At 37.4% G+C, this 232,314-nt stretch overlaps 3 protein-coding genes across 3 annotated transcripts; all 3 read right to left on the bottom strand.

The window, feature by feature from the left end:
- Positions 1 to 18,722: 18,722 nt before the first annotated feature.
- Positions 18,723 to 140,828, bottom strand: RGS22 (regulator of G protein signaling 22). Its single transcript, XM_059901409.1, has 23 exons — positions 140,808 to 140,828; positions 139,997 to 140,106; positions 136,670 to 136,799; positions 134,264 to 134,864; positions 132,706 to 132,867; positions 126,325 to 126,499; positions 122,573 to 122,706; positions 119,959 to 120,073; positions 118,385 to 118,507; positions 117,460 to 117,561; positions 91,031 to 91,225; positions 88,628 to 88,720; positions 86,656 to 86,828; positions 85,552 to 85,714; positions 82,376 to 82,534; positions 80,282 to 80,350; positions 77,369 to 77,530; positions 69,349 to 69,528; positions 65,044 to 65,202; positions 52,955 to 53,053; positions 20,109 to 20,202; positions 19,911 to 19,991; positions 18,723 to 18,760 (listed from the first exon to the last, which is right to left on the bottom strand). The coding sequence occupies exons 2-23, from the start codon at positions 140,024 to 140,026 to the stop codon at positions 18,750 to 18,752; spliced, it is 3,210 nt and encodes a 1,069-aa protein (XP_059757392.1). The 5' UTR covers positions 140,027 to 140,106; positions 140,808 to 140,828; the 3' UTR covers positions 18,723 to 18,749.
- Positions 140,829 to 167,177: 26,349 nt separating this feature from the next.
- Positions 167,178 to 168,372, bottom strand: LOC132351785 (growth hormone-inducible transmembrane protein-like). Its single transcript, XM_059901785.1, is given in 1 exon segment — positions 167,178 to 168,372. A coding segment is annotated over 1 exon segment (1,014 nt). The 5' UTR covers positions 168,328 to 168,372; the 3' UTR covers positions 167,178 to 167,313.
- Positions 168,373 to 218,131: 49,759 nt separating this feature from the next.
- FBXO43 (F-box protein 43) lies at positions 218,132 to 227,498 on the bottom strand. Its single transcript, XM_059902304.1, has 5 exons — positions 227,456 to 227,498; positions 223,402 to 224,890; positions 221,061 to 221,163; positions 218,486 to 218,689; positions 218,132 to 218,380 (listed from the first exon to the last, which is right to left on the bottom strand). The coding sequence occupies exons 2-5, from the start codon at positions 224,871 to 224,873 to the stop codon at positions 218,132 to 218,134; spliced, it is 2,028 nt and encodes a 675-aa protein (XP_059758287.1). The 5' UTR covers positions 224,874 to 224,890; positions 227,456 to 227,498.
- Positions 227,499 to 232,314: the final 4,816 nt, after the last annotated feature.

Genomic DNA, 232,314 nt, shown 5'->3' with positions numbered 1-232,314 from the left:
CCTCTTTGATTTCTTCAGTGATCTCTTGGTTATTTAGTAACGTATTGTTTAGCCTCCATGTGTTTGTCTTTTTTACGTTTTTTTCCCTGTAATTCATTTCTAATCTCATAGCGTTGTGGTCAGAAAAGATGCTTGATATGATTTCAATTTTCTTAAATTTACTGAGGCTTGATTTGTGACCCAAGATGTGATCTATCCTGGAGAATGTTCCGTGCGCACTTGAGAAGAACGTGTAATCTGCTGTTTTTGGATGGAATGTCCTATATATATCAATTAAATCTATCTGGTCTATTGTGTCATTTAAAGCTTCTGTTTCCTTATTTATTTTCATTTTGGATGATCTGTCCATTGGTGTAAGTGAGGTGTTAAAGTCCCCCACTATGTTTGTGTTACGGTCAATTTCCTCTTTTATAGCTGTTAGCAGTTGCCTTATGTATTGAGGTGCTCCTATGTTGGGTGCATATATATTTATAATTGTTATATCTTCTTCTTGGATTGATCCCTTGATCATTATGTAGTGTCCTTCCTTGTCTCTTGTAACATTCTTTGAAGTCTATTTTATCTGATATGAGTATAGCTACTCCAGCTTTCTTTTGATTTCCATTTGCATGGAATATCTTTTTCCATCCCCTCACTTTCAGTCTGTATGTGTCCCTAGGTCTAAAGTGGGTCTCTTGTAGACAGCATATAGATGGGTCTTGTTTTTGTGTCCATTCAGCCAGTCTATGTCTTTTGGTTGGGGCATTTAATCCATTCACGTTTAAGGTAATTATCGATATGTATGTTCCTATGACCATTTTCTTAATTGTTTTGGGTTTGTTTTTGTAGGTCCTTTTCTTCTCTTGTGTTTCCCACTTAGAGAAGTTCCTTTAGCATTTGTTGTAGAGCTGGTTTGGTGGTGCTGAATTCTCTTAGCTTTTGCTTGTCTGTAAAGCTTTTGATTTCTCCATCAAATCTAAATGAGATCCTTGCCGGGTAGAGTAATCTTGGTTGTAGGTTCTTCCCTTTCATCACTTTAAGTATATGCTGCCACTCCCTTCTGGCTTGCAGAGTTTCTGCTGAGAAATCAGCTGTTAACCTTATGGGAGTTCCCTTGTATGTTATTTGTCGTTTTTCCCTTGCTGCTTTCAATAATTTTTCTTTGTCTTTAATTTTTGCCACTTTGATTACTATGTGTCTTGGCGTGTTTCTCCTTGGGTTTATCCTGTATGGGACTCTCTGTGCTTCCTGGACTTGGACGGCTATTTCCTTTCCCATGTTAGGGAAATTTTCGACTATAATCTCTTCAAATATTTTCTCTGGTCCTTTCTCTCTCTCTTCACCTTCTGGGACCCTTATAATGCGAATGTTGTTGCGTTTAATGTTGTCCCAGAGGTCTCTTAGGCTGTCTTCATTTCTTTTCATTCTTTTTTCTTTAGTCTGTTCCGCAGCAGTGAATTCCACCATTCTGTCTTCCAGGTCACTTATCCGTTCTTCTGCCTCAGTTATTCTGCTATTGATTCCTTCTAGTGTAGTTTTCATTTCAGTTATTGTATTGGTCATCTCTGTTTGTTTGTTCTTTAATTCTTCTAGGTCTTTGTTAATCATTTCTTGCATCTTCTCAATCTTTGCCTCCATTCTTATTCCGAGGTCCTGGATCATCTTCACTATCATTATTCTGAATTCTTTTTCTGGAAGGTTGCCTATCTCCACTTCATTTAGTTGTTTTTCTGGGGGGTTTTCTTGTTCCTTCATCTGGTACATAGCCCTCTGCCTTTTCATCTTGTCTATCTTTCTGTAACTGTGGTTTTTGGTCCACAGGCTGCAGGATTGTAGTTTTTCTTGCTTCTGCTGTCTGCCCTCTGGTGGTTGAGGCTATCTAAGAGGCTTGATGGGAGGCTCTGGTGGTGGGTAGAGCTCCCCGGTTGTCTTATTATTGAATCTTAGGAGTTCTTTATGTACTCTAAATATAAGTCCTTTGGCAGGATTTATAACATGCAAATATATACATATATAATTTGAAAAATTTTTTTCCAGTCCTCAGTTTGTCTTTCATTTTTGTTTGTTTGTTTGACCTGCTTGTTTTTTGGCCCCACTGCAGGGCATGCAGGTCTTAGTTCCCTGACCAGGGATTGAACCCTTGCCCCATGCAGTGGAAGCATGGAATCTTAACCACTGGACCACTAGGGAAGTCCCTGTTTTTGTTTTTGTTTTTTTTAATGGGATCTTATGAAGCACAAAAGTTTTTAAATTTTATAAAGTGCCATTTATCCGTTTTTATTTCTTTTATGGATCTATTATGTAGTTGATTTCATATAGGGGATATTTTTGACTAACCCAAGGTCATGAAGATATTTCTCCTGTCTTCTTTCAAGAGTTTCTGTTTTATTGCTTAATACAGGTCTATTATCAATTTCGAGGAAGATTTTGCATATGGTGTGAGATAGTTTCTCACTGAATTGCATTGGCACCTTCATTGAAAATCAACTGATGATAAATATATGGATTTATTTCTGGTTTCTAAATTACATCACATTGATCTGTATGTCTATCCTGATGCCAATATCACACTGCCTTTTTAAAAAATAAATGTATTGATTGATTGATTGATTTTTGGCTGCACTGGGTCTTCGTTGCTGCGTGCGGGCTTTCTCTAGTTGCAGAGAGTGGGGACTACTCTTCATTGTGGTGCGCGGGCTTCTCATTGTGGTGGCCTCTCATTGCAGAGCACAGGCTCTAGGCATGCGGGCTTCAGTATTTGTGGCTTGCGGGCTCTAGGGTGCAGGCTCAGTAGTTGTGGCACACGTGCTTAATTGCTCTGTGGCATGTGGGATCTTCCTGGACCAGGGCTCGAACCCATATCCCCTGCATTGGCAGGCAGATTCTTAACCACTGTGCCACCAGGGAAGTCCTATCACACTGTCTTGATTTCTGTAGCTTTGGAGTACATTTTGAAATTAGAAACTTTAAGTCCTCCAACTTTGTTCTTATCAAATTTAATTTGGAATAGATCCTTTGTATTCACATATAAATTTTAAATCAGCTTGTCAATTTCTACAAAAAAGTCTGGAGAATTTTGTTAGGGATTGTGTTGAATCAATTCAGAGTTTCAGGAAAATTGGCATCTTAGAAATATTCAATGTTCCATTCCATGAAAATATAATGCATCTCCATTTATTTAGACTTTTAATTTTTATTAGCAATGTTTTGCAGTTTTCAATGTACAAGTCTTGCACTTCCTTTGATAAATGGAACATTTAAGTATTTGATTTGTTTTGGTGCTATTGTGAATAGAATGTGTTCATTGTGATCGCTTTTGGTTTCTTTATTGCTAGTATAGGGAAATACAACTGGTTTTGTACATTGATCATGAATTTTGCAACCTTGCTGAACTCATGTATTAGCTATAGTTTTTGTGGATTCCTTAGAATTTTCTACACATAGAATGATGCCATCTACAAATAAAGACAATTTTACTTCTTCCTTTCCAGTCTGAATGTATCTTCTTTTTCTTGCCTGATTATACTGGCTAGAATCTCTAGCACAATGATAAAGAGAAGTGGAAAGAGTGGAAACTTTTGTCATGGTTCCAATCATAGGGGGAAAGATTTTAGTCTTTCCCCATTAAGTATAATACTAGCTGTATTTCTTTAGTAGATGTTCTTTATTACTTTGAAGAAGTTCCCTTTTATTCCTAATTTGTTGAGAGTTTTTTAGAATGGATGTAGGATTATCCCAAATGTTTTTTGTCTATTGATCATGTGGTTTTTGTCCTTTATTAGTACAGTAAATGATTTTGAATTTTAAACAAATCTTGTATCCAATTTGTTTTTGAGCTTCTTAGATGTGTAGATTACTGTTTTCTATTAACTGGGGGATTTTTTTGGCCATTATTTCTTTTTTTTTTTCTTTCTTCTTCTCCTTTTTTTTTTTTTTAATACAGCAGGTCCTTATTAGTCATCAATTTTATACATATCAGTGTATACATGTCAAACCCAATCTCCCAATTCATCACACCCCCGATCCCACCCGCCCACAGCTTTCCCCCCTTGGTGTCCATACGTTTGTTCTCTACATCTGTGTCTCAACTTCTGCCCTGCAAACTGGTTCATCTGTACCATTTTTCTAGGTTCCACATATATGCGTTAACATATGATATTTGTTTTTCTCTTTCTGACTTACTTCACTCTGTATGACAGTCTCTAGATCCATCCATGTCTCAACAAATGACCCAGTTTCATTCCTTTTTAAGGCTGAGTAATATTCCATTGTATATATGTACCACATCTTCTTTATTCATTCATCTGTCGATGGGCATTTAGGTTGCTTCCATGACCTGGCTATTGTAAATAGTGCTGCAATGAATATTGGAGGGCATGTGTCTTTTTGAATTATGGTTTTCTCTGGGTATATGCCCAGTAGTGGGATTGCTGGATCATATGGTAATTCTATTCTTAGTTTTATAAGGAACCTCCATACTGTTCTCTACAGTGGCTGTATCAGTTTACACTCCCACCAACACTGCAAGAGGGTTCCCTTTAATCCACACCCACTCCAGAATTTGTTGTTTGTAGATTTTCTGATGAAGCCCATTCTAACTGGTGTGAGGTGATACCTCATTGTAGTTGTGATTTGCATTTCTCTAATAATTAGTGATGTTGAGCAGCTTTTCATGTGCTTCTTGGCCATCTGTATGTCTTCTTTGGAGAAATGTCTATTTAGGTCTTCTGCCCATTTTTGGATTGGGTTGTTTGTTTTTCTACTATTGAGCTGCATGAGCTGTTCATATATTTTGGAGATTAATCCTTTATCCGTTGAATTGTTTGCAAATATTTTCTCCCATTCTGAGGGTTGTCTTTTCGTCTTGTTTATGGTTTCCTTTGCTGTGCAAAAGCTTTTAAGTTTCATTAGGTCCCATTTGTTTATTTTTGTTTTTATTTCCATTACTCTAGGAGGTGGATCAAAAAATACATTGCTGTGATTTATGTCAAAGAGTGTTCTTCCTACGTTTTCCTCTAAGAGTTTTATAGTGTCCGGTCTTAAATTTAGGTCTTTAATCCATTTTGAGTTTATTTTTGTGTATGGTGTTAGGGAGTGTTCTAATTTCATTCTTTTACATGTAGCTGTCCAGTTTTCCTAGCACCACTTATTGAAAAGACTGTCTTTACTCCATTGTATATCCTTGCCTCCTTTGTCATAGATTAGTTGACCAGAGGTGCGTGGGTTTACCTCTGGGATTTCTATTGTTCCATTGATCTATGTTTCTGTTTTTGTGCAAGTACCATATTGTCTTGATTACTGTAGCTTTATAGTATAGTCTGAAGTCACGGAGTGTGATTCCTCCAGCTCCATTTTTTTCCCTCAAGACTGCTTTGGCTATTCAGGGTCTTTTGTGTCTCCATACAAATTTTAAGATTTTTCGTTGTAGTTCCGTAAAAAATGCCATTGGTAATTTGATAGGGATTGCATTGAATCTGTAGATTGCTTTCGGTAGTATAGTCATTTTCACAATACTGATTCTTCCAATCCAAGAACATGGTATATCTCTCCATCTGTTGGTATCATCTTTAATTTCTTTCATCAGTGTCTTATAGTTTTCTGCATACAGGGGTTTTGTCTCCCTACGTAGGTTTATTCCTAGGTATTTTATTCTTTTTGATGCAGTGGTAAATGGGAGTGTTTTCTTAATTTCTCTTTCAGATTTTTCGTTAGTGTATAGGAATGCAAGAGATTTCTGTGCATTTATTTTGTATCCTGCAACTTTACCAAATTCATTGATTAGCTCTAGTAGTTTTCTGGTGGCATTTTTAGGATTCTCTATGTATAGTATCATGTCATCTGCAAACAGTGACAGTTTTACTTCTTCTTTTCCAATTTGTATTCCTTTTATTTCTTTTTCTTCTCTGATTGCTGTGGCTAGGACTTTCAAAACTATGTTGAATAATAGTGGTAAGAGTGGACATCCTTGTCTTGTTCCTGATCTTAGAGGATATGCTTTCAGTTTTTCACCATTGAGAATGATGTTTGCTGTGGGTTTGTCATATATGGCCTTTATTATGTTGAGGTAGGTTCCCTCTATGCCCACTTTCTGGAGAGTTTTTTTTATCATAAATCAGTGTTGAATTTTGTCAAAAGCTTTTTCTGCATCTATTGAGATGATCATATGGTTTTTATTTTTCAATTTGTTAATATGGTGTATCACATTGATTGATTTGCGTATATTGAAGAATCCTTGCATCCCTGGGATAAATCCCACTTGATCATGGTGTATGATCCTTTTAATGTGTTGCTGGATTCTGTTTGCTAGTACTTTGTTGAGGATTTTTGCATCTATATTCACCAGTGATATTGGTCTGTAATTTTCTTTTCCTGTAGTATCTTTGTCTGGTTTTGCTATCAGGGTGATGGTGGCCTCATAGAATGAGTTTGAGAGTCTTCCTTCCTGTGCAATATTATGCACGAGTTTGAGAAGCATGGGTGTTAGCTCTTCTGTAAATGTTTGATAGAATTCACCTGTGAAGCCATCTGGTCCTGGACTTTTGTTTGTTGGAAGATGTTTAATCACAGTTTCACTTTCATTACTTGTGACTGGTCTGTTCATATTTTCTATGTCTTCCTGGTTCAGTCTTAGAAGGTTATATCTTTCTAAGAATTTGTCCATTTCTTCCAGGTTGTCCATTTTATTGGCATAGAGTTGCTTGTAGTGGTCTCTTAGGATGCTTTGTATTTCTGCAGTGTCTGTTGTAACTTCTACTTTTTCATTTCTAAGTTTAATTTGAGTCCTCTCCCTCTTTTTCTTGATGAGTCTGGCTAATGGTTTATCAATTTTGTTTGTCTTCTCAAAGAATCAGCTTTTGGTTTATTGGTCTTTGCTATTGTTTTTTTGTTCCTATTTCATTTATTTCTGCTCTGATCTTTATGCTTTCTTTCCTTCTGCTAACTTTGGGCTTTATTGTTCTTCTTTCTCTAGTTCCTTTAGGTGTAAGGTTAGATTGTTTACTTGAGTTTTTTCTTGTTTCTTGAGGTAGGCTGGTATAGCTATACACTTCCCTCTTAGAACTGCTTTTGCTGCATCCCATAGGTTTTGGATCATCGTGTTTTCATTGTCATTTGTCTCTAGGTATTTCTTGATTTCCTCTTTGATTTCTTCAGTGATCTCCTGGTTATTTAGTAACGTATTGTTTATCCTCCATGTGTAAGTGTTTTTTACGTTTTTTTTCCCACTAATTGATTTCTAATCTCAAAGTGTTGTTTGCGGTCCGAAAAGATGCTTGATATGATTCCAATTTTCTTTAATTTACTGGTGCTTGATTTTTAACACAAGATATGATCTATCCTGGAGAATGTTCCGTACGCACTTGAGAAGAAAGTGCAGAAGGACAGCAGAGGCAAGAAGAACTACCATCCTGCAGCCTGTGGTACAAACACCACATTCACAGAAAGATAGACAAGATGAAAAGGCAGAGGGCTACATACCAGATGAAGGAACAAGAAAACCCCCCAGAAAAACAACTAAATGAAGTGGAGATAGGCAACCTTCCAGAAAAAGAATTCAGAATAATGATAGTGAAGATGATCCATGACATCGGAAAAACAATGGAGGCAAAGATCGAGAAGATGCAAGAAACGTTTAAAAAAGACCTAGAAGAATTAAAGTACAAACAAACAGAGATGAACAATACAATAACTGAAATGAAAACTACACTAGAAGGCATCAATAGCAGAATAAATCAGGCAGAAGAACGGATAAGTGACCTAGAAGACAGAATGCTGGAATTCACTGCTGCAGAACAGACTAAAGAGAAAAGAATGAAAAGAAATGAAGACAGCCTAAGAGACCTCTGGGACAATGTTAAATGCAACAACATTCACATTATAGGGGTCCCAGTAGGAGAAGAGAGACAGAAAGGACCCGAGAAAATATTTGAAGAGACTATAGTCAAAAACGTTCCTAACATGGGAAAGGAAATAGCCACCCAAGTCCAGGAAGCGCAGAGAGTCCCACACAGGATAAACCCAAGGAGAAACACTCCAGGACACATAGTAATCAAATTGGCAAAAATTAAAGAAAAAGAAAAATTATTGAAAGCAGCAAGGGAAAAACGACAAATAACATACAAGGGAACTCCCATAAGGTTAACAGCTGATTTCTCAGGAGAAACTCTACAAGCCAGAAGGGAGTGGCAGCATATACTTAAAGTGATGAAAGGGAAGAACCTACAACCAAGATTACTCTACCCGGCAAGGATCTCATTCAGATTCGATGGAGAAATCAAAAGCTTTACAGACAAGCAAAAGCTAAGAGAATTCAGCACCACCAAACCAGCTCTACAACAAATGCTAAAGGAACTTCTCTAAGTGGGAAACACAAGAGAAGAAAAGGACCTACAAAAACAAACCCCCCAAAATTAAGAAAATGGTCATAGGACCATACATATCGATAATTACCTTAAACGTGAGTGGATTAAGTGCTCCAACCAAAAGACAAAGGCTTGCTTAATGGATACAAAAACAAGACCCATATATATGCTGTCTACAAGAGACCCACTTCAGACCTAGGGAAACATACAGACTGAAAGTGAGGGGATGGAAAAAAATATTCCATGCAAATGGAAATCAAAAGAAAACTGGAGTAGCAATTTTCATATCAGATAAAATAGACTTTAAAATAAAGAATGTTACAAGAGACAAGGATGGACACTACATAATGATCAAGGGATTGATCCTAGAAGAAGGTATAACAATTATAAATATATATGCATCCAACATAGGAGCAACTCAATACATAAGGCAACTGTTAACAGCTATAAAAGAGGAAATCGACAGTAAGACAATAATAGTGGGGGACTTTAACACCTCACTTACACCAATGGACAGATCATCCAAAATGAAAATAAATAAGGAAACAGAAGCTTTAAATGACACAATAGACCAGATAGATTTAATTGATATTTATAAGACATTCTATCCAAAAACAACAGATTACACTTTCTTCTCACGTGTGCACGGAACATTCTCCAGCATAGATCACATCTTGGCTCACAAATCAAGCCTCAGTAAGTTTAAGAAAACTGAAATCATATCAAGCATCTTTTCTGACCACAATGCTATGAGGTTAGAAATGATTTACAAGGGAAAAAACGTAAAAAACACAAACACAGAGAGGCTAAACAATACGTTACTAAATAACCAAGAGATCACTGAAGAAATCAAAGAGGAAATCAAAAAATACCTAGAGACAAATGACAATGAAAACACGACGAACCAAAACCTATGGGATGCAGAAAAAGCAGTTCTAAGAGGGAAGTTTATAGCTGTACAAACCTACCACAAGAAGCAAGGAAAATCTCAAATAAAGAATCTAACCTTACACCTAAAGGAACTAGAGAAGGAAGAAGAAACAAAGCCCAAAGTTAGCAGAAGGAAAGAAATCATAAAGATCAGAGCAGAAATAAATGATATAGGAACAAAAAAACAATAGCAAAGACCAATAAACCAAAAGCTGATTCTTTGAGAAGATAAACAAAATTGATAAACCATTAGCCAGACTCATCAAGGAAAAGAAGGAGAGGACTCAAATTAAACTTAGAAATGAAAAAGTAGAAGTTACAACAGACACTGCAGAAATACAAAGCATCCTAAGAGACCACTACAAGCAACTCTATGCCAATAAAATGGACAACCTGGAAGAAATGGACACATTCTTAGAAAGGTATAACCTTCCAAGACTGAACCAGGAAGACATAGAAAATATGAACAGACCAGTCACAAGTAATGAAAGTGAAACTGTGATTGAACATCTTCCAACAAACAAAAGTCCAGGACCAGATGGCTTCACAGGTGAATTCTATCAAACATTTACAGAAGAGCTAACACCCATGCTTCTCAAACTCGTGCATAATATTGCACAGGAAGGAAGACTCTCAAACTCATTCTATGAGGCCACCATCACCCTGATAGCAAAACCAGACAAAGATACTACAGGAAAAGAAAATTACAGACCAATATCACTGGTGAATATAGATGCAAAAATCCTCAACAAAGTACTAGCAAACAGAATCCAGCAACACATTAAAAGGATCATACACCATGATCAAGTGGGATTTATCCCAGGGATGCAAGGATTCTTCAATATACGCAAATCAATCAATGTGATACACCATATTAACAAATTGAAAAATAAAAACCATATGATCATCTCAATAGATGCAGAAAAAGCTTTTGACAAAATTCAACACTGATTTATGATAAAAAAAACTCTCCAGAAAGCGGGCATAGTGGGAACCTACCTCAACATAATAAAGGCCATATACGAGAAACCCACAGCAAACATCATTCTCAATGGTGAAAAACTGAAAGCATTTCCTCTAAGATCAGGAACAAGACAAGGATGTCCACTCTTACCACTATTATTCAACATAGTTTTGAAAGTCCTAGCCACAGCAATCAGAGAAGAAAAAGAAATAAAAGGAATACAAATTGGAAAAGAAGAAGTAAAACTGTCACTGTTTGCAGATGACATGATACTATACATAGAGAATCCTAAAAATGCCACCAGAAAACTACTAGAGCTAATCAATGAATTTGGTAAAGTTGCAGGATACAAAATAAATGCACAGAAATCTCTTGCATTCCTATACACTAACGAAAAATCTGAAAGAGAAATTAAGAAAACACTCCCATTTACCACTGCATCAAAAAGAATAAAATACCTAGGAATAAACCTACGTAGGGAGACAAAAGACCTGTATGCAGAAAAGTATAAGACACTGATGAAAGAAATTAAAGATGATACCAACAGATGGAGAGATATACCATGTTCTTGGATTGGAAGAATCAATATTGTGAAAATGACTATACTACCGAAAGCAATCTACAGATTCAATGCAATCCCTATCAAATTACCAATGGCATTTTTTACGGAACGAGAACAAATCATCTTAAAATTTGTATGGAGACACAAAAGACCCCGAATAGCCAAAGCAGTCTTGAAGGAAAAAAAACGGAGCTGGAGGAATCAGACTCCCTGACTTCAGAGTATACTACAAAGCTACAGTAATCGACAATGTGGTACTGGCACAAAAACAGAAACATAGATCAATGGAATAAGATAGAAAGCCCAGAGATAAACCTACGCAACTATGGTCAACTAATCTATGACAATGGAGCCCAAGATATACAATGGAGAAAAGACAGTCTCTTCAATAAGTGGTGCTGGGAAAACTGGACAGCTACATGTAAAAGAATGAAATTAGAACACTCCCTAACACTATACACAAAAATAAACTAAAAATGGATTAGACCTAAATTTAAGACCAGACACTATAAAACTGTTAGAGGAAAACATAGGAAGACCACTCTTTGACATAAATCACAGCAATGTATTTTTTGATCCACCTCCTAGAGTAATGGAAATAAAAACAAAAATAAACAAATGGGACCTAATGAAACTTGAAAGCTTTTGCACAGCAAAGGAAACCATAAAGAAGACGAAAAGACAACCAGCAGAATGGGAGAAAATATTTGCAAACGAATTATCAGAGAAAGGATTAATCTCCAAAATATATAAACAGCTCATGCAGCTCAATATTAAAGAAACAAACAACCCAATCCAAACATAGGCAGAAGACCTAAATAGACATTTCTCCAAAGAATACATAGAGATGGCCAAGAAGCACATGAAAAGCTGCTCAACATCACTAATTATTAGAGAAATGCAAATCAAAACTACAATGAGATATCACCTCACACCAGTTAGAATGGGCATCATCAGAAAATCTACAAACAACAAATGCTGGAGAGGGTGTGGAGATAAGGGAGCCCTCTTGCACTGTTGGTGGGAATATAAATTGATAGTCACTATGGAGAACAGTATGGAGGTTCCTTAAAAAAGTAAAAATAGAATTACCATATGATCCAGCAATCCCACTACTGGGCATATACCCAGAGAAAACCATAATTCAAAAGGACACATGCACCCCAATGTTCACTGCAGCACTATTTACAATAGCCAGGTCATGGAAGCAACCTAAATGCCCATTGACAGACGAATGGATAAAGAAGTTGTGGTACATATATACAATGAAATATTACTCAGCCATAAAAAGGAACGAAATCGAGTCATTTGTTGAGACGTGGATGGATCTAGAGACTGTCATACAGAGTGTAGTAAGTCAGAAAGAGAAAAACAAATATCGTATATTAACGCATATATGTGGAACCTAGAAAAATGGTACAGATGAACCGGTTTGCAGGGCTGAAGTTGAGACACAGATGTAGAGAATAAACGTATGGACACCAATGGGGGAAAACCACGGTGGGGTGGGGACGGTTGTGTACTGAATTGGGCAATTGGGAATGACATGTATACACTGATGTGTATAAAACTGATGACTAATAAGAACCGGCAGTATAAAAAAACATACAAACAAAAAAACAAATAGTACTAAACTTTCTTTGGGTTATTTGTATGGAAATATGTTAATATAAATGTTTCAGACATTACATGAAATTTCTAAAAATGTTATATGTTCTGGTACAATGTTATAAGTCATAATTCTAGTTATTACTTTAAAATGTATATCTCAGAAATAACTAAAAAAAAATAGAAGAAAGTGTAATCTGTTGTTTTTCGATGGAATGTCCTATAAATATCAATTAAATCTATCTGGTCTATTGTGTCTTTTAAAGCTTATGTTTCCTCATTAATTTTCTGTTTGGATGATCTGTCCATTGGTGTAAGTGAGGTGTTCAAATCCCCCACTATTGTCTTACTGTCGATTTCCTCTTTTATAGCTGTTAGCAGATGCCTTATGTATTGAGGTGCTCCTATGTTGGGTGCATATATATTTATAATTGTTATATCTTCTTGGATTGATCCCTTGATCATTATGTAGTATCCTTCTTTGTCTCTTGTAAAATTCTTTATTTTAAAGTCTATTTTATCTGATATGAGTATTGCTACTCCAGCTTTCTTTTGATTTCCATTTGCATGGAATATCTTTTTCCATCCCCTCACTTTCAGTCTGTATGTTTCCCTAGGTCTGAAGTGGGTCTCTTGTAGACAGCATATATATGGGTCTTGCTTTTGTATCCATTCAGCAAGCCTTTGTCTTTTGGTTGGAGCATTTTATCCATTCACGTTTAAGGTAATTATTGATATCTATGTTCCTATGACCTTTTTCTTAATTGTTCTGGGTTTGTTTTTTTAGGTGCTTTTCTTCTCTTGTTTTTCCCACTTAGAGAAGTTCCTTTAGCATTTGTTGTAGAGCTGGTTTGGTGGTGCTGAATTCTCTTAGCTTTTGCTTGTCTGTAAAGCTTTTGATTTCTCCATCGAATCTGAATGAGATCCTTGCCGGGTAGAGTAATCTTGGTTGTACGTTCTTCCCTTTCATCACTTTAAGTATATCATGCCACTCCCTTCTGGCTTGTAGAGTTTCTCCTGAGAAATCAGCTGTTAACCTTATGGGAGTTCCCTTGTATGTTTTATAGTAATCTTTTCTTTAAAATTTATTTATTTTTATATTTATTTTTGGCTGTGTTGGATCTTCGTTTCTGTGCGAGGGCTTTCTCCAGTTGCGGCAAGCGGGGGCCACTCTTCATTGCAGTGCGTGGGCCTCTTCTGTATCGCGGCCTCTCTTGTTGCAGAGCACAGGCTCCAGACGCACAGGCTCAATAGTTGTGGCTCACAGGCCTAGTTGCTCCGCGGCATGTGGGATCCTCCCAGACCAGGGCTCAAACCCATGTCCCCTGCATTAGCAGGCAGATTCTCAACCACTGCACCACCAGGGAAGCCACCCTTGTATGTTATTTATCGTTTTTCCCTTGCTGCTTTCAATAATTTTTCTTTTTCTTTAATTTTTACCAATTTGATTACTATGTGTGGCAGAGTGTTTCTCCTTGGGTTTATCCTGTATGGGACTCGCTGCGCTTCCTGGACTTGGGTGGCTATTTCCTTTCCCATGTTAGGGAAGTTTTAAATTATAATCTCTTCAAATATTTTCTCTGGTCCTTTCTGTCTCTCTTCTCCTTCTGGGACCCCTATAATGCGAATGTTGTTGCATTTAATGTTGTCCCAGAGGTCTCTTAAGCTGTCTTCATTTCTTTTCATTCTTTTTTCTTTATTCTGTTCCGCAGCAGTGAATTCCACCATTCTCTCTTCCAGGTCAGTTATCCGTTCTTCTGCCTCAGTTATTCTGCTCTTGATTCCTTCTAGTGTAGTTTTCATTTCAGTTATTGTACTGTTCTTCTCTGTTTGTTTGTTCCTTAATTCTTCTAGGTCTTTTTAAAGCATGTCTTTCATCTTCTTGATCTTTGCCTCCATTGTTTTCCTGAGGTCCTGCATCATCTTCACTATCATTATTCTGAATTCTTTTTCTGGAAGGTTGCTTATCTCCACTTCATTTAGTTGTTTTTCTGGGGTTTTATCTTTTTCCTTCATCTGGTACATAGCCCTCTGCCTTTTCATCTTGTCTATCTTTCTGTGAATGTGGTTTTTGTTCCACAGGCTGCAGGATTGTAGTTCTTCTTGCTTCTGCTGTCTGCCCTCTGGTAGATGAGGCTATCTACGAGGCTTGTGCAAGTTTCCTGATGGGAGGGACTGGTGGTGGGTAGAGCTGGCTGTTGCTCTGGTGGGCAGAGCTCAGTAAAACTTTAATCCGCTTGTCTGCTGATGGGTGGGAATGTGTTCCCTCCTTGTTGGTTTGGCCTGAGGCGACCCACCACGAGCCTACCCGGGCTCTTTGGTGGGGCTAATGGTGGACTCTGGGAGGGCTCGTGCCAAGGAGTACTTCCCAGAGCTTCTGCTGCCAGTGTCCTTGTCATCACAGTGAGGCACAGCCACCCCCCGCCTCTGCAGGAGAGGCTCCAACACTAGCAGGTAGGTCTGGTTCAGTCTCTCCTGGGGTCACTGCTCCATCCCCTGCGTCCCAATGTGCACACTACTTTGTGTGCGTCCTCCAAGAGTGGAGTCTCTGTTTCCCCCAGTCCTGTCAAAGTCCTGCAATCAGATCCCGCTAGCCTTCAAAGTCCGATTCTCTAGGAATTCCTCCTCCCATTGCTGGACCCCCAGGTTCAGAAGCCTGAGGTGGGGCTCAGAACCTTCACTTCAGTGGGTGGACTTCTGTGGTATAAGTGTTCTCCAGTTTGTAAGTCACCCACCCTGCAGTTATGGGATTTGATTTTATTGTGATTGCACCCCTCCTACCATCTCATTGTGGCTTCTCCTTTGTCTTTGCATGTGGGGTATGTTTTTCGGTGAGTTCCAGTGTCTTCCTGTTGATGATTGTTCAGCAGTTAGTTGTGATTCTGATGTTCTCGCAAGAGGGAGTGAGAGCACGTCCTTCTACTCTGCCATCTTGAACCAATCTCCTCAGTAGGAAAACTTTAAATGGTAATTGATGAATTTCTCAAGGCTCAGTGTAGAATAGCTTGAGAGTTAGAAATCCAAGGGGGCCCTTAGCTTCCATACCCTCCTCCCTGCCCCTCCACCACATTCTTGAATTTTACTTACAGGAGCTCCACCAGGTTCTCATTGTAAAGATCAGAGAAAAATCCCCTCCTGCTTCTGGTACGGGGAAGGATGGAGGAACCATACTGGAATACACCCAGAGTTCTCTGGTCTTCCTAACAAGGCCAGCCCTCAAGGGAAACTATTCTGCCACAGCCTAACAGACTGTGGTTTTTCCATAGCCTAACTGACATGGGAGAAGGGAAATACCCAACTCAGGCTCACTAATGGACTGAGATCCACTCAGGGGACTATAAAACACTTTTTCTCTCACATTCTACTACCACATTAATAGTGCTCCTGTATAATAACAGGGATTACAGATAAAAGAACTGCAAGCCTCAGACCCTATGAAGGAATCTCTAGGAAAACCCAAAACAACAGAGGAGATAAAAAATAAGGACATAGAAGAAATTTCAGCCATTAACACCACAGCTATAGCAAACATTAAATACAGCCTAACTCCTAGCCAGAAAAACATAAAACCTCACACACTAAGTGCCCATATGCCTCAGTTCCTTTTACCTGATGCATCATATGTTACTTTCAACAAAATGTTACAAAGCATGCTAAAAGGCAAAAAAAACACAGTCTGAAGAGACAAAAAGTAAGCATCAGAATCAGACTCAGATATGGCAGAAATTTTGGAATTGTCAGACCAGAAATTTATAATGACTATGATTAATATGCTAACAGATCTAATAAAAAAGTGAACAATATGTAAGAACATCTGAATAATGTAAGCAGAGAGATGGAAATTCAAACAGAAAATCAAAAGGAAATGCTAGTAATTGAAAACACTGAAACAGAAATGAAGAACGCCTTGGATGGGTTCATCAATAGACTAGATACAGCTGTGGGAAGAATCAGTGAGCTTGAAAAGAGGTCAGTAGAAAATTCCAAAACTGAAATGCAAAGAGGAAAAAAGCAATGAAAAAGACAGAATAGAATATCCAAGAACTATGGGACAATTACAAAAGGTGCAACATATATGTAATAGAAATAGCGGAAGAAAAAAAAGAAAGGAACAGAGGAAGTATTTGAAGTAATAATGACAGAATTTTCCAAAATTTATGACAGACATGAAACTACTGATCCAGAAAGCTCAGAGATCACAAGCAGGACATATACTAAAAAATCTACACCTAGACATATCGCATTTGAATTGTGGAAAATCAAATATGAAGAGAAAATCTTGAAAGAAGCCGAGGGATAAGAAAAGAATTGCATTTGCCTTCTCTTCAGAAACCATGCAAGCAAGAAGAGAGTGAAGTATTTGAAGGGTTGAAAGAAAAAAACCCACTAACCTAGAATTCTTTATCTGGTGAAATTATCCTTCAAAAGTAAAGGAGAAATAAAGATGTTCTAAGGCAAACAACAGACCTTCCTTGAAAGAAATTTTAAAAGAAGTTCTTCAGAGAGAAGGAAAATGGTATGTTAGAAACTCAGATCTACACAAAGAAGGAAAGACCATTAGAGAAGGAATAAATGAAGGTAAAATAATACCTTTTATTTTTCTTATTCTTTATTGACCTAGGCGAATAAATGAAGGTAAAATAATACCTTTTATTTTTCTTATTCTTTATTGACCTAGGAGAAAACAGTTTGCTCAAAATAATAACAGCAATAATGCATTCAGTGATTATAGCTTATGGATAGGTGAATTCATTGACAGCAATATGATAAGGGACAGGAGGGAGAAACTGGAAAATTCTGTTAAAACGTACTTGTATTACCCATGAAGCAGCAGAGTATCATTTGAAAGTGGATTTTTATTAGCTGTAAATGTATATTGCAAACTCTAGGGCAACCAACAAGAAAATTTTAAAAAGAAGTATTACTGATACGCTAAGAGAGAAAATGGAATCACATAAAATGCTCAGTTAAAATCAAAAGAAGGCAGAAAAGGAATGGAATTAAAAAAAAAAAAAACAAGGGCAATGAATGGCAAAGAGATACAAACTTCTTGGCCAATATGGGGTATAGAGGAGTATGGGAGCAGAGGAAACTACAGGGTTCCAATGCTTTAAAAAAAGTGTCCAAAAAACCACTGCTTTAGAAGAAAAATGATCTTTGAAGTGTGCCTCCTGATGCTTCCCCCCTTTACAATGTCTAACTCTTTAGAGAATTAGGAATGGTAGTTCCTATTTTGAATATACTTTCTGGGATCATAATAAGGTGAAAGTCTAAGGCTTCCAACCTGCTAAGCCAGGTCACAGTCCTTGGAGCTTCTGAGTCCTGAGGCCAACAGATGGTGAAGGTTCATCCTCCCAGATCATTTATTTCAGATTCTCCTTTCCCTCCAGGAAAGAGGATAGGAGGATGTATGTCTGGGTTCTCTCTGCTATAAGTGTAACTCCAGTTAATAAGAGGGCTTTTGCCTTTTAAAGGTCTTCTCTTGCTACCCTAACAGTTTATCTCAAAGAGTGGTCTGTGGAATGCCCGTATCACAAAGACAACTAGGATGTCCATTAAAGAGGGAGATTCCTGGGTTCTGCTCAAGAACTACTGAATCAGACTCTCAGAGAGTGAGCCCAGGAATCGGCATTGCTAGCAAATGTTACGGTGAGTCTTATGCACACTAAAGTCTGAGAACCACTGCTTTAATACACGGTTTCTTTAGAGTGGGATAGGGATAGGGATAAGGTGGGGAAGGCTCTTCCCTCTATGTTTTGGGTCAATTTATTGCTAGGAATATTAGTCCCCTAACCACTTGCCGAATATATCTGCTAACCAAGTACAGCTAACCCTTGAACAACACTGAGGGTAGGGGTACTGAACCCTTCACAAAGTTGAAAATCTGTGTATAACTTATAGTAGGCCCCTGTATCCACAGTTCCTCTGTATGTGCAGTTCTGCATCTGTGGATTCAACCAACCACAGATCTTGTAGTAATGTAATGTTTACTATTGAAAAATATCTGCGTATAAGTGGATCTGTGCAGTTCAAACCTGTGTCGTGCAAGGGTCAACCGTATAGTGAGTGCTCAAGGAATATTTGTTGAAAGACTACTTGAGGAGCAAAACATAGTTCCTTAACGTGGGCGATAAGCAAAACATTTTGATTCTTCTAACCTAGATAGAAGTCATTTTATCCTAAATAAGTTAAAATTTTTTTTATAGTCTTGTATGTCGTGTGTACAGAAGAGACTTCGTTTTCAAACTGTGGAAGTAAAACAAGCTAAACTTTATTTAGATGATAGGCTTGCTCTAAAGCAGACCATCAAAAACTCACTTGAGCTTCCATGTTAGTTAAATTTGGTTTAAAGAATTCCTGCAAAAAAAAAAAAAAGAAGAAGAAGAAGAAATGATTGAAACATAAGCTGCTAGAGAAAATTTAAATCCCAACCAACAAAAACAGAAACGTACACAGAGTTGTAAGAAGGATCAAAAAAGTTAACAAATGTGTCAGCACACCCTAAATGTTGGAGGGACTGTGAGGTTGGTCTAAGGGGTGGGGGAACTGACAGAGGGCACAGTGGGTAGGATAAATCAGAAGAGAAAAGAGATGAGCAGGCTAAGAGCATAAAGGCCTGCTCGTCAAACCCTCCCAAGAACCAGAAAACTAAGGATTTTCAGAAACAAAAATCTAAGCTACAAGACGGAAGATGAGAGAAAAGGGGCTTTTACTGGGTTCTTTAAGTATTCGGTCAATGGGTTACACACATTACATTATACTAGTATACTACTTTGTAAGGGCATTGTTAAACTCTAACGCTAGTATCAAAACTGTATAATCACATCAGTATCTGTATGAGAGAAGGACCCCAGCTTGATTTTCAGTTCTTTATTTTCAGTTCCTTCTTATATTCCCATCTTGGGAAAGTGGAACTTAGAAAAATTCAGCTTGGGAAACCTTGGGATACTGAGCCCACTCTTCCATAAATGTTCTTTGTGGAAGAGAAGACTAGATAAGGAGTAGACAGAAGGAATAAATTATCATTCCCCAGGGGTCTTCCTATTCAGGAGACTGTGCCATTCAGAAGGGAGGCAAGGTGCTCCTAGCCATCAATTTACTACTGGACAGTGTAAGTCTATGTGTGTGTGTTTTATGTGTGCACTGTGCAGGTGTGCATGTGCATTAGTGTGTGAGTCAGAGGGACATGGATGGGACTGATCAATTCAGTCTATGACTTATCTTGTACCTATCAGCAGCAGCGTATACACTTCCATGAGTGCTGTCACTCTGGAAGTATAATGTAGTGTTGGGTATATGTCATAGTCTTTCCTCCTCAGCAGAGGAGAAAAAAACAGAGACAGACGGAACACACACACACTCTGAAATTCTCCTAACTTGGGGGTCAGAGCAGTTGGGAAGGAATCAGTCCTCATCCCTTCCTACCCTCTCCAGATGGCCAGGTGAGAGGTAGAGTTCTAACAATAAGGAAGAAAGAACTGAAGACAGACTATCACATGAAACTCACTCTGGATGTTGTGGGAAGATATGGTCTTTTTCAAAGACATAGCGGAAGCAGCAGACTTGAAATTTGTAAAAGATGGTGTGGCTGCACAAAAATAAGAGAAATAAGGGAAACAGTGAAGTAATCATTAACAAAGTCCGTTAATATTAATCTGTAATAGAAGATAACAAAGCAACCCTGTAAGCAAAAAGCAAAAATTACCTGCAAACAACTTTGTTTCTAGTTCTTCTTGAATTTTAAGAAGAATCCTTTCCTGTTCTAAGGCTTCTATGTACTTTGAGTAGCACCAGGTTGGCTAAAAAAACAATTTTCAAAATTAATTTTGGAAATATTTGCCCCAGGAAATAAACTGAAGGTAAGATAGTATCAGCTCCCTCATTTAAACCGTTTACTCTAGAAGAACACATATAAAGTAACATGCACATTTCAAAAATTTATATGAATTTTCACAAACAGAACTTACTGATTTAAACTTTTAACTGGGTACCAAAAATTATTATGGATCTACATTTATGTAGATATATTTATGATGAAGTAAAGGGATTTTTCTATAGCCTTGACCTAAATTTTTAATAATTTAATTTTTCTTCTATTTTTATTGAGATGTAATTGACATATAGCACTGTTTAAGTTAAAGGTGTACAACAATAATGATTTGACTTACACACATCATGAAATGATCACAAGAGGTTTGGAAAACACCTATCATCTCACATAGACATAACATTAAAGAAATAGAAAAAAGAATTTTTTCCTTATGATGAGAAGTCTTAGGATTTACTCTCTTAACAGCTTTCATTTGTAACATACAGCAGTGTTCATTATTTTTATCATGTTGTACATTACCTACTTAGTACTTATTTATCTTATAACTGAAAATTTGTACTTTAGATTACGTTCATCTAATTCACCCTCCCTCCACTCTCCACCTCTGGTAGCCACAAATCTGATCTCTTTTTCTATGAGTTTGTTTGTTTTGGAAGTATAATTGACCTACAACACCACGCTAGTTCCTGGTGCACAACACAGTGATTCGATATTTCTATACGTTAAAAATGATCACCATGATAAGTCTAGTTGTCATCTGTCACAATAAAGATATTACATAATTATTGACTATATTCCCACACTATACATTTCATACCTCTGACTCATTTATTTTGTAACTGAAAGTTTGTACCTCTCACTACCACTTACGTATTTCTCTCCTCCTACCAATACCCTCCCCTCTGGCACCTGTTTGTTATCTGTGTCTAAGACTCGGTTTCTGTTTGGTTCCGTTTGTTCATTTGTCTATCTCTGACTTATTTCACTTAGCATAATACCCTATAGGTCCATCATGTTATCACAAATGGCAGGATTTCATTCTTTTTTATGGCTGAGTAATATTCCGGTGTGTGTGTGTGTGTGTGTGTGTGTGTGTGTGTGTTTACCACTTCTTCTTTATCCATTCATATATTGATTGGCACTTAGGTTGCTTCCATATCTTGGCTACTGTAAATAGTCTTGCAATGAACATAGGGGTGAATGTATCTTTTAGAATCAGTGTTTTTGTTTTCTTCACAAATACTCAGTAGTGGAACTGCTGGATCTTATGGTACTTCTAGTTTTAAGTTTTTGAGGACTCTCTGTACTGTTTTCCATAGTGGTTACACCAATTTACATTCCCACCAACAGTGTACAAGTGTTACATTTTCTCCACATCCTTGCCAAAACTTGTTATTTGTTGTTTCTTGTTTTGTTTTATTTTTATTTACTTATTTTTTAACATCTTTATTGGAGTATAATTGCTTTACAATGGTGTGTTAGTTTCTGCTGTATAACAAAGTGAATCAGCTAGATGTATACATATATCCCCATATCTCCTCCCACTTGCGTCTCCCTCCCACCCTCCCTATCCCACCCCTCTAGGGGGACACAAAGCACCTAGCTAATATCCCTGTGCTATGCAGCTGCTTCCCACTAGCTAACTATTTTACATTTGGTAGTGTATATATGTACATGCCACTCTCTCACTTCGTCCCAGCTTACCCTTCCCCCTCTCCATGTCCTCAAGTCCATTCTCTATTTCTGCATCTTTATTCCTGTCCTGACCCTAGGTTCTTCAGAACCATTTTTTTCCTTTTCTTTTTTTTTTAGAATCCATATATATTTGTTAACATATGGTATTTGTATTTCTCATTCTGACTTACTTCCCTCTGTATGACAGTCTCTCGGTCCATCCAACTCACTGCAAATAACTCAATTTCGTTTCTTTTTATGGCTGAGCAATATTCCATTGTATATATGTGCCACATCTTCTTTATCCATTTATTTGTCGATGGACACTTAGGTTGCTTCCATGTCCTGGCTATTGTAAATAGTGCTGCAATGAACATTGTGGTACATGACTCTTTTTGAATTATGGTTTTCTCAGGGTATATGCCCAGTAGTGGGACTGCTGCGTTGTATGGTAGTTCTATTTTTAGTTTTTTAAGGAACCTCCATACTGTTCTCCATAGTGGCTGTATCAATTTACATTCCCACCAACAGTGCAAGAGGGTTCCCTTTTCTCCACACCTTCTCCAGCATTTATTGTTTGTAGATTTTTTGATAATGGCCATTCTGCCTGATGTGAGGTGATATCTCATTGTAGTTCTGATTTGCATTTCTCTAATGATTAGTGATGTTGACCATCCTGTCATGTGTTTGTTGGCAATCTGTATATCTTCTTTGGAGAAATGTTGATTTAGGCCTTCTGCCCAGTTTTGGATTGGGTTGGTTTTTTTTTTTTGATATTGAGCTGCGTGAGCTGCTTGTATATTTTGGAGATTAATTCTTTGTCAGTTGCTTGGTTTGCAAATGTTTCCTCCCATTCTGAGGGTTGTCTTTTCATCTTGTTCATGGTTTCCTTTGCTGTGCAAAAGCTTTTAAGTTTCATTAGGTCCCACTTGTTTATTTTTGGTTTTATTTCCATTTCTCTAGGAGGTGGGTCAAAAAGGATCTTGGTGTGATTTATATCATAGAGTGTTCTGCCTATGTTTTCCTCTAAGAGTTTTATAGTGTCTGGCCCTACATTTAGGTCTTCAATCCATTTTGAGTTTATTTTTGTGTATGGTGTTAGGGAGTGTTCTAATATTCTTTTACACTTAGGTGTCCAGTGTTCCCAGTACCACTTATTGAAGAAGCTGTCTTTTCTCCATTGTATATTCTTGCTTCCTTCATCAAAGATAAGGTGACCATATGTGCTTGGGTTTATCTCTGGGCTTTCCATCCTGTTCCATTGATCTATATTTCTGTTTTTGTGCCAGTACCATACTGTCTTGATTACTGTAGCTTTGTAGTAAAGTCTGAAGTCAAGGAGCCTGATTTCTCCAGCTCCGTTTTTCTTTCTCAAAATTGCTTTGGCTATTCGGGGACTTTTGTGTTTCCATACAAATTGTGAACTTTTTTGTTCTAGTTCTGTGAAAAATGCCATTGGTAGTTTGATAAGGATTGCATTGAATCTGTAGATTGTTTGGGTAGTATAGTCATCTTCACAATGTTGGTTCTTCCAATCCAAGAACATGGTATATCTCTCCATCTGTTTCTATCATCTTTAATTTCTTTCCTCAATGTCTTATAGTTTTCTGCATACAGGTCTTTGTCTCCTTACATAGGATTACTCCTAGGTATTTTATTCTTTTTGTTGCAATGGTAAATGGGAGTGTTTACTTAATTTCTCTTTCAGATTTTTCATCATTAGTGTATAGGAATGCAAGAGATTTCTTTTTTTTTTTTTTTTTTTTTTTTTTACAAATATGATTTTTAGAAATTTCATGTAATGTCTGAAACATTTATATTAACATATTTCCATACAAATAACCCAATGAAAGTTTAGTATTAGTTGTTTTGTTTGTTTTTTTATACTGCAGGTTCTTATTAGGCATCAGTTTTATACACATCAGTGTATACATGTCAATCCCAATCGCCCAATTCAGCACACCACCATCCCCACCCCACCGCAGTTTTCCCCCCTTGGTGTCCATATGTCCATTCTCTACATCTGTGTCTCAACTTCTGCCCTGCAAACTGGCTCTTCTGTACCATTTTTCTAGGTTCCGCATACATGCATTAATATACGATATTTGTTTTTCTCTTTCTGACTTACTTCACTCTGTATGACAGTCTCTAGATCCATCCACGTCTCAACAAATGACTCAATTTCGTTCCTTTTTATGGCTGAGTAATATTCCATTGTATATATGTACCACATCTTCTTTATCCATTCGTCTGTTGATGGGCATTTAGGTTGCTTCCATGACCTGGCTATTGTAAATAGTGCTGCAATGAACATTCGGGTGCATGTGTCTTTTGGAATTACGGTTTTCTCTGGGTATATGCCCAGTAGTGGGATTGCTGGGTCATATGGTAATTCTATTTTTAGTTTTTTAAGGAACCTCCATATTGTTCTCCATAGTGGCTGTATCAATTTACATTCCCACCAACAGTGCAAGAGGGTTCCCTTTTCACCACACCCTCTCCAGCATTTGTTGTTTGTAGATTTTCTGATGATGCCCATTCTAACAGGAGTGAGGTGATACCTCATTGTAGTTTTGATTTGCATTTCTCTAATAATTAGTGATGTTGAGCATCTTTTCATGTGCTTCGTGGCCGTCTGTATGTCTTCTTTGGAGAAATGTCTATTTAGGTCTTCTGCCCATTTTTGGATTGGGGTGTTTGTTTCTTTGATATTGAGCTGAATGAGCTGTTTATATATTTTGGAGATTAATCCTTTGTCCGTTGATTCATTTGCAAATATTTTCTCCCATTCTGAGGGTTGTCTTTTCGTCTTGTTTATGGTTTCCTTTGCTGTGCAAAAGCTTTGAAGTTTCATTAGGTCCCACTTGTTTATTTTTGTTTTTATTTCCATTACTCTAGGAGGTGGATCAAAAAAGATCTTGCTGTGATTTATGTCAAAGAGTGTTCTTCCTATGTTTTCCTCTAAGAGTTTTATAGTGTCCAGTCTTATATTTAGGTCTCTAATCCATTTTGAGTTTATTTTTGTGTATGGTGTTAGGGAGTATTCTAATTTCATTCTTTTACATGTAGCTGTCCAGTTTTCCCAGCACCACTTATTGAAGAGACTGTCTTTTCTCCATTGTATATCTTTGCCTCCTTTGTCATAGATTAGTTGACCATAGGTGCGTGGGTTAATCTCTGGGCTTTCTATCTTGTTCCATTGATCTATGTTTCTGTTTTTGTGCCAGTACCATATTGTCTTGATTACTGTAGCTTTGTAGTATAGTCTGAAGTCAGGGAGTCTGATTCCTCCAGCTCCATTTTTTTGCCTCAAGACTGCTTTGCCTATTCGGGGTCTTTTGTGTCTCCATACAAATTTTAAGATGATTTGTTCTAGCTCCGTAAAAAATGCCATTGGTAATTTGATAGGGATTGCATTGAATCTGTAGATTGCTTTGGGTAGTATACTCATTTTCACAATGTTGATTCTTCCAATCCAAGAACATGGTATATCTCTCCATCTGTTGGTATCATCTTTAATTTCTTTCATCAGTGTCTTATAGTTTTCTGCATACAGGTCTTTTGTCTCGCTAGGTAGGTTTATTCCTAGGTATTTTATTCTTTTTGTTGCAATGGTAAATGGGAGTGTTTCCATAATTTCTCTTTCAGATTTTTCATCATTAGTGTATAGGAATGCAAGAGATTTCTGTGCATTAATTTTGTATCCTGCAACTTTACCATATTCATTAATTAGCTCTAGCAGTTTTCTGGTGGCAGTTTTAGGATTCTCTATGTATAGTATCATGTCATCCGCAAACAGTGACAGTTTTACTTCTTCTTTTCCAATTTGTATTCCTTTTATTTCTTTTTCTTCTCTGATTGCCGTGGCTAGGACTTCCAAAACTATGTTGAATATTAGTGGTGAGAGTGGACATCCTTGTCTCGTTCCTGATCTTAGAGGAAATGCTTTCAGTTTTTCACCATTGAGAATGATGTTTGCTGTGGGTTTGTCATATATGGCCTTTATTATGTTGAGGTAGGTTCCCTCTATGCCCACTTTCTGGAGAGTTTTTATCATAAATGGGTGTTGAATTTTGTCAAAAGCTTTTTCTGCATCTATTGAGATGATCATATGGTTTTTATTCTTCAATTTGTTAATATGGTGTATCACATTGATTGATTTGCGTATATTGAAGAATCCTTGCATCCCTGGGATAAATCCCACTTGATCGTGGTGTATGATCCTTTTAATGTGTTGTTGGATTCTGTTTGCTAGTATTTTGTTGAGGATTTTTGCATCTATATTCATCAGTGATATTGGTCTGTAATTTTCTTTTTTTGTAGTGTCTTTGTCTGGTTTTGGTATCAGGGTGATGGTGGCCTCATAGAATGAGTTTGGGAGTGTTCCTTCCTCTGCAATTTTTTGGAAGAGTTTGAGAAGGATGGGTGTTAGCTCTTCTCTAAATGTTTGATAGAATTCACCTGTGAAGCCATCTGGTCCTGGACTTTTGTTTGTTGGAAGATTTTTAATCACAGTTTCAATTTCATTACTTGTGATTGGTCTGTTCATATTTTCTATTTCTTCCTGGTTCAGTCTTGGAAGGTTATACCTTTCTAAGAATTTGTCCATTTCTTCCAGGTTGTCCATTTTATTGGCATAAAGTTGCTTGTAGTAGTCTCTTAGGATGCTTTGTATTTCTGCAGTGTCTGTTGTAACTTCTCCTTTTTCATTTCTGATTTTATTGATTTGAGTCCTCTCCCTCTTTTTCTTGATGAGTCTGGCTAATGGCTTATCAATTTTGTTTATCTTCTCAAAGAACCAACTTTTACTTTTATTGATCTTTGCTATTGTTTTCTTTGTTTCTATTTCATTTATTTCTGCTCTGATCTTTATGATTTCTTTCCTTCTGCTAACTTTGGGTTTTGTTTGTTCTTCTTTCTCTAGTTTCTTTAGGTGTAAGGTTAGATTGTTTACTTGAGCTTTTTCTTGTTTCTTTAGGTAGGCTTGTATAGCTATAAACTTCCCTCTTAGAACTGCTTTTGCTGCATCCCATAGGTTTTGGGTCGTCGTGTTTTCATTGTCATTTGTCTCTAGGTATTTTTTGATTTCCTCTTTGATTTCTTCAGTGATCTCTTGGTTATTTAGTAACGTATTGTTTAGCCTCCATGTGTTTGTCCTTTTTACGTTTTTTTCCCTGTAATTCATTTCTAATCCCATAGCGTTGTGGTCAGAAAAGATGCTTGATATGATTTCAATTTTCTTAAATTTACTGAGGCTTGATTTGTGACCCAAGATGTGATCTATCTTGGAGAATGTTCCATGCGCCCTTGAGAAGAACGTGTAATCTGCTGTTTTTGGATGGAATGTCCGATATATATCAATTAAATCTATCTGGTCTATTGTGTCATTTAAAGCTTCTGTTTCCTTATTTATTTTCATTTTGGATGATCTGTCCATTGGTGTAAGTGAGGTGTTAAAGTCCCCCACTATTATTGTCTTACTGTCGATTTCCTCTTTTATAGCTGTTAGCAGTTGCCTTATGTATTGAGGTGCTCCTATGTTGGGTGCATATATATTTATAATTGTTATATCTTCTTCTTGGATTGATCCCTGGATCATTATGTAGTGTCCTTCCTTGTCTCTTGTAACATTCTTTATTTTAAAGTCTATTTTATCTGATATGAGTATAGCTACTCCAGCTTTCTTTTGATTTCCATTTGCATGGAATATCTTTTTCCATCCCCTCACTTTCAGTCTGTATGTGTCCCTAGGTCTAAAGTGGGTCTCTTGTAGACAGCATATAGATGGGTCTTGTTTTTGTATCCATTCAGCCAGTCTATATCTTTTGGTTGGGGCATTTAATCCATTCACGTTTAAGGTAATAATCGATATGTATGTTCCTATGACCATTTTCTTAATTGTTTTGGGTTTGTTTTTGTAGGTCCTTTTCTTCTCTTGTGTTTCCCACTTAGAGAAGTTCCTTTAGCATTTGTTGTAGAGCTGGTTTGGTGGTGCTGAATTCTCTTAGCTTTTGCTTGTCTGTAAAGCTTTTGATTTCTCCATCAAATCTAAATGAGATCCTTGCCGGGTAGAGTAATCTTGGTTGTAGGTTCTTCCCTTTCATCACTTTAAGTATATGCTGCCACTCCCTTCTGGCTTGCAGAGTTTCTGCTGAGAAATCAGCTGTTAACCTTATGGGAGTTCCCTTGTATGTTATTTGTCGTTTTTCCCTTGCTGCTTTCAATAATTTTTCTTTGTCTTTAATTTTTGCCACTGTGATTACTATGTGTCTCGGCGTGTTTCTCCTTGGGTTTATCCTGTATGGGACTCTCTGCGCTTCCTGGACTTGGGTGGCTATTTCCTTTCCCATGTTAGGGAAGTTTTCGACTATAATCTCTTCAAATATTTTCTCTGCTCCTTTCTCTCTCTCTTCTCCTTCTGGGACCCCTATAATGCGAATGTTGTTGCGTTTAATGTTGTCCCAGAGGTCTCTTAGGCTGTCTTCATTTCTTTTCATTCTTTTTTCTTTAGTCTGTTCCGCAGCAGTGAATTCCATCATTCTGTCTTCCAGGTCACTTATCCGTTCTTCTGCCTCAGTTATTCTGCTATTGATTCCTTCTAGTGTAGTTTTCATTTCAGTTATTGTATTGGTCATCTCTGTTTGTTTGTTCTTTAATTCTTCTAGGTCTTTGTTAATCATTTCTTGCATCTTCTCAATCTTTGCCTCCATTCTTATTCCAAGGTCCTGGATCATCTTCGCTATCATTATTCTGAATCCTTTTTCTGGAAGGTTGCCTATCTCCACTTCATTTAGTTGTTTTTCTGGGGTTTTTTCTTGTTCCTTCATCTGGTACATAGCCCTCTGCCTTTTCATCTTCTCTATCTTTCTGTAACTGTGGTTTTTGGTCCACAGGCTGCAGGATTATAGTTTTTCTTGCTTCTGTTGTCTGCCCTCTGGTGGTTGAGGCTATCTAAGAGGCTTGATGGGAGCTCAAGAGATTTCTGTGCATTAATTTTGTATCCTGCTACTTTACCAAATTCATTGATTAGCTCTAGTAGTTTTCTGATGGCATCTTTAGGATTCTCTATGTATAGTATCTTGTCATCTGCAAACAAGTGTCAGTTTTACTTCTTCTTTTCTAATTTGTATTCCTTTTATTTCTTTTTCTTCTCTGATTGCTGTGGCTAAAACTTCCAAATCTATGTTGAATAACAGTGGCGAAAGTGGGCAACCTTATCTTGTTCCTGATCTCAGTGGAAATAGTTTCAATTATTCACCCATTGAGAACGATGCTGGCTCTTGGTTTGTCATATATGGCCTTTATTATGTTGAGGTAAGTTCCCTCTACGCCTACTTTCTGGATGGTTTTTTATCATAAATGGGTGCTGAATTTTCTCTAAAGCTTTTTCTGCATCTATTGAGATGATCATATGGTTTTCATCCTTCAGTTTGCTAATATGGTGCATCACATTGATTGATTTGTGTATATTGATGAATCCTTGCATTTCTGGGATAAACCCTGCTCGATCGTGGTGTATGATCCCTTTAATGTGCTGTTGGATTCTCTTTGCTAGTATTTTGTTGAGGATTTTTGCATGTATGTTCATCAGTGATATTGGTCTGTAGTTTTCTTTTTTGGTGAAATCTTTGTCTGGTTTTGGTATCAGGGTGATGGTGACCTAATAGAATGAGTTTCAGAGTATTCCTCCCTCTGCTATATTTTGAAAGAGTTTGAGAAGGAGAGGTGTTAGCGCTTCACTAAATGTTTGATAGAATTCGCCTGTGAAGCCATCTGGTCCTGGGTTTTTGTTTGTTGGAAGATTTTTAATCAGAGTTTCAATTTCAGTGCTTGTGATTGGTCTGTTTATATTTTCTATTTCTTCCTGGTTCAGTCTCAGAAGGCTGTGCTTTCTAAGAATTTGTCCATTTCTTCCAGGTTGTCCATTTTATTGGCATACAGTTGCTTGTAGTAATCTCTCATGATCCTTTGTATTTCTGCAGTGTCAGTTGTTACTTCTTTTTCATTTCTAATTCTATTGATTTGAGTCTTCTCCATTTTTTTCTCGATGAGTCTGGCTAATGGTTTATCAATTTTGTTTATCTTCTCAAAGAACCAGCTTTTAGTTTTATTGATCTTTGCTATTTTTTCCTTCATTTTTCATTTATTTTTGATATGATCTTTATGGTTTCTTTCCTTCTGCAAACTTTGGGGGGTTTTTGTTCTTCTTTCTCTAATCGCTTTAGGTGTAAGGTTAGGTTGTTTATTTGAGATGTTTCTTGTTTCTTAAGGTAGGATTGTATAGCTATAAACTTCCCTCTTAGAACTGCTTTTGCTGCATCCCATAGGTTTTGGGTCGTTGTGGTTTCATTGTCATTTGTTTCTAGGTATTTTTTGATTTCCTCTTTGATTTCTTCAGTGATCTCTTGGTTATTTAGTAGTGTATAGTTTAGCCTCCATGTGTTTGTATTTTTTTACAGATTTTTTCCTGTAATTGATATCTAGTCTCATAGCTTTGTGGACGGAAAAGATACTTGATATGATTTCAATTTTCTTAAATTTACCAAGGCTTGATTTGTGACCCAAGATATCTATCCTGGAGAATGTCCCATGAGCACTTGGGAAAAACAGTGTATTCTGTTGTTTTTGGATGGAACGTCCTATGAATATCAATTAAGCCCCTCTTGTTTAATGTATCATTTAAAGTTTGTGTTTCCTTATTTATTTTCATTTTGGATGATCTGTCCATTGGTGAAAGTGGGGTGTTAAAGTCCTCTACTATGATTGTGTTACTGTCGATTTCCCCTCTTATGGCTGTTAGCATTTGTCTTATGTATTGAGGTGCTCCTATGTTGGGTGCATAAATATTTACAATTGTTTTATCTTTTTCTTGGATTGATCCCGTGATCATTATGCAGTGTCCTTCTTTTCTCTTATAATAATCTTTATTTTAAAGTCGATTTGGTCTGATACGAGTATTGCCACTATGCTTTCTTTTGATTTCCATTTGCATGGGATATCTTTCTCCATCCCCTCACTTTCAGTCTGTATGTGTCCCTAGGTCTGAGGTGGGTCTCTTGTAGACAGCATATATACGGGTCTTGTTTTTGTATCCATTCAGGCAGTCTATGTCTTTTGGTTGGAGCATTTAATCCATTTACATTTAAGGTAGTTATCGATATGTATGTTCCTATTACCATTTTCTAAATTGTTTTGGGTTTGTTATTGTAGGTCTTATCCTTTTCTTGTGTTTCCTGCCTAGAGAAGTTCCTTTAGCATTTGTTGTAAAGGTGGTTTGGTGGTGCTGAATTCTCTTAGCTTTTCCTTGTCTGTAAAGGTTTTGGTTTTCCGTCAAATCTGAATGAGATTCTTGGTGGGTCGAGTAACCTTGGTTGTAGGTTTTTCCCCTTCATCACTTTAAATATGTCCTGCCACTCCCTTCTGACTTGCAGAGTTTCTGCTGAAAGATCAGCTGTTAACCTTATGGGGATTCCCTTGTATGTTATTTGTTGCTTTTTCCTTGCTCCTTTTAATATTTTTTCTTTGTATATAATTTTTGATAGTTTGATTAATATGTGTTTTGGCTTGTTTCTCCTTGGATTTATCCTGTATGGGATTCTTTGTGCTTCCTGGAGTTGACTGACTATTTCCTATTCCATATTAGGGAAGTTTTCATCTATAATCTCTTCGAATATTTTTTTTTCTTCTTCTGGGACCCCTATAATTAGAATGTTGGTGCCTTTAATGTTGTCCCAGAGGTCTCTGAGGCTGTCCTCAATTCTTTTCATTCTTTTTTCTTTATTCTGCTCTGCGGTAGTTATTTCCACTATTTTATCTTCCAGGTCATTTATTCATTCTTCTATCTCAGTTATTCAGCTATTGATTCCTTCTAGAGAATTTTAAATTTCATTTATTGTGTTGTTCATCATTGTTTGTTTGCTCTTTAGTTCTTCTGGGTCCTTGTTAAATGTTTCTTGTATTTTCTCCACTCTATTTCCAAGATTTTGGATCATCTTTACTATCATTACTCTGAATTCTTTTTCAGGTAGACTGCCTATATCCTCTTCATTTGTTTGGTCTGGTGGGTTTTTACCCTGCTCCTTTGTCTGCTGTGTATTTCTTTGTCTTTTCATTTTGCTTAACTTACTGTGTTTGGTGCCTCCTTTTCGCAGGCTGCAGGTTCGTAGTTCCCGTTATTTTTGGTGTCTGCCCCCAGGGGTAAGGTCGGTTCAGTGGGCTCTGTAGGCTTCCTGGTGGAGGGGACTGGTGCCTGTGTTCTGGTGGATGAGGCTGGATCTTGTCTTTCTTGTGGGCAGGAACGCGTCCGGTGGTGTGTTTTGGGGTGTCTGTGAACTTATGATTTTAGGCAGCCTCTCTGCTAATGAGTGGGGTTGTGTTCCTGTCTTGCTAGTTGTTTGGCATAGGGTGTCCAGCACTATAGCTTGCTAGTTGTTGAGTGGAGCTGGGTCTTAGCATTGAGATGGAGATCTCTGTGAAAGCTTTCGCCGTTTGATATTATGTGGGGCTGGGAGGTCTCTGGTGGACCAATATCCTGAACTTGGCTCTCCCACTTCAGAGGCTCAGGCCTGACACCCGGCTGGAGAACAAAGACCCTGTCAGCCACTCGGCTCAGAAGTAAAGGGAGAAAAAAAAAGAAAGAAAGAAAGGAAAAAATATAATAAAATAAATAATGTTATTAAAATAAAAAATTTTTTTTAATTATTAAAAATTAAAAAGTAATTAAGAAAAAGCAGGAAGAGAACAACCAAACCAAAAAACAAATCCACCAATGATAACAAGCACTAAAAACTATACCAAAAAAAAAAGGACAGACAGACTTGTAAGACAAATGGTAAAAGCAAACCTATATAGACAAAATCACACAAAGAAACATGCACATACATACTCGCAAAAAGAGAAAAAGGAAAAAATATATATATAAAAATAAAAAAGGAAGAGAGCAACCAAATTAATAAACACATCTACCAATGATAATAAGCTCTAAATACTAAACTAAAGTAAACATAAAACCAGAAACAAATTAGATGCAGAAAGCAAACCCCAAGTCTACAGTTGCTCCCAAAGTCAACCGCCTCAATTTTGGGATGATTCGTTGTCCATTCAGGTATTCCACAGATGCAGGGTACATCAAGTTGATTGTGGAGATTTAATCCGCTGCTCCTGAGGCTGCTGCGAGGGATTTCCCTTTCTCTTCTTTGTTCGCACAGCTCCTGGGGTTCAGCTTTAGAGTTGGCCCCGGCTCTGCGTGTTGGTCGCCTGAGGGTGTCTATTCCCCACCCAGACAGGATGGGGTTAAAGGAGCGGCTGATTAGGGGGCTCTGGCTCACTCAGGCCGGGGGGAGGGAAGGTACGGAATGTGGGGCGAGCCTGTGGTGGCAGAGGCCGGTGTGATGCTGCAACAGCCTGAGGCATGCCATGTGTTGTCCCAGGGAAGTTGTCCCTGGATCACGGGACACTGGCAGTGGCGGGCTCCACAGGTTCCTGGGAGGGGTGGTGTGGATAGTGACCTGCGCTTGCACACAGGCTTCTTGGTGGCTGCAGTAGCAGCCTTAGTGTTTCATGCCCGTCTCTGGTGTCTGTGCTGATAGCCGTGGCTCGTGCCCGTCTCTGGAGATTGTTTAGGCAGTGCTCTGAATCCCCTCTCTTCACGCACTCCGAAACAATGGTCCCTTGCCCCTGAGGCAGTTCCAGCCTTTTTCCTGTACTCCCTCCCGGCTAGCTGTGGTGCACTAGCCCCCTTCAGGCAGTGTTCACACAGTCAACCCCAGTCCTCTCTCTGGGGTCTGACCTCTGAAGCCCGAGCCTCAGCTCCCAGCCCCCACACGCCCCAGCAAGTGAGCAGACAAGCCTCTCAGGCTGGTGAGTGCTGATTGGCACCAATCCTCTGTGCGGGAATCTCTCCGCTTTGCCCTCTGCACCCCTGTTGCTGCACTCTCCTCGTGGCTCTGAAGCTTTCCCTCCACCCATCCCTGTCTGCCAGTGAAGGGGCTTCCTACTGTGTGGAAACTTTTCCTCCTTCACAGCTCCCTCCCAGAGGAGCAGGTCCTGTCCTTATTCTTTTCTCTGTGTTTTTCCTTTTTTCTTTTGCCCTACCCAGGTACCTGGGGAGTTTCTTGCCTTTTGGGAAGTCTGTGGTCTTCTGCCAGTGTTCAGTAGGTGTTATGTAGGAGTTGTTCCACATGTAGATGTATTTTTGATGTATTTGTGGGAAGGAAGGTGATCTCCACGTCTAACTCCTCTGCCATATTGAAGGTCCCTCATTGTGACTTAGATTTGCATTTTCCAATGGTTAGTGATGTTGAGCATCTTTTCATGTGCCTGTTGGCCACCTGTATGTGTTCTTTGAAAAAATGTCTATTCAGGACCTCTGTCCCATTTTTTTTTTAAATGTATTTATTTATCTATGGCTGTGTTGGGTCTTCATTTCTGTGCGAGGGCTTTCTCTAGTTGTGGCAAGTGGGGGCCACTCTTCATCGCGGTGCATGGGCCTCTCACTATCGCGGCCTCTCTTGTTGTGGAGCACAGGCTCCAGATGCGCAGGCTCAGCAATTGTGGCTCACGGGTCCAGTTGCTCCACGGCATGTGGGATCTTCCCAGACCAGGGCTCGAACCCGTGTGCCCTGCATTGGCAGGCAGATTCTCAACCATAGCACCACCAGGGAAGCCCCCTCTGTCCCATTTTTTACTTGGGTTGTTTGCTTTTTCAATATAGAGTTGTATGAGTTCTTTGTATAGTTTGGATATTAACCCTTTGGATGTATTGTTTGCACATATCTTCTCCAGTTCAGTAGGTGACCTTTTTGTTTTGTTGATAGTTTCCCTCACTGTGGAAAAGCTTTTTAGTTTGATGTACTGCCATTTGTTTATTTTTGCTTTTGTTTCCTTTGCCTAAGGAGACATATCCAAAAATTTTACTAAGACAGGGGGTAGAGCTCAGTGGTAGAGCATTTGACTGCAAAAATTTTACTAAGAGAGATGTCAAAGAATGTACTGCTTATGTTTTCTTCTAGAAGTTTTATGGTTTCAGGTCTTATATTTAAGTCTTTAATCTATTTTGAGATTATTTATGTATATGGTGTGAGAAAGTGGTCCAGTTCGATTCTTTTGCATGTAGCTATTCAGTTTTCCCAACAACATTTAAAAAAAATATTTATTTATTTATTGATTTAGGCTGCACCGTGTCTTAGTTGCAGCATGCAAACTCTTAGTTGTGGCATGCGAACTCTTAGTTGTGGCATGCATGAGGGATCTAGTTCCCCAACGAGGGATTGAACGTGGGCCCCCTGCATTGGGAGCAGAGTCTTACCCACTGGACCACCAGGGAAGTCCCAGCACAATTTGCTGAAGAGGCTGTCTTTTCCACATTACATATTTTTGCCTCCTTTGTTATAGATTAATTGCCCATATCAGTGTGGAATCATTTCTGGGCTCTTTATTTGGTTCCATTAACATACGTGTCTGATTTTGTGCCAGTACCATACTGTTTTGAAAACTGTAGCTTTGTAGTATAGTTTGAAATGAGGGATGTGTGATATCTCCTGTTTTTGTTCTTTCTTAAAAGTATTTTGGCTATTCAAGGTCTTCTGTGTTTCTCACAAATTTTAGAATTATTTGTTCTATTTCTGTGATGAATGCCATTGGTATTTTGATAAGCATTGCACTGAATCTGTAGATTGCCTGGGTATGTGGTCATTTTAACAATATTAATTCTCTCAATCCATGAGCACAGTATATCTTTCCATCTGTTTGTGTCATCTTCAATTACTTTCACAGGTACCTTGTAGTTTTCTGAGTACTGATCTTTTATCTCCTTTGTTAGATTTATTCCGAGATATTTTATTCTTTTGAATGTGACTGTGAATAGGTTTTCATTTCTCTTTCTGGTAGTTTGTTGTTATTGTGCAGAAATGCAACAGATTTCTATAGATTAATTTTGTATCCTGCAACTTTACTGAATTCACTGATGAGTTCTAGTAGTTATTTGGTGGTGTTTATAGGATTTTCTACATATAGTATCATGCCATCTATAAACAGTGACAGTTTTATTTCTTCCTTCCCAATTTGGATTCTATTTAGTTTTTTTTCTTGCCTAATTGCTGTGGCTAGGACTTCCAATACTATATTGAATAAAAGTGACCAGAGTGGGTATATTTGTCTTTGTCCTGATCTCAGAGGAAATGCTTTTAGCTTTCCAACACTGAGTATGATATTAGCTGTGCACCTGTTATACATAGCCTTATTATGTTGAGATATGTTCCTTTATACCCACTTTGTTGAGTACTTTTATCGTAAATGTGAATTTTGTTAAAAGCTTTTTCTTCATCTATTGAGATGATTATATGATTTTTATTCTTCAGTTTGTTAATGTGGTGTATCACATGGATTGATTTGCAAATACTGAACCATCCTTGTATCAGAGGGGTAAATGCCACATGATCATGGTGTAAGATCCTTTTAATGTATTGTTGAATTTGGTTTCCTAATATTTTGTTGAGGATTTTCACAGCTATGCTCATCAGTAATATTGGCCTGTAATATTTTCATGTGTGATATCTTTGTCCAGTTTTGGTATCAGGGTGATGCTGGCCTCATAGATTGAGCTGGGAAGCATTCCTTCCTCTGCAATTTTTTGAAATGGTTTGAGAAGGATAGGTGTTAACTGTTCTCTAAATGTTTGATAGAATTTAAATGTGAAACTATCTGGTCCTGGAACTTTTTTTTTAACATCTTTATTGGAGTATAATTGCTTTACAATGGTGTGTTACTTTCTGCTTTATAACAAAGTGAATCAGTTATACATATACATATGTTCCCATATCTCTTCCCTCTTGCATCTCCCTCCCTCCTGCCCTCCCTATCCCACACCTCTAGGTGGTCACAAAGCACAGAGCTGATCTCCCTGTGCTATGCGGTTGCTTCCCACTAGCTATCTATTTTACATTTGGTAGTGTATATATGTCCATGCCACTCTCTCTCTTTGTCACATCTTAACCTTCCCCCTCATATCCTCAAGTCCATTCTCTAGTAGGTCTGTGTCTTTATTCTCATCTTGCCACTAGGTTCTTCATGACCTTTTTTTTCCCCCTTAGATTCCATATATATGTGTTAGCATACTGTATTTGATTTTCTCTTTCTGACTTACTTCACTCTGTATGACAGACTCTAACTCCATCCACCTCACTACAAATAACTCCATTTCCTTTCCTTTTATGGCTGAGTAATATTCCATTGTATATATGTGCCACATCTTCTTTATCCGTTCATCCGATGATGGACACTTAGGTTGCTTCCATGTCCTGGCTATTGTAAATAGAGCTGCAATGAACATCTTGGTACATGACTCTTTTTGAATTATGGTTTTCTCAGGGTATATGCCCAGTAGTGGGACTGCTGCGTTGTATGGTAGTTCTATTTTTAGTTTTTTAAGGAACCTCCATACTGTTCTCCATAGTGGCTGTATCAATTTACATTCCCACCAACAGTGCAAGAGTGTTCCCTTTTCTCCACACCCTCTCCAGCATTTATTGTTTCTAGATTTTTTGATGATGGCCATTCTGACTGGTGTGAGATGATATCTCATTGTAGTTTTGATTTGCATTTCTCTAATGATTAATGATGTTGAGCATTCTTTCATGTGTTTGTTGGCAATCTGTATATCTTCTTTGTAGAAATGTGGATTTAGGTCTTCTGCCCATTTTTGGATTGGGTTGTTTGTTTTTTTGTTATTGAGCTGCATGAGCTGCTTGTAAATCTTGGAGATTAATCCTTTGTCAGTTGCTTCATTTGCAAATATTTTCTCCCATTCTGAGGGTTGTCTTTTGGACTTGTTTATGGTTTCCTTTGCTATGCAAAAGCTTTTAAGTTTCATTAGGTCCCATTTGGTCCTGGAACTGTTTGATTACTGAATCAACTTCTTTACTGTTAATTGGCCTGTTCATATTTCCTATATCTTTCTGATTCGGTCTTGAGAGATTGTACATTTCTAGGAATTTGTCCATTTCGTGTGGGTTGTCCATTTTAATGACATATAATTGTTTGTAGTAATCTCTTATACTCCTTTGTATTTCTATGGTGCCAATGTAACTTCTCCTTTTTCGTTTCTGATTTTATTGATATGAGCCCTTTCTCATTTTTTCTTGGTGAGTCTTGCTAAAGGTTTATCAATTTTGTTTATCTTTTCAAAAACCAGCATTTGGTTTCATTGATCTTTTATTTACTTTTTTGGTCTCTATCTTATTTATTTCCTCTCTGATCTTTATTATTTCCTTCCTTCTGTGACTTTGGGCTTCATTTGTTCTTCTTTATCTAATTCTGTTACATGATAGGTTAGGTTGTTTATTCGAGATTTTTCTTCTTTCTTGAGGAAGGCCTATATGGTTATAAACTTCCCTCTTAGAATTGCTTTTGCTGCATCCCATATAGTTTTTAAAAATTGAAGTATAGCTGATTTACAATGCTGTGTTAATTTCTGCTGTACAGCAAAGTGATTCAGTTATATATATATGTTATACATATACACACATACATACAATCTTTTAAATATTGTTTTCCAATATGGCTTATTACAAGATATTGAACATAGTTCCCTGTGCTATACAGTAGGACCTTATTGCTTATCCATTCTATATATACTAGTTTGCATTTGCTAGCCCCAAACTTCCACTCCATTCTTCCCCCACCCCCCTTTCCTTGGCAACCACAAGTCTGTTCTCTATGTCTGTGAGTCTGTTTCTCTTTTGTAGATAAGTTCATTTGTGTCATATTTTAGATTCCACACATAAGTGATATCATATGGTATTTGTCTTTCTTCTTCTGACTTACTTCACTTAGTATCATAATCTCTATGTCTATCCATGTTGCTGCAAATAGCATTATTTCATTCTTTTTTATGGCTGAGTAGTATTTTTTTTTTTTTTTTTTTTTTTAGTTGTTTTGTTTGTTTTTTTATACTGCAGGTTCTTATTAGGCATCAATTTTATACACATCAGTGTATACATGTCAGTCCCAATCGCCCAATTCAGCACAGCACCATCCCCACCCCACCGCAGTTTTCCCCCCTTGGTATCCATATGTCCATTCTCTACATCTGTGTCTCAACTTCTGCCCTGCAAACTGGCTCATCTGTACCATTTTTCTAGGTTCCACATACATGCATTAATATACGATATTTGTTTTTCTCTTTCTGACTTACTTCACTCTGTATGACAGTCTCTAGATCCATCCACGTCTCAACAAATGACTCAATTTCGTTCCTTTTTATGGCTGAGTAATATTCCATTGTATATATGTACCACATCTTCTTTATCCATTCGTCTGTTGATGGGCATTTAGGTTGCTTCCATGACCTGGCTATTGTAAATAGTGCTGCAATGAACATTCGGGTGCATGTGTCTTTTTGAATTACGGTTTTCTCTGGGTATATGCCCAGTAGTGGGATTGCTGGGTCATATGGTAATTCTATTTTTAGTTTTTTAAGGAACCTCCATATTGTTCTCCATAGTGGCTGTATCAATTTACATTCCCACCAACAGTGCAAGAGGGTTCCCTTTTCACCACACCCTCTCCAGCATTTGTTGTTTGTAGATTTTCTGATGATGCCCATTCTAACAGGAGTGAGGTGATACCTCATTGTAGTTTTGATTTGCATTTCTCTAATAATTAGTGATGTTGAGCATCTTTTCATGTGCTTCGTGGCCATCTGTATGTCTTCTTTGGAGAAATGTCTATTTAGGTCTTCTGCCCATTTTTGGATTGGGGTGTTTGTTTCTTTGATATTGAGCTGAATGAGCTGTTTATATATTTTGGAGATTAATCCTTTGTCCGTTGATTCATTTGCAAATATTTTCTCCCATTCTGAGGGTTGTCTTTTCGTCTTGTTTATGGTTTCCTTTGCTGTGCAAAAGCTTTGAAGTTTCATTAGGTCCCACTTGTTTATTTTTGTTTTTATTTCCATTACTCTAGGAGGTGGATCAAAAAAGATCTTGCTGTGATTTATGTCAAAGAGTGTTCTTCCTATGTTTTCCTCTAAGAGTTTTATAGTGTCCAGTCTTATATTTAGGTCTCTAATCCATTTTGAGTTTATTTTTGTGTATGGTGTTAGGGAGTATTCTAATTTCATTCTTTTACATGTAGCTGTCCAGTTTTCCCAGCACCACTTATTGAAGAGACTGTCTTTTCTCCATTGTATATCTTTGCCTCCTTTGTCATAGATTAGTTGACCATAGGTGCGTGGGTTAATGTCTGGGCTTTCTATCTTGTTCCATTGATCTATGTTTCTGTTTTTGTGCCAGTACCATATTGTCTTGATTACTGTAGCTTTGTAGTATAGTCTGAAGTCAGGGAGTCTGATTCCTCCAGCTCCATTTTTTTGCCTCAAGACTGCTTTGGCTATTCGGGGTCTTTTGTGTCTCCATACAAATTTTAAGATGATTTGTTCTAGCTCCGTAAAAAATGCCATTGGTAATTTGATAGGGATTGCATTGAATCTGTAGATTGCTTTGGGTAGTATAGTCATTTTCACAATGTTGATTCTTCCAATCCAAGAACATGGTATATCTCTCCATCTGTTGGTATCATCTTTAATTTCTTTCATCAGTGTCTTATAGTTTTCTGCATACAGGTCTTTTGTCTCCCTAGGTAGGTTTATTCCTAGGTATTTTATTCTTTTTGTTGCAATGGTAAATGGGAGTGTTTCCATAATTTCTCTTTCAGATTTTTCATCATTAGTGTATAGGAATGCAAGAGATTTCTGTGCATTAATTTTGTATCCTGCAACTTTACCATATTCATTAATTAGCTCTAGCAGTTTTCTGGTGGCAGTTTTAGGATTCTCTATGTATAGTATCATGTCATCCGCAAACAGTGACAGTTTTACTTCTTCTTTTCCAATTTGTATTCCTTTTATTTCTTTTTCTTCTCTGATTGCCGTGGCTAGGACTTCCAAAACTATGTTGAATAATAGTGGTGAGAGTGGACATCCTTGTCTCGTTCCTGATCTTAGAGGAAATGCTTTCAGTTTTTCACCATTGAGAATGATGTTTGCTGTGGGTTTGTCATATATGGCCTTTATTATGTTGAGGTAGGTTCCCTCTATGCCCACTTTCTGGAGAGTTTTTATCAGAAATGGGTGTTGAATTTTGTCAAAAGCTTTTTCTGCATCTATTGAGATGATCATATGGTTTTTATTCTTCAATTTGTTAATATGGTGTATCACATTGATTGATTTGCGTATATTGAAGAATCCTTGCATCCCTGGGATAAATCCCACTTGATCGTGGTGTATGATCCTTTTAATGTGTTGTTGGATTCTGTTTGCTAGTATTTTGTTGAGGATTTTTGCATCTATATTCATCAGTGATATTGGTCTGTAATTTTCTTTTTTTGTAGTGTCTTTGTCTGGTTTTGGTATCAGGGTGATGGTGGCCTCATAGAATGAGTTTGGGAGTGTTCCTTCCTCTGCAATTTTTTGGAAGAGTTTGAGAAGGATGGGTGTTAGCTCTTCTCTAAATGTTTGATAGAATTCACCTGTGAAGCCATCTGGTCCTGGACTTTTGTTTGTTGGAAGATTTTTAATCACAGTTTCAATTTCATTACTTGTGATTGGTCTGTTCATATTTTCTATTTCTTCCTGGTTCAGTCTTGGAAGGTTATACCTTTCTAAGAATTTGTCCATTTCTTCCAGGTTGTCCATTTTATTGGCATAAAGTTGCTTGTAGTAGTCTCTTAGGATGCTTTGTATTTCTGCAGTGTCTGTTGTAACTTCTCCTTTTTCATTTCTGATTTTATTGATTTGAGTCCTCTCCCTCTTTTTCTTGATGAGTCTGGCTAATGGCTTATCAATTTTGTTTATCTTCTCAAAGAACCAACTTTTAGTTTTATTGATCTTTGCTATTGTTTTCTTTGTTTCTATTTCATTTATTTCTGCTCTGATCTTTATGATTTCTTTCCTTCTGCTAACTTTGGGTTTTGTTTGTTCTTCTTTCTCTAGTTTCTTTAAGTGTAAGGTTAGATTGTTTACTTGAGCTTTTTCTTGTTTCTTTAGGTAGGCTTGTATAGCTATAAACTTCCCTCTTAGAACTGCTTTTGCTGCATCCCATAGGTTTTGGGTCGTCGTGTTTTCATTGTCATTTGTCTCTAGGTATTTTTTGATTTCCTGTTTGATTTCTTCAGTGATCTCTTGGTTATTTAGTAACGTATTGTTTAGCCTCCATGTGTTTGTCCTTTTTACGTTTTTTTCCCTGTAATTCATTTCTAATCTCATAGCATTGTGGTCAGAAAAGATGCTTGATATGATTTCAATTTTCTTAAATTTACTGAGGCTTGATTTGTGACCCAAGATGTGATCTATCTTGGAGAATGTTCCGTGCGCACTTGAGAAGAACGTGTAATCTGCTGTTTTTGGATGGAATGTCCGATATATATCAATTAAATCTATCTGGTCTATTGTGTCATTTAAAGCTTCTGTTTCCTTATTTATTTTCATTTTGGATGATCTGTCCATTGGTGTAAGTGAGGTGTTAAAGTCCCCCACTATTATTGTGTTACTGTCGATTTCCTCTTTTATAGCTGTTAGCAGTTGCCTTATGTATTGAGGTGCTCCTATGTTGGGTGCATATATATTTATAATTGTTATATCTTCTTCTTGGATTGATCCCTGGATCATTATGTAGTGTCCTTCCTTGTCTCTTGTAACATTCTTTATTTTAAAGTCTATTTTATCTGATATGAGTATAGCTACTCCAGCTTTCTTTTGATTTCCATTTGCATGGAATATCTTTTTCCATCCCCTCACTTTCAGTCTGTATGTGTCCCTAGGTCTAAAGTGGGTCTCTTGTAGACAGCATATATATGGGTCTTGTTTTTGTATCCATTCAGCCAGTCTATGTCTTTTGGTTGGGGCATTTAATCCATTCACGTTTAAGGTAATAATCGATATGTATGTTCCTATGACCATTTTCTTAATTGTTTTGGGTTTGTTTTTGTAGGTCCTTTTCTTCTCTTGTGTTTCCCACTTAGAGAAGTTCCTTTAGCATTTGTTGTAGAGCTGGTTTGGTGGTGCTGAATTCTCTTAGCTTTTGCTTGTCTGTAAAGCTTTTGATTTCTCCATCAAATCTAAATGAGATCCTTGCCGGGTAGAGTAATCTTGGTTGTAGGTTCTTCCCTTTCATCACTTTAAGTATATCATGCCACTCCCTTCTGGCTTGCAGAGTTTCTGCTGAGAAATCAGCTGTTAACCTTATGGGAGTTCCCTTGTATGTTATTTGTCGTCTTTCCCTTGCTGCTTTCAATAATTTTTCTTTGTCTTTAATTTTTGCCACTTTGATTACTATGTGTCTCGGCGTGTTTCTCCTTGGGTTTATCCTGTATGGGACTCTCTGCGCTTCCTGGACTTGGGTGGCTATTTCCTTTCCCATGTTAGGGAAGTTTTCGACTATAATCTCTTCAAATATTTTCTCTGGTCCTTTCTCTCTCTCTTCTCCTTCTGGGACCCCTATAATGCGAATGTTGTTGCGTTTAATGTTGTCCCAGAGGTCTCTTAGGCTGTCTTCATTTCTTTTCATTCTTTTTTCTTTAGTCTGTTCCGCAGCAGTGAATTCCATCATTCTGTCTTCCAGGTCACTTATCCGTTCTTCTGCCTCAGTTATTCTGCTATTGATTCCTTCTAGTGTAGTTTTCATTTCAGTTATTGTATTGGTCATCTCTGTTTGTTTGTTCTTTAATTCTTCTAGGTCTTTGTTAATCATTTCTTGCATCTTCTCAATCTTTGCCTCCATTCTTATTCCGAGGTCCTGGATCATCTTCACTATCATTATTCTGAATTCTTTTTCTGGAAGGTTGCCTATCTCCACTTCATTTAGTTGTTTTTCTGGGGTTTTTTCTTGTTCCTTCATCTGGTACATAGCCCTCTGCCTTTTCATCTTCTCTATCTTTCTGTAACTGTGGTTTTTGGTCCACAGGCTGCAGGATTATAGTTTTTCTTGCTTCTGTTGTCTGCCCTCTGGTGGTTGAGGCTATCTAAGAGGCTTGATGGGAGGCTCTGGTGGTGGGTAGAGCTGACTGTTGCTGTGGCGGTCAGAGCTCAGTAAAACCTTAATCCACTTGACTGTTGATGGGTGGGGCTGGGTTCCCTCCCTGTTGCTGTGGTGGTCAGAGCTCAGTAAAACCTTAATCCACTTGACTGTTGATGGGTGGGGCTGGGTTCCCTCCCTGTTGGCTGTTTTGCCTGAGGCAACCCAACACTGGAGCCTACCCGTGCTCTTTGGTGGGGTTAATGGCAGACTCTGGGAGGGCTCACGCCAAGGAGAACTTCCCAGAACCTCTGCTGCCAGTGTCCTTATCCCCACGGTGAAACAGAGTCACCACTCGCCTCTGCAGGAGACCCCCCAACACCAGCAGGTAGGTCTGGTTCAGTCTCCCCCAGGCTCACTGCTCCTTCCCCTGGGTCCTGATGCACACATTACTTTGTGTGTGCCCTCCAAGAGTGGGATCTCTGTTTCCCCCAGTCCCGTCAAAGTCCTGCAATCCAATTCCCACTAGGCTTCAAAGTCTGATTCTCTAGGAATTCCTCCTCCCGTTGCCTGACCCCCAGGTTGGGAAGCCTGACATGGGGCTCAGAACCTTTACTCCAGTGGGTGGACTTCTGTGGTATAAGTGTTCGCCAGTCTGTGAGTCACCCACCCAGCAGTTATGGGGTTTGATTTTACTCTGATTGCGCCCCTCCTACCGTCTCACTGTGGCTTCTCCTCTGTCCTTGGACGTGGGGTATCCTCCTTGGTGAAGTCCAGGGTCTTCCTGTCAATGATTGTCCAGCAGCCAGTTGTGATTCTGGTGCTCTCGCAAGAGGGAGTGACAGCACGTCCTTCTACTCCGCCATCTTGTTTAATCTCCGCGAGACTTCTTTGTAGCGCTGATTTGCCTTTCCAGGTTGCTTGGTTGGCCAAAAACATGGCTGAGTAGTATTACATTGTATATATGTACCACATCTTCTTTACTCAACTGTTGATGGACATTTAGGTTGTTTCCAGGTATTGGCTATTGTAAATAGTACTGCTATGAACATAGAGGTGCATGTATCTTTTTGAATTATTGTCTGCATATATGCCCAGAGGTGGGATTGCTGGATCACATGGCAACTCTATTTTTAGTTTTTTGAGGAAACCCCATACTGTTTTCCATAGTGGTTGTACCAATTTACATTCCCCCCAACAGTGTAGGAGGGTTCCCTTTTCTCCACACCCTCTCCAGCATTTGTTATTTGTAGATTTTTTTAAATGATGGCCATTCTGACTCGTGCGAGGTGGTACCTCATTGCAGTTTTGATTTGCATTTCTCTAATAATTAGAGATGTTGAGCATCTTTTCATGTGCCTGTTGGCCATCTGTATGTCTTCTTTGGAGAAATGTCTGTTTAGGTTTTCTGCCCATTTTTCAATTGGGTTGTTTGTTTTTTTGTTGTTGAGTTGTATGAGTTGTTTGTATACTTTAGAAGTTAAGCCTTTGTTGGTTGCATCATTTGCAAATATTTTCTCCCATTCCATAGGTTGTCTTTTCCTTTTGTTTGTGGTTTCCTTTGCCATACAAAAGCTTGTCAGTTTGATTCACTCCAATTTGTTTATTTTTGCTTTTATTTCTATTGTCTTGGGAGACTGACCTAAGAAAACATTGCTATGATTTATGTCAGAGAATGTTTTGCCTATGATCTCTTCTAGGAGTTTTATGGTGTCTTATGTTTAAGTCTTTAAGCCATTTTGAGTTTATTTTTGTGTATGGTGTGAGGGTGTGTTCTAACTTCATTGGTTCACATGTGACTGTCCAACTTTCCCAACAGCACCTGCTGAAGAGACTCTTTTTCCCATTGTATATCTTTGCCTCCTTTGTCAAAGATTAATTGACCATAGGTGTGTGGGTTTATTTCTGAGCTCTCTATTCTGTTCCATCCATCCATATGTCTGTTTTTGTGCCAATACCACGCTGTTTTGATTAATGTGTCTTTGCATCCCATACAGTTTTGAGTGTTGCATTTCCATTTTCATTTATCTGGAGGTATTTTCTAGTTTCCTCTTTGATTTCTTCATTGACCCATTGGTTTTTTAGTAGATTGTTGTTTAGTAGATTGTTGTTTAGTCTCGTTTCATAACATTTGTTGGAGAAAATGCTTGATATAATTTCTATCCTCTTAAATTTGTTGAGACTTGTTTTGTGGCCTAACATGTGATCTATCCTTGAGAATGTTCCATGTGCGCTCAAAAAGAATGTGTATTCTACTGTTTTAGGATGTAATGTCCTGTAGATATCTATTAAGTCCAACTGGTCTATTGTGTTATTTAAGACCACTTATGCCACACTGATTTTCTTTCTGGATGATCCGTCCATTGATGTAAGTGGACTACTCCTACTATTATTATATTATTGTCAATTTCTCCCTTTAGGTCTGTTAATATTTGCTTTATATATTTAGGTGCTCCTGTATTGGGTGCATATATGTTAACGCATATACTGTTCTCTTCTTGTATTGATTCTTTTATCATTATATAATGCTCTTTCTTTTGTTATAGTCTTTATTTTAAAGTTTATTTTGTCTGAGTATTGTTACTGGAAATTTGTCATTTCCATTTGCATGAAATTTCTTTTTCCATACCCTCACTTTCAATCTGTGTGTCTTGAGCTCTGATATGAATCTCTTGTAAGCAACATGTAGCTGGATTTTTTTTTAATCCAATCAGCCACCCTATGACTTTTTTTTTTTTTTTTTTAATAAATTTATTTATTTATTTTAGCTGTGTTGGGTCTTCATTTCTGTGCTAGGGCTTTCTCTAGTTGCGGCAAGCGGGGGTCACTCTTCATCGCGGTGTGCGGGCCTCTCTTGTTGCGGAGCACAGGCTCCAGACGTGCAGGCTCAGTAGTTGTGGCTCACGGGCCCAGTTGCTCCCCGGCATGTGGGATCTTCCCAGACCAGGGCTTGAACCCGTGTCCCCTGCATTGGCAGGCAGATTCTCAACCACTGCGCCACCAGGGAAGCCCCCTATGACTTTTCATTGGAGTATCTAGTCCATTGACATTTAAAGTGATTATTGATAAGTATGTACTTATTTTGTTACTTGTTTTCTGATTGTTTCTGTAGTTCTTATCTTTTCATTTCTTCTTCTTTTAGTTTATTCTCTTGTGGTTTGATGATTTTCTTTAGTGGTATGCTTGTGTTCCTTTCTCTCCAATTTCTGTGTATCAATTGTGGGTTTTTGATTTGTGGTTTTAATGGGGTTCATATATGTTGATGTAAAACTATATCTATTTGTTTTAAACTGATAGTCATTTAAGTTCAAACATATTCTAAAAGCTCTACATTTTTTACTCCCCTCCCCCACGTTTTGTGTTTTTGATTTCATATTTAACATCTTCATGATTATCCCGTTTATTTAGTTATAGTTGATTTTACAAGTTTTGTCTTTTAATCTTCATACTAGCTTATTTAGGTGGTTGATCCACAGCCATTACTATATATTTGACTTTATTAGTGGGATTTTTCCTTTTCTATAAACTCTTCTTGTTGTAGCCTTTTATTTCCTCTTAGAGAAGACCCTTAAACACTCCTTTTAGGGCCAGTTTCGTATTGAGAAACTCTTTCAGTTTTTGTTTGTTTGATAAGTTCTTTATCTCTCCTTCAGTTCTGAATGATAAACTTTCTGGGCAGATTATCCCAGGTTGTAGGTGTTTCCCTTTCAGCACTTTAAATATATCATGTATTTCCCTTTTGGCCAGCAAACTTCCTGCAGAAAAATTAGTTGATTGCCTTATGGGGTTGTATGTGACGTTTTTTTCTCTTGCTGCCTTTAAAATTTTCTCCTTATCGTTAACTTTTGCCAATTTAATTATGATGTCTTGGTGTGGGTGTCTTGGGGTTCATCTTGTTTGGGACCCTCTGTGTTTCCTATATCTGTATATCTATTTCATTCTTCAGGTTTGGGAAATTTTGAGCCATAATTTCATGAAACACATTTTCAATCCCTTTCTCTCTTCTCGTTTTGGGACCCATATAATGTGAATGTTAGTACACTTGATGTTGTCTTAGAGGTCCCTTAAACTGTCCTCATTTAAAAATTGTGGTTTTCTTTTTCTTGTTCTTATTGGGTGATTTTCATTTTTCTCTCTTCCAGGTCACTTATGCATTCTTTTGTATCACATAGTCTCCTGTTAATCACTTCTAGTGTGTTTTTCATTTTAGGCACTGTATTCTTCAGCTCTGACTGGTCCTTTTTTACATTTTCTAGTCCCTTGTTAAAATGTTCACTGTGTTTTCCATTATTTTCACAAGTTCAGTGAACATTCTTATTACTAATGCTATAAACTCTCTATGTGGTAAATTATTTATGTTTCATTTTTTTTTTCAGAGTTTTTTCTTGTTCTTTCATTTGAGACAAATTCCTCTGTCTTCTCATTTTAACTTTTTATATCTCTAAGAAATTAGGTGAAACAGTTTACCTATCCTGGTCTTGAAGGTGTGTCCTTTTATGGGAGTGTCCCTCTGCAGTCATCATGTGCCCAGTGGTTTGGTGGGAGAGCTGGATATGAAGTGAGCACAGGTCACGTCTTCCCCCAGGTTGCTGTGGCAGCTATCACCTTTGTGGACTGCAGCCAGCACCAGGTATAAGCAAGGGCCTCTCCTATGCTCAGTGTCCATCACCACCCTATCAGGGGTGGGGGTGGGTCCAAAGTTGCTGGAGCAGAAGCACTGAGGATCAGGTCTGAGCTGGTTCCTTTCCCTCTAAGTGTGCACTCTCCTCCCTCCTGACAATGGCACCTTCACCTTAGAGGGAAAGAGCACCAAACAAAGAGGGGCCAGAGCAGGTTCCTAGTGCAGGCTGGGGCATGTGCTGGGATGGCCATGGGAAACTGGCCAGAGCCCTGGGTAGTTTCAATCTGCTTCCTCCACCTTGTTTTGTGAGTAAGCAAGCATGAGTGGAGTCTAGGTTTCTTACAGCCCTCCAGTAAGTCCTGCTGGTTTTCAAACCAGCTAAGGGGACTTGTCTTCCTGATGTTGGGTCTCCGAGCTGGGGTTCCCAATATGTACGTTGAACCCCTTACTCCCCAGGGAGGATCTCTGAGCCCATGATATCCCCCTCCTCTTCTGTGTCTCCTTCTAGGGGTGCAGGTCCTGACCTGATAGCTTCCCCTCACTTCCTACCTGACTCTGTAGATCTTTTCTTACAGCCTTGGTTGTAGAACTGTCTTTCTGCAAATCTAGTTTGTTCTCACAAGTAGATGTATTTTTGATGTGTTTGTGGGGGACCTGAGTTCAGCATCCTCCTACTCTGCCATCTTGATCTCCCAATCAAAAGTAATTTTTGATTGGTATGTTTTTATTGCCATTTTATTATTTGTTTTGGGGTTGTTTTGTCGTTCATTTTCTTTCCTTTCTTCTTTTGTTCTCTTCCCTTTTTATTTTATGACTACCTTAATGTTATGTTTGTATTTCTTTTTCTCTTTGAGTGTGTACCTGTTATAGATTTTTGGTTTGTGGTTACCATGAAGTTTATATATAGCAATCTCTCTCTATATATGTTTATCTTATGTTGCTGATCTCTTAAGATCAAATGCATTTTAATGACCCTTCATTTTTTACTGCTCCCTCCAAATTTACTAGTTATGACTCCATATTTTACATCATTTTGTTTTTTGTATCCCTTAACTACATATTGTGGCTATAGATGATTTTATGACTTTTATTTTTTAACTTTCCTACTAGCTTTATAAGTGGTTAATACACTACCTTTACTATATATTTGCCTTTAACAATGGTATTTTTCCTTTTGTAATTTTCACATTTCTAGCTGCGGCCTTTTCTTTTCCATGTAGAGGAGTCCCTTTAACATTTCTCGTAAGGTTGGTTTCGTGGTGCTAAACTCTTTTAACTTTTGCTTTTCTGTAAAACTTTTGATATCTCCTTCAAATCTGAATGAAAGCCTTGTTGGGTAGGTTGTAGGTTTTCCCTTTCATCACTTTAAATATATCATGCCATTCCCAACTGGCCTGTAGAGTTGCTGCTGAAAAGTCAGCTGATAGCCTAATGCGAGTTCACTTGTACATAACTTGTTGCTTTTTCCTTGATGCTTTTAATAGTCTCTTTTTATGTTTAATTTTTGCCATTTTATTTTATTTTATTTTAGGTAAGAAGTGGGTTTATTTAGAGAGAAACACACTCCACAGACAGAATGTGGGCCATCTCAGAAGGTGAGAGTGGCCTTGGGAGAAACACATTCCACAGACAGAGCGCAAGCCATCTCAGAAGGTGGGAAAGGCCTAATTTTTGCCATTTTAAATAGAATGTGTCTTGTTACAGTCCTCTTTGATTTGATCCTGTTTGGGACTCTCTGTGCTTCCCAGACCTGGATGTCTGTTTCCTTTCCCAGGTTGGGAAATTTTCAGCTATTATGTGTTCAAATAAGTTCTCCACCCCTTTCTCTCTCTTTCTTCTCCTTCTGGGACCCCTATAATGTGAATGTTAGTGTGGTTGATGTTGTCCCAGAAGTTTCTTAAACTGTCCTCATTAACACATTTTTTTTCTTTTTTCGTTTCCACTTCAGTGATTTCCACTATTCTGTCTTTCAGTTCACTGATCTGTTCCTCTGTATCATTTTGTTGATTTCTTCTAGAGTATTTTTAATTTCAGTTATTGCATTCTTCAGCTCTGTTTGGTTCATCTTTATATTTTCTAACTCTGTTAAAAACTTCTAACTCTGTTCATCCGTTCTTCTCCCAAGTTCTTTGAGCATCTTCATGATCATTATCTTAAACTCTTTATTGAGTAGATTGCTTATCTCCACTAGTTCTTCTTCTGGAGTTTTATCTTATTCCTCTGTTTGGAACATATTTCTTTGTCACCTCATTTTGCCTATTCAGTTTTATTTCTATGCATTTTGTAGGTTGGTTATGTTTCCTGATATTAGAGAAGTGGTCTTATGTAGGAAACATACTATGGGGTCAGAAGTGCACTCCTGTCTGGTCACCAGACCTATATGATTTAGGGATGCTCTCTCTGTGGACTGCCTGGGTCCTTCTGTTGTGGCAGGCTGACTGCTACAGGTGTGCTGGTAGGTGTGGCTGGCCCCGTCTGGTTGGTTGCCAGGACCTGCCTTGTGTAGGGGCTGTCAGCCACTGGTAGGGGGGCTAGGTCCTGGCACAGCTGGCTGCAAGGTCAGGGAAGTCCTGGTCTTGGTCCACCGGTTGGCAGGACTGGGTCATGAGACTGGTTTTGGAGCTAATGTAGGCTTGCTGATTGGTGGGGCTATGACCCAGGGCATCCCAGGATGGTGCTGGTCTACCAGTTGGTGGGTTAGGTCTTACAGCTGGCTGTGGGGCTGCTGTGGTCTTGGGGCTGTCTAGGCCCTTGATGTAAATTTTTAAACTCCCTGGCCCTAGGTTGGTGGGGCAGGGATGTGAGTGTTTTCGTGTACTATTTCTCAGTGAATCAATGTTGAAAAAGTTTTATAGCTTTCTTGACAGCTATTCAGTCACATTTATACATTCAATTTGACTATGAATTTAGGTGCTTAGGAAAGATCCAAGTTTTTTTGCGGGGGGTAGTTATGCTTTTGGATCAATTACCATTCTTCAGTGTGCAAAATCTACCTGAAACACATGCATATACAGAGCAGCCACACTTGCAAAATCATAGTGTATTATTATTTTACCAATTACTAGAGTAATTCAACATGTGTACCTTAATAGCAATAATAATAATAATAATTTATATTTATAAAATGCTTTTGGTTTCCAAAAGCTTTTTAGTTTCTTACAAAAGTCTTGAGATATATGACAGGATATCACCATCATAATCATCATCATCATCATCATCATCATTCCTTTCTCTCTCTTTCTCTTTAACAGATAAGGAAACAGGCTCAAAGGAGAAGTGATTTTTTTTTTAGGCTTCAAAGTAATACTGACTTGTAAGTGACAGAGTAAAAATTAGAAGCCTAGTATCTCTAATTCCACATCTCCTCCCTTTATTTTTACACAGTGTTTCTGAAACTTAATGCTAGTTGTTTGCTAATAAATGTACTTCCAAATGGCATTATTAGGTATCACACACTTTTAGACATGTCTTTTTCAATATACGGTTCCACAAAATTGGACATTTCTCTTAATAATAGCTTTGTAGTCTATTGGTTATCTTAGCTGGGTAGCCGAACACATTTGACATTCTCAAGTATCAAAAAGATTGTTTCTTAAGCTAGTATTACCCTATGATACAAACAATTTCAATACCAGTCTTTAAAAATGGACATAAACTTATGAAATTACTGGGACATAATATTAATGTATGTTATACATGTAAGTATAAACATAAAAACTCTACATGTGGGCTTCCCTGGTGGCGCAGTGGTTGAGAATCTGCCTGCCAATGCAGGGGACACGGGTTCGAGCCCTGGTCTGGGAAGATCCCACATGCCGCGGAGCAACTGGGCCCGTGAGCCACAATTACTGAGCCTGCGCGTCTGGAGCCTGTGCTCCGCAACAAGAGAGGCCACGATAGTGAGGGGCCCACGCACCGCGATGAGGAGTGGCCCCCGCTTGCCACAACTAGAGAAAGCCCTCGCACAGAAACGAAGACCCAACACAGCCATAAAAAAAAACTCTACATGTATTAGTTGATGATGATGTATTAGTCAATTTTATGACCACTTTAAAGATTTAAAAAACTGAAACTAGAATGTGACATGCTTTCTTTTCTTGACCCAAGAAGATATCAACCTATATATATTCTCTTATTCTATATCATTATCTCTTTTCCAATAAGATAGTTATTTCAACTTCTGCCACTAAAATCTTCTTCATATGTATCAAGAAATCATTTCCCCTGATTATGTTGTCCAGGATCAGCTGAAATTTTAATGTTCTCTGAAGGCTAAGAAAATTCTCTTCCAATCTCTCTTGGTGATATAATTTTAGCCTCATTTTCAAACAAACACAACTTTACTACTATAAAATGACTCAGTTATTGCATTCTGCTATCCAATGCTCTACAGAAGAAGTGATATCTTTCCTGCTTACCTGTCGGCCGTATGCTTGCAGGCCTAAACCTGGGTCACTGATTAAAGTGGCTGTTTTGATAGCAGATCCTGAAGTACTTGGATATTGTTTGATTCCATCCTGTAATTATATTAAATTAAATTATTCCAAAAAAGGGGTAACACTATATTAACATAATCTTACAGTTCAGAAGTCATAACGTTATATGAAAAAATATTTTGTGGTAAGCACCACACCACAAGGTTTCATCAAGTCAATGTCATGAATATGACATATTCTATTGTTATGATCTTTAATTTCTTTCATACTAATATAAAAATATTAAAAAATAAATGAGAGAAATTACAAAGTAGAATGTAATCATCACCCCCAAATTCTGGCTTCCAAGAAAAACCACTACAAACATTTTCATGAACATCCATCCAAACTTCTCAGTAGACAAATGCTTAGATATAATCTATAACTTGAGTATTGATATTTTATTACCTAAATTTCATATAAATGGAATCACACTATACAAGCTCTTTTAAAATCTGCTTTTTCATGAAAAATATCATGAAAACATTTCTCTGTGAATAAAGAAAGAACAGGAATATAAGGGCAGGGTCTTTGTATCATTCACCAAGTATGCCTACTGCAGAACACAGAGTATATACTTAAATATTTGTTGGATGATGGAATGCATAAATTACATCATCATTTTCACTGGATGAATGGTCTTTTTAAAAAATTTTATTTATTTAATTTTATTTTTGGCTGTGTTGGGTCTTCATTGCTGCGCACGGGCTTTCTCCAGTTGCAGCGAGCAGGGGCTACTCTTCCTTGCTGTGAGCGGGCTTTTCATTGCGGTGGCTTCTCTTGTTGCGGAGCACGGGCTCTAGGCACGCGAGCTTCAGTAGTTGTGGCACGTGGGCTCAGTAGTTGTGGCTCTCGGGCTCTAGAGCGCAAGCTCAGTAGTTGTGGCACACGGGCTTAGTTGCTCCACAGCATGTGGGATCTTCCTGGACCAGGGCTTGAACCAGTGTCCCCTGCATTGGCAGGTGGATTCTTAAGCACTGTGCCACCAGAGAAGCCCTGAATGGTCTTATACACTCAAATATTTGTTGAATGATTAAAGAATAAACTACATTATCAGTTCAACAGGTGAATAATATTCTAGTAAAGGAATGTACCATAGATGATTTAACCAATACCTGAAATTTAAGTCATTTAAAATTTTTACTATTATAAACAATGCTGTATACAAACATTTTTCTGCTTTTTAAAAATTCTCTCCTTTAGAATAAATGTTTAGAAGTCTATCTGCCGGATTAAAAAGAATGAACATTTTAAACAATAAAAGTTGTCAAACTGCCCTTCAGAAACAAAGCACCATTTTACACTTTCTCCAATAACGCATGAATTTGCAGGCCTCTTCCTCATACCCTCAACCAACACTGGATATTTTCTTCTTTGCCAGTCTGCATGTCTTTGGTTACTAGTGAGGTTGAACACCTTTTAATGCTTTTAATCATTTGTATTTCTTTTGAGAATTGCCTGTTGATGCCCTTTGCCCTATTTTTTTGTTAAGAGTATTTATGATTTATTTTTATAACATATCATACACTTTATGTTTTCCCAATTTGTCTTTTAACCTTGTTTTTTGCCATTTAAAATGTAAAAATTTTTATTAATCCTTTGTTAATGAATTTGCCACTGTTCATTTTAAGTACTTGATATTAAACTACATGAAAGTTTTCCATGAGATTGTTTCTCCTGTCATAACTTTCTTCAGATTACCTAGTTTCATTTGATTCCTTTATAAGAATGAGAAATGAAGGATATAATTGATATTAGTATTTTTATTATAAAGAAGGCCAATTACTGCTACAATATTAAAAAGATAATAACTAACATTTACTGTATGACATGTATTATTCTTCACATACTATATTTAATTCTACCCTGTGATGTGAGTTCTATTACTATTTCCATTTTCCTGAAAAAAAAAAATGAGGTTTTGGGAAGTGAAGTGGTTTCCCTGAGATATTAGAACTGATCAATGATAAGGCTAGGATTCAAAACCAGGCAGTCTGACTCTAGAAACTGCACTCCTAATCACTATACTATATTGTCTCAGATCAAATGATACCTTACAATTGTATAGTGAAATACCTTACATGTTCTTTTATTCATATCATTTCAATGAATCCCTTTCAAATCATATGAGATTAATATTATCACCATTAGTTGATAGATGAATTTGAGGTTAAGAGGGTTACGAGTCATGCCCATGGTTACCTAGGGAAATCCAATGTTTTTCATAGTGAGTGATTTTTTTCAGAGGATACATTTTTTTAAAATTAATTAATTAATTTATTTTTTGGGCTGTGTTGGGTCTTCGATTCTGTGCGAGGGCTTTCTCTAGTTGCGGCAAGCGGGGGTCACTCTTCATCGCGGTGCGTGGGCCTCTCACTGTCACGGCCTCTCCCGTTGCAGAGCACAGGCTCCAGATGCGCAGGCTCAGTAGTTGTGGCTCACGGGATTTAGTTGCTCCGCGGCATGTGGGATCTTCCCAGGCCAGGGCTCGAACCCGTGTCCCCTGCATTGGCAGGCAGATTCTCAACCACTGCGCCACCAGGGAAGCCCAGAGGATACATTTTTACATTACAAAAAAAATTTATGAGTTTCCCATATTCACTTTTTCCAACATTTCCTCATACGTCTTCATTGACAATGAAATCCTGGAACAAATGTCGACTCTACTGGTCTTCCTTAGCTTACACTTTCCGTGTTAAAATAAGTGCATGTGCGAAATTTGTAGTTACTAATAAGTGATGGCAATATGTTTATTGTGTAAAATAAGAATATTCAAAAGTAGAATTCCTATGTTTTCTTTAGGATTATTCACCCTACAAAACGAATGTCAATATTTGTACCTAACCCCGTTAGCAGTTACCAGTTGACAGATATGGACAGATCAGAAGATCACTTAAGGACATTTGCATTTCCATAACTGAAGTATAATATGGACGATATAAACATACATTCTGGATTTTCTGGAGAAGCAGCAATTGCAGATTTTCTCTACCCTCATCACACTGTATGTTTCAACTTTTGTTTCAGACAGTATGTTTACCATATATGTAAGCAAACTGAAAATACCTGGGATGACACTTAGAGAGCTGTGAAGTTCTTTATAAGTGTTTAGGATACAGTAAGAGATCTTTATATCCTCCTTACTTCTATATTCTTTATTCAATAAGTATATATTTAGAACCATTTGTTAAAATCCTACTATTTAAGACTAACTCAAATTTACCTTTTCTTTGAGATCATTTACCTTTCCCCCACAAATAATTAATTCCTCATTTTCTGGGATTTCAGTTTTTGTTTATATTCTTTTCAGTTAAGTGTATGTGTGTATCTATCTATCCTTACACTATATGTAAATTATATTCATATCCCTAGCATATGTAGTAGGGATCAATATGAATAGATGATCAATAAAACTCTATGTAGTGGATGATCAGTAAAAGTCTGGTGAAAGAAGGAAGAAAAGGATGAGGAGGGGAGGCTCTTTTGAGAGACTATTTAGGCCACATTAGTAGAAAATGCAGCAGACTCACATGAGACTCGTCTGATTGGTGAAGTTATTCATGTGCCACAGGTGGAATCAGAAAAGAGCTCCAAGCATACATGTTAGACAACATTCTATTTTTTCTCCCTACATCAACCCTTCAAATATATTTCCTTCCTGAGCCTACCAACTTAGGATCACATTCATGCAGCTCAGTCAGACATGGACTTGCCTCAAGGGACTGGAGAAGGTAAATGAGAGGATTTTTATTTAGTGAACTCTGTTTTTAGTCAGATTACATAGATTGGGCCAGATGCATAGTTGGTTTGAGGGGGAAATCAGCTTTTGTATTATTTGATCTATCATTTATCGCCTAAACCACTGGAAGGGAAATAATTGCAGAAATTGTTAAAATAAATAATCCAAAAATAATTATATTTAAGTTTAATAACACTTCATTTCCATACATGGGATAGATATGTGTATATATTGGCTCCATGGTTAAATAACTCACAATACATCAACAAAAATATGTGAAGCCACATTGTGAAGAACTGATTCAGTAGAAGCAAGATTTTGCAGACACCTCTTCCTATTTTCTTGCTCTTATGTCTTCCCTGATTCTCATTCCCTGAGGGTACTGGAAATACCCTCAAACTCCAGATGATAGAATACATCAACCAAAGATAAGCTTCTGAAAATGTGATAATTTTTTGTAGCATCATTCATATGAAAATGTTATTATATATTAAATACTTATAAAAACATTTATAACACTCACATAAGATATGAATAACAACAATACCACCAAAGCTTAAGAAATGCAGTATCACCAGTACCTCTGTTCCCCTTTGTGTCACTCTCCAATCCCATCATCTATCTCCACCCAACCCATGAAGGTAACCGCTATGCTGAATTTTGTATGTTTATCATTCCTTTTTCTTTTCAAACTTTGGGTTTATTTATTTATTTATTTATTTATTTTATTTATTTATTTATGGCTGTGTTGGGTCTTCGTTTCTGTGCGAGGGCTTTCTCTAGTTGCGGCAAGTGGGGGCCACTCTTCATCGTGGTGCATGGGCCTCTCATTATCGCAGCCTCTCTTGTTGCGGAGCACAGGCTCCAGACGTGCAGGCTCAGTAATTGTGGCTCACAGGCCTAGTTGCTCTGCGGCATGTGGGATCTTCCCAGACCAGGGCTCGAACCCGTGTCCCCTGCATTGGCAGGCAGATTCTCAACCACTGTGCCACCAGGGAAGCCCCCTTTTTCTTATTTATAGTGTCCCACATTTGTATTGATTAGTTTTATACGAATTTTAACTTTATATAAGCAGAATTGACTGGTTCTATTCATTTGCAACTTTTTCACTCAACGTTATACTCCTGCTATATATCTATGGTTATTATTGTGATTATAGTTAATTTGTTTTCCATCACAGCACTGTGTTCTACTACATGAATTTGTTTTTCCAATCTCCTGTTAATAGACATTTGAATAGCTTCTGATTTTTTGCTATAGAAAGCATGGGTGCTATAAACCATGTGCATGTCTCCTGATATTTGTGTCCATGAATTATTCTAGGATATATCTCCTGATATTTGTGTCCATGAATTATTCAAGTAGATTTGATAAGTTGAAGGCTAAGTGCATCTTTTAATTTACTGGATAAAGTCAAATTGTTTTCTAAAGTGACTATCAATGTACACTCCCATCCACAGTGTATAAGAGTTCTGACTGCTCCCTATTATTGGTGGTTAATGAAAATATAAGACATTTCAAAATGAGCAGAAAATGGCAGGTTATATGCATATAAAACCATTACAAGAATAAAACAGAAAATGAGAACTCCAATATTTTAGCTGATGACACTACTCTCCAAGAAATCTAATCATGAATCAGAGGAAAACTCTAACATAGGAGCCCAAAGTGGATAAAATATCCCTACACAAACATTTTCATATATGAAATACTCCAAATCATAAATGCAGAAACTCAGAACACCGAATAGCCAAAGCAATCTTTTTTTTTGGACTTTATTTATTTTTAATATATTTATTATTTTTGGCTGAGTTGGGTCTTCATTGCTGTGCGCAGGCTTTCTCTACTTGCAGCAAGTGGTGGCTACTCTTCGTTGCGGTGCATGGGCTTCTCATTGCAGTGGCTTCTCTTGTTGCGGAGCACGGGCTCTAGGCATGTGGGCTTTCAGTAGTTGTGGCTCGTGGGCTTCAGTAGTTGTGGCTCGTGGGCTCTAGAGTGCAGGCTCAGTAGTTGTGGCACACAGGCTTAGCTGCTCTGCGGCATGTGGGATCTTCCCGAACCAGAGCTCAAACCCGTTTCCCCTGCACTGGCAGGCGGATTCTTAACCACCACGCCAGCAGGGAAGCCCCCAAAGCAATCTTGAGAAAGAAAAATGGAGCTGGAGGAATCAGGCTCCCTAACTTCAGGCTATACTACAAAGCTACAGTAATCAAGACAGTATGGTACTGGCACAAAAACAGAAATACAGATCAACAGAACAGGATAGAAAGCCCAGAGATAAACCCATGCACATATGGTCACCTTATCTTTGATAAAGGAGGCAAGAATATACAATGGAGAAAAGACAGCCTCTTCAATAAGTGGTGCTGGGAAAACTGGACAGTTTCATGTGAAAGAATGAAATTAGAACACTCTCTAACACCACATACAAAAATAAACTCAAAATGGATGAAAGACCTAAATGTAAGGCCAGACACTATAAAACTCTTAGAGGAAAACATAGGCAGAACATTCTATGACATAAATCAGAGCAAGATCCTTTTTGATCCACCTCCTAGAGAAATGGAAATAAAACCAAAAATAAACAAATGGGACCTAATGAAACTTAAAAGCTTTTGCACAGCAAAGGAAACCATAAACAGGATGAAAAGACAACCCTCAGAATGGGAGAAAATATTTGCAAATGAAGCAACTGACAAAGGATTAGTCTCCAAAATTTACAAGCAGCTTATGCAGCTCAATATCAAAAAAACCAAACAACCCAATCCAAAAATGGGCAGAAGACCTAAATAGACATTTCTCCAAAGAAGATAATACAGATTGCCAACAAACACATGAAAGGATGTTTAACATCACTAATCATTAGAGAAATGCAAATCAAAACTACAATGAGGTATCACCTCACATGGGTCAGAATGGCCATCATCAAAAAATCTACAAACAATAAATGCTGGAGAGGGTGTGGGGAAAAGGGAACCCTCTTGCACTGTTGGTGGGAATGTAAATTGATACAGCCACTATGGAGAACAGTATGGAGGTTCCTTAGAAAACTAAAAGTAGAACTACCATACGACGCAGCAATCCCACTACTGGGCATATACCCTGAGAAAACCATAATTCAAAGAGTCATGTACCACAGTGTTCATTGCAGCTCTATTTACAATAGCCAGGACATGGAAGCAACCTAAGTGTCGATCGACAGATGAATGGATAAAGAAGATGTGGCACATATATACAATGGAATATTACTCAGCCATAAAAAGAAACGAAATTGAGTTACTTGTAGTTAGGTGGATGGACCTAGAGTCTGTCATACAGAGTGAAGTAAGTCAGAAAGAGAAAAACAAATACCATATGCTAAACATATATATGGAATCTAATTAAAGAAAAAAAAAGGGTTCTGAAGGACCTAGGGGCAGGACAGGAATAAAGATACAGAAGTAGAGAATGGACTTGAGGACACTGGGAGGGGGAAGGGTAAGCTGGGATGAAGTAAGAGAGTGGCACTGACATATATACACTACCAAATGTAAAATAGATAGCTAGTGGGAAGCAGCCACATAGCACAGGGAGATCAGCTCGGTGTTTTGTGACCACCTAGAGGGGTGGGATAGGGAGGGTGGGACGGAGGCTCAAGAGGGAGGTGGTATGGGGATATATGTTTATGTATAGCTGATTCGCTTTGTTATAAAGCAGAAATTAACACACCATTGTAAAGCAATATACTCCAATAAAGATGTTAAAAAAAAAGAAACTCAGAACAGAAACATAAAGAAATTTTAAAAGGCAGTGTAAAATGACAGTTTACTGAGCTTAAAAAAAGACTGTAAAAAATAAAAATCTCTCATAAATGAAGCTATAAGGTACCCAAGGGTTCACGAATATCGATCATAAAGAAAGTGTATATATACATATATACACACATATATATAATATGAATATAAATTCACCTCTTCCAAAGTTGGCAAAAGATATAAACATACAGACTCAAGAACTTGAGTAACGCTCAAACAGAATCAACCCCAAGAAATCTGCACAAGACACATCATAATCAAAATTCTGAAAACTAAAGACAAAGAAAAGAATCTTGAAAGCAGTAAGTGAGAAACAATACCTTACTTACAGGGAAAAAAGAAAGAAGAAAATAATAAATCTTGGAACATCAAAAAGGAAGAAAAATAGCAAGAGCAAAAGTAAGGGTAAATACAGTAGACTTTTCACCTTGAGTTTCCTGATTTATGTTTGATGGTTGAAGCAAAAATTATACAATTGTCTGATGTGGTTCTCAATATATGTTGAGAAATATTTAGGATAATTATAAACAGGTGAGGGGAAAGAGACTTAAAGGGAGGTAGTTTCTAGACTCAAACTGGTAAAATGTCAACACCAATAGACTGCAATAAGTTATGCATGTATAATGTGATATCTAAAGCAACCACTGAAACATCCAAACAGAGATACAGCAAAATGAAATTCTAAGAAATGTTCAAGTAAATCCACAGGAATGCGAGACAAAGGAAACAGAAAAAAAGAAACAGGGAACAAATAAAACAAAAAATAAAATGGCAGATTTAAGAACTAACATATCAATAATTACATTAAAGATACACAGACTAAATACACCAATTAATAAACAGAGATTCGTAGAGTAGACTAAAAACAAAAATCAAACACCACCACGACCCAACTATATGCTGTTTACAGGAAACTTAATTAAAATATACTGATGTAGGCAGTAAAGTAAAGGAATGGAAAAATATACCATGTGAAAATCAAGAGAGCAAGATGGTTCTGTAGCTTGGGAGAAGTTTGGCAGTTCCTCAAAAGGAGCCATCAATTCAATTTCTAGGTCCCAAGAAAAATTAAAACATGTCTATACTTAAGGTTGTACAGGATGTTCATAGCAGCATTATTAATAATAGCCAAAAAGTACATTAACTGATGAATGGATAAGCAAGCTGTAGTACAGCCATATAGTGTAATATTAGTCGGCCATAAGAAGAATAAAGTAGTGAAACATGCTACAAAATGGATGAACCTTGAAAATATCATGCTAAGTGAAAGAAGCCAGCCATAAAAGACCACATGTTATATGATTTAATTTACATGAAATGTCCAGATATAGAAAGTAGATTAGTGGCTTCCAGAGGCTGAGAGGGAAGGAGTAAAGGGGAGTGACTGCTAATGGGTACAGAGTTTCTTTTTGAGGTGATGAAAATGTTCTAAAATTAAGTAGTAGTGATGGTTGCACAACTCTGTAAATATACTAAAACCACAAAATTGTACACTTTAACAGTGTGAATTTTATGGTATGTGAATTAAATTTCAATAAAGCTATTATTAAATAAAAGCACTCAAATAAAAGAATAAGAAGAAGGAGGAGAAGGAGGAGAAGAAGAAGGCAAGAGTGACTACATTAGCATTTTATTGTAATAGCCCAAAACAGGAACCAACTCAAATGTCCTCTAATGAGTGAATGGTTAAAATGTGGTACAATGTACCACAGAGCACTACCCAGCAATTAAAGAGGATGAACTATGGATATACACAACAACGTGGATGGATCTCAAGGGTATTTATGTAGAGTGAAAACTGCCAGTCTCAAAGAGTCACATATTGTATGATTCTATTTATATAACATTCTCAAAACGACAAAATTTTCTAAATGGGGAACAGATTCATGGCTAACAGACATTATAATGGGTAATTGGATGGATATGACTTATAGTCATGAGGGACATCTTTGTGGTGCATCTTGAATATAGTGTTGGTTACTTGAATCTACACATGTGACAAAATGGCATAGAACTATACACACACCTTGTATCAATATCAATTTCCTGATTTTACTATTGTATATAGTTAATGTAAGGTGTAGCCACTGGGGAAAACTGGGTGATGGGTACATGGGACTTCTCTACTACCTTTGCAACTTCCTGTGAATGTTAATTATTTCAAAATAAAAATTTTTCTAAAAAATAATTTGGAATTTGAAATTTAAAAATATAATAGCAATAGCATTATTTTGAACATGAAATACTTTGGAATAAATTTCACAAAATATACTCAAGACCTGTCATTGAAAATGACAAATCATCGATGAGAGAAATGAAAGAATAACTAAACAGAGATAAACTGTGTTCATGGAGTAGAAGACACAGTATTGTTATGACATCAATTCTCAAACTGACCTATAGGTTCATTACAATCCTGATCAAAATATCCGAATAGTTAACATGTGAAAAGTTGTTCCACCTTACTAATAATTAGGTGAACGTAAATAAATGCATCAGCATGATGACATACCACTTGTCATCAACAGACTGACAAAAATTTCAAAGTCTGAACAAACCAAATGGGGAGAAGTAGGAATATAGATTGACACACGCTCATACTCTCTTACTCAGCCATTCCAAAAACATTTTTATACATGTGAATATGAAGACGTTTACAGGAATGTTGTCTGCAGTGCTGTTTGTAATGGTAAAAATTGAAAAAAATCCAACAATAAAGAAATAGTTAGGGACTTCCCTGGTGGTGCAGTGGTTAAGAATCCTCCTGCCAATGCCGGGGACATGGGTTCGATCCCTGGTCCAGTAAGATCCCACATGCTGCGGAGCAACTAAGTCTGTGTGCCACAACTACTCAGCCTGCGCTCTAGAGCCTGCGAGCCACAACTACTGAAGTCCTCGCACCTAGAGCCCGTGCTCGGCAACAAGAGAAGCCACCGCAATGAGAAGCCCGCGCACAGCAAGGAAGAGTAGCCCCCACTCACCACAACTAGAGGAAGGCCGTATGCAGCAATGAAGACCCAACGCAGCCAAAACTTAAAAAAAAAAAAAGAAATAGTTAAATAAAAATAGTATATTTATTCATATGATGGAAATGCAGCAATTAAACTGATTAAATGAGATCTAAGTAGAGCAGTGTGGGTAGAATTAAAAGACAAAATTGAATTTAAAATGCAAGATGTAGAAAGCACAATATGTGCTATGGAATGAATTGTGTCTCCCCAAATTCATACGTTGATGTTCTAACTTCCACTGTGTCTGTATCATGAGATAGGGTCTTTAAGAGGTACTTAAGGTTAAATGAGGTCATAAGGGTAGGGTCCTAATCCAAAGGAATTGTGGCTTTATAAGAAGAGGAAGAGAGAGAGAACTCTTTTTCTCCCCAACTTGTGAGGACACAACAAGAAGGTGGCCATTTTCAAGCCAGGAGGAGAGGTCTCACCAAGAATCATATTAGCTGGCACCTTGATCTGGGACTTCTAGTCTCCAGAACTATGAGGAAATTAATTTCTGTTGTTTAAGCCATCCAGTCTCTGATATTTTGCTATGGTAGCCTGAGAAGACTAATAAAATATGGTACCATTACGTAAGTTAAAATACATACAAAATAGTCCTCTGAATTGTTTATGAATCCATATACCCATATAAAACACTATCTTAAAAAGGAGCTGGGAGAACATACCCCAAACTTAATGGTTGCTCTTGGAGATGGGGAGGGTAATAGAACTCAGGGCTGAAGTTAAGAGAGTTTACTGTTCTGCAGTATTTCACTTCTTAAGGAAAAATGAAAAGCAAATGAGGAAAATGTTAACTGTTTATTTTGACCTGTGCAAATATGGGTGTTATAATTATATTACTTTTATATCTTTAGATTATCTTTTAAATTTCTTTTAAAAAACAGAATAGGGATAAACTTACAAATAAGATGAAATACATTACTTGTTATCCCTTTTCAAGTCAAGGAAAATAGGTAAATATAAAGATAGAGGAATTGATAAATGAATGGACAGACTAAAAGACAAATAGGCAGGCTGGACAATTTATGACTTATATTTGTAAATTTCACAGTCAATATATCATTCTCTAATTTTAATATTGAAAATGCTGCTCCCAGTACATAATATTTTTTCATTCATTCATTCATTCCCATATTTATTTGGTAAACAATAATTTATAATTGAGCATGTGCTGGATAGTGGTAGAAGTGTTTAATAAGACAGATGGTATAATTGAGGATCTCAGTCCAGTGAGAAAGACAGATGCAAAAACTTATTCACAAGACAATATAAAGTGTTCTCCAAGAGAGGTACATAGAAGAGATGACATTTGAGATAAATTTTTTAAAATTCAAAAACAAGTCTGAAACCTCTGAATGAAGGCTTTAAAAACCACTAAAATCTGTATTCTATAACTTCTCTGTATTTTTGCTCAGCCCAAATTCTTCTACATGTATCACATAACTTTTAAAAGTCTGATTAAACCCAAAATGATTCTTGTCTCACCTTTGCAAATTTTTCGTCTTCTGTGACTACCAATTTTTTTTTCTGCTTACTATATTCTTGTCTTCTCTCCAAAACACTCATAATTTTTTCATCAGTTAAGTTCTTCCTAAACTCACAAAACTGAGGCCAAAATTTAAACAGAACTCCAAAAATTGTCATCTGTATATAAAACAAAGTATGTCTCAGATTACAGTTTTATACAAATGTACCAATTTAAACTCTAATTCACCATAATAATGGATTAACTATTCTATTCTTTAATATACAGCATGTTTCCTCCAACTTATTGTCTCCAGACATCTTGGTATAGTTTAGTTCAGCACATGCTTATCATCAATGTTTTTTTACTACCAATGAGAAGTCTTTCTTTTAAAAAAAACATACTCTTAAATACAGTTAAAAGTCACTTTATGCTTTATGTTTCCCTATCCAGTTGATTGTATTAATAAAGAATCCATTAGGTCTTTTAAAATAAGAAATTTATGTTTTCTTTGAAAACATATACCAGTTGATCTGCCATACACTCTGCTGTTTTATGCAAGTATTCCAAATATTCAGTTCATCAAGGGGAACTCCTCTCCGGTCCCCTTTCCTTTCTTTTAGAGAAAGGAAATACCATTTTGCCTCTGGAAAAGCTCTTAAACAAAGCTGCAGATTTAAGAATAAATCTTGAGTAACTTTTAAATGATATAATCTCTCTTTTATGTGAGAGCAAGAAAAGTAACATTTAAAAAGCAGAGTGGTATCCTGCACAAATGCTTTCTTAGGACACTCTACATTAAGTGATTAATTGTGATATTTATAGAGATAAGAATTGTTGCTCAAATTCCCATGCCAAGTTTTTCCATTAGTTCCAGAGGCATACATTACTTCCAAGAAGGTAGGACTTGCCACATCAGATCAAGTCCAACGTTTTGTTGCTGGGAATGGCCTATACCTAATGCCCTGGAGAAAAATGAACTATCCCATTAGGCTCTAAGCCAACTCTTCAGGGGGAAAGTGGAATTTTTAAAAAGTAAATGCTGCAGTGATCAACAGCGTCCTGAATTGATATATTTCATGACTCCTCGTTTCTGTACATGAGTATCATTAGTAAAACTATTTACTCCCTTTACAATACTATCTTGTCATTGAATGCTATAGCCTCTTGGGATTGTGAACACAAAAGCTAAACATACTTTGATGAAGTGCAGGCTTTTAAAAAATTTTCATTTACATTTATCTGTCATGCATTTAATTAAGTAATCCCCTTCTCCAAAGTTAAACGATCATGGTAGTTTTTATATGCACTTTTTAAACTTAAATACTCCTCCTCCACCTCTATTTACCAACTATTGACCCTACTTCTCAGTTACCCCTCCAAAACCTAAGTCATTCCCAGCTCTCAAATATATTTATTTTCATCTAGAAGGCTTTCCAGTAAAAGTCACCCTATTAGGACACAATTTTTCAAGGTAGACATAAAATTGCTCTATTTCTAGAAGTTGCAATTAAGGTTAATAACATACATGTTATTCATGAAAATTGTCCTATGCCTCCAAAACCTTAAAAGATAACCAAACTGTGGGTAAGTAAATGTTTTAATAAATACAGAGCTACTTTGTTCACTGCCAGCAGATGGGCAATGCTCTAGTATGAGTGAGAAGGGCCAGTGAAAATATGGCTGGGTGATGAAAACTTTCAAGCTATTAGGAATGCAGGTGGGGGACAGGCAGACGCTATAGTGCAGGGGTCCCCAATCCCCGGGCCACGGACAGGACTGCACAGCAGGAGGTGAGCGGTGGGTGAGCCAGCAAAGCTTCATCTGTATTTACAGCCGTTCCCCATCATTCACAGTACTGCTTGAGCTCCGCCTACTGTCAGATCAGCTGCGTCATTAGATTCTCAAAGGAGCGTGAACCTTACTGTGAACTGCACATGTGAGGGATCTAGGTTGCGCGCTCTTTATGAGAATCTAATGCCTGATGATCTGAGGTGAAGCTTAGGCGGTGATGCTAGCACCGGGGAGCGGCTGCAAATACAGATTATCATTAGCAGAGAGGTTAGACTGCACAGAGACCATAATAAATCAACTGCTTGCAGATTCATATCGAAACCCTATCAGTGAGTGGCAAGTGAAAACAAGCTCAGGGCTCCCACTGATTCTGCACTATAGTGAGTTGTATAATTATTTCATTATATATTACAATGTAATAATAATAGAAATAAATTGCACAATAAATGTAATGCGCTTGAATCATCCCAAAACCATCCACCCACACTCCCGCCCCTAGTCCGTGGAAAAACTGTCTTCCACGAAACTGGTCCCTGGTGCCAAAAAGGTTGGGGACCACTGCTATAGTGAAATAAATACTAAAACAGGCAATTTTTATATTTACTATTCAGCCCTTTTGCTCAACTTTGCTCTCATGTCCAGTTTGATCTATTCCTGTCATGATCCATCTATTCTCACATCATTCATTCATATGTTCAAAAATGTTACTGAGTGTCTATTCTATGCCAGGCACTCAGGCCGCAAAGGCAAATAAGAAACATTCCCTACGCCCAAAGACCTTACAGTCCGATGGGAAAGTGAGGCATGAGAATAGCCATTTTCAGTTCTGTGTGATAAGTGTTCTGACAGGGACAAATACAAGATATCATAGAAGCATAAGAGAGAGAAGATGATACTGTAAAAAGCTCTGGAAGCAAGAAAGTAAGCCCTCTTTATGGAAGTACAAATATTTCAGTAAGACTGGGAGACAGATGGCAGGGAGTGGGAAGACATGTGGTTAGAGAAATATGTAGTAAGGAGCTTGGTCTTCATTCTGAAGACAATGGGGAGTAATTGAAATTGAAAGCAGAGAAATGACATGATCAAATATACATTTTGAAAAGATGGATCTGTCTGCAGTGAGTTAAATGGTTTTGAGAGAGCCTAGAGGCAGGGAATTCTGGTAATCAATGTGAGACATTGCAGATGTGAACTGAGGTAGCGGCATGGAGTTGGAGAAAAGTAGATAGAATAACAGATAAGAAGGAGACAAATGGATACATATAAGTGACTGAAGATCCCCAAAGGTAAGGAATGAAGGATAGGGAAGACATGAAGATGGCAACCAGATCTCTGGCTTGTATACCTGGGTAGGAGATATGCCATTCTCTGAGCTTCCTTACAGAAAACAGAAACAATAGATTTGGTGAGGTGAGGCCCCTAAATATTCTCTTGTGTTCTGATACTCCAAAGTCCATATTTAAGATATGTTTGGGACTTTGATTTGGGAAATCAGGTAGGAGGCATAAACTAGAGGACTCCAATAAAGTTCACTGGCTGTAATCCCTGGACAGTGCGGTGGAACCAACCTACGTAAGCAGCTCCAGACATTCACCATCAGACTTGAGGCTAGATGGTCTCCTTGCTATCAGGAGACCTAGGCTAGGCTAAGTGATCTTTTCATTAACAGATGCTACAATTCTGACACCATGTTTTTTCTATTTCTCTCTAGCACATCCTCAATCATTCTTCTTTATTTTTACCTATTTCAATGCATAATTGGATGGTGAGTCTACTTTCAGTTCCTTTTAGGACTTAGAACACAGCTGGCTTGCAAATGAATATTAAGGAATAATGGTCTTTTTCCATGCTCAAGGGCAATCATACCCTAAATCTCTGTTTCATATCACTTAAATAGTGACATGGCCTTCCCTATTACCCCTATTATAATTTATTTTTCTTAATCATTTTTCAGGAACATCACTAAAAGGCTTTTCAAAATGCAAATAAATTATGTTCAGCAACTCACTGTTTTCTATTATTTGTCTTAAAAAGAAGTAACTTGAGCAGGTTAACAGCCATGATTTTCCTTTCATGAGCTTGTGTACTTTATGTTGGTTGGGTACTTAAATCTCCTCTCACTTATTTTATGAGCTATGTGAATATTCCAACCTTTAAAAATACACAAATCTTGGGACACACATACTTTACACATTTTTGTGGTAGCAGATATTTTAAAAGGAAATATGAATGGTGGGAAAGGAAGGAGGAATTAGCTGGAGTTTTATAAGTTAGAAATAAAATGATAACCATGCAAAGTCAAAGTACAGAATTTAAATAATTGTATTTGCTGTATATTATCATCAACAAAATAGTAAGTTACTAGTTTCTATGTTCTGTGGCATACGCAACATTTTTTAAATTAAACAGAATAAATCCCAGGATTAGGAGGATTAGAGCTTTGCCAAATACGAATAATGCAAAAACTTTTAAAGAATATCTAGATGTTAATCTGTTTTAAAGTATGCTTACTACATGCCCTGATTTCTTACCTGTGCCTCTCTAAATACATATGGTCCCAACTCCTTTCTGTGTTCAATAATCTTCTGGGCTTGCTCTAATGGAATGTCAATTTGTAAAGCTGGTGGAATACTGGAATTAATAAAGCAGTTGATAATAGTCATGATCTTCTTGTGGATGAGGGACTCATCACAATGAGAATGGCACAAGTCCTACACAAGGAGGAAAGATAGAACAATATATGATTAATACATTAATAGAATACTTTATAGAATGTGTCAATATGTCTGTCAGTTAATATATATATATTTTAATTTCAGATCAAGAGGTTACTGGGACATGTTCAAGACTATCTTAAAAAATCATAGCTTTTATTTCTCTTGGGTTTGAAGAACCTAAGAAATTTTTTTCTTTTTTGCTCCTAGCCTGTGTCTTCATATCTATGTGTGTCTCATGGATAGCATCTAGTTCCATGTTTTTCCCACCCATTCTGTCAATCTCTGCCTTTTAAAGGAACCTAAGACTTTGATGCACATACTTTACGTAAATACGGGTTTCATTTAATCCTGATTCTTTCTTCTCCTGGCAAAGGAGCAGCTTTAGTGTCTACTTTGACTCATTTAACAAATTCATATTAAGTTCCTGCTACATGCCAGACACTGAGCTGAGCCCCAAGACACAGCACCTGTCCTTTAAAGCCTCAATATCTACTGGCATCATAAATATCAGATCAGAAATTAATGAAAAAGAAATGAAGGGAACAATAGCAAAGATCAATAAAACTAAAAGCTGGTTCTTTGAGAAGATAAACAAAATTGATAAACCATTAGCCAGACTCATTAAGAAAAAAGGGAGAAGACTCAAATCAATAGAATTAGAAATGAAAAAGGAGAAGTAACAACTGACACTGCAGAAATACAAAGGATCATGAGAGATTACTACAAGCAACTATATGCCAATAAAATGGACAACCTGGAAGAAATGGACAAATTCTTAGAAAAGCACAACCTTCCGAGACTGAATCAGGAAGAAATAGAAAATATGAACAGACCAATCACAAGCACTGAAATTGAAACTGTGATGAAAAATCTTCCAACAAACAAAAGCCCAGGACCAGATGGCTTCACAGGCGAATTCTATCACACATTTAGAGAAAAGCTAACACCTATCCTTCTCAAACTCTTCCAAAATATAGCAGAGGGAGGAAAACTCCCAAACTCATTCTAGGAGGCCCCTATCACCCTGATACCAAAACTAGACAAAAGATGTCACAAAAAAAGAAAACTACAGGCCAATATCACTGATGAACATAGATGCAAAAATCCTCAACAAAATACCAGCAAACAGAACCCAACAGCACATTAAAAGGATCATACACTATGATCAAGTGGGGTTTATCCCAGGAATGCAAGGATTCTTCAATATACACAAATCAATCAATGTGATACACCGTATCAACAAATTGAAGGAGAAAAACCATATGACAATCTCAACAGATGCAGAAAAAGCTTTTGACAAAATTCAACACCCATTTATGATAAAAACCCTCCAGAAAGTAGGCATAGAGGGAACCCACCTCAACATAATAAAGGCCATATATGACAAACCCACAGCCAACATTGTTCTCAATGGTGAAAAGCTGAAACCATTTCCTCTAAGATCAGGAACAAGACAAGGTTGCCCACTCTCACCACTATTATTCAACACAGTTTTGGAAGTTTTAGCCACAGCAATCAGAGAAGAAAAAGAAATAAAAGGAATCCAAATCAGAAAAGAAGAAGTAAAGCTGTCACTGTTTGCAGATGACATACTATATACAGAATCCTAAAGATGCTACCAGAAAGCTACTAGAGCTACTCAATGAATTTGGTAAAGTAGCAGGATACAAAATTAATGCACAGAAATCTCTTGCATTCCTATACACTAATGATGAAAAATCTGAAAGAGAAATTAAGGAAACACTCCCAATTACCATTACAACAAAAAGAATAAAATAGCTGGAATAAACCTACCTAAGGAGACAAAAGACCTGCATGCACAAAACTATAAGACACTGATGAAAGAAATTAAAGACGATACAAACAGATGGAGAGATATACCATGTTCTCGGATTGGAAGAACCAACATTGTGAAAATGACCCAAAGCAATCTACAGATTCCAAAAAATCCCTATCAAACTACCAATGGCATTTTTCAAAGAACTAGAACAAAAAATTTCACAATTTGTATGGAAACACAAAAGACCCCGAATAGCCAAAGCAATCTTCAGAAAGAAAAACGGAGCTGGAGGAATCAGGCTCCTTGACTTCAGACTTTACTACAAAGCTACAGTAATCAAGACACTATGGTACTGGCACAAAAACAGAAATATAGATCAATGGAACAGGATGGAAAGCCCAGGGATAAACCCAAGCACATATGGTCACCTTATCTTTGATGAAGGAAGCAAGAATATACAATGGAGAAAAGACAGCTTCTTCAGTAAGTGGTACTGGGAAAACTGGACAGCTAAGTGTAAAAGAATATTAGAACACTCCCTAACACCATACACAAAAATAAACTCAAAATGGATTGAAGACCTAAATGTAAGGCTAGACACTATAAAACTCTTAGAGGAAAACATAGGCAGAACACTCTATGACATAAATCACACCAAGATCCTTTTTGACCCACCTCCTAGAGAAATGGAAATAAAACCAAAAATAAACAAGTGGTACCTAATGAAACTTAAAAGCTTTTGCACAGCAAAGGAAACCATGAACAAGATGAAAAGACAACCCTCAAAATGGGAGAAAATATTTGCAAATGAAGCAACTGACAAAGGATTAGTCTCCAAAATATATAAACAGCTCATGCAGTTCAATATCAAAAAAACAAACAACCCCATCCAAAAATGGGCAGAAGACCTAAATAAACATTTCTCCAAAGAAGATATACAAATTGCCAACAAACACATGAAAGGATGTTCAACATCACTAATCATTAGAGAAATGCAAATCAAAACTACAATGAGGTATCACCTCACACCAGTCAGAATGGCCATCATCAAAAAGTCTACAAACAATAAAAGCTGGAGAGGGTGTGGAGAAAAGGGAACCCTCTTGCACTGTTGGTGGGAATGTAAATTGATACAGCCACTATGAAGAACAGTATGGAGGTTCCTTAAAAAACTAAAAATAGAACTACCATACGACGCAGGAATCCCACTACTGGGCATATACCCTGAGAAAACCATAATTCAAAAAGAGTCATGTACCACAATGTTCATTGCAGCTCTATTTACAACAGCCAGGACATGGAAGCAACCTAAGTGTCCATCGACAGATGAATGGTTAAAGAAGATGTGACACATATATACAATGGAATATTACTCAGCCATAAAAAGAAACGAAATTGAGTTACATGTAGTGAGGTGGATGGACCTAGAGTCTGTCATACAGAGTGAAGTAAGTCAGAAAGAGAAAAACAAATACCGTATGCTAACACATATATATGGAATGTAAAAAACAAGTGGTTCTGACAAACCTAGGGGCAGGACAGGAATAAAGACGCAGACGTAGAGAATGGACTTGAGGACATGGGGAGGGGGATTGGTAAGCTGGGATGAAGTGAGAGAGTAGCAATGACATATATACACTACCAAATGTAAAATGGATGGCTAGTGGGAAGAAGCAGCATCGCACAGCGAGATCAGCTCGGTGTTTTGTGACCACCTAGAGGGTTGGGATAGGGAGGGTGGGAGGGAGACTCAAGAGGGAGGGCATATGGGGATATATGTATACATATAGCTGATTCACTTTGTTATACAGCAGAAACTAACATACCATTGTAAAGCAATTATACTCCAATAAAGATGTTCAGAAAAATATCTACTGCAAGTGAAGCATGAAAAACGTTTTTCCAATCTGAGATAGTTAATAAGTGGCATGATAAAGGTATAAACAGGGCCCTAGGAGAGCACTGAGAATAGGCACCTTACTCAACTTACAGGTGGATGCAAAAGCTTTTTCTACATAACTGTTTCTACAGCAAGGTGATTTAGGCTCAAAGAGGCTAGCAACACAAGCGGGAATGTCGGTGGTTACAGGTGTATTATTATGCATCTTTTAGGAGCTATATTTTTTCAGATAACCTATTACATTATCATCTTTATAGCTAAAGAATTTAAAAACAGTAATTGTACATTAAAAAGACCCAGTTTTATGTCACAGATGTAAGGCTATCACTTTTTAAAATAAAGAGGTAGCTTAGCTTGAATTATGACATTTTTTATGAAAGACATTGTTCTCTAAATCCCTAGAAAGCACACAGATTTGGAAACTTGTAATTCTAGGCCAGAAATAAGCCAACATTTATTAAGTAGTTACTATATGACAGGCATTGTAATAACTATCTTACAGACAGTATTAAAGAAAGAAAATTTCTAGTGCTTGCCATATAAAACTTTACATATATAAATTTGGCGTTGTTATATGTGAAAAATCTTGATATAAATGTTACACTGAGATAACAGCATTTTTTACTCAATTTAGTATTCCCTCTGAAAATGCCTATTTATAACACATATGTTTGGCATGTTACCAAAAACTAAATTTTTTGCCATTACTAGGGAAATGATCATATATTTGGTAAGCCTGGCTTATTATTATGGAATATAAGGATTATGAAATAAAAACAAATTTGTGAAATTATATGGTTTTAACTTTGAGAGTATAGAGATAGAATTTAGATAGAATCAGGATTGGTATTTTTTCTAGTTGTTCTGCCCTATTATACCTGTAGCAGAGTTCACTTTTACCTATCGTTAAGGCCTATGTGTTAAGCACATAGTTGACCCTTGAACAACGTGGGGGTTAGGGGCACCAACCCTGCCTCGCAGTTGGAAATCCACGTATAACTTTACAGTTGGCCGTCTGTATCTGTAGTTCCACATCCTTGGATTCAACCAACAGTGGATTGTGAAGTACTGTAGTCTGAATTTACTGAAAAAAATTCAGGTATAAGCGGACCTTGCAGTTCAAACCTGTGTTGTTCAAGGGTCAACTGTACTGTCCTCTAGTAAACTTTCTGTGTCTCCCCCAGTCCAGGAGATGGACATCCTAGGTACTTCCATTTTACCCTGTGCTTCTCCCACCACTACACTAATCACACTCTTATAATCATCTTATCTATCACTTGTCTGTCCCTCCCCTAACACTGTAAGCCCTGACAGGAAAGACTGTTTTGATCACAGTTGTATCCTCAGGATTTAGCCTGGCCCTTGATAGGTGCTGAAAAAGTATTTCTTGGATGTGTATTTCCTTCAGGTCTTTTCTCTGTGGGGATGGACACACACACACACACACACACACACACACACACACACACACACTTTATATTAAATCATACTGCTTTCTAGTAGCTAGGTTTTAAAAAAATCAGTAAGATGATTATCTTTTCTCATTGATTAATCTCCTAGAGCATAATTTTTAATGGCTGCAGAGTATTCTACTGTATAGATGTATCATAATTAAAATAACCCATGTCCTGTTGTTGTACATCAGGGTTCTTTCCAATTTTTCACAATTCAGAATAATGTTTGACTAAGATCAGTGTAGCCATCTTTTAAATATTACTACAGTCATCACTGGGAGGGAGCATAACTTAGTGATTAAGGGCACAAATTTTAGCAATAGAATGTCTTGGTTCAAATTCCAGCTCTACTACTTAATTAGCTGAAGGATGTCAGAAGTTTCTTAACTTTTCTGTGCCTTAGCTTCTTCATCTGTAAAATGGTGAGAATTAACAGCTTTGACCTAGGATTCTTATAAAGAATAAAGTCGTTATTACATGAAAAGCATTAAGGAAATATCTGACAGATGTAAACACTTAATATGAGTAAGCCATAGAAAAGTGAGCACAGTAAGACTTGCTAGGTGGAATGCTTTCCCCCTGGCAAACTTCTTCAAGACCCAATTCAAGTATCATCACTTCTTTTTTATTTATTTATTTTAAATTAATTAATTAATTAATTTATTTATTTTTGGCTGTTTGGGTCTTCGTTGTTGCGCGTGGGCTTTCTCTAGTTGCAGCGAGCAGGGGCTTCTCTTGTTGCGGAGCACGGGCTCTAGGCACGTGGGCTTTAGGAGTTGTGGCACATGGGCTCAGTAGTTGTGGCTCACGGGCTCTAGAGTGCAGGCTCAGTAGTTGTGGTGCACGGGCTTAGCTGCTCCGCAGCATGTGGGATCTTCCCGGACCAGGGCTCAGGCCCGTTTCCCCTGTACTGGCAGGCGGATTCTTAACCACTGCGCCACCAGGGAAGTCCCACTTCTTTTTTATTAAATTTTTGTTGGAGTATAGTTGATTTACAATGTTGTGTTAGTTTCTGCTGTACAGCGAAGTGAATCAGTTATGCCTATACACATAACCACTCTTTTTCAGATTCTTTTCCCATATAGGTCATTACAGAGTATTGAGTAGAGTTCCCTATAAGTATCGTCACTTCTGTTGAGATCTCCCTGAGCTACCACCCTCCCTGAATCATTTTCCCCTCTGTGCCCAAATTATAACTAGTTAGAACAGGGATCATAATCAATGTTATTTCATGATATTTTGTTTTCATGGATGAGTCCCTCCTTGAAGGAGGGCAGTGTAGTTTATCCATTTTTTTTATTCCTACAATCTAGCATAATAGTTGGCACATTAGTGATTTAGTAAATGCTTATTGAATAAACAAATTCACCCTTAAAGCATGATTTTTAATAACTACCTAGTATTATATGTCCTCTGTTCTATACCACAGAAAAGATACTTAAATGAAGACCAAGGGAAGTCTTGAAGGAGAAACAGTCACAAAGTTAAGGGTTGACTATGTATGAGTCTATGTTTTCTTAAATGCTTATTTTGCACAGTTTATCTCATTACCTCTTATCCTAGCAGGGTTGGACTTACTCATGTTCATTTTAGCTTCAAGACTGTTCTGCTCACTCATAATAATTTCCTGTTATGGAAAACAGACTCTACCTCCTTTTTAATTTTCAAAAAAATTATCTTAATATTACTTATCTTGTGATAGATTTTTAAAAATCTTATCTCAAAATCCTTTTTTTTTTTTTCCTGAGGAAATTTCTATGTTAACAAAGGTACAAAAACTGGTGATAACAGAAAAGGGTAGAAAACAGTTTCATGGAATGCTGGAGAAAGTCTGGAAATAAGATTGTATTGAGCAACTACTAACTATATAGAATAAATATGCTGCAGAGTATTAGTACTGCATAATATTATACATACGTAGATTGTAGGCCAATTGAAAGCATTATCCTCTTAAATTCCAGCTTTATTTTTACTCCCTATTTTTATAATGGGATTAAATAGGCTGCTTGCAAGGAAATGAGCCTGCTAACCCTGGGAGCAGGGATGCCTACTCTTAGGTATTTCTAGACAACATTCCTGTATTCAAGTCTAGATTACACAACCTAGGAAGTCCTTTCCTCCTCTTCAGTGCAGAGATTCTATATGATTCCATCAAACACTTAAACCTGACAATAAACTGCTTTTGCACCTAATAACTTGTTCTTTCATTTATTTATTTTGTTAAGAATTTGGCCATTCTAATAGTAAAGCCTCTCTCATCTCTGTTGGTTTATTTATCTGTAATCCACTATCTCTAATTACTATTGCTGCAAATATGGTTAGGAGGAATTCTTGTAAACAGGTCTTGGTTAAAGTACTGAATATGAATATCTTCAGCAAAAATGTGTATAGTACATTTATAGATAAGCAATATGCAAAAATATAGTTAAAACTTTTCAGGAAGATTCTTGTTAGATCATAATATACGTGAAACCTTGAAAAACCTAATACTATCATTTCAGGGTTAACTCTTACTTTTCACTGTATAATAATAAATGTATCTAACACAGAACAATAGATACCTCAATATTTACACATTGGTATGAAAACATCGAAGTTGGGATATCTTATATAAATCTTGCCCAAAAAGTTAGGAAACTGATATGTTAATGCATCTCCTCCTTAAAAAGAGGTGCTTTTCTCCAGCTTCTAATACAATACCTTATATTTTTGTACTTCTTGCCAAAAGAGCACCCCATTTTCCAATAAATCTCCTTTTAGAGCCACAAACCGTTGAAACTGCCTTGCGGTAATTGGATTCAATAATGCTTTACGGAAAGCAATGATTTCACAAGATGACGATATCCACTTACTCTCCACAGGCTGTCCAAATCAGAGAATACAGAAAATTAGCTGTGTTCCAGAAGTTAATAATAAAGTCATTTATTAGGCTAAAAATTACCAACTTCTATCTCCTTTATTTTTGTCTGTTGAAATTTATGGCATGGATAAATAGAATTTGGCAGCTTTCCCCCTCTGTTCTCCCTTTTGTCTCTTTTGTATCTTTATGGCATCAGTTTCTTAAGAGGTGGAGAGAAAAAGAAATGATTGGATGATTTAGAACATATGACTACATTAAGAATGTTAACAATCATTACAGTTTGGGACTATGGTGAAAAACTACACTTTGGTGTACAGTATGAGTTCTGTGCTTAAACAGAACAAAGTAATCATAATGTTATAATTATATACATTATATGTTATATATTAATATATAACTTTCCTGCCTTTTAAAAAGTAAAAACAGTTGAACATTTAAGATATTTTTCAAAAATTTTAGAAAAAATTACCAATTAATCTTATTAATTTAAATAGGAAATTTACTGTGGAGCTTCACTATAATTCTATCCTAGAAAGATCATGTTTTTTTTTTTTTTTTTTGGCCACACTGTGCCGCTTGTGGGATTTTAGTTTCCTAACCAGGGATCGAACCTGGGCCACAGCAGTGAAAGTGCTGAGTCCTAACCACTGGACCGCCACGGAATTCCCGAAAGATCATGTTTTTAGGCGAGACATCTTTATATTATTTTAATAATAAATTACTATTAGTAATTAATAACCAGAGGAAATAATTATCAGTGTATATTTTTAATAATAAACTTTCTCTGACCCAGGATTTACTTTATGCAACAAAAAAGCCATGTTGTTTTACTAATGTTTAAAGGTATTACTTATTTTATCTTCACAATTCTGAAGTATATGATGTCTACTTTTTTTACCTTGACCATTTTAGATCACATATTCATCCTCCTTTAGACTCTTAGATTTAAAAAAATAATAGATTTTATAGAATTTACTGAATAGATTTTTTTTCATTTGGTAAATTTATTGAAGTGCCCCAAAACTGAGTTTAGCCTACAACCATGCAAGGAAGCATCACTTTAAAGGCAATATTTTAGATGAACTTAGGAATTATAGTAACAATCAATGACAAATATCCATTGCACATGATAAATATCCATTACTGACAATGCATAAAATAAGTTTCTTGAAACAAATCATATGTGACCAACAATAAAAGTGTTTTAAGAGAGTTATGTAAAAAAGTCTATGGGAATGCAAAGGAAGGAGTAACTAATTCTGCCTGAAGGAGTAAGAGCTTTACAGAGAAGGGCTTTGAGGATGACATCTGAGTTGGAAACTGAAAAGCGAAGGCAACTCCAGGCAGTCTAGACGAATGGTGGTGCCTTTACCCCAGATAAAGTGAATAGATGTCTATCACTATTTTAGTGAGGCACATGTGGTGTTCCAAGGACAAAAAGTTAAGACCATCACCAGATGGTCCATATTAAAATTATAGCCCTATAAATAGGAACAACTATGTATTAGACTGGGATGTTTATTTAAAACCCACTCAACAAATAATGTTTTAAGACCTGCTTCTTAAGATACTAAAACTTAGTAATTTAACTAAAACCCATAATTTAACTAAACAGAAAATAACATAATATATAATGTACGATAATATGACATATAAGCCCATTCTATTTAGTATTTTTAAAAAATACATAGCAAAGGACAAATATAAGAACAGTTTGTTTCCTTTCAAGAGGAAAATACAGGAAAAAAGCATCCTAACAGATACATACGCTCCTCTAACAGTCGAATAGATTTTTATCTTTGTTAGGTTGTAGGGGGTCACCTGGGTCTAGTTTGACATTTTATCAAGACCTATAGAAGGATGAATACACATACATTTGTAGGCTCAAAAAGAAGACTGTGTTTATCATGCTTGTTAAGAAGCAAAATAGGCAATTTCTAGGAAGGTATCATATTGTAGTGGTTTAAATAATCACCAAAATGATAGCTATCTTAATTCTTTTAAAGTTAATATGTAATTCTAAATAAAGAGGATAATATAAGATAATTTAAGTTGCTGATTTTGCTGCATACTCCTCATTCTTTTTGTGTAATCCACTCCCAATAATAAATAAACTACCATATACTGGAATGATCAGCCTGTCTCAATAAATTCATCACAAGCAAAACAACTAAAAATACACATTTAAAGTCCAATCGCACACTTCTAGGGTTGAGCAGGTCAAGGAACTCTTTAAGAAGAGGGCTCTAGGGCTTCCCTGGTGGCGCAGTGGTTGAGAATCTGCCTGCCTATGCAGGGCACACGGGTTCGAGCCCTGGTCTGGGAAGATCCCACATGCCACGGAGCAACTGGAACCGTGAGCCACAATTGCTGAGCCTGCGCGTCTGGAGCCCGTGCTCCGCAACAAGAGAGGCCGCGATGGTGAGAGGCCCGCGCACCGCGATGAAGAGTGGTCCCCACTTGCCGCAACTAGAGAAAGCCCTCGCACAGAAACGAAGACTCAACACAGTCATAAATAAATAAATAAATAAATAAAAGAACGTGAATTTCTTTAAAAAAAAAAAAAAAAAAGAAGAGGGCTCTAGTAGAATCACACTTTCCTGCCGATTCCATCAGCCAATTAAGAACAGTGTCAGCATCTGGTGGCTTAGAAAGCATTATCTACAATGAGGGTCTCTGTACAAGAAGAGGAAGAAAAACAATACTCTGACAGTGGAACTTACAAGAGGAAGAACATAACAAATATTACTTGCCTTCCAGACTCCAATTTTCCTTTCACGCTTCTGTAGTAAAAGCTCTTCAGCTATGTCTTTCATCTGTACCTAGAAGCAAACCAATGATTTTATCCGAGTTATTCAGAATGTCTACAGTATTGAAATCATTTACTGATTTAACAGCTTTAAAAATGAGGTGAAGGTCAGTGTGAATAAGAGAAAGAACAGGAGGAAGAGGATAAGACTTAGAAACGGAAGCCCTGTCCAGTTCCCCGGGCAAGTCACTCAAATTCTCTTAGCAGTCTCCTCATCTGCAAAATGCAGATAATAGTGCCTGAGTGTATTGCCCCAAAGGTAGACAACAGTTTCACTTGGGCCCCATAGAAACTGAAGCTGGAAGGATAATTAGGACTCCCCACATTTTTGTGTATTCTCTAGCCACAACTAATTTGAGAAGAGTACAAAAGTTACTCAACACAGGGAGGTAATACAGTAGATACTTCTTGAGGTTATTGCCTATTCAAAATATTTTCCCTTTTTTGGGAACCACTCCTGCCAAGTATGTGCTATGTGACTCTACCTCCCTGTCTATAGCAGGTAGATCCAGGAGCTGACCCAGACAGACAGGGACTAGAATCACTGCTGCTGAGTCTTTTGGTAGCCACAGCCTGGAGAAAAGATCTGAGAATTCTTCTTGCTGGGTTCCCAGGGCTGTCCTGGCCCCTGGCCTTTGTAAAGCTTGGGTGTCAACTCTTCCCCTAAATGCGTGAGATGCTCCAGCATCATTTTATTAAAAATTCTTGATCTTCCTTCCCTTTTGTCTTTGGCTTAAGGTTGCCAGAATCAGTGAATGTTGTTGGCCACGCAAAGAATTGCTAAGTTAGGAAGGAGCTGTAAATTACAATAAAATTATTGTGGTAAACATAGTGAGAAAACACGGTAAACAATATTAATGAGCCAAATATCTTTTTACTTGGCTTTGGATAGACAATTAGAGTTAGCCTGAAGAAAGGAAATGAGGAAATCTGAGTTGTCCCAAAGCTTACTTCCAGGAACTTTTTGCCTAAAACAAGTCAGGTCTTCTTCCCCATACTATAAGTTCTATGTTCCCAGCTGTACTGTGTTTTCCGTAACTTAAGGTGCTAAGAAGACTAAGGATATTTCCAGATAAGTAAGACTCAAAGTGTTTGATAAATTAAATATGGAGGGCAGCTTTTCTACATTCTTCCTGATCAATACTAATGGCATGTGCTTTGCACACTGAAGTCCAAAATTACATGCTCTCTACTCCTTGTGTTCTTTTTGTAAAGATCAGGTTTGCCTGTTTTTAGGTGTGATGATGACTTTAAAATTATTGAAGCAATACATGCTTCTTATAAAATAAAAACTAAACAAAGCAAAACAACAACCAAAAAAACCCTACTTTACAAAGTAAAAATCCTTCACACTCCCCATACCCATTCCCAGGAGGCAGATCTTTTCTTTGATCTTTGTTCATAAACATAAATATAGATAGACAGAGAGGAGAAAGAGAAATGCATAAATAGACAGACATCGAGATATAAGTACATATAACAGGATTATCTTCTATGTATTGTTCTGCATCCTGCTTGTTTCACTCAATAAATAACATCTTTCATTATCAGTATATGTGGAAATCTCATTTTTATAATCTCATTTTATATGGAAAACTGCATAGTTTTCCATAGTATGGAATTCTTATTCATTTAACTACTCCCCTTTGTACATCCTTGCCCATTTATATGAAGACTCAATAATAATAATGTAAAAAATAATAACTATATTAATAGACAGTATGTGAGTGTTTGCTGTGTACCAGGCACCACGCTAAGAAACTACACATATATCATTTCATTTCCTCTTCATAACAATCTTATGAAGCTATTACTCTTATTAACTCTATTTCTTTTCCAAATGAGAAAACTAAGGTTATAAAACTTAGTGTTGTACAATTAATATGTGGCAGTGTTGAGATTAAAACTTGGGAAGTCTGACTTCCTGCTCTTAACCACTATGCAATAGAAATACAATGGCTGAGTCAACAGGCTTTCACATTTGAGGCTTTGAGAGGTGCTGTCCGTTGCTATCCCAAGATTATACTAATTTACATACCTTTATCTTTTGACGTGCTGCAAACTGTTCACTTGCAAGAAACAATGGCAACCAGACATTTTCTAGCCTATTTAGGACATGCTTCTGAATTTCAATTAGAACAGCTGCATCAAGCTGCTCATGGAGAATCTTTCCCCAGCCACCACTTAAATGCATTATCTAAGAAAATAAAAATGAAACAGAAACAACAAACTTCTGTTTAGGTAAAGAAATGCTAATCGTCATTCATTTATTCATTCACCCCAAGACTATTTGCTGAGCACCTGATGGGTGCCAGAATTTTCATTTTCTGTAAAATAGCTCCTGGCTTTACTGTGTATAGTAAAGACAGATAACTCCCCTAACATCAAACAGAGAATTGTGGTTTATGTGATGGTTGTTTTAGATGTATGATTTTGCTTATGATAATATATTTCAAAGAACACAGGGATTTCTATCCTGTGTGACAACTGCAATGCCATTTTTTTCTCCATGGCTACAGTTTCTTCGACTGTAAAATAAGGGCATTAGACTTTTAGTTTTCTAAGTTCTCTTCTAGGTCTAATATTCTAGGAATCTCTGATTCTACTCAAATGGACTTGTTTGAGAAGGCATTTTCTTTTGTGTCTGAGAAAAATAAGGCATTAATTAGTTAAGAAACAACCTTGACTCAGACATTATAAATATGCATATTACCAATAAACACTGGGTTGGAGATAGTGGAATGATGGTGGTGGTAGCAATGTAGGGCTGTTCCAACAACTTCAAAGAAGAAAACAGAGATAGCAGGAAGTAGAAAAAGGCCAGGTTATACAGACAATAGTCTCTGACTTGCACAAGTAGCCCTTTTATAAGACAATTTCTCTGTGGCCAAAATCTTCCTTCTATATAATTACTGGCTTCCACGATACTAATGGCCATAAAAATTAATTAATTAAAAAACAATACTAATGGCCAATTCCTACTATAAATCATCCTGTTTCTGTGTATATACCACTCAAAATTGGTGAGTTTTTTGTACACAGAAAAAAACTGGGCTCCTCGTTGGAGTCTTAGCTCTCCTTTGATTAATAAGATTAACTTAATCCTAATAATAATATTGTTTTATATAAAAAAGAGACTCTCTCAGCCATCCTTTAATAATATTAATCAAATAATATTAACAATAATATGGTTTCTATATAAAAATAAGAAGAAAAGAGAATAAGAGAAAAGACTACTTTGCTAATCAAACTGCAAATTGGCCACACAACTAGGATTAGAACTAGCATGGTCTATATAAAACATAAGGTGATGCAGAAATCCTTAAGTATAAAATATGTAAATAAAAATAATAGGGGGCTTCCCTGGTGGTGCAGTGGTTGAGAATCTGCTTGCCAATGCAGGGGACACGGGTTCGAGCCCTGGTCTGGGAAGATCCCACATGCCGCGGAGCAACTAGGCCCGTGAGCCACAACTACTGAGCCTGCGCGTCTGGAGCCTGTGCTCCGCAACAAGAGAGGCCGCGATAGTGAGAGGCCCGCGCACCGCGATGAAGAGTGGCCCCCGCTCGCCGCAACTAGAGAAAGCCCTCCCACAGAAATGAAGACCCAACACAGCCAAAAAATAAAAAAATTAATAAATTAATAAAAAAAATAAAAAATAAATAAAAGTAAAGACAAAGATGAGGAAGAAGGGTCATTTGGAAAACTCCTCTGTAGTAAGTACAATCATTTGCTATGACAGCAATGGGTGACTTTTTCCACTGAATTTTTAATTCTCAGCAAGTTTTACTATGGAAGGTTCACACAGTAGCATCAGATACCATGAAACCTCACACAATGTAGCACAAGCCAAACAGAAAACAAATGCTTTCCATGTGTTTATTTCATACTTATGCTTATTGAGATACTCCCAGCCACTTTTGCTAATACATCCCAGATTTGTATCTCAGGGAACTAATGGCAAGACATTTTTGTTAAGGTTGCTTAATTCTAGAATTTCTTCTCCCTCTTACTCCCAAGGACTTTTGTTTATTTTCCCCTCAAAGATCTAGATTTTTAATTTGGTATGCCCTACTTGTGAATAGCTCTGAATTTTTCTTTAATTTACTGAATTAATCTGAGATTTGTATTTTACAAATGTATGCCATTAGGGTACACATCCTTTTAAACTACGAAAATAAAGAAATCAAATGCTACACATTTGATCTAGCAAACTTCTAGTATTCGCAAACTTCAGGTTAAATAAATTATAACACTTAATTTTATATTTCAAAGGCATTAAAATTGAGCCATATCTCATGTGATCAGTTACATGAACACTCAAAACCACCGCTGAATCCCAGTCTGACATTTTTGCTGTAAGTAATGACACCATCTAGTTATTAATAAGTTGTGATTAAAGCCATATGATCTTGGCTCAACAAAATGGAAAATCTTTGTTCCTGGTCAATAAAAATTGTTTTGGGAGACAGTACAATGGCAAACAGGATTTTTCAAAGATCAGTTATGTTTGGAGTAATTTCAAGTAAGAGAAGAACAGAAAAGGGGTAGAGATGGGGCTTAATGGCTGATAATGGCTGTTTTCTGCTTTTGAAAGGTGCAAGGACTTTGTCCTCCTTGTTTACCACTTATCCTGAGCACCTAGAACAGCGTCTGGCATATCACAGGCACCCATATTTGCTGAATGAATGGGTGAGTGGATGAATGAAAGTTATTTTTATTCCATAAATTACTTTAAAAATAACACAGTTTTAATAATATATAGTACTTGAGTGAATTTTAAGGCATCTGTAGAGGGACTTCCCTGGTGGTCCAGTGGTTAAAACTCCACGCTCCCAATGCAGGGGGCCAGGGTTCGACCCCTGGTCAGGGAACTACAGCCCACATGCTGCAACTAGGAGTTTGCATGGCTCAACTAAAGATCCCACATGCCGCAACTAAAGACCCCACATGCCGCAACTGAGACTCGGTGCAGCCAAATAAATAAATAATTAAAATTATGGAAAAAAATAAGTAAACAAAGGAAGGCAGCCTTTATTTAAAAAAAAGACATTTGTAGATAATTATGAATACCTAAAAAAAAGATATCAAAAGTGTCTAACATATAAGTCATAAAAGCAAAAGAAAAAAAGAAGACGTTCAGATTGTTGGCAAAAAGAAATAAATTACTAGTTTTCATACTTAAATGTAGAAAATATGTCTCCATGTTGATACCTGGTCCTGTTGATATAGAGAAGCTGGACTGTTGGGTCCAAAGAAATATTTTTTATTAAAGTACTTGTTTTTAATGTACATAGATTTTGCCTCCCTTTGCTTTCGATCTCTGTAAGCTATTCTTCGGAACTGTTCAATGTCTGTCCAGCACATAAGGTCCATGCTAAAATGAAAAAGTACAGCCCTTCTTATTTATTTCTTTCAATTCTATTAAACACCAAACAAGTTGCTGTTTTGACAGAATTTAGAAAGTGCTGTATTGAGTAGTTAGCACAACCGATTAGACCACGGAACTAATGAGTACAATATTATTAATATTATTATTAATATTGTCTTATCCTGGCTAAATATATGAATGAATACAAGGAGTGCTGGGATCAGAGAAGAATCTACCGCCATACTGGTAGGGTCTCAGAGTTCTTCCATTAATGATGAACTAGTATTATCAATTTCAAATATGGAAAAATTTCCACCTATTGCATGTCTATTTGGCAACCTGCTAAATTTAGAATAATTATCATCACAAAGAAGGGAGACTATATATCTGAAACTTGGCTCCCAGGTCTAACCAGTTTTTGTTAACTTGGGAGAAAATTATTGGAAAAAATATGATTAATACTTCAGTTTATATTAGATAAATGTGTCATAAGGTACCAAGATTCTATGCAAAACTATAATGTTTCATTTATGTATTAACTAATGAAAATCACAAAATAGTACAGTAATTTCAATAGCTTAGTGAAATATAAAAGAGACATTCTCAGAAAGAGTCATTAGAGTACCTGTTTAGAAAAATGCAAAAGAAAGAAACATCAGAATAGGCAAAAATAAAACGTACTGGTGTTTTAATTTAGCCAATGGTAAAAGTATCAACAAATATTGTTTGACCACTTAAAATAACATTTTGGAGGCTGCTATTATCAAAATGCAATTCCCAACAAAAAGTTATCCATACAGGTTTCATTAATTTTTACTGAAATGGGTAAAATCTAGCACCAAACCATTTTTATCATATGTTGAATCAAAACAAGTATCTTAAAGAAATAGCAGTTTAGAAAAATATTTTAAGAGAGAAATAAATTTTAAAATGGTTATGTTCCTTACCTTGAAGAATGAGCCTCAAGAAACTGATGGAAATGTTCAAACTCCAGTTTGTTGTTAAGCAGATCATTAAAATTAAAATGCCTATATTCTGCGGGAACATTATTCCAGTATTCTGTTTGTTTAGAGACATGAGGAAGTACTGAAATACCAGATCCAATTTCACAAGTAGTGTCCTAATGAAATAATACTTTTCATAAAAATCTCTTAAATATAACAAATTATTTTCCAAATTTAAAGAGAAACTGAAATAAAAATTAACTATTAGGCCAATGGCATTTATCAGCCCAATGGTAGAACTGGGTAAAGAATCTAGAATCTGGTTCTAACTCACATCAAATTCTGTTCTGTTCCTTTCCATTCCATTCCCTTCTTTTCAGGAACATTAGTAAATATTTACTATACACTTGCTCATAAAATATTAATTTTATTATTTTTGTTGGTACAGAAGTAATATGTCTTTTGTAATAAAAAGAAAACAAAAAGCATACATTGTACTACCATTCAGAGATAACCACCACAAACATTTTTATGTGTATCCTTTTAATCTTTTTTGTACACACATGTGGTTTATTACAAATGGAAATAGGACTATACAACTATGTATGGTTTTGTAACTTGGTTCTTTTTCTTAACGATATATCATGAACATAAAACATTAGTTTGTGTATAAAAGTTTTTTATGTTATAGAGTAGTACAAGATACTTTAGATGTAATCTCCTTCATATAACAGTTAATTGTCAGGTATTTTTAACACCTCTGATGTTTTGCGAACAGTTTACAAGTCCTTCAGGGCAAAGAGCTAGAGAGGCTTATTCTTCAGAAATCCTTCCTATGTAACTCCCTATATAATTAATTCACCTCCCTATTTGTTTTTGAAAAGCATCAGACCATGAGATAAACTACCTATATTTAAAAAAATCAATTTTTGATAGGTATAAGTATTATGAATAGTATTATAAATTAAAAAAATTTTAAAGATACAACTTTATGAATTTTTATGTATCCTTTCCAGATATTAATAGAATTTCAAATAAAGAATTTCTGTGTTTATAAGGCAGTAACATGAAGGTTACATTTAAAAAATAGCTTTACTGTTTGTGTAAAACTTTATTGCAAAAGAATAAAGATTTCAGATAGGTACAAAGTAGAAAATTAAAAGATCACCTGAAACCTTACCACTCAGAGCTAACTTTTTAATATTTTGATGAACATTTTTCCAGATAGCCCTCTTTGCATATATGTATACACCTAGGAATGCATGTATAATTTTAGGTGAATAGGATTACACGATACCAGTGTTTTTGTTCCCCACATTTTTATATAATAATATGTCGGGGGCATTTTCCATGTCAATAAGTATGAATCTAAACTGTCATTTTTATGTAGATACGCACATTTAATCTTATGGCCTTATGGATCTATCATGGTTTACTTAGCCAATCACAAATTTGCAAATTTATAAATCAAAATTAACACTTTAATATCCTAGTCAATCCTATGATCTTTTTATTGACTCTGTTAAAGCCTTTCCATATTTTTTCTTTATTATTTTGCTTATTGCTGTCACACAACACTTCCTTTTCTGTTTGGAAAACTCAATTTAATTCTTTTGTGACTTGACAACAAATAGCGCTGCTGCCATACAGAAAATAACCAGTAACATTCAAAGGAATATAATGTGGCTTGAAGGCTCTTAGCTAAGGCAAACGTGTATCTTGGCTCCCTATGCTACTTCATCTGCTTTATTTTTCTGGCTTTGTTGTTAAATGTGTCAATAAAATGTGACACCTGTCAAATGCAGCATGTTGGGCAAAGAAGCAGCAGAAAATGAAACTGCCTGTCCCCTACTTTATCAATACATGATTTCCTCAATATAGGATCCCTACTCCCTCCCCCGCTCCCCCCCAATATATGCAGTGATAATCCTTCCTAGGTTAAAATCTGTGTTTTTCTAAGTAGAGAGTTTCTTACCTCAGCTTTCTTGGAAACTGTCTCTTTATGCAAAGCCTGTAGCTTTCTGAAGTACGTGGAATCTAGCTGTCGAGTTTCCTCCACCAGCTCCACCTATAATAACACAATAATAAAGTTTGTAACATCAAAACAATGTGCATTATGAAAAAGTGGGGAAGGAATGCACCATTTGCCAATAACAGTGGGCTAAAAAATAAATACACTTGACAATAAAGTAAGTTAGTTTGGAGGCAGAAGCAGGAAGACCCACATAGTGAAAAACATTAGCTACAGCAAAGTCAGGCTTCAAATGATAAAAAATGTATACATTTCTATGTAATGATATAATGCCACCAAAGATCATTCCTCCTTTCTGGACACCCCATGTGAACCAGCAGACAATGCAAACATGTTGGGTGGATCACTTTTCCATCTTCTATTCTTTATAACAGGATAATAGTCATGAAGCTAGGCACTGTTAGCTTTAGGGACCAAATAATCCACAGTAGAACAAAAAAATGACTGGACTCTATTGTTATCAGTCTGTGAGCAAAGGTTTTACTGCTATAGCAAGAGAGGGGAGAGTCAATCATCAAAGTAAACCTCACAGTAGGACTTAGCCTTCAGAGTGCGTATTGCACTGCTTCATACAGTCAGGAGAACAAGATCATTTTCCATTTCTCTATTGAGAAAAATCAGTTTGTCCGACTGAGAACTCCTGTATTTAATAATTCATTTTGGTTAAATCTTCTTGTTTATCCCTTTTGGGAAAGAGTCTACATAATCCAGTCAGCTGGACTTTTAGAGGAGTCCTCTGGGCTGAACTTAAGAAGTTTATAGAATTAAGAGAAATTTATTTTTCCTCTTATTAAAAAGAGTGTATAATTTGTCCCAGGCATTTCATAAGAATCACTGCTAATGCTAAAACTTCTTGGTTTAGGGAAGTCAGTTATAATTCTGAATCTGTTTTGTCATCCTAGGACCATATCTTATACCCATTTTCCTCTGTACCATATACTGTATTTAAAATCATGACTGGGGACTTCCCTGGCTGTCCAGTGCTTAGTACTCTGCGCTTTCACTGCGGGGGCATGGGTTCGATCCCTGGTTGGGTAACTAAGATCCCGCAAGCTGTGAGGCGTGGCCAAAAAAAATTTAATTAGTTTAAAAAATAATAAAATCATGACTGGAGAGAATTTTTCTTTTCTTAAAAAAAAAAATTATTTATTTATTTGGCTGCATCAGGTCTTAGTTGCGGCACGCAGGATATCTGCTGCCACATGTGGGATCTTCATTGTGGCATGCGGGATCTAGTTCCCTGACGGGATGGAACCTGGGCCCCCTGCATTGGGAGCACAGTGTCTTAACCACTGGACCACCAGGGAAGTCCCTGGAGAGAATTTTTTAAAAATTTCATATAATATCCCAATTTTCCTAGTGTAAAATAAGTATTTTTGTAGTAGAAAGGATACAAATGCTAATTTTTCAGGACAAAACGAAATCAGGACTGAAAAATTCATTAGTTTGGTCAATGAATTTAGTGAGCCGTAGAGTTGTGTTGGTCACTATCCAATAAGGTGACTCTATCCGAGGTGCTTGGTATTAATTTCATCTTAATTACCTCACCCATCCTTTCTGGGCGAAGACATGACCAAGAAGTTGTTCAGGAGATCTGAATGAAGAAGAGCAATACAGAGACAGCAGGGATCCATCTGAAATGACCTCATGTACAGGGTACATGCATTAACTTAATATTAAAAATACCCACAAATGGTTTTAATTTGTGATTCAAAATAAACATTTAAAGAAATTTCCTCCACCCATCAATAAGAATAGTGAAAATATTCAAGCACTGAGACTTAAAATGACCTCTTTTGGAATGAAAAAAGATGTGTTGATACTTTTATCAAATCAAGCAGTCTGACCTGATGAACATCTGAGGGTGCTTTAAGTCAGAGAATGTGCTTTCCACAGTATATATGAAACGTTTATATTTTCCATGGGTGTAATATTTACTGTAATTCATCCAGAATAAAAATAAACAGCCTCCTTCCATTAATCAAAATTAAAGTCACTGCTGAGAAATGGCAAGAAGTGACAAAGTCAGTATATTATCATGGCATATTTTATTGGTTCACAGGAAACCAAAACTCAGATTTTTCTCTGCTGACATATTTGTAGACAGACTTAAAAATGACATCAATTTTAGCCTTTTGTTAGGACACAACAGGGAAACTGGCAAAAACTAAGTTAATAAATACTTTCCCTGCCCCAATTTTGTGTCTGCCCAAATCTTAACTCTGAGTCCCTGGCCCACATGAAATCTTTTCCAGCTTTTCTCTCTTGTGAGTTAACAATGTTGGCCATCATCAGTTTTGGAGTAAACCTGAATTGTTCACACACAATTCATCAGTGCCACAATACCTTTCTGTAAGCAACTTGGTCTGATTTTGCCATCTTTGCCCAAGGCTCAAGAAGGAGGAGAAGGATATATTCTTCTGCTGTGTCGAAAAGGTCTTCAAATGGCGGCTGTATTTTCATATAAATTTCTTTCTTCTTTTCCTGTTGGAGTCCAATGTCAAGAGTGGCTGAAGGAGCAATGTATGTGGCAAAAAGATGCTAAGGGAGAAGGGGGAGAAAGGAGAGGATATTGGAAGAAACCATAATGGTTAGTAGATTCCTCAGCAAAGCCATTTTTAAAAAGTTAAGAGAAGGCAAACAAGCTCAACTGATTGTTTTTCTTGAAAAGATGTGTAAAACTACTTAAGACAAAGCAATGTGTTTATTCAAAACCTTTGCTTTTCATTTTCTTTTCCTATTTCTTTGTTGGTTATTAGTCAACTAGTCACTGGATCTTGTATAAGTGTACGTGATTTGGGTATTCCATTTTTTCTCAGATTACTACTATGTATTATTATGATTGATTCCAGGTTATACGTCTCTTTTCCTTATGTTCATGACATTTCTAACATATTTGTGTTACTTTCCAAAGTGGTTTGAAATGCCCTTTTGGGAAAAAGAGGCAAGAATTCACCAGGGCTGAAAACTGACTATCAATCTAGAGACCCAACAGACTACCTCCCCTACCCAACTGAGTTCCAGAGTTCTTAAATGTCTCCATCTGGTGTCCAATGCTGTGGAAGAGATACAAGAAGGAATTAAGAGTGGATGGAAAGATGTACATGGAACTTCTAGCTTCCTAGACAAAGCTGCATAAATGTCTCTTCCATTCTACTCATTCGTCTTGTCTCTCAATAACAGCTATTTAAATCTGAGAAGCAATTTAATAACATTTAATTTTTAAAATGTTACATACTGGATATGTCATGCCTTGCACATCACATTTAACTGAAGTTTTTGTTACTGCTTCATACTTAAAATTAATGAATTTTATGGCATGTAAATTAAACCTCAATAAAGCTGTTAAAAATAAAAATTAAAAAAAGAAAGACTATTGGTGATTTCTCCCAAAAGCGACACACTCCTCCGTTTTAAAGATTATCTGATTTCTGTCATAATTTTTTCTTCATTCTGTTCTATTTACATCACTATATCAAAATAAATAGTTATCTAAAAAAAAGAATCTCTAATTAATTGCATTTTATTTCAATTTTATTTTTATACTTAGACTTTGGAACTGATAATGCCTAGATTCGACCCAGGCGATAAGATAGATAGGTAGACGGATAGATAGATATTTGTACCAAATACCGAATAATTGTCCTATGTAAAATAATCTTTTAAAAGTTTTAAAGGGTTCACATTAATAACATAAGCATTTACTGTGTATCCACTACATCTTAGACACTTGGATAGGTGCTACGTATGTAAAGATTAATGAATGCCTGCCCTGAAGGAGCCATTTGGTGTGATATAGAGATGAAAACCAGTGGTTACAACACAGTATGCTAAGTATTACAATAAAGGTATGTATTGAAAATAAGATCTTCAATAATTGTCTTTCTTTTTAAGCTCACCTCCATTAATCACCTTTTAAACTTTACACTCAGATACGCATTTTTCTGTAATTCCCTAAACCTTGATGTTTTGCCATTCTATACCATTGCACATATTGTTCCTTCAATCTTGTATATATGCCCTACCCCATGCACCTTGTCTGCCTGATAAACTCTGATTTATTCTTAAAAACCAATATGGATTTCTCCTCTTCTCGGAGCCCTTCACTCATACCCTCCTCCCAAGATCATGTTTTTTACTACTACACTTATCACACTATAATGCAATCATGTATTTATGTGTCTTCTCTTCTAGAACAAGGATCTTGAGGGCAAATAATGCAGCTTAGTCCTCTCTGATTCTCCAACTCCTAAAAACTGTTTTGGTAGAGAGTAGATGTTATAAATGTTTATTGATTTGTACTGAATCCACAGAAAAGACTCATTTTTGTCTTGGAATGGGGAAGGAAAAGGTTCAGAAACTCTTCCAAGAGAAAGATAAGCTTCTTCCTTAGTCTTTAATCTGAATCTTTAAAGATGAGTTGGAGTAAGTCAGACAAGAGAGGGGAGTTGATGAGAAGGATAGTCCAAGAAGAAGGAAAACATGGCCCAAGGCATGGAGGCCTAAGGGGGTTTTATAACCTATAGAGAGAGTCTAGGCTCCAAGTAGATAACACTGGCTAAAGGAAAGAGGTAGAATAAGAAAGGAGGATATAAAGGGAGGAAGGCTCCAGAGCATGGATATGATCTGTTTCCCTTTGGTAAGGAATTTGAATTTTTACCTAAAGATATAAAATGGGGAATCTCTGAGGAGTGACATCTTTAGATATGAATTTTAGAAATAAATCACTGTGGCATCATATGGAAGAAAAGGTTTGAGCAGATCAAGATTTGAGGCAGTTTGGAAGTTATTTTAATAGCCAGACAAAAAATTACAGGCCACCCTCATCTCTTGTTTGCTTTTTTGCAATAGCCTCCTAACTGGTCTTCTCAGGTTCTTCTTTGCTTCTTCATGGTCTTTTTTTTTTTTAAACCACAGCAAACAGAGAAATTCTTTTGTGTATTACTCCTCCATTCAAACTCTCCAGTGACTTCCCATCTCACACAGAATAATAGCCAAAGTCCTTATAATTACCTATAATTGGAGTATTTGGACGTTTCTCAGCACTGAGAGGACAAGGATTATAGTTCAGGACCTGCCAGCAGGGAAGCCCCTATAAACTCCAGGCTCTCAAAACACTCTAAGAGCAGGGGTGGACCTGATACAGACTCTTGCCTTGAGTCTTTAAAGGGCCAAAAGAAAATAACTGCTAACCTATAATTCTATACCTGGTAAAAAAAATACTCTTCTAAAATAAAAAGGAAATAAAGATGTCATAAGTCAATAAACAAAACCAGAATTCATCACCAGCAGACCTACACTAAATTAATTAATTAATTAAAGGGAAGCCCTAGACAAAAGCAGGATGGAATATAGAACAATATAAAGCATAAATATGTAGGGAAATATCAATACATATTGATTGTAAAATATAATAATAATGAATAAGGTCAGAGGAAATCGTAAAAGAGCCTAAGAAAAAGAAGTCAGAATTGAAGGTTCAGATTTAAAGTGCAGTTGAAATGACCAACCATGAGGCCCATTATAGGTAGAAAAGCACATGAGGTTACAGTCAGGGTAGTAATACAATAACAAGAAGGGCAGAGTATCAAAGAAGTAGAAGTGAAGATAAAGGAGAAGCCCATGTAGCATAGTTAAAAGGAAGGACTATAAAGTTCAGTGTATAATAGGCACTCAATAAATATTTGCTAAATGAATGAATGGAAGATAGTGGCCTAATCTGAAATTACGATCTGAAAGGGAAATTTCAGAGTTCAAAAATTTTAAGCTGGAGTAGTTCCAAATTATGATGAATTCTGATATATGGCCATCCCTATAGCTAACTTAGGAGAAATGGAGATAAAAGACATTGGAATTGGGTAAATTAAGAAACACTCTAGCACATATGTTATAAGGATTATTAGTTTGGGTATTGAAAAAGCTTCAAGGTGATAAAAAAGAAAAAGTAGGGAGAAATTTCATGAGTCATGTATTGAAATTTTCTAGGAAGATAAAGAGAACTGAAAAGGTCTTTAGATAACATTAGCGAGGTTAAGGAGGGGGGAAAGGAGCAGATGGAGCAGACTCCAGCATTTCTGAAGCTATTAAAAGATGAGTCCTGAACAGCAGCAAAGAACATCTCTTTCTTCCTAAGGGTTGTGAAATACGGGAGAAGGGGCATATTTAAAAGCCATTCTAGATGTTCTATTTAATTAGATAATCTGCAAGTCTGGAAAGTCCCTTCCCTAAAATATAGGTACATAGCCTGCTGGATTTAATAGTCCAAAGTGAACCATACTCTTACCAAATGATTCTAAAATATTTTAAATGAAATTTGCTTCAGACACACATGGCAATTTTTCCTAACCTTGGGAGTTATTTAGAAGAATGACCTAAATCTAACCTGTTTAACAAGCTAAGATTGTATCAGATTAAAATCTACTCTTAAACATTTTCTAAACTGCAAGTTTTAAAAAGTGCACTAATTAAAATAGTGTCTATACTAAGGTAAATTAAGAAACTAAAAACTAACATGATCAAATTAACAACATTAAAAAATGTCTCTAGAATTTGTTTCAGTAATTTCAAATTTACCCCAAAGGAAAGTAAATTTGACCCCCCAAATCACTTAAAATCAGTTCCTATTTAGCAAAAAAGAAAAGAAAAGAAAAAAAAATCAGTATTCAGGTTTTATTGGGGCAGGAATATCCTCTAATGGCAAAATAAAGCAACTGTTTTATCACTGAGTCAGCTACATTCAAAACTGTAGTTTAAGGAGACCTTGCTGTGCCACATACCAAACTCTTTGTATAGACATCAAGGTGATTCCTTTGATTTAAAAGCATAACAGTGAAGAGGGTAAAGTACAAAAGAAGCTGAAATGGTGACTAGAATAACAGTGATAGAAGTGACTGTCAGCTTCTGGTGGACACCCAAATCTATTCCTTTCCTTTCGACTCCCAGTCTTGCCTTCACTCCCTCATGTCTTTTAAAATCTACTGCTACCCACAGTCTTATGAGACCCTAGATGTCATTTATATACTCCATCATACCTTCTGGAATTTTGCTTTATGATTTTCTTCAGAATGACCTTCACTTCACTTTACCATTTACTATATTAATAGCACAGCTTTCTCGCTCTGACCATTACTCTTCATCTTTTTGTACCTCTCACCAAGCTTTGCTTTACTTTCAGCACAATCTGCGGTTTCTTCCTGTCCTCTAAATAAATCATGCACCACCTACTTTGTCTTACTTTCTCACACAATTTGGACTGAAAACTGCCCATCATTTCAACTACACTCTTAAAACATCCTTAATTCCTCCCACCTCAATCTGCTACCTTGTTGAGGCCAAACTCTGGGTCACCTTAATCATTCGTTCATTTTTCCAGTTCTATACTCAAGCTCCCAATAAAAGCTATGATAGTTGGTTCAATTATAAATACTCTTTAAAATACAAACAACGACAAAAAAACAAAAAACAAAAAAAACCCCACCTCAGCTGTGATCACAAAACTTGGCAAGATTTTGCTTATTTCTAAACTTTGCCATGCTCCTTAGAGCTCCCAACTGTACCCTTATGCTTCTCCACATTCAGTGGACTTTATCTTCCACTCAACTGGGAGAAACCACTGGTATGGATGCCCTCAACTGTCCCCTCAAGAGCTTTCTTCTAAATCTTTCTCTTTCTCTGATGTTTCAAAATTTTCCTTCCCAAGGCTAAATGATTCATGCATGCTGTTGACTCCATTTCCCCAGAAACGTGCAACACCAATTACACCCTTAATCCACCTTTCCTTCGATTTCATCTCCTTTCTAATGCTTCAAAGGTGTTCTAACAAAGCATCTCTCCTATTCTAATTGTCACCATCTTGTCCACAAACTATCACCCTTTCTCTCTTTCCCTTCCCAGCAAATCTTCATACTCACTTTTCTATCATTCCTCAATCTATTGCAATCTGGTTCTCATGCCAAAGAAACTGATGTCGCAGATTACTAAGAACCACGTAATTGCCAATTCAATGGTTTCTCTCCTTAATCTTCATCCTACTTGATTCCTTACGCAGCTTTTTTTGTTTTGTTTTGCTTTTAATTCTTGGCTGCGTTGGGTCTTCGTTGCTGCGTGCAGGCCTTCTCTAGTTGTGGTGAGCAGGGGCTACTCTTTGTTGAGGTGCACGGGCTTCTCATTGCGGTGGCTTCTCTTGTTGTGGAGCACAGGCTCTAGGCATGGGGCTTCAGCAGTTGCAGTACGTGGGCTCAGTAGTTGTGGTACACGGGCCCTAGAGCGTGTGGGTTTCAGTAGTTGTGGCACGTGGGCTCAGTAGTTGTGGCTCGCGGGCTCTAGAGCGCAGGCTCGGTAGTTGTGGTGCATGGGCTTAGTTGCTCCACAGCATGTGGGATCTTCTCGGACCAGGGCTCGAACCCATGTCCCCTACATTGGCAGGCGGATTCTTAACCACTGCACCACCAGGGAAGTCCCCTTACGCAGCTTTAACACTGTTGACTCTCTCTTCTGCCTTCAACACTTTCTCCTGATTCGCTGCCTATTTCCATTCTTAGGCTCCTTTGTTGATTCCTCTTCCTCCATATCCTCCCCTTAAAGGAAGGCATTCATTAAAGTTCTATGTTCAACTATATTTTCTTCTTAATTCACACTCTTTCAGTTTCACACACATGCCAGGCACTCTCTCACAAGACTTTCACAGTATGTGCTCTATGCCCTCTCTATACTCCACCCTCCTCCTCTTTTCCCCTTTGCTGGGCTTCTATTCATCCTAAAGGACTGAGTCTTCCTTGACTCCTGAAGTCTGGCTTAGGTATCTTTCTTATGTGTGCCCATAGGACCCTGTATTTGTATGTTTCTCCCACTGGACTATAAACTCTATGAAGACAGATTTGGTCTACTTTGTTTATTACTGTATCCCTAGCATCTAGCATAATGATACATTTAGAATGAATGAATGGATGAATGAATGAATTAAAGACTTCATCCATTCTCAGAGACTTAACAATCAACTATATGTGGAAGAAACACAAATATACACAGCTTTAGACCTGATTTCCTTCCTGAACTGAAAATCTTTGCTTCTAGCTGCCTACTTATTATAGCTACATGGATAGCCTATGGACCCTCCAACTCAATGACTCAGTAATATAACACATTATCTTTTCCTTTTCCAGTTTTCATACGATTCACAGCACAGTCTTTGACTCTTCCTCACTTTCCTACTTCCTCAAATGCAAGTCCTATGAATTTAACTCTCTACAATAAAACAAGAAAAAACTGACAAATATAAAAATATGAGGAGGAAATAAGGGGCAGCAGTTCCATCCCAACAAAAACCATAATAAAACACAGTTTTCTCTCCAAGCTAGATCAGACCCTTTCCAGGCTACTCCCTACTTCCTGACCTCACACTCTTACTGTGCTCTATAAAGTCACAGGGCTCCATGTATACTTTTTGTTGTTGTTCAACTATTTTGTTCCAGTTTTTTTTTTGTTCCAGTTTTATTGAGATATAATTGACATATAGCACTGTAAAAGTTTAAGGTGTACAGCATAATGATTTGACTTACATACATCATGAAATAATTACCACAATAAGTTAACATCCGTCATCTCATATAGAAACAAAAAGAAAAGACAAAGAATTTTTTCCTTGTGATGAGAGCTATTAGGATCTACTCTCAACTTTCATATATACCATATAGCAATGCTAACTATAGTCATCATGTTGTACATTACATCCCTCGTACTTATTTATCTCGTAACTGGAAGTTTGTACTTTTTGACCACCTTCATCCAATTTTCCCTCCCCACACCGCCCACCTCTGGTAACCACAAATCTGATCTCTTTTTCTCTGAGTCTGTTTTTTTCCACAAATGATTTAACTGCATATCCCATAACCTCAAGGAGCTACAATTAGGGTAGCCATGTGACTTCATTCTGGTTTAAGCCTACCATCCTGGCATAATTATTAATATTTCCCCCTTTATTTTTGAAAGAATCCTGGTTTAGATGATAAATTATATGGTCTCTCTATATTTAACTGCCACCAGTTAGACAAAATGAAAGTTTCTCTAAAACAAGACACCTGGAAGTGCTCGACACATATTTAAAGCTAAAAATAAAGGAAAGAAAGGCAGAGGAACTCCTTTCTAAGGAACACACATTTGTCTAATTTGAAATCATATGAATTGAATACCTGATATCAAAAGCCAAAAATCCCAAAGCAGGAATATTTTATTTAGAACTTGGATTGAAGTTTCACAGACTTCCCTGTTAAGAATAAATGTTCTAAATCAAAATCTTAAAAGAAATTTTAAAATATTTCCTCTCTCTGATTGTACCTAAATGTAGGTATTTGTTCGCCCTCCGACTTTTTTTTTTTTTTTTGCTTTCTCGAAGCCAGTTTATCAGAACATTGTTCGTTATCACCTAAGTAACTTCTCTTTGTTCAAATATCAACCCCCGCTATGATAACTAGCATAATCCTTAAGAGTAATATACTACCCTCGCCTTCTTGACTCTTTACCAGTTTTATCATAAAATCACAGAACTGGAAGCATTAGAAAGGGTCTTGAAAGCCCACGTTGTGCGCATTTACTGGCTTCCTTTGAGGCTTGGTCTCTGGTCTCTCCCTCTTCCTCCCCTCTCCAGGAGGGTGGGGACAAAGGTGGTTACAGGGGTAAGGAGGAGAAAACTGATTTATCAATCCTTAATTAGGCCACACAGTAAAATTATAGTATATTCAACTTAATTTTGCCATTACATCTGAGAATGTCTTTCTAATATGTGATTCTAATAATCCAGAGATCATCTTTAAGTGGATAACTGACCAACTGACTATATATAACAAACATAAGGGATGTAATCATATATATGAAACAAAATTAAAAAGCTAAACAACACATTTAAGATCTATATAAAGATGGTGAAAATCATTTGTACGTTGATGTAAATTGACTTTATAATGAAACATAAAGATTATGCTTTATTATAGCTAAGTAATATAGTCTAATCACAGGTTAGAAACATCATTTAAGTATCCTGCATCATTTGCTTTCTTATTGGCCACCCAGTTCTTCCTTTTCAGCCACTGACTAAATAACAATGTAGCTAATGTTGGAGGGGACAATGCTCCCTTCATATCCTAGTCAGCTACTCAGATTCACATTAAAGTGGAGATTCACTCACAAACAGCTGTGGCCGACGTGACTCCAGTTTAAACATTAACCTATGATTCTTTAACAACCCAGCAGGGAAGTTTCTGAGAAGGGATACAAGCCTGTCTGTGATCAGACTGCCTGGCCCTGCACTCAGCGTGGCTCTCTCTAAACCCCATCTCTCCTGGAGACACTCAACGGTTATGTAAGCAGGAAATGCACGATGGGCGGCTTGCCCGGCCCTGCTCTATACCTGTGCCGGTGACTCACTTTCTTGGCATCTGTATCAGATATGCAAATAAAAAGCCATGCCTCCCCCTGAAACATCTCTTACAGTCTTGAAATGCTGGGAGTTAATTTTCTTGTTTAGCTAAACCCTCAAGACTATGAAGAAAAAAAGGTGTAGGATAGATACCTTGGAGACAGGAGGAAGAATGGAACTGGAAAGTGGAATGGAGAAACAAACTGGGAGAAATGAAGACAGAGAGAGAGAGAGAGATTTTGATAAACCTTTGCCTTCTAAAGGACAGTAAGATGACAAACAATATTTAATTTATTTTTAATACACATGACCTTGTTGGAATTATAGGAAAAAATACAAAAATGTGTCTGCTTGCCTTTCAAGGAAATCTCAGATGCTTCATTACTTAGAGCTAATATCCTGAACACAACAACTGTATTGCACTACATAGGAGACGGCTCAAATTAAAATATGATACTTCCCATTGCAATTTATATTTTTTCCAATGCTAAAATACTTTCCATGCAAGGTTTCAGCATTGCCACTTAATAGCTTTCAAATTCACTTTGAAAGTGTATGTGATGAGCATATTCTTGGATGAAAGTGGATACCAATCTCCTTTCAAATATATCATAATGCATTCCAGGCTTGGCTTTCCAACATTTTATTGATTTTCATAGACCCTGAAATGTATTGATGTTTTCTTACTGCATCATAAAGTCTAGATGAACATACCTGAGGAAGGAGAATTTGGGGTTTATTGAGTTTATTCTTGTTTTTAACAGTGTAAAAAGCAAAAAAATAATGAAATGGCCTCCAAAACTTTCTGTGCTATTTGGGTTTCTCTTTGTACCAAGGACTAAATGATGCCAGCTATGGGGTTAGATTCCAATTATCATGCTGTAGAAGCACCCAACGAAGTACTTTCGCTGTGCCAAAGGTGAGCACAGTCTTTGGGAAAGCATCTTTTCCATAAGTAGGGGCCATTTGATGAGCTGCAGCTTGATACTCATCTGTGTTCCAACGAAAATAAGAACAATTTCTGTGTAGCCTTAAAAGGCAAAGTCAAGAATAACACCAAATGCTGTAGCACATGTGTTGATCTGCTATGTTACATTTCAGCTGTTAGTTATGTTAATGGAACAGTTTCACATAATTTGTCTTGATGTATTTATTTTAATGATCATGTGTATGTATCTTTCTATGATTGCCTGGTAACACTGATTGCATGATGTTCTGCTGTCACCTCCAGGCCAACTGCAGAACTGTATGACGTAAAATGAGTCCCTCAGTAAACTAGGTACGAGATGTGTAAAAACCTATATGCTGTGAGATCTTAATACCGGATTACAGGACAACTAGCAGAGCATATCACCAGGTTAATAAAACTGGGGACATGTAAAAAGAAGATTTTCAAAATAACTTATTAAAGTATTCCAGAGATTAGGAGAAAACATTCATGCTTCAGCATTTGGTGTCTTTAGCAAATCCTTTTTTCTTAGACCCATTACTCCACTGCAATAGTAAAAGAAGTAACTCTAATCATGTAAGGCTACACAAAGATATGTATCTTTCACCATCTTCTAGTAACTGTCCAACATGCCCACCAAGAGCGTAGAGGAAATATAAAGCTGTCTGCTGTTGCTATTTCCTTCTACTTATTGGGAGGTAGCATTAGGGTCCTGCCAGATGGACTGACAGGGTAGTATCAACAAAGACCTCGCTGGCCCCTGAGAAGAAGAAATATCCCATAAAACCCATGACACTATTTCATACACTCAAAAGATAAAAGACGAAAACAACTTTGGCTACTGAAATATACAAAGATTTTTCTTAAACTCCTTTTATTTTCAGTTTATACTAAACAAACTGTGCAGGCTCTGGAGATTCTGGAGCAAAGATAATATGCTTTCTTTGGTAGGTACAAGCGAGGAGTTCATTGGCAGTCTCTAAAGGGTAGAGGAAAAATTTGAAGGTGGAGGGTCAGGATCTCCAGCGATAACATTAGAGAAATATAAGATTGAGAGGATCAGACTGATCCTTTACCCTTGTCATTATCTCTTCCTCCACTGTAAACTGAAGCCAGCTTACAAGAGCTAATTCACGAATTTTCAGGAACTTGGTGAGTGGGTTGTTAAATTCAGTCACTATCAAAAATTATATAAACTTACAATTAAGCAAATTATATCAAAAACAAAGATGATGAATACTCAAAACCGATTACATCCTAATGATTTTACTGTTTTACGACTGTCCATGCTCTTGAGGTTATTTACCTCTATTCTATCTGTCTGGTGGAAATACTGTATAATGGTGGGCTGCTGCGCCTCTCCTCTCAACTCTGTGCTCAGTAACGCCACGTTGGCAGCTTGTAATCGTCCACGGTGAGAGTATTTACACCCAGAGATCAGCAAAAGCTACAAATCAGGGCTGTTTATCCACCGCCCAGAGAGGTGGTTATTAAACATTTATCATCATACCACTGAGTATAAGGCAAAGATAATTCTCTTTTCCTATCATGATTACCAAAGAAAGAGAAATAAAGTAGGAAAAAAGCAAATGACACCAACTAATTCATATACTCACTGGAGGCAAAGCCACATACCAGAATAAACTAATTCGGGCCAGAATATGCCAGTTTATAACACAGTTTACTTCAATACTGTTTAACTGGCATCCATTTTTAAAAATACGGCTACCGTAAAGTTCTTTTTAATAGTTAAAGTCAAACTACAGGAGCAGGGCAAGTAAGTTTTTCTTTAAAATTGTTTTTTTACATCCTGAATAGTCTTTATTTGGAAAAGGGAAAAGTTAAACTTCAAATGTTAAATTTAACTTCAGTCGGATTAGGAAACCAGAAGAAGTAAGAGTTTAGTTGGGAAAAGCTTGCTAACTTGTTCTCATGAGAAAGTATAAGGAGAAGCTACGAAGGAGAAACATTAAAGCATCATGAGAAATAAAACTAACTGGTACTAATGGATCTTGATGCAGTGTCTGGACCCCAAAGAGACCAAAATCACTTCACTGATAATCTTGAACACAGCAGAGCAGATGTCCACTACGCTGTAACAACAACAACAAAAACTTATTACTGTACTTGAAGGCAAATAGCAAGTAACGTGGGATCTTCTCAACTGAGCTCAATAATTCCATCCTTGGAGTTCATATAAAAAAATGAAATGAAACTGTGCTCCAAAAAGCTAAGGCAAAGAGTCCCTAGAGGAGTTTACAAAAGGAATGTAAATGCCCTGATATGGGATACTTTCAGAAATCACAAAATATTTACTTCAGCAAAAAGAGAAGTCTGTTTTCATAACTTCACAGCTCTAGCAGACATAGAACATCATTATCTGAGTTCATATGAGGAAGAAGAAAAATAATGAGCAAGTTCAAGCAATCCAATGTTGTTGTTTTTTTCTGCAAAAGGAGGAAAAAATGATGATTTTTAACGACCTCTCATACCCCACAAGGAACTCAAAAACTTTACTGAGGAGCTATGCCGAGAGGGAATAAATTACAGATGGAGCTTTCCACAAATGGATTTTCATGTGAAGGACCTTGGGGTTTTTCAAGTAGGAATCTTAAAGATGGGATCTAGAGATTGCAACATCCTGATACTGAGAGGCAAACTACTGCAGAGATCAACACAAGATGGAGTTGCACAAAAAAGATAATGTGATGACAATCAAACAGAGAATTTCTGGCCATTACTCAGACTCTACTAAGCAGAATTCAGTGCAAAAGAGAACCTAAGAAAATGCCAATAGGATAAAAGAGTAAAACAAACTTGAATCATTTTGGACAGAATGAAAAATCAAAAGGGAAAACAACATGTTAAGTAAAGCCAAAAACAAACCACAAACTGAAGGGACAAAACAGACTAGGCTTAAGACTGACTCGGGCCATTGCTTAAGGTATTTTAAGCAAAATCAACTCAGTATATGATGGAATAAAATTTTTTAAAAAAAGAGTTATTATTAAGCAGTTTAGGCAACCTAAGCAAAAAACAAGGATTTTATTTTTATAATTTTTGGATTCAATTTAAAAAACATTTTAACAGACAAAAGCAAAATATATATTTAAACTAATGGAATTATTTAACCTCTAATAAAAATAATTCCTTGAAAATCAGTGAACAAAGAATAATTCAGTAAGAAAAGCATGACTATATTAACATTTTGGGCCTAAAAAACCTGCCTCACAGAGAAGCTAACCCAGGCCAACAAAGCACAAGAAATTGATACTAAAACCAGGGCGTTGAAGAATTACTTTACAATGAGAAAATCAACCACCAAACAGATGGGATATTTACATTCACCAGCATGGCACCTTGGAAAGCAAGCTCAAATGTAGCAGGTTGCTTGGAGTCAAAATAAGGGAAGTTAACTATGATCCTATGAATGTTCTTTCCTTCCGGATCTATCAGGCTGCCCAGCTGCTCACAGGAGCAGCTGGCTGAGGATAGCGCTTCAAGGGCATGGTCAAGGACTGCCTCTGTAACACCTCTCTTTCTGGATGCTGCTGCTGATCAATGCCTCTTCTTGCCCGGAACACTCTTTTTTTTAGATGTACTGGCATGTTCATTAGAAGTCTTGAGGCCTGTGAAGCCATTCCGTCTCTAGACAACTGCTCATATCCATTCTGAATTATTACACACTGATTTCATAGTTTAAGTTTCAGAAAACAACCTTACTTTTAAGTTCCTTGAGTGAGGTGGGAGGAGACAGGGAGATTTCACTGTTGCTCCAGTGAAGCTTGTAAAGGGCTCCTTACTAAGAGCAATCTTGGACTATAAACACAGTATGTCTGGAAAGACAGAATTTTGATCATTGTTGAAGCTGGGTGACGGTATATGGGGGCTCATGAAGCTATTTTATTTAAAATTTTTTTAACAATTAAAAGCACCCAGCTGGCAGTCATTTATAAATAATCAATTATTATCTATAATTAGGCTTACAATATGTTGCTAAGAATATAAGCATGCCAATGAGTTCATTCAGTCATTCAAAAAATATTACAACACTTTTTATGTGCCAGCTCCAGTTCTGAATATATGAGGTAAACAAAGCAGACTGTCTTCTTGGAACTTATAGTCCAGTGGGGGAAACTATTAAGGGTGAAATTTGATATTCAATGTTCATAAAGATATTTTAAGATACCAAAGTGAAAAATTAAACAAGGTGATAAAGAGATACTACTTTTTTTCTAGAGACAATTAATCAGAAAGCAATGACTTAGAAGTTAAGACTACAGAGTCTGCAGTCAGAATACTTGGTTCTAATTCCAAGCTCGCTAATTGCTAAATGGAAAATATTGCCTTAGGTAATTACTCAACTTCTCTAAGTCTCAGTTTCCTAATCTGTAAAATGGAGAGGACACCAATATCTACCTCTTAGAATTGTCAAGAATTAAATAAAATTATCCATGTAAAGTGATTTCCACAGAACCTGACAGATAGTAAACATTAAATAAAGGTCAGGTATAATGATAATTATGGTTTAGAGAAGTTCAGGTGTTGATTTTTCTGGAAACAAAAGGATTAAAAAAGGATCTCTTTTGGTCCAGAATCCTATAATATTCAAAATCTTAGGATTGAACATGGGTAGCTGGTATGAACATCAGGAACAGGGAAAACGAATGAATAACTGTAAGCCAGAGAGCTGGCTGCTACATGTGTTCTTCCTTAGTCCAGTTCACCAGCAAGTGCCACAAAATGGGATGCAGGACAAGAACCCTGTGGATTCCGTGCTCAGTGATTCATAGTGTTTGACAGTCCAAGCCCGATTGGTACTTGAGACACCATCTCTCTGGTAACAAAAACAAATAATGTAACAAAGCCTGAATAATAACAGGCCTGATACTCAGAAACAACCTAATTATGAAGATTCTGAAATTTACCATTAAGCTATAAAGAGGTACATGATTTTCCACATTTAATCATCACCCCAACCTGACCCCTCACCCATGCCCATTCATCTTTTAGGAAACACAGCTTGATTCTTAATACTACTGCTGTATGAAGAAATAATGATCTTTGTTAGTGCACCTGAAAATACACCATCAGCCTAGAGAAGGAGCATTTAGCTCATACCACTTTAATGAAAATGTCAGGACCACCCTGAAGTATTTAAGTCCTGTAAATGCCAAGTAAAGAGAGGAGCTAAACAATTAATGTAATGGATGACAGCAAGCAAAGAAAAAGCTAAGCTGATTATCAAAAAAATCTTCAACACTGCCCCTCTTATGCCATAAAATTTTTTCAAAGGAATTTGTGGTTAACACCCAACGTTTTGGTTACCTAAAATTAGCTCAGACTTCATTGGAAAACATTGTCAGGACAATGCAAATTTCATAGAGAAAGAGCTACACGGTCTCTTCTTTCTCAATCTTTCTAGGACTCTCTGGAAAAGGAGGCAAAAAAAAGAGCATATTCTTTTTTTTATTTAATTTAATTAAATTAATTTATTTATTTATGGCTGTGTTGGGTCTTCGTTTCTGTGCGAGGGCTTTCTCTAGTTGCGGCAAGTGGGGGCCACTCTTCATCGCGATGCGTGGGCATTTCACTATCGTGGCCTTTCTTGTTGCGGAGCACAGGCTCCAGATGCGCAGGCTCAGCAATTGTGGCTCACGGGCCTAGTCGCTCCACGGCATGTGGGATCTTCCCAGACCAGGGCTCGAACCCGTGTCCCCTGCATTGGCAGGCAGATTCTCAACCACTGCGCCACCAGGGAAGCCCAAGAGCATATTCTTGAACTTTGATAGTATTTAGGTGGTAGCACCTGTATGTGCTTTGTTCCTCAAAGTGCTTCCAGCATGGATCAGAGCCTCATGTACTAGATGTTTGATAAATGTTTGTGGAAATATCTGCAACATTTTTAGGCAAGGGCAAATGTGCTTGTAACTGCTGGTCTAAGTGCTACCCAGGTTATGTTTATTTCCTGTTTCTACAGTAATAGAAAATGGAGCAGGAGCAAAGGGGCCAAATACATCGACATTACTGTAGAACCCTGAGGTAGGGCACAACTTGGAATGAACTTCATTTGGATCCACACTGTGCCTAAGATCACCTAATGGAAAATTTAAATGAGTTGGGGCCAGAGAGGTTGAGAAGGACAGCAATAAAACATTGTTGAATGAATACATAAATGAATTCTACATTATTATTATATCACAACTTACAGCTTCCTAAAAACACCAAGAGATGGTATAGGCCTGATGACATTAATTGACTTGGTTTTTTAGTTTCCTTTCTCTCTTGTGAAATTTTGCAGATGTAAGAGTAAATCCTATCAAGCCTCACTAAATTTAAGAAAACTGAAATCATATCAAGCATCTATTCCGAACATAACGCTATGAGATTAGAAATAAATTACAGGGAAAAAAACATAAAAAACACAAACACATGGAGCCTAAACAATACGTTACTAAATAACCAAGAGATCACTGAAGAAATCAAAGATGAAATCAAGAAATACCTAGAGACAAATGACAATAAAACACGACGATCCAAAACCTATGGGAGGCAGCAAAAGCAGTTCTAAGAGGGAAGTTTATAGCTATACAAGCCTACCTCAAGAAACAAGAAAAATCTCAAGTAAACAATCTAACCTTACACCTAAAGGAACTAGAGAAAGAAGAACAAACAAAACCCAAAGTTAGCAGAAGGAAAGAAATCATAAAGATCAGAGCAGACATAAGTGAAATAGAAACAAAGAAAACAATAGCAAAGATCAATAAAACTAAAAGCTGGTTCTTTGAGAAGATAAACAAAATTGATAAACCATTAGCCAGACTCATCAAGAAAAAGAGGGAGAGGACTCAAATCAATAAAATTAGAAATGAAAAAGGAGAAGTTACAACAGACACTGCAGAAATACAAAGCATCCTAAGAGACTACTACAAGCAACTCTATGCCAATAAAATGGACAATCTGGAAGAAATGGACAGATTCTTAGAAAGGTATAACCTTCCAAGACTGAACCAGGAAGAAATAGAAAATATGAACAGACCAATCACAAGTAATGAAGTTGAAACTGTGATTAAAAATCTTCCAACAAACAAAAGTCCAGGACCAGATGGCTTCACAGGTGAATTCTATCAAACATTTAGAGAACAGCTAACACCCATCCTTCTCAAACTCTTCCAAAAAATTGCAGAGGAAGGAACACTCCCAAACTCATTCTATGAGGCCACCATCACCCTGATACCAAAACCAGACAAAGATAATACAAAGAAAGAAAATTACAGACCAATATCACTGATGAATATAGATGTAAAAATCCTCAACAAAATACTACCAAACAGAATCCAACAACACATTAAAAGGATCATACACCATGATCAAGTGGGGTTTATCCCAGGAATTCAAGGATTCTTCAATATATGCAAAGCAATCCATGTGATACCTCATATTAACAAATTGAAGAATAAAAACCATATGATCATCTCAATAGAAGCAGAAAAAGCTTTTGACAAAATTCAACACCGATTTAAGATAAAAACTCTCCAGAAAGTGGGCATAGAGGGAACCTACCTCAACATGATAAAGGCCATATACAACAAACCCACAGCAAACACCATTCTCAGTGGTGAAAAACTGAAAGCCTTTCCTCTAAGATCAGGAACAAGACAAGGATGTGGAAGTCCTAGCCACAGCAATCAGAGAGGAAAAAGAAATAAAAGGAATACAAATTGGAAAAGAAGTAAAACTGTCACTGTTTGCAGATGACATGGTACTACACATAGAGAATCCTAAAGATGCCACCAGAAAACTACTAGAGCTAATCAATGAATTTGGTAAAGTTGCAGGATACAAAATTAATGCACAGAAATCTCTTGCATTCCTATACACTAACAGAAAGAGAAATTAAGGAAACAATCCCATCCACCATTGCAACAAAAAGAATGAAATACCTAGGAATAAGCCTAACTAAGGAGGTGAAAGACTCAGAAGACTATAAGATACTGATGAAAGAAATCAAAGATGACACAAACAGATGGAGAGATATACCATGTTTTTGGATTGGAAGAATCAATATTGTGAAAATGACTATACTACACAAAGCAATCTACAGATTCAATGGAATTCCTATGAAATTACCAATGGCATGTTTTATAGAACCAGAACAAAAAATCTTAAAATTTGTATGGAGACACAAATGACCCCGAAGAGCCAAAGCAATCTTGAGGGAGAAAAACGGAGCTGGAGGAGTCAGACTCCCTGACTTCAGACTATACTATACTACAAAGCTACAGTAATCAAGACAATATGGTACTGGCACAAAAACAGAAATATAAATCAATGGAACAGGATAGAAAGCCCAGAGATAAACTCACACACCTATGGTCAACTAATCTATGACAAAGGAGGCAAGAATATACAAGGGAGAAAAGACAGTCTCTTCAATAAGTGGTGCTGGGAAAACTGGAGAGCTACATGTAAAAGAATGAAATTAGAACACTCCCCAACACCATACACAAAAATAAACTCAAAGTGGATTAAAGACCTAAATGTAAGACCAGACACTATAAAACTCTTAGAGGAAAACACTCTTTGACATAAATCATAGCAAGATCTTTTTTGACCCACCTCCCAGAGTAATGGAAATAAAAACAAAAATAAACAAATGGGACCTAATGAAACTTAAAAGCTTTTGCACAGCAAAGGAAACTCTAAACAAGACAAAAAGACAACCCTCAGAATGGGAGAAAATATTTCCAAACGAATGAACAGACAAAGGATTAATGCCTGATATACATAAACAGCTCATGCAGCTCAATATTAAAAAGCAAACAACACAGTCAAAAAATGGGCAGAAGACCTAAATAGTCATCTCTCCAAAGAAGACATACAGATGACCATGAGGCACATGAAAAGCTGCTCAACATCACTAATTATTAGAGAAATGTATATCAAAACTACAATGAGGTATCACCTCACACCAGTTAGAATGGGCATCATCAGAAAATCTACAAACAACAAATGCTGGAGAGGGTGTGGAGAAAAGGGAACCCTCTTGCAGTGTTGGTGGGAATGTAAATTGATACAGCCACTATGGAGAACAGTATGGAGGTTCCTTTAAAAACTAAAAATAGGGCTTCTCTGGTGGCGCAGTGGTTGAGAGTCTGCCTGCCAGTGCAGGGGACACGGGTTCGAGCCCTGGTCTGGGAAGATCCCACATGCCGCGGAGCGGCTAAGTCCGTGTGCCACAGCTACTGAGCCTGCGCATCTGGAGTCTGTGCTCCGTAACAAGAGAGGCTGCGGCCTGCGCACCGCGATGAGGAGTGGCCCCCGCTTGCTGCAGCTGGAGAAAGCCCTCGCACAGAAACGAAGACCCAGCGCAGCCAAAAATAAATAAATAAATAAATAAATAAATAAGTGAAATTCTAGAAGAGAATAGCTGACAATGCTAAATACACATACACATACTGCTATTTAAATAAATAAATTAATTAAAAAAAAAAAAGAAAACTAAAAATAGAACTACCATATGACCCAGCAATCCCACTACTGGGCATATACCCTGAGAAAACTGTAATTCAAAAAGAGACATGTACCACAATGTTCATTGCAGCACTATTTACAATAGCCAGGTCATGGAAGCAACCTAAATGCCCACTGACAGACGAATGGATAAAGAAGATGTGGTATATACATATACAATGGAACATCACTCAGCCATAAAAAGGAATGAAATTGGGTCATTTGTAGAGACATGGATGGACATAGACTGTCATACAGAGTGAAGTAAATCCGAAAGAGAAAAACAGATATCGTATATTAACACATATATGTGGAATCTAGAAAAACGGTACAGATGAACCCGTTTGCAAGGCAGAAATAGAGACACTGATGTAGAGAACAAACGTATGGACACCAAGCGGGGAAAGTGGGGCCGGGGGGGGGGGCAGTTGGTGGTGGGATGAATTGGGAGATTGGGATTGACGTATATACACTAATATGTATAAAATAGATAAGTAATAAGAACCTGCTGTATAAATAAAATAAAATAAAATAAAATTCCAAAAAAAAATAGAGTAAACCCTTAGAGATCCTGGGCAAATAGGGGTAATCACTTACACTGACTTATTTGCCATGGGACCCATCAGCTGATTTCTTTGTAGGGATATAGATGCACAGGAGTCGCTCACTAGAGCATTAGGTCAGAATATTTACAATCTGTCAAATTACTGGGTGGAGATGTCAGGAATGGGACTTCCAAATGTCAAGATTTCATCTAGCTAAGATTAAAGACCTAAATCTCAACTGTAAAAGATTTGAGATTTAGTCTAAAGTTGTTGAGATGAATAAAACTGGACGGTATAATATTTTTGTTTGAAGAGTTGTCACCCAGAAGACAGAGATTTATTTTGTATTGCTTCACAGAGCAGGAATAAGACCAAAGGAGAAAAGTTTTTGGCTCAAAAAATGGAAAAAAAAAAAAAAAAAGGAAATAGATATCTCCCTTCTACAGGTATTTGAAAAGAAGTTGATTTAAAAAAAAAAAAACGATAACCAACTTTTATCTGCCAGTAAAGGAAGAACTTTAATTTCCAGTTAAGATGCTATTATCTGGTTTTATTTTAAATGTGACTGAAGTACCTCCATAATTCTCTCTCTCCCCCACTAGAAAGTGAGCTCTTTAAGCCAAGAACTTTCTCCTAATTATCTTTGCATTCACAGAACATTACTTGGCACATACCAGGCTCTCTGTGAATGTTAATTAAGAAGTGAGTAACAAAATATTATAAAATATAGCTTAAAAGGTTGTAATTATATGAAGCATATTTTGATTTAAGTGGTATTTTTAATCTCAGAATAAGTTATAGTATTGGTTGAATGAATAGCTGTTGGTTTAGGAGTTGCTGTTCTTCTATCCTATTTTCTTCAAATTCCTATCTTCTTTCTCCATTAACCAGGCAAGTGATAGAACCTTAAGTATTGACTCTAATAATAATAATACCTACTTATTTCATAGAGTGCCCTACATTAAACTACAAAATATTTCCACCTACATTATCTTATGCAGACTTTACAAAGTCCTCTGAGGTAGACGTGATGAACTTTTATACGTAGAGCAGAGAAGGCAAAGTACAGCACTGAAGTAGGTTTTGCACCTCAAGTTTGAGCTTAAGTTTGTTCTCAGCTACGAAACCTTGGCAAAGTTAACATTTCAGAGATCTAGATTCTTTTTTATCTATAAAAAATAGGATAAAAATACCTCCCATTCTTACTATGGGTATTAAATTAGAAAATATATGACTGCTTCTTGCAGAGACACCCTTTTTTGGTACGTTGGCAGGCTAGATTACTTGAACCTTTTTCTCTATAAACTGCCTAGAAGTACTGGATAAAGTATAACTAATATCCTTTTAAATGCATAGCTGTGGTAGTAAGGAAAATTACCATGGGTAAAAATTAAGGAGTGTACTGAAAACCAGGGTGCTAAGCATGAGCTGATGATGACACTACCATGGGGTGAATCAAGGATGTGGGTTATAAGAGCCACAGGGTACAGGAGATAAGGCCTTGGACCCTCACAAAGTGAAAATGTAACACTGAGACCCATACGTACACCATGGTCCTTGAAGGGGTACACACAAAGTGAAACATAGAGTGGGAAAAAATGTACATATATACACCTACCAAACCTAGGACACAAAAAAGAAGCTTGCTTGTCTTGGCTTATACTCTATGTAAAAGAAAAATATCTCCTGAGGATGCACTATCATGAGTTTACCATCATTTGGGTGTGTTTTTCAAGATTACACTTGGCAAAGGAGGAAACCCCAAGATGACAAATTAGCATTAAAAATGTGCCTAACAGAAGCACCACAGATAAAATACTTCACTATAAGAGCTCATAATTCAAAATTACAAAGCACACAAGGAAAGAATCCACCATGTCAGCAGAAATAATAAATAGCAGAATTAGTTCTCCCAAGAACTACAAATCATGGAATTATTGGATATTGTAGCAGCCAGACTCTAGGGTGGCACCCATGAACAGTGTCTCCTAGTGTTCATTCCCTTTCATAACCTTCTCCCTCTAAGTGTGGGCATAACGTATGGCTTGCTTCTAACCAACAGAATACAGCAACAGTGATGAGATTTATGTGACTACGTGTACATGATTATGTTACATAAGATGGTAATGCCAGTCTTACTAAGAAACTCCCTCCCTTGCTGGTTTTGGAGAAGCAAGCTGCCATGTTGTGAGCTACCATGTGGAGAGGGCCACATGGCAGAGAGCCGAAGTGGCTGCTAGCTGACAGCTAACAAAAAATGAGTTCTTATTCTGGTGGCCTGCAAGGAACTGAATGCTGCTAACAACCAGGTGAGCACTGAAGCAGACTGTTTTCCAGGTGAGACCCAGATGAGAAACCAGCCCTGGTCAATATCCTGATTTACAGCCTTGTGGAGGACCCAGCAAAGCTGTGCCCAGACTCCTTATCCGTATAAACTGTGAGGTAATAAAGGTGTGTTGTTTAAGCTACAAAGTTATGATAATACCCTTGTGTAGGAATAGATACCTAACACAGCTACAGACTATAAAATATGTTTAAAATGCTTAGAGACATAAAAGGAGAACTAAAAACATGAAGAAAAATAAGACAAAAAGATAAATCACCACGAAGATTTAAAAAACACAAGTAGAATGTCTAATAATAAAAAAAAGTAATTCCTTAAATGATTTAACTCAATGGATGTGTTAAACAGCAGATTGAAATCTGCTGAAGAAACAAAATATGAACTGGAAAACAGATCAAACAAACTGATCTTGTTCAGTTTTAAAACATATAACACAGATATTACAAGATGCAGAAACTTGAGAGATTAAGCGAGATATGGGATAGACTGAAAAGCACCAACATTGACCAGAGAATCCAGAAAAAGAGAAGTAGAAAGACTGAAAGAACTAATGGCTGAGAATTTTCCAGAATTGATGAAAGACATGACTCCTCAGATTCTAGAAGCAACTTAGACCCAAGAAAGATAATTGTAGTAAACACATTGAGGTGACATACAGAACCCCAAAGTCAAAGGGAAGATTGTAAAAGGAATGAGAAAAAACATCCTCCCTCAAGGGAGCAACAGCAGACTCTTCAACAATAGCAATGGAAACCAGAAGACAGTAGAATAATATCTGCAAAGTGCTGAGAGAAAATTGTCCACCTAGAATTCTATATTCAACTGAATGATCAATGAGAGAATAAAATACACATTTTCAGACAAAAAAAATCTGATTTTTACCACTAGTAAATCCTAATGAAAAACCTACTAAAAGCTATTCTTCAGAAATCAAACCCAAAGGAAGGAATGTGATGCAAAAACCAATGGTAAGCAAGAAATTTGTGCGTGATATGTATAGCTGATTCACTTTGTTATAAAGCAGAAACTAACACACCACTGTAAAGCAGTTATACTCCAATAAAGATGTTAAATAAATAAATAAATAAATAAATCTACACAGCATTGATGGTAATAAGAAAAATAGTTAAGACTACTTACTGGGTATAAAACAAAATTAATATACATATATTCTGAATCACTTTGCTGTACACCCGAAACATTGTAAATAAACTATACTTCAATTAAAAAATGTGTTACCCTGATGTTCAATTCAATAAGGCAAAAATCTCACACTGCTGCAAGAATATCTTTATATTAAATAGCACTCTGTGGTAAAAGTGTTGTGGATTTACCTAGTAATCCTCTTATTCCTCACTTCCATTTCATTCTTATCTACCCTCTCTACTCATTAATTCCTACATTCTCCACATAATTTTTCTCCTAGGCTCTAATTTATACTCTTTTTTTCTCTCTTCCTCCTTCCCACTGATTTTTTATTTTGAACATGTTTGTGTATACATATGTGTAAACATGTATAATACTTATGCATGTATAATACATTTACTAATTTTTTAAAAATCTCAATGTATATGCTTTGGAGAGTGGTAAATTCTAAATGTGTAGTTTTTGTTGGGATACAGTTTGAAAGATTTCTACAAAGATGGAAGAACTTACAAAAGACTGTGGTACCCAGATCCACTTCATTCTATTGTAATGGTCTATCACTGAAGCAAGTACGTAATGTTAAAAAAACAGTAGGACTATCGGCAGAAATCCTGGTTCCAAATCTTGGCAGTGATAGATGGTCCACTGGCAAGTTGTTGTGAGGATCAAAGACTGTATCTCTGCACTCTGGTGGTGTTTCTCTTCCTCCTTGCCAAGATCATTTCATTTGGTTTCTAACTGAACGATTCTATCTGGAAGCTGTGCAATGAAACCTTCAGGATGTGCCCAAGACTGTCGTTCAAACTCTTGGACCACAGTTAGTCATGCTAAATCACTATCACTGATCTCCCATCTACTCTGCCTACAGATATTTCTGCAATACTTCTTGAGGTAGTAAAACTTCAAGGTATGTAATGTGTCGATCAGCATACAGAAAAGCATGTAAGTCTTTTGTAATCAACTCTTGGTCTCCTACCACGCAGCTCATCAGATGTATAAAAACAAAATAAAAATCAAGTTAATGGCAACTTTAACACAGTGCCAGCTGATTATATTCTGCCATTGGCTTGATCAATCCAAAGATCTGTATTGTACATGTACCCTTGAAGGAAGTTATACAGCATTTCTATTATAAAGAAACCAATGGTATTTCATATTGTGAAACAAATCTATAGGATCATGGTATTAGAAGCAATTCTTATATCTGGAGGCAGAAATCTTGGATAATTAAAACCTAAACCAATTTAGACAATTGCTCCACTAACCAAAAAATAAAATAACCACGGATGCAAAAAGCAAGCAAGTCAAAAAGATTACATGATTTGCTCTTTTTATTTCCCCCAGTTAAACTAAAACCAATGTCTCCATCACTCCCCTCCCCCCATACTGTTTTGACTCTTCAAAAGAGAAGCTAGGGAAGGATAAAAAGCTTATAGGCCTCGATAACCCCAAAACAGAATATCTCAGAATAACCAAAACGTGAGTGTATCCTGTTTCACAATCATTTATAGCTAGTTGAATACCATTACAAAGAATTAACATCTGCCAAGCTCAAACAGAATTTCCACTTTTACAAGTGTATGGAAGTATTGTGATTACAACAGCAACAAAAAAACCTACTTAACTGAGTGAGCTGCTGAAGATTTTTAGAGGAGTAAGCCTTGCAGTGGTGAAAACATAATAAAAATAATGGTGGCACTTTAGCAGTCAGAGACAATAGGTTAGGGAAAGAAGGATAAGTAGAGAATTACAGATAAAGGATTAACAAGCAGAAGAGCCAACTGTGTGGTCTCAGAAAATGGTACTGGCAAATTAGAGATACAGTTTCATGATTTCATGGAGCCAGATCTGGGTTCTGTAGGAACCGAAGCCCTAATTCTCATGGTAAAAAGTACAAAGCTCTGTCAGCTGATTTATAAAACATAGTTATTAATGCCAAAGTCAGGGTGGTGGAGGTAACAGCAAACACCCGGCAGTACTCTCTGATGTCCTGAATAAGATAATAAACAATATGACGAAGCTAATCTCCTCAGCATTGCTCGAGGAAAGGTCCCCTGGAATGGGGTTATTTCAGATTATAAGAACCACTTAAGTGGTCAACAGATACAGAAGTGATTAGCAGTTTTCTAGGCTTGATGACCTCTCTCCATAAAAGATTAGGAGAGCCTAAGAATAAAAACTGAAAAGGTAAGTTAGCTTGAGTCATAATTCTATTCCCTTTCCTTCTCCCCTCAAAAAATGGCTACTCTCTCTTTCTCTTTGCAGAGAATCCTCTGTTCTTCGTCCTCTATTTTGCTTTGGAGAGGTCTCAAGATGTTCTTTCCTCCAACTCTGAGTATCTGTCTTGCATAGCATGTAGCACAGAAGGTCAGGTGATGACACAAGGCCTATGCCACACGGAATCAGTCAACATTCTTTCCCCATCTTTAGACAGGCCAACAGCCTAAGTATCTCCAACAGCTGATTGCTGCAGGAAGCTCAGAGAACATCTTTGGTCAATGCCCCTGCTCCCAATCACTTCAATGATTCATTACAAGTCCTCTCTCAGGGTTCTCTTTTAAATTACTCACAACCAAACTAAAAAGGCATAAATTAGAAAAAAAGATAAGATGTCCTTTGTTGGAAAACAATTAATCGGCAGCAAAGAGAAAATAAGGCATACCAAATAAAATAGATAAAACTGAGAACCCACAAATCAGATTATAAAACAATATTCTGCTGACATTTAAATAAAGTAATTCAATGGCAACAATTTACCTGCTGCCTTTTTGCCCACACTCCCAGATTTCTCTTGTTTGAGGCTGGACACAACTTTTCATTTCTGTGTACTTAGTGCTTCACATTGAACCAACATTATTTACTACTTACTTGAGCTTGCTTGCATACTTTAAAAGGGTGAATTGTTTCTTGGTAGAAAAGCTGATGATAAGCTTGTAGGTCAAACCAAAAGTACACACTGTTCTTCCACAACTGCAGACGGAAAAAGTACATAAATTACTACCACCCAATTATTAAAGCTCTACAAAGCTCTAATTTCAAATAAAAATAATTGTTTAGCTCCTCGGTGTTACTATAAATCAGGTTCAATTTAAGGTGGTTTTATCTTGTATCACAAACTGGCAACATACAAATTATTTATTGGTATTGTCACTGGATCATTATATTTTTGCATATATGTTTCTCACATAATTGGTCATCAAAATAGTAAGTGTTCTAGTTAATAATTAAAAAGTAATCACGCTATCTCTGGCATGAAACCAAAATCTGAAGGTATTTGGATATATATGGGCAAATGTGTGTTATACCAGAAGCAAACACTACTCTAATAATTGAGCTAGTGAAATACTTTTCATTTGAGCAAAATAAAGACTGTTTGTGACAACTAAAAAACAAGCAAACAAAAAACCTAGAAATAAGTTTGTCACTATTCATTGCAACTGTCATTGTTAGACTTATTAAAAATAAAAAGTAAAGGATTGATAGAAATCAGCACTGAAGTTAATATACATTACACTGAAACAAAGTTATATGAAAGTAATCTATTGTTAATAATGCAAGTCAATTCTTGTCTATCTGTATTTTACTTTTCTTTGTAATTTTAGTAGGAAAATGAACCAAAGAGAATTATAATTAAGATATTTAAAATTTTACTAAATATTTAGCATGAGATTTCTTACCAGAGGAGATGGGAATTTTAACATCAAATATGACTACTTGAGCATTAAATTATTTCAATCTCTCATTTTAAATGAAATAAAAGTATAAAATTAGATTTAAAATAATTATCTTCTACCTTGTTCCCTGAGTTCTCACAGAATTTAGTAAAGAAGAATCCAGCTCTATTTTCTACATACAAAGATTGCAACAAATTTTCCATGTGAAATCCTCCCAAGGCACCATCTGCCATGGTTTTAATCTAGATAACAAAACAGAAGTACATTATCCACCCAGAAACATTGTTATTTTTTTATGGCATTGTACAACAACAGGGTTTCATAAATTCTACCAAGCTGTCATTTCCCCACTGGACTATTTTATTTTATTTTTGTACCATATATGTAATTAATGCAGTATGTTTGCATCTGCCTGTCGCACAAGATTCATTTATGGAGCCAACTATAGCAGCAGAGTTCATTCTATTATAAACCAATCTGATTTCAAACTTAATATTAAACTGACTTCCCAACCTCAACTATTTTCACATTTCAGGCACCGTGACACCATTTTAGGAGTCTTCCAAATCTCTGTTGGTGGCCTCTTTCCTACGTATTTACTGTTATTTTAGCCTTGAACTGCTGCTATAATAGCTACAAGAGTTATAAAAAGAAATATCTTCAAGGCCTCTCAGTGATGCTCATTATCTGTCCTTACGGGGTCCCTCTTTGGACAGTCTCACTCCATACAGGTCACGGCCTTTAGAGTGTAAATGGCAGTATAAGTTCTCATAAAACTTTGCTATTTATGGGCTTCTCTGCCAACAGTGCTGGCAAGCCTAACACCGTTTCTGAAACACAGAGAGCTGGCTATTTCTCCAAGCACAAGAGTAACTCTAGAATAAGAAAGGGCGTCCACTATTCACATGAGTTCTTTGCTATTTGTTGTGTGGAATTCAGACTTCTTCTCTTTAATCTTAAGATAACTGTGGAATGGACGATTTAGGGTTTAAGTCAGGTTCTTGCTATCTCTGTTATAGTGTCTCTCTGCCTCTCCCTTTATCCCCCTACTAAACAAATTCTGAGGTAAAAATTTAATGTTTTTATGATGTTTAACCATTAGCATTCCAAAGCTAAAAAATCATTATTTGGGTAGGAAATAATACTAAATAGAAGAAAAGGAGAACTGTTTGCTTAGAATAAAATAAATAGTCCAAAATTATATGTAAATGTTCAGCCCATACTAGGACTACGAAGGTTTCTACCTAAAGTATAATTGCTAAAGAATGTGAAATTTTCATTTAGAACTGGTGTATTAAATCCACATTATCAAGGTAACCACACACTGGAAATACTCTGCTTTATAAAAGTTCTAAACATATTTCCAAAACATAACATCGAATATTATGTTTTATAAAATGTTAAAAATTTAATAAAAATCCTAGAGGGTTTTATTTTGTGTCTGAGGTATGATCATACCAAAACAAGAACATAGCTGTTTTTGAAAACAGTAATCAACAGAGTATACAGCAACATGGTACTACAAAAGGAAATAGAAAGTTTTTGCATAAAAATCCTTTTGCAAGGAAAAAATAATTTTTTTGTTCAGTAAAGAAAAAAGTCATTATGGTAAATCAATAAAAATTCTCTAAATTCAGGGGACATTGAATAGGTTAAATGAGGAATCAAATTACTCAGTTCTCAAAATACTTACCACAGGTTCTTCTGTATAAGTATATCTTCTACCCAGCTGGGGCTTCAGACATTCAGAAATGTCAGTGAAAGATGTTAAACGAATAACTTTGCTGCTTTCTGACATGTGCCTTGACCTAAATTATAGGGATGAGAACTAATTGATCAACAAATATTTTGAGCACCTTTGGTATACGAATCTTAGGCGTGCTCCTAAGCATTGTGGGAGAATTAGAAAAAAAAGTATCAGCATCAAGTCCAGCCCTCAAGAGGCAGTTGAGAAAATGAGGTACAGTCATACATAAAGACAACTCTCAATAAAATAACTACTGGTTGAATGAATTCGTGAACATATCACAGATGCCAAATGTCTGGGACGGATAATAAAACTACGGGCGTGTAAGAATGAGAAGTCCCTTGGAGCTATATTAGTAATTAAAGAAATGAGCTTTTTCCTGAATAATGGGTGGAAGATAAATTCTGTGTGTGTGTGTGGGGGGGGGTGTGTTTAGAGGGGTTCTTCAGATGGGGAGAAGAGTGAACAATGTATGAAGGTAAGTAGGCAAAGTCTTGTTTAAAATGCAGCAAGTTAACCAATTTTCTTAGGTCAAGAGAACACTAACAGCTAAACTACATACCAAACATTGTGCCAAATATAATTCATATGATCATATTTAATCCTCACAACAGGTGGGATTCACAAGGGTTTATATGTGGTAGTTTGAGATGAGATGATGGAAGACTCTGGAGTTAGACTAATAACTTTCGACATCATCTTTCTATATTTTCTCATCCAGCTCCCTCTCCCATAGACCACTGCAATTATTCCAAACTTCATTTTCCAGCTCCATAACACATGCCTGTTCCAACTCACCAGCCTTCCTCCACTCCAATCCACCAGCAGATTACTCTGCAGGTTCTTCTCAGACAAAATGTAGGTACAACATGTTTCAGTTTCCCCTGCGCCATGTAACAGACACTATTAATTGACTGGCTAACTCAACACCCATTTCTGACAACATGATTCTATCACCAGCATCACTAAAATACTAAAAAAGCTGAATATTCACTTATCAAGACTCCAGGTAGGCAGGGGTTGTCATGTAACACAGTTATGATTGAGATATAAAATGAAGTCTGCTGGGGAGCTTCTATGAAAGCCTGCTTTCCTGACTACAGGGAGAGAATTAATGGATATTGCCCCTCCTCCTTCTTTATGATTTGAAAGCCTGATGTCAGGCGCTGTAACACCACTGACTATAAAGGAATGGCCAAGAGCATTACAAAGACTTAGGCCACAATACTCCTGATCTGGTGAACCAATACTGGCAGTTGCCTACACTCAGATTTCTTGTTCTGTGAAAAAAATAATTCCATTTGTCTAGGCCATTGTTAGTCAACTTTTCTGTTATTTGCAGCTGAAAGCATTTCAAATTTATCTATCAACAAATATATTCACCTACACCCATCCTTACGTCCTTCCATCCTGTCTCAGGAAGAAGTGTCCTATTTCCTGTCCAAGGTAGCCTCATTGCCTTGGTTACTGAACCCTTCCCTCTCTTCTCCTTTGAAGGGAAAGGTACAGAGAGTAGATGGGTGGTTACCGGGGGTTGGGGGAGGGAAGAGTGAGGAGTGATTGTTAATGAGATGGAGCTTCTTTTTTGGGTGATGAGTTGTTTTGGAATTATATAGTGGTGATGGTTTTACAACTTTGTGAATATACTAAAAGTCACTGAATCGTATACCTGAACATGATTAAAATAGTGAATTTTATGATAGGTAAATTTTATCTCAATAAAGAAGAATAAAAGTGAAGTAATAAATCCTTAAACAAATAATTATCAACCAGCAGACTCCACACCAAAGTTAACACCAAAGGGTATTTCTTCAGGCTGAAGGAAAATAACTCCGTTTGAAATAAAGAACAATGAAAAGGGTATATAGGTGGGCAAATCTAAACGAATTTTTAAAATATACTGTATTAAATAAGTACAATATTATTGAGGGTATTTTGAGTTCTCAAGCTTGAGAAATATAACTGAGCAGGGAAAAGAACTGAAGGGCAATCTCAGAGACGTCTTTTGATTGTACAGCTCATGAGAAGCTAGAGATCATAACTACCACATCTTTAAAATTACCAATCTTAGGCGTTCTACAATTAATTAGAGTATGCATGGGAAATACAACCCTCTAATATCTATCCCTGAAATATAAGAACTCATGTAAAAAAATAAAAGTATTAGTTTTCAATTTCTATTTAATTTTTATATTCTTCAAAAATCTTACCATTGCAGTTCCAGCCCTGATCCGGGAAGATCCCACATGCCGCGGAGCAACTAAGCCCGTGCACCACAACTACTGAGCCTGAGCTCTGGAGCCTGGGAGCCACAACTACTGAGCCCGCGCACCACAACTACTGAAGCCTGCGCGCCTAGAGCCAGTGCTCCGCAACAAGAGAAGCCACCGCAGTGAGAAGCCCGCGCACCGCAATGAAGAGTAGCCCCCGCTCGTCCCAACTAGAGGAAAGCCCGCGTGCAGCAACAAAGACCCAACGCAGCCAAAAATAAAAAAGTTTAAAAAAAAAAAAAATCTTACCATTGCAGAAAAGCACTTGGGACACAAAAAGCTGCACCTACCCTTTCTTAATCACATCATCCTTAGAAGAAACTGGATTCAAAGACTCACTCTTCCAAGGTTTTTGAATTGCTGTTTTTACTCTAGGTGGTTTCTTGGGAGATTTAGAAAGTTGTGATAATCTGGATTCTTCTTTCTAAAAAGCAGTAAGATAATGAACAAAGTGAAAAATGGGCAAAATGGGGAAAAAAGGACAGAGAATAAAGCATAGCTCTCCAAAAATACCTCAAAATTGTTTTGATCATTAGAGGATTTCTTTCCTCACTCTACCACTTACTATGCTATGTTTGAGAAGGAGAATATTTTTTGTTCTCCTTCTCAAACTCCGACTTTCATGCAACCAGCAGGCTGAAATCCCTATACCTATTTAGAGTATTAAAAAAACAAGGCCAAAGGCTTTACATTATTATGAAAAAAGACTCTTTCCTGGAGGAAGAACTTTGTAAAAACTTTATTCTGTAACTGAATAAGTTTTAGTGCTCTGTGTGTGTATGTGTATGTGTGTGTGGTGGGGTAGGGAATGCAGGTAGCAGGGCGGGAAAAGATGTGTGGACACCACTGGTCCATAAGAGACTTATATCTTAACAGAACTATTTCCTTCCATTTTTGGACATTTTATTTTCATGGGTATTCTTCTCATTCTTAAATGTTCTTTATGGTAAAAGTTAATTATTTAAATCTAGAACATGAGATGCTACATACATGAATCAAAAAAATACAAACACCTAAATAAATGTCCAAAGAGAGGAGAAAGAAACAATTATATATACTTATACATGTATTTATATATATATTATATATAAATGTAACATTATATAATACTTAAAAGTAAGGATTATGAAAATTATGGAAAAATACTGATGAAGATGTTAAAAGAAATTACCAGAATCGAAAAATATAAGTATATTACAATTAAAAATTCACAAAAAGCCTAAGAGAAAATAGGTTAATAGTTGTCTACAAGTTGGTGAGATCAGAGTGATTTGTCTCTTCAGTTTCCAAATTTACAGTAGTTTTATTATTTTTATAATTTGAAAAAGAAACAAACTTTTCTTATATGTCAACTTCAATTAGAATGTAATATGTGCTGCTGGAGAGCAAGAAATTTATTTGCGATGCTTTATTATCCAGAACAAACAATAAAATCTTATATACACTCTAGGTGCCTAACAGCTACTAATATTTTTTTAAGAATTCTCTAAACAAAATTAATTACTTAAGTATGTTTTACTTATAACATTCTAGGTATCAGGGCTCACATCTGTTTTAGTAATTTGGAACAAAGCATGACATTAACCAATACTCACTAAATGAGTGGGACCACAGGGGACTGGGCTTATGAAAAGTGTATCATACAGAAGTGGCAAATTCATAGACACAAAGTAGAATGGTGGTTACCAGGGGATGCAGGAGGGGTTGGTTAATGGGTATATAGTTTCAAATTTGCAAGGTAAAATAGTTCTGAAGATCTGTTTCACAGCAATGCAAATATACTTACTACCTCAGTGTACACCTGAAAATGGTTAAGACGGTAAATTTTGTTATGTGCTTTTTACCACAATAAAAAAGTTTTCTTAATATAAAAAAAATTTTTAAGTGTATTATACTTAAAATGAGAGGATGGCCTTAAATTAGAATTTTTGAGCTTTCTGGCTTGGGAGAAAGCAAGAAAAGTAGCCAGAAATAAACTGATAGAGAAAAAACTGACAAAAGGGCACAGCAGAATTGGGGGGTGGGTTAAGGAGCTGCTCTATATCATGATTGTGATGGTAGCTACACAATGTATATATTTGTCAAAAATTACAGAACAGTACACTAAAAAGGGTGAATTTTACTCTACATAAATGATATCTCAACTTTTAAAACAGGAAAAATAAAGAAAATAGAATCGAGTTCCATTCCTTACACTGTTTTCTGCGGGGGAAACAGAATGAGATCAGAATTAGTTATCCAACTAGAAAACACCGATGACCACATATAGTGATGGTACTCAGAAAGCCAAATGTTATCAGATGATGTGCTCCCTACACCACACCTCTAAGATTTGTATTAACTTGGTGACTGGGTCACAAAGTCACATGAGCTAACAAGGAAGCTCAGATTTATCAGTAGAGTGGCATACAAAAAGGCCACAAGTGCAAAGGAGGTCAGAAAAATGTCTAAACAATGGATAAGAAACCATTAGTTCACTACAGTGACACTAACTCAAAGTGTGGTCCCCAGACCAGCAGCAAAAACATCACGTTGGAGGGAGCCTGTTAGATATGCAAATCCTTGGGCCCCATCCCAGACCAACTTAATATTGATCTTTAGGTGCAGCCCTGAAGTCTCTATTCTGACTCAGGTGACTCACGCATGCTGAAGCTTGAGAACCAGCAGCCTGTAGCAATGCTTTGCCTACGCATCACCTAGGAATCTTATTAAAATGTAGGTTCTAAAATGTGATTCTAATGTTCAGGCAGGATGAGAACTTCAATTCTAAGCCAACCTCCTGATTTTACAGTGACTCTCACCCAGTCTATATCAATTAAATCAGACTCTCTGAAGGTGGGACCCAGGCACCAGTATGTTTAAAAGGTCTCTATGTGATTCTAGTATGTATATAGGATTAAGAAACCACTAACAGAAAAACTGTAAGGTATTTCCAGCTCTAAAGCACTACTTGTAGAAGCAGAATTTTAAAAACTGTAATTATACATCTTCCTGACTTTTAAAAATAAGATATCCTGATCATAAAGTAATCTTTTTTTTGAAGGGCTTGTGTGTGACTATGGCCAATAACACTTAACATTCTGTGACACCTTTAAAGCTAGAAAGATTAATAAGGCTCCTTACTTCTGAAATGCAGGTGTTAGCTACATTTATTATATCTCTATGCCAAAGCATATAGGATTATTTACTTCTTCTCTGTAAAGTTGGTTAACTTTTCTTCTCTTTGTGGACTTTCCCCCCCTATCTTTTGTACTATCTTATTCTTCCCCATTGTGAAAAAATGCTCACTATTTCTAATTTTGCTGTTGCTACTTTTCACTCATTTGTTCAGTTTATATTTATTAAGCGCCAGGCACTGTTCTAGGCACTGAGGAAAAGCAGTTAACAAAGAAAAATCCCTTATATTCTAGTAGGAGCGGAAAGACAATAAACATAAATCACGTGGTCTTAAGTACAATAAAGCAAAATAAAGCAGAGCAGAGGGCTCCGATAGTGAGGGAGGGTATCTGCGCTGTCCTGCACAAGTGTGCTTACATGGAAGAGTCAAGGATAGCCTCTCTGATTAAGGGATATCTGAGCAGACACCAAAGTGAGTGAGGGGCAACATATCCGGAGGAAGGGTGCTGCAAGTGAAGGGAACAGCAAGTGCAACCCTCCCAGGTTTTTGCTTGGTGTGTTCCAAGAACAGCAAAGAGGCCAGTGTGGAGTGGTGTAAGCTAGAGAAGAATGCTAGGAAATAAGGTCAGGAAGTTAGCAGGGGTGTGAACAGCTGTGTAAAGACTTTGGCTTGTATTCTGAGTGAGAGAGGAGGCCACTAGAGAGTTTTGAGCAAGTGAGTACATGGTCATGCATCTTTAGAAGATCACATTGGCTGATTGGTGGAGAACAAACTATAGGTTTTCTTATTTCCTAATTGTTGCAGCATGTACATTAACAACAACAACAAAAGGTTTATGATGAAACTTAAGTACTAGTGTACAAAACCCAAGCATGGATATTTTATTACAAACTTAAGAGATCAAAGTATCGATGTACATTCTACCTGCATCTCAGGTATCTGTGGAATGCAAGATTTAGGTCTTAATGGCAAGAGGGTTGCCATTTGTGGAAAAGGGTCGACATCCTTCCTTGGTTTCTCTTGACGAAGGTGCCAGAATTTCAGTTCAGCACTAGCATGTTTTGTTGAGGGTGAATGAGTAACACAGAATCTTGGTGCCCTAGTTGGAGGAAAAACAAATTTAAGATTAAACTACACAATAAGCCTCAAAAATCAAGAGGCTACCAAATGTATAATATCTGTGCTCACAATTATCAGTCTTGCCACATCCCTTTTCTAATAATTTCTTCTTTTTCTGCTGCTTAGCTCCTCCCTCCAATGTTATTCTATGATATATCAACTGCCTGAAATCACATTCACTTATACAATATAAAGAGGCAATATACACGAAGAAAAAATAATTAATAAAATTGCATTCAAATTATTATCTGCTTGATAAGAAAAAGAAACCTATATATCTATTCGATGAAGGAATTTTAAAAAATAATTTACAGTTTCTAGTAAAACAAAAATAAAATGTACCTGTGATCTGTTTTAAAGCAGTTTACAATTTATCTATAATACCAAACTAGTGGATGAAATTAACATTTAAAAATATATAAACATTTTTATAATGCTGAAGTATACTACTAAAGTGGATTATGAATCATATGATCTATTTTCAAGCCTTAAATTTAAAGGTAAGAATTAATTTTATAACAATTTAGATAATAAATGAAAGACCTACACTGCTGCCAGAAATTTAGGAAAAAGAATGTTTGGCACAATATCAAGGCCCCACTTAACTGGATGGATATTCCCATACTCAGTCTGTGGGCTAACTCTATATTGCCTATGGGGTTAACTCCAGCAGTCAGGGCCTGTTGTTAATTACTTCTTGGACTAGGTTTTCCCCCTGGTGCCACGGCCCAAAGACTAATTCCCACTTCATATTTCAGGTCCTGGTAGAAAATTGCCTCCCTTTAAAAACAGGAAGATGGTAGATACTTTCCTGATGTAAACACAGGTTAGGAGTGGAAGAGAACCCAAAGTTCATAATTAGTTTAGGATCAGAAAGCACCCTGTAAAGATCTGGGTGGTCATTTTACACCATATTTCAAAACCTTTACTTGCAAACTTGGAAATATCTAAAATTACCTCTTATTTTCATGCCAATTAGTAAGTGGGCATATTTACAAGACCCTTATCAAATAAATCATACATGTGCTGGACAGGAAATCTGGGTGTATCAATTTTCTAATTCCCATCATTACAGTATATTCACATGACCCCATTTTAATCTTGCATTCTTATTTAATTCATTGCATTAAGTTTTTATTAGCCACTACGTGAATTCATCAAATATTGTGGACTACATTTCACAGTCAATCCTAAACAGGTATTGTATTCTTTTTCACGCTTCCATCATACAGGTTCTCATGTACATCGATTGTACACCTCAATCTGAAGCTCTAGAGAGCGGGAGAAGGTATTTGCCACGCAGTCCACCAAAGGAACTGCATCCAATATATGTGTGTGTAAACACGTATATATATGTACATACATGTGTGTGTATGTGAATGTATGTATATCTATCTATATCTATTTATCTATCCATCTATCTATGTATCTCGCAATAGAAAAATGGGCAAGGAAGATAAACAGGCAATTCATGAAAGCTGAAATCCAAATGACCACTCAATATTGAAAAGGTTATCAACCTCACCAATAATCAGGGAAATGTAAGTGAAAAAGCACAAAACACCAATGACATACCAAATACATAGGCAAAAATTTAAGAATCTGACAATATTAAATGTTACCATGGATTTGTAGCAATGGATACTCTCATATTCTGGTTGGTGGGAATGCAAATTGGTACAACTACTTTGGAAAAATGGATATGTGTACAGCATTGCTTGTAATTGTGAAAAGAGAAAATGACACAAATTTTTTAAAATCTACATGACTGGCTTACTATAAAAGGATATAACTCAGAAATAGCCAGATGGAAGAGAAGCATAGGGCAAGGGATATGGGTGCACCTCTACATGTTCACCCATCCAGAAGGTATGAAAGACCTTTTTAAGAAGACTTCAGAAAGCTTGTCTTTAAGAAGACAAGCTAAAGACTGGAAGAAAATATTTGCAAACTATATATCTGACTAATGGCTACTATCTAGAATATAAAAATAACTCTAAAACTCAATAATAAGAAAGAACACAATCAGAAAATGTACAAAACACACAGATATGTCAATGAAGTGTATATGCAAATGACAAATAAGCATATAAAAGACATTCAGCATCATTAACAACGGGAGAGTTTCAAAGTAAAACTACAATGAGATATCACTACACACTTATAAAAATAAGTAAATAAGTATTTACTGGCTAAAATAGAAAACTGTGGCAACATCAAACAATTGCAAGGATGCAGAAAAACTGGATCATTCATACACTGCTGGTGGGAATGTAAAAGGGTACATCAACCCTGGAAAATAGTTTGGCAGTTTCTACTGAAACTAAAAACAGACTATATGACCCACTAATCTCACTCTAGGACATTTATCCCAGAGAAAGGAAGACTTACGTTCATGCAGAAACCTGTACATCAATGTTCATAGCAGCTTTATTAGTAATATCGAAAGACTGGAAACAACCCTAATGTCCTTCAATTAGTGAATGAATGTATAACATCCATACAACAGAATACTACTCAGCAATGAAAAAGAACAAAACAACTTGGATGGATATCAAAGGAATTATGCTGAATGAAAAAACCAATCCCTGAAGATTACATATTGTATTATTTCATTTATATAATAGATTAGTAGTTTCTAGGAATTATGAGAAAGAGGGAAGGAAAGAGGTAGGTATGGTTATAAGAGAGCAGTACAAAGGGAGGCATGTGGTAATGTTAACTGCTCTGTATCTTGACTGTAACAGCAAATGCATGTGATAAAACTATATAGAACTAACTATACACAGAGAAATAAATGCTTGTAAAGCTGGCAAAATATGAAGAAAGATTGGAGAGTTACATCAATGTAAATTTCCTCATTGCAATATTGCACTGCAGTTATGCAAGATGTTACCATTGGAAGAAACTGGGTGAGGTATACAGAATCTCTGTATTATTTCTTACAGCTGCATATGAATCTACAGTTCTCTCAAAACAAAAAGTTAAATTTAAAAAAGGAAAGCTTCTACTGTATTAGTAATGATTTTTTAAGTTGGGTGGTGTGTACACAGGTGCCTATTATAGTATAATTTACACCTTTCTGCATTTCTTAAATATTTAAGAATAGAAGTTTATAGAGAAAGAGAAAAACAACATTCTCTCTATATATGGAAAAATAAAAAGTTTACAAGTAATCTGGAATACCTAGATGGGAGATAATGCCAGAGACATAGGCAGGGACAAATCATGATAATCTCAGGGTATATGCCCAGTAGTGGGACTGCTGGGTCACATGGTAGTTCTATTTTTAGTTTTTTAAGGAACCTCATACTGTTCTCCATAGTGGCTGTATCAATTTACATTCCCACCAACAGTGCAAGAGGGTTCTCTTTTCTCCAAACCCTCTCCAGCATTTATTGTTTGTAGATTTTTTGATGATGGCCATTCTGACTGGTGTGAGATGATACCTCATTGTAGTTTTGCTTTGCATTTCTCTAATGATTAGTGATGTTGAGCATTCTTTCATGTGTTTGTTGGCAATCTGTACATCTTCTTTGGAGAAATGTCTATTTAGGTCTTCTGCCCATTTTTGGATTGGATTGTTTTTTTGATATTGAGCTGCATGAGCTGCTTGTAAATTTTGGAGACTAATTCTTTATCAGTTGCTTCATTTGCAAATACTTTCTCCCATTCTGAGGGTTGCCTTTTCATCTTGTTTATGGTTTCCTTTGTTGTGCAAAAGCTTTTAAGTTTCATTAGGTCCTATTTGTTTATTTTTGTTTTTATTTCTATTTCTCTAGGAGCTGGGTCAAAAAGGATCTTGCTGTGATTTATGCCATAGAGTGTTCTGCTTATGTTTTCGTCTAAGAGTTTGATAGTGTCTGGCCTTACATTTAGGTCTTTCATCCATTTTGAGTTTATTTTTGTGTATGGTGTTAGGGAGTGTTCTAATTTTATTCTTTTACATGTAGCTGTCCAGTTTTCCCAGCACCACTTATTGAAGAGGCTGTCTTTTCTCCATTGTATATTCTTGCCTCCTTTATCAAAAATAAGGTGACCATATGTGCGTGGATTTATCTCTGGGCTTTCTATCCTGTTCCATTGATCTATATTTCTGTTTTTGTGCCAGTACCACACTGTCTTGATTACTGTAGCTCTGTAGTATAGTCTAAAGTCAGGGAGCCTGATTCCTCCAGTTCCGTTTTTCTTTCTCAAGATTGCTATGGCTATTCGGGGTCTTTTGTGTTTCCATACAAATTGTGAAATTTTTTGTTCCAGTTCTGTGAAAAATGCCAGTGGTAGTTTGGTAGGGATGGCACTGAATCTGTAGATTGCTTTGGGTAGTAGAGTCATTTTCACAATGTTGATTCTTCCAATCCAAGAACATGGTATATCTCTCCATCTATTTGTATCATCTTTAATTTCTTTCATCAGTGTCTTATAATTTTGTGCATACAGGTCTTTTGTCTCCTTAGGTAGGTTTATTCCTTCAAAAAGAGTCATGTACCACAATGTTCACTGCAGCTCTATTTACAATAGCCAGGACTTGGAAGCAACCTAAGTGTCCATCAACAGATGAATGGATAAAGAAGATGTGGCACAGATATACAATGGAATATTACTCAGCCATAAAAAGAAACGAAATTGAGTTATTTGTAGCGAGGTGGATGGACCTAGAGTCTGTCATACAGAGTGAAGTAAGTCAGAAAGAGAAAAACAAATACTGTATGCTAACACATACATATGGAATCTAAAAAAAAAAAAAAAGGTCATGAAGAACCTAAGGGCAAGACGGGAATAAAGACACAGATCACTAGAGAATGGACTTGAGGACACGAGGAGGGGGAAGGGTAAGCTGGGACAAAGTGAGAGAGTGGCATGGACATATATACACTACCAAATGTAAAACCGATAGCTAGTGGGAAGCAGCTGCATAGCACAGAGAGATCAGCTTGGTGCTTTGTGACCACCTGGAGGGGTGGGATAGGGAGGGTGGGAGGGAGGGAGACGCAAGAGGGAAGAGATATGGGGATATAAGTATATGTATAACTGATTCACTTTGTTATAAAGCAGAAACTAACATACGATTGTAAAGCAATTATACGCCAATAAAGATGTTAAGAAAAAAAAGGGGGGATGTGATTGAGCTAATGAAATAAACACATATCACTGAAAAAAAAATCATGATAATCTTATTTGTTAACTTAAGGAATTTGAACCTTACACTGAAAGCCTTGGGGTAACTAGTTAAAGACTTAAAGCAGAGAAGTAACATGATCAGATCCATCACAGCCACACTGGACAGCTCACTGATCCTCAGAAGGCACACATTTTCTCCACTAGGTCCATTCTCTTTCTCTTGTTTAGAGTCCCTCGAGTCGCAGGTGAAATATTACCTCTTCTCTGTATCCTGTGCATTCACCACACTTTCTTTTATTACACTCATTTTATATGTATGTTCCTCCCACTAGACTAGGATCACTAGACTTGACTGTGTTTTACCCTTGTATCCTTAGCACAACACTTGGCCCATAGAAAGTGCTCATGGAATGTTTATTGAGACAAATCTAACTCAAGCTACATGTACACATGCGCACACATGCACACACTCACACACACACATCAATTTCATGAGGTCCTGAGCGTAAAAAGGTCAGGGGTAGAAGGATATGCTCACAAAGTTCAAACGGAGCTTAAGTACTGTCTAGTCTTATTACGGATTTAAAGTCCCTCAAATATCAAAATTATCTAAAGGATAGGTACTTTAGAGAAGGCCAAAGATATAATAATCTTGCCATTTAAAATTTCCATAAATGTTACAGCCTTAAGACAAAAAAGTATAACTTGCAACTAGCTTAAGAAAAGTGAGGGCTTCCCTGGTGGCGCAGTGGTTTAGAGTCTGCCTGCCAATGCAGGGGACACGGGTTCGAGCCCTAGTCTGGGAAGATCCCACATGCCACGGAGCAGCTGGGCCCGTGAGCCGCAATTGCTGAGCCTGCGCGTCTGGAGCCTGTGCTCCGCAACAAGAGAGGCCGCGATAGTGAGAGGCCCGCGCACCGCGATGAAGAGTGGCCTCTGCTTGCCACAACTAGAGAAAGCCCTCGCACAGAAATGAAGACCTAACACAGCCATAAATAAATTAATTAATTAATTTAAAAAAAAAAGTGAAAGCAAATAACTTTGATTCATATTATTTTTTCTTACCAATAAAGAAGTAAGGGTTTTACAACCTCAGTCTGAATATTTTTTAAGTGTTCTTCATTCCACTGAGATCCATCTAGCAGTTTAAATTTTGATAAGATTTCTGCAGAAAGGTAGCAGTCTCCACTGCTCACTAGATAGCATTTTTTCATCTTCTCAATATGTCTGAAATAAAACACATACACAAACATACACACACATTGACACAATATTCAACTAGCCAAATATTTTCACTTCCAAAATATTTCAGGCAAGTAATGAACTATCTTAAAACCAAAAGTGAGTTACAGGGAGATAAAAATATTTCTCACAGATATGGGAATGGGAAGGGTATTTTTGGTAGGCCAAACAATGGCCTTACAAAGATGTCCATATCCTAATCTCCAGAACCTAAGAATGTTACCTTACATGACAGAAGGCACTCTGCAGATGTGATTAGGATTTTGAGGAGATCATCCTGGCTTATCTAGTTGGTGCTAATGTAATCTTAACAGTCCTTCTAAGATGGAGGCAGGAGGGTAATAGTCATAGAGAAAAGAAGTGAGGATAGAAGCAGCGGTCAGAGAGGAGAAAAGATGTCATGCTGCCGGCTTTGGAGATGGAGGAAGGGGGCATAAGCCCAGGAAAGTAGGTGGCCTCAGAAGCTGGAAAAGGCAAGGAAATGGATTTTCCCCTAGAGTGCTCAGAAGGAATGCAGCCCTGCATACCCATTTCAGATTTCTAACCTTTTAACTGTAAGAGAATTAATTCGTGTTGATTTAAGCCACTTAGTTTGTGGTAATTTATTATAGCAACAATAGGAACTAACACAGTATTAATTCTGAAGAATCTATGTAGGTTGCTTGCATATCCCGTCCCTAACATGTCTTGGCAAGTGGTAGTGTCCTTCTACCCTGGGATCAATCAGGTCATGCTTCATAATTAACCATTTGGTAATCCCTGCTCTTATAACTGTGTACAACAATGACGTTATGATCATTATGATCAACAACAGTGGCATTATGATCTGAATGCCACTGAGATAACTGGAGTAATCCAGTCACTAGTACTTACTCAGTCAAACCTTTAATGGGAACTGCGGTCTGCTATAGTTGATCTGCTTCAGAGTTCAGAGCAGATCAGGAAAACACAAGATAAGAACTTTCCTAAAGCAGGGTCCTCTTAAGGTTCTTAAGACTTATAGTGACCTAAAACATATGGAGCGGCCAAAGACCTGTGCCCCATCAGACTTTTAAGAGGCTCTCTAGAGGATAGCCCGCATCATATCTAGCAGCTATCACATTCAGATATGAATGTCTAAGTGGCACCTGACTAAAGACCATAGAATTTGTTAACTGAGCAGGCTGCTAGGAACAGCCAGCCCCTTACGCTGGCGTAAGGTATCTTTTACGTAAATCAATATTATTATAATAAAATAAATCTTATTATTATTCATTCCTCTAAAAGTATAAATTACATTTAAATATTTATTTCAGGCTTTCTGCCGGTGCTTAGATGACCCAAACTAATATTCTATAATTTGGTTTTAAAACTGTTTTGAAAAATAAAAAAGTAGAAATACCTTTGATGTCTTCCACGATCCTTAAGAACTTTTAACCTCTCAATATCCATCCAGAGCCACCAATATCTCTCCCCTAATGTACCTTTTATAAATTTCTTAAATCTTTCAAACTCCTTTCTATTGCCAATGTCATAAGTTTTGTGAGAAATACACCAATTAGCCCTGCTTTCTAGTCCAACGCTCTCAGTTTTTGAAACTGCTTGTGCTAACATGTCTTCCGACTTTTCCTTTAGCGTTTCACTCAGCAAAACATTCTTGCCAGAGGTAGTCCCCAGACACTCATCAAATACCACTTCTGTTACATTTCTGAAATTTATATAATCTGGGCTTTCTCTAAGTGGTGCTCCAAGTATTTGATGAATTGCCACTCTCAAAATAAAGTTTATATAAGATCTTAAAAACTCTTCACATGTTGAGAAATGCAATGTCAGGCTTTCATCAACATCCCGTCGCTTTTCAAGGTACGTCCTCAGAAGAGCTTGAGAAGGAGTGTCTTGTAGAGATACAGGCCCATCTTCTTCAAATTCGGTAATTAACCTAGTGGTTGTAGATGGGCCCTTTTCCGTCCTGGGGTGAACTCCATCATCAAAGATAAAACTCTCTGTATTAAATCATAAAAGGCTATTAGATCAGATATGAATGTAAAAGTTTTCTTTTAATTATTAACTAGATGTTATAGAGCTAGGATGGCAAATGGGTTTATCATCGGTAGTGACTGCAGGGACCAGTGTCATGAGGAGTCTAAGGCTACATTTGGGATCAGTAGAGAAAAAAACTGCCAACAAGGATTAGCCATGTCTTCCCTGGACACGAAAGGGGATATTGGTGGCAGATGAATTAAATCTTTGATATCCTTAATAAAGAGGATCTTCAAAAAGACATTATACACTTTTAAAATGTAATATTCCAGGCTGAAAATGTCAACATACAAAGGCCAAATCTATTAAAGAATTAGAATGTGTACATCAAACAACTGTATGTACTTTAATATTTCATGTGGTATGGTAAAATAAAATTAGCTGCCATAGGTGATGAGATGATAGATGAACAGACCAGAACTGGAGTCATACTAGCAATTAAAAAAATTCACTATTTTATCAGAAAGATTCAATTACTACTATACTTACAACCTATCATTAAAATTACAAAATTGCATAAGGCCCTTGTGAAGACTTACAAATACAAATGGATTGCTTTTACACTTTTTCTAAAGATATAGTCTAGCCCCTATTCTTCTGTCTTTCAGAGATCAGTGAAATATCTGATAGCAGTGCTTTATTTCACATGGCAAATCTACCCCTTGCAAAGCCGTGGATCAGGAAAACCCTGATCCATGTGTCCCACTCTCAGTTTTCTCAGTAAAAGATTTCAAGTCTCAATGAACTGGAAATGTTTCATTACAATTTTAGTTGAAAATAAATATACTAAACTTCCCCAAAATTGAGATTAGACTTTTGTAAACCTGTGAAAGGATACTGGGTATACACTCAACCCCACAGACTTGGAGGTAAAGTGCAAGCCTGGCACTTCTGCTCACTGCCTTCCTGCTATCCTTTCTCTTCCTGCTTACTAACGTCACTCTCCAATTTTCTACTTTACTATTTGGGGAAAATAGCAAGAAATCTATAAATTCAGCAATTTCCAGTTAGGAAGATGATTTCCCCCTTTACCTAGATTTGGGTTCAATCCTAGAGAATCCAGACTTATCACCTCCAGAGGTTGCTTATACTTTTCAAAGGAATTATGTAAGAATTGTTAGTGAATTGCTGAGTTCCCCTCCTGAATCACATTGCAAGATTTTTTTTCCCTCTAGCAACATCATATTTAATTACTCCCATTTCTGGAAGGTTTCCTTTATTTATGAAAAGTTTGTATCACCCACAAAAGTTCCCCACAGTAGAAATTTATCTGCTTTTCAAGGTGAGAAACAGTCTGAACTTAAAAACAGAAGGAAAACTCAAGTTCCATAAATCACTATTTACTTTGGGGAGAAGAGAAAGGTTGCACCCACTCCATTTCAAAGGCTTAATAATAAGAATTTGTAAACTGTGACAGGAAATAATGACAAGACAAATATTTATTGACTGTCCATTAGGTACGAAGCACTAAGCATTTTCTATAAATTCAGTATGTATGCATCATTAGTCTAATCTTACAGATGACAAAAGCAAAGTTCCCAGAAGTGGAATTATTTGCAGAAGTCACAAACTAATAAGTATCAGAGTTGGGTTCTAAACCAATCCTCTTTTCACTATATCAGGTTGTCTCTTGAAAAACAGTAGAAAGTGGTGTTGCAGGGGAGATAATTTTTTCTCCCCACCCACTAAGTGTTGTACTGTAAGTTTAGAATAACAACAGAAGATGTAAAAAGGAGTTCTGAGGTCATTCTTGTCCTTTTCTGCTTACCAGAAACAGATGAAATAACTGGTGATCCAATTTTGTTGTGGAATACACAAGAAGGTAATGAAAAGGTTGATACTGTTTGCTGACTTTGTTTTGCTAATGCAAACCAATCTTTTGTTTGAGTATAGGAGGCCTAGGAAGAAAGGAACACATTTGTTTAACATAAGATTAGCAGTATTCTTCCAGTCATGAATCTGGACAAGTCATTCTGATAATATTCATTTGCATAGTGCAATATGTAAAGGAAAAATTATGCCGTGAAAGAAAAGAATGTTGTACACAGAAAAACTCATTAACTGAGAATAATGGTAAGGAAATTTCAATTCAGATTATTTTCATATTAGATGATCAAAGGAAAGAAATGAGCTCACTACCCATCAAATTCTTCACTCTTCCACCAGAAGCTTGCAATCCTACTTCCTGGATTCACTACAAATTCACACCATCTAACTTTAACTTGGCAGTCACCCGCGGCTCATCAGTCTTTGGATGCATCTTTTGCCAGCTACTCCCATTCACAACTTTCCCAATTATTTCATGCCCCCAATTCTGTCTGGCCTGGCTCAGTGTTTTTAACAACTCCTCCCTAATATGACAAAAACTTAACTCTCAGTAGCACTGGAAACCTCTCCATGCTCAACTTCCCCTTTACCTTAGATTCAGTTTTCACAACTTTGCTTGGATTGGATGCTTCCTGAAGGCTGATTCCTGACTCACCTGCCCCTGGATGGAGCCTTCAATGTTTCCTTTCTTTTATGTACTCCTGAGCCAGCTGACCCAATTCTCAACCTGACACACGGCTTCTAGAACCCCAGTCCTAAGAAACTCCATCTCAGATTTCCTGGGAAGATTCTTCTTCCTGCTTCTCTTAGTCATGTCCTCACCTACTCTTCTAGGATAATCCAGCTTGTTCAACAGAAGCAGAAAAGGGAGTGTCCAGCATTACTCTCATCTCTCCTTTCTCCAACCTGGTTGGCCCTTAGCCTACGGAACACTCACAGAGGGGGCAAGGCTCAAATGGAATAGAATTGTTCCCTGACTATTATGCAGAATTAGCAGGGTAAGTCAGGCCACACAATAAGACCAAAAGCAAGAGAAAGAAATATCAGGTGCCATCGGTGTACTCACTGCCCCTCTTAGAAGTAAGGTTTCCTTGGTAGATAAAAGCTTTGAATCTAATTGCCTTTTGTTTCCTCTTTTCCTTCCTCTAAAACCAAGTCATTTATTACTAATTATATGTTCATTCAACATATTTATTGAATGACTACTCTATTTCAAGTAGTATCCTAAGCACTGAGAAGAGACCAAAATAATTAAGGAACTTTCAAGGAATAGAGAGAGACCAACATACAAGAGTCCTTGCTATTTCAACTGCACAAAAAAGAAGAGAGAGTAGAAGATAGGGGAGAAAGAAGTAGTTAGCCAGACATAAAAGCAGTTAACTATTCTACTTTATACTCTTAAAAGATGGGTTAATTGTTTGTGTTTAGATGGTATAACTGAAGACTCAAAGAAATATTACCAATTATATGGATTAATCCCTATCTATAGTCATGGTTTAGTGATTTAAGGGCCCAAAGAAAACTGAATCCTCAAAGTTTAAAGGCTATTAAAAAAATATATAGTTCAAGTATTACTCAAGTTGACAGAAATGAGCTTTTTCCATCACAGAAAATAGTAAAAGTAAACTAGCTTGGATTTTTATTCTCTTATATTTGATTAAATTTACCTGTAAGGAATCAGAACTTATTCCCCTAGATTGATTCTTTCCTTTGTATGTTTATTGACCCTTACTATCGGTATATTTTTTGACATCCCTAACATTATTATAAAATATGGGTTAACATAAAAAATAAATACCTAAAAACAAATATAAGAGGAAAGAAAAATGTGCCTTCAGTACATCCCTGAGCATTATTCAGAGGGAATAATGGGACTGGCATGATTTTTTAACATTTTTGCCAAATATTGCTGATAGAACTGTCAAACTACGAAATTAAATAGGAGCTTACACATGAAAAAAATGTTCACATAAGATAGGATAAGGATATCCATTCCAACAGAGATGGCAAATAGTTTTCCTCTTGTATGACATCTTTGATCACTTGGAAGTGCCTGCCTAGAATGCTGTGTTGAAAAAGAATTTGGAGCCAAGTCCTAGCTCAGCAGGAAAATTGCCGTAATTGATTAGCAATCTCCGTCATGAATGCAAACGAGGAGAATAGCAACACATGGGTAACATATTTGCAATTCCTGGTTTTGTAAAGAACTGTGTATTAGAAATGTGTTCCCAGAGAGAAGATATGATAAATAGAGGCTAAAGAGAAGCAGAATACGTGACCCCAAAATATGCCATGGCACTGTGGATTATTGTGAGCTGAAGGAGATCACGACCCAGAAGACTCAAGAAAAACACTTACCTCTCCTTTAACTACCTAAAAGAATTTACATAGGGGACCTGGCTCAGAGACAGCCAGTACCAGAGATAACTTTTATCTGAATGACCGACCTATGTATATGGCAGGTAAACATCTAATTACCAAACATCTGGTCTTCTTATAGTCCTGTGAATTACCCTCCTCCACTTTGAAGCCCCAGGCCCCTACCACATTCCTTAGCTCAGGATGGCATATATGCCTCAACTGCCCAACTTGCTCTTGGGTCTTATATTCTTATAGGGGTCCCGTACATACTAAATTAATTTGTTTTTTTCCTGTTACCCTGTCTTATGTCATTTTTTTTTTTTAATAGACCAGGCAAAGAACTTAGAAGGGTAGAAGGAAAATTTTTCCGCCCTGGCAAAGGCAAAGATCAAACAACAGTTTTCACTAAACTGTGATTCCCCAAAAGGACATTTGATTCTAGGTTAGATCTCTTCAAATGTACCCATACCACCCAACATTCTCCAATTGTGAAGGGCAAATTTATCTGATAACAGCTAAACAGTTATGCATTTTATTACTGAAGAATAATCTTGACAATAGGGAAGAGAAGGCCCAATTTATTGTTGTTTTGTACAAAAATCACAGATTCCAAATAATAAAAAATTTGGAATGAACAATGAAACCCTTGCTTCCCAGGTGACATTGGGGATGTTCTTCAATTTTGCATTTTTCCTTTGTACACATGAGGATAATAATTCTAATTACATTTCAGATGAAAGAGTGTAGGGCAAATAAGTCAGCATAAATCCAAAAGAATATTTGCTAAATCTACTTTAGAAGTATTTGAAATCATTTTCCTATTCAAGTGGTACAAATGAAATTCATATCCCTAAAATGAGAAGTTTCACTGAAGCGGCAAGAGACAAAGAAACACTCACACTTTTACCTCGCCAAGAGAAATGTAGAACTTTTTCATAATTATAGCATCATCTTCTTCAACAGGAGGAGGTGGTGGAGTGGTTGGTTTTTTCAGGACCCAGGGAGAAAAATCTGCACCTAATGTGATATTCATGCCTGATTCACTCCATCTTACTTGTGAAACCAATCTGGCTAACCTGCATTTCAGAAATCATACAAACTAGAAATAAGTTTCAAATATGGTAGAATTCAGGAAAAAAAAAAACCTAAAATTTTGTTTTATGTATTCAAATCAATCTCCCGTCCTAACTCTGCAGGATGATTCTCTTAGGATCTGCTAAAATTAATGGCTTATTCATAGAATTACTAATTAATAATTATTCTGTTTTAATTTGTTTTATTTTTATTTTAAAAAACAGTTGTTCTAAGCAAAAGTCAAATTTTAGTAAAACTTCAGAATGTTTAGGTACTTAAACTTTAGAAGTCAGGGAGCACAAAAGAAAAACATGGCCCTGCACTACAACATTCTGTCTTTTTTATGACACTCATATTCATTTTTTAACACCCTGAACATAAATACCTTTACAGAAGTAGAAAAAAATTTTAAATATAATGATCAAAGAAGCAGAATTGAAATACATTTATTAGGTACTGTTTCTACAAAATCTCTTTGCAAAAGTTAAGTGATTTTTACCAATGTTCTATCTTATACTATATAGCAAGTGGAATATAAACTCAAATGAGTTTAAAGGTATACAATTTTATTAAGAAAGTACAGAAAAATTATTTTTGGTGAAAAAAATCATTTAAAAATATGTATATTGATAGGATTACAATACCTGTATTCAAAGTAGCAATCACTTTCCAGAAATGCTGGAAGTCTTTCTTTTTTGACCCAGTGAATACCTTGTTCACGATTGAGACACTATTAGAGGACAAGTGAAAAAGAAAAAGTGTGTCAAAGAAATTCACCATTCAGGATAATGATGGCTTAATCACTAGAGCAATATTACCTCTAGCTCTTACAGGGAGGCCTGCCTGTACCTTCTATTTGGACAGGAGAGAGTAAGAACCCTGAGTCACAAGTACTTCTTCAATTCTCTCAACAACCCTATATCAACTATTATCTACGTTTTACGGATTAACAAGCTGAATCCAGAAAACTTAAGTAACTTACTGAAAGAGTGACAAAAAATTCAGTCTCAGTATTTTCACAGTCATAAAATGGGTTAAAAATAATCACAAACAGAAAAAGAACTAACCAGAAAACTTGGTAAGACTGCTAGAGTAACTGCAAGCCCTTTGTCCTTCCAATTTTAGGAAATTATGTTAAATATTTAACATCACCAGGCATGATCATCGAGGATACCAAGGTTAACAAGAAAGAGAAGGCCCTTCCTTTAAGGAGTTTGCAGATAATTCAATAAGCAATAATAACAGAGTGCTGTAAGCACCAGAAGTTCAGGATTCTGTGGGAGGCCACATGGGCACGAAAACCAGCAAAGGTTTCCCACAGAACATGACTAGGGGGGCGGGGGCACAGAGTCAACATGGAGGAATAGGAGGATGTGGAGTTCGCCTCTCCCCACAAGTACATCAAGAATACATCTACTGGGCTTCCCTGGTGGCGCAGTGGTTGAGAATCTGCCTGCTAATGCAGGGGACACGGGTTCGAGCCCTGGTCTGGGAAGATCCCACATGCCGTGGAGCAACTAGGCCCGTGAGCCACAACTACTGAGCCTGCGCGTCTGGAGCCTGTGCTCCGCAACAAGAGAGGCCACAATAGTGAGAGGCCCACCCACCGCGATGAAGAGTAGCCCCCGCTTGCCGCAACTACAGGAAGCCCTAGCACAGAAACGAAGACCCAACATAGCAATCAATCAATCAATCAATAAATCTTTAAAAAAAAAAAAAAAAAAAAAAGAATACATCTACAAATGGAACAATTCTCACAGAGCACCTGCTGAACACTAGCAGAGGACCTTGGACACCTAAAAGGGCAAGAAAAATCCTCACGCAACCGGGTAGGACTTAAGAAAGAAAAAAAGAAGAGGAAACAGGACAGGACCTGCACCCCTGCAGGGGAGCTGAAGGAGAGGAGAGGTTCCCACACTCAGGGAAGCCCTCTCACCTGTGGGGAGACCAGCTGGGACAGAGAGGGAGCTTCAGGGGCTCGGAGGAGAGGGCAGCAACCAGTCTGTGGCAGACAGGACAGAGTAAGACCTACACGGATGGTCCAGATGGTCCGTGCCGCAGCCCTGAGCTCCCCAGACTGAGTCCTGTGTCTGCTGGGACGGAGCGGGGCTGCATGCTGGAACATGGGGTCTGGAGAGTGGACTCAGGAAGGGGACAGCTGTTGGCTGTGAAGGGACAGCCTGAAGGGACGGGAGTAAGGAGCTTCACGACTGGGAATGTTCGTGGAAGAAGCCCAGGCCGCCATAGAAGCGGAGTGCCATTGTTGAGTGGCACGCAAGGGGTGAGGCCACCATTGCAGCCCCCTTCCCCATGCACTGGCCCCTGCCTCGGGGGGCACTAGTATGGTCACCTGCCTGAGCAGGCTCGCATGCCCCACCCGTCGCCGCCTCCACCCCCGCCCACCTGGGTGGCTGCATGTGCTCTGGGACAGCCTGAAGAGCAGATGCCAGTGGGAGGAACACATACAGAGGTGGGGCTGAAACCACAGCTGAGCCCCAAGGGCAATGCAACTAAGGAAGAAGAGCTGAAATCTCTCCTCGAGGCTGCAGGAACCACGGATTTACACCCCCGTTGTTGGCATTGTAAACTCAGCAACTGAGGAACGTCCAAATGGACGAGGGCTCCCGTAGCTGAGACGGGTCTAGCTTTAGCAGCTGTGGGCTTTGTGGGCACGTACACACGGGGATTGGACCAGGCCAGAATCTGAGCTGCCTCCACAGCTACCACAGTGGGTCCAGGTACACGACTACTGCAGTCCTGGGATATGACTTCGGTGGATCTGCACTGGTGGCCTGGTGAAAACAACGCCTGAGAGACACCGGGGCCAATTGCTGGCATACCCACGGTTAAGGGGGCGCTGAGAGCAGTTCCAACAACAGTGTAATTTGTGAGCCAACACAATGGGTGAAAAGTGACACAATAGAGTTCACTCACAGGTGAACAGCTCCAGAGAAGGAAAACTCAGTGGCTTCTCTCCCAGTGGGAGTGCTCCAATCTCACCTACTGCAGATTAGAAACACAGCTCAGAAACAGATCTGAGGGTCTCTACTACAACAAGTAGGGAGCAGACCCTGCCCCTGACAGGGAATTAACAACCACAGAGCAAAGAGGAGGCTGCGCTCAATATCCAGTGAAGGCTTAGGTCACCACAACATCAGTCACGCCTCCTATCAAGGGATAACGGCCAGCATACACTGAGGAAAGAGGTAGCAGACATCCATACTAAAAACAGCCCTTGCACCAAAAAATATTAAACACACAGAGACTACATAGGGACATTCCCACATAAAAATAGACCTTCAAGACAGTCTCATGGTCAGGCATTAGGAGGAAGAACCCCTGAGTGCAGGAGCTCCACAGGGCTGGAAGAAACAGACACTCTACTCTTGGAGGGTGCACACAAGACCTCGTGTGCGCTGGGACAGAGCACAAAGCAATACCTCCATAGGAATCACAGCTAGACCTGACTAGGGTCTGAGAGGGTTTCCTGGGGAGGCGGGGATTGGCTGTAACTCACTGTCGGGGCAGGGGCACTGGTGGCGGAGGTGGGGCTTTGTGGGCACCAGAGAATACTGGACCCCAGAGAATACTGATCAGTGTGAGCTCTCCTGGAGGTCCCTATTTTGCACTAAGACCTGGCCACACCCAACAGCCTACAGGCTGCAGAGCTGGAATGCTTCAGACCAAACAACCAGCAGGACAGGAACACAGCCCCACCCATCAGCAGACAGGCTGCCTAAAGTCATACTGAGCTCATAGCTACCTAAAACACACTCCTTGTCACAACCCTGCCCATCAGATGGACAAGGCCCAGCTCTACTCACCAGAGGGCAAGCACCAGTCCCTCCCACCAGGAAGCCTGCATAAGCCCCTGGACCAACCTCACCCACCAGGGGGCAGACACCAGAAGCAATAAGAACTATGGTCCTGCAGCCTGTGGAAAGGAGACCACAAACACAGAAAGTTCAACAAAATGAGATGACAGAGAAATATGTTGCAAAAAAAGGAACAAGATAAAACCCCACAAGAACAACTAAATGAAGAGGAGATAGGCAATCTACCTGAAAAAGAATTCACAGTAATGATAGTAAAGATGATCCAAGATCTCAGAAAAAGAATGGAAGCACAGATCTAGAAGACACAAGAAATGTTTAACAAGGAGCTAGAAGATATAAAGAACAAACAAACAGATGAACAATACAATAACTAAAATGACAAAGCACACTAGAAGGAATCAGTAGCAGAGTAACTGAGGCAAATGAACGAATAAGTGAGCTGGAACACAGAGTGGTGGAAATCACTGCCACAGAACAGAATAAAGAAAAAAGAATGAAAAGAAATGAGGACAGTCTCAGAGACCTCTGGGACAACATTAAATGCACCAACATTCATTTTGTATGGTACCAGAAGGAGAAGAGAAAGAAAAAGGACCTGAGGAAATTTTTGAAGATATTATAGCCAAAAGTTTCCCTAACATGAGAAAGGAAACACTCAAGTCCAGAAAGTGCAGAGAGTCCCATACAGGATGAACCCAAGGAGGAAAATGCCGAGACACGTATTAATGAAACTGACAAAAATTAAAGACAAAGAAAAAATATAAAGAGCAACAAGGAAAAAGCAACAAGTAACATACAAGGGAATCTCCATGAGGTTATCAGCTGATTTTTAAGCCAGAAACTCTGCAGGCCAGAAGGGAGTGGCACAATATATTTCAAGTGATGAAAGGGAAAAACCTACAACAAAGAATACTCTACCCAGCAAGCTTCTCTTTCAGATTCAACAAAAAAAAAAAAAAAAAAAAAAGCTTTACAGACAAGCAAAAGCTAAGAGAATTCAGCACCACCAAACAAGCTTTACAACAAATGCTAAAGGAACTTCTCTAGGTGGGAAAGAGACCAGCAACTTAAAACAACCTTGTACCTATATAGACTGCTGTATCAAAACCTCATGGGAACAGCAAACCCCAAAACTGCAATAGATACACAAACAAAAAAGAAAAGGCAACCCAAACACAATACCAAAGATAGTCATCAAATCACAAGAGAAGAGAACAAAAGAGGAAGGGAAGAAAAAAGACCTACAAGAACAAATCCAAAACAATTAAGAAAATGTCAATAGGAACATACATATCAATAATTATCTTAAATGTAAATGGATTAAATGCTCCAAACAAAAGATACAGACTGGCTGAATGGATACAAAAACAAGACCCATATATATGCTGTCTACAAGAAACCCATTTCAGATCTAGGGACACAAACAGATGGAAAGTGAGGGGATAGAAAAAGGTATCCCATGCAAATGGAAACTGAACACTATGGGATTAGAAATCAATTACAGGAAAAAAAAACTGTAAAAAACACAAACATGTAGAGACTAAATAATATGTTACTAAACAACCAATGGATCACCAAAGAAATAAAAAATACCTAGAGACAAATGACAATGAAAACACAATGATCCAAAACCTATGGGATGCAGCAAAAGCAGTTCTAAGAGAGAAGTGTATAGCTATACAAGCCTACCTCAAGAAACAAGAAAAACCTAAAAAAAAAAAGCCTAACCTTACACCTAAAGCAACTAGAGAAAGAGAACAAATAAAACCCAAAGTTAGCAGAAGGAAAGAAATCATAAAGATAAGAGCAGAAATAAATGAAATAGAGACAAAGAAAACAGTAGATAAGATCAATGAAACTACAAGCTGGTTCTTTGAAAAGATAAACAAATTGATAAACCTTTAGCCAAACTCATCAAGAAAAAAAAGGAAGATGGCTCAAATCAATAAAATTAGAAATGAACAAGGAGAAGCTATAACTGACATCACAGAAATACAAAGAATCATAAGAGTCTACTACAAGCAACTATATGCCAATAAAATGGACAGCCTAGAAGAAATGGACAAATTCTTAGAAAGGTACAACCCTCCAACACTGAACCAGTAGGAAATAGAAAATATGAACAGACCAATTGCAAGTACTGAAATTGAAATGGTAATTTAAAAACTTCCAACACACAGAGGTCCAGGACTAGATGTCTTCACAGGGGAATTCTATCAAACATTTAGAGAAGAGTTAACACCTATCCTTCTGAAACTCTTCCAAAAAATTGCAGAGGAAGGAACACTCCCAAGGTCATCTATGAGGCCACCATCACCCTGATACCAAAACCAGACAAAGATACAACAATAAGAGAAGATTACAGGCCAATATCACTGATGAACATTGACACAAAAGTCCTCAACAAAATACTAGCAAACCAAATCCAACAACACATTAAAAGGATCATACACCATGATCAAGTGGAATTTATCCCAGGGATGCAAGGATTCTTCAATATATGCAAATCAATCAATGTGATATACCACATTAACAAACTGAAGAATAAAAACCATACGAGCATCTCAATAGATTCAGAAAAAGCTTTTGACAAAATTCAACACCCATTTATGACAAAAACTCTCCAGAAAATGGGCATAGAAAGAACCTACCTCAACATAATAAGGGCCATATACAACAAACCCACAGCAAACATCATTCTCAATGGTGAAAAACTGAAAGCATCTCCTCTAAGACCAGGAACAAGACAAGGATGTCCACTCTCACCACTTTTATTCAACACAGTTTTGGAAGTCCTGGCCATGGCAATCAGGGAAGAAAAAGAAATTATAGGAATCCAAATTCGAAAAGAAGTAAAACTGCCACTGTTTGCAGATGACATGATGCTATACATAGAAAATCCTAAAGATGCTACCAGACAACAGCTAGAGCTCATCAATGAATTTGGTAAAGTTTCAGGATACAAAATTAATGTGCAGAAACCGCTTGCATTCCTGTACACTAACAACGAAAGATCAGAAAGAGAAATTAAGCAAACAATCCCATTCACCACTGCAACAAAAAGAATAAAATACCTAGGAATAAACCTACGTAAGGAGGTAAAAGACTCAGAAGACTATAAGACACTGATGAAAGAAATCAAAGATGACACAAACAGATGGAGAGATATACCATGTTCTTGGATTGGAAGAATCAATATTATCAAAATGACTATACTACCCAAAGCAATCTACAGATTCAATGCAATCCCTATCAAACTACCAATGGCATTTTTCACAGAACTAGAACAAAAAATTTTTAAATTTGTATGGAAACACAAAAGACCCCAGAGAGCCAAAGCAATCTTGAAAAAGAAAAAAGGAGCTGGAGAACTCAAGTTCCCTGACTTGAGACTATACTATAAAGCTACAGTAATCAAAACAGTATGGTACTGGCACAAAAACTGAAATATAGATCAATGGAACAGGATAGAAAGTCCAGAGATAAACCCACACACCTATGGTCAACTAATCTATGACAAAGTAGGCAAGAATACACAAGGGAGAAAAGACAGTCTCTTCAATAAGTGATGCTGGGAAAACTGGACAGCCACATGTAAAAGAATGAAATTAGAACACTCCCTAACACCATACACAAAAATAAACTCAAAATGGATTAAAGACCTAAATGTAAGGCTGGATACTATAAAACTCTTAGAGGAAAACATAGAACACTCTCTGACATAAATTGCAGAAATATCTTTTTGGATCCACCTCCTAGAGTAATGAAAATAAAAACAAAAATAAACAAATGAACGTAATTAAACTTAAAAGCGTTTGCACAGCAAAGAAAACCATAAATGAGACAAAAAGACAACCAACAGAGTGGGAGAAAATATTTGCAAACCTAAGTGACCGACACGGCATTAACCTCCAGAATATACAAACGGCTCACGCAGCTCAATAACAAAAAACAAACATCCCAGTCAAAAAATGGGGAGGACATCTAAATAGAAATTTCTCCAAAGAAGACATACAGATGGCCAAAAAAGCACATGAAAAGATGCTGAACATCACTAATTATCAGAGAAATGCAAATCAAAACTACAGTGAGGTATCACCTCACACTGGTCAGAATAGCCATCAACAAAACATCTACAAACAGTAAATGCTTGGGAGGGTGTGGAGAAAAGGGAACCCTTCTACACTGTTGGTGGGAATGAAAATTGGTACAGCCACTATGGAGAACAGTATGGAGTTTCCTTAACAAACTAAAATTAGAGCTACCATACTATCCAGCAATCCCACTCCTGGGCATAAACCCTGAGAAGACCATAATTCAAAAAGATACATGCATCCCAATGTTCACTGCAGCATTATTTACAATATCCAGGACTGGAAGCAACCTAAATGCCCATTGACTGAAGAAGAGATAAAGAAGATGTGGTACATATATGCAATGGAATATTACTCAGCCATTAAAAAAGAATGAAACAATGCCATTTGCAGCCACACGTATGGACCTAGAGATTGTCATACTGAGTGAAGTAAGTCAGACAGAGAAGGACAAACATCATATGATATCACTTATATGTGGAATCTAAAAAAATGGTACAAATGAACTTATTTACAAAACCGAAATAGAGTCATAGACGTAGAAACAGTCTTAGGGTTATGGGGGGAAGGGGGAAAGGATAAACTGAGAGATTGGGATTGACATATACACACTACTATTATATATAAAATAGATAACTAATAAGGACCTACTGCATAGCACAGGGAACTCTACTCAATACTCTGTAATGACCTATATGGGAAAAGAATTTGAAAAAGAATACTTGTATATGTATAACTGAATTACTTTGCTGTACACCTGAAACTAACACAACATTGTTAATCAACTATACTCCAATAAAAATTTTTAAAAACTATAATTGACTGGAAGCATGATTAGCTAGGTTGAAGAGGGAAGCAGGAAAGAAATAAAGATAAGTTTAGTTTAATAAACCACAGGGTAAGATTTGAGAGATGGAGGGAGGAAGGCTGGAGAAGTAGGCAGGGCCCTGATTATTAGTCTTTTAAATAACATTATGGAGTTTAGATTTTACCTTGAGGTTGTGAGGGCCATATGAATTTACGGAAGAGTTACTAAGTTGCTATTCATCCTAAGACATTTATACACTATTGTTTCTATTTTGTCTTATATTCACTTTTCCCAGAATTCTAATCAATGCCAGTACCTCGGACACTAAACAAATGCCAATAATAAGTAAAACAACCAATAAAGTACGCATTTCAGTGAGGCAAATGTGTCTGCACTATGTGGCTTCCATTGACTGTCTGCTAAAGCAAAAATTTTGCTGTGATATTAACGTCAGAGTCAACGCAGACCACTGCTATCTCCTTTGAGGAAATCGCAGGCTCACAAAGCAGTGCTGCCACCATCTGAGAAGCTAATGTTCTTGAGGGTGCACCTGTGCTCAGCAATGCTGACATGTGGCACCAAGTCATTAGGCTCCCCAGGACTGGAAAACTGAGCAAACAATGGTTTCCTCCTGTTTAGCCAAAAACACCCACTTGCCTTTGCCAAAGACTATCTTCTGGGTACTGAAAGAATAGAAGAAACTTCGGAAACAGCCAGCACCTGAACAGTAGCATCTTGTTGACTGTCTCACTGCTTATCAGTGAGATCTGAAGGACATTTGGATCTTGAGTAAGAAGGATTCCACATATGCTACACACTGACAACCAACCACACAGGAGTCTTGAATTCTCATGAGCAATGCATTCAATGTATCACAGAAAGATACCAGACCGCACATAAAAATCGACATAAACACTTGAGGAATTCTACAAGGCTGTGGAACTAGTCAGTTCATACAAAATCAGTTTGCATAATATTTACCTAATGAACAGTTCACCTATAACTCTTTCCCTTTTGTATGTTTTGCATCTATTTGATCTAAAAATTAAGTGAAAAGTATAAAACAATAAAATCAAAATTGAAGAAGTCTTTAGTCAAACTGCTAAAAAATCCTTTCAAGGTGTTTTTAAGTAACTAAAATATAATGACCAAAGAGATACAAAACAACCCTGCCAACCATAGAAGGATAAATTAATAAATACTATAAGAAACACAAAAATAATTTACCTAAAATAAAATTATTTAATCCTTAAAACTAAAAAAAATGTTAAGAAAGAAAAACAGATAACCAAAAGGTTAGGGGAAAGTGGCTGTCGGTAAATCATTCTAGAACTACTTCCAATTAGCCATACACAAGCTCTTTAAACTGTCACCAGGATTAGATTAATAAAAATTATATTTAGATGTACGAGCAACTAAATAAAGCATGGCTATCTGCCAATGGACAAGATTTTCTGTCTAGTCATTTATTGAGGTATAAATTACATAGAGTAAAATCCATCCTTTTTAGTACACAGTGCTACAAGTTTTGACAATTACATACAGTCATGTAACCATGACTACAGTCAAGATGTAGAATAGTTCCAACAGCTCCAAACTTCCTCATGACACTTTGCAGTCAATGACTCCCTCTAACCCCAGGCCCTGGCAAACACTGACAGGTTCTCTATATAGTTTTGCCTTTCCCAGAATGTCATATAAATGGAATCAATATAGTATGTAGCCTTTGACTCTGGCTTCTTTCATTTAGCATAATGCATTTGAGATTGATCTGTGTTCTTCCATGGATCACTAGTCCATTCCTCTTCATTGCTGAGTAGTACTCCACTGTACTGATGAACCACATTTTATTTATCCATTCCCAGTAAGGAAATTTGGGTTGTTTCTAGCTTTTGGTGATTATAATAAAACAACTAGAGACATTCACATAGAGGTTTTTATGTGAACATAACTGTCTATTTCTCTTGGGTTAATATATAGGAATAAGATAGATAGGTAGTATGGTATATGTTTAACTTAGGAAGAACTGCCAAACTGTTTTCCAAAATGCAATTTGCATCAACAATGTAAGAATTCTAGATGCTCTGCATCCTGGCTAGCATTTTGTATTGTCAATATTTGCTGTTTATTTTGTACATCATAATAGGTGTGTAGAAATAGTTCATTGTGATGTGTGTATGTGTGAACACTTTTTTTTAATAACAGCTTTGAGATATAGCTAGATATAGCTTACGTTTCACACAACTCATCCATTTAAAGTATAAGCCAATGATTTTAGTATATTCAGAAACCATCACCACAAATTTAGAACATTTTCATCACCCTCTCCAAAAAACCCATACCCATTAGCAATCACTCTCCATTCATTCCAACTCCTCCACCTCACCTCCCAATGTTGAATGCACTTCTCTTATGACTAAAGATGTTGAGCATCTTTTCATATGTGTATTGGTCATTTTTACATCTTCTTTGGAGAAATATCTATTCAGATCCTTTGTCCATTTTTAAATTGGGTTGTCTCTTTTTTTTTTTTAAAGATTTATTTATTGATTGATTAATTACTATGTTGGGTCTTCGTTTCTGTGCTAGGGCTTCCTGTAGTTGCGGCAAGCGGGGGCCACTCTTCATCGCGGTGCGCGGGCCTCTCACTATTGTGGCCTCTTTTTGTTGCGGAGCACAGGCTCCAGACGCGCAGGCTCAGTAGTTGTGGCTCACGGGCCCAGTTGCTCCGCGGCATGTGGGATCTTCCCAGACCAGGGCACGAACCCGTGTCCCCTGCATTAGCAGGCAGATTCTCAACCACTGCGCCACCAGGGAAGCCCCAGGTTGTCTCTTTATTGTTGAGTTGTAAGAGCTCTTTACACAGTCTAGATACACAGTCCTTATCAGATATATGACTGGCAAATATTTTCTCCCATTCCGTGGGTTGTCTTTTCACTTTCTTTAGACCATAAAAGTTTTAAATTTTTATTTATCTATTTTTTTCTTTTATTGTTTATGCTTTTGGTGTGATATCTAAAATATCAATGCCTATTGATCATGAAGACACATGTAATCATGAAGATTTACATTTGTGTTTTCTTCTAAAATATGCTTCATTATTAGTATTTTTTGCATTGCTAGATTCAGTTTGCTTTTTTTGAACTTTTTTGTGTCTATGTTCATGAGGGATATTAGTTTGTAAGCTCTTCTTTTCTTTGAAATTTCTTTATCTAGTGTTGGTATAAGGATAATGCTGGCATCATAAAATGAGTTGGAAATTGATCCCTCTTCTTTTGTTTTTTTTGGAAGAGTTTTCATAAATTTAGTATTACTTCATCTCTAAAGGTTTGACAGAATTCACCAGTGAAGTCATCTGGACCTAGAGTTTTCTTCGTGGGAATCTTCTTCCCCCAAGACTTATTTTTTTGGAGCAGTTTTAGGTTTACAACAAAATTGAGAAGATAAAGATTTCCTACATATCTCCTGCATCCACACATGCATAGCCTCCCCCTTTATGAACATCACTCACAGAATGGTACATTTTTTACCAAGAATGAACCTACATTGACACATCATAATCACCCAAAATCCATTGTTTACCTTAGGGTTCACTCTTGGTGTTGTACATTCTATGGGTTTGGACACATGTATAATGACATATATCCATCAGTGTAATATCATACAGAGTATTTTCACTACCCTAAAAATCCTCTATGCTCTGCCTATTCATCTCTGGCCCCTGGAACCCCTAGTAATCACTAATCATTTTTTTTTTAATATTTTGACGTGCTTGATTTTATTCTGTATTTTTTTAAACATCTTTATTGAAGTATAATTGCTTTACAATGGTGTTAGTTTCTGCTTTATAACAAAGTGAATCAGTTATACATATACATATGTTCCCATATCTCTTCCCTCTTGCATCTCCCTCCCTCCCACCCTCCCTATCCCACCCCTCTAGGTGGTCACAAAGCACCGAGCTGATCTCCCTGTGCTATGCGGCTGCTTCCCACTAGCTATTTATTTTACATTTGGTAGTGTATATATGTCCATGACACTCTCTCACCCTGTCACATCTCACCCCTCCCCCTCCCCATATCCTCAAGTCCATTCTCTAGTAGGTCTGTGTCTTTATTCCCGTCTTGCCACTAGGTTCTTCATGACCTTTTTTTTTTCCCCTTAGATTCCATATATATGTGTTAGCATACTGTATTTGTTTTTCTCTTTCTGACTTACTTCACTCTGTATGACAGACTCTAACTCCATCCACCTCATTACAAATAACTCCATTTCATTTCTTTTTATGGCTGAGTAATATTCCATTGTATATATGTGCCACATCTTCTTTATCCATTCATCCGATGATGGACACTTAGGTTGCTTCCATGTCCTGGCTATTGTAAATAGAGCTGCAATGAACATTTTGGTACATGACTCTTTTTGAATTATGGTTTTCTCAGGGTATATGCCCAGTAGTGGGGTTGCTGGGTCGTATGGTAGTTCTATTTTTAGTTTTTATTCTGTATTTTTTTTGAATTTTATTTTATTTATTTTTTTATACACCAGGTTCTTATTAGTTATCCATTTTATACAAAACCACTAATCTTTTCATTGTCTACATAGATGTGCCTTTTCCAGAATATTATATAGTTGGAATCATACAGTATGTAGCCTTTTTCAAATTGACTTCTTTCACTTAGAAATATGTATTTAAGGTCCCTCCATGTATTTTTTGTGGATTGAAAGCTCATTTCTCCTTACCACTCTATAATATCCCATTGTCTGGATGTACACAGTTTAGTTATCCACTCATCTAATGAAGGGCATCTTAGTTGATTCCAAGTTTTGACAATTATGAATAAAGCTACTATAAACATCCATATGCAGGTTTCTGTGTGGGCATATATTTTCAACTCTTTTGGGTAAATAACCAGGGAGTATGATTGCTGAAATGTATGCTAAGAGTATGTTAGTTTTGTAAGAAACCATCAAAATGTCCTCCAAAGTGGCTGTACCACTTTTGCATTTCCACCAGCAATGTATGTGATTTCCTGTTGCTCCACATCTTCATTAACATTTGGTGTTGTCAGTGTTCTGGATTTTCGCCATTCTAATAGGTGTGTACTAGTATCTTACTGTTGTTTTAATTTGCATTTTCCTGATGACATAGAATGTGGACCATCTTTTATATACTTACTTGCCATTTCTATATCTTCTTTGGCCCATTATAAAATCAGGTTGTTTGTTTTCTTATTGTTAGTTTGGATAACAGTCCTCTATCAGATGTGTCTTTTGCTAATATTTTCTTCAAGTCTTTGGCTAGTCTTTTAATTTTCTTGATAATGTCTTATGCAGAGCAGAAATTTTTAAATTTAATGCAATTCAGCTTAACAATGATTTCTTTCATGGATCATGTCTCTGATATTGTATCTAAAAAGTCACCTTACCAAAGGTTATCTAGGTTTTCTGCTGTATTATCATCTGGCAGTTTTATAGTTTTGTGTTTTGCATTTAGGACTATGATCTACTTTGAGTTAATTTCTGTGAAGGGTGTCAAGTCTGTGTCTAGATGCATTTCTTTTGCATTGGATGTCCAGTTGTTGCTGCACCATTTGTTGAAAGGAGTGCTTTTTGAAATAAACCTGCTTTCACTTAAAAATAAAAAGACTGTTTTGCTCCACTGTGTTAACTTTGTTCCTTTGTCAAAGATCAGTTGACTATATTTACGGGAGTCTATTTTGGGGCTCTCTATTCTGTTCCATTGATCTATTTGTGTTTTCTTTCACTGATATCACACTGTTTAGGTTAGTGTAACTTTACAGTAAGTCTTGAAGTAGGGTTAGCATCAGTCCTCCGACTCTTTTGGCTCCCTCCAAAAAATTTAGAATCAGTTTGTTAATATCCATTAAAAAATTTGCTGGGATTTTAATTGAGATTGCATTGAATCTATAAATCAAGTTGGGAAAAACTGATATCTTGACAATATCAAGTCTTTCAATCCATGAACATGGAATATCTCTATTTGGTTCCTTAATTTCATTCATCAGAGTTTTATAGTTTTCCTCATATAGATCTTGTACATATTTTGTTAGATTTATACCTAAGTATTTCATTTTGGGGGATGCTAGTGGTATTATGTTTATTATTATGGTAAACGGTATTATTATGATAAATGGCATTGTGGCTTTATTTTAAAATTCCACTTGTTCATTGTTAGTATATAGGAAAGCAATTGTCATTTGTATGTTAACCTTGTATCCTGCAATGTTGCTATAACTGCTTATTAGTTCCAGGAGTTTTTTTTGTTTCTTTCAGATTTTCTATATAGATGATCATGTCATCTGTGAACAAAGACACTTTTATGTCTTTCTTCTCAATCTGTATAACTTGTATTTCCTTTTCTTGCCTTACTGTATTAGCAAGGACTTCCATTACAATGTTGGAAAGGATTGGTGGGAGGAGACATCCTTGCCTTGTGCCTGATCTTAGTGAGAAAACTTGAGTTTCTCACCATTAAGTATGATGTAGGAAGATTTTAAACTATGAATCCAATTTCTTTAATAGATTTAGAACTATTCAGATTACATATATCCTTTTGAGTTAGCACTGGTAATTTGTATCTTTCAAGGAATATGTCTATTGCATTTAATTACTGAGTTTATGGACATAAAGCTGTTTGTATTCCCTTATCTTCCTTTGAATGTCTGTAGTATCCATACTGCTGTCCCCTCTTTCATTTGTGATACTGATCAGTTATTTCTTCTCATATTTTTTCCTCATCATTCTGGCTAAAAGTTTATCAATTTCATTGATTTTTTTTCAAAGAACTAGCCTTTATTTTCATTGATTTCCTCTCTTGTCTTTCTGTTTTCCATTTAACTGATTATGTCATTTACTTATTTAATTTGGGCTTAATTTTCTATTTCTCATTTCCTAAGGTAGAAGCTTAGATCATTGATTTGTGATCTTTAGTCTCTTCTAACATAAGCACTTAATGCTATAAATTTATCTCTAAAGAATTATTTAGTTGCATCCCACAAATTTTATGTTGCATTTTAATTTTTATTCAATTCCCCATAATTTCTAAATTCCCTTGGGACTTACTTTGAGCTATGGGCTATTTAAAAGTCTGTTGTTTAATTACATATTTGGGGATTTTCCAGGTGTCTTTCTGTTAATGACTTATAGTTTAATTTTGTTATGGTCAGAGAACTAATTTTGCATGGTTTCAGATCTTTCAAATTTGTTGAAATTTGTATTACAGCCCAGAATTGGTCTATTTTGGTAAATATTCCAAGTGTACTTGAAAAAGACTGTGTACTCTGCAGTTGTGAGGTGAATTATTCTAGAAACATCAATTAGATTGACTGGATTCCTAGTGTTGTTCAGATTTCCTATATCCTTACTGATCTTCTGTCTTTTTTTATTGGATTACTGGGAGAACAATGTTTAAGTCTTTAACTATAACTATGGATTGTCTATTTCTCTTTTCAGTGCTATCAGCTTTTATTTCATGTATTCTGAAGCTCTTTTGTAAGGTGCACAATTATGGGTTGTTCTGCTTTCTTGGTGAATTAATTCCTTTATCACTATGTGATGTCTCTTTATATCCATAGCAAGATGCCTTGTTCTGAAGTCTACTTTGATATTAATACAGAAACTCCAGCTTTCTTTAAATTAGTAATTGTATGGTATAGCTTTTTCCATTCTTTTACTTTCAACAAAATTTTGTATTATATTTAAGGTGATGTTCTTAAAGACAGAAAATAGCGGTGGGTCTTTTTTTTAACCCATCTGACTCTGACTCTTAACTGGGGTGTGTAAGTCATTTAAATTTAATGTAATTATTCATGTATATTATTAAGCTGCTGCTAATTACTGATGTGGTTTGCTCAAAATTGACCATCTTGTTTTCTGCTTGTTCCGTATATCCTTTATTTCTTTTTTCCTCATTTTCTGCCTATTTTTTTTAAAATTATTTATTTATTTATTTATTTATGGCTGTGTTGGGTCTTTGTTTCTGTGCGAGGGCTTTCCCTAGTTGCGGCAAGTGGGGGCCACTCTTCATCGCGGTGCGCGGGCCTCTCACTATTGCGGACTCTCTTGTTGCGGAGCACAGGCTCCAGACGCGCAGGCTCAGTAGTTGTGGCACACGGGCTTAGTTGCTCCGCGGCATGTGGGATCCTCCCAGACCAGGGCTCGAACCCGTGTCCCCTGCATTGGCAGGCAGACTCTCAACCACTGCGCCACCGGGGAAGCCCCTCTGCCTATTTTTGGTTTGAGTACTTTCTTATTCTTTTTGGTCTCCACTATTATTATATGATTTATACCTCTTTAAAATATTTTAAAATTGTTGTCCTATTGTTTACAATATGTATATTTAATGAATCACAGTCTATCTCAAATATATTGAATAAGATCACCTTTTAGATCTTTTTGACAGACTGTGTCAAAATACATAACTCAAGTTAAGAAGCTCTTTGTACACAGATATCGAATCATTATGTTGTACACCTGAAACTAATATAATGTTATATGTCAATTGTACCTCAATAAAAAAAAATAAGAAGCTCCTAATAAACAGTTTTTAACAATAAAGAAGTAGGTTATAAAGACTTCCATGAAATAAAAAATTTCTGTTCACTGAAGAAAGTGAATAAACCAATAAATATCACTGTCCCAACTAGGGAAAAAAGTTTTTAACTAAATGTTTATACAGTGCTATACTGTCCATAATAGATTTCCTTGTTTTAAATTCAAAATAATGCTGTAACATAGTTGTTATTACTATTTTTACTTTTGTGTGTATAAACATTATTTATAAATACTGTTATTATTATTAATACATTTAATTTGATGAAAGTAAACAAGAAAGACAGAAATATATCTGAATTCAGTAAAAGAAGAATTGAAGACCTTCCAGGCTGGAGAAGAGCTATGTTTTAAGTATTAGATATATGTTAGCTTAAAATGTACATCAGACATTTTAAATCAAGAGAAAACAGTATTGTTAAACATTATTATTTTCATTTGATTCACACAACAAACCTAAGTAGTAGGTATTGAAGGCATCGTTTGACAGATGAGGAAAATGAGGCTCATCAAAATGACTTGTATAAAAGCACAGTGCTAGTAAGGTGAAGAGCCAATATTAGAACCCAAGTCTTTTTACATCATGCTAGGGAGACAAAGTTCAGAAGCTGAGAGAATTTAACGCCAGGGAGTCAGAGGCACACAATGTAATTTCAAGATCAGAAATCCCAACCCCGTGCAGTGCAACCTGGGAATACTCAACCTGCACCCACTCCAGCTACAGTTATCTTGCCAGAGCAGCCCTGACGAGGCATGCCTGGGGAAACCCTGGAATGGGTCTACTCCAATTCGAACCATCCTACCAAGGCAGCCCCAATGCTGTATGTCCTGGGGACCCCCCCATCCCAGTCCACATCCTCTCCAGCTCCAGCTGGCATTCCAAAGCTGCCTGGCACAAGCACTTTACACAAGGAATACTCCTACACAAGGCCACATCTTCAAAATCAGGAGAGGTAGCTGTTTTGCCTAATTCACAGAATCAAATACAAAAAGTCACTGAACCAAGATGGTGGAGTAGAAGGACGTGCACTCACTCCCTCTTGCGAGAACACAGAATCACAACTAGCTGCTGAACAGTCATCGACAGGAAGACAGTGGAACTCACCAAAAAAGATACCCCCCATCTAAAGACAAAGGAGAAGCCACAACGAGACGGTAGGAAGGGAGCAATCACAGTAAAATCAAATCTCATAACTGCTGGGTGGGTGACACACAGACTGGAGAACACTAAGCCCACAGAAGTCCACCCACTGGAGTGAAGGTTCTGAGCCCCACGTCAGGCTTCTGAACCTGGGGGTACGGCAACAGTAGGAGGAATTCCTAGAGGATCAGACTTTGAAGGCCAGCGGGGTTTGATTACAGGACTTCGACAGGACCAGGAGAAACAGGGACTCCACTCTTGGAGGGCACACACAAAGTAGTGTGCGCATCGGGACCCAGGGGAAGGAGCAGTGACCCCAGGGGAGACTGAACCAGACCGACCTGCTAGTGTTGGAGTGTTTCCTGCAGAGGCGGGGGGTGGCTGTGGCTCACCATGAGGAAAAGGAAACTGGCAGCAGAAGTTCTGGGAAGTACTCCTTGGTGTAAGCCCTCCCAGAGTCTGCCATTAGCCCCACCAAAGAGCCCAGGTAGGTTCCAGTGTTGGGTTGCCTCAGGCCAAACAACCAACAGGGAGGGAATGCAGCCCCACCCATCAGCAGTCAAGCAGATTAAAGTTTTACTGACCTCTGCCCACCAGAGCAACACCCAGCTCTACCCACCACCAGTCCCTCCCATCAGGAAAATTGCACAAGCCTCTTACATAGCCTCATCCACCAGACGGCAGACAGCAGAAGCAAGAAGAACTACAATCCTGCAGCCTGTGGAACAAAAACCACATTCACAGAAACATAGAAGGATGAAAAGGCAGAGGGCTATGTACCAGATGAAGGAACAAGATAAAACTCCAGAAAAACAACTGAATGAAGTGGAGATAGGCAACCTTCCAGAAAAAGAATTCAGAATAATGATAATGAAGATGATCCAGGACCTCGGAATAAGAATGGAGGCAAAGATCGAGACGATGCAAAAAATGTTTAACAAAGACCTAGAAGAATTAAAGAACAAACAAACAGAGATGAACAGTACAACAACTGAAATGAAAACTACACTAGAAGGAATCAATAGCAGAATAACTGAGGCAGAAGAACGGATAAGTGTCCTGGAAGACAGAATGGTGGAGTTCACTGCTGCGGAACAGAATAAAGAAAAAAGAATGAAAAGAAATGAAGACAGCCTACGAGATCTCTGGGACATTAAATGCAACAACATTCACATTATAGGGGTCCCAGAAGGAGAAGAGAGAGAGAAAGGACCAGAGAAAATATTTGAAGAGATTATAGTCGAAAACTTCACTAACATGGGAAAGGAAACAGCCACCCAAGTCCAGGAAGCACAGCGAGTCCCATACAGGATAAACCCAAGGAGAAACACACCAAGACATAGTAATCAAAATGGCAAAAATTAAAAACAAAGAAAAATTATTGAAAGCAGCGAGGGAAAAACGACAAATAACATACAAGGGAACTCCCATAAGGTAAACAGCTGATTTCTCAGCAGAAACTCTACAAGCCAAGAGGGAGTGGCATGATATATTTAAAGTGATGAAAGGGAAGAACCTACAACCAAGATTATTCTACCCGGCAAGGATGTCATTCAGATCAGATGGAGAAATCAAAAGCTTTACAGACAAGCAAAAGCTAACAGAATTCAGCACCATCAAATCAGCTCTACAACAAATGCTAAATGAACTTCTCTAAGTGGGAAACACAAGAGAAGAAAAGGACCTACAAATACAAACCCCAAAAAATTAAGAAAATGGTCATAGGAACATACATATCGATAATTACCTTAAACGTGAATGGATTAAGTGCTCCAACCAAAAGACACAGGCTTGCTGAATGGATACAAAAACAAGACCCATATATATGCTGTCTACAAGAGACCCACTTCAGACCTAGGGACACATACAGACTGAAAGTGAGGGGATGGAAAAAAATATTCCATGCAAATGGAAATCAAAAGAAAGCTGGAGTAGCAATTCTCATATCAGATAAAATAGACTTTAAAATAAAGAATGTTACAAGAGACAAGGAAGGACACTACATAATGATCAAGGGATCAATCCAAGAAGAAGATATAACAATTATAAATATATATGCATCCAACATAGGAGCACCTCAATACATAAGGCAACTGTTAACAGCTATAAAAGAGGAAATCGACAGTAAGACAATAATAGTGGGGGACTTTAACACCTCACTTACACCAATGGACAGATCATCCAAAATGAAAATAAATAACGAAACAGAAGCTTTAAATGACACAAGAGACCAGATAGACTTAATTGATATTTATAGGACATTCCATCCAAAAAGAGATTACACTTTCTTCTCAAGTGCGCATGGAACATTCTCCAGGATAGATCATATCTTGGGTCACAAATCAAGCCTCAGTAAATTTAAGAAAATTGAAATCACACCAAGCATCTTTTCTGACCACAAACAACACTATGAGATTAGAAATGAATTACAGGGAAAAAAATGTAAAAAACAAAAACACATGGAGGCTAAACAATACGTTACTAAATAACCAAGAGATCACTGAAGAAATCAAAGAGGAAATCAAAAAATACCTAGAGACAAATGACAATGAAAACACAACAATCCAAAACCTATGGGATGCAGCAAAGGCAGTTCTAAGAGGGAAGTTTATAGCTATACAAGCCTACCTGAAGAAAGAAGAAAAATCTCAAATAAACAATCTAACCTTACACTTAAAGGAACTAGAGAAGGAAGAACAACAAAATCCAAAGTTAGCAGAAGGAAAGAAATCAAAACGATCAGAGCAGAAATAAATGAAATAGAAACAAAGAAAACAATATAGCAAAGATTAATAAAACTAAAAGCTGGTTCTTTGAGAAGATAAACAAAATTGATAAACCATTAGCCAGACTCATCAAGAAAAAGAGGGAGAGGACTCAAATCAATAAAATTAGAAATGGAAAAGGAGAAGTTACAACAGACACTGCAGAAATACAAAGCATCCTAAGAGACTACTACAAGCAACTCTATGCCAATAAAATGGACAACCTGGAAGAAGTGGACAAATTCTTAGAAAGGTGTAAGCTTCCAAGACTGAAGCAGGAAGAAATAGAAAATATGGACAGACCAAACACAAGTAATGAATTTGAAACTGTGATTAAAAATCTCCCAACAAACAAAAGTCCAGGACCAGATGGCTTCACAGATGAATTCTATCAAGCATTTAGAGAAGAGCTAACGCCCATCCTTCTCAAACTCCCACAAAATATTGTAGAGGAAGGAACACTCCCAAACTCATTTTATGAGGCCACCATCACCCTGATACCAAAACCATACAAAGATACTACAAAAAAAGAAAATTACAGACCAATATCACTGATGAATGTAGATGCAAAAATCCTCAACAAAATACTAGCAAACAGAATCCAACAACACATTAAAAGGATCATACACCATGATCAAGTGGGATTTATCCGAGGGATACAAGGATTCTTCAATATATGCAAATCAATCAATGTGATACACCATATTAACAAATTGAAGAAGAAAAACCATACGATCATCTCAATAGATGCAGAAAAAGCTTTTGACAAAATTCAACACCCATTTATGATAAAAACTCTCCAGAAAGTGGGCATAGAGGGAACCTACCTCAACATAATAAAGGCCATATACGACAAACCCACAGCAAACATCGTTCTCAATGGTGAAAAACTGAAAGCATTTCCTCTAAGATCAGGAATAAGACAAGGATGTCCACTCTCACCACTATTATTCTACATAGTTTTGGAAGTCCTAGCCACAGCAATCAGAGAAGAAAAAGAAATAAAAAGGAATACAAATTGGAAAAGAACTAGTAAAACTGTCACTGTTTGCAGATGATATGATACTTTACATAGAGAATCCTAAAGATGGCACCAGAAAACTACTGGAGCTAATCAATGAATTTGGTAAAGTTGCAGGATACAAAATTAATGCACAGAAATCTCTTGCATTCCTATACACTAATGATGAAAAATCTGAAAGAGAAATTAAGGAAACATTCCCATTTACCATTACAACAAAACATATAAAATACCTAGGGATAAACCTACCTAGGGAGACAAAAGACCTGTATGCAGAAAAGTATAAGACACTGATGAAAGCAATTAAAGATGATACCAACAGATGGAGAGATATACCATGTTCTTGGATTGGAAGAATCAATATTGTGAAAATGACTATACTACCCAAAGCAATCTACAGATTCAATGCAATCCCTATCAAATTACCAATGGCATTTTTTACAGAACTAGAACAAATAGTCTTAAAATTTGTATGGAGACACAAAAGACCCCGAATAGCCAAAGCAGTCTTGAGGGAAAAAAACGGAGCTGGAGGAATCAGACTCCCTGACTTCAGAGTATAATACAAAGCTACAGTAATCAAGACAATATGGTACTGGCCCCAAAACAGAGACATAGATCAATGGAACAAGATAGAAAGCCCAGGGATAAACCCACGCACCTATGGTCAACTAATCTATGACAAAGGAGGCAAGGATATACAATGGAGAAAAGACAGTCTCTTCAGTAAGTGGTGCAAGGAAAACTGGACAGCTACGTATAAAAGAATGAAATTAGAACACTCCCTAACACCATACACAAAAATAAACTCAAAATGGATTTGAGACCTAAATGTAAGATCGGACACTATAAAACTCTTAGAGGAAAACATCGGCAGAACATTCTATGCCATAAATCACAGCAAGATATTTTTTGATCCACCTCCTAGAGTAATGGAAATAAAAACAAAAATAAACAAATGGGACCTAATGAAACTTGAAAGCTTTTGCACAGCAAAGGAAACCATTAACAAGACGAAAAGACAACCCTCAGAATGGGAGAAAATATTTGCAAATGAATCAACGGACAAAGGGTTAATCTCCAAAATATATAAACAGCTCATGCAGCTCAATATTAAAAAAACAAACAACCCAATCCAAAAATGGGCAGAAGACCTAAATAGACATTTCTCCAAAGAAGACATACAGATGTCCAAGAAGCACATGAAGAGCTGCTCAACATCACTAATTATTAGAGAAATGCAAATCAAAACTACAATGTGGTATCACCCCACACCAGTTAGAATGGGCATCATCAGAAAATCTACAAACAATAAATGCTGGAAAGGGTGTGGAGAAAAGGGAACCCTCTTGCACTGTTGGTGGGAATGTAAATTGATACAGCCACTATGGAGAACAGTATGGAGGTTCCTTAAAAATAGAATTACCATATGATCAGCAATCCCACTACTGGGCATATACTCAGAGAAAACCATAATTGAAAAGTACACATGTACCCCAATGTTCATTGCAGCGCTATTTACAATAGGCAGGTCATGGAAGCAACCTAAATGCCCATCGACAGACGAATGGATAAAGAAGATGTGGTATATATATACAACGGAATATTACTCAGCCATAAAAAGGAACGAAATTGGGTCATGTGTTGAGACATGGATGGATCTAGAGACTGTCATACAGAGTGAAGTAAGTCAGAAAGAGAAAACGATATATTGTATATTAACACATATATGTGGAACCTAGAAAAATGGTACAGATGGACCAGTTGCAGGGCAGAAACTGAGACACAGATGTAGAGAACAAACGTATGGAAACCAAGGGGGGAAAGCGGCGGGGTGGTGGTGGTGGTGTGACGAATTGGGTGATTGGGATTGACACGTATACACTGATGTGTATAAAACTGATGACTAATAAGAAACTGCTGTATAAAAAAATAACTTAAATAAAATTAAAAAAAAAAAAAACAGAAAGTCAAACAGAGGAGAGAGAGGAATATGTTCCAAAAAAGGGAACAAGCTAAAACTCCAGGAAAAAAAAAAAAGCTTAATGAAATGGAGATAAGAAAGGTACCTGATAAATAGTTCAAAGTAATAATAATAAAGGTGCTCGCTAAACTTGGAAGAAGAATGGAGAAATACAGTGAGAACTTTAACAGAGTTAGAAAATATAAGAAAGAACCAATCAGAGCTGAAGTATACAATAACTGAAATGAGAAATACACTAGAGGGGATTGATAGCAAAACAGATGATATGGAAGAAGAGATCAGCGATCTGGAAGACAGAATAGTTGGTATCACCCAATCAGAAGAGAAAAAAAGTGTTTTTTTTTAAATGAGGATAGTTTATGGGACCTCTGAGACAACATCAGGCATACTAAAATTTGTAGATGACTCAGAAGGAAGAGAGAGAGAGAAAGGGGCAAAAACTTATTTGAAGAAATAATGGCTGAAATCTTCCCTAACCTGGAGAAGGACACAGATATCCAGAACCAGGAAGCACAGAGAGTCCCAAAGAAGAAGAACCCAAAGAGATTCACACCAAAACATATCATAATTAAAATGGCAAAATTAAAGATAAAGGAAGAATTTTAAAGGCAGCAAGAGAAAAATAACTAGTCACATACAAGGGAACTTCCATAAGACTACAAGCTTATTTTTCAGCAGTACCTTTTCAGGACAGAAGAGAGTGGCATAATATATTAAAGGGCTGAAAAATAAAAACTTACAACCACAAATGCTGTACTTGGCAAGATTATCGTTCAGAATTAAAGGAGAGATAAAGAGTTTCTAAGAGAAGCAAAAGATAAAGGAGTTCATCATTTCTAAACCACCCTTATGAGAAATGTTAAAGGATCTTCTTTAAGTGGAAAAGAAAAGGCCATAAATAGAAATAAGAAAATACTTGAAAGAAAAAAATTACACTGGTAAAGGCAAAAATTATATACAGTAAAGGCAATATCAGCTACTTAAAAAGCTAGTATGATGCCTAAAAGACAAAAGTAGTAAAATCAACTATAACAACAATAAAATAAAAAGGTGTAAAATATGATGTCAAAAACATAAAACATGGTGGAGTAGTAACAATGTGATGCTTTTAGAATGCATTTGAACTTAAGCAACTATCAACTTAAAATAAACTGCCATGTATATATAGGTTATATTCATGAACCTCACGGGAATCACAAACAAAAACCTATGATATATACACAAAAAATAAAGATAAAAGGACCCAAGCATAACACCAAAGAAAGCCATCAAGTCACAAAGGAAGAGAGCAACAGAGAAGAAAGGAACAAAGAAGAACTACAAAAAGAACCAGAAAAAAATTAATAAGTATATACCTATCAATAATGACTTTAAATGTAAATAGACTACATGCTCCAATCAAAAGACATGGGGTGGCTGAATGGATAAAAAAACAAGACCCATCTATGTGCTGCCTACAAGAGATTCACTTCAGATCTAAAGACACACACAGATGGAAAGTTAAAGGATGGAAAAGATATTCCATACAAATGGAAACCAAAAGAAAGCTGGGATAACAATACTCATATCAGATAAAATAGACTTTATTTTTTTAAATCTGGCCAGAACCTTTATTATTTCAGAAATAAGCATCCTATGTAACTTGAAGTGGTTAGAATAGTTATTTATGGATTACTGTAATAAATATTTGTCAAAACACCAACTACCTCAATAATCATACACTTATTTCATTCATAAGAACTTCCAAAAATAACTCTTCCGTATCAAAAAATTTACAAATGGCACAAGAGAGTTAAATAATGGTCTGTGGAGGAGAGAAGAAAAATTCTGCTAGGGGAAACTCTAATGAAGCGTTTTCTCCATTACATTTTTGATTGATATAGTTGATCAAAGAAGCCTCACTTTGCCTTCCTTTTTTTAGTGATTCCTCTGAAAGGGAATGCAAGAAATCAAATCTGAGGGGAAAAACTGTTTTCATAATCTCAAGTGTAAACCACAAACAGGCTTCTCTGATAAAAGCTTTAAAGCCTGAAGAGATGAGAAAGGCAAGCATGTATTCTTTTAAACATTTCAATAAATTTGTAAAAACATTCAGCAACTATGCACATGTTGTTTGTACACTTAAAAATGCAACAATTTTCATGCTTTGAATATTTTTTCCTGAGTGTTTTAAGGATATTTTGTTCTAGACGATTCAAAAGTAAGGCTTACACACACACACATAATATATATAACAGGAATTCTCCATATGATTAGCACTGTGGACTCTCCTAACAGTGTCAAACAATGAAAAGCCAAATATGACCACATCTATACTATGAGGAGAGCCTGGAGAATCACCTATGTCTTTGTTTTCTGCTCAACACTTCTGACAAGTTCAGCAGATGTACAGCCATGACTTGTTTCCAAACATCCAGACCCCTTCACTGGCTCACTGCAATTACACGACTGTTAAGTTCTAAGTATTCGAAGAAAGACTGCAGGTGTCCCTTTACTTCTCTCTGGTCCCTTTACCAAACCCCTACATCGCTTATGACATTACTTGTTAATATTCCACATTCCAAATGAAAAATGCAGGTACACAAGTTTGCTAAATTTCACTTAACCAAATAAATTTAATAATAGATAAAATACTTAAATTCCTGCAACACAAAACTTGGTTTTCACATTCATTAGAACATTTTAGAATTACTCAAACATGAGAATTGAAAATGTGTGTGCTATTTGGAAGAGAACTACTGAATTTATTCTCCAAAAGAAAAAGCAGACCTGAAGCATCATGTTACTGGAACACTTGAAACATGTTGACAAGTTCTTATCTTCTAAATTTCCATGAAAGCTGCTTGCACAAACTATTTAAAGAATATCTGCCCCTATTAGACAAGCCAGATATCTGATGTATTAAGGAAGTCAGAAGCTGAGTCACTTCACTTCTTTCTGTTGCCTCCAGTTGCTAGAATACTGGCAACTTGCATAAATATGTTTAAAATGTCCATGTAGATTCCCAGCATCGAATCGATGGGATCATATTTTTTAACTCCATACACTGGTACTACTTCTGCATGCTTGATTACTTTCTGTGTATCATACAGGAGAAACGTGCTGAAAAGAACTAATCCACCATAAATTGCCACTGAGTACAGAGTGGCACCAGCCACAGTGGTAGGTGGAAGAAACATAGATCCTAGTGAGGACACAAAGACGACACCCAGGCCCACACCCAGGGGTGCTGCCATGTTCAAAAACTTCTCATTGGGCACACACATGGCCATGGTGGAGAGGCCTCCCACAATGCCAGCTGTGTACCATACAGCTCTGACAAGAGGCCCCCCTAATATCATCAGAAGAGCCACCACTGCACCCATCACACCAGAATGTAGTAACCAAGCAAGATGCTTTGGGCCTGGGCTCCGTACCAGCATTCCAGCTTCAATCATGCGTGCAAAGGTTGCACCAGTTGTCACCCAACAGCCTCTCATCATGAAGTTCATGAGAGCAGGAGTTCTGCTCACTGCCAGGGCAGACAAAGCTGTTATGCCAATACTTCCTGCTAAGTACATATAGGTGGAATGAATTCTATCCTGCACATACTGAGGCCAAATTACAGCTTTTTCAATAGCTCCAATCTCATTAGACAATGGCATTCCCAAGCCATAGGAGCACAAAGCTCCAAGACCAACTGTAGCAATAAACCATCTTTCCATCTGATCAATTTAAAATATTTTTTCCAATGATTGTTCCAAAGCTGTCTCCTTGAGTTCTTGGCTAGTTTTCCCATGCCAAATTCCAATTCTTGTCTTGGTGGCGTATTCCCTGCTGGGTGTTAAGAGCCACTGATTCTTTGTGATGGAATTCTTCACAGTAGGGGAGGCCTTGGTGAAACCTTGGTGGAAAACCCTGGAAGGTAGTTTCTGGAGACACACAAGTCTTGTGGCCAGCATGGTGGTGCACCAGGTTTACCAAGCAGATCTGAAATGCTCAGTCCCTGGTCACCTCAAGCATGCAGTTCCCCTACTGGGCCGGCGAAACACAGCCACGCACATCTCCCGCATCCTCCGCCCACCTCTTACTGACTGCGCATGCCTAAAATAGACTTTAAAACAAACAATGTAACAAAAGACAAAGGAAGGCATTACATAATGATAAAAAGGTCAATCCAAGAAAAGGATATAACATTCATAAATATTTAAGCACCAACATAGGAGCATCTAAGTATATAAAGTAAATATTAACACACACAAAGGGAGAAATAGACAGTAACACAATAATAGTAGGGGACTTTTGTGACCAACATACATCAACAGACAGATCATGCAGACAGAAAATCAGTAAGAAAACATTGGCTTTAAATGACACAGTAGACCTGATACACCTAATAGACAGATACAGAACATTCCACCCAAAAATTTCATAATACACATTTTTTTTCAAGTACACATGGAACATTACTCAGGATAGCTCACATGTTAAGCCACAAAACAAGTCTCAATAAATTTAAGAAGACTGAAATCATATCAATCATCTTTTCTGACCACAATGGTATGAAACTAGACATCAAGTACAAGAAGAAAACTGGAAAAGACACAAACATGGAGAGACCAAATAACATGCTACTAAACCACCAATGGATCAGTGAAGAAATCAAAGAGGAAATAAAAAATACCCTGAAACAAATGAAAATGAAAACACAGCTTTCCAAAGTCTATGGGACACAGTAAAAGCAGTTCTAAGAGAGAAGTTCATGGTGATACAGGCCTTCCTCAAGAAATAAGAAAAATCTCAAATAAGCAATGTATCTTTACAGCTAAAGGAACTAGAAAAAGAAGAAAAATGATGCCCAAAGTTAGTACAAGGAAGAAAATAATAAATATCAGAGCAGGAATACATGAAATAGAGACTTAAAAAAAAGAAAAGATCAATGAAGAGCTAGTTCTTTGAAAAGATAAACAAAATTGATAAACCTTTACCCAGACTCATCAAGAAATAAGAGAGATCCCAAATAAATAAAATCAGAAATGAAAGAGAAGTTACAACAAATATCACAGAAATACAAAGAATCATAAGAGACTAGTACAAACAATTATTTGTCAATAAACTGGACAACCTAGAAGAGATGGATAAATTCCTAAAAACATACAATCTTCTAAGACTCCATCATGAAGAAATAGAAAATCTTAACAGACAAATTACCAATAATGAAATTGAATTAGTAATAAAAAAAAAAAACACCTCCCAACAAACAAAAGTCCAACACCAGAAGGCTTCACAGGGGAATTCTACCAAACATTTTAAAAAGAGTTAACACCTATCCTTCTCAAACTATTACAAAAAATTGAAGAGGAAGGAACACTTCCAAACTCATCCAACAAGGCCAGCATTACCCTGATACCAAAATCAAAGATACTACAAAAAAAGGAAAAGAAAATTACAGGCCAATATAGCTGATGAACAAAGATGCAAAAATCCCCAATAAAACATAGAGGGTAAATTCAATAACACATTAAAAGAATCATAAATCAGATGAAGTGGGATTTATCCCAGGGATGCAAGGATGGTTCAATATCGACAAATAAATGTGATATACCATATTAACAAATGAATAAAAATCATATGATCATCTCAATAGATGCAGAAAAAGCATTTGACAAAATTCAACATCCATTTATGATAAAAAAAAAGAAACTCTCAACAAAGTGGGCACAGAGGGAACATACCTTAACATAATAAAGGCCATATGACAAACTCACAGCTAACATCATACTCAATGGTGAAATTTTTCCTCTAAGATCAGGAACAAGACAAGGATACCCACTCTTGCCACTTTTATTCAACATAATATTGGAACTCCTAGCCACAGCAACCAGACAAGAAAAAGAAATAAAAGACATCCAAACTGGAAAAAAAGAAGTAAAATGGTCACTATTTGCAGATGACATGATACTATATATAGAAGACCCTAAAGACTCTGCCAAAAATTATTAGAACAAATAAATTCAGTAAAGTTGCAGGGTACAAAATTAATATACAGAAATATGTTGCATTTCTATACTCTAATAATGAACTACCAGAAAGAAAAATGAAGTAAACAATCACATTTATAACTGCATCAAAAAGAATAAAATACATAGGAATAAATTTAACTAAGGAGGTGAAAGACCTGTACTCTGAAAACTATAAGATATTGATGAAAGAAATTAAAGATGAAAAAATAAATGGAAAGATATACCATGCTTGTGGATGGGAAGAATTAATAGTGTTAACATGTACATATTACCCAAAGCATTCTATAGATTCAAAGTAATCCCTAGCAAAACACCCATGGCACTTTCCCCAGAACTAGAATAATCCTATAATTTGTATGAAACCACAAAAGACCCCAAATATCGAAAGCAATCTTAAGAAAGAAGAACAGGGCTTCCCTGGTGGTGCAGTGGTTGAGAATCCGCCTGTCAGTGCAGGGGACATGGGTTCGATCCCTGGTCCAGGAAGATCCCGCATGCCGCGGAGCAACTAAGCCTGTGTGCCACAACTACTGAGCCTGCGCTCTAGAGCCCGCGAGCCACAACTACTGAGCCCACGTGCCACAACTACTGAAGGCCGCGTGCCTAGAGCTCATGCTCCACAACAAGAGAAGCCACCAGAATGAAAAGCCCGCAAACCGCAACAAAGAGTAGCCCCCACTCGACACAACCAGAGAAAAACCCGCACGCAGCAATGAAGACCCAATGCAACCAGAAAAAATAAATAAATAAATAAAATAATAAAATAAATAAAATTTTAAAAAAAAGAATAACAAAGCAGGAGGTATTACGTTCCCTGATTTCAAACTATACTACAAAGCTACAGTAATCCAAACAGGATGGTATTGTCACAAAAACAAACATATAGATCAATGGAACAGAATAGGGAGCCCAGAAATAAACCCATACTTATGTGGTCAATTAATCTATGACAAAGGAGGCAAGACTATATCATGGGGAAAAGACAGTCTCTTCAATAAATGGTGTTGAGAAAACTGGACAACTATATGCAAAAGAATGAAACTAGACCACTTTCTTACACCATATACAAAAATAAACTCAAAATGGATTAAGGACTTAAATGTAAGACCCAAAAGCATAAAACTCAGAAAAGAAAACATAGGCAATATGCTCTCTGAAACTGGTCTTAGCAATGTATAGTTTTTTTGGATCTGTCACCTCAGGCAAGGGCAGCAAAAGCAAAAGTAAACAAATGGGACTACATCAAACTGAAAAGTTTTGCACAGCAAAAGAAACCATCAACAAAGCAAAAAGGCAACTTACTGAATGAGAGAAGATATCTGCAAATGATACATCTGATAATGGATTAATATCCAAATTATATGAAGAACTCATACAACTCAACAACAACAACAACAAAATCCAATTGAAAAAATTGGCTAAGGACCTTAATAGACATTTTTCCAGAGAAGACATACAGATGTCCAACAGGCACATGAAAAGATGCTCAAGATCACTAACTGGATGGGAAATGCAAATCAAAACCACAACGAGATATCACCTCACACCTGTCAGAACAGCTATTATCAAAAAAGACAACAAATAAAGTGTTGGAGAGGATGTGGAGAAAAAGGAACTATCGTGCACTGTAAATTGGTACAACCACTATGGAAAACAGGATGGCGTTTCCTCAAAGAATTAAAACTAGAACTACCATATGATCCAGCAATTCCACCTCTAGGGGCTGGGGAATGGGCACAATAGGTAAAGGGAATTAAGCGGTACAAACTTCCAATTATAAAATAAGTCTCAGGGATGCAAAGTATAGCATAGGGAACATACTTAATAATATTGTAATAACTTTGTATAGTGACAGATGGTAACTAGACTTATTGTGGTTTTCATTTCACAATGTATAAAAATATCAAATCACTGTGTTGTACACCTGAAACTAATATAATAATTAAAAGACAGAAATCTCAATTCCCAAATGCTTGATAGGATAGAACTCAAATGAAATAAATTCACTGCACAGGCATAACTTGTTTTATTGTGCTTTGCTTTATTGTGCCTCACGGATACTGTGTTTTTTACAAACTGAAGGTTAGTGGCATCCCTGTGGCAGGCGAGTCTATCAGCACCATTCTTCCCACAGTATTTGCTCACTTCAGGTCTCTGTGTCACATTTTGGTAATTCTTGCAATATTTCAAACATTTTCATTATTATTACATTTGTTATGGTGATCTGTGATCAGTTATCTTTGATGTTACTACTATGACTTGCTGAAGGCTCAGATGATGGTTAGTGTTTTTTATCAAGAAAGTATTTTTTAAATTAAGGTATGTACATTGTTTTTTTAAGACACAATGCTATGGTACACTTAATAGACTACAAAGTAGTGTAAACATAATTTTTATATGCACTGGGAAACCAAAATAATTGTATGACTTGCTTTATCATGATATTCACTTTGTTGTGGTGGTCTGGAGTCAAACGTGCAATATCTCCAAGGTATGCCTGTATACCCACACTTTCTAGAATGCATCCAAACTGTAAAGCATACATACATTTATACTGCCCCAAATTAAACTTATTTTCTAAATATTCGAAGTAAATTACATGAACCTTCTCATATTGATAATCAAATATCAACAAACTGCCAGACTAAACTGGCCATTTGATATGAATAAGATGATACAGTAACTAACAAATACTTTGTGCAAATACAATAAAATTTAATAGATACAGTTACACTTCAGAAAGGGAAGCCCAAGGAACCTGATGTTAATCTCACTTAATGCTTTATCTATCTAGCAAGATATAAACTCAAATATACTTTCTTACCATGATATTGTAGTTGACATTAATGGTCTCATCTTCATAAGGGGCATTCACTTGAACAGGTTTAACATCACTCTTTCCTTTTCTTACAACATCATAGATGGGATTTCGAGGTTGCTGGTTTAAGAGAATTTTTTTCAGTTGCTTTTCCAGAAGCTGTGGAGCATTGTTAACTACTTCAAAAACTCCATAGTCCACATTAAATCTAATTGCCTCTGAAAAGGTCTGCAAAATAAATTTGTGGAAATACGTCTTACAATTTTAAAAACCAGAAACTCACTGTCTCCAAGAAGACTTGATACTTAATGTATGCATATATACTTACACAAAGTTTTGTATTCTTAATCATTACCTCTTTCCTTTTAGAAGCTTAGAAATCTCTTGACTACAGGTAAGGGAACCCACTGAATCCTTCTTTTCCAAATGTACTTAAGCCATGAGATAAGTGTCAGGATATATTATGGCAGAAATTCCTTTTGCATAAACCTCTTATCTCTGTGCTTCTTTGGAACTGGAAAGAAATACACACCTGGTCTCTATGAAGCAATGTTATTCTCTTAGAAGGGGGTGGATTACTAGGGAAGAATGAATAAAGTAAGAAGAAATAACACTCCTGTTGTCTCTTTCATCCCCAGGAGCCATGAAAGCTAAGTCTCCCTTGCCCAAAAGGAGAAAATTAAGTACAATGTGTTCTTCATTTAAGACTATTTCAACACCGTTCCATTCACTGTGACCAAAAAAAGGAGAGAGAGTGAAAGACAATATTTCTGAGCTTTTCTCAGTAATTACTAAATGCTGCCAACTTTTATTTAAAGTCAGTCAGTTAATATACAACAGTCAGGAGTCTTGAGTTTGAATACCAGCTTGCCAGTAAGTAGCTCTGTGACTTTGGGTAAATCACTAACATGTTTGGGGCCTCTATCTCCATAGCAAGTATATGGTGGATTGGCTGTGTCTTTTCTCATTTTGCCCTCCAAGTTCAGAATCAGGTCCCTTTTCCAGAATATTAATTTATTTTAGGATTCCTTCAGCAAACTGCATACTCATGTGGATTAATTTATATATATTTAGCCAGGTAGTAGAAGACATTAAGCCCTTCCCCTTGGATCAGTAAGGGTACTAGGGAGAGCATCAATTCTTCCAAGTTTTACTAACAGATTGCTAGATATGCTAGATATACTATAGTTAAAATTTAATAAATGGCAGGATGTTACAAAACTGGAGTTAGAAATATATGTGTATATGTATAAATACCTATTATGTGTTTGTGTGTGTATATGTGGGTATATATATATATATATACACACATATATTTTTTAATAAAGACTCATCCTACAGTAAGATGGCGTCTTAGGAAGATCCTGAATATGCCTCCTCCAATGGACACACTGAGTCCACAGCTACATATGGAACAATTTCCTCATAAAGAAGCCAAAAGGCTGGCTGAGTGATGACTACACACTGGGCAAACAAGATGCAAACCACATCAAACAGGTAGGAGAAGCTGGGATACAACCTCGTCATAAACCCCACCCCTGGTGCAGTGACCCTGCGAGGCAACTCGAAACCCAGAGCTTCTCCATGAGTAGCAAAGGGTTCGAACCCCACATCAGGCATCCCAACTTTAAAGACCTGCGCGTGAGAGACGAGCCCGATTTTGAAAATCAACAGGGCTCACATCCCAAGACATGAACTGAGATGTGAGACGAGGGAAAGGGGTCCTACAGTCAGCACATAAGGTGAAATCATATTTAGTCAAAACTATCCCTTGAAATCCTTGAAAACACTTAGTATCGTGTTGTTCTATCTTTCAAGAAGTTTATCACAGTCAATTTTTCCTCTGACATTGAAATGTGTCACTACTTTATTTAGGGACCAGATAAAGTGGTGGGCTTGTGTTTAAAGCTCATGTTATACAAAAATATGTATGTTTACCACGAGAATCACCCTCAGCATGAGAAGATGACTACACTAAGAGGCAAGAGGGAGAAGAGCCACTGAGAGAGTGGCAGATTCTCATCTTCCATCTCACACGCTCTCTAGGATGTTCACAGACTGGTCTATGTGTGTTTGTGGACTGGTAAACAGTCACCCTCACTCTTTAAATCACCCTCGCTCACTCTGCAGAGCACGAATAATTCATTTTGAGTAATAACCCGTGTATAAGGCAAGTCCACTTTAACCCACAGTAACTACAATAGAAGTATATACAAACTAGAGTGATGGCACAGAAGGATTTGTTAACTATCTTTAGGAAATTAAGGAAGTTGTATAGAGAAAGCTGAGTCTGGAAGAATAAACAGGCAGTCTCAACAGCCAGATGAGGGAGAGAAGGGAATTCAGCAAAAGAAATAGCAAGTGTATCGAGATACATGCACCAACAATAGACAAGGAGCACCAGACAACAGGGCGCTTTTGAGGACCTGGAAGCAGTTTGACGGTGCTGAAGCTTAATATTCGAGGGGAGAATAACGAGATGGAAGCCTGGAGAGAAAGGCAGAGGACACGTTCAGCAAGGACTTGCTATTTATGCCATAACTCTCAACTTACTCTCTCAAATCAGTGACTCTAAGAGGGTGTCCCTGGACCAGCTGCATCAGCATCACCTAGGAACCTGTTAGAAACGCAGATTCTTGGGCCTCACCCCATAATCAGAAACTGTGAGGGTGGGTCCCAGTAGTCTGTGTTTAACAAGCCCTCAGGTGATTCTGATGCATGCTCAAGTTTGAGAATCATTGCTTTAGAATGACAGGGAGCCACTGCAGAGTTTTTAGCTGGGGGGAGACAGAATCCAGGTTAAGCAAACTTCAAAGCCCACATTCTGTTTCCTACTTCATGCTGACTTTCATGCGTGTTCACATACATGGAGGGGCTGGCCATCTATGGTCTATACCATCTATGGTCTATAGGAGAAAGAACCCTGGGCTTTATTCTCCCAAGTCCTGTTGTCTGCTTAAGAAGAATCTCTCTCACACGTCATGTCCTCTTGTTTTTACCGTTTCTAAGCTCATCTACAAAATCCCTCAAATTAGTTTAGTACGTGACAATAAAAGACACATAAAGTGGGGGAGACAGAAATGAACGATGGAGGAAGACTTTCCCTCAGAAAGCTGAGTAGGCTGATTTAGAGAACACTCAGCTTTTAATCATATGATAGGAAAAATCTTCAGTTTGAGCCTCAAACCCAATCCTCTGCAAGCTGTTACAGACTGCTCTTTCCCTTACTTAATTTTCTTATTTCAAGGGTATCATTTTCCAAATGTTCTAAAACGAATTGACCTGAAGGTGGTGAAAGCTAACTTTGTAGTACCAGTCATCCATGTGCGAAAAATATTTTCACAGAAAAAGCAAGTGCATGAAAATATTTTTACCACAATAAATTGCTGGTTCCACATTTCTTTGAAAAGAGGAGGAAAAAAAAAACCTGTGAATAATTAGTGATGTGCTTTAACTGCCAGCCCAGCACCACTGAAACTTACCGGGTGCCAAATTATTTAGCTGAACAGTATTTAAATTAAAAACTAATGACTAGGTTAATTTAATACACGTTCATCTCTGCTCCAACTCTGTCTCTACTAATTGAGTTCCAAAGCTATATTTTAAACATGCATCTTAGTCAGTGAATGAGAAACATCTGACAACTTGAATATAACAAGTCAGTTACCAATAACAACTTCTTTTAATCTAAGCTTTATTGTCATTTTAGATGCTTAACCATAAACTGTTTACTGGACATATTCACCAGTGGGATGGAAGGAATAATGTGCCACATAAAATGCAGAGAAAATATCATTAGTTAATAAAATGAGTTACATTAGGTAATTTGAGTGCTTTATGTTTGAGCTACAAGGCTTATCAAAACACCCATAGGAACAAATGCTGAACTAAGCAGTACTACCTAGGGCTCCAACAACACCTTTAAAAATCAGTCTCTGAGTATTTAAATCTTGGCAGGGGAAGACCCAAGTCCTTCATCCCCACTTCATCCCACCCATTCCCCAAATCCATACTCTCTCTCCTTCTCTCTCGCTCTCCCCTTACCCAACAATCTAACATATAACTCCTTCATAAAGCTGCAAGAAATTATAATAGTTTACAGATTTTAAAAAAGTGTGGAGAATCATTCCAAAAAGAGAAGTTATGGTAAAATTCCAAAGGCACATAGCTAAGCATGGTCTGGCAAACACATGACATACCTATCCTTGCAAGGAGGGTAGAGAATAGGCCACCCCTTCAGCTTCTGCAAACCATAAATGTCACAAACATTCTAAACCACCCACAGAGGACCAACCTAAATCTGTATGTGGGCTCATCTACTCAATCCCACAACAGTCACTGAGCATAATACACACAAAGCAAAACCAAAAGGGAAAAAAAGTGTTTTCACACTATAGCACAGAAGAAAATTTAATAAGCAAACACTTGTCCATAAAGAGTTGACAGCAAAAAAAAAACCCTCCCAGACACCAAATGAAAACAATATCTAAAAGTGAACCTGGCACCAGAACAAACGGAATGAAGTTATGAAAGCTAGGATTTGGAAAGTGCCATAATCATTTATAATAGCAGCAACTGTCCTGGATTCCCCTCATCAAAAAATAACATGGAGGCAGGCTACCAGCCATCAATTTCTGGATCTTACAATGTGTCCCAAGGGTGTAATGGTGTAATGGAAAGAAATGATGTAGGAGACAGAAAGCCTGATTCCTAGGCCCATTTGTGCCACAATTCAGTTATGGGACCTTGGGCATTGCACTACATATGTGAAGGAAATCTCAGAAATCTAGACGACTTAAGAGCTCTTTTAGAGAGAGAATGTTATAACATGTATCTACACTCTTGGGCTTAGGTTGTTGGGCCCTTTTTTTTGGAGGGTGCAGGTGGTAGAGAAGCGAAGGCAGATTAGAAGGTTTACTTATTTATTTCAAGGATCTTACGTGGAAGACGTAAAAATAAAAAGAAAATCGTCCTCAAGAAGTTTAGGGAGACACAGAAGAAAGGGACCTATCCTGTCCCCAAGAAATTTACGGTGTAACTCCTGAGATTAAGAAATACACGGTTAGAGGAGAAGAAATTAATCAAATTTTCTTTGGCTGAAAAAGTCTAATCTCCCACCCAGTACATATATCCCCTATAAAATATTGCCCCAAATGATTACCTATACCTGAATATCTTCAATCACAGGGAGTTTAGTTCTGCACAAGCCAGCCATTCTATTGTTAGAAAACAATCTTTAAACATTTTTCTTCTAGTGAGTGAAAATCAATTTCCTCATAAATGCTGGTCCTGGTTCTGCCCTCTAGCTTCACAGAATATGTTAACCCTTCTTCCTCAATCAGATCTTCAAATACTTGGAAAGCGCTCTTCATTACAACACTTCTACCCATTCCCAAGCCAGGTTCAACACCGACTCGTCTTTCAACCCTCACTCATCTGACATGGTTTCCAGAGCATCCATTAACTGAGTCTTCCTGAGTCTGGTTTGGCAGAGCAACTCTTAACATACAGCACCAAGAATGCAACACAATATTCCAAATGCAGTCTGACTATTCAATCCGATTCAAAAAACCATTTACTGAGTGCCTGCTATGCTTCAGACTAATATTTTTCTTGATCTTAACTACATTTCTATTAATGCACCCTAAAAACACATTAGCTTTGTTTGTTTTAGCCCATTTCAGACTACCATGACAAAAATGAGACCAGATTCTGTTATCCAAACTATTAGTTTATCCCTCTGCTGCCATGTCTATAGTCACTACAGTGCAGTAAGACAAGTTTTTGAGCCATGTGGACCTGAGTGGACCCTGTCACTTACTAGCTGAGTGACCTTAAGCTGGAAAAACACTGGTCCACTTGCAATGTTTCATCCAAGTCTCCGATAAAAAATAATTTTTAAACATCAAAGCCAATAACAGATTTGCATGGGACAGACTATTCTCTAGAATGACAATGATCCATCAATCCAATTAAAGAGTGACCACTCCTCATGTTTCAGGAATGGATGACAAGATGGGCTAGTTAGTGAAGGGAAAGGAAAGAGAAGCACTAATTCTGTGCCAGGCACTTAATGTACGTTACCTCGTTTCATAACAATCTTGTAAGATAGTTGTATTGTTTTGGTAGAGAGAGGAATCGAAGAATTAGGTAATTAAGGAACGTGTCTAAGACCACATGAGTAATGAGTGGAGGGGCTGAGCGCAAACAGTTCTGCCTGCCCCCCCTTCCTAGCCACTGCACTGGGAGATGAGCACAGGAAGAGAACGTGTGGTTAAGGTGAGGGAGGGTGATTGGGGGAAGCAGGACAGAGCGCACAGGGTGACATAAGAAGTACAAAGCTAGAGACAAAGCTAGAAAGGCTCTACTGAGGCCATGTTGCAGAGTCCGTATTAAGGAATTTGGATTTCAATCTGTCGTCTGTTAAGAGTCAACCCCTTCTAGCTGTGATTAGTGAACTCTTTCAAATATTTGAGAACGAATTTCACAGATCATGATAGGGCTTTGCAGACAAATACAGCAGCATAAGTGGAGCATGTGTTTCGTGTATTGTTTTAGACAAGGTTGGGAGGGAAGGCTTCCTGAACAGAAGCAATATAAATCAGAGAGAAAGTGATACAGATATCTCAGGGAAGAGCCCTCCAGGCTGAAAGGCCCTTTGGCATATTCATGTTTGAGAAACATAAAGAAGGCCAAGTTTTCCAGTTAGGCTGGAAAGGAATTAACAAGGGGAAGAGGCTTAGGAAATAAAGACCAAGAGATGGCAAGAGCCAGGTCATAGAGAATTTTCGATTTTATTCCTAGTGTAATGAGAAGCCACTAGACAAAGTTCTGAGTAGGAAGTAACATGGTTCAATTTATTATCATTATTATTATTTACTGAAATCCTAATACATTAAATTTATTGTTCCCTAAAGTGCCAGTTCATAACTATCCAAAAAAAAGAGAGATTAGTTTGGCTCACTAATTCTCAGTAAACCCATGCTGGCTTCTAATTCTTAGCTAAGTGCTCATAAACCAAACATTACTAATCTGTTCTAGAATCTTGCTAGGAACTTGGTTTGAGAATCCATTATTCCTTTTCCTCCCTGCCCCCAAATTCTTTTTGAAAACCTGTGACATTTCCCCTCCTCCCATCTTATGGCATGAAGCACGGGTAGTTAGTAAGTAGATTGTGTGGTACCAAATGTAAATGCAAAGGAACGAGAGGAAGAGAAACAGAGACAGAAAGAGAGAGCGAGAGACAGAGAGACAGAGAATGTAAAAGCAGAAGAATTTGGAGAGACAGAAAAGAGAGAGAAGTGGCCCAGGTGGGCTGCATGGGACATATGAAGGGGCGAAACTGCTGGGGAGGGATGAAAAATATTATTGCAGAGACAGAGTTCAACAGAAACCACACTCAGTCAATTCAACTAAAGCCTTGAAGCAAATGTACAAAAAAAGGTCACGTCTATTCTAACTGGATGGCAGGACTTCAGCCGAGTTTCTCTTACGTTTGAAGTTAATTTTCTATACTATTGTTATATTTCTTCTAGAATTAAAAAGTATTTTTAAAAAGAAAGTTAGGCAGGGGGAATTTATTTTCTAAAGCAAGTAAAAGTCAAGATAATCATAAATCTTGAGACAATGAAATGTAAATCTTGAGAAACTGAAATTAGACCCAATATAAAGATTCTTCTTTTTAAAACTTCACAAAAATGTACTTTTTTTGGAGGAAGAATGGAGAATGCAGAGCCTAGAGGAAAGACTACACAATCCAGAAGAGCAAAATTCCGACAACTTTGTGACTCTGCTGGGTTTTTTATAATATACAATTAGACAAAGAAAGTTGAAGAGTCAGACCACAAAAGAATCTCCAGGGGTGTCCTGTAATGTGGCTCAAGCCTGATGCTGGAAGGCGAGAGCGTGGCTTGGTGTCTCAACCTGACCCCCATAATGGTTCCAAACACCTAGCATGCCAGGTGGAGGAGAAATCGCAAATTCTTTTTGGAAAGAAGGAAACAAAACAAACTTGCATGCATAGATACATACATATACACAAAAGCTAACCTAGGCAAAAAAATACATCTAATACGTTCCCTTCAAAAATCATTTTCAGTGGTTGGGATTTAAGAGATTACTCATTTTAGGGTCCAGTCCCTTTAAAATTATTTGTGACTTTTTATATTTCAAATTTTGCCTAGTAAGTATCTGAATGAAAAAAGTTTTCATAACAATAATAAAAACCATTTCTTATCTAACTTTCTTTCATCTGACATTCCTGATGAACTTTATTTCTATACAACAGTATAAGTGTTTTTAATGCATCCCCATTTCACTTTTTCTAAATCCCTCAATACTTACTCTACCAGTCACTGCTGTCTAAGACCAAAAATCTCTTATTTGGCATCTACCTATGTTACACCAACAACAGTGTCTTGAGTCTTATTTACTATGGATATAAAACGCTAGTTTCCTTAAACACAAATTCCACTTTAATATCTGTCCAAGAGGATGACAATAATTGCCTAGAGGCAAGAAATTTAGTTTCTTAAATTTTTTTACATTCTCTCCTTATCACCTTAGTTCAAAGTGTAAAATGATACCCAAATACAACTGTATCCGATTTTGTACAGAATGCTTTTGATTGTTAGAAAAATTCCAGGTTTCTTTTTTTTTCTTTTCTTTATTTATTTACTTTTATTGTAGTATAACTGACCCAGCTTCTTCAATAAGAATAATTCCTAAATATAATTCAAACCCAAATGATTAACTCCATAAAAAGGCAAAACTTTATCTAAATGCTTTAATTAGTATTTAAAAAAATATTATCCCTGATAAATTTGTCTCACAAGATAATCCAGTGTTTACAATATTTTGCTTTGATAATATAGTCCACAGAACATAATAATACACTCACTGGAAGGCTTAGGAATTCATTAAAGTAGTCCACAAGGAAATCATCTGTTGCCAAAGAATCTTCCTGCAAAAATACAGAAACAATATTATGCTTACACTAAAATATCTTAAAACATGCCAATATTATTCTCTATTTCTGATACCAACAGATTATAATGTAGGTCTTCAAATCATTTTCAGTCAGTCAAGAGTGAACCCTCACTATAAATAGAACACAGTGTTACAATCTCTGGAAGGAAGAAATAAGAAAATAGAATGGAGCATCCTCTTAAAAGGCCTTGCCACTGTACTTAGCTGGAAAACAGAGCACATGAGAAATATAGCATGATGCTCAAAGAAACGTCAACAAGTACAAAATACTACACACAGTAAATTTCCCATGGACTTATTAAATATATTTATTTCATAAAAATAAAGGCAGAGTCAATAAAGACAGAACCAGTGTTTGGGGTTAAGATGAAATTCAGAATGAAGAATTTCATGAATTGCCTAAAAGAACTGATAAACTAAGTGAAGAAAATATTCCACTGCCTCCCCCTTAGAATGAGACAGTTTTAGTAATCTGGGTCCTGCGTAACTTTTGCATGAAGAAACTTTGACAATGCATGTGTTCTAAGAATAAGGATTGTATACATTTTTTTCCCATAACTTCTCATCCACCAACATAGTCACTTTTAAAGTTGGCAAATTGGAAAGCCACTGCCAATAACAAAGTCTCTCTTCCAAATAAAACACCTTATTTTATTAGTAATTGTTTCCATTGTGTCAAAAGCACATCATCACATACCCTGTTGTATAGTAAGTGTGTTTATTTTGTTATTCATAATTATATTTCAGTTTCACAAATCTAACATGAAAGTTGACAATACAACACGATGCTATTATTTCCATATGGCTGGTTATTTTCTTCTTATACGGGCCAACTTTTAAAAATTTGTTGAAGTATAGTGTGAAAGTATAAGGACGATATTATAGAATATTAACACCTACTTTGGAAAACAGATTTTCAGGGTAATTTCTTTAAGTAATTGCAGTATCAGAATAGAGTTATGAACAATCACTTATAGGATTTATATCAAAGAACTTAGTAAAAATATGAACTGGTTAGAACAACAACTAAGGATTTAGTTTACTAAAAATCTCAGCTGATTAAAACAACAACAATATCAAACTCAGGATCTCACAAACATACTACCCTCATAGTGGTACTTTAGTAATACATGCTCAAAAAAATTCTGATTGGCAAAGGTCAAATACAGCAGAACAAGGCAGATAACATTTGGTGGAGGCTAAAAGTCTAATCATCTTTCGAATTTCACCTTTCAGAGTTACTTTAATTTTCATTTAGCAAACTAATAAATAATTCAATAAATATTTTTAGGATTTCCTGGGTAAATTTCCTAGGTAAAGGCATTGTACTACAATAAGGGTGGCCAAATTTTACACTACTGGGCTCATGATCAAAAATCCACAGATGGGAAAGTTGAGTATTTTAAATTAGTAACTGTAATGGAGTACAGTCCCTGTTAGTTTTTCTAAAAGAGCCATTTCGTTTTTAATTTTTAGCAATAAAACAAAATGCATATTTCATAAATCCTCATAGACCTAAATGTCACCTAGAATTTGGTCAGTCACATTGCCAGAAATTTCTACAGAATCCTCAGATTCATATATTCATTTCCAGATGCCTCACACTTCTAACAGACTCTAATCAATGCTTTCCAAGCCACCTGTGATGAAGTACTTGTTTTTGTTTTGTTTTCTCCCTAATCGATTTCAGACAGATAACTTTTGTAAAATACAATAAGAATGAATTATTAGAAAGTGAAATAAAAATATACATAATACAAGCCCAACATTTTTATTATTAAATTCCATACTCTGTCAGACAAATTACTGTAAGGTTTCTAAACATTTACTCTCAATTTGTGAACTCATCTCCGGATAGATGGACAGGAGTTCTCAGGCGGTACCAGCCCACACACCTGACTCCAGCAGCACTGCCCTGACCCTTGGTAAGCAATGTGCTCTCAGCTCCCTCAGGTCCCCCTGAGGCACCACACGAGAGGGCATTCCCTGGGTGTACAGTCACATCCTCAGTTTGCACTTACAACCATGGACGTTATTATTCAAATACATCAAAATCTGTATTTCTTTTCTGAAACTGTATCTTAATTTCTACCAATATTAAACACAAGTGTTTCTGCTGATATCAGGGCAGTTAGTTCCACAATGGAAATAAGTGTAGCCTTCAAGTGCCATCTGCTCAATCCTCTTGTCACACGTTAATGGGAAGTCCTGCACCTCCTCTAAATAACTGAGCATATTTTCCCACTGCAGTTTCTAGTTCACTGTGTTCTGATATCTTGTCACATCAGTAACAAAGTCTTGTGAACCTATGAGGATCTGATAAACTCTTTATTCTCCAAACCCTTTAGTTTAAAAAAAATTTTTTTTAAGGCCTTGATCTGGAGAAGCAGCTCAGTTACTCGCAATAAATTTCCACAATCCAGTCACTTGGCTGTAGTAAAATGAACTAAGTCTCCATATTCAGGTTTAATATCTTCCAAATAACCAATAAACTGGTGACGGTTAGTGGTACAATCAAGAAGAAAATTGAGTTACAATCAATTCCTCCATTACATCATTCCATGAACCTGGCTGCAAAATTTGCAACACAGATTCTCTGCAGAATGATGCAATGGAAGGCAGGAACATTTTTTCAGAATTGAATGCACTCTTGAAACCTGTTTTTTCATGTATTACAGGTGTGCCATCTGTGAAAGTGAGGTCAGCTTTTCCATTTTTAGTCCAAACTTCTCAAATTTCTTCCTGACAGAGGGTTAAACAAAATAGTTTATATGTGCTTGCTAATTCTAATAGGTAAAAATTTTTATTGCTTAAAAAATCATTTTGCTGGACTCTCAAATGAGATAAACTACAACTTCTTCACAACTCTAAAAGATGCAAGATATACAGAGACCTTCTAAACAAGGAAGAGGAAATGAGATAAATACAGACAAAAACCATAGTCCAAGAAAGAATACAATACATGCCATAAGAAAATTACAACATAAAACGTTTCCTCCCAAAGGAGGGAAAGATATTATTTGGTAGGGGGAATCAGAAAAGAATCAAGTGGGGAAAATGGCATTTGAATTGTATTTCAAATAACTTCAAATTCTATATTTAGAAGTATACACATGAGAGGCAATAATGCAGAGTAAAGAGAGAAATGCATGAGGAAAGAGAGGTTGGAAAGCAAAACATAGTAAAGGTAATCAGTTAGCTAATGGCACAACTAGAAAAATAATCCAAGTTTCCAACTTCCTTTTAAGCCATTCACACATTAGCCAAAGCCATTCATCTTATTTCCAATGCAGAAGCCTAAACTGACACACTTGAGACTGGGAATGCTATCATCGATCAGGAGATAGGTATAATTTTGGAAATAAGGTCTAAGCCTATCAGGATGGACCTATTTTTGCTTCTTCTTCCTAAAGTACATATAAATTCTTTCTTTTCTCCTTTCTAAACAGGCCAGTCACTAGACCAGAGCCTCCCACCCGGTATGGCCATGACACGTGGTGGTGTGCAGACAATGGAATTCAATGGGTCAAGTGAAAGTGGACCTCTTCAGACCTCAAGGCTACCAGGCACAGTCAGGGATGGCTGGTGCTCCCAGGATGGTGACCTCTGGTTGTGAGCAAACTTGTTTGGGACTCCTCAGATCCAACTCCTTTCCCTGGAGTCAGCGATTTATCAGCCACATCCCACACCCAGACACTGAGCATAGCCAAAGAGCTGCTCAAGCCCCTGGACATGGATTTATTAGCTAGCTGCAGAGCATACCACTGCGCTACGAAGCTGCTGGAGGAGTTTCTGTTTGAGATGTCCAAGAAGACAGTTCACAGCCAAAAGGTGCTAACAGCTTGAAGGAAAGGGGGAGGGGAGACCCTGGAAGGATGATGGCCCCAAATCTGGCCTTCACATACAACAGATATTTCTGTCTGCTGGCAACTGATGGATCCTTGTAGTAGTATACCAGCTAGATACAAGGCAATTACTTGAAAAATATATGCAATATACTGCAGTATAGAGTTTCATCATTATTTTGAAATAACTGAAACATTTTATTGACTTCTAAATTTGTTTTTCCTAAGAATTTTTAACATTATATTTGTCATGAAAAGAGGGAGTACTGTTAAATTTAAAATTTAATTTCAACTCCTGAAGTTTTCAATGGTTGTAAAAAAGTCTAAAAAATGTTAATACCTATTAGGAGATACAGTTTCTCACCAAGAGAGACTATACAAGAATATTAAAAGATCAACACTGAAAGTCTTGATTAGAAATTACATACAGTCATCTCAAGCATAAAACCTAATATTAAAAAGTTATACACCTCAGGGGACTGCCCTGGTGGCCCAGTGGTTAAGAATCTGCCTTCCAATGCAGGGGACGTGGGTTCGATCCCTGGTCAGGGAATTAAGATCCCACATGCTGAGGGGCAACTAAGCCCATGCGCCACAACTAGAGAGCCCCATGTGCCACAACGACAGAGCCCAAGCAGTCTGGAGCCCATGTGCCACAACTACTGAGCCCACGCCCTCTGGAGCCCACATGCCACAACTAGAGAGAAGCCCATGCACCACAACTAGAGAGAGGCTTGAGCGCTGCAACAAAGACCCCATGCACCGCAACTAAGAGCCTGTGCGCCACAACGAAGAGCCCATGTGCCCAAACGAAATGATCCCACATGCTGCAACTAAGACCTGATGCAGCCAAAAATAAATAAATAAATAAATAAATAAATAAATAAATAAATTTTTTAAAAAAAGTTATGTGCATCAAAAAAGGAAATTAAGAAAATAATTCATTTCAGTAGCAGAGAAAAGAATAACAACCAAGGAGGCAAAGACTTGTACACTGAACTAAAAAATTGCTGAAAGAAATTAGAGAAGATATAAATAAATGGAAAGACATGCCATGTTCATGCACTGAAAGACCATATTGCTAAGTTGACAATACTACCCAAAGCAATCTACAGATTTAATGCACTGTCCATCAAAATCCCAATGCCTTTTTTTTTTTTTTTTGCAGAAATGAAAAACCCATCCTAAAATTCACAATGAATTTCAAGGGACTGCAAACATCCAAAATAATATTGAAAAAGAACAAAAACTGAAGGATTCATATATCCTGATTTCAATACTTACTACAAAACTACAGTTATCAAAATAAAGTGGTACTGGCATAAAGACAGATATACAGACCACTGGAATAGAAAAGAGTCCAGAAATAAATCCTCTCATATACGGTCAAATAATTTTCAACAAGGGTGCCGTGACAATTCAGTGGAGAAAGGACATTCTTTTCAACAAATGGTGCTAGGAAAACTGGATAGCCACATGCCAAAGAATGAAGTTGGACCTTTCCCTTATACCATATACAAAAATTAACTCAAAATGGATCAAAAACCTAAACATAATGGCTAAAACTATAAAATACTTAGAAGAAAACATAAGGATAAACCTTCATGACCTTGGATTTGGCAATGGATTCTTAAATATGACATCTAAAGCATGAGCAAAAAATAAATAAATAAATGGGACTTCATGAAAATTTAAAACTTTTGAATCAAAGGACTCTACTAGGAAAGTAAAAAGACAAACTACAGAATGTGAGAAAATATTTGCAAATCATATAGCTGATAAGGGTTTAATATCCAGAATATATAAAGAACTAAACTAGAAAGAGATAGAAAACCCCAAATTTTTTAACGGGAAAAGGACTTGAATAGATATTTCTCCAAAGAAGATATACAAATGGTCAATAAGCACATGAAAAGATACTCAACAACAACAGCAACAAGAGAATGCAAATCAAAACCACAACAAGATATCACTTCACATCTACTAGGATGGTTACGATTTTTTTTTTAAATGAAAATAACAAGTGCTGGTGAGAATGTGGAGAAATTGGAACTCTTGTGCATTGCTGACAGGAATGTGAAATGGTACAGCCATCATTCCTCAAAAACTTAAACATATAATTACCATATAATCCAGCAATCTACTTCTGGGTATAAGAACTGAAAGCAGGGTCTCATACAGATATCTGTACACCTGTGTTCCTAGCACCATTATTCACAACAGCCAAAAGGTGGAAATAACCCAAATGCCCACTGATGTGTGAAAGGATAAACAAAATATGGTATGTATATATAATGGAATATTACTCAGCCTTAAAAAGGAATGAAATTCTGATACATGCAATGACATGGATGATCCTTGAAAATGTCAGGCTAAATGACGTAAGCCGTACACAGAAGGACAAATATTATATTATTCCACTTATATGAGTTACCTAGACTAGGCAAATCCATAAAGACAGAAAGTAGAATAATGGTAACTGGAGGCTAGAGGAGGGGTAATGGGAAGTTATTGTTTAAATGGTACAGAGTTTCAGTTTGGGATGATGAAAAAGTTCTAGAGATGGATAGTGGTGATGGTTGCACAATGTGAATGTGCTTAATGCCATTGAAATCATACACTTAAAAATGGTTAAAATGTTAAGTTAAATTTTATGTATATTTTACCACAATAAAAAATTATGTACACGCCAGAATCATGCAACAACATGGAGAATCTCAAAAACATTATGCTGAGCAAGAGTAATTTTACGCAAAAGAAAACTAACTGTATGATTCCATTTATATGAATTTGAATCCATAATCCAATGGTGAAAAAATAGGACAGTGGTCTTTGGGGAACGGAGGAAGAATCAACTGGAAGGAGGCGTGAAAGGACTTTCTAAGATTATGGAAATGTTCTATATTTGATGGAGGTTTGGATTACACCGGTGTATACATTTGTCAAAATTTGTCAAATGGGACTCAAAAGTTTTCCATTTCACTGTGCATAAATTTTACCTCAACATAAGAACCATAAACTAATATTGAACACTAGTTTATGATATAAAATGCTGAAATGTTTAGGGTGATCTGTATCATATCAATGTCTGCAGCTTATACTCTGAAATACATAAAAAAATAAAATGGATTGATGGACAAACGGTGTGATGGACAGAAGGACAGAAACATGAAAAAGCAAATGTAGCAAAATGCTAATAACTGTGAAACCTTGGTGATGGGTATATAGGTATTCACCATACAGTTCTTTTAACTCTCCTATATGTTTAAATTTTTTCATTAAAAAAATGTTGGGATGGGAGGACTTATGTACAAGGAAACAGTATCATGTTTCTCTGCACTTATGGACAGCCTTCTTAGCCTCCTGTGTACTAAATGATAGATCCCAAATCATTATCACCACATCTAGAATCAGTCCCTGGTTATCTGACAATCTTCTGACCACTACCCTGCGATCCCATGTACTAATGGTCAGACCCCTGGGACCTCTGCTTCACCCTTCTGCCCATAACACGCCAAACCTCATCTTCCTACCTCTCCTTATCACCATTACAGTATAGATCAATCTTCCTAACACCACCACAATCAGTACAAGAGTTCCACCTGTCTCCCAATCCCCCATCCTTTTCTAACACACAACAAATGGCTTATGATGAATGCAATTTAGTTCCTGCCCAGCTGTCTAGCCTCATCTCATACTACCATGCTGCAGTCACAGCAATTTTTTTAATAGTTCTGCACCTTGGCGCACGCTGATTATTCTACTTGGAAAATCTTTTCTCCTCTTATTTACCCATCTATCCTTTTTTCTTCTCCAAAAGAAGAGAAGAAATGTGATGTTTCCCCTATGATATGTTTACCCTATCATATCTTTTAATACTTCAGACTATAATTGTCTGTTTAGATATCTCACTCTCTGGACTGTGAATTTCTGGAGGAAAAAGACTGTTTCTTACTCACTTTGAAAATTCCCAATGCTAAAAGAATCTGAAAAAGAATATATATGTATAACTGAATCACTTTGCTGTACTCCTGAAACTGACATATCATTGTAAATAAACTATACTTCAATTAAAAAAAATCCCAATGCTTCAGATAATAGATGCTTACACTTTTGTTGAGTGAATGCTTGAATGATTATACTGAGGACATGAAACCTAAAGAGAAGAGACTGATAACCTAAGAAAGACTCTAATAAAGCAACATCAATAAAATAAAAAGCAGAGATGTTGCCAAAAAAGAAAAACAAAAAGAGAACACAAGGGGAAACAAACTTCACAAAGTGGCTTGTTGAAAGTATATCTTGCATAGATCCAAGGCACTTTGGAAACTTAAGAGCCAAAAGCCCATTTATCAGATCCTCACGGGATCGCAAAATTGTATATTGTATTATGAATATAGTTTATGAAGGAAGGAGAAAATAAGAGTGGCTCAAGCAATGAAGAACAAAAGTATGGATCTCCTTTGATACCAAGGTTTATCATCACATATTACAATCAGCATCTACCCCGCGGTACTTTTCCATTTGGTTTCTGTTCTCACGCTCTCTCCTGGAGGAAATTCTCAAAGGCCTGGAGAAGGTAAAGGAAGCTCTCAATTCCCATTTTATCCAATCACACTGTCTAATTATACCTACTTGGCTTCAGTCAATTCATTTGGTGAAATACCCTAAGGCTTTCTCCCTGTACAAAAGTTCTTACAATCTGATATCCTAATTTAAAAGAGAGTATCTCACACTCTTTATCACCTTTTCTCCCATGCCACACCTTACCTACGGATAGAAAGCTTCTCTAAATGTGCTTTTGGTTTAAACCTCAAAATTCACACTTAAATATAAACTGTGTGTCCTCATTGTTTCATGTTAAAGGCCACCTCGCCAATCAGAAGGTATACAACTTTTGGGAATAGCGACGGACAGTGTGTGTCCCCAGTAGTGCCTAATACAATGAGAAGTGCAAGTTGTTGCTTAATAATATACTTGTTGACTATCATATTGATGGAACTTCTAACGCACTTCCTGCAGTTCCAAAAAGCATTAGAGAATTTGATTCCAACCAGAGAACTGGACTCCACAGAGATGGAAGGATTCCAAACAGCCTACACTTTCCAAAGGACCTCTAGGACCAGTCTCAGTTTCCAAATGACTTGTTGGAAACACTTCTCGCACCTCGCTCTGCACCCTCTTAAAAGAAAGCAGGGAAGCAGGATGGTACCTCCATCCACCTGCCCCTGCCCTCCACCACTTCCCCATAACGCCACCTAGCGTGTCAACCGAGTGTGCTCTCACAGTTCATTCAACCAACTGATGTGCAGTCAGCCATATTTACAATCTGAAAAGACAAATACCAGTTGGTCATTAATGTTCATATAATTAGACAGTCTTGTTCATGAGGACTGGAACATATGGATTTTTTTGCATATTACATTAGAATAATGAGAATATCCTCATGCTTGGGAAATGCTCTGTGTTTATAATAAATTCATTCACCCTATACAAATAACAGAATATGAATTTAAACAGACTAAAGATTAACTAAAAATAAATACCATTTTTAACAAGTAAAATACAGAAAATACTGCTTGAAACTACAGTCTCAATTTTATGGTATAAATAAAGAGCATCTGCTTTTTTAAAAAAACTCTTTTCTTTTTTAAATGGCATCTGCTTTTAAAGTTGAAACTGAGTTTTATATATCAGAAATCCTTCAACAAAATAGATCATTATACTACAAAATTTTTACTCTACAAAGACTATTTTTGAAGCATGACATATCTGCATAGTTTCAATTTTTAAGGCACAATAAAAAAATATTATTTTGAATTTAAAGAGTCAAGTACTTAAGTCTTTAATACTAATTTATTTTCTATTTTAAAGTCAAAAACAATTTTAGGGGTCACTCTAAAATTTAAACTTTTCTCAATGTATACCTAACACATAATCAAATCTCAATGTATCCTAAAGTGGTCTGAACTCTACTATTCTTGCTATGACAGATTTATACTTCAATTTTTATGGAATATGAAAAAGAGTATGGGATTGAGGGAAGTAATGAAGAGAAGCATTCACTTTATCGCTTTTATTATTTGAATTATTTACAGGAATGTATTTATACATTGCTTATATAATTAAAAATATACCCCCAAAGGAACTAATGAGAAAACTGAATATGTAAGTTTTTTGTATATATTTTCCCTGAGAAAATTATCAAAGACCAAAGTTAATAAAGACACTAAAGTAGAAAAAATGCTACTTAAAAATGCTGAAGTAGAAAATATAGAATATATATCAAATGAAGCTTTGCAAAAAATTGTAAGTGAAGCAATTACACTAATTTACTAATCATCTAATAACATATTCTGGGAATTGTGCTATTAACTATAGGGAATATTAAGGTGTACTGAGTCACAACACTAACCCTCCAGGAGTTCACAATTTTGTTAAGAAATTGCAAAATTTACAAACAAAAAGTTAAAATATATACAAGGCAATGTGTCCCTGACAACAAATGATTTATTCTAAATGTTATTCTCTCATTTGAAGACGTAGGGTTAAAATATTTTGCAGACATACTTAATAGCACTGTAGTTTTTAGATCACTGGTTGAGAAAATGAAATAAGCAAAAAGTTCCTATGACTATGGAAGCACTTTATATTAGAACAGGACTCTGCTGCCAGTAATGGAAAACCAAGATAACACTATTTAAATAACACAAAAGTTTATTTCTCTCATGTAATTATAAGCAGTTCAGAACTGGCATACTGGCTTCCCAACATATCACGAACCCAGGCTCCTTTGATCTTGTGACTCCGCCATCCTCAAGATGCCACTTCTATCTCAGAATCCAAGATGGCTGCTTCAGCTCCAGGATCACATCCTCATTTCAGCCAGCAGGAAACAAGACGAAGGGCATGTTCTCTCCCTTTACATTTATCTGAGTATTACAGTCAGAATGACACAGGTTCTAATTGTGGCCTGACCAGTTACTAGCTGTGTGACCCAGGGGTGAGTTATTTAATCTCTGTAAACATCAGCTTTTCAGAAGTATGACACAACACTTCTGCTTACATTCCATTGTAAGCAGAATTTGGTTACATTAGGCTGCAAGGGAGGCTAGAAAATGTTGTAATTATTTTGGAGAGTAATATGTCTGGCATGTATTATGGAAAATGGTAGAATGGATTTTGGGAAACCAGAGATCTCTGTCACACAATTTCTTCTAAAAATATTAATGAGAAAAAAATACTTTTATACTTTTGAAAAACAGAGATAAATATTATGTGCAAGACATATGAATTAATTAACCTATAGATAATGCTTGGTGAGCATATGAATTTGAGGATCTGGTCACAAACTGGTCACAACTGAAAGCTGCAAAGGGCTCAAAGGCAATCTGGATGATTTTAGGTTGGAAAGGTTTCACGGAGGAGATGAGCTGAACCTTGAAGCATGTGCAAGACTGTGAAATGGATGGGGAAGGGCAACTGAGGCAAAACTCAACAGCAAAGGCAAGGAAGCAAGCAGGGCAGTTTGGCTGGAGCAGAGGGCATGTGGAAGTACTTTATAAACCTAAAATGGTATGAACATTGTCTTTATCACATAGAAAGTATTGGAAGGTAAGGTTTAAAGAAGGCTGAAACGTTGTAGAAAAGATTTTGAATGCTAAAGGGAGGCTTTTGACATTGTGGCTCTGCCAGTTACTAGATGTGTGGCCCCAAGCCAAGTTAGTTAGCCTCTGTGAACACTGACTTCCCCATCTGTGAAATGTGGGTGTTAATAACCACCTAATAGAGTTGTTTTGAGGTTAAATATTAACATGCAGCCAGCATTCAGTAAATAGTAGGATTAATAAAGCTCTGAGTAATTGAGTAACATGGTAATTTTTTAAAGAGTTAACAGCAATCTGATAGCCAAGGTAGGACTGATGGGAGAAGGAAAAATATAAAGGCAGAGCAAAGCCATAGCAAGTAATCCAGCAGAGCTGACGCACAGGAGTCTGCTCTTTAAGCCTTAGGCAAAGGAAAATTGAAGTTGGCAGAGGGAATATTGGAGGCAGTGATATCAGGGAGGACTACTGCCAAAGTCCATGCTCAGGGATGAGGGCCTGAATAAGACAGCGCTGAGGATGGAGAAAAAGATCTGGCTATGAAAGGAACCTGCTAAATGACTGCAGGTGGGAGGTGAAGAAAAGGGAAGAAAGGTTCTGATGTGGGTGACTGAACAGCCAGTGGCACCATTAACCAAAATAAGAAAAAGAGGAAGAAAGACAGAATGGGGTGGGGTGATTAATTCAGTTTAGACTATTGAAGCGATGCAGGGACATCCAGATGATGTAAGTGTCCAATAACCCAATAGATACAGAGTTCTAGCATCATAAGAGGTGTGTGGGCTGGAGATGTGTAGATTTGGGAGTCCTGTGAAATAAGAGTAGCTGAAGCCATAGGAGGAGAAGAGGAGTCCTCCCAGAGAATCCTGAAGAAGGTCAACACTTTCATGGGTAAGAAAAAAAGAGAAGCCAGAAAGGGGGACATAAAAATGAGAGATGGGATAACTGGGAGACAGTGGTACAAAGAAACCAAGAGGAAGTGTAGTGGCTAGTAGAATCTTCAAGATGTTATGAGTTCCCATAAGTTGGGAAAAGACCTGGAGAGGTTAGCAGACAGCTCAAAGGGTAATGTCGCTGGGTGCTTGTCAGAGTTTGTGCTGGAGTTGTATGGGAAAGGGTTATCTCCAGAAATGCTTACCTACCTCCTGCTGATGTGAAGAACAGTTCAGGAAGCAGATTAAAGAAATTTGCCACTACACAGAGAGATGCCAAGGCAACAGGAAGATGGTTGGAGTTTCTGACACACTCTTTGTGCCTCTATTTTGGTCTCCCTCTCTCAGTGGTGGACCAAAGGTCTGGAAAGGTGAAAGTGGAAAGTACTAGCAAATGAAGCTAGCAGAGAGCCTCCATTCTCATAGCCCCTACTAGACTGTGAACTTTTGGAGACTTATCCTCAGCGTCTAGCACTGCACTGTGAATGTAGAGGCACTCACGTTTGTTGAATAAAAAGTCAAAAGCAAATAAGATAATTGACCAACAAGAGAAATAAGTGCTGTAGGACATAAGCAAATAATCTAGAGAAGTGGTTAGAACTGCTGGAATCAAACCCTAGTAGGAATGAGGCTCTACGGCCTCCTAGCTAATGTATAACCTTGGGCAAGTTCCTTAAATACACTGTGGGAACCACAGCAGAGCCCACCACCCTAGATATAGCACTCACCTAAATGACAACAATTACAATGTACTTGGCCAAGTACTTATTATTACTCAACTCTCCAGAAGTCTGACCTGAGAACATATTTAGCACATTTTTAAAGGAATTATAACCATAAATAGACCACTTATTATCAATCAATGCCACCTACTAATGTTTACTGTAACCAGGAACTGCACAGCCCCATCACAATAAAACCATGGAGATGAAGTCTACCTCTCATGGAGTCATTAACAAGTTCAGCAAAATTAAATGAGGCCATTTATGTAAAAGAACTTTAACAATGAATAGCATCCACCATAAAAATCAGTTGGCCCCTTCTTAAAAATGTACCCGTTAAAAAATAAGCAATTCTTGTACTCAGCACCCTTGTTATGAAACGGAAGCCTCTATTATACTCATTTGGCAAAAAGAAGAAAAGAAACAGCTTTTTTTTTTTAATGATCTATGATTTGCTATTTTTAAAAAAAGCCAAGAAAAAAAAAAGCAGCCCTCTAAATTGTACTTACAAATCCTTCTTCTGTAATAGTTGGTGGCTCTGAAACAAGATAAAATATTACATTATCTCACTCAAATCTGATTTCCTTTTAAAGTAAATGAAATAATTTGAGACAGCACTTAGCCCTGCTTTATACGTGGGCAAGCTCAGTAAAATTCTTGGCCCTCTGTTCATTCTCTGCACATGGACTGAATTTTAAGTTGGAATTCAAGGTGGAAGTGGGGAGGAAAGGCCTCTGGAATTCAGCTTGGTCACTAATTGAGTGTGACCCCGGAGTTAACCTTAATAGACGGAGGCCTCCATTACTCCCGCTGCAAAATGGAGAACTAAGCAAGATAAAATAGGACGGGGCCAACGAAGCACTGGGAAAGGGGTGAGGGGTTAAATTCCTTACAAAATGCGGTGAGAGAACTCTGGAGCCAGTGCTACGGGACGCGCGGGAACCCAGAGGCGGTGCGCAGTGGGGCCGCCCCGCGGGCGAGAGCAGCGGCCCGCGCGCCCCGGCCCCGACACCGACCCCGGCCGCCCCACCTACCGGCGGTGAGCCGCCTCTCGGGCATGCCGCCGCCGCTGCCCGCGCCCCCGGCACCCGTGCGGGCCGTCAGGCCCCGGGAACGGATGCCGACGCGGAGCGGCGCGCGGCCCCGGACTGCGCCGGCCGCTGTGGCCCCGCCCGGCCCGAGTTGCTATGGAACTGAGACAATGCGGGCGCCGAGCAGCGGGCAGTCACGCGCCTTTCGGGCTCCCCGGGCCGAGGAAGGTACGCCGTCCGCCCCAGCCCGTCCTCCTTCGGGTCAGGGGCCGGCCCCGCCGCCAACGGCTGCGGGACGGCGCGCGCCGAGCAGTGGGCAGTCACACGCCTTTCGGGCCCCCCACGGGCCGGGGAAGATACGCTGTCCGTCCCAGCCCGTCCCCCTTCGGGTCAGGGGCCGGCCCCGCCGCCAACGGCTGTGGGACGACGCGCGCCCAGACCCCGGCGCTGCCACCGCTAGGGCCCTGGAGACGCATCGCCCTTAGAGCCCGAACTAGCTGGGGTCTCGTTACTGTGGTGACTGCGGCTCAGGCCTGTTCTCCCCGCACAAGCTCCCGCACAAGCTCCGCCCACACCGTCCACAGTAAGAAAAGACCGGCTCCGAGCGGGTGCGGGGATGGAGGCCTCTCTGGCTCGTCCTGAGAAGACGAGGAAGGAAGGGAAGAGTTTTCTAGGTACCGAAGGAGGGCGAGTACTCGCCACACACAGCTCTTGAGCGCGTTCAGTTATATGAATGCCTGTATAAAAAGTTAAATATTCACGTGCTTTAGGAACCAGATCTTCCTCACACTTTTCCTCCAATCGGTTAGGGCAGCCAAATTCTCAAGATAGCTAAGATTTTAAAATTACCGAAGGAATCATGAAGAGGGGACAATATACTGAGGTTGCCCATAGTGTATGTTCCCGGAAAAGTTATGATAGAGGAGTTTAAGTGAAGAGTGAAATTTGAAAAAAGAAAAACAATACCTCTAATTAGGAAAAAGTGAGCGTTTCTAGCAACGTCGTGGCTAACTCAAAGTTCCAGCCCAGACCTCTCCCCCTGAACCTGAGAACCCTAAATCCAATTTCTACCCGTGGTAGCTCTTCCTGGATGCTTCCAAATCAAAATGTCCAAAGGGAAATTCACAATTTTTCCCATTTCTTATTTTCAAATTTCATCTTCTTACATAAATCCCATATTCAGTAAGCGATACCTTCTTCCACCAAGTGACTCAAGCCAGAAACACCATATTCACTCAAGCACTAGGTCCTGCCAATTCTACCTTGAAGTATTTCTGGAACCTTCTCTCCTTTCCCACTAACAACCAGAGTCCTAGGACAGGCTGCCATTTGGACTGTAGTAAAAAACTTCCTAACTTGTCCCTCGGTCGTTGCTTCCAGTAGAGTTCCCCTTAAGTCCATTCTCCATGCTGAAAGCAAACTTATCCAAATGCAAATGTGACCTACTTGAAACCCTCAGTGGCTCCACATTTGCCTCCTAGGGCCTGCAGGTGTGTGAGTGCTTAAGCAAACAAGGAGTAAGACAAGGGGTGCTGGTACTGCAAGAAACCCTAACACCTGCTTAGTTATATTTATTTCCTCTTCAGCAGTACATAGGCAAAGACAAAAAAATAAAGCAATAAACCGCTACCTTGGCCAAACAGAATCAGCGGGCCAAATGAAGTCAAGGGAGACTAGTGAGGAGAACAGGAAGGGGATGGGTGAGGGAACAAATCAACAATGGCTTTGTCGGCCCTCATACGGACTCTGGCTTTCATTCTGAGTGAAACACCAACTACAGGAGTTTGAACAAAGAAGTACCACGATTTTACTTTTATTTGAAAATGATCGCTCTGGGTGCTGTATAGCGAATGCAGATGGGCCAGGTAGTAGCAGGCAAGAGCGGGTGGCTCAGAGCAGGGGAGTAGCAGGTTTGAGTAACAGGTTTGAGATGGACTCAAATCCCGCATATATTTAAAGGTAGGGCCAAGATGATTCCCTGACAAAGTGGATGTTGGAATGAAAGTAGTTGAGAATAATTCCAAGGTTTTTGCCATGAGCAGCCAGGAGGATGGAGTTGCAATCATTGGAGATGGAGAAAGCTGTGAGAGGAACACAGGTAGGAGAGGTTAAGAAGCCTATTAGCCATGCAAAGCAAAGATTTTGAGTTTGCAGTTGATATAGAAGCCTGGAATTTGGGAGATATAAATTTGAGAGTCGACAAACGGGCTTTTCAGGCATTTGCTTGCACCGTTTTTCTGTCACCAGGGAAGCCCTTCTGGCCTTTCTTTATCAGGCTAAATTTTCTCATTCTTCAATACTCAGCTTGGGTGTCATCTCCAGAATACCTTCATGTGAGCTCCTTTCATTGACCTCTCCTCTTGCTCCTATGTAGTTAGTACAAACTCATGTCTTAAAGGGATACCCTCTACTCTCAGTGCCACTCACCAGACAGTAAACTCCTGGGGGTGAAGGAGATTCATGTTCTTTTAACAACCCCCCACCCAGCACCCACTACTGAGTGCCACTGCTCAGTACATATTTGTTGAAACATCTTCTCTCCATTGCAGTCATTCTGCCCTGCTCACAGACAAGATACGTTAATTCCTGTTTTAGGTAGCCATACTGATGAGAAGACAATAATTTGTTTCCACATTAAGTGTGGCTAACACTTATTGCACATGCTGTGGGCCTCTAACAATAACCATAACCATGGGAGATTGATATTATCCTCAACAATTTAAGAAACTGAGACTTGGACTTATAAAATTTGCTCAAAGACAAGCAAAGCCTGAAAGTGTTGAAACCACCAACTCATCCAGGCCTGTCTCATCCAAAGCCTTTTCTCTAACAACCAGGCTAGGCAGCTTTTCTCGCTAAAAATAATCTCATTAGAGATTTTAAAAAACAGCATAAGAATCATAAAGGCAGTTACTTGAACCCAAACGCTTAGATAAGAAGCTATTCTAATGTTTTGATGATTTTTTTTGGTAACAGTTTTATTGAGATGGAATTCACATATCATAAAATTCACCTATTTAAACTGTATGATTCAGTGGGTTTTAGTATATTCAGAGTTGTGCAACCATCACCACAATCAGTTTTAGAACATTTTCATCACCTCAAAGAAACCTCATACTCTTAGCTGTCACCCCTATTATCCCGTCCCCACCCAAACCCTATGCACCCACTAATCTACCTTCTGTCTCTATATATTTGCCTATTCTGGACATTTCATATAAATGGAATCACACCACATGTTAGTCTTTTGTGACTGGTTTCTTTCACTTAGCATAATGTTTTTAAGATTCATCCATGTTGTGGCATGAATCAGTTCTTCATTCCTTTTTGTTGCTGAATAATAATCAATTGTATGGCTATGCCACAATTTGTCCATTCATCAGTTGATAGTCATTTGGATTGTTTCTACTTTTTAGCTATTATGAATAATGCTGCTATGAGCATTTGTGTACAGGTTTTTGTGTGGACATGTTTTCATTTCTCTTGGATATATACCTAGGAGTGGAATTGCTAGGTAATGTGGTAATTCTATGTTTGTTTGGCAGCCCTGTTTAATTTTTAGGGAACTACAAGACTATTTTCCAAATTGGCTGTACCATCTTATATTGCCACCAGCAGTGGATGAGGGTTCTGATTTTACCACAGCTTCTCTCACACTTGTTATCATCTGTCTTTTTGATTCTAGCCATCCTACTGGGTGTGAAGTGGTATCTCTTTGTGGTTTTGATTTGTATTTCCCTGATGACTGTATTTTACTTACTTTTAACACATTTTATTATGTCTCTGCCCGCCAAACTAGCTAGTATTTCCAAAAAGGCCTTTTTATTTTTTTTTACTACTAGTCTATACCATTGTTGAAAACCTAGGCAGTTCAAAACCACATTTGTAATAAGACCTATATCTACATAAATGGAATTAAGTTTTTGTTTATTCTCTTCTGATTCTGGACATATTATTAGAGAATTTGAAGGATGTATTTGGGATAGACTTACTAAAACATAGACTTTGTAGTACACCTGAAGTCAATTGGGGGGAATCTTGGAGAGCATCTCAGACAGTCTCCCTGCAAAATAGCTAAAACTGTGATGAAACTGCGGAACAGGACAGAAGTGATATCATGTAAAGGTGCTGTAGACAAAGAAAAATGATCAGGTCTCCAAATATGAATCCTAAACCAAAAGTCACAAGGGCTGATCTGAATTGCAAGGATTAATTTGCATTAGGGCTACTCTTTGTAGCCTGCTCAGGGTGAGAAGCTACAAGGATTTATCCAACGATTCTCACAGGTACTGCTGGAGAGACTGGAGTGTATGTGTATATATCTCCTTGACAGTGAAGAGCAGATTTTTCAGGCATCCTACCTGTTTAGTGATTTAAACTTATTGGTCGTTCCTTGGGTTTGGTGTGGTAGGGTCAAACTTAAGCCTAGTTCCAAACCTTTCTAAATGTGAACAGGAATAGCATCAACGGGATAAAATTCATATTACCATTGTGATTTTAATTTTTGATAGTAATGGGATATTTAATAGAAAGTCTGACTGTACAAATGGACAATGGCCAGACCATATATGACAAGAGAACTTTAATGACCTCTGTAGCAACCAGCCTGGGAAGCCAAGCCACAACTTCTGCAGCAATAAGCCCCAAATGGTCAGGACTTCATCAATAACTGCCAGTTTCTCTCATTTTTGCCCTCACTTCCAACTCAGGACCAACCAGAGAAAACCAAATATGCTTCCCTAACTAGTAACATAGGATTCTAGATAGCCCACTTCCAGCTTCCCCTGCTAACAAACTCCAATCAGAGCACACCTGAAGTTCTCCCCTTTTTTCACTATACAGCTTTCCCACTCTCTTGCCTGCCTTTGAGCCACTGCCACATGCAAATGATGGTGGCTGACTCCTTTGCTAAAACAAGCTCTGAATAAATAGCCTTTGCTTGTTCTCATTTGGGTTGTTTTCACTTATTTCCACATAGCTAAACTATATCCTTAATTTTTACATGAATCATTTTTATTCATGAATAAATGAATCAAAATGACAGGATAATGCAGTAGAATGTTTTTCCTAGGAGCTGGATGGCAACTCAACATCTGATGATATACAATACCATCCCCCATTCCAATCCCTAAAATAAGTGCAGTTGTGGCAGTTATAACATTTACATATTGTTTCTTTACATTTTCTTTTTGATAATCACTGATTCTTTCCTTTTTGTGAAATTACATATCAATACTGGATAACAACTACATACACTCCGTATCACACTTAACTAGAAAACAGCATTCTTTTTTAAATTTTTTCACTTAACAGTTCATAATTTTTTGAAGAAGGAACATAATTAGTTTAATACATTCATTAGGCAATTTCTTAACTTATTCAAGATAACTACCCTCTGGACCTGCTGGTTTAGATTTATTCTAATTGTCAATATATTCCATTACATTACTTTGTTTCTTTCACAAACTGATGAGATAATTCAATTTTTTAACGCTTCCCTAAAGTTTTAAAACTCTAATATTGCTCTAGGGTTTTGTAATTTTTACAAATAGAGAATACATTATTTTTTCTTTTTCTCCTCCTTTTTTTTCTCCCCTCCTCTACTTTTTTTAAAAAAATGAATTTGAGCCCTAAGGGATTTTTTGACCTGTGTGGGTCTCTCCTGCAGGCCCAGCACCTAGAACAAAACCTGCCATGATATAGTAAATGCTCAATAAATGTGTGTTAAATTAGTGAATTATATTTAATGAAGAAATAAAGATTTTATTATTGGAAGTTATAAAATAAAACAACAATAAGATACCACTACAAACCTTTTCAAAAGGTCAAAATCCAAACACTGACAACACCAAACGCTGGTGGGGATGTGGACCAACAGGAACTAACCACAACATTGCTGGTGAGATGGCAGAATGTTACAGCCACTTTGGAAGACAGTTTGGTGGTTTCTTATAAAACGAAACATACTCTTACCATATAATCCAACAGTTGTGCTCCTTGGTATTTACCCAAAGGAGTTGAAAACTTATGTCCACACAAGAACCTTCACATGGATGTTTATAGCAGCTTTATTCATAATTGGCAAAACTTGGAAGCAACTAAGATGCCCTTCGGTAGATAGATAAACTCTGGTACATGCAGACAATGGAATATTACTCAGTGCTAAAAAGAAATGAGCTATCAAGCCACAAAAAAACATGGAAGTACCTTAAATGCATATTACTAAGTAAAAAGCCAACCTGAAAAAGGTTACATACTGTATGATTCCAACTACATGACATTCTGGAAAAGGGAAAACTATGGAGACAGTAAAAAGATAGGTGGTTGCCAGAGGTTAGTGGAGAGAGAGGTGAATGGGCAGAGCACGGAGGATTTTTAGGGCAGTGGCACTACTCTGTATGATATTATAATGGTGGATACAAGTCATTATACATTTGTCCAAACTCATAGAATGTATACCACCAAGAGTGAACCCTACCTAAGGTAAACTATGGACTTTGGGTGATTATAATGGTATATGTAGATTCATCAGTTACGGCAAATGTACCGCTCTGGTGGGGATGTTGATAATGGGGTGGCTATGCAAGTGTGGGGACAGAGAGTCTATGGGAAATCTCTGTAACTTCCTCTTAATTTTGCTGTGAACCTAAAACTGCTCTAAAAAAGTCTTTTTAAAAAAGTTATAAAGAACATTAGTAGATTGGTCAAAATAAAAGATCTCTTAATTTTTAAAAATTGAAGTATAGTTAATTTACAGTATTGTATTAGTTTCAGGTGTACAGCAAAGTGATTCAGTTATACACTTATGTGTATATATATACTTTTTATTCTTTTCCATTATAGTTTATTACAAGACACTGAATATAGCTCCCTGTGCTATACAGTAAATCCTTGTTGTTTATCTATCTTATATATGGTGGTGTGCATCCCATACTCCCAAATTATCCCTCCCCCCCTTCCCCTTTGGTAACCAAAAGTTTGTTTTCTATGTCTGTGAGTCTGTTTCTGTTTTGTAAATAAGTTCATTTGTACTATTTTTTAGATTCCACATATCATATAATACTTGTCTTTGTCTGACTTGCTTCACTTAGTATGATCATCTCTAGGCCCATCCATGTTGCTGCGAATGGCATTATTTCATTCTTTTTTATGGCTGAGTAATATTCCATTGTGTGTGTGTGTGTGTGTGTGTGTGTGTGTGTGTATGTGTGTGTGTATACCACATATTCTTTATACATTCATCTGTTGATGAATACTAGGTTGCTTCCATGTTTTGACTATTGTAAATAGTGCCACTATGAACATTGGGGTGCATTATCTTTTCAAACTAGAGCTTTCATCTTTTCTGGATACATGCCCAGGAGTGGGATTGCTGGAAGATCTTAATTTTTGATCTGCCAGTCAGGTATCAGTGATCAGGAAAAATAAAATGTCCATTAGCTTGAATTTCCTATCTCCTTACCTGAAGCCAAGACAACAGCAAGTGATTCTCTAATAATCAGGCAGCAGGAGAACCAAAGTTTTGCTGCCATAGGAGAGGGGTACTACTCAGGTTAGTATGAGCAGGCAGAAAGCCAAGTCTAAATATCTGGAGTCAAACAGCCATCATTTTAACCTCAGCCCTAAATTCACTAGTGGGGATGAACACAATTTTAAACTCTTCTAAGCCTTATCTGAAAGGGGAAAAAAAAGCAAATAATGGTACCACTCTCATAGCATTGCTCTTAATATAATGAGATAGTGTCTGTAATATACATCGTTCACTTCCTGGCCAAATTAAAAATTAGCCACCAACAATAAAGATCTATAAATATTTTAAACTGAGATCACTGTCTCAGGATTCCACAGTCCATTTAGTCAACATTTACTGTGTCTCTGATTATACTAGTAGACTCTAGAGCACTAGAGAGTGGTAAGAAAGAACAGCCCCTGCCCTTGGCACATTTACACTCCTCATGAAACAATTCAAAGTTACTTACAAAGTAACTTGAAAATGAGTGCAGATTATCCTCTGTATCAGTACAAAAGGAGAGAGGCAGCAGTGTACATTTCCCTGGCAGCAGAGAATAAGGGAAAAAGAGGCCTTTCATGACAGCAGTCTTGACAACCCCTCGTTTTCAACAATGACACAGAGCTCCCGCTCTCTGCGCCCCAGGGCACCCAGGGCACCCCGTGTATACCTAACCCAGGCTAGGCATAGGGGAGGTGGCGGGGAAGACTTTTGGCAAGCAGTGAAATTCTATTCGGTGCTAAGGGACTAGACTAAGTACTGGGGACTCAGACACAGGTCAGAGGACTTCACTGGCTAACAAAGAAAGCATAAAAGTTCTGATAAATGCTGTGAGAACACAGATACAAAGGGTCTCCAGAGAGTGACATAACCAGCCAGGGAGTGGGGGGAAGGTGATCAGCCCTGGTGTCCACTGAGCAGAGTTTTAAAAGGCAAACAGGAGTGAGGCAGAGGGGAAGAGAGAGAATGACAATCCGAAGGAGAAAGCAGCATTGCCATGGGAGAGGGATACTGGTTAGAGGGCTGGAGCAAAGAGAGTATGAAAGGGGCAGTGGCTCAGTTTTAACCCTCTCAAAAGCAAACAACTATATTCGAAGTACTCTAGCATATCAGCTTAAAGAGTAAACTGAGATTTCGATAAATTTATTTGATATCAGCTGAAAAAGAAAACAGATTTGGATAAAATTTATCTTATATGGTAACCAATTATTATTAATTCATCAATGCAATTAAGATTTTAAACAAATGAGAGACACACTCAAGATGTGTACTTCAATAAGATCACCCAGATCATAATTGTTTTGTCCTTAACCCATGACATTATTATTATTAAAATATTTATTTTAAACATTTAAGATCATTCAGCTCTTCTCAGGTGACACCCAAATAAGCTTCAAGTCATTAATATTTACAAAAACACATGAAAACATTCAAGAAATAAAATTACATTCAGTTAATCTAAGATTAACAAGTTCTGGGGATCTAATGTACAGCATGGTGATTATAGCTAATAATACTGTATTATACACTTGAAAGTTGCTAAGAGGGACTTCCCTGGTGGCTCAGTGGTTAAAAATCCACCTGCCAATGCAGGGGACATGGGTTCAAGCCCTGGTCCGGGAAGATCCCACATGCCGCGGAGCAACTAAGTCCATGCGCCACAACTACTGAGCCTGCACTCTAGATCTCATGAGCCACAACTACCGAGCCTGCGTGCCATAACTACTGAAGCCCATGCGCCGATAGCCCGTGCTCCACAACAAGAGAAGCCACCGCAATGAGAAGCCCATGCATGGCAACAAAGAGTAGCCCCCGCTCGCCGCAACTAGAGAAAGCCTGTGTGCAGCAACGAAGACCCAACACAGCCAAAAATAAAACATAAATTAATTAATTTTTTTAAAAAAAGAAAGTTGCTAAGAGAGTAAATCTTAAATGTTCTCACCAACAAAAAAAGAAATAGTAATTATGTGATGGGATGGAGATGTTAGCTAAGAGTACGGTGGTAATCATTTTGCAATATATAAGTGTATCAAAATAACATGTACAACTTAAACTTACATGATGTTATATGTCAATTCTATCCCAATAAAGCTGGAGAAAAAAAAGAAATAAAATATTTTTTTCCTTTAAAATAAGTACTATAGGGCTTCCCTGGTGGCGCAGTGGTTAAGAACCCACCTGACGGGCTTCCCTGGTGGTGCAGTGGTTGAGAATCTGCCTGCCAATGCAGGGGACACGGGTTCCAGCCCTGGTCTGGGAAGATCCCACATGCCGCGGAGCAACTGGGCCCGTGAGCCACGATTACTGAGCCTGCGCGTCTGGAGCCTGTGCTCCGCAACAAGAGAGGCCGCGATAGTGAGAGGCCCGCGCACCACGATGAAGAGTGGCCCCCGCTTGCCACAACTAGAGAAAGCCCTCACACAGAAATGAAGACCCAACACAGCCATAGATAAATAAACTTATTAATTAAAAAAAAAAAAAGTGTTACTTTAAAAAATAAAAGAACCCACCTGACAATGCAGGGGACACAGGTTTGGGCCTTGGTCTGGGAAGATCCCACATGCCACGGAGCAACTAAGCCCATGCGCCACAACTACTGAGCCTGCACTCTAGGGCCCATGAGCCACAACTACTGAGCCCACGTGCCACAACTACTGAAGCCCGTGCGCCTAGAGCCCACGCTCCGCAACAAGAGAAGCCACTGCAATGAGAAGCCCACGCACCACAACGAAGAGTAGCCCCTACTCGTTGCAACTAAAGAAAGCCTGAAAAAAAATAATAAAAAATAAAAAGTAAAGAAAGCCTGCATGCAGCAACGAAGACCCGACACAGCCAAAAATAAATAAATAATTTTTTTTAAAGTACTATATTTTGAACGTATATTTCCCTCTCTTGAATACCAACACACAAAAAAATTAAATATCTTTGCCACCCTAGCACATAAAAATTGGAATGTACTGTTTACTTTCTGCATGTAGTAATATACCACTTAATCATAAAGTGATGCATATTTCAACTCTAAAGGCCAAAATCCTCTGCCCTTAAACACCTAACATATGTGTATGTATATACACATCCATGCGTGCATATCTTAATTCTCATTCCTCATAACTATTATATTATATATCATTATCATATGATTCATTATCATATCATGTGATAATCATTATTAATTCAGCAATTCAATTAATACTTGCAACATCTATTATGCACAAGACATTCTGCTAAAAGACGCAGAGAGGTGAATAAAACAATTCTGCTCTTAAGGAACTTGCTAATGGTGGAAAACAAGAATTTAATACAAATAAAACATGCCATAAATACCATAAGAAAGGTATGAATAAACACTAGATTCAAAGAAGGTAAGAATTTTGTCTTGTTGGAGAGATCAGAAAATGCTTCATGGGAGCCCTGAACCAAGATGGTGGAGTAGAAGTATGTGCTGTCACTCCCTCTTGCAAGAACACCAGAATCACAATTAGCTGCTGGACAATCATCAACAGGAAGACACTGGAACTCACCAAAAAAGATACCCCACATCCAAACACAAAGGAGAGCCACAATGAGATGGAAGGAGGGGGGCAATCACAGTAAAATCAAATCCCATAGCTGCTGGGTGGGTGACTCACAGACTGGAGAACACTTATACCACAGAAGTCCACCCACTGGAGTGAAGGTTCTGAGCCTCACGTCAGGCTTCCCAACCTGGGGGTCTGGCAACGGGAGGAGGAATTCCTAGAGAATCAGACTTTGAAGGCTAGTGGGATTTGATTGCAGGACTTCGACAGGACTGGGGGAAACAAAGACTCCACTCTTGGAGGGCACACACAAAGTAGTGGGTGCATCGGGACTCAGCGGAAGGAGCAGTGACCCCAGGGGAGACTGAACCAGACCGACCTGCTAGTGTTGGAGGGTCTCCTGCAGAGGCGGGGGGTGGCTGTGGCTCACCGTGGGGACAAGGACACTGGCAGCAGAAGTCCTGGGAAGTACTCCTTGGTGTGAGCTCTCCCAGAGTCTGCCATTAGCCCCACCAAAGAGCCCAGGTAGGTTCCAGTGTTGGGTTGCCTCAGGCCAAACAACCAACAGGGAGGGAATGCAGCCCCACCCATCAGCAGTCAAGCAGATTAAAGTTTTACTGACCTCTGCCCACCAGAGCAACAGTCAGCTCTACCCACCACCAGTCCCTCCCATCAGGAAACTTGCACAAGCCTCTTACATAGCCTCATCCACCAGAGGGCAGACAGCAGAAGCAAGAACTACAATCCTGCAGCCTGTGGAACAAAAACCACATTTACAGAAAGATAGACAAGATGAAAAGGCAGAGGGCTATATACCAGATGAAGGAACAAGAAAAAACCCCAGAAAAACAACTAAATGAAGTGGAGATAGGCAATCTTCCAGAAAAAGAATTCAGAATAATGATAGTGAAGATGATCCAGGACCTCAGAATAAGAATGGAGGCAAAGATCGAGAAGATGCAAGAAATATTTAATAAAGACCTAGAAGAATTAAAGAACAAACAAACAGAGATGAACAATACAATAACTGAAATGAAAACTACACTAGAAGGAATCAATAGCAGAATAACTGAGGCAGAAGAACGGATAAGTGACCTGGAAGAGAGAACGGTGGAATTCACTGCTGTGGAACAGAATAAAGAAAAAAGAAAGAAAAGAAATGAAGACAGCCTAAGAGACCTCTGGGACAATATCAAACACAACAACATACGCATTACAGGGGTCCCAGAAGCAGAAGAGAGAGAGAAAGGACCTGAGAAAATATTTGAAGAGATTATAGTCGAAAACTTCACTAACATGGGAAAGGAAACAGCCACCCAAGTCCAGGAAGCGCAGCAAGTCCCATACAGGATAAACCCAAGGAGAAACACGCCGAGACACATAGTAATCAAATTGGAAAAAATTAAAGACAAAGAAAAATTATTGAAAGCAGCGAGGGAAAAACGACAAATAATGTACAAGGGAACTCCCATAAGGTTAACAGCTGATTTCTCAGCAGAAACTCTACAAGCCAGAAGGGAGTGGCATGATATACTTAAAGTGATGAAAGGGAAGAACCTACAACCAAGATTACTCTACCCAGCAAGGATCTCATTCAGATTCGATGGAGAAATCAAAAGCTTTACAGACAAGCAAAAGCTAAGAGAATTCAGCACCATGAAACCAGCTCTACAACAAATGCTAAAGGAACTTCTCTAAGTGGGAAACACAAGAGAAGCAAAGGACCTACAAAAACAAACCCAAAACAATTAAGAAAATGGTCATAGGAATATACATATCGATAATTACCTTAAACGTGAATGGATTAAATGCTCCAACCAAAAGACACAGACTTGCTAAATGGATACAAAAACAAGGTCCATATATAGGCTGTCTAATGAAAGAGACCCACTTCAGACCTAGGGACACATACAGACTGAAAGTGAGGGGATGGAAAAAGATATTCCATGCAAATGGAAATCAAAAGAAAGCTGGAGTAGCAATACTCATATCTGATAAAATAGACTTTAAAATAAAGAATGTTACAAGAGACAAGGAAGGACACTACATAATGATCAAGGGATCAATCCAAGAAGAAGATATAACCACTATAAATATATATGCACCCAACATAGGAGCACCTCAATACATAAGGCAACTGCTAACAGCTATAAAAGAGGAAATTGACAGTAACACAATAATAGTGAGGGACTTTACACCTCAGTTACACCAATGGACAGATCATCCAAAATGAAAATAATTAAGGAAACAGAAGCTTTAAATGACACAATAGACCAGATAGATTTAATTGATATTTATAGGACATTCCATCCAAAAACAGCAGATTACACTTTCTTCTCAAGTGTGCGTGGAACATTCTCCAGGATAGATCACGTCTTGGGTCACAAATCAAGCCTCAGTAAATTTATGAAAACTGAAATCATATCAAGCATCTTTTCTGACCACAACGCTATGAGATTAGAAATCAATTACAGGGAAAAAACGTAAAAAACACAAATACATGCAGGCTAAGTAATACATTATTAAATAACCAAGAGATCACTGAAGAAATCAAAGAGAAAATCAAAAAATACCTAGAGACAAATGACAATGAAAACACGACGATCCAAAACCTATGGGAGGCAGCAAAAGCAGTTCTAAGAGGGAAGTTTATAGCTATACAAGCCTACCTCAAGAAACAAGAAAAATCTCAGATAAACAATCAAACTTTACACCTAAAGGAACTAGAGAAAGAAGAACAAACAAAACCCAAAGTTAGCAGAAGGAAAGAAATCATAAAGATCAGAGCAGAAATAAATGAAATAGAAACAAAGAGAACAATAGCAAAGATCAATAAAACTAAAAGCTGGTTCTTTGAGAAGATAAACAAAATTGATAAACCATTACCCAGACTCATCAAGAAAAAGAGGGAGAGGACTCAAATCAATAAAATTAGAAATAAAAAAGGAGAAGTTACAACAGACACTGCAGAAATACAAAGCATCCTAAGAGACAAGCAACTCTATGCCAATAAAATGGACAACCTGGAAGAAATGGACAGATTCTTAGAAAGGTATAACCTTCCAAGACTGAACCAGGAAGAAACAGAAAATATGAACAGACCAATCACAAGTAATGAAGTTGAAACTGTGATTAAAAATCTTCGAACAAACAAAAGTCCAGGACCAGATGGCTTCATAGGTGAATTCTATCAAACATTTAGAGAACAGCTAACACCATCCTTCTCAAACTCTTCCAAAAAATTGCAGAGGAAGGAACACTCCCAAACTCATTCTATGAGGCCACCATCACCCTGATACCAAAACCAGACAAAGATGCTACAAAAAAAGAAAATTACAGACCAATATCACTGATGAATATAGATGCAAAAATCCTCAACAAAATACTAGCAAACAGAATCCAACAACACATTAAAAGGATCATACACCACGATCAAGTGGGATTTATCCTAGGGATACAAGGATTCTTCAATATATGCAAATCAATCAATGTGACACACCATATTAACAAATTGAAGAAGAAAAACCATATGATCATCTCAATAGATGCAGAAAAAGCTTTTGACAAAATTCAACACCGATTTATGATAAAAACTCTCCAGAAAGTGGGCATAGAGGGAACCTACCTCAACATAATAAAGGCCATATACGACAAACCCACAGCAAACATCGTTCTCAATGGTGAAAACTGAAAGCATTTCCTCTAAGATCAGGAACAAGACAAGGATGTCCACTCTCACCACTATTATTCGACATAGTTTTGGAAGTCCTAGCCACGGCAATCAGAGAAGAAAAAGAAATAAAAGGAATACAATTTGGAAAAGAAGAAGTAAAACTGTCACTGTTTGCAGATGACGTGATACTATACATAGAGAATCCTAAAGATGCCACTAGAAAACTACTAGAACTAATCAATGAACTTGGTAAAGTTGCAGGAGACAAAATTAATGCACAGAAATCTCTTGCATTACTATACACTAATGATGCAAAATCCGAAAGGGAAGTTAAGGAAACACTCCAATTTACCATTGCAACAAAAAGAATAAAATACCTAGGAATAAACCTACCTAGGGAGACCAAAGACGTGTATGCAGAAAACTATAAGACACTGATGAAAGAAATTAAAGATGATACCAACAGATGGAGAGATATACCATGTTCTTCCAATATTGACTGGAAGAATCAATATTGTGAAAATGACTATACTCCCCAAAGTAATCTACAAATTCAATGCAATCCCTATCAAATTACCAATGGCATTTCTTACAGAACTAGAACAAAAAATCTTAAAATTTGTATGGAGACCCAAAAGACCCCGAATAGCCAAAGCAGTCTTGAGGGAAAAAAACGGAGCTGGAGGAATCAGACTCCCTGACTTCAGACTACACTATAAAGCTACAGTAATCAAGACAATATGGTACTGGCAGAAAAAGAGAATCATAGATCAATGGAACAAGATAGAAAGCCCAGAGGTAAACCCATGCACCTATGGTCAACTAATCTATCACAAAGGAGGCAAGGATATACAATGGAGTAAAGACAGTCTCTTCAATAAGTGGTGCTGGGAAAACTGGACAGCTACATGTAAAAGAATGAAATTAGAACACTCTCTAACACCATACACAAAAATAAACTCAAAATGGATTAAAGACCTAAATTTAAGACCGGACACTATAAAACTCTTAGAGGAAAACATAGGAAGAACACTCTTTGACATAAATCACAGCAAGATCTTTTTTGATCCACCTCCTAGAGTAATGGAAATAAAAACAAAGATAAACAAATGGGACCTAATGAAACTTCAAAGATTTTGCACAGCAAAGGAAACCATAAACAAGACGAAAAGACAACCCTCAGAATGGGAGAAAATATTTGCAAACGAATCAACAGACAAAGGATTAATCTCCAAAATATATAAACAGCTCATGCAGCTCAATATTAAAAAAACAACCCAATCCAAAAATGGGCAGAAGACCTAAATAGACATTTCTCCAAAGAAGACATACAGATGGCCAAGAAGCACATGAAAAGCTGCTCAACATCACTAATTATTAGAGAAATGCAAATCAAAACTGCAATGAGGTATCACCTCACACCAGTTAGAATGGGCATCATCAGAAAATCTACAAACAACAAATGCTGGAGAGGGTGTGGAGAAAAGGGGACCCTCTTGAACTGTTGGTGGGAATGTAAATTGATACAGCCACTATGGAGAACAGTATGGAGGCTCCTTAAAAAACTAGGGGGCTCCCCTGGTGGCGCAGTGGTTGAGAATCTGCCTGCCAATGCAGGGGACACGGGTTCGAGCCCTGGTCTGGGAATATCCCACATGCCGTGGAGCAACTAGGCCCGTGAGCCACAACTAATGAGCCTGCGCATCTGGAGCCTGTGCTCCGCAATGAGAGGCCGCGACAGTGAGAGGCCCGCGCACCGTGATGAAGACTGGCACCCACTTTCCACAACTAGAGAAAGCCCTCGCACAGAAACGAAGACCCAACACAGCCAAAAATAAATAAATAAATTAATTAATTTTAAAAATAAACAAAAAAACTAAAAATAGAATTACCATATGATCCAGCAATCCCACTACTGGGCATATACCCAGAGAAAACCGTAATTCAAAAAGACACATACACCCCAATGTTCATTGCAGCGCTATTTACAATAGCCAGGTCATGGAAGCAACCTAAATGCCCATCGACAGACAACTGGATAAAGAAGATGTGGTACATATATACAATGGAATATTACTCAGCCATAAAAAGGAACGAAATTGGGTCATTTGTTGAGACGTGGATGGATCTAGAGAGTGTCGTACAGAGTGAAGTAAGTCAGAAGAGAAAAACAAATATCGTATATTAACGCATGTATGTGGAACCTAGAGAAATGGTAGAGATGAACTGGTTTGCAGGGCAGAAATTGAGACACAGATGTAGAGAACAAACGTATGGACACCAAGGGGGGAAAGTGGTGGGGGGTGGGGGGGGTGGTGTGCTGAATTGGGCGATTGGGATTGACATGTATACACTGATGTGTATAAAATGGATGACTAATAAGAACCTGCTGTATAAAAAATAAAATTAAATTAAATTTAAAAATAAAAAAAAAAGAAAACAAAGACTAAAAGCTCAGTAACAACCTATTTGTCCATCAGGAGGGGTTTGGGTTCTATTATGGTACAACTACAGGCAGCTAGTGAAAAGAATGAGGCAGCTCTGTATCAGTGATAGATAAGGAAAAGAGATAAGGAAAAAGTAAGGTGCAGACCATTGTCACCACCCACAATGAGTGGGTTTCTTATTTGTTTGGCTTAAGAGATATGGGGATATATGTATATGTATAGCTGATTCACTTTGTTAGAAAGCAGAAACTAACACACCACTGTAAACCAATTATACAAGATGTTAAAAAAAAAAAAAAGAAAATGATTCATGGAAAGAAACTAAGGATTACCTGGATTTGATGGGATTTACAGTGGCAAGAGAGAGAGGAAGCAGGAGAAAGCACAGGGGAAGTTTAGAAAACAGTAAGGAGTCTGGTTTGGCTGGAACAAAATGTACAGTGGAATAGTGGGAGAGATTGCTAGAAAGTTAGGACCATTAGGAGATCCTAAATTCTGCCACATCTTTAATAGGAAGCAACGTAATTGGAGCCATGTTTTAGTACAAATAACCTGGCAATGGACACTTAGGACAGAGTCAGATGGGGAGAAAGTAGAAGCAAAGAGACCTGTTAGGAGGCACTGAGCAGAATCTAGGCAGGATGTGATTGGGACCTGAACCAGCACCATCTTTCTGCAGAAATGAGAATTCCAGAGGGAAAAAATTGGTAGCATGCCATCACCAGTCATGATCAGCACTCACCTCCATGTTTCTACTGCTCCTTCCACTCCTCTGGCTCCACAGTCTGTGATGAACACAGGGAACACAGGGAACACAGATGGCCAAGTTACAGACCCAGCCGCCAACAAGGTGTTCTGCTAAAGTCATCCCGGAAAACAGTACACTCTTGCAAGTCAGCTCAAGTATTTTAATTACCAACTCTTAGTAATAACTATTACCAAAATTTATTCTATATACCCTTAAAAATTAAGTCAAGGAACATTTCCCCTATCTGGCAATGTCACACCACATCAATATCAAATATATAAAAGCGAAATTTACTTTTTTTGAAGGGTAGCCAAAATCACCATAAATGAGTCTTTGGTGCCCCCTTGTGGAATGTTTAGTGTGAGCTTTGAAATATTTACCCTCCTCCACACAGAAACAATAATGGGTATTTCCTTCTTTTAATATATTATACTATTTTTAAGAGACACAATTTAAAATAAATCCATATAAGTAACTTAATGCAAACCAGGAACATAAGAGATCAAATGTAGAAATGTTCAGTAAGTTTCCGAGTCATAAATTTTTGACGGTTTTGCTTTGTGTCATAAATTAAGGAAAGGTAATCAAAAAACTTAGCTTTACGCAGTGCTACATAAGTATCAAAAATGTTTTCTAAGTAGTACTTTTACCATTAAATTATTGATAAGAATTCCATAAGACCTTATTAAGCCTTTTAAATAGCTGGAATAGATTTTAAAATCTATTATTTTCGCCCATAGAAATGTTATAATAAAATGATCAGATAGCTCTTAAAGTGTTGTTTCACTTTATATGACTTATCACAAGTTTATCACCATTTTTTTCCAAACTAGGGGGTCAAAATAAAAAAATATCCATCATTCCTGGAATCAAGTAGAAGTCAAATAGAAAGAATATTCTTGCCCACTTGCTAGCAAGGCTGCAAGGGAGGCACACAATAGGGGGAAACAACAGAGAGACTGTTATCCTAAATCAGTAGGACGTAAAGAATTTATTGGTTTTCCCCAGAATTAATACTAGTTCTTTTCCTAATGTCTTCATTAAGAAGTGAAACAGAAGAATAAAGTGCCAAATTTAATCATCCGTCTTGTTTTGGAATCTTCTTGGGAACTGAGTAGTCCCATCAAGAAATGATCAGTGAGCTTCTTCTTATTACTTACTCTCACCCAATAATCAGAACCTATAAGAATGTAGTCATTACTGGAATGTGGTAATACTTATTCTTGTCTTCATGCCTTGCATCTTTAGATTACACAGACCTTGGGATGGAAGCAGTGGCCTTCTTCTGGAACTGAGCTCTCAAGATAATTGTATTCATGCAATTCATTTAGTTTATCAAATGAGATAGTTGTTTAAGCCACATGAGCTAAGGAACTACTCTATTCAGGCAGAATTGTTCTAACTTAGAATTTTTTTTCCTGGTATACCAAAAGATTTTTCTTAAATGGCAAAACAGTCTTCCATTAAAGACATGGTAATTATATGCATCTTGAATTTATCAACAAGGGTTCTGCAAAGAGTTTTGTCACATACAAGTGGCAGACTACCTCTGCTAGAATCCTGGCTCCCCACACTTGCTATCTGTGTGACTTTAGATTATTTAACCTGATTCTTGGTTTCCTGATATAAAAAAGGAATGATAGTAACTGCATTATAGAGTCGCTTTGAGGAATAAATGAGTTAACTCATGTAAAGGACTTAAAACATTGCCTGGACATAGCAAATGCTCAGTTAATGGTTTGTTGAATTTTTTTTCAAACCAGACATTTTTCACAAGCAGGTTAGAGGTTGACTTTACAGTTTCATTCAGCATAGTGTTAATGATATCAAGATCATATGCTCTATCCCCACAAATGTTATTTCACTTTATTGTATTCACATATAGCCAAACGCGTAGTTAACACTGATTGGTGTTAACAGGGTAATTTCACAATACATCATTTCTTTTAACTTCCCTTATTTATAGTTAAAGAAATATACTCAGAATCAATAAGTGACTTGCATAAGGGCACAGCTAGTAAGTAGTTCAGGATACCAACCCAGGCTTTTTGATTCCTGGCCTAGTATTCCTTGCATTACACCCTAACTAATCATAGAAAAATCAGCTAAAAGAATGAGTAGACCAAACAAATCTATTGATTAGATTACATGTTTAAAATCAATTTAAGAAATCATTTAGATTCTACTTTTTTTGGTAATCAAGCATTAATCAATGAAATCAAGCATTAAAAATTAACAAATTATTAGGATAGCGTTATAATGGTTTACTTGGATAAAAAGTTAACACTGGTAGCACTAAAGAAAATCCACTCATTCAATAAATATTTACTGAGCACCTGCTACTTGCCTGGTACCAGGCTAGGTGTTAGGGATACAATGGTATTTAAATCAAATATGACAGGCCTTCACAGAGCTTACAGTCTCATGGGGAAAGAAAATTAAAGAAACAAGTTAAACAAAGTGAACTAAGTGCCACGACAGAGGAAACACAGGACGCTATTGGAACATATGGCTAGGGTAGCTGCACCAGCCAGTTACTATAATACATAATAATTTACAGCAATTAGGATAATGATGATTATTTTTTGAATAGCTGGAGACTTTCATAAAGTTATTCATGAATATGGATGGAATGTGTTAATAGTTATTCTTGTCTTCATGCCTTGTATCTTTAGATTACACAGACCTATGATTTTCCATAGGTAGACCTATGATTTTCCATATGATTTTCTTCCAGTTAACCTACCTACCTCTTGACCTCATCGCAAATGTAAAACCTACCAATGAGAAGCTTGGACTTAGCTTCATTCATTACCTTTTGAATTTCTACTCTGATCTTTTGTCTTCAGAAAGTTTTATTTTTATTATAAACTCATTTAAATATGTGGTATTAAGTCCTTACACTATTTCACTCATATTGACTTTATTACAATACTCATCCCGATTTAAAGCCAGAAAAAAATTTTTTTTAATTGAACTTCCATCGTTTAACAGTTCCTTCAGTAGAGAGGAACACATGTAGATTACTGATTTCTAAAACTAAATGTGGTAAAATCTTCTTTTTCACCACCAGAGTGAAATAAAATACTACATTCTTAATGGACTGAGTAACCATAAGATGACAAATGTGACACACTGAGAGGGCAATGTGATTGCAATACATAAAACAATAACAAAGTGCCTCCTCATAGACCAGAGATAGGATTCCAGATTTCTACATTGCACTACTGACAATTTCATGTGTAACAAGGGTAAAAGAAACTTACGTGTGACTTATGGGTGTTTATTACCTAAGACTCTCATGGTGAATAACCACATACATCTAATAATTTACTTTTTACATCTTCTTAGCTATCAATATTAAGTAAATTTTATTTAACCAGAAGTCTGCCCAAATATGACACTCACTAAATTAAGAGAAAGATTGAGATTATAGAGTAAATTCAACAGAACTTCTGAAAACATTTTATTTATATTTCATTTCAGTCAAATATTCAAAGATTTTGAAATCTATAAGGGCATCTATCTCAAGTTCAGAATTTTTAATACTATTTGGAAAACTATTTTTGAAAAGTAATCAAAGAACATTTCAACACATAGTGATGAAATGCACAATTTTTAAATGTTACATGAAACAGTTAAATACATATATATAACACTGAAAATTCTTTATTTAAAAACACTAAATTATTAAAATGAGTAAAAATGACATCGTAAAATAAGATTTTTTCAAAGCTCACTACTTTAAAGAAAACATACAATGACATGGATCACAATATATACAAAGTAGGAAATAAATCATCATCTGTCATTGATGGGAAGACTTGCATGCTTTCAAAATATTCATAATTTTAAGTCAAACAAAATGTTGCTTAGAGGGAATGCTTCTCTTATATGTGAAGTCTCTTTAGAGGCGTTTTAAATTCCGCTTACTCTGGGCACTTCCTGGAAGAGCATCTTTTCTATTCCTTGGCTTTGCTGCTCCTCTACTACATTCTTCAGACCCATGATAATCACACAAACATAACACACAAAAGTCAAAACCACAGGCTGTGCTGCTACACAGTCCCCTTTTCTTATAAGGCTGGTACTTAGCAGGGGATTGGCACCTTGGGCAAGGTTTTAATGCTTCATCAATAAAAAGTGTTTTGGCAACCTGCAGTAAAAGCACACAAACTAAATCTTCCATTTTCGCATAGAGAATTGCTTTATTTCAAACTCTGCAAATATTTACTTCTAATAACTTATGATAAATACTCACCTTAACATATTCTTCCTGTTTACTACTTAAGTGAGTAACAGAAGAACTCGCTATAGGTGTCAAAACTTCTCCCCAAGGAGAAAATGTTGAAACTTGTTCTTTCTGAAAACCTGGTGTCCTAGCCTGTGCTTGCACAGATCTTAAAGCTGATCGATTTAAAAGATGGAGCCGAGTGGCAGCATCATCAACATTTAATATAGCCCCCTGTGGTAAAAGACAAGAGGGGTCAACACTGTAATATCAAAAGTTCCAGGACAGCTTTCTGATGCACATGTATTTAAATGTTTGGAAGTGGTTTTACACTACTGGAATTTTCTCCCTAAACGTTTCCTTTTTAGAAAAAAGGAAAAAAACAAAAAAACAAAAACCCTCTCATCTAGGATTTAAAAGTCAAAGAAAAAGAAAAAGAAAAAATTAAGACCATAAATGCTAGCTTTAAGTTTGCATGCTTGGTTATTTTTCTGTTTAGAGCATGGGTTTGCAAACTTTTCCTGAAAAGGACCAGATAGTTGCAAGCTACTTAATTGTTGTTTTAGCAAACACAGCTATGGAGATATGTAAATGAAAAAGCAGGGCTGTGTTCCAATAAAACTTACTTTAAAAACACAGGTGATGGACAGGATTTGGCCCACAGATCAGAGTTTACCAAGTCCCCTTTTAGGCCAAGGTGTAAGAGGAGATGAATCAAAGCGGGACATCATGGAATTCTTTGAAGGTTTCTTACCTTAGCCACATGTCAGAAAAATAATGGGCCTGGTTAGACCATGAAACCCAATTTGTTTGGCTGGTTTTTACAAATACCAGATACTTGCAATACTTGATTAATTTTTACACTTGAGTTTTAAACAGCTCTGATATTTTAAAAGGAGAAAAAAATGTCTCTTATTTGAACTGGATTTCCACATTACTCAAATATTTAGCCAAGAAATATTTTCAATGAATAATCCTTACAGCCTTCTATTTTGTTAAGGTTGGGAATGAGAAAAAATAGTAAGTTTTTTTTTTTTTAACAAATTGGCATTCATAACCAATTATCAAAATAAAATGTACTACAGGTGAATTTCCTCAAGTGTCCAACTATAATTGTGTTTCCTCTCCCTTGATAGTCTCCTTTTGCCAGAGTTGGCTCCTAAATGGGGAGAGTTAAAAACATGAGAAATGACAGTAGGATAAGAATAGGAATGAAGTTAGCTGGCCATGAAAACTTATTCCATTAACAGTTTAACAACATATGCATAAGTGTAATGGATGAAAATTGGTTTTCAGAAATTAGAATGAATACAGTTGAACTTATTCAAGGACTCAATACATCTCTTTATGTTACACTTTATAAATGATTTGCAGCCTAAGCTAGAAGCGTATGACACAAGAGCATACTAAAAGAAGACACCCATTGGATTTCGATGCAGTTGGCAAACACAGTGATGCTGCATGCACCAAAAAATGAATAGAGATTTGTTGTTGAAGCAAATTTCATCCACAGAAGAGTCATTCATTCACTTAACAAATATTCATAAAACATCTACTAGGTGCCAAGTGAATAAAACAGTCTAATCTCTGCCCTCTTGGAGCTTAAAATGTGTGCTACTATCTCTGAACAGTATAAGGTCAAGTAGTCAACAAAGGCATGCATTCGTGAGCACCAACATTTTTCAAAATATAGTCACCATCACGTTACCAGAAAATATTTAAATGTGACAGGGGAGTCATCTTACTGATGTTCATTTCCATGATTATAAGAGAACAGTGAAGACTACAGTAAATTAAGAAATTCAATGGAAAAAGTGTGATATTCTGATTTTAATGGTCATTCTCACTGCTGCAAAGCAAACAGATTAAATAGAGATCCTATCACACGTAGCTGGTGTGTGCCTTTTAATTTTTACATATAAAGGGCTTTCAGTGACACTATACAAGTATGAGGAAAACCACCAAACAACTTTGTTTTATAATTTTTCTGTTTTGGTTAATGATATACATTAGGATAGTTCAGTACACACCTGTACTGTAATCACCTGTTTATACCAGTATCACCCACAGGGTATGAGCGCCAAGAAAGCAAGGGATCATGTCACAAATGTTCACCATTGTAATCTGAGCAACTGCATGTAGTATCTACTCAAAAGACTGGATGGGAAAATGCTATAAGGATGTCTAGCTATGAATAGGGTCCAGCATATCCTATTCAAATGGTATTCAAATACTGCTAACAGCATACACACTTAACAACAAAACCCAGTAAGACGTTCTTGATGTCAGTTAGTCTACTCCACTGATGCACTGGGTAGAGACGGAGTTTGGGAAAAATAAAGAGTTTATGAGTACGTGAGCTCCCTGGTGGCCTAGTGGTTAGGATTCCAGGCTTTCACTGCCATGGCCCAGGCTCAATCCCTGAGATTCCACAAGCCACACGGCATGGCCAAAAACAAAAAAAAAAGAGTTTATGGGTCAATGTTGGTAAATGGAAAGGTTAAAAGATAGCAAGATAGCAGGAAAACCAAATGAGGTTGTCCAGCCATATGGGATTATTAGATATTTATACAAATCCATTTTAGAATAGTATTATATACATTACCTCAGAATCTGTTTTCAATTGTGTGATATGAAATTTCCTCCTCTGATTTGCTTTTTTATCTTGAATAATAATTTCACGCCAATTTCTGCTCACTTTCCAAACACTGTAACAGAAAGATCAGTCCTTATATTGTATATATTCCACAGAATTAATATTTTTCACACATGACAATAAGAAAAATTCATTTTAAAGATTTTGGATAGTTTATTTAAAGCTAAAATTTTACATTAAAAATATGACTTGATCTGCATAGTTGTGAAAGAATACCTATTAAAATATGCCAGCATCATACTGACAGATTACTATCTCATAGATGGTTAAGGAAAAAACAAAGTTTCATATAAACCCAAATAAGTCCACTGTGAGACTAATTAAGAGGATTTAACTTAAACATGACACTAAGATTAAAAATTTGGAACATGACATGCAGCAAATGATTATCAACTGTAGTGCAAGAGATTCTATAAATTTCTCCTATTATTGTATTTAACAAATTTCTGTCACTTTGATTAAATAAACACAAAAGCAATCAATCCTTTATTGGAAGTACTAAGTGCCAAACACAGTTGATCCCTGAACAACATGGGTTTGAATTCTGTGGATCCACTTACAGGTGGATTTTTTCAATAGTAAATACTACACAGACTCTGGCTGGTTGAATCCAGGGATGCCGAACCGCGGATACGGAGGAAACTCGGATATGGAGAGCTGACTATAAATTATATAAAGATTTTAGACTGCATGGCAGAGGGTCAGCGCCCCTAATCTCTGGCTGTTCAAGGGTCAGCTGTAATAAACATTATTATGGGTAGCACTACAAAGTTCCTATTTTATAAACCAAAGTTTATGAGACTAAAGCAGCTAAAGAAAAACACAATTTATGTCTAGTGATTGCTTATTTATCAATAACTTTGACTATATTAATTATTAAAGAAAAGCTAATCCTGCAGCTGTTAACATGGTCTTTTTTATTACTTTAACTTAACAAATCACTCAAAGTGAATGAGGTCAGGAGAAGGTTATGGAGGGCCCCAGGTTATAGTTGAGTTGTCAACACTACTATTCTTCCAGTTACCGTGGCCACTTCAACTGCCATTGCCTCTCCTTAAGCCGATACATGTGTCTTATATCAGACAGATGGAGAGATATAGGCAGAAAGTCACTCATTAACGGGGAAGAAATGAAATACACATTTGGGTATTTGCCTCAGCTATTTCAACTGACCATAATTTCTCATATTACCAAGAATAAGCACTGCCAAGATTATACATGCACTCTGCAATACAAATACCATAAATCTAGAGGGATGGCAGCAAAGGCAATTATTGAACTATGACTGAATATCATTTGTTCCTACAAGCGAGCACCCAAAAGAGTCACCCAAGTTTTAATTTTAACTGGTCTGTATCCAAATACTCCAGCATATAAAAATAAAATTCCTATATCGCAGCCATCTCCTTATTTTTTTAAACAAATAATTTATCTCATTTGAACATTTTTAAAAGGCACATGTATGTAGGTCATTAATCTGCTTATCATCCTATTTGGGTTACACCAAAGACATTCCTAATCAAGGCTATTCTGAAAGGACTTAAACCTTAATAAGAGTTTTGGGGAAATATGGGCTTAGAAATCAGAGGGCTCAGCTGTAGACCTGGATCTGTTTCTGTCTCCTTGAGTGACCATTGGCAGGTCACTTCTCTGGAGCTCAGTTTTCTCACCTGCAAAATACATGATAGGACTAGACATTTCAGAAGACTTCCAGCTATGAGATTCTACAATTCTCTACAATAGCCTATACTTAATTTATGGCGAAAAGGTGAAGAAGGGTTTTAATAGAAGCAGGGGCCATAAAAGAGTAAGGATTCAATGAACCCAACTCTTCACATATACCTATGGAAAAAGAGGCTCACTAACTCTCTTGCATGTCCTCCCCCAACCATGATCTTGCAAAAATCCTGTTCCACATGGCTTCCCTACTTCCTGGTCACGGCATTCCCAAGGGGCTTGTCTTCTGATAGCCCTGCACTTTGCAAAATTGCCAGTATAAACACAGTTTCTCTTTAGTCTTGTAACTCTAGTTCCTACCCTCAATACTCCTATATATGTGACTTAGTTTCTCTTTACTTATGAAGCAACATTCAATATACTGAAATTTCTGTGAAATTTCTGAGACACTGAAGAATTTCACTAAACCACCTTTGATAAAATATAAAGTAATCAAGATAGAGATGATAAAACAAAATTTTTAAAAAGTACTCAACTAACAGAAAAGCTTTCCAACTTAAAAAAAAAGTGATAAAAGGCAGTTTTATTTCAGAAAAAAAAAAAAAATTCTTACCTGCATAGGCTTTCTGCAGCCAAGGAATCTAAAACCATAGCAAGAACATGCTTTAAATTTCTGTATTTTAATTCTGTTAAGATGTCCAGTTTTTCTATACCCATTTTCTTGCCAATCAGTCCGGCAAGTACACGCTGTAGTACAGCTATTTTCCCCCCGTCCCTTTCTTCTAACAATTCACGTGCACCGCTTTGCTGGAATATTTTCCTTTTGCTTTTCATAAAGAGCTCATGCACTAACTGCAAGGCTGGGGTCTTTGATAAATTCTTAAAGCTTAAACTCAAATCCCCACTCGTATTGTCACTGCTTGGCTGACTCTGTGAGATGTCTGAAGTGGCCACTGGTGTTGATTCAGAGACAGAGAGGTTGGGCTGCTTTTCTTCTTCTGTCTCAGATTGTGAGCCTTGCTCCCTAAGGGTGGACAATCTTCTTAATCTTCCAAGACGCCTTGATCTTTTTACCGTGTCCCTGACTTTGAGAGTTCCCTTATGTTTCTGAAGCAGTTCTTGGAAAGAGCCCTCTTGGTCAGCGAGGGAATCTTCTGATTTATCCAAGCAAAGTGAGTTAAAACCACTGTCTTCAGGTGTTGAAATATTGCGTCTCACTTCACCTAAAGGAGAAAGCCTTTGACTTGCATTAAATTTAACATTTGCTACAAGATTACTTATTGGAGTCACAAATATGTCCTCATCTGTTCCACAAGTTGTTCCACTGACCGAAGAGCCCAGAAGTTCAGGATATGTATTCTCATCATTAATACATAGACTGCTGTCGCTAAAGTCATGTGTGATAGAGTCTTTAAAACTACTGCCTTGAATTGGAGATATACATTCAACTTCAAATAGGCTACAGTTATCTTTGGAATCATCAACTGTGGACGTCTTCTGTTGAGAAAAATTAAGTCTCAATTTTTGACTGCTGGAAGTCGCTTCTTCTGTTTTCAAAGTGCTAGTAACTAAAGAACTAAAATTATTTTGCCTTGGGAAACCTAAAGCACTGCTTGGAATATTTTTTTCTAAATTGGGAACTTGGCTTGTACTACTTTCAAGAGAACTATTTTGTGATTCAAAGTCCCCCTTTAGAAGAGAGAAAGATACGTCCAATCTTCTACGCAGTAAAAATTTTTTTCCACTGACTTTAGGAGTTTCACAAAGGTCTGGGGTTTTATCCTTTTCCTTCCTGGGGAAGACAAATCTCTTTCTTTGAGTGGGAGACTCTAAACTATGTGTTAAGGCCAGACTTGAAGTTTCAGGATGTTCATGGATTAATGTTGAGCCTCTTTCTTTCTTTCCAAATGATTCTTTATCTGTATTATCAAAGCTGCACGATTTTAACAGCTCACTGTAGCCACTATCTTGAAATGAAGACGTGGAACAAAAGTCTCCAAAGCTGGACGACTTGACATTGACAATAGGAGAGTCCACCTCATTTCCTGCTCCAGTGCCAGCTTGACCTGAATGCCTTTCTGACATCTTCAAAATCTCTGTTTCTACAAAGTGAAAACAAATTTTATTCTTCCTTTGAAATGAACAGTCTGGCAGCTTACACCAAAATACATTACTTGTTATGAGCACAAATAATAATGGAAAATTGTATGGCAATAAAAAAGTTACTTTAAAAAACAAATCTACTCTACACTATACTCATGTGTATCTTATTTAAAACAATGTTTTAACATCATGAAGACCAAAATTTCCAGGAAGTAAATATTCACAGATTACCTGACTAAGCATAGTCTAGGCACCATGCACAAATATTTTCTTGAACTACACTTGAGAAAAAAAAAATCTCATGGCATCATTTTTAGATGATTTTATTACTTTATAACTTTTACAGTGCTAAAGTACATTATTGTAGTTTTCATATTCTAGCTTATTTGTGCTGACCTATATTTAGTCAGTTGGATATTTCCTTTTGAGGTTTTGCGATGTAAATAAAGCTACTTTAAAAAAAAAACTATATGCTGATTTTTAAACATGTCTTTGGGAAATGTGTCAAGTAAGTGCTGCCACTAGACTAAACTGCAATATGGCTAAACAACTCTAGGATAATGTCATTTATACTTGTAACACGGGCCTGTCTCAGAAACTCAGTCCTCCTCATCATTCACAAGGTGTAAATTCCCAGACTTTCACCTTTGCAAAGACTCTTTGGCTCACTAATAAATTACTAACACATTCTTGAGTTAGCGAAAATGAACCCCTGCCCCACAGATATATGGCCATCTCAAACCTGGCAAGTTATACTCATTCAGGCTTCATCTTCTAAATATTTTCTATCTGGGGGACACCCACCCTTTATAATATTCTTGAAATTGCAAATAAAGAATTCAAGTACATTCATTAAAGAAGAAATGTGATTCAGTAATTATATTTGTAAGGAATGACACTAGGAAATACTTTACTCTTTTTTTTAAGGAAACACTTTACTCTTTCACCTTTTCAACGCTATCATTGCATTCCTTCTTTATGGAAACTTGAATTACATCTTAGCTCAAAGTATAAGAAGAAAAGATAAAAAGTTATCATAGCATGTATTTCTGCAGACTATTCAAGGGACACTAAGAAAATTGTCATTCGTTCAAAGTTTTCTCCAGACCAAGTACACGATTTTTTTCTATTAAAAAGATCTTGGGAAGATATATTTTAGTTGAGTATAATGGGAAAGTAATTTATTTATGCTTAAGTTACATCAGTTAAATATGTAAATGAATGAGCTTTAAAAAAATTGCTACAATAACCACAAAACTAAATAGTTTCTTTACAGTGTAATGATCATTAGGAGATCATTGTTACTGGGCAAAGTATCTAGGTGTTTTTCAGTCTTTAAAACCTATATTCCGTTTTGGTAAATCTCACACATGTTCTCTTCTGATTTAGATTCCCTCAGATTGTGACAATCACTGCTCTCTTCTGTACATGCTTACCAGCCAAACTTATCAAACTTTGCTTTCTATAATTCATATTATATTTTAAAACAATTTTGTTTTCAAAATATTAAGTTAATAAGATAGAGTGTGTTTTCAAATTACACTTCCATCCACGAATATTTCCCCCTCTCTGAGAATCACTCTATTAAGTAACAGTTTTCACTCATATCATTTGGTAAAGTTAGGTCCGAGCCTTTTTTTAAAGTTACAACAAATGTAACTATTCTGCTACTTCACCACTAGGTGTCTCACCATGCTAGAATTTGGGAATCTGAGAGGTAAATTGTTAGAAACAAAAGTAGGGGTGCAGAGATCATCCTCTCCCTGCTAAAAACCATAAACTGGTTGCTTTAAACATACAAAAAACTTCCTAATTTTTTCTGTTCATCTACACATTTGAAGTTGCTTCCACCGTGCTTTCTCTGATGTCATCATTTTTTTTCATCTTTCATCATTTTCAACCCAAGACATTGGTCTCAAACAAAATGTGGTTATTCAAACTTTAAATTTAAAATTATTTATGCAAAATCGTGGAATGCCTGTTGACTTGTTCAATTTTACTGATTCAACAGTTCACTGATGAATCAAACAAGCCTCTTCAATATTCGTTTTTTAAAACCAGACTCCTGGGCTTCCCTGGTGGCGCAGTGGTTGAGAATCTGCCTGCCAGTGCAGGGGACGTGGGTTCGAGCCCTGGTCTGGGAGGATCCCATATGCCACGGAGCAACTAGGCCCGTGAGCCACAACTACTGAGCCTGTGCGTCTGGAGCTTGTGCTCCTCAACAAGACAGGCCGCGACAGTGAGAGGCCCGTGCACCGCGATGAAGAGTGGCCCCCACTTGCCACTAGAGAAAGCCCACGCACAGAAACGAAGACCCAACACAGCCAAAAATAAATAAATAAATTAATTAATAATAATAATTTAAAAAAAAATTTAAAAAAAAATTAAAAAAAAAAAAAAAAAAAAAAAACCAGACTCCTGATGAGGATTGAGAACACTTATCTCTATAGCGCTCTTAAAAAAAAAAAAAAAAAAAAAAGCACTGATTAACTCAATGAAGTACTTACAATATGATAACAAATTAGAACCAAATTTCCTTCATTTGTTAAAGTGTAAAATCTTACCATCAGTAAAGCTTGAGTTCTTAGACGTCAACGTTATGTAGGCTTCCAAAAAAGGAAATTTCTCACTTTGCCTTTAAAATTCGTACCAAAGTAATACCACTTAAAGAGAAAATTTTAATTTGAACAATTCATTGAAACGTGCAGTAGCACGATACCGGCTAAAATTTGGATACGTGAAGTACATGCTACGGGGATTAGTTCTAACACTTGAAAAGGCCTAAATCATTTTGAATTTCCTCCAGCTTTCCGGACAACAGTAATTTTAATATCTTTGTTTTCTCCAGCTAGCCTTGGAACGGAGGAAACTTCCTAAATTGGGGTTTCTGAGATGCAGTGTAAGCTGCAGCCCGGTCATCTCCTCCCCCGGGAGCAGTCGGCGGGTGGGTGGTTAACGGTCTCCGCAAGGCGTCAACTGGGCCTCTCGTCCCTCCGCGGACCCTCCCCAGGCCAGGCTGTCGGAGGGAGGCCCGGCCTGGCCACAGGGCCCAGGAGGCCACCGACGGGCTGAGGGTGGGTGGGCGTCCCCTGGAGCAGAGCGAGGGGAAAGTGAACGGCGTCAGGGCGCCTCTCTAGTCCCGTAACCCGGGAAGCAGAGCGAGAGCGGGCGCGGGGCCGGGGACGCCCGGAGGCCGGCCAGCCCGCACACACCTGGCGTCCCCCGCTCCTGCCCACCTGGAGACCCGGGGCGGCCGCCCCCCCGGGGTCGACGGGCGGGCGAGGACCGAGGCGGCTGCCGCTGGAGCACAGGGGAGGAGCCGCGGCCTCGCCTCCAGCCACGCCAAGCTATGGCAACCCCCACGCCAGCTTCGCGTGGGGCCGCCGCGTTTCCCTCCTTCGGTTTGAACGGCCCGCCCTGAGTAACCGCTGCGCGCCGCCCCGCGCCGCCCCTTCCTCTCGCTCCGCGGCGCCCCCGCCGGCGGCCCCGCGACCCGCAGGCCCCCGGCCCAGCCTCCTCCCGAGGAAGTCTGTACGCGCTTTCCCATCCCTCCATGCCCACACCCCTCCGAGGCTCCGTGAGGGCTTCCTAATTTGATAGGCTCTTCCCCTCCCCATTTTAACTTTGGGGAACACTGTATAGAAAGGTTAATAGGTCCTACAGTGGGATGCTATTAAAAATAATGTAGGAAAACATTCACTTGCAAATGTTTCCGGAGATGAAATCAAGCGTGAAAAGCAGGTTACCAACCGAATGACTCATTTTAGGTTAGAAGTACAGCTATACACAGGATAAGGTCTGAAAGGTTTGACTAACTTGGTTACAGCATCTCTAGACATCATTATGCTTGTTTATTTAGGCATCTAAAAAGGGATGTTTTATGTGCCAGGCTCCATCCTTGTGCTCTTGGCAACTTCTTCCTAATCTCTTTTTTCCGGCTTCTTTTCCTCTGCTTACTGTCTAAATGGGCGTCCTACCCAACATTTTTCTTACTTTACCATTCTGTGCTTACATAATTCTCATTCAGAGTTAAAAGCATTACTTTAAAGCCAGTAACAGCCACTGCTACCACTCTCCTCCGACAGAACATTTCTCCATCCGGATGCCCCACAGTTATCCTAAATGCCATATATCCAAAATCAAACTCACTAACAATGATTAAGTTCTGACTATGTGCCAATTATTGGGCTAGGTACTGGGAATTCAAAGATGGAATGGTGCAGTTACTGCCCTGAAGGGCTCACTGGTGTAAGTGCTATAGTAGAGGAATGGTAGTAACACAAAAGAAAAGGGATCAACTAAATCTACAGCGGAAGAGTGGGCAGAGCTACCTTTATATAGACTGTGATATGAGGTGGATTTTGAAGGAAGGGTAGCATCTTTAAAGACAGATAACAGGTGATTCTAAACTTGAAACAAAATGTACCAGCAGGAAAATTGAAACAGTTGGGCACATTAGAGAAACTACAAATAATTTGTTACAGCTGGAAACTAAGACTGGTTTGAGGAAAGGGCAAAGAAAATTCTTGACAAGGGGAAGAAGCCAAGCCGTGGAGAGTTTTGGATGCATGTTAAGAGTCTGAAGTTTATCCTACGCACGAGCTTTCTCTAGTTGCAGTGAGCGGGGGCTACTTTTCGTTGCAGTGCACAGGCTTCTCATTGTGGTGGCTTCTCTTGTTGCAGAGCACAGGCTCTAGACACGCGGGCTTCAGTAGTTGTGGCACGCGTGCTCAGTAGTTGTGGCTCGTGGGCTCTAGAGCGCAGACTCAGTAGTTGTGGCACACGGGCTTAGCTGCTCTGCAACATATGGGATCTCCCCGGACCAGGGCTCGAACCCCTGTCCCCCATTGGCAAGCGGATTCTTAACCGCTGTGCCCCCAGGGAAGTCCCAGGCAATGTAGGACATTTTAGAAGGACCACTCTGGTGGCAGAATGGAAGACAGAAGGAAGAGAGGTGAGGGTGGCTTAGGAAGCTACTGCATTACTCTGGAAGATAATGGGGGTGGAGAAGAACCTACACCTGCTTCAGTTGGCAGATTCAACTGCATGCAGCAGTGGGTGAGGAGCAAAGAGTACAGGTTTGGGAGAAAATAAGATGAATTTAGTGCGAGGTTGTTACGTTTGTGGTACCCGTAGGACTTAAGGTAAGGAATTGGTGAACTACACATTCTTCCAGATGGCACCTCCCTGAAGCCTCCTTCACACGTTTGGATAGAGTGAGTAGTGTCCTTTCTAGGTCCTCAAACCAGTCTCTATTACAATCAAGCCTCTATTTTGCCACTCCCTGCCCAGCACTTGCAATCCTCCTCTCCTGAATTTTCTCCATATAATTTATCACCTTATAAAATACCGTATTATTTACTTACTTTGTGTAAGGTCTGCTCCCCACTCCACTGTAATGTAAACAGGGCAGGGGATTTTGCCTATGGTTAAATAAAAGCCACACGACCCCAAAACACCATTAAACATTGCCCTTTTCTCTTTCTCTAGTAATTCTTTAGATATTTTGTTACAACTGAAGAGTAAAAGAATGTATCATAACTCTCTTCTATTCACTCAAAGAATGATTTTACACCCCTCCCCACCCAAAAAATGGCAAAAAGACACCTAGGTACATGTAGCTTGCCCTAGCTTTACTCATATACCGCAAGTTTAAGCCACTGAGCTATATTTTCCTATTCTTTACACATCACAGTCTTTGGCCTTTTCCCTTCCCTTTCTGGATTGGGTGTAATCTCATTACTGACCTCAGAATTCTAAAACCCATATGTTTTCCACAGGCCTAACGCTTCTTTTGGAGACCATCCAGGAAAACATAATGAAAGGGTTTTCCATCACCATGATATTCAAGCTATGCAGGTATACTTAAATGAGTATGATCAAGAAAAAGGAAAACACATATTCAGGGGGAAAAAAAGCAACTTGCATCTCCATAACCATATTATTGCAATGTAAGCATTTAAAAACACTAGTATCCAAGTTGGCAAAACAAATGCCCTCATTAAGAGAGAGCAATGCGATGATGTCTGGCACATAGCAAATGCTCAAGAAAAGTTAGCTGTCACCATTGATAACAGCTTCCACAGACCATGCTCCAAAATGATCCTAAAATTACTGGTTCCTGCTGACAGGAAAGATAATGTTGCATTGGGAACTAGCCTTGACATGAACTCTTGTTGAAATTCTGGATCTCCTTGCTATAACTTGTCTTTACCCTAACCCTCTGTAGGGTCCCAGGACCCATTTGTATTCTACATGTGTTGATCCATTCTGATCTCCACAAACTGTGTTATGTGCCAGCATCATCTTGATAACCTCAAGCTGCATAGTCAGAACCCAGGTCAGTTTGCAATGATTAAAGTTACACTTTCTGGATCACTCCATAATCTTTATCTTATCATGACAATGGTTTTACCTAATATTTCTTGAGTGAAGCTAATTTTGACTGTTCTATTGGATTACCTCTTCCCTTTGGCTAAGAGGAGGGGCATTTCGTAAGAGAGCTGATGATCAAAATATTTATGTTCTATCTTAGCCTATCTGTGGAGAAAGAAGCAGGACGGTCCACTCCGTTTCCTGGAAATTTAAAAATCGGCAGCAAGGAAGACTGAGAAAATCGAGTTAAATCTCTCAGGCTGGTCTGTAGAGGTGCAACCAGTTGGAATTCCTCCTGGAAGTGAAAGGTGAGGCTCAAGGTTCTGAAGTTGCTGGATGGAAGACCGAAAAGCAGTATAGCCTGCTTAATAAAAACCAAAGTAGTGCATGTTGGGGAGAAAGAAACCTGCTTCTCAGATTAACTAAAATAGTTATTAACAACTGGTTATTCTCTAAATTTTAATAACTTCATTTTCTTCTCCCTCTTGATATAAGTAAAATACCTGCTGTGAAAGAAGCAAACGAATGCAAATGTTGTGAACCCAACAGTTACTAGTCTCACTAAAATTTTGATCTTTGAAAGAACACGCCTCCACTGAGCAAGTCGTTTTGTTCTTCTGGGGAGGAATGAATACATGGGATGAAAGGAGGGTCGATGGACGGCTACCACTACCTAAATCCCTTAGCTTTAAGTGGGAGTAATTGACGTAGCTGCCCGCAAGCCCACCTGTGCTTTCAAACGAGTAAAAAGAGGGGGTTACAGGGATGACGGGAGCCTAGAAGAGAAAGGGGCGAAAAGCAAAAACGAAATTATGCTAAGGATAGGGGCGGCTGCTCCACTGCCCCAGCACAGGTATCAAACGACTTGAAATGCATAATCTGAAAAGTGCTTTTCTCCGTGGAAATGAGCGGTGGAGCCGATTCTTCTACGTTCCTCGGAGTAACGGTCAGCCTAGGATTCCACGAGCACTTCACTTGGGTTTCTCTTCTAACCCTCTGCCCTCCTGGAAAACTGTTACTTTCTACCGACTTCATATGTCAGAGAAAC

This window comes from Balaenoptera ricei, chromosome 17 (assembly GCF_028023285.1).
Source record: "Balaenoptera ricei isolate mBalRic1 chromosome 17, mBalRic1.hap2, whole genome shotgun sequence".
In the NCBI taxonomy this organism is placed as follows: Eukaryota; Metazoa; Chordata; class Mammalia; order Artiodactyla; family Balaenopteridae; genus Balaenoptera; species Balaenoptera ricei.
Note: the sequence above shows the minus strand (reverse complement) of the source record. Positions and strands in the feature narration are given on the sequence as shown.

Excerpts from the sequence above, each read along its gene's own strand:
- FBXO43 (XM_059902304.1), bottom strand. The coding sequence starts at position 224,873 with ATGTCAGAAAGGCATTCAGGTCAAGCTGGCACTGGAGCAGGAAATGAG. Across the intron at positions 221,164-223,401 it reads GCTGCAGAAAGCCTATGCAG|TGTTTGGAAAGTGAGCAGAA; the intron begins GTAAGAATTTTT and ends TTTCTGTTACAG. Across the intron at positions 218,690-221,060 it reads AATTGAAAACAGATTCTGAG|GGGGCTATATTAAATGTTGA; the intron begins GTAATGTATATA and ends CTTTTACCACAG.
- RGS22 (XM_059901409.1), bottom strand. The coding sequence starts at position 140,026 with ATGAAAAAGTTCTACATTTCTCTTGGCGAG. Across the intron at positions 120,074-122,572 it reads GATGATGTGATTAAGAAAGG|GTCAAGGCACATGTCAGAAA; the intron begins GTAGGTGCAGCT and ends CCTATAATTTAG. Across the intron at positions 80,351-82,375 it reads CAGCACGTCAAAAGATAAAG|GTACAGATGAAAGACATAGC; the intron begins GTATGTAAATTA and ends GTTTGCTTCTAG.